General features: G+C 47.0%; 1 protein-coding gene and 1 long non-coding RNA gene across 5 annotated transcripts; one reads left to right on the forward strand and one right to left on the reverse strand.

The window, feature by feature from the left end:
- Window positions 1-417: 417 nt before the first annotated feature.
- Window positions 418-210,276, reverse strand: LOC142566243 (uncharacterized). Of its 4 annotated transcripts, XM_075677083.1 has the most exons (13): window positions 210,134-210,222; window positions 165,536-165,686; window positions 137,979-138,110; window positions 129,175-129,369; window positions 128,194-128,321; window positions 90,975-91,172; window positions 90,309-90,384; window positions 85,570-85,690; window positions 74,898-75,055; window positions 73,342-73,581; window positions 71,394-71,503; window positions 56,287-56,368; window positions 418-952 (listed from the first exon to the last, which is right to left on the reverse strand). In XM_075677083.1, the coding sequence occupies exons 3-13, from the start codon at window positions 138,063-138,065 to the stop codon at window positions 815-817; spliced, it is 1,533 nt and encodes a 510-aa protein (XP_075533198.1). In that variant the 5' UTR covers window positions 138,066-138,110; window positions 165,536-165,686; window positions 210,134-210,222; the 3' UTR covers window positions 418-814. The 4 variants fall into 4 exon arrangements, with proteins under 4 accessions (XP_075533198.1, XP_075533197.1, XP_075533201.1 ...); XM_075677082.1 differs by lacking the exon at window positions 165,536-165,686 and having other exon boundaries at window positions 210,134-210,276; XM_075677084.1 differs by lacking the exons at window positions 418-952; window positions 165,536-165,686 and adding an exon at window positions 32,192-32,269 and having other exon boundaries at window positions 210,134-210,276.
- On the forward strand, window positions 79,040-84,255 carry LOC142565779 (uncharacterized). Its single transcript, XR_012824879.1, has 3 exons — window positions 79,040-79,458; window positions 81,208-81,417; window positions 82,248-84,255. It is a non-coding gene; the product is annotated as an uncharacterized LOC142565779 (long non-coding RNA).
- Window positions 210,277-288,358: the final 78,082 nt, after the last annotated feature.

Consider the following 288,358-nt stretch of genomic DNA (forward strand, 5'->3'; position numbering starts at 1 on the left):
CGCAACCAGGAACGCCTCATGTGTTACGCGGGGAGGCTAGCTACAAGGAGCCACGAGAGCTATGTGTGGGAAACAACATAAGGGCGTACCGTTATACTCTTATAAGGACGGGCAGTGACGTCCGCAGAAGTAGAGGGGCGTATTCGCTTCACTATTCTGCAAAATCTGTGCACGAGCACACATGTGCTTTGATGTGAAAATATCTGATGTGGTACATTCAGATTGTATTCACATTGCCGTTCGATCCTACCTTTGTACTGTTTTTTCACACATTTTATATGGTATTGCCAACCTAGAACTTGATACTTTCGCTTCATATATTTTGTGTAATTTTATGTTTTCACGTGCACGTGCCACATGCAGATAGAGAGAGAAAAATATTGAAAGACGTCGCAAAAGAAACACCAGATAACCATATAGAGATACCAGTTGGTTTAGCACTTTATTGGAGCGGCAACATTCAAGATGATATGTTGCCTGCTGAAAGCAAAGCATCTGGGCCATCCAAAATGTCCTTAGAGAAAAAAACTTTTCATTTTGCTAGGGGATGATTCATGCGGTCAGATTTATAAGGTCTGTTTGTCATAAGTGTTCTCGCTCACAATGCCCCCTATTACTCTTTCGTCTTGGCCCAGTATTGCATATATATGTATGAATAATCACTGCATGCGCTTTATGCAGCTATACCTTTCTAGTTGCCCCTGAGCCAGCTAGTTAACCAAATTTCGTTATTTCTCTTCGTTACTTCGTGCTTGCGCCAAGCTAAACGTCAGAGAAAGTGGGCACTGGTCCCCCACTACTGCAGGAAATGGATTCAATGGCGTCGAGTGCCTTGCACGAGGTCAACAGGCGGCGATGAAAACCACACGCTCCGCCTGGTGTGCAGCTCGGCCGTCCGCGCAGACAGAGCCGCTGGTGCGGCTGGCCCGCCGCTCGGGCAAACTCTCGTCGTCTGGGTGCAGAGAGAGAACACATTTTTCGTCAAAGCTCTGCTAATACTATTTCGAAGAAAAGAACAATTTTGGTCACATCTTGCCCTACTCGCTTGGCAAATTACTGAGCGGTACCTTTAATAGAAATTTTCATTAAGCTACTTCATTGTGCTAGGCGTCAAATGTAGCAGCGCCACGTAGGGCTCATGGACCTTCATTACGATACGTCGTGAGGCTTGACCAATTCATTTCTCCAGACCAGAGCGCATCACTTGTGAGCACTTCGCTCATGGTGGCACTGAAGGGAACAACGCACCTCCATTGAGAATTGAATTAGTTGGGGTGAAATCGTGTGGTTCGTGGAGGGCTAACCGGAGAGGAGCCCAAAGTGAAGAAATGTGCAACACGCGCTGACTAGCCACTATTATTATTATTGCAACAACATTCACACACACACACACACATATATATATATATATATATGAACGCACAACAACTTTAGCAAAACAGATAAGATTAGAAGACTTTAGCACGTATTCGAAGGACATCCATATCACGACAATCACTTTGTGCTTAGAAATTAAGTTGTGGGGTCTAACGTGCCCAAACCACTTTCTGATTATGAGGCACGCCGTAGTGGAGGACTCCAGAAATTTCGAGCACCTGCGGTTCTTTACCGTGCACCTAAATCTAAGTACACGGGTGTTTTCGCTCCCATCGAAGTGCGGCCGCCGTGGCCGGGATTTGATCCCGTGACCTGGTATTCAGCAGCCCAACACCGCAGCCACTCAGCAACCACGGCGGATATCACTTTGTTTTGTGCTAGCAAGGTAAGGTACTTTGGAAGTATGTGTCAATCTGGACAATGAATGGATTGGTTGCACTATATTCACGGGAGTCTGGGCAGTAACAAGCAGTCTCAAAAAGCGCCAAAAATTGCCATCATGTTCAAACGCGTGTTTATTACACGTTCAAGGCTTTCAGTTAAATTTCTGGTAACAAAACTAAAAAAAGCTCTAGAATAGTAAGTTGTTGGCCTAGTAGGTTCGACACGATTTTTGCTAAGGGGAGCGCAAAAGGTGCTAAAAAATGTTCTAGAATAGTAAGCTGTTGGCCTCGTTGGTTCGGCAGGATTTTTGCAAAGGGGAGCGCAAAACCGTTGAGAAAAAAAGCATCTTTGCTGTCTAGGTCTCCTAAGGAAGGTCTAGAATAGTAAGCTGTTGGCCTTGTTTGTTCGACACGATTTTTGCAAAGGGGACCGCAAAAGCGTTAATAAAAAAGCATTATTCCTGTCTAGGTGTCCTAAAAAAAGTTCTAGGATTGTAAGCTGTTGGCCTAGTTGGTTGAACACGATTTTTGCAAAGGGAAAGCGCAAAAGCGTCGGAGAAAAAAAAGCATCTTTGCTGTATAAATCTCCTAAAAACGTTCTAGAATATTAAGCTGTTTGCCTAGTTGATTCGACACGATTTTCGCAAAGAGGAGCGCCAAAGCGTTCAGAAAAAAAGCATCTTTCCTCTCTAGGTCTGCTAAAAAAGTTGTAGAATAGTAAGCTGTTGACCTAGTTGGTTCGACACGATTTTTGCAAAGAGGAGCGCAAAAGCGTTGAGAAAAAAAAAGCATATTTCCTGTCTAGGTCACCTAAAAGGTTTCATTGCAGTCAGCTGTTGGCCTAGTTGGTTCGGCATGATTTTTGCAAAGGGAACGCCATGAGCGTTGAGAAAAAAACGCATCTTTCCTGTCTAGGTCTCCTAAAAAAGTTCTAGAATTGTAAGCTCTTGGCTTGGTTGGCTCAACAGGATTATTGCAAACGGAAGCGCAAAAGCGTTGAGATAAAAAGCAACTTTTCTCTCTAGGTCTCCTTAGAAAAGGTCAGAAATAGTAATCTGTTGCCCTAGTTGGTTCGACACGATTTTTGCAAAGGGGAGCGCGAAAGCTTTTCCAAAAAAAAGCATCTTTCCAATCTACGTCTTCTAAAAAAGTTCTGGAATAGTAAGCTGTTGGCGTAGTTTGTTCGACACGATTTTTGCAAAAGGGAGCGCAAGAGCATTGAGGAAAAAAAACATATTTTCTGTCTAGGTCTCCTAAAAAAGTTCTAGAATTGTAAGCGGTTGCCCTGGTTGGTTCAACACGATTTTTGCAAAGGGGAGCGCAAAGGCGTGGACAAAAAAGCAACTTTTCTTTCTAGGTCTTCTTTGAAAATTTCTAGAATAGTAAGCTGTTGGCTTAGTTGGTTCGGCACGATTTATGCAAAGGAGAGCGCAAAAGCGTTGTGAAAATAAAGCATCTTTCCTGTCTAGGTCTCCTAAAAAATGTTCCAGAATAGAAAGCTGTTGGCCTTGTTGATTCGACACCATTTTTCAAAAGGGGAGCGCAAAAGCGTTGAGAAAAAAAAAGCATCATTAATGTCTACGTCTCCTAAAAAAGTTCTAGAATTGCACGTTGTTGCCCTAGTTGGTTCGACAGGATTTTTGCAAAGGGGAGCGCAAAAGCGTTGAGAAAAAAAAGCATTATTCCTGTCCAGGTCTCCCAAAAAAGTTCCAGAATAGTAAGCTGTTGGCCCAGTTGGTTCGGCACGATTTTTCCAAAGGGGAGCCCAAAGCGCTGAGAAAGAAAAGCATCTTTCCTGTCTGGGTCTCCTAAGAAAGGTTTATAATAGTAAGCTGTTGGCCATGTTGGTTCGACACGACTTTTGCAAAGAGGGGCGCAAAAGCGTTGAGAAAAAAGCATTATTTCTGTCTAGGTCTCCTAAAATAGTTCTAGAATTGTAAGCTGTTGCCTAGTAGGTTCGACACGATTTTTGCAAAGGGGTGCACAAGAGCGTTGAGAAAAAAAAGCATCTTTCCTGTCTAGGTCACCTGAAGAAGTTCTAGAATTGTAAGCTGTTGGCCTAGTTGGTTCGGCACGATTTTCGCAAAGGGAAAGCGCAAAGTGTTTAGAAAAAGAATCATCTTTACTGTCTCGGTCTTCTAAAAAAAGTTCTCGAATAGTGAGCTGTTGTCCTAGTTGGTTGGACCCGATATTTGCAAAGAGGAGCGCAAAAGCGTTGACAAAAAAATAGCATCTTTCCTGTCAAGGTCTCCTAAAAAAAGGTTCTAGAATTGTAAGCTGTTGGCCTAGTTGGTTCGGCACGATTATTGCACAAGGAAAGCGCAAAAGCGTTTAGAAAAAAAAGCATCTTTCCTGTCTAGGTCTCCTAAAAGAAGTTCCAGTATTGTAAGCTGTTTGCCTAGTTGATTCGACACGATTTTTGCAAAGGGGAGCGCAAAAGGGTTGAGAAAAAAAAAGCATCTTTGCTATCTTGGTCTCCTAAAAAAGTGTCAAGAATAGTAAGCTGTTGACCTAGTTGGTTCGGCACGATTTTTGCAAAGGGGAGAGAAAGAGCGTTCAGAAAAAAAAAACATCTTTCCTGTCAAGGTCTCCTAAAAAAAAGGTTCTAGAATTGTAAGCTGTTGGCCTGGTTGGTTAGGCAAGATTTTTGCAAAAGGAAAGCGCAAAAGCGTTTAGAAAAAAAGCTTCTTTCCTGTCTATGTCTCCTAAAAAAGTTCCAGCATAGTAAGCTGTTGGCCTTGTTGGTTCGACACAACTTTTACAAAGACGAGCGCAAAATCGTTGACAAAAACAGCATCTTTCCTGTCTAGGTCACCTAAAGAAGTTCTAGAATAGTAAGCTGTTGGCCTACTTGCTTCAGCACGACTTTCGCAAAGGGAAAGCGCAAAAGCGTTGAGAAAAAAAAGCATCTTTGCTGTCTCGATCTCCTAAAAACCGTTCTAGAATATTAAGCTGTTTGCCTAGTTGATTCGACACGATTTTTGCAAAGGGGAGCGCAAAAGCGTTGAGAAAGAAGCGCATCTTTCCTGTCTAGGTCTCCTAAAAAAGTTCTAGAATAGTAAGCTGGGGGCGAAGTTGGTTCGGCACAATTTTTCCAAAGGGGAGCGCAAGAGCGTTTAGAATAAAAAAGGATCTTTCCTGTCTAGGTCTCCTAAAAAAGTTCTAGAATGGTAAGCTGTTGTCCTTGTTGGTTCGACACGATTTTTGCAAAGGGGGAGCGCAAAAGCGTTGAGAAAAAAGCAACTTTTCTGTCATGGTGTCCTTTGAAAAGTTCTAGAATAGTAAGCTGTTGGCCTAGTTGGTTCGGCACAATTTTTGGAAAGAGGCGCTCAAAAGCGTTGAGAAAAAAAAAGCATCTGTCCTGTATTGGTCTCCTGAAAAACGTTCCAGAATAGTAAGCTCATGGCCTTGTTAGTGCGACAATATTTTTGCAAAGGGGAGCGCAAAAGCGTTGAGAAAGAAAGCATCTTTCTTGTCTAGGTATCCTAAAAAAGTTCTAGAATAGTAAGCTGTTGGCCTTGCTGGTTCGGCACGATTTTTGAAGAGAGGCGCGCAGTAGCATTTAGAAAAAAGCATTATTCGTGTCTACGTTTCCTAAAAAAGTTCTAGAGTTGTAAGCTGTTGGGCTGGTTGGTTCAACGCGATTTTTGCAAAGGGGAGCGCAAAGGCTTTGTTAAAAAAAAACATTTTTCCTGTCTAGGTCTCCTAGACAAAGTTCTTGTATAGTAAGCTGTGGGCCTAGTTGGTTCGGCACGACTTTTGCAAAGGAGAGCGCAAGAGCGATGAGAAAAAAAATCATCTTTCCTGTCTAGGTCTCCTAAAAAAAGTTCAAGAATAGTAAGCTGTGAAACTTGTTAGTTCGATACGATTTTTGCAAAGAGGAGCGCAAATGTGTTGAGAAAAAAAAGCATTATTCCTGTCAAGTTTCCTAAAAAAAGTTCTAGAATTGTAAGCGGTTGACCTGGTTGGTTCAACACGAATTTTGCAAAGGGGAGTGCAAAGGCGTTGAGAAAAAAGCAAGTTTTTTGTCTAGGTCTTCTTTGAAAATTTCTAGAATAGTAAGCAATGACTCTGTTCAAATTTTTAGATATGTTGACGATTTTCTTGTTGTGATAAAACAGACTAACAACGAATGCTCCGTGACGGTAGCTGATATTTTAACTTTGGTCAATGACAATGGCAAAGGTCTAACTTTCACACATGAGCTATCTAGGGACGGTAAACTCCAGTTTTTAGATTTGCAGCTTTCCTTACAAACAGGCCACGCCTGTTGGATGTACTCGCCACGTGCACGTAAAGAACTTTTACCTTACGCGTCTGCGCATTCAAAGACTGTGAAACGCGCCATTGCCTTGATGTGTTTAGAATCTTCCTTAAAGAAGTCTTGTCATCACTCTGCGAACATGAGTTTCCTTGCACAGTTAAATAGGCTGCAGGCTGCTGGTTACCCAAGTGTGGTGGTGACGTCAGTCTCGGAAGTATTGCTTCAAAAACTGAAAGGCAAGCAGCATAAAACTAACTGCAGCACACAAAAGAAAAGGCCTGAAGTTGTGCCGTATTGCCACAGAGTGGCTCACAATCTGAAGAATGTCGCCACCAGATACAAAATTCCGGTAGTGTTTTCCGCTCCTCAGAAACTGTCGATGTTGTGCAGCCGTATTTCTCAAACAAGTAAAAAACCTGATTGTGAAAAGAACCACGTGAAGTTTGTAGACTGCAGCGTCGGTGTGGTTTATAAAATTCCCTTGTCATGTGGCAAAGTGTATGTAGGGCAGTCAGGCCGCTGTGTTAACGAGCGCCTGAGAGAACATGAGCGATCCATACCAACAGGCACAGGTTCGCATTTGGCTCAGCATTGTAAAACATGCAAATGCAAACCCATGTTTCGTGATACCACAATCTTGAAGAAGAGTCGTGACACCACCGCCCGAGAGTTATCAGAAGCATTTTTCATTCAGTCATTGGGGTCACTGTGCATTAGTGTGCCTTCCTTAACCTTGTACAGCGCTGAATTTGGTTTTTTGGATTCGGTCGCATGAGTGCGCTCTTGGGATCGGATGTTGGTGGCTCCACCGCATGGCGCTCACTGCGCATGTTCCTCTGGTTTGAGCGGTCTATAAAGGAGTGACGCAATAAAATGATGTCAGTTGAGAGTAGCGCCTTGTCCTGTCGTCTTTCTTGTGTCTGTCTTTTTGCGCTTAACAAAGTATTCATGGATTCGCACCAACTAGCCCGCCAACGCATTGTGCTGTTGGCCTAGTTGGTTCGGCATTATTTCTGCAAAGGGGAGTGCAAAAGCGTTGAGAAAAAGAAGCATCTTTCCTGTCTAGGTCTCCTAAAAATGTTCCAGAATACCAAGCTGTTGGTCTTGTTGTTTCGACACCATTTTTCCAAAGGGGAGCGCAAAAGCAATGAGAAAAAAAGCATCATTACTGTCTACGTCTCCTAAAAAGTTCTAGAATAGCACGTTGTTTCCCTAGTTGGTTCGACACGACGTTTACAAAGGGGAGCGCAAACGCGTTGAGAAAAAAAAGCATTCTTCCTGTCTAGGTCTCCTAAAAAAAGTTCTAGAATTGTAAGCTCTTGGCTTAGTTGGTTCAACAGGATTATTGCAAACGGCAGCGCAAAAGCGTTGAAAAAAAAGCAGCTTTTCTGTGTAGGTCTGCTTAGAAAAGGTCTGGCATAGAAATCTGTTGGCCTAGTTTGCTCGCCACGATTTTTGCAAAAGGGAGCGCAAGAGCATTGAGAAAAAAAAGCATATTTTCTGTCTAGCTCTCCTAAAAAGTTCTAGAATGGTAAGCTTTTGGCTTAGTTGGTTCGACAAGATTTTCGCAAAGGGAAGCGCTAAAGCATTGCGAAAGAAAAGCATCTTTCCTCTCTAGGTCTCCTAAAAAAGTTCTAGAATAGTAATCTTTTAACCTAGTTGGTTCGACACGATTTTCGCAAGGAGGAGCGCAAAAGCTTTGAGAAAAAAAAGCATCTTTCCTGTCAAGGTCTTCTAAAAAAGTTCTAGAATAGTAAGCTGTTGGCCTAGTTGGTTCGGCACGATTTTTCCAAAGGGGACCGCAAAAGCGCTGAGAAAGAAAAGCATCTTTCCTCTCTGGGTCTCCTAAAAAAAGGTTTGTACTAGTAAGCTGTTGGCCATATTGGTTCGACACGACTTTTGCAAAGAGGGGCGCAAAAGCGTTGAGAAAAAAGCATTATTTCTGTCTAGGTCTCCTAAAATAGTTATAGAATTGTAAGCTGTTGCCTAGTAGGTTCGACACGATTTTTGCAAAGGGGTGCACAAGAGCGTTGAGAAAAAAAAGCATCTTTCCTGTCTAGGTCACCTGAAGAAATTCTAGAATTGTAAGCTGTTGGCCTACTTCGTTCGGCACGATTTTCGCAAAGGGCAGAGCAAGAGCGTTGAGTAAAAAAAAGCATCTTTCCTGTCAAGGTCTCCTAAAAAAAGGTTCTAGAATAATAAGCTGTTGGCCAAGTTGGTTCGACACGATTTTTGCAAAGCGAAGCGCAAAAGCGCTGAGAAATAAAGCATCTTTCCTTTAAATGTCTCCAAAAAAAAGTTCTACAATAGTAAGCTTTTGGGCTAGTTGGTTCGACACTATATTTGCAATGGGGAACACATAAGCGAGGGGAAAAAGACCACATTTCCTGTCTAGATCTCCTAAAAAAGATCTAGAATAGTAGGCTGTTGGCCTAGTTGGTTCGACACGATTTTTGAAAGGGGAGTGCGAAGGCGTTGAGAAAGAAAGCAACTTTTCAGTCTAGGTCTGCTTTGAAAAGTTCTAGAATAATAAGCTGTTGGCCAAGTTGGTTCGACACGATTCTTGCAAAGCGAAGCGCAAAAGCGCTGAGAAAAAAATGCATCTTTCCTGTCTAGGTCTCCTAAAAATGGTCTAGAATAGTAAGTTGTGGGCCAAGTTGGTTCGGCACGATTATTGCAAAGGGGAACGCAAGAGCGTTTAGAAATAAAAGCATCTTTCCTGTCTAGGTCTCATAAAAAAAGTTCCAGATTGGTAAGCTGTTGGCCTTGTTGGTTCGACACGATTTTTGCAAAGGGGAGCGCAAAAGCGTTGAGAAAAAAAAGCACCTTTCCTTTCTAGGTGCCCTAAAAATGTTCTAGCATAGTGAGCTGTTGGCCCACTTGGTTCGGCACGAGTTTTGCAAAAGGAAAGCGCAAAAGCGTTTAGAAAAAAAAAGCATCTTTCCTGTCTAGGTCTCCTAAAAAAAGTTCTAGAATACTAAGTTGTTGGCCTTGTTGCTTCGACACGACTTTTGCAAAGAGGAGCGCAAAAGCGTTGCCAAAAACAGCATCTTTCCTGTCTAGGTCACCTAAAGAAGTTCTTGAATAGTAAGCTGTAGGCCTAGTTGGTTCGCCACGATTTTCGCAAAGGGAAAGCGCAAAAGCGTTGAGAAAAAAAGCATCTTCGCTGTCTAGATCTCCTAAATAACGTTCCAGAATATTGAGCTGTTTGCCTAGTTGATTCGACACGATTTTTGCTAAGGGGAGTGCAAAAGCCTTTAGAAAAAGAAAGCATTTTTGCTGTCTTGGTCTGCTAAAGAAAGTTCTAGAATTGTAAGCTGTTGACCTAGTTCGTTCGGCACGATTTTTTCAAAGGGCTGAGCAAGAGCGTTGAGTAAAAAAAAGCATCTTTCCTGTCAAGGTCTCGTAAAAAAAGGTTCTAGCATAATAAGTTGTTGGCCAAGCTGGTTCGACACTATTTTTGCAAAGCGGAGCGCAAAAGCGTCTAGAAATAAAGCATCTTTCTTTTCGAGGTCTCATAAAAAAAAGTTCTACAATAGTAAGCTTTTGGGCTAGTTGGTTCGACACTATATTTGCAATGGGGAGCACAAAAGCGTTGAGAAAAAAAGCAACTTTCCAGTCTAGGTCTCCTTTAAAATGTTCTAGAATAGTAAGCTGGGGGCGAAGTTGGTTCGGCACGATTTTTGCAAAGGGGAGCGCAAGAGCGTTTAGAAATAAAAGCATCTTTCCTGTCTAGGTTTCATAAAAAAAGCTCTAGAAAAGTAAGCTGTCGCTCTAGCTGGTTCGGCACGATCTTTGAAAAGGTGAGCGTAAAAAGGTTGTGATAAAAAGCATCTTTTCTGTCTAAGTCTCCTAAAAAAGTTCTAGAGTGGTAAGGTATTGGCCTTGTTGGTTCGACACGATTTTTGCAAAGGGGAGCGCAAAAGCGTTGAGAAAAAAAGCACCTTTCCTGTCTAGGTCCCCCAAAAAAAGTTCTAGAATAGTAAGCTGTTGGCCTTGTTTGTTCGACGCGATTTTTGCAAAGGGGACCGCAAAAGCGTTAATAAAAAAGCATTATTCCTGTCTAGGTGTCCTAAAAAAAGTTCTAGGATTGTAAGCTGTTGGCCTAGTTGGTTGAACACGATTTTTGCAAAGGGTAGCGCAAAAGCGTTGAGAAAAAAAGCAGCTTTTCTGTCTAGCTCTCCTTTGAATAGTTCTAGAATAATAAGCTGTGGGCCCAGTTGGTTCGGCACAATTTTTTGGAATGAGGCGTGCAAAAGCGTTGAGAAAAAAAAGCATCTTTCCTGTCTAGGTATCCTAAAATGTTCTAGAATAGTAAGCTGTCGCCCTTGTTGGTTCGACATGATTTTTGCAAAGGGGAGCGCAAAAGCGTTGAGAAAAAAAGCATCTTTCCTGTCCGGGAATCCTAACAATTGTTCTAGAAGAGTAAGCTGTTGCTCTAGTTGGTTCGGCACGATCTTTACAAAGGGGAGTGCAAAAAGGTTGCGAAAAAAAAGCATTATTCCTGTCTAGGTCTCCTAAAAACTTCTAGAATTGTAAGGTCTTGTCCTAGTTGGTTCGACACGATTTTTGCAAATAGGAGCGCAAAACGATTGAAAAAAAAAACCATCTTTCCTGTCTAGGTCTCCTAAAAAAAGTTCAAGGATAGTAAGCTGTTGACCTTGTTGGTTCGATACAATTTTTGCAAAGAGGAGCGCAAAGGCGTTGCGAAAAAAAAAGCATTAATCCTGCCTAGGTCTCTTAAAAAAGTTCTAGAATAGTACACTGGTGGCCTTGTTGATTCGACACGATTTTTGCAAAGGGGAGCGCAAAGGCGTTGAGAAAAAAGCATCTTTGCTGTCTTGGTCTCCTTTGAAAAGTTTTACAATAGCAAGCTGTTGACCTAGTTCGTTCGGCATGATTTTTGCAAAGGGCAGAGAAAAAGCGTTGAGAAAAAAAAAGCATCTTTCCTATCAAGGTCTCCTAAAAAAAGGTTCTAGAATAATTAGCTGTCGGCCAAGTTGGTTCGACACGGTTATTGCAAAGCGGAGCGCAAAAGAGTTGAGAAATATAGCATCTTTCCTGTCGAGGTCTCCTAAAAAAGTTCTACAATAGTAAGCTTTTGACCTAGTTGGTTCGACACTATTTTTGCAATGGAGAGCTGAAAGCGTGGGGAAAAAAAGCGACTTTTCTGTCTACGTCTTCTTTGAAAAGTTCTAGAATCGTAAGCGGTTGGCCTTGTTGGTTCGACACGATTTTTGCAAAGAGGAGCGCAAAAGCGTTGACAAAAACAGGATCTTTGCTGTCTAGGTCTCATAAAAAAGTTCTAGAAAAGTATGCTGTCGCTCTAGTTGGTTCGGCACGATTTTTGCAAAGAGGAGCGCAACAAGGTTGTGAAAATAAGCATCTTTCCTGTCTAGGTCTCCTAAAAAAGTTCTAGAATGGTAAGCTGTTCCCCTTGTTGGTTCGACACGATTTTTGCAATGGGGAGTGCAAAAGCGTTGAGAAAAAAAGCACCTTTCCTTTCTAGGTCCCCTAAAAAAATTCTAGCATAGAAAGCTGTCGGCCCAGTTGGTTCGGCACGATTTTTGCAAAAGGAAAGCGCAAAAGTGTTTAGAAAAAAAGGATCTTTCCTGTCTAGGTCTCCTAAAAGAGGTTGCAGAATAGTAAGCTGTTGGCCTTGTTGGTTCGACACGACTTTGGCAAAGAAGCGCGCAAAAGCGTTGACAAAAACAGCATCTTTCCTGTCTAGGTCACCTAAAGAAGTTCTAGAATAGTAAGCTGTTAAACTAGTTGGTTCGGCACGATTTTCGCACAGGGAAAGCGCAAAAGCGTTGAGAAAAAAATGCATCTTTCCTGTCTAAGTCTCCTAAAAATTTACTAGAATAGTAAGCTGTCGCTCTAGTTGGTTCGACACGATTTTTGCAAAGGGGAGCGCAAAAGCGTGGAGAAAAAAAGCATCTTTGCTGTCTTGGTCTCCTAAAAAAGTTATAGAGTGGTAAGCTGTTTGCCTTGTTGGTTCGAGACGATTTTTGAAAGGGGAGCGCAAAAGCGTTGAGAAAAAAAGCACCTTTCCTGTCTAGGACCCCTAAAAAAAGTCCTAGCATAGTACGGTGTTGGCCTTGTTTGTTCGACGACATTTTTGCCAAGGGGAGCGCAAAAGCGTTAATAAATAAAGCATTATTCCTGTCTATGTCTCCTAAAAAAAGTTCTAGGATTGTAAGCTGTTGGCCTAGTTGGTTGAACACGATTTTTGCAAAGGGGAGGGCAAAAGCGTTGAGAAAAAAAGCAACTTTTCTGTCTAGGTCTCTTTTGAAAAGTTCTAGAATAATAAGCTGTGGGCCCAGTTGGTTCGGCACAATTTTTGGAAAGAGGCGTGCAAAAGCGTTGAGAAAAAAAAACGCATCTTTCCTGTCTAGGTATCCTAAAAATGTTCTAGAATAGTAAGCTGTCGCCCTTGTTGGTTCGATATGATTTTTGCAATGGGGAGCGCAAAAGCGTTGAGAAAAAAAGCATCTTTCCTGTCTGGGTATCCTAACAAATGTTCTAGAATAGTAAGCTTTTGGTCTAGTTGGTTCGGCACGATCTTTACAAAGGGGAGTGCAAAAAGGTTGTGAAAAAAAAAGCATTATTCCTGTCTAGGTCTCCTAAAAATGTTCTGGAATTGTAAGGTCTTGTCCTAGTTCGTTCGACACGATTTTTGCAAAGGGGAGCGCAAAAGCGTTGAGAAAAAAAGCATCTTTGCTGTCTTGGTGTCCTAAAAAAAGTTCTAGAATAGTAAGCTGTTGGCCTTGTTGGTTCGACACGATTTTGCAAAGAGGAGTGCGAAAGCGTTGACAAAAACAGCATGTTTCCTGTCTAGGTCAACTGAAGAATTTCTAGAATAGTAAGCTGTTGGCCCAGTTGGTTCGGCGTGATTTTCGCAAAGGGAAAGCGCAAGAACGTTGAGAAAAAAAGCATCTTTGCTGTCTAGATCTCCTAAATAACGTTCCAAGGACCTTTCAAGGACAAGGACTGTTCCAAGGACCTTTCAAGGTTGTGTGGGAAGTTGTGTAATGATCTCATCGCATTTATTCACACTTAGGTGTCTTACTCAAGCCGTTCTAAGAACTTTGAATATCCTTGCTGCAACTGATTTATGGCTACTTTACACAATTTTATGATTCCTACATGTAACAGATGCATATTCTCTGGAGGAGTACCGCTTCATTCGCTTTTTGGATGGTGTTCCAATGCCCACACGGACGTCGCCGAAAAAAAGGCCTTGGGCCCCAGATGTGTGAATGCCATTCTAAGCATGTGTGACAAGGCAGTCACAAAGAATCTTCGCTTTCATTGTAGGTCATTTAAAGTTCTTGTGCATGACTGCTACATGCTGTCCCGCCCACATACACTGACACAATGCATCGGGCTATTGTAACTATTTATGCATTTTTACTCCCTTAGGCTCACAGCAAGGCATGTTAATTTCACCACGGGGATATGAAGAATGCATTATCGTCGCTGCTTGCTCGTGGCTTCGAAGTACATGAATGAAAGGGTTGCAAAATAAATATCGCTGTTTGTAAAGATTGTTGTGTTTTGCTAACAGATGCATTTATATCCCACTCATGTGCAAGGTTACATCGGCACAGTACCAGAATACTTGGCAAAATTGTGGAGAAAGGGGGAGATGTCACCAGGGTGTTTCTGAAACGTACAAAAAAGTTGCAATGATGCTTCTAAGGTGAGCAATAGAAAGTTGGAAAAAGTTACTGGGACGGTTCTAGGTGCATAAATAAAATGTTGGTAGAATGTTACTATAAAGTTTCTAAAATGTATGAAGACGGTTAGTACATCCTTCTTTTAATGTTTGAAGCATGTTCATTCATCCTTTAAAGACAGTTTGTAAACAAATTTTTTATTCAATATCTGTGACCAATAGTGAACAGGATGTTGGTATGATGTTTGCAGGAAGTTTAAAAACGGTTTGAAAACATTAAAAGAAACTGTTGGTGGTTCCAGCAACATTTGTCTAAAAAAGTTTATCCAAAGTTACAACGATTTTTTTGTAAGGGTGGATTTGTCGGCGTAGTTCGAAGTCGGTTCGGATCCATGTCGCACTGCCACAACCCTCGGTCGTGTCTTTGTCGGCCCACTATGTCAATACAGTCTTTCAGGAACACTGCCGAGAACTACAAGTAAATTCTCACTGATTTAAACGAAATAAATTAGTGTGAAATACAAAGAAAACTAAGTACGATGTTTTCGCGTCTAATCGAAAAGCGCTACCTGAAGCATTTAGGCTGTACATTGGGGAAACTGCTATTGAGAAGGTGAAGGCACATACTTACCTAGGCTTGACTGCTGTCTCATGATTCTATTGGGCAACTCATATTGATCATCAGTGCAAAAAGCTTGGCATTGAATGTTTCACGTTATTTAAGGCTCGAAAGCATTTGAATTTACAGAATTATTCAGTAAAGACACGTGTACTTGCTTAACTGTCTCAGGTGACCGCTTTATCACCGGCTAACAAAGGTTAAACGTTATGGCTGAGCGCAGGACGGGCCTGCATGTACCGAAAGTTGCTCGAATTTTATCGACGGTTCTATCTGTTGTCTGTTGTCACGGAACCTTGTGCAACCTAATAGTATGCGCGTCGCGAATTGTGTTGTATTTTCTGAAAGACACGCGAGCACCAGCAATTATTCTGCAACCTTCGACGACTCGTGCGTAAAAGCCGACGCGCTTGCCCCACACAGCAGATTTTCGACGACAGCCGACTGTGTTCGCCGCTACCATTGTGCTTTGAGTGTAACTTGCTTTCGTGGGCTCAGGTTCGCCCTGTAAAAGATTAGTTTCGTCATCTACAGTTTTGCGACTGTTTTCTTCATCGTCAGTACAACGTGCCATCTGGTGGAGGTGCTTTCCCGTTCATGTACCGGACGCCCCCATCAACCCCATACACAGAAGACAACACCAGCGCCGCCCCGGGACCATCGAGCTAGCCACAGGCTACAAAACCTGCCCTCGGAGCACGGACTTCTACCTGATACTACCGGAAAGATCGTAGCCAAGTCAACAGCCACAATGGAAGCCGTAGCATCGTCCATTGTGCTGCAACGGCCTCAGGGGCCACAGAAATTCCTTGGATCATCGTTTGAAGACCCAGACAACTGCCTGGAAACGTATGAAAAGGTCGCTACATTTAACAAATGGAACAGCGACAAGCTGCGCCAGCTCAACAACGTGGGGGTCTATTTCGCCGCGACTTCATAGAGACCTTCACGAGCGTCGTGCGCGAAAAGCGAGCGTGAGCTCTGGCGGAAACCGGAGGGCAACTGCCCAACGACACCATCGTCATCTTCAAAGAATAGATTACCTGTCTTTTCCGATACGCCCACCCGGAATTGTCCGGGTAGAAATGAGTCCATTTCCTAATGCGGGGTGTAAACGACCTCCTCAAGACCGTAGCTGAGATTTTGACAGAGGTAGCGGCGATTGAGAAGACGCTCGAAATGCGCACTAGCCAATATAGTCACCAAGTGCTTTCGCCGAAGAGCGGAAGCACTAGGCTCGAACGAGCTTCGCGACACCATTACAACAGTCGTACGCGAAGATCTACGCAGGATGTTCCATTCGCCGCAGCCTCAAGTAACATCCGTTGCTTACATCGTCCGAGAGGAGATTCAGTAGTCACTTGCAGTCGCCGAATCGCCGCGGACTCAGCCGGAAACGATGATCTACGCCACCGTAGCCCGTCGTCACGACCCCCCCCCCCTCCGCGTCCGCGCCAGGGCCCGGTAACGCCGCAGTTCCATCGTTCACCGCCGCAGCCGCCAGCTGGCCCTCCCATCACCCAGCCTGATGTTAACTGCGCAAAACGTAGAGGGACACCCAGCGCAGCTACCTAAGGAAGAACGATGTATAGCGCGCTCTAGACCAACGCCCGCTCTGTTACCACTGCGGTGCCCATACCGAGACTTGGCACTGCGAGGCTTCGCCATCAACGCGCTGCGCCCATAGCTTGGCGAGCAACCTTTTGATATCGGCGACTACATCGCCGGAACACAGTGGAGACTCCGACGACCCTCGCGTTCGCCGTCACCAGGACGCTACCTGTCGGCGCATGACCGACCGCATACAGAACCAGTCCGTGGTACGGTCCGTAAGCCCATATCCAGAAAACTAAAAGTAGCAACCGATGGAGGTGCGGTTGCTATACGTCAAAATAGCGAAAATCCTTCGCCGACGACGACGGCGCTTCAAAATATATCTTGAGCACGTTGGAACGACACGCTGCCATCTCGACGAAGCATCGAAGCCAAGGATACGCCGAAAAAAAGGCCTGGCAATGACAAGTACCAGCTACAGAACAAGGCGATGAAGCCGTGATGCCACGCCACGACCCAATTGCAATGCAAGGCGAAGGACCACCAACCTCGACTTACTTCTTGACGACCACACCGCCACCGCTTTCGTAGACACAGGAGCCGAATAATCCGTCATCACTGGACTTTTCGCCTCGAAGCTGAAGAAAGTCAAGACTACACGGCCTTCATATTCGGATTGCTGGAGTGCACCCGTTAATACCGACTGGAAGCTACGCAGCAAGCGTTACAGTGCACGACCGGACTTGCACATTGAAGGATAACATCCGTTATACTTGAAGAGTCCTCACGTGACGTAACTATCGACATGGACTTTCTGAATGAACACGGCGCAGTCATTAACCTAAAGTTGAAGACGATAACGCTGTCCACATTACCAAGTGATACAGCCGGAGAGGACTTCCAGTCAGCATGCCTTGAGAGTACTTGAAAACCAAGTCAGGGCGACCAACGTTTACTGCTCGACCGTTAAATTTGCATTGCAAGAGGGATCCCTTAAATGCACGGAGGAAAAGCGAAAGTGATGCTGACAAAGTACAGCCAGGAGTTCAAGCACATCAACAAGGGCACGGCGATCGCATACATTGAGGAAATTGCAGAAACTAGCAATGCGTTAATACTCTCGGATTCTGTCGGATCTCCCTCGGCAGTTAAAGTTCGGGAGCCAGCCTCCTACATAAATTCAAGTGTTCAAGCAGCAACAGCTTAAAAGTCATCGCCGACGATAGAAAGACTGCTTTGCGACGTCATCGTATATTCGACAAATACCAGTTGCAAGACATCCCATAATAACCGCAGAATCCGCTCAACCGCTCCGCCGGAGTCCTTACAGAGTTTCGATGCGAAAACATGACACTATAAGGCAACAAATTGATGAAATGTTGCGCGACATCAGCTGTCCATCGAAAAGCCCGTGGGCATCTCCTGTTGTCTCGGTGAAGAAAAATGACGGAACTCTCCGTTTCTGCGTTGATTATCGTCCGTTGAACAAGATCACAAGGAAGGGTGTATATGCCCTTCCACGCACAGGCGATACAATGACTCGGCTCTGCAACGCTAAGTACTTCTCGTCGATGGATCTCAATACTGGCTACTGGCATATAGAAGTCCACAAGAAGGATCGGGAGAAAACCGCCGTCATCCTGCCGGATGGCCTGCACGCGTTCAAGGTCATGCCATTTGGAATCTGCTTGGCACCTACAAAGTTTGAGCGCGTGATGAACACGGTGCTAGCAGGGCTGAAGCGGCAGACCATCTACTTCAATCTACTTGGACGACGTCGTTATTTTCACCGGGAATTTCGACGATCACCATAGGCGGCTTGAAATAGTACTAAAGGCCATCAAGACATCGGGGCTCACACTGAAGCCGGAAAACTACCAATTCGCTTAAAAGGAGCTTCTGTTATTGGGCCAAGTCATCAGAAAATCTGGAGTCCATCCTGATCGGCAGAAGACATCTGCCATGGCTAAATTTCCACAACCTGCCGACGAGAAAGGATTGCGCAGCTTTGTTGGCTTGTGTGCCTTGAACAGGTGCTTTGTCAAGAATTTTTCGCGCATCGTCGAGTCATTAACCTTTTTCACGAAATCAGACATCGAGTTTAAGTGGGAAACGCCGCAAATCGAGACATTCGAAGAGCTTAAAAGAAGCCTGCAGTCAACACCAGTACTCGCCCAATTCGATGAAGACGCCGACACAAGAATTCACACCGACGCAAGTAGCGTGGGCGCCGTCCAAGTCCAGATGGATTTCAGGGGATCATTGCTCACGCTGGTCGGTCGCTGTCGAAAGCGGAACCCAGTTATTCTACAACGGAAAAAGAATACCTTGCCATCATTTGTGCTACCACAAAATTTCGTCCTTACCATTATGGCAGGCCCTTCAAAGTCGTAAGGACCCTTCAGGAAGCCACGTAATTTAAAGGACCCTTCAGAAAGCCACGTTGGAGTCTCAGACTCTAACAATTTGACATTACCGCACTCTACAAATCCGGATGCAAGCACTGTGCCGACTGCGTATCACGCCCTCCGATTGACCCGCCACCGCAAGACGACGATGACGACGCTTTCCTAAGAACAATAAGAGCGGAAGACTTCGCTGAACAACAACGAGTAGACCTGGAGCTAGAAAGCCTCGTTGTGTATTTGGAAGGCAACACCGATATTGTCCCTAGGGCACCGATGAAGTCATTTAAGAGGTGAAACTCCCGTCAGCGCGAGCGAGCGCGGGCGACCAGATAAGGTCACAGTTGTATGCGCCAACGGGGCCGTATGCAGTGGCGGCGCCATGCGGCGCGTCGTAGAAGCCGCAGCGAAATAAGATGCAGCGCCCGGGGAGGCGGCTCCGGCGCGCTCTCCGGCCACTACCTCCGTGCCCTCAACAGAAGTCAGGCGCGCAGCCGAACGGGAGCAACACACTCGACCGGTTGCCCTGGCAACCGCCGCAAACGGCGGTAATTTCTTTCCAGACCGCCAGACGCCGCCAGCATGGTAATGGCTCCGCTGGCTTGTGACCTTTTGTAGTCGCCGCAAACAGCGGAGTTTCCACTCCTAAATGCTTCTTGCACCGTGCCCTAAGGCAATCACCCGGCAAAACGACGTCCTCGAAAAGAACTCTCCAGTACGCGCAAACTAGCTTCTCATCATGCCCGTAGCATTGCGGCCAGAAATCCTGCACGCGCTGCATGATGAACAGACAGCCGGGTACCTCGGACTTTCGCGTACGCTCGCAAGGATACAAGTACTACTAGTCCCGCCTCACCACCGCCGTCGCCCATTACGTCAAGACATGACGAGACCGTCAGCAACGCAAGACACCCCCAGCAAGGCCAGCAGCACTGCTAGAGCTAATGGAACCTCAATGCCGACCGATCCAACAAATCGGGATGGGCTTATTTCCGACGTCAACATCTGGAAATAAGTGGATCGTCGTGGCTACCCACTACCTTACCCGCTACGCTGAAACAAGGCCCTGCACAAAGGTAGTGCGGCCGAAGTGGCGAAATTCTTCATCGAGAATATACTGCTCCGACATAGAGCCCCGGAAGTACTCATCACCGACCGAGGAACAGATTTTACAGCGGCGCTCCAGCAAGCGATTCTGCAACACAGCCGCACAAGCCACAGGAGGACAACTGCCTGCAGCGCTCAGAAGAGTGGTCATACGGAGAGGCTAAACAAGATCTTCTCAAACATGTTGACAGTGTACGTTGACGTCGAACACAAGACGTAGGATGCAGTCCTTCTGTACGTAAGCTTCGCTTATAGCCCGGCCGTGGAAGAAACAGCGATCACACCATTCAAGTTGGTTTACGGAAGGAACTCGACGACGACTCTCGACACCATTATGCCGTACGTCACCGACGAAGAGAATCTCTACGTCGCCACCTATCTCCAGCGCACCGAAGAAGCCCGACAGCAGGCCCGCCTGCGCTTCAAGAATAAGCAGAGGACCGGCAGCTGGCACTACAATCTCCGACGACGATACGTGGAGTATTAGCCCGGCGACCGTGTTTGGGTTTGGGCCACAGTACACCGACGAGGTTTTAGAAACTTCTGCGGCAGTACTTCAGACCCTACAAGATCATCCGACGAATTGGCGCACTGAACTACGAGGTCGTTCGAGAGGGCATTTCGCTAGCACAGCGGTGCCACTCAATACTCTAAATAGTCCATGTTGTGCGGCCGAAGCAGTTCTACCAGCCCTTTGGGACTGGTAGAACTGGTAAAAGTTCTACCAACTTTGGGACTCCGTTACTTTTTACTTTTTCATTGCTAAGCGTGCTTTTTTTCGCTCTCCTGTTTGTAGATCGGGATGATGCTTCTTAAGAGGGAGACGTTGACACGTTAGCTTGTTTATCGTTCTCGGGTGACCGCTTTTATTGCTGGAATAATTACATGGACACTCCAAGCGCATTTTTGCCATCACCGTGACGTTCTGTGTATACCCTTACACTCTAAGAAAAGTTTACATCCTTTGAGTCGTATCTTGCCACGCAACAATAAACGTCTACTGTCTTGCCCGCATTTCCTTTTAACGATTTTAACGCTTAAAAGTCTACAGCCCCTACTGTAAAAGTTTACACCCTTAAGGGTGTAAACTTTCATAAAGCGTAGACAGAAGTACACCCTCTGGGGTGTATATCTGCCACACAACAATAATCGTCATCTCCCTTGCTTACATTTCCTTGAAAACGCCGCGCCCACTACTTTCCTGTCGGGAATGCTATGTCGTGCTGATCGCGCGCATGCCGTTCGTTATTGGGAAGTACCGGGCTAGCAGCGTTAAAGACAGGAAATGTGGACAAGACAGATGCCGTTTATTGTTGTATGGCAAGATACAACCCAAAGGGTGTAATTCTTGTCTTGGATTGTATACTCTAAGAAAAGTTTACACCCTTTGAGTCGTATCTTGCCCGTCGTTTGAGTCGTTGGCGCTGGAAACTCAAGTTGCGGCACATCGCTGCAGAGGGCGAACCTATGGATATGAATCTTGAATGTAAACAGAAAAAATGACAACCATGCCGCTCTGTGAAGATGGAATGGCAGCGAAAGCTGAAGACAGTCAAAGCTCTTAAATGAAAACCAAAGTTTTCTTACTCTGCCATTCCATCTTCACAGAGTGGAATGATTGTCATTTCCTGCGTTGCGAGTCTGGCGTCGTTGCTCGTTGAGGTGCCCGGGCTCGCGTTTGCCGCTTTCGTTCAGCATCGCGTGAACATTCTTCGTCGGTGGTCGTTTCCCGCCAGGGCCGTTTACATTCTAGTTGTTGTTCCCTCCGGTGCTCCTCGTACGCATGTTGTTCTTCGGGTGCACGGACTATACATGTCCGCCCCATGGATAACGCAGCTTTTTTAGCGCTGATACCTCTCCTGCTTATGTACTGCTATAACCTTGACGTCATGCTATTGTTCATGGCGAGCGTTCTAATCTGTTCCGCATTTTGACACCTGCGCCGCAGCACTGTCCCCGTACGGGTGTGTAAGAAATCGCTAAGTCTGTTTCTGTGGCCGGACGCCCAAAAAACTACGAAAGGTTAGTCATATACAGCTTTTTCTGTAAAAACTTGGAGGACGCTTCGCCTTAAATAGTGGAACGCGATTGCATTCAAACATCCCTGACTGCTTCTCAGGCTTCCTGGCAACTGCAGCTTATGTAACCCTAATGCTTACCTGCAAACGCGGGCGCCTTACCGGGCGTCTTACCCTATGCACGAAGGCCCACTTTCTGGTTCCTTTTTTCCTTGTATTTCACCCGCACGGCGGGCGCCGCCACTTCCGCGGACACGAGCGCCATCGGGATGTTGTTTCAAGGAACCGAGCGCACCGTTCCCATTAATGGCCAATTTAGCAAATCACACCGCTACACACCGCGGCGCCCCAATGCGCCGTTTCATCCAGTCATCGTCACCCCAGTGGGGCACAGTTCGCGTCATAAGACAGACCTCAAACGGCAGCTGGAAAAGGGCTTTGTGTTGAGTTTCCGCGCAACTGAAAAATGTTTTCTCGTACATTCAAATTTCAGTCCGACGCTATCATTAATGTAGGTTGTGCGAAAGCCCTACTTAAAGAATTTTCCGACGCATTTAACCTTGAGAAATTTACTTAATTCTGTAATGCCTATACACCACGCGCAGAGCCTGCGTGGTTCGGTATCATTTTTCTCATACGGACAGCGGCCTCGACACCGGGCGCCAACACCGGATTTCTGGCGGCACAGTGCCCTTAAAGTAGTCGCGTTAAAATTCATCTCGCAGGTAAAGGAAAATGGCAGTAAAGCTTACCGTGAGAAACGTGGAGCAAGTCGAAAGCTGTACGCGGCGCTATACTCCATCCTGGAACGATGGCCATGAACACACGGGAGCGTGTCATCTACCCGTGCTACCCTTCTTGCCGGCGCACAATCGCCTGACCTTATTTTATTACTCTCCCTTTCTGAGCATAGACATGTGAGTGCAGTGTATTGTGACACACCCTCTACTTCCAGGCTTATTCCGTTGCTCGGTGATCGGACGTCTGATGACAGAAACCGATAAGACGAAGATGAGACGATTTGCTGGCAACGTTACTAGACTACGTTCAGTTTTCAAACTCCTGTGACTGCGCGGACCCACCACCGATCCTCGCATCTCTGGCGCTGCTGTCACACTTTGTTCGGTCAGCACGGCGCGAACGGGGCGGCGAAACGCTGTCCGCGGCTGTTGACGCGTATTGGCGGTGTTCATTAGGCGCGTGCTTTGCCGCAGTCTGGGTGTTTTTGCGACACTTTAGTGCGTTTTCAATGTCGTGTGCAATTTGACGAGTGTACGGCCCATGTCATCCAATTTTATTTGGTGACGCGAATGCGTATTTATGCTCCGTTCCTGCAGCGAGAACCTGCCTTGAATGCGCAAGTATGATCGCAAGCGAGCAAAGCTCATGTAGGTTTTAACATTGCACTTGTGAATGTAGTGCTCTGATGAAAAAAGGGCGCTAGGTTCATTTTTTTTTTCCAACGCGAAATGAGGTTCTGAGAGTTTGTATGTACAGGGTGTCCCAGCTAACTTTAGCCAGTTTTAGAATAAGCGAATGGCAAGTAGATGAACAAAGCCAAGGTAATGTTGTTTGCCATCACTTGGAAATGCTGAAATATTTTTTCATTCCGCCTAGTTAGGTAATTAGTCTTAATTATTTCATAAATTTTTGAAATATATAACTATATGGAAAGTGTGATTGGTAAAATTGTAGCGCTACATCAAAAACTCCCGACACATCTTTCGCTTCCTCAATACGTGCTACATAAGTGTTTTTCCGAGTGTGAAAGCATCCCGCCGGTCGAGGTACTTTGCATGTATTCCCGGCCTGCTTTCACGCTCGGAAAAACTTTTATGTAGCACGTACTGAGGAACACAAAGCTGTGTCGGCAGCTTTTCATGTCGATCTATAATATCGAATTGACACCTTTAATCTAGTTACAATATTGGCGATGTTCATTAAATAATTCGGACTAATTATCTAATTAGGCGTGATAAAACAATAATTTGAGTATTTCCAAGCGACGGCAAATAACATTACCTTGGTTCTGGCCAGCTACGTGGCATTCGCATATTTTTGAACTGCGGCAAAAGTTAGCTGGGACACCTTGTATATCGAGAGAAGGTGCCTTGAATTTATTCCTACTATTTTAAAAGTGCACGGATAGACCTGTTAAAAAATAATTATGGGGTTTTACGTGCCAAGGATAGACCTGTTGACCACTACAACTGCTGATGAGTAGCACCAATTAGTACTAATTAATTACCCGATTAACCTGCGGATAGCTACGACGGCTGATTATACAACTTTAGTACTAATAAGCTAATTGTTTTTTACATGATCGAATAATGAAAATACGAGGGACACTGCGTTGACGAAGTATATGATTTGTATATCTTGTGTTCTAATAAAGAAATAGTTATCCCAACGTGGATGAATGCGAAAGCATTACCACCACCAAAGGTTGAGGGTTCGACTGTCACCAACGATCGTGGGTTCGAGTGCTTTAATTAGCTCAATATTGATTAACTTCGTCTTAATTATCACAGTAAGTGGGTTCGACTCCTACCAGTGGTCGTGATTTCGAGTGTCATAATGAACTCTATCGTAACTAAATATGCGCCTTAATTCGCTCTCCCTTAATTAACTTCGCCCTAATGAACACCAAAGGCACTGTGTTGGACTCCCACTAAAGGCCGCGGGTTCGAGGGCCCTAACTATATCGTAGAAACTGGTATTAATTAACAGCGCTCTAATTAACTCAAACGGTCACGTGTTCGACTGCCACCGATGGGCGTGGGTTCGAGTGCCTTAACTCTATTTGAGTTAACTTTGCCTTAAATCGCCTAATTCACTCTGCTTTAATCCACTCTACCTTAACTGGCGTCGTGAACTGCATCGATTGGCTCACTTGGACTCCTTTGACTTTTTGGACCATCGTGTGGTCGCGCTAACACCGCCTCATGAGTCATACAATGCATTCGCATTAATAATTAATTAATACTAATCAGCAACAGCTGATTACAGCTACTAATCAGCTACTTACATTTACCCATCAGCAAGAGCTGATTAGTACAGCGCAGTGGACGGCCGGGGCTGCTGCGGCCTTGGACTAAGGACTGCAGAGCGCATTCCGGGGAGCCCAGCAGCATTTTCACAGCTACGTGAAGTTCAATCAATCTGCCAAACACAAGACTATAAAAACAATAAATAAAGCATCGGTTAAAACACTTGCTGCGTTCGTAAGTTGCGCATTCGGAGGACCCAAGCACCTTCGCAACGCAGAGCTGCACGCGAGTAGAGCTACCTGCGGTGCTCCCGCCCTCTGGTGGCAAACCAAGATTTGGGGGCACCCGCGATATACGGCGCCTACGGAGAGTTAAACAACTAAACCTAGTCTAGTAACGTTGGTTGCTGGCGCAGATGTTCGCACGGTGCAGTGCGGTCTAAATTTAAGTGCATCAAAGATGAAATCCATTGGCTCAGACAACGGCGCACTGAAGGGAGTGTGGGCATTTCGCGCACGCACACATGCACAACCGCACTGCCGGCTCAGCCATCTAAAACATAGCCGTCGAGATTTGTTTCTACTCTATGAGAGCCACGTCTGAATCGTGGTTTAGGGCGTCACGTAAAGCTCTAACGAAACCAAGACGCAGATTTTCAGTAGCCCAAATATAGCCACATTGCCAACTCGCCGAAATCGACCACGAAATTTATTTTATGTAGCCCAATTTGGCTATATATAGCCAAACCTGGCAACACTGAAATTTCGCAGGCCGCTTTGAAGATGAGGCGTGCGTCTAATTGTCGTACAAAAATCCCTCACGTGACCTGATCCTAGGTGCCTAGGGACAGGATCGGTTAGGGACTTTTGAGAATGCATGATGGTGGCGCCGAGCGACGCCGTGGCGTGTTCGTTCTCGGCGTGATCGTTCACCGGCTCGCGCGGACCGCGCGTTGTTCAACGTTGCTTATGTGATTGTGCTTGCGTTGCTTGTGTGTTGGTTGTAGGTACTTGGCGGGAAAGCCGCGAGTAGTGGTGATGCGACAGTGCGGCTTTCGCCATCTGTGCTTTCGCCTCGGTGAGCTTTGGCAGTACAGAATCTGCGTTGTGTGACCCGTGCTTCCTTGACAATTGAAATGTGGCCTGGCGCCTCGGCAGCGAAGTTCTGCGAACCGCGATGCCGTGGCGTGCGTTGAACCTCCGGCCCACGCCGACGGCTGGTCGTGTGTCTCCGCAGTGGGTTCAGTATTTGTTGGCTAAAAGTCTTGCAGTAGTAGTGGTGTGGCATGTCGGCTTTAAGTCTCGGTGAACTCTGGTGGTGTGAGATCCGTATTTCTCAAGAATTCAGTGGTGCTGACGATTGAAATATTCAAGTGGCGTAGCGCCTCGGCAATGCAATTTGCGAACCGCCGCTGTGCAGCAGCTTCGTCGTGTTCGCCCCTTTTCGGCAACGTCATCACATCGCACATGCACCTTTACTTGACGGGACTCGTAGGCGGATGTATTGCACGTATTTTTCGCCACGACTTACGTAAGTAATATAATGCTTAAGGTGGTGTTTGCTCACAACTGTTCACGCGTCCTTGAAATGGGGCAGCGCATGTTTTCAATCGTGTTCAGCGCTAGTGCACTATCCGTGACTTCATGTGGTTTACTTTTATCGTGGGCTTTACGACAATTATCGCGTAGTGCTGTGAACATAACGGAGCTTTAGTGACGTCACATGATCTGCCAGAATTCCAGGAAATGCAGAGTAGATGTTTAATAATATTCGTACTAAGGGCGCGATAAGCACAGTGAGGTGGAGCTTAATACTGTGCCCTGTGATGTTCAGCTGCATTTGTGCCCGTTTTTCGCGCTCTTATTTTTAGCAACGGGACGCAGGGTTCGGTACAAAGTTGGGACGAATGAATGTGTATATACGTCTGCAATAATTTCACCGCAACACATTTGTTACCCTGAAGATACTGCCCCGCCTGCTTTACTATAATCTCAGGTGCTGTCGAGCTCTCTATTTGACAGTATTTTTATTTTCACATGCTGAATGATCCTACCGCAACACATATATATAGTGAGGTGAAGGTTATTAATGTTGCCAAATGCTTTGACAGTGTCAGATCTAACAGTTATAGAATGACATGGCCAATACAACAGCTCACACCTTCACTTTAAAAATTGTATTAGGACTGTCAAACAAATCTTACAACACAGAAAAACAACGTAAACACCTCAAGAGTTGATTAGCAAGTAATACTGGAAAGTACAAGTCTAGTGGCCAAGGGTGTGGTGAAGTGCTTTCAACATTCAACCAACACACCTTAAGTGCTTAAAAATTTCTAGCATATTGATGCAGGCTGATCAGACTTACTTTGATATTGGTTGTTTTACAATGAAAATAATAGTACTGCATAAGAGGACGCAAGCGACTCGTGTGCTGCTTGGTTATGCAAACCACATGGATGCCAGAAATACCCAAACATGATGCTTGTTTACACATGCTGCTTGCGTCCACTAATCTAAAGCTATCTAATGTCAGCAGTATAAAGAGAGGCTGTAAAAATATGGCTTTGAATTTCACAACTCCAATTTTGTTTCTTCTGTACTTGTACAACATACGGTTTCGTGACAGCATCTGCCTAGCTCATTGCCACATTTTGCGACAAAAGCAGTGATGATTCAGTCAGAGTTGCCTGTCCTAATATTACTCCAATAATTCTTTAAACAGTTCATTTTTTAAGCACGAAGCATGTCATGCCCAACTAGAAAATTAACCACGCAATAATCTACTAGAAGTGGCAAAAAAATCGGCAGTCTTCTGAAGTCAGCTTGATTTGCAGCTGCTAAAATTGGCTATTATTGAATTAGGGAAAGGAAAAAACGGCTTGAATAAACATATGTCTCATCAGAAAGTTGCGGTGGTGTGCTGCAGGCTAAAAGCCGTTTTGGCATTGGTCTACCTCTGTCCCAAAACCAGGCACCACAGCCAAGGCGACTTCACTTGGCTTTGACAGCTTCAAATTCGCTCTCACAAGGACGTAATACTCAGTCGAGGTGAGCTCAAGGCACATCACCCACATTGGGGATGCAAAGACATACGGCCAAGAGGATGCCACCTTGACGAAGCAGACACCACAGACCTCAAATTAACAAATGACACCAACTATCCCAACTGGTATACCCTCCATTCAAACCAGAAGGGCAGTACACTTACCTAGCATGGGCAACTAGGGCCTTCATCCAGAGTGTCAGTGCGACTCTGCCCCAAGAGGCAGCGACCATTATGTGATATACTTGATGTAGGGGTGAAAATGTGCCACATTCACAAAATCGGGGTTTCAGGCTGGGACCATTTCCGTGATGCACTTGAGTGTGCAGAATGTGAAGGTGTTGAAGAATGGCTAGCAACACGCATCCTTTACACACTGCAAAAAGCGACATGCTGACTAGAGCTTACTGGGCGTGTCATTTAAACATATAGGCCTCAGTAAGCTGTGACACATTCTCGGCCATAACAGGATGCACCAAATACTGTAATACTATTGAAAACACGCTGCTCGATTTTCAGTGCACATCTGAGAAATTTGAGGAACAAGCTGCAGATGCTTTCCCCGACAGCCTCACAGTGACTGACCGTCACCTGAGTTGTACGCACCTTAATGATCACTTGCCAAGGAAGGAATGGAAAGCCTCTATATACGATGGCAGAATCTGTTGTTGCTCTCGTGCATGTCAACACTTAAAGTGCACATGGCAAAGATGGAGTCATTTTTCAGATGTTGAGGAATCTTGCCGAAACAAGGAAGCAAGCACTATTGCTTGTAATCAATGAAATCTGGAATATTGGAATTCCCCAGAGAGTGGAAACACTTGGTCATGATGCCACTACCGAAACCAGGCAAGAAACCTGACACCATAGACAACTTTTGATCAGTTTCACTCACATTGACAGTGTGCATATTGATTGAAGTAATGTGCCTCACGAGGCTGAACCAGCATCTGGGAAAGACAAGACAATTTCCACCTGTGCCAGATTGGTTTCTGACCTAAGGTTGACATGTGCCACAATAGCCTCTTTCTGCAGCAAACCATCGCCAATGCCAGCCGCTTCGGAGGAAAGATGTATGGGTTCTTAGTCACAGTCCAACCAAGAAGGATGTTGAGCACAGTCTGCAATGAGGAGGTACTGGTGGCCTTTCGTGAAGCCTGCCCAGGGATTAGTGTTGCCAAAGCCTCTTATGCAACCATATGTTTGAATATGAAGTTACAGTAAACAGCCAAAGACTTTTACCAACTGCACAGGTGGAAATGCAGGTAAAACCCGGGCCAGCACACTTGGGTGCAGGAGTGATTCGCTGATGAGGTAAGAAGGTGACTTAACAGTTGGTGATAAGGTACACCGAATGCAGGTATGCGCAGTATGTATACATACTGTTAGGCTGAAACAGATTAATTTGCTCCAAAGCAATATCAAAAGCTAAATTTTTTAGGATGCCACTCATGTGCTTTAGGTAAGTGTGGACATCATCATCATCAGTCTGGTTACGCTTGCTGCAGCACAAAGCCTCTCCCATACTTTTCCAACTACCTCGGTCATGTACTAATTGTGGCCATGTTGTCCCTGCAAATTTCTTAATCTCATCCGCCCCCCCCCCAACTTTCTGCCGCCCTCTGCTACGCTCCCCTTCCTAGTAGTGTGGACAGGGTTATATAAAGCGGCATAGGCAAATGATACAACTAGATACAGCTGTTAAGCGTAACATTTTTTTTCTGGACTAAATTCTTGCTCCTTGAACTCATTCTAGATCATTAACTGTAGCAACAAAGTAGTGGAACACTACCGAACAAAGGCATGTAGCGTGCACATCTCAATTGTTCTTATGCCAGTCTTCTTTTATACACCAATAGCTGCTATGGGCCAACTCCCCTGGTTCTAATGTCTACTGGTGTTGTCACTCTAATTCCCAAATTTATTGCTGGAATATTGCAGATAAAGTTCTCATTCTGATGCGTGGATTCAAACATATGATCAAAAGATTGGCAGTCCACAATTCTTCATTTCAGCCACTCTGCTGAAGGTACAGTCGTGGCGAATACTGATCCTGGAGAGTGCGATCTAGCGAACAGGTGCCATGATTGGCTAACACCTGCTCAATGTCTGCGTACTGTATATAGAGCTGGCGTCCACGCCTACAAATTCTTAGTCATCACTTTCCCCACTTGTGAAGGCAGTCCTATGTTAATTTTTCTTCTTACATGTAATGACAGTGATTGGGTGCATCTGCTTTATTAATCTTCTAGTGCTTCGCTTCTCACATTTACTGGATGGGGCTGATTGATGGGGCAGAGCGCGAGACCTAGCAATGGGTAGCTCAAGTATACATTTGAGAAAACCAAATTAATTCAGCAGTAAGAAGCTAAAGGGTTGTTTTTCTGGAGACCAGTGACCAAGTCTGGATGTGAAAGAGGAGGAAGAAAACTAGTCTTTCCACTTCAACACTGGGAGGCACAACTCCCACAAATAAGTACAACTCGTACTTATTTTACTTCTTTAAAGGAGATTACTGACTTGCACTGGCAAGTGTTCACTTCAACAAAGACCGAATGAAGCAAGCTTCCTGCGCATATTCACCATTTATTGCATCACTTTCACAGTATGAGTGAAACTCCAATTTTTGTTATGCCACAACTTGCCCAATCTTGTGTTTTGCAGTAGGATGTTAGCAGTGCTATTAAGGCACTTAAATATTCGTGAATAGTAGTAGAGAAAAAAAGCAAGAAAACAGTGGCTTTTTGTGCATCGACTATGCATGCACCTGGTGCTCTCATGTCCATTTTTTCCGCTATCTGCTAAGCCATTCTAAACAAGAAAAGCTCATACACAATTATTGTGCAGAGTCAGACAACTAAACCAGTATCCTTGGTAAGCAATGTTTACTTATTTGGTGACATTTTCTGTGGCCCTACTATTGGGCTTTTTCATCCTTTTCAGCTGTGCAGATTCATTAAGAAGTGACAAGACAGTTTGACAATTTTAATCATTAAAAGACTTAGCCAAACCTTTTTTGGGTTGTTTTTCCTTGCTTTCAGACTCTGCACATTGCCTTTTAAGGCATGTTTTAAGTGTTTCTTTTTTTAGCGAGAGGGCATGTTAACATCTTTTACACCATGTCAATTATGTGGTGCCATAGTGTGTTCTTGGATGGAGTGTTGCCCTTTCATTCAGTACAATATAATGTCGTTTTTTGTGTCGTAGGTCGTTTTACATTTGAGTATGAGTGTAGCATTTCGCTAAGTTATGCCTCTGTCACCCAAGCTTCCAAGTTTGCTACCCACTGCTGTTGACATGTGACACACATGTGACTTTTGTTCAATAAAAGGAACTCTGTCATTTATCCTGTGCACTGGTTGTCTTCTTGAATTACAATTTCTTGCCTATATTAGTTCTTTGTTGTATCTCAGATTAGGAATGGCTATCACAGTTGACATCATTTAACCATATTGACACGTGTACTTATCTTTATCGGGCAACCACGTTTCGCCGCCTAACAAATGTAATCGCACAGCATGGGACGCGCCTGCATGTATCCGAAGGTTCTGGAAAGTTATCGATGCTTTTATCCGCTGTCTGTTGTCGCCGAGACTTATGTTATCTGATTTCATCACCTGACGCGAATGGTGTAGAACTTTGTGGAAGGCACGCGGGTCCGAACGATTAGTCTGGAACATTCGACGACTGCTCTATAAAAGCCGACGCGCTTGACCCGCAGATCAGATTTTCGACGATCGCCGACTGTGTTCGCCGCTTTCGTTGTGCTATAAGTGTAGCTTGTTTTGTGGTCACAGGTTCGCCCAATAAAAATCTAGTTTTGCCTTTCACAGTATTGTTACTGTGTTCTTAACGTCACCACCACGTGACAATATTGCACACAATGTGGATATGTACTTGCAATATTTGGCCACCATAAATAGAAGTTAATAATTCAAGAATAGTGCCTTTGCATGGTGAGGCAGCCATGAATTGTAGCTATAAGTCACCAGCACTGCAAGTAGCGCTGTGTGTGGAGAATATAGTTCAACTCTACTACTTTCAAACATCATTGTTTTTATCTGCATGTGTATAGCTCCAGTTCCTGTGAACAACACGCATCTGGCAGAAGAGTGGCTTGCACCTGCAGTTGGGCCCAATGAATAGCCAAATTTCTGCTCGTTTTCATGTTATTAGCATATTAGTTGAGGCAGTCGTTCTTATAGTAGCCTGTTTGCCCAGTGTAGAAGCCACTGCGGGTGTCAGGATCTTGTACACATCTTCAGCTTTGCAGGGGACAGAGCATCTGGCACATAGTTTGTCACAGGCCATGTCTTTGGGGCAAGTTGGGTTTACTCACTTGCAAAGGGAGAACCAAGCTTGTTGGATATGAATTAAACCGCCTGTACACTCGGTGGCCTTCTTCATTTTGTGTGACATATATGGTTATAGATACCCTTGCTTTATGCACTTCTTGTCCGGCAGTAGTTTTGCTTTTGAAACACTCAGGATAGCTTTCAGCAAGCTGGACAGGAATAGCACTGAAAAACCCGCAGATGTTAATTGTCGCACTTGTCATGCGAAGCTTCATACAGTATGATGAAGACGGAAATTAACGAGGGTGTTCCTCAAGGCCTTCTATCACGTCATGAGTTTGGAGCAACGTGATGTATAGCACTTTTCTGATCGCATACTATAGGTTCAGCAGGTGTGGCCATGGTTAAAGTGCAGTGCAAGGTCAAGAAAACTTATCTATGAGCAGCACACTGGTAAAGGAGACGCTTGGAAAACTAGTGGGAAGCCTGTTGAACATCTAATTGACCAAGTTGCTGGCTTCATCAGGCAAACTGTGATAAAGAGAAGGAAGTCATCAACACATCAGTATGTTTTTGCGTATATACACTGCTAAGGTTCTCAGGCACGTCTCTTGTAACACGCCAACAAATCTTAGTGCGCAAGCTATGACCAACAACATATGCCTTCTGTTTGGACAAAGAACTGCTCATTGTAACTGATGAAGATCGAGTGAACAAAAAAGACGGCAGCTCCACTAATCTGGTTTCACTGGTATCAGCAGTGCTTTGTAAGCATGCATCGCCATACTGCCCACTGCCTTCTTGGTTGACATCAGCAAGGACCGGCTTGAGGCAAGGGGTAATAAACATCTTTACAAGCTAAAAATGCATGCATGCATGGAGAGCACATTGTGTCCGAAAAGTAGGCACTTCACAGGGGCACTGGAGAAGAAACAGATTATTGACAGTGGCCAAAGGCAAGCCTATCTGCTACTAAACACCCAACACTGTTGCCATGTGACACCTCTGAAACAATCCTTCTGAAAGAAGAAATCATCCTTGTGCATCCATAAAGAGGGCGAATAGGCAAAGCCCCTTCAGCAATGCTGCCAGCTTCAAGAGGCCCACTTGGCACATCCTGAATGCTTCCTTCTTAGACTTTGCTGGGTGCAAGCATTCCACTGTCCAAAAGTTGTCATTGAGAGCACTGTTGGTTTGGTGGCAATACAGTTCCGAAGCGATTGCAAGAAACCTCCCTTCCGAGTTGGTCTGGAGGCTCATGGTGCTCACGAAGCGACACCATGAGACAAGCAAGGTGACCGGATGCCTCTAAGCCTTTGTTCGTTTATCACACTGTTCTGTTAGTAAAAACCATCAGATCTGAAACCAACAAGCTCAAGTGCAGCACTCGTGGGGTTACTGTGGAGGATCCATAATAAAAAGCACAAAACAGAAAACTGAAGGGAAAGGATAAGGCACCATTTAACACCTAGTATTGCTGCAGCCCACCCCCTTTATTTTGTCTGGTCATGCTACATTTTTTTCTATAGATAGGCATGAACTTATCCTGTGGACACCTTACTGCAGAGAGCATAGGTGATGTTCCCAATCGGTGTCCGATTTTTATATACACTATGTGCTGGCTCAAAGAGGCTCGAAAGACTGCAATGGAAGCTTCTAATAGAAAAGGTGCCTGGAAGAAAAAGAGCTGTGCTGCAACCATCTTGGCAACATCTTGTCCCCTTAATAAAATTGTGCTTTTGTATAAACTTCAGCCCTCCAGTTTAAAGTACCAGTGCACTTATGAACAACGAATCAATTCTCAAAGAGCATGTGCAGTCCAGCCAGAAGCATAGGCATGAATCCGCATCGTGCTCCTGCATTGAAGGTGAATAATGCGTTACAAAATCGCGAATGTGCCTTAGTAAGCTTCCCTGCAATATGAATTTGTAATGTACAAAGAATTGTCAATTAAGCTTACCAAGAGCACAGATGCACTTGGAAATTATATCACAATTGAAAATAATGAGCAAACCTATGTGCCCTTTCCACTCTTAGTATGCTTTACTGCACAATGCTTATTTCCACCTCTTTATTGCGGTGTAACAAGCTACGAAAGAAACGTTGCATAATTGAGATTTTTAAGATTACCTATTTTGCAGTACACCTATGTTCTGCGGTGAAGCCTAAGCAAAGTACTGCGGTGAAGCATACTAAAAGTGGAAAGGGGCCACTGTCACTGGACATAAAAAGAGTTCTTTAATTATACCCTATGATTATACACTCGCGCAACCGCCGCCTCTCAGGTCGCCTGAGTGGACATACTATGCTGGGTGATAGCGGCCCCCTCCCACTTTTAGTATCCTTTACCGCCTAACTAAAATGTACTGCGGCGAAGAAGCAGTACATTTGTATTGAGAGAATAAACAAATGGTTTTTACAACAGTACAGAAATAAACGCGCACCATGCATCAGTCTACCACATGGAAGAGCGTCGCAACAAAAGGTAGCTGATTCACACAGGTTGTGTAGCCCACTTATCAGTCGTAAAGGCTATTATGGGTAATTCAAAATTTCACACACACAGAAATATGTTTATATGTTTACGTTCGTACTCATTGCGTAATAAGACTTCCAGAACTTCCACAATAGGAAGTAATTTACAACACACAAACGCAAACAACAGAGACATATACCTTGTTTTCAACTCGGTCGTCATGCAAATGACATATAGCACGGAAAAACGTGAACATGCTGTGTCTTAGCATCGTAAACTTCATACTAGGCAAGGAGCACACCACAATCCCACGACAGCCGCTAATGAGACCAAAACGGGAGCACATATCTGTGAACGTGCAAATGGAGACCCTAAGCCACTCTGCTCCTCCACCACCCCCCGCTGCACGGCTGAACCACTCGTTTCAAGCACAGCACACCTAACACACATTCAGCACTGAACAGTGGGCGGGCGACGCAGTCGCATTTACACGACTTGTAGCGAGCAGCACATCCCTCGATGTCTGTTAAGCAAAGTCGGACACGGCGACGCCACATCGCGGTTCGCAGAACTTCGCTGCCGAGGCGCTAGGCCACTTCGACATTTCAATTGTCAAGGAAGCACGGGTCACACAACGCAGATTCTCTACTACCAGAGCTCACCGAGGCGAAAGCCGCACTGTCGCACCACCACTACTCGCGGCTTTCCACCAAGTAACGCCAAACCTGCAACCAACACACAAGCAACGCACGTACAATCACATGAGCAATGTTGAACAACGCGCGGTCCAGAGAACGATCACGCCGAGGACGAACACGCCACGGCGTCGCTCGGCGCCAGCATCGCGCCTTCTCAAAAATCCCTAAACGATGCTGTCCCTAGGCACCTAGGATCAGGTCACGTGAGGAATTTTTGTACGAGAAATAGACGCACGCGTAGATGAGGCCCGCGCGGGCGCGCACTTGGGCGACGTCGGAGATCGATTTCAAGATACCGCGCCCGCGCGGCCGTACTGTAAGCGGCAGTCGCTGAAGGTGCCACCGTGAAGCTTATGCTTTCTTGATTAATTTGCTACTTGTGACATTCATGATTACAAATACGAGATGCCCATTGTGGCACATTATTAAATATATCATTCAGCTGCTGAAGTCAAATCTTACCTACGATCCTCGCAAAGTTCTCGTGTTCGAGCATGCGCAAGATTATTCATAGCGACGTTCCTTTAATTTGGTCCCGAAAAGTATTAAATGACGATTACGATACTCATAATTGCGAAATTTGAGCGTATCGCGTTTGACATTCGTCGCCAGAGACCCCTGCCCGCTCATCCAGCATACGCTGCAAACGGCATGCTAGCCGGTCGGGTGGCTTCCGTTTCACCACTGTCGCGTTCGTGCCGCGCTCGCCGCGCTAGCAGGCCCCGCACACTCTCAAGTTCTAGCGATCGCCACAGAGGGCGAAAAATCAACCGCAGCGCGTTCCAGCATAAGCGCGTAAGTGGAGCTGCTGTAATTTGGTCGCATACTTTAATTTGTATGTTTTCCGCTATGGGCGCTCAACGTGGCTCAATATTTTATCTATAAATGCACACATAATAATCGTCAAACATAGTTAACATGTAACTTTTTGCAAAATAAACAGGCACTAGTTTTTATTAAACATACGTTATTAAAGCCTGTGCTTTATTAGTTGAATAAAGGTTTTGAGACCGCACTGACGTGTGACAAGCAGCAGCCCACTGGTATCGATTGCAGTCCGTTCTGTTCATCGATTCAAATCATACGGCGGTTATATTAGAGAGTTTTAGCTCAGCGGGTTTACGTTTCGCTCCGCTCGCGGTCTCCACCGTTGCGCCAGCGGAGCGGCTCGCGAAAAAAGAATTTTAGCCCGGCGGATCACTCGCCCGCTCGAGCGGAGAGAGCGGGGCGCGCTGCTTCCCCACCTAGTGGTCCGAATAGGAGTTACTGAGAAATGAATTTGAATTACGCTTGCTTTTATAATGCAAGAAATGTTGAATAAAGATATATTACATGTTCTCAGTACATTATTTGTTAATAATATACTGAGTACTAATGTACGGGTCAGCGCCGCAGTCGCCGTCGTCGATGCAGAACTGCCGGCGTTCATGTTCGCGGCTGCCATCTTGCATTTCCCATACACGCCCGCGCGCGCTTACGCACGCTCGCGCGCTGCGTATACCCTCCGCTGGGGAGTGCTTTCCAGCGGGCGTAAACGCTGCTCCGTAAAACCGCTGGCCGCCTCAGCGTTGTGCGCATGCGCAGTCGTGTCTCCGCTCGCCCGCTCCGCTGGCCGTAAACCCGCTGGGCTAAAACTCTCTATTTGCGAACGGGTTGGTTCTTGCCTTTGCGCAGCATCACGCATGTTCGTCTTAATTAGCCAACAATAATATCTCAGCCAGTTTATATATCCGACATTCGATAGCCGCTACCAGACGATCGTGCTTAAAGACGGTGAATTTTATCAGCTGCGGCGTTTCACTGGCGTAATGGCCACATACACGGCTTCCGTCGTCAGTGGTCTGCCGCGCCTAGCCGCGTAATGACGGGTTGCTTCAAAAAAATGTGCTAGCTAGCGTGAGAACTCGTCGCTGAAACCGAGCAGTCTGTCTAGAAACTACCTAAGGAAGCGGATTAACCTTGCAGCTTCAGGGTGTGTGCACCGGTGAGTCAAAAAACAGTGCTTCGCATTTTCAACTTTCAATTTCTTCGGGTGCAAGGCGGGTAAAACAGATTGCTGTAGTCAGTCTTTTTTCAATGTGGAAAATCATAATAATGTTATTGCTCTTCAAAGGCAATTCAAACAAGGCTCTTGTTATTTTTCCACGTTGCTAAAGTTCCTAACACGGAGTACAGTGTAAAAAATAAATAGTTTTGGCTGTGTCTGCATGAATGATACACTGCGATAAATTCGCAGCGAATTAGTGCGAGTGTACTTCCGGTGATACAGTTGGATTAATATCATTTGATACATAATAAAATTACTGTGTTTATTACCTAGTGCCTGGCAAAAATATAATCAAGACTTCGCAAAGCACAGCCCGCACAAGGGCACCATTGAAAGAAATGCAGACTGAAAACAGTGTTGTGTGTGTTTTCTGTCATGGAGCGTTTTGTGCACTGTTTTTAGTCGTACATGAATCACAAACTCACCCACGCTTCCACCATAGTAACTGAGGCTTTCTTCTTTTGCTTCCAGCCTCCAAGATGCTGCTCATATTTGATCACCACTTTGGACTCTATTGTCTCTGGACGTACAAGTCGCCAGTGAATGTATCACCACAGAGGCGGAATCCTCGCAAGATATATTTCTAAACACTTCAACTAGAACTGTGATTTGTTCATTCATTGGACAAACTTTTGTTTCACCATTCTTTGCGTGCATGTTTGTCATGGCTTCATGATTTCTCTTTTCAGGAAAGACAAAAGAGAGATTATTGGTTTGCAAGCTGCCCACGCCAAGCCATAAGAAGCTCAACGGACACCATAATAACAACAGGTCCTCTTGAACTACGTGCCTCACCATGAAATGTTTGCAAGTTTACCAGATAGAGGGATGTGAGCCCTATCAGGAAAGCAAGTCTACAGTTTTGTGTCGTACTGAGCAGGAATGCTAAAACTTGACATACAAGCTTGCTTGATTTTAAGGGCATTTCGTGACAATCGGAGAAGTAACAAGTTGAGTACCAACTTGTTTCTTTTCTCGAGATGTAGCAAGCTTGGTAATGCACAAATTCTGTCATTTGCTATTTGAAAATCAGATTGGCGGACATCACCAACAAGTATCAAATGCTCCTTCACAGCGTTAATTTGTTACATGAAACTGCAAGAAATTTTAAAGCCTTCAAAACTGCTCAGTGCAATTTTGAGGAACTGATGCTTCATGTTCACTGAAACTCTGGCAGTCACTGTTCACTTTATTATTCTATTTTTGCTTAAAGTACACTCAGGGCCGTATGTCAATAAAGAGGGGAATGGTTACAAAGCAGTAGAGTAAAACAAACGAACAAGAGCAGTGACGTTTGGTAATACAATGATTCTCCTGATTATACATTGTTAGCTAATGTAGTGCAAAAAAGTTTGTTATCGGTGATGGCTACGATACTTGAGAAAAGGTGGTTCTATTTCTGAGATGTACGGGGGATGAAAGATTGAAAGAAAGACTTCGTGTAGCAAGAATCGATCCCTGCGTTACTGCGACGATCGATGCAGTTTGCCATGTACTTGAGGCCATGGTATGAAGTCGTCGTGAAGTGCGGTATGACGGAAAATTTTATGAAATAGCGAAACATAGCGACTAGCTGGGGGAATAAGTGCTGGTTAGCTTCATTAAGGTTATACTCGCGGTACAGTTATAATGAGAAAGAATGATACGAGAAGAGTTATTTTGTACTAGTTCAAGTTAAGTAGTAAGACTAACGCGACTGCGATCCGACATTGCAGATGCATATTCAAGTTTTGAGCGTATTAGCGTCTTGTAAAGGTGTAGTTTTAAAGTAGACAGCACTTTGGAAAAGTTGCACTGTAAGTACCCAAGCAGTTGAATTGCATTGTTAATGACATACTCTATATTAGTCCAATTTAATTTATTTGTAATGTGTACACCAATATATCTATAGTACATGATGAAATCTAAGGAAGCATTGTTAAGATGGTAAGTGATAGGGTTAGAACTAGATCTGCATATTGCATTTTTCATTTGCAAAAATCAGTAACTAGGCTAACCCTGCACCGTAAGAAATGGCTAGAACAGACAACTTCACACAACTGGCCTCAAACATGACGAACCAATAAAATAAATTTTTCTTTCTCTTCAAACAGCAGATGACATACCTGAGGACAGTGTCTTCACAAAAAGTTCTTTAAATATACTTGAAGTTTGGCTTAACATTCAGTCAATCAACAGTGGACAAGCAAGGGAAGCCTCAGCGTGGGAACTTATTTTCGTCACCACCCTCACAAATATGTTTGATTTTTGAAATGTTGGCTACAGGTTCAGGCTTCCCTTGCTCACGGCTGTTACTCAAGTGACGTGTTCATCTTCTTGTAACCTCTTTTGCATTGTTTGAACACGCAAACCGAGATATTTTTTCAACATGAAACCTTAAATTGCATTTTACAAGGATCCGTGAGCATTAATTGGGCATACGTATATGTTCATTTAGTGTCCTTCTTTACTCACAATATTGGTAGAGGTCCTTGTAAGCACTGTCGTCTCCATAACGTTCCTCGCCTTCCTACGAGTACTCCACTTGTGACAAAGCCTTTACTGCTGCAGCTGAACACTAAATGTGCAGTAGAAATATTAAGGACACACAATATTCGATCTAAAATTTAGCATAACGTTTTTCCCCTCTAGACTTCGCGCCTATCACCAATGTGTCATGAAAACAATGCGACATTGCAACTCGAGCTTGCCTTACTGACAGTACATGTTCGCTGAGCACTACTTATGTTTCTTATTTTAATCTAGCTGGAAATTGTCGAAGGCAGACAACATACATATAGTATGGAACACGTCAAACAGCACTGTATGCAACAAAAGTACTAGTGTAGGCGAGCACAATATCGTTGTCCTTGCTTTAGCGGCACGCCAAACGCGATTAGAAAACTTCGCTCGAATTCGGCTTTCAATTCCGTTCAATAGATTACTATCGGTGTTCCTGTATGTTGTAAACTCAGTAACTTACAGCATTAGCTCCACCTGACCTGTACGGAAATTGTGGTCATGTACTGCTTCATTCACGATTGACAATAAACAATGTAAGCTTACTTGTCTGACGTGTTTTTTTTTGCCAGTTGAGGCCTCTCGGTCACCTGGCGATATAATTAAGGCATCGATAGTCATATTAGAGTATCGTACACACGAACACCGCTCCGAAAGCGGTAGTAAATCACCGAAAACCAGCGAGCGAGCAGCCCAGCGAACCCCACCAGCCGCTACCGTAGCGGCCATGTTGCTGACTATGTAATGATGATGATAATACTGCCAGCTCCATCTCTAGGTCGCACACTTTAGTTCGCAACGCCACCGCTACTCTTATTTTTGTTGCGCTCTGGAAGGTACAGTTTTCCTTCTCTAAATTTGTATAGGCGTTTGTGGCACTAGTTTTTCACGAGCGCTGTTATCAAACGACGCTTTAGTCCAAGAGACGTGCTTCCCTCGCCCTCTTTATCCTCGGCGCAAGCGAGCAGCAGCGCGCCGACGGTGGCAGCGCCGCGAAAGCGTGGCGCAGCGCGGCCTTGGAAACCCCCCGGCTACGGCGGCGGTAAAACCCCATGATAATTAAGGTCCCTCTATAATAAGGTAGCGACATCTGCCGCGCGCGCCACCTAGGAAGTTCCTGTAGCAGACGGCGCCCAAGCTAAACCGCGGCGCTGCGGCATTCGTGAGGTGAAAATATATCTGCACACTCGCGGAAATAAAACCTGATTTTGCCTGACTGCGGCGAAAAACGAAATAAGGGGGCGAACTTCTAAATCTGATCCTTTAATTTCAAATGAGCGCTGAAAGAAAAACGCTCAAGGGAGCGGAATGAGTGCTTGATCGTCTCGATTCCGCAAGTTTACATTTCGTTCGTTTGCGTTTAATCACCGCGCGAGCCTTGGTGATTGCTTGCGCTTAATCCCGTTTGCTCTGTGAATTCCTTTGCTTGTAAGTGTGCTGCGCACACATAGCGGTTACATTGAACGAATAATTCGTGTAAAAAAGGCTGACAGTCGCTTGGATCCGGAAAACTTTCGACATAACGTCGCTGAAACGTCCGACCTTCACGGCAACTAAACAACATCCTGCGTGTGTGTGGAAACGAGTGCGCCAACAGCCTTCTTGCCGCTGAGTGTGTCTGTCGTGTAGCAATTACACGACGACTGTTATGTTTTGTGGCTCAGTGCTATGAGCCAGCGCAACTATCGTGACATTCTGAAGCGGCGGTAGGGATCGTGTCAGCGAGTCTACTCAACTGTGTCCGGGCTGCTAGCGCGATCTAATCTCGCGACAAGCCAACATCGAGCGTAGTGTGTGAGCGTGTGTGAACGTGGTTGACTGTGCTAGTGAACCGTGCGACGTCACCACGTAAACTTGAATCACGACGCGCATTGTTGTGTTTATGCCTTTTCGACCCCGTGCACCGTTTCGTATAAGGGCCCTCTAATTCTTACGGGGCGTAAGAATTAGAGGGCCCTTATACGAAACGCACGCGGATTGGCCTAGCTATTACTGTACTGTGTTTTGCTGGCGATCCGTGTATCGCTTCTGGCGTTTTTCGTATGTTAATTTGCAGTTGTGTGTTTTTCATCAGTAGAATATCATCGCTGATTAGTGAAACATCTTCGAGTGTAAGGGAAACTTGGAAGGAACGAGCTCACATGCGTATGTAATGTACTTTGATATAATGTATTACACGTTATTATTGGATGGCCTGTAGCAGTGGCTATGCAGTGTTTGTTTTTAAAAGCAGAGTAATACAGGCACTTCGGAATATATTTATTCACATATTCAATGCACAAAATAAGATTAGGATGTGCAGATTTGGAAATGACTTATTGGTCATATTGTAAAGCGCAGTTAGCAACGCGCGTACATACAGAGGAAGGTGTAAAAGTAGAATTTGCTGACGAAATTTGTGACTTTTTATCGCACGTAACGGAATGCGGACATTTGTCAGCGAGTTAATCGGCTTCTGCCCCACTATTTACTTGCATGCCAGGTCATACTGCACTTGCTAAGTCAATGGGCTCATAATGCATTAAAGTCAATAATCTCCACAAACTTCGACCGTCAATATTCATGCGCGCGAATGAAATACTATCGCAGCTCGGCACACACACGTGTATACTTTTTCTCGCACCTTCGCATCGCTCTACGTAACTTTCCTCGCATAGTCGTGCAGTTACCGACGCTTCAAAGTCCTTCCGTCCAATCCTGTGCAACCATACTTTTCTTTTGGTTAGGTTCTGGTTGCCACGCGGGATGCAAATTAACTTCTTGCCATCCTTCGTCCGGTTTCGGCACCAAACCGCACAGCAACAAGGCATTGCGGCAGTCCCAGAACGAAATTATCGCAGCAATGTGCGTAGCACAACAGGCGAAACGCGCGCACTTCGCCCGGCGTGCAGGAACTTTCATGACTGCAAAGCAAGGTCACATGTCACCGATCACCCTATCGCTGGCGTCGTCGGCTGGATCAAAGCCTTTCTCTACTTTGGAATTATTGAGGGACTTTATTCATAATTTGAAAGTAGTGACACTCTCCTCCTCGCGGCGCTTTCCTCCTGGATTCTCCTCGCCCGCCGCCTGCGCACGGCACTCTCTTTCTCCTGGGCTCCCGTGGACGGGTCGCAGCATTCTATGGAGGCGTGCTATTTTTAGTTATTTAGGGATAGTTGCGCGCCCCAGTGGTGTTGGAAATCTTGAGAAATACTGATAACAGCATTGATAATGCTGACTGCAACGTTTACGAGGAGGTTGGTATTCTCTTAAAGCCGTATGAACGGGCTATGCTGATGTAAAAGGAGCTTTGAGGCGAGTTCAATATTCGAGACAGTTTTTCATCCACATGATGAAATGCTTTGCTTTGTGCCTCTGATCTGGTATTCCTTGTGGCACATCGCTTTGTGTGCGACTTAGTAAGCGAAGGCGTCTCGGTTTCAAGGTCGCCGTTGTGAGCTAGAGAAAATATCACATGACCGAAGCAAGGCCGAAAGCGAACCAGAGCATGTGCAGCTGTGCATGAGAGATGATTACTGATTAAGAAAGTTATGATTGATTAGTGATTGGATTACGAAGAATTAAGGTGGATTTAAGTTAATGAAGGTGGATAAAGGTGCATTAGGGGGATTAAAATGAATGAAGAAGGGCTAAGGTGGATTAAGGAGGAATTGGGTGGAAAAAAGTCGATGAAGGTGGATCAGGATGCATTAAGGAGAGTGATCGTGGATTATGGTAAATAAAGGAGTATTGGGGTGGATTAAGGAGCATCCGGTGGATTAACGTTGATGAATGTGGATTAGGCTCCATTAAGGAGAATTATCGTGCATTAAGGTGAATTAAGCAGGTTTAGGGTGGATTAAGGTTCATCAAGGAGAATTACGGTGTAATAAGGTCGATGAAAGAGGATGAAGGCGGATTATGGTGAATTAAGATGGATTAAGGTAATTAAGGAGTATTAAGGCCGATTAAGGTGGATGAAGGTTTAGCATGGATTAATGTTTAATGCTCTATGCTTTGGTACCTTAACCCTCCTTCATCAACCTTAATTCACGCTAATCCTTCTTAATCCTTGTTCATGCACCTTAATCCTCCGTCATACACCCTAATCGGTCATAATGCTCCTTCATCAAGCCTAATTCACTTTAATGTTCCTTCATCCACCTTAATCCTTATTCATGTACCTTAATCCTGCTGAATACACCCTAATCCACCTCCATCAACACTAATAATCCTAATCGGTCTTAATCCTCCTTTAGGAACCCTCATTTAACTTAATCTACCCTAATCGACCTTGATCCTCCTGCACTCATCTTAATCCTCCCTTATCCTTGTTCGTGTAGCCTAATCCACCCTAATCGGTCCTAATACTCCTTCATCAATCTCAATTCACCTCAATCTACCCAAATCTGCCTTAATTTTCCTTCATCCACCCTAATCATCTTTCATACACCTGTATCCTTATTCATACACCCTAATCCTCCTTAATACACCCTAATCCACCTTAATTCAATCACTAATACACAGGTGGACAAGCTTTGGGTCGCCTCTGGCCTTCCTTAGGTCACGTGATATTTACTGTTCACAACGCCACCTAGAGAGATCTAAATGCTTTTGCCTTAAAACCTAAAAAACGCAATGTGGACTAGCTATAGCGCTCATCACCTGCAATACCACAGGTATGCTTGCCACAAATTTTTTGCAGGGCTTGGATTCATTGTATCTGACTGACGCACAGATCAACGTAAGCTAGAAATGATAGCTCCTCTATAAGCCGCTATACTAATTTTCAGTAAAACAGGCAGCGGATCCTAAAAATCGCGAAAAGTGCGATCGAGAGGCTGTATCTTCGCACATAATTATTCACAGCGGAAAGCAGAATCTATAATGCTGCGTTCCTGACTGAATAACAAGAGTTGGCGACGTGAGAAGTGATGGTGCCGCTGCAGATTATTAAGCATATTTAGGACAACCAACGTACGCAACGTACAAATTATGCAACGTGCAAATTGTGGCAACAAAAACGCTGGTGAGTAGGCCGGAAAAAAAAGAAAAAAAAATGCAGCATTACGGGATGCTTTCCTACGAGCAATAAGAAAGATGCCTCAGCTCACAAACAACGCTTTTCTTTTTCGGAAAAAAGTTTTTTTTGGTCAATGTTATGCAGCCACTGCTTCCTGCTCAAGCCATCACGCTTTCCTTGTGGTGTCATAGACACGGCATAACCATCTTCAGGCTTCTTGCTGCAGTTATATGCGCAACAGCACGGCATAGCGCTAGCACAAAGAGCAGGAAACACAGTGTACAAGGTTCGCTACGCCGACCTACAGCGCCGAGCAAGCTGAGCTGAGGAGAAAAATGGCGCGAACAAAAAAGAAAACACAAGGAAAACGCAATATGCATGCGTTTCCAAGGGCAACGGCAGGGAGACCAATCGTCATGCAGAAAAACGGGGGCAAAACTGTTTGCCGTGGGGGGGAAGCCCAAGTGGCGAGGAGGACGCAAGGAGGTCGCGCGGCGGCGGCAGAGTTCCAAGAGTGGCAGTACTTTCAAATTATCAAGGGACTTTAGGTGGCAGAGGTAATTGGCGCCATCTATGAGGAGGGCGAAGCAAAAAATCTGTTTCCCTTGCATGGCCTCCTAGATCGTCGCGCGGGCGCGCGACGATGGCGGAGCTCTTCCCTACGCCTCCTCTCCCCTCGCCCTCCCTCACCACTCCCTCGTAATTCTCTCGCCTTCGACAGTCTCCCCGCGCGCCCGGCGGCCCGCCGCCAGCTTAGCCCGCTGCATGACGTTTTGTGTTTCGTTATCTGCTGTTATCGGGAAGCGTGCGCTGCTGTGCGTTAACCGCCGCGGGTAGTTTCGTCAGTTTCGTGGTCCTCGATAGCTGTGTGCTTGTGCTCCGCGATGTTTCACCCGTTTCACGATTCGTACCGCTCGTGCATCGTGCAGTGGTGCACGAAAATCTCAAAAACAAGTCCTGCAAGGTTGTTCCGGGTGCGTCACGACAACAGGTGAGCGCGCAGACCCAAGGACGTCAGAAGGCGCATGTACACGAACACAGCCCTGTCCATGTGTGTGCTTAATGAGCCTCCGGACGTCGTTGCGCCTCAGTTGTGCTACACTTGCCTCTTACCGGTGGAGAAAGCTGACAAATAGATGTTCCTCCTCATTGTCACCTGGTGTACGACTTGTGTTTTTCTGTGCCAAGTCTCATTCTTCAACTTCAGTAACTTAGATTTTCATTCCACCCTCAGTGCTTTTCCTGTATGTCACGTTTTACAAACGTACTAATAGCTGAAAAATTACTGTTCGTGTTTGTGTATTATCTCAGTAATCGCGGATGCGAAAACCGCGCGAACAACCTTCATGTGTAGGTATGATAAGGTTTTTGATTCTTCTGCAAAGCATGGGCATTGCAAGTGTCCTAAATGGAAATTTTTTGCAGTTCGTGTTTACTATACAAAGGAGTGCCCAGTAGGTACTGCTTAGTGCCTAAAGTGACCTAATTTTACTGCGACGGATTGCATTCGAGCTGAAAGAAAAGTCGTGTTGTTGGCTTATTTTACCTGGTCTTAGATTGAGGAATAGGCCCTTCTGCGAATGTTTTCTATGTGCTGCTGCAAAAGCCAACTAGCTTCTGTTCCCCCTTGCGACCGTTACACAAGTTGTGGCCAAGTGCAGAATAATGTGATGTGTATTTCAGTTTTTAGTACAATGTTATTTTTGTTCTGCGATGTCATTTTTCATTTTGTTCAGTAGTAATGAACGTGGCACGAATTCCGTATACTTTCGTGTAGGTTTATATGTAAGGTCTTGTTTGTGTTTTTGATATGGCTGTCAGTCAATCTTCGCATTTTATTCTATTTTTCAGGTATTTTGCGTGTCATTGTTTCTGCCATTACCAGTGAGTTTTCCCTTCCTTTAGTTGTTATGACTATGACATACACGTCGTCCAGTATTGTGCAATACCTTAGTGCATATATCAGAAGCTCGTCTACATTTTGGTCTTGAGGGCGTTATATAAAAATCTTGTTTTTTTTACATGTGTGTGTACATGAAACGGCTTTCCTGTTTTCTAGCGTTTTTTGTTATTTCACTGCCTGTGAATTTTTGTGTTTAGTACTCGTGTATTTGTCATGCACCTTTCACTTTTGTTCATTTTTTGAGCGTGTATCACACCACGTTTTAAGAAATATCTTTGTTTTTGGAAACGAAGTCAATAAAAAGGAAACCAAAGTTCTGTTGTGTTGGAAGTAGAATTTTTTTTTTGACCCAGCACATGCTGGTATAAGTATGGACAAGACTGCGTACGTACCAACGCATAGCCCAGGGCGCACCACGCGCCAGCTTGCGGCGTAGTGCGCATTGACATTAGAGAGTTTTAGAATAGGGGTCCCAAAGAGCTTTGCGGGTGTTAGCGTTTGGGCACGCAGGCGTGAAGAGTTTAGAACAGCGTTTGCGGATAGCGTCTTGCGCTGACAGCGCCACTACGGCGTCAAAGAAAAGCTATGAGAAATAATTAAATAAAATATACCATTTTATGATAGGAATAGTAATCTTGACTTGCGTGTATTAACGTTCAATTACATTTTATAGGTTATTCTATAAACAGCAAACAATTAGTGGCGCTCAGTTTTAAGCAAACCAACTTTACGTGGCCTCACCAGTCAAGCTTAGCCGTGTTACGCCTACGAGTCATAAGATCCACAATCGAATTCGGAATCATCGGCGTCTAATGAATCAATCATCATAACACACGCTAGTTGAGAGAAAGCGATAACCGCAGTCACTTCTCCTAGGTTGCGCACTTCACGTGTTACCACGAATCGGACCCAGTTTGGTGCTAGGTTAGAGCCGTCGCTTCGATGGGTGCCGCCATGTTTGCTAATACAAAGCTTTTGGGGCCGTTATTTGGGCTCCCGCTAAATCGGTGAAATAGCGTTCCCAACGCAAAACCCAAACGCGGTTCGCGTCTCGCGCATGCGCAGTGGCTTCGACGCTATTTCTTTGGGGCCCCTATTCTAAAACTATCTATTGTTTGCGAGCTATCTCGTGGTGCACTGCAGCGCGCACGCGCGGTAACGAAAAAAATTGGAGGACGCTTAAGCTTCGCCTTCAAGAGTGGAACACGATAGCGTTATCGCATCCCCTTCGCAACGCCCACTCATCCGCTCGGCATGCTCTTCAGTCACACAAAGACGAAACGTGCGCGTGTGCAAGCGGAAGAAATAAATGAATTCGGTGTCTCGGAGGGAGAAACGATCTACGCGAGCGAAACGTCGCGATCGGCACGGACAGCCGGGCCGCGACGCGATATGAAAGCGGACGTGATCATGGTGCTGACGCCTCGATGGGATTGTCCTCTAGAAGCGGGCGAGTGGCGCGCCAGCTGTCGGGGCAGCGCCGTACATTGCGAGGAGAGGGTCTTCTGTGTTTGCCGCAAGATGGCTCTGCGTGCGCGCCAAGCGCAGAAGAAATGTAGCGGAAAAGTATTTCGCTACGCGTTTAACTGCGACTTCTGTAATTTAAGTGCTCATAATTACCGATATACACCGCAGTATAACTTTCTACGGCACGTTTCTAAGGCAACACCGCATTCACTAGAGGCGCTTTGTCTCGCTTTGAAGCATCGAACTAATGGCTGAGTGGTAGTGTCTCCGTCTCACACCCCAGAGACCCTGGTTCGACTCCCACCCAGCCCATCTTGCAAGTTGTTTTTATTTATAGATTGCCTTCCGCCATTTTTCGCTCACGGCCAAAGCCGCCGACGACACCGGCTTTTCCGCGACACGAGCTCCTTAAGGCGTTAGAACAGAACGCACCGCGTACAGGCAAAAACAAAAGTAAGCGGCGTGCGTGGCACGGGGGGGGGGGAGAAAGCGGGTCGGCGTAATAAAAGAAAGCGCTAGGGGGAGGAGGCGGCTGCTGTTACTGTCGCCATGACAACGTAAACAATCGTGTGCGCAGCCATTTTGCAAAAGCATCGCCCTCCTGTTAGGGCCGTAACTGAAGGGGACCTTGGTGCTAGCGTCTGTTCGAAAACAGCCAATGGCAGTCATACGGATAAGAGACTAGAAGCAGACCGGACTAGTGCGTCCGTGTCACTTCGCGCTACAATCGAAGATCATGTTACCGTACCGACTCGCCCAACTTTCTATCCTTTTGCACCTTTAGCAAGTAGCGCACTTCTATTCCTTGAGCTCTATTTCTCTGAAACAGATTTATCAACGTGCATACGACAAAGGCTAGTCCATTAGCCGTAAGGTTAAGGATATATTCTGAACCAGCGTAGGCCCTGTAGTCTTTCCTCTGCAATGATTCATATAGGACGTTTTCTAAAGCTAATTGAATCTTGGAAATGGCCTTTTTTTCATTCTTCTGTGTACGCGCCGCTGGCAACGTATTAGAAGGGTGCCGGGAATTTCGCCGCTTGATTTGTGCCTCTGCCTCCATGCTGAATGCGCATCGGTTGTGCGTTTCACGGATCGCAAATAATTATTAATGACTTCTCCGGGGCAGCATGTCGTTCCTGGAAGCCTTTTAGCGCTCACCGACTACTATAGGTGAGCAGGCGTGAGGGTGCTGCAGTGCTAACAGTGTGGCCGAAGAAGGCACGCTGAGTGCCGTGGCGGCTGCTTTGGTGTTTGTTGATCTCTGGACTTGCACTTCGCTTTTACAGAGAAGCTCTTAAGGGCTACTTTCGCCCCTGTCGTGCCCACGAGTAGAAAAAGGTCCCGAAAAATAGTGCAATGCCGGGCCGACCCGTTGTGAAGGTGACGCCGGCGTCAAAATCTCTCCATGCGTGAGCCGATCCCCAAGATCGCACAATACTGGGCCGACCCGCGGCGGAGGCGCAGTTTGCCATTAAAGGGCCCACATACACCGCTTCGCTGGTCATTCCTGACAGAGTAGAAGGGCTTCTTACATATTCTTTAGACATTGCGCAGTTTTCCACGCCGGAATTACCAAGTCGGTGCACTTGCGTACATCGACATCTACAGCCACATATCGTCCTTAGCGTGAAATATTGGGGAAGAGAGGCATCACTAATACGAAATAATGTCAAAACGTCGCAAAACATACACATTTGCGCGTATTATGAGCCGCGACTAAACAACCTGGGTGGCTCAGCCACTTAAAAAACTGCAATTGTGATCCAGATGCATAAGATACACGCTGTTAAATTATTACTGATTCTCGCTGTACCTGAAGATCATAGTTACAGTGGTCCCCGTTTGACCCAGCGGTAAACTCGAATTAAGAAATGTGTCAGCAAAACAACACGTATGCACCCACCCATCTACGTAGCGAATGCGACCGGCAGCCTACGGGAACGGTGACGTTCAGAAATTTTAGCAAACACCGCAAATAACGGGACACAGAAAAGGGGCACACGATACAGGCGCCGACTTCCAACACGTATGTTTGTTGCACGAGCGCGGAATATATAGGTAGAGAAGCAAGAGTGAAAACTTAAATGGCGTGAAAGTATGAGAAGAATGACCTGAGGTTTCAGGTGGGCGGAGCTGTGTTAAATTTGCAGATAAGCGATTTCCTTTCCTAATAACTAGATGGGGGCGAACTGAGGACTACGTTGGATATTGGCAATTGCCTCGACAAGATCACATGTGCGCTGGTCAGCGTGCTTTCGGATGACGGTGGCCTTTCTAAAGTAGGGGATGTATTTACACGACCCGCAATGCAGAAAAAGATGCTGCTGTATTTTTGTTTTATGTTGTTGTCGCTGATACGATCTCGACCGGGTAAGGTGGGTCTTCACCGCAAGAATCATGAAACGACGACGAAGCCGGGCATAGTGATGATGAAGAAAGCAGAAAATATTGTGTTCACATCATTGGTACATGGTGATGACCCTCATCGGAGTCTCGAGCGATTCTGATTAACACGGGGGCCAGCACGGCCTTAAATAACCCCTGGCGGTCTTGTGGACGTCGACGTCTTCTTCGGGAGCCTGTGGAAGTATTAGTGCTTTCGTCAGCTTCTTTCTTTGAGCTCTTGTCCTTCGGTTTGCCTTCTCTTCCCCCATGTGTCGGCTGGGGGGAAAAGGAGTGACGCGCATTTCGAAGGGTTTCGGAGAAGAGGGCAATTATGTCGACATGAGGACGCCCGCTTCATCATCATCATCAGTCTGGTTACGCCCACTGCATGGCAAAGGCCTCTCCCATACTTCTCCAAATATCCCGGTCATGTACTAATTGTGGCCATGTCGTCCCTGCAAACTTCTTAATCTCATCCGCCCACCTAACTTTCTGCCGCCCCTGCTACGCTTCCCGTCACTTGGAATCCATTCCGTAACCCTTAATGACCATCGGTTATCTTCCCTCCGCGTTACTTGTCCTGCCCATGCCCCATTTCTTTTTCTTGATTTCAACTAAGATGTCAAATCCTCGAGTTTGTTGCCTCACCAAATCTACTCTTTTCATATCCCTTAACGTTGCACCTATCATTCTTCTTTCCATAGCTCGTTGCGACGGCCTCAACTTAAGTAGAACCCTTTGCGTAAGCCTCCAGGTTTCTGCCCCGTACGTGAGTACTGGTAAGACACAGCTGTTATATACTTTTCTCTTGGGGGATAATGGCAACCTGCAGTTCATGATCTGAGAATGCCTGGCAAACGCACCCCAGCCCATTCTTATTTTTCTGATTATTTCAGTCTCATGATCCGGATCCGCGGTCACTACCTGTTCTAAGTATATGTATTCCCTTACCACTTCCACTGCCTCGCTGCCTATCGTAAACTGTTTGTCTCTTCCAAGACTGTTAAACATTACCTTACTTTTCTGGAGATTAATCTTTAGCCCCACTTTTCTGCTTTGCTTCTCGGGGTCAGTGAGCAGCCATTGCAATTGGTCCCCTGAGTTACTAAGCAAGGCAATATCATCGGCAAATCGCAAGTTACTAAGGTATTCTCCATTAAATGTTATCCCTAATTCTTCCCAATCCAGGTCTCTGAATACCTCCTGTAAACACGCTGTGAATAGCATTGGAGAGATTGTGTCTCCCTGCCTGACGCCTTTCTTTATTGGGATTTTGTTGCTTTCTTTATAGAGGACTACGATGGCTGTGGAGGAGCTATAGATATCTTTCAATATTTTTACAACGGCTCGTCTACATCCTGATTCCGCAATGCCTCGAGGACTGCTGAGGTTTCGACAGAATCAAACGCTTTCTCGTAATCAATGAAAGCTATATATAAAGGTTGGTTATATTACGCACATTTCTCTATCACCTGATTGATAGTGTGAATATGGTCCATTGTTGAGTAGCCTTTTCGGAATACCGCCTGGTCCTTTGCTTGGCAGAAGGCTAAGGTGTTCCTGATTCTAATTGCGATTACCTTAGTAAATATGTTGTAGGCAACGGACAGTAAGCTGATCGATCTATAATTTTTCAAATCCGGGGCGTCCCTTTCTTCTGGATTAGGATTATGTTAGCGTTCTTCCAAGATTCTGGTACGCTCGAGGTCATGAGGCATTGCGTATACAGGGTGGCCAGTTTTTCTAAAAAGATCTGCCCACCATCCTTCAACAAATCTGCGGTTACCTGATCCTCCCCAGCTGCTTTCCCCCTTTGCATAGCTTCCAAGGCTTTCTTTACTTCTTCCGGGAATACTTGTGGGATTTCAAATTCCTCTCGACTATTCTCTCTTCCATCATCGTCGTGGATGCCAGTGGTACTGTATAAATCTCTATAGGACTCCTCAGCCACTTGAACTATCTCATCCATATTAGTAATGATATTGCCGGATTTGTCTCTTAACGCATACATAAGATCTGATTCTTGTCAATTACTAGTTTCTTCTTCACTGCTTTTAGGCTTCCTCCGTTCCTGAGAGCATGTTCAATTCTATCCATATAATACTTCCTTATGTCAGCTGTCTTACGCTTATTGATTAACTTGGAAAGTTCTGCCAGTTCTATTCTAGCTATAGGGTTAGAGGCTTTCATACATTGGCGTTTCTTGATCAGATCTTTCGTCTTTTGCGATAGCTTACTGGTATCCTGTCTAGCGGAGTTGCCACCGACTTCTATTGCACACTCCTTAATGATGCCCATAAGATTGTCGTTCATTGCTTCAACACTAAGGTCCTCTTCCTGAGTTAGAGCCGAGTACCTGTTCTGTAGCTTGATCCAGAATTCCTCTATTTTCCCTCTTATTGCAAACTCATTGATCGGCTTCTTATGTACCAGTTTCTTCCGTTCCCTCCTCAGGTCTAGGCTAATTCGAGTTCTTACCATCCTATAATCACTGCAGCGAGCCTTGCAGAGCACGTCCACATCTTGTATAATGCCAGGGTTAGCACAGAGTATAAAGTTTATTTCATTTCTAGTCTCGCCAATCGGGCTCCTCCATGTCCACTTTCGGCTATCCCGCTTGCGGAACAAAGTATTCATTATCAGCATATTATTCTGTTCTGCAAAGTCTACTAATAACTCTCCCCTGCTATTCCTAGTGCCTATGCCATATTCCCCCACTGACTTGTCTCCAGCCTGCTTCTTGCCTACCTCGGCATTGAAGTTGCCCATTAGTATAGTGTCTTTTGTTTTGACTTTGCCCATCGCAAATTCCACGTCTTCATAGAAGCTTTCGACTTCCTGGCCATCATGACTAGATGTAGGGGCGTAAACCTGTACGACCTTCAATTTTTTACCTGTTATTAATTTTCACAAGAAGACGTGCCACTCTCTCGTTAATGCTATAGAATTCCCGTATGTTACCAGCTATATTCTTATCAATCAGGAATCCGACTCCTAGTTCTCGTCTCTCCGCTAAGCCTTGTTAGCACAGGACGTGCCCGCTTTTTAGCACTGTATATGCTTCTTTTGTCCTCCTAACTTCACCAAGCCCTATTATATCCCATTTACTGCCCTTTAATTCCTCCAATAGCACTGCTAGACTCGCCTCACTAGATAACGTTCTAGCGTTAAACGTTGTCAGGTTCAGGTTCCAATGGCGGCCTGTCCGCTTCAACGCCCCTCAAATTTGACAGGTCAACCATACAGAGGCTAAAACGGCCTTAATTACCCCTTCCAGTCTTGTGGTTGTCGACGTCTGCCCGGGGAGCCTGTGGAAGCATTAGTGCATTCGTCAAACCCTGTTGTTGATAGCCTCGCGCACTTCGGTTTGTCGTTTCTTCGTCCATCCCTTTGTGTCAGCTCGGGGAATAAAGGGGTGGCGCCGTTTTGGAGAAGGCATTTATGTTAACATGGTCACGCCCGCTTGAACGCTTCTCACACTTGACAGGTAGAGGTCCGGGCTTACTGTAACAGCCTCTTCTGGGACGAGGCAAATCATCTTGTCATGGGAATGCACGCCTAAACGTCTCTCACAACCGACAGGTCGATCATAAGAGCGTGCTCCCAGAGTCGATCATTGTGGCAGTGTCCCGTTTGTCCTACGTAGGAGCGCGCGCACTTCAAGGGTGCATTTCATAAACGACTCCAGTGATGCACCTGGTGGAGGGCGCCTGATGCTTCTTGTCGCAACCTCCTTTTTTTGTGGGGGAGGGGGTCGCTCGGTTGACCCTTCTGACATTCAGCTTGCCTGGGGCTCAAAAAACAACCGAAACAGCCGCCCTTTCCACGGCCTTCTTTAATCTACGGCACACTCCGTGCACATAGGCAATGACAGCCATTTTCCAAGTATTGATCTGGGTTTTGCATGGTTTCTTCCTTAGGTGCATTTCCGTCAAGATGTCTTCCGCTAGCTGTGCCAGGAGGACGCTCGGAAAACCGGCCCGCAAAAGCCGCTGTAGGTGGCCTTCAGAGGCCATTACAATCTCGTGTTTACGTGCGATGTAGAGCTGTACAGACGTACAGATGTTAGCACAACGCTGTGTCGCCGCTTATTGTGTACGCGCTGTGCGAAGAGTAGTTGATTTCGAATTGCTCAGGCCAGAACAGAACTGAAAACGCAGTTTTCTTCGACATAACTGCTTACTTTTCAGGTCAGGTCCACCGGTAGCGGCTGCACGACCTCGACGGTGCCAAGCCTGTAACCTTCGCTGAACAGTATAAAAATTGGCTCAAACTTGATGTGCACGACTTGACAGGGTTGAACCTTGTGCATTTCAACTTCGTAGGTATGTTTTGATTCATCTCAAGCACAATTAATTAAATATAGAAGCGAAGGCTCTCAGGCTATGAAGTTGTCGGTTCGACAGCCGATCGCGCGGAGTTCGGTCGAACGATGGTCAGCACGCTGATTTTATTGGTGCCGTCGACAAGAAAGCCCGTCGCCGTACAACTCGCGCTCGTCAGTTGCTTCATTGTCGACCTGGTATGAACAAATGGTCTCAGCGGCAAACATGTGCTGAGTAGTTGGCCATTCGTTTGCGTCAGCGTATTGTCCGTATCGTGTAGACCCAGTGTTACCGCGCCTTAAACGAGTACGACAAGTGAAGCACGCGCTGCCACCATCAGCAAGTGACAGCCGACGCTGTAAGAAGACTTCGTCAGCACTGTGATGTTTTTAAGAGCCGTCCCACTGCAACGCAGGAGTTTTTCGTTAAATTTTCTAGCCGTCAATATAAGGCGGCAACTACGTGGCTCATGGTGCAATGCCGACGAAGCCCTCGGCGCTCGGCCAGTCTTACGCTACGCGCACGTTTTTCGGCCCGGCGTCGAGCCACGAGTTTCAACGCGGTACACGGCACGAGTGCTTAACAGGCCTCCGAGCGCTTTTCTTTTTTTTTTTTCGGGAGATTTTCTTGAAGTCGGGTCGCGCGCCCGCGACCCTTGCAACACGTTTCGTGACTAATCCGCCAGGGCGGATTAGTCACGAAACGGATTCCATTCCTTCAGCTCGGTTATTCTCAAAGGCGGTAGATTGAATAAAGTGCACAGGAAAACGCTGTTCCATCAGCCGAAACTTTAAGGATATACTCTGCGCTAACATGCTGCGTGTGGTGTTTCTTCTACAATTTACATACAAGGTTATTTTTTTAGGCTTAACAGAATTTCATAAATCGCCTGTGGCATGCAAGGCAATTCGACTTCTTGAGCTGGATCACTATTTAAAGGCGGACATAGTTTTCACAGGAAATAAAAATATCTAATCAACTAGTCACCAATATTCTGCTAATTAACTTTCTAACGTCTTAAAGCAGCTGTTGAAATTTATGGATTGTAGCCGGTGGGTTTACCAGTCATAATCGCTAGGAACAAAAAATGTGTATGACACCAGCTTCTAGATAAGCGTTCCCAGAAATTAGGACAAAATGCTTTAGCATTTCGGTACTTTTTTACGTTTCAAGCTTTAAAGAAAATATTCATTTTGCCTGAAATTATACGGCGATTATCTCAAAACTGCCGCTTTTTTCAACATGCGCTTTAAGTGGATGCGCCGCGAGAACCCTTGTAATACAATTGGTAAACTGCATCATATACCCTAAAGCATTACGATAACAAGTTGATTAGAAAAATTTTGTGAATTTTTCCACATTTGTAGTTTAACTTTTTTTTTGCCGGTGAGGTGCGCCTCTACCAACTTCAAGAGCAGATTTTTGCTATATGCGCGACATTTTACCATTCCGTTGAGCTAAAAAAATTGCATCGAAGCAAAAATGCACTTCGTAGGATACAGAGCCTCAAAATCATGAATCAGCGGTAAAAGGCACCTGAATTCAAAAACGCAGATTGGAAAGCTAGTGTGCTCGTTCGCATGGGGGCGTCAACGGAGAGGGCAGAGGACGGCTCGAGGTGAGGCGCGACGATCATCGGGGAACCTTTCTTTGTTTCCTATTTTCCTATGAGGCACTCTCTGGCTCGTGGGAACATTTTTGTTCATGAAGTGGTTTTTGTTGAAACGACGTGGTACGCACCCGGTTGTTCGGCGCATGGGCGACGAGCTCCAGACGCGGGGCCAGGTGATCCGGCAGCTGGGGACCCCATGCACTGGAGGTTCTGCGAGAGCATCGCCACCATTTTCAGACTAAGTATCTGCGGGAATCGGGAGCTGCATCTGTTTTTATCTTGTTGTTTAGGCTAGAAAAGCCTAACCGAATCTCAGTTTTCAAAGATAAAAGAATAAGGATAATGCACGCCTGCGATCTTATGAGCGGGAATCGTCGCGTATCACATGTGATACACTAGGCAGTAACGGTTACAGTTTTTCACCATACGGAAACATCTTGTAATTGGCGAAAACATGGTCAATATATCACAGCCATTGAAGAAACCAGAAACGTTGCTGTAATAACTACGGTATTTCTTGCGTCTCGAGCTTGCACAAGTTCTTTTAATGATAGGATGACGCCATCCTTGTTATACGACATGCTAAGTCAAATCCAGAGTTCGACGGAAACCCGTCTGGCGAGGAATGAGCATAGTGAAATAAAACGGACCCTCGCCAATGGAAAAGACGTGCGCAGGAAAATAACATTCGACGTCGCGGGTCGTACGGGACCCGGGACGTCAAGCTTTATTTTCCTGTGCACGTCTTTTCCATTGGCGAGGGTCCGTTTTATTTCACTAATATCTAAGCCGGAACTCTTATACGAATATTTTTCATTGGTTACGGACCTAATAACTAGAGCAGATCTACAATGACTTCTTACTCCTATAGAGTTGCTGCTCTTTGCCTTAGATGTAGTAAAGCGGCCGACCCCATCAGTTAACTGTGCCGGAATTTTCATTTTTTGACATGTTGATCACAATACTTTTGTTAATAAGTATGCCCGCTATTCCTAAATTTCTACGGTATTCGTAAGAGCAGATTTCAGCCAATAGTGATTGAGGAAGGATGGCGTATATGTAGAAAAACACTTGCGGTGCCTGTAAAATGGTTATATTTTGCCGCCAAATTTCTTTTCGCGTGACGAAACAAATATCTGCAGTCGTCCCTAAAACAGCGCACAAGTGCGCGCTACGTGTGCAGGCCGTACCGGCTATCGTGCACGACGTTTTGAAGAACGACGGCACATTCCACGCGGTCGCCTCACCGTGGAGCAGCCGCTAGTAGTTTCTTTGTTGGTACCACTCACATTATTGAAAAATTACAATTGGCTACTGTTTCTACACTGACTGACGTGCTGTAAATCAACAATGTGTAGAATATTGGAAGAAACTTGAAACGGGCATGTTCTTAGCCAGGTATTTTTTTATTTTTTCCGGCTGAGCAGGAAAGCCCGCGAAATAAATGAAAAAAGTGCTACGTGGCTAACCGTCCACCCGCTTCAAAAAGCAGCGCCCACGCTTAGTGGGCGGATCTATCGCGCCACGTGGTCGCAGGCGGCTTACTTCCGCCGCTAACTGCTCAGGAGCTTGTTTGACGGGGCTGCTTTTTGATGAGGGCGGACGGTATGCAACGTGCTATGTTTCACTTTTTAGGGACGTTCGTTATGAGTAAAAACAACCCTGCTGTTCTTTCTTCGTCGCCGTCACGTGTACGAGTTGTAAACATATTATATTCTCTTGAGGATATTTCGGCCAATTGTGGGACAAGCTGGCGGCATAGTTTTTTTAAGAAAAAAGATATTTGAAATATTTCATTGCTAGAGATGGGGACACGTATTCGGAGTCAATCGCAAAATTTTTTAATGCGATAGCAATTATATGGACACTCGATCCAAGCGCATATTTTGCCGTCACCTTGAGGTTCCGTATAGAGTACAAGGGCGAGACAACACCGTCACCGCCCATCGCGTGCGTGAAAGCGCGCGACTGAAGCCAGCGGTCGCGGCTCAGTCTGGCGCGCGCGAACGAAGAAAGCAAGCGCACCGTTTTCTGTCGCGGCCGCGGGGGTGCGGGGGGTGCGGCGTTGTGCTCCGGAAGCAAATGCGCATTTCGCGACTGAATGCAAGCGGAACTAATGATCGCGGCTCAATCTCGCGCGCCAAGCGAGCAGGCAGCGCGGGAGGGCTTCGACTCCGCCAGCAAGTGTGCACTTTGTACGGCCGCGCGCGCTGTGTCTTGAAAATGATCTGAAGACGGCTCATACCTTTGCGCGAGCTCTACGCTCGTCGTTCTTGCGTTGAAGCGATACACCGCACGAAGGTCACTTCGCTCGCTGCTGCTGCCGCGTTGCTCTCACCAGCGTTTGGAGACCGAGCGCCCGCGCTCATCGAGTGTGATGTGTTCACCTTCGCTCGTGCGCGCTGACACCATATGCTTGTTCATTCAGTTAGTAAGGAAATGTATCCAAGTTTATACGGTCGATCAAACTACTATCTCTACTTCGTATTATAATATTCAGCCAATTTTATGTCCACTGCAGGACGAAGGCCTTACCCTGCGATTTCCAATTAGCCCTTTCCTGCGCCAACCGATTCCAGCTATCGCCTGCGAATTTCTTAATTTCATCGCCCCACGTTGTCTTCTGCCGTACTAGACTGCGCTTCCCTTCTCTTGGCACCCATTCTTTAACCCTAATAGTCCGCCGTTTATCCAACCTACGCATTACATGACCTGCCCAGCTCCATTTCTTTCTCTTAATGTCAATTAGAATATCGGCTATATGACCAGCCGCCTACGCCGCCATTTAAAGAAAATTGTTACGATTGCCGTTACTCGGTTCGTACGAATCGCCGACGGTAGCACGGTGACCGTGGTCGGAATGTGCACTGCACGTGTGAGCATTTTCAGCCGCCATACTGTCGTCCTTTTCACTGTGCTCGACCAATGCCTCAATGACCTCATCCTAGGCCTAGACTTCCTCTTCGCCCATTCAGCGCTCATCGATTCTTCCTCAAGTACTGTGCGTCTAGACCTGCCTCTACCGGACGTTCCTCCAACACCCCATGAAATTCGGCTAAGACCGACTGTTTTTGTTCACGTTCCACCACAGGTCTTGACATACATCGATATGTCGCCTTCTGCGCCAGTTCTCGATAGTGATTACATCTCCGCTCCCATAAATCCCATCGTTCTCACTCACAGTGTTACTGTCCTGCATACAATACTGAGGCTCACAGACAATCGCACGTACCTCCCTGTGGTGAAGTTCGGGCTGGCTAAGCGAATTCTGCCTAAGCATATCACCCTGGCTACAATCAGTGCTTTAGAAGTTAGTTGCATTGAGACTTTTGCCGCCGACACTTCCTGTGACCCTTTCCGCTCTGCGAAATGTACTGATGACATTAAGAAAATGATCGCCCCGAATCTCACTCCTGTGGAAACTGAACAGCGTGCAGTCTATTACTTTCCTACAAGGATATATTCGACCTGAGCAACCGACCCTTAGTCCAGACGTCACTTGTCAGACATCGTACACATACAGGCGATAAACCACCCATCCATCGGAGACTACCGAGTTTCAGCTTCGAAGCGTCACGTCATCGAAACGGAAGTAGACAAGATGCTAGTGAAAGACATCATAGAGCCACCTTCAAGTCCCTGGGCGTCCCCTGTCGTGCTGGTCAGAAATAAGGACGGCTCATGGAGATTCTGCGTTGACTACCGCCGCCTCAACCGCATCATGAAGAAGGACGTCTACTCACTACTTCGTATCGATGACGCCCTCGATTGCCTATACGATGCACATGGAAGTCCAAAATCAAGAGAGGGGAGGACAGATGGAATAGCACACTATGGTTTAAAGTTTGTAAACAGGGATAAGATGCCTCAGAAAGGCTGACCGTCGTTTCCGCAGGACGACCTATCTTCGTCAAAGGCGGCCTCTTCATCCTCGGCGTGTTAGTTTTGAAGGGTTGGTGCAGTGAGGTCACGTGCATTTGTCGTCGGTGGCGGTTCGTTATAAAGGGAGAGACTTCAGAGGTAATGAGCGCTGTCGCCTGACGTCTGCGAGCGTCGTTCCCAAGACGAGGGGACAAGAGCGGGAGAGTGGGAAGGCGGGGAGAAAAGGAAAGAAGAGAGAAAAAACGGGGGGGGGGGGAACCACGAGGAAAAAGAAGGGGGAGAAAGAACAAGAAAAAAAGGAAGCGAGGCGTGGGAGCGCGTTGGGAAAGCGAGAGGTTCGGGAACATTCAGAGGTGTCGTTGGCGGCATGTTTTTCTGGCATTAGAAGAGCCGGTCAGGCGGTCAGAGCGCGATTAACACAAAAGACCCCAAAAAAACCATGAGTTGAGAGCTTGACTTGAGTATCATAGCAGCAATGCGTCGAGTAATTTTGAAGTAGTTAAGATGGTGACAAGGAGTCTGGGATGCAATGTATGGCGTATCTCGAAGGCAGCGGCATGGTCTTTCAAGGTACGTTAGCCCCAGTAGCTCAACGTAGGTGTCGTTACGGCGCTATACAGACATGTCGATACCCTGTGTGGCTGCGGTGCCAAAAAGTATACTGACGTCTGGAACTTCGGAATGTGTTGGTGGGGGTGTTTCAAAACAGTCTAGAAAATTGGTTCAACAACAAAGGGAAAAATGCTAACTTTAATTAAAAAACAACTTTCCAGGCAAACAGTCACCACACGCCGACAAGAGGGACCTCGAGTTTAGAAGTACCAGACGTGACGGAAGCTTCAACAAAATTAAACCACTCGAATGTTGTAGACATTTAAAGAACATTAAGTAAAAAAGAAATAGACGTACTCAGCAAGGGCCTAAACTTTTGGCCTACGAAAAGCCCAATAAATGAATTCGAGCTTCACAGGGACCTCAGAATTTTCCCGACGAATGCGGATCAGACACTTTTTCGCAGATACACGAGACACCGGGACGACACCACTTACAGTCCAATCCACTTGGACTCCCGAACCACAACAAGCCATAGAAGTTGACATATACCTTAAAACTGTCAGTAAAGAAATTATAAGCCAAGCCAAGACATCTAAGCGACATAAAAATATAACTGCGTCAGAGAGTCATATGGTTTCAAATCTTAGTTGCCGGGATTACATGGTTATTATGGAAGCAGATAAGGGTGGAAGTATAGTTATTTAGCCAGTAGAAAAATACAAGCACGAGGCTTACAGACAACTAAACAACCCAGAACATTACCGTAAGCTAGATAACGATCCGACATTGTCCTACACAGTGACAATTACCAACAGGCTGAAATCACTTTTGGCTCATGAATTCATAACACCGTCAGAATACCAATTTCTTAAAAGAAGCAACAAAAATGCCAGGCGTTTCTACCTCCTTCCAAAAATTCATCAAATTGCATCCACTTAACTAGACACCGGTATTATCCCAGGTCGCCCGATAGTATCAAATAACATCCCGACAGGGAGCACCTCCACATTCCTTAACCACTTCCTTGGTGACTTGCCAAAAGCACTTCCGTCATTCCGTCATAGCGGACATCAGCGCTAAAGGCGCACTATCTCACAACACAATTCTCGCAACACTAGACGTCACGACCCTATACACCTACATTCCCATCCCTGATGGTTGATTTTCGATAAAACAAAAGCTGTCTAAAGACAATGCTGAACACTCTACTGAAGTCTACTTGTCTCTCCTTGAATCAGTTCTAACACATAACTACTTGGAATTTGAGGAGAGTTACTAACTACAGATACATGGTGCAAGCATGGGTACGCTTTTTGCACGAACCTGCGAGAACATATTTATGGGGATTATAGAAATAGATTTATAGATTTGCTATCACGCTGTACTGACAAGCCCCACATATACCTACGATACATAGACGACATATTCATAATATAGGGACATGGTCATGACAGCCTAGTAGATATGTAGCATTTCTAAACTCTTTGCATCCAACAATAAAATTCACATCAGAATCCTCAAGTGAGCGCATAAACTTTCTGGACACAACAATATACATTGACAATGGGGCGCTAAACGCAACGCTGTACAGGAAACCTTTGGACCAACAACAGTACCTAGAATATACGAGCCACCATCCCAGGCATTGCAAACAAGGCATCTTTAAAGGCCAAGCCACACGACTACGTCGTATTTGCGTTGAAAACTAAGACTGCATAGATAGACTCCATCACCTTAAAGAAACCCTATCAAACAGGAACCACCCAAACAGTGACCTTCAAAAAGCCTACACCGCTGCAACCAAACTTGATCGAGCCGAGATCCTCAAGCCCCAGCCGAGGACCACACGAACAACAACGCCTCTTCTTACTACTAAATTCTCGAACGCACTCCCAAGCGTGAATAACATCCTCAGTAAATACTACCCAATTCTCACCAGCAACCAGGAACTTAATAAGATTTTTCCTGACCCACCCAGAGTAGCCTACGACGCAACACTAACCTTAAAGATATTCTTGTGCATGCAAAACTAAGAACAAAGACGAAGTTGGGAACCGGTCCCTGTGGACGTCCCAGGTGCTCTACATGCAAACATATTCAATCTACAAATACAGGAAAAAGTACAGCGTCGAATTACGCACACAAGGTAACTACGACATTCATCTGGACATCAAGCAACGTAGTCTACTGTATAGAATGTGCCATTTGTAGCAAACAATACATAGGTGAGACTGGACAATAAATTCGCACAAGACTAAACGGTCACCGCACGGACACAAAACACAATTTACCTAAAGCAGTAGCCAACAACTTTTATGAACACGGTCGTATATTTGACAAAGCAAAGCTCTATATACAGCAAACAAATTTCCGTTCACCTCGCGAAAGGAAATATACGGAATCATACCTCATACACAAGTTTAACTGCCTACACCTGTCTGCAATTAATTTGGCACGTCGCAACTTAGAACCTTTAAAAGCGGTAACTTAAATACGAAACTCTCATATCATCAAAGAAGGCAGAAAACACATTATGCCACCAGCTAAGCTTAATTCTTAACCTACCTATTCCTCTATTTTGAAAAGTTCTTCCTGCCTACTACTCAACTTAATATACTCTTTCATGTTTTTACGTTTATATCAACTGTCAACTGAGGGCACGTTTATACGTTTATATCAACTGAAGGCACGGCAGCTTTTCTGAGAGCATGCCTAACCATGCATGGCTTGTGTTGCAGGTGCTTTTTCTTCGTAAGTGCGGGGTGTCTAACCATTCCGAAGCATGTCCCACCGCATCTTGCACCACCCAACGCATCGCGAACTGCCAAGTTTCTGCAAGATTATCAAGTTATCTATTGCATCGGCGAAGTCAACGCTGGATGGTCCAGTGGAACCGTGACGTCACGGCCTTCAGCTATAAAGGCAGCTTCTTCACCCGAGACCTTCACAGGGCACGGCAGCTTTTCTGAGAGCATGCCGAACCATGCGTGGCTTGTGTTGCAGGTGCTTTTTCTTCGTATGGTCTCAAGTGCGGGGTGTCTAACCATTCCGAAGCATGTCCCGCCGCATCTTGCACCGCCCAACGCATCGCAAACTGCCAAGTTTCTGCAAGGTTATCGATTGCATCGGCGAAGTCAACGCTGGATGGTGCAGTGGAACCGTGACGTCACGGCCTTCAGCTATAAAGGCAGCTGCTTCACCCGAGACCTTCACAGGGCACGGCAGCTTTTCTGAGAGCATGCGGAACCATGCGTGGCTTGTGTTGCAGGTGCTTTTTCTTCGTATGGTCTCAAGTGCGGGGTGTCTAACCATTGCGAAGCATGTCCCGCCGCATCTTGCACCGCCCAACGCATCGCAAGCTGCCAAGTTTCTGCAAGATTATCAAGTTATCGATTGCATCGGCGAAGTCAACGCTGGATGGTCCAGTGGAACCGTGACGTCACGGCCTTCAGCTATAAAGGCAGCTGCTTCACCCGAGACCTTCACAGGGCACGGCAGCTTTTCTGAGAGCATGCGGAACCATGCGTGGCTTGTGTTGCAGGTGCTTTTTCTTCGTATGGTCTCAAGTGCGGGGTGTCTAACCATTCCGAAGCATGTCCCACCGCATCTTGCTCCACCCAACGCATCGCGAACTGCCAAGTTTCTGCAAGATTATCAAGTTATCTATTGCATCGGCGAAGTCAACGCTGGATGGTCCAGTGGAACCGTGACGTCACGGCCTTCAGCTATAAAGGCAGCTTCTTCACCCGAGACCTTCACAGGGCACGGCAGCTTTTCTGAGAGCATGCGGAACCATGCGTGGCTTGTGTTGCAGGTGCTTTTTCTTCGTATGGTCTCAAGTGCGGGGTGTCTAACCATTGCGAAGCATGTCCCGCCGCATCTTGCACCGCCCAACGCATCGCAAGCTGCCAAGTTTCTGCAAGATTATCAAGTTATCGATTGCATCGGCGAAGTCAACGCTGGATGGTCCAGTGGAACCGTGACGTCACGGCCTTCACCTATAAAGGCAGCTGCTTCACCCGAGACCTTCACAGGGCACGGCAGCTTTTCTGAGAGCATGCCGAACCATGCGTGGCTTGTGTTGCAGGTGCTTTTTCTTCGTATGCTCTCAAGTGCGGGGTGTCTAACCATTCCGAAGCATGTCCCGCCGCATCTTGCACCGCCCAACGCATCGTAAACTGCCAAGTTTCTGCAACATAATCATCAAGTTATCGATTGCATCGGCGAAGTCAACGCTGGATGGTCCAGTGGAACCGTGACGTCACGGCCTTGCTTTCACGCCTTGCTTGCCGTGCTTTACTGAGCATAACCTTAAATTCCATGCAGAGGTGTTCGTTTGTATAAACAAGGTTATTCTTTTTAAACCAAGACGACTGCTCTCTAGTTTAGCCTTTTTTGTCAGCAATTCAACACTGCTCATTTCTTCTGTATGTTAATCAGTTATAGCTATACAAGACTCTCAGTATTCACGACTGCATTGAACTCTAAAAAGACACTTTGTCACTCTCAAACTGGGGCAGAAACAATAAGCTACTCTTAAATGCTTCCAGAACTATAATATGAAGTTATACTGAAAAACACACTATGTATGAGGGCGACTCAGAAAGTCTTTGCAACTATTTTTACTAGCCAAAATAAGGTACGTACAGGCAATGTAAAATATACGTGATATTCTACATACATTACACTACTATTCTACAAAGTATCCACACAAATTCTGACCATCTGTCCCATCGCAGCACTAAACTTGACATGTCCCTGTGGCAGAATTCGCCCGGCTGACTGTGGAACCACCACCGGACTGCTGCCTTGGCTTCATCGTTGCACGTGAATCGCTGTCCTGCCAGGAACTTCTTCAGCGGACCGAAAACATGGAAATCCCTAGGTGCGAGGTCCGGACTGCATGGTGGGTGGCGCAGATTCTGCCAGGAAAATGACTGGAGCTTGTCGGCAGCTGTGAGTGCAACACTTCGCTGCTCGTACGCCACGTGCGTGTGAAGCCATGAACGAAGGAAAAAAAGATGGAGCATTACGTTACGCAGCTAGCATTGGAAAGCGAACGCTCCGTGAAGCCACAGTGGTGGCCCAACACATCATCTCTTGCGTCGAGATCACGAAGCCAATTGGAGATTTGCCGAGACGCGATTCCCGGTAGTTTTTATTCGGTGAGCGCTTGGCCGACAGTTGCTAGCTGCTCGGATGGAGGCCTCCATTGCTGCTCAGCTGCTCTGCCTGTATTTCTGATGACATTTTTTGCCTGAATGCTTGTTCCGGTCGTTTCCTGCAACGCACGTTTTTTCCGCACTTTGGGCGAGTTGTGAGAGTCTCCCCATCCAATGTTAGCGCATTTAGGCTACAGGTATGCTTCGGCCGAAGTAAACAGACCGTTGTGAGCGATGATAAGCGACATGTATTCGTCACATTTTTGACCGAGGCATGGCCCGTGTGTACTTTTCCCCGTTATGCGAGCTCTGTTGATTTGTCGCTAGATCTGTGGCATCTTACCCGGTTTGCATGCATGCGATCGATCGCACTGCGGGAGTCATCCTTGCAGGCTGAACGTGATGGGCTTCAGACGACTCCCGCAAGAAACGGCGGTGCGCGGGCCGAGTGTCCGTCACTGGCGAGAGGCCGCGATGTGCGAGAGGCGCGCACAACCAAAGTGGCCATGTTGGTGCTCCGATTCGTTTCTTTCCGTTTTCAAATGTGAGGGTGCGTTTAACTTGCTACGCAGGTTGTTTTCGCGTCGCGGTGCGTTGTCCATTTATCTGCGCCCAAGAAAAGCAGCAGCAGCCGTAAACAGCGCTTGTTTTAGCCTTGGGAGTTTGCGACCGATATACGGCCGGGCCATGTGGTTGCCACTATGTTCCCAAGCACTGACCCTGCTTCGAACAAACGGTAGGCCATCGGACACATACGAACTTATTACAAAAAAAATTATGGGGTTTTATGTGCAAGCAGCACGATCTTATCATGAGGCACGCCGTATTCGAAGACTCCGGAATAATTTGGGCTACCCAGAGTTCGATAACGTGCCCCTAAATACGAGTACACGGGTGCTCTCGTTGGTGAAAGGTCCCATTTCACCAGCGTTGGTGAAATGGGAGAAAGGTCTTGGTGTGTACTTTAACAAAATGCTGAGCTTCTCTTCGCACACTGAATATGCACAACAACTTGTCCTTCATGCTCCTGGAATTATTTGTGGTATATTGCAAACTTCCACTCGCCTGTTGCCTTTCTGAAATGGTATTCTGCTGTGTGCATACTGAAAAGATTTTGCGCCAAAAAACAAAGCACACAAGAAAGACGACGAAACCACGGGCGCTTGTGTGCCTTCCACTGCTAGTGTATACCTCTATAGTTTGGCGTGTAACGTGTAAATCTAATCCTCACTATTTCAGAATAATTTCATGTCTACCTTCAAGCACCACATTTGCAGTTCTGGCGGCGATAGTCCACCCTCCTAAATACACATAAACTCACACCTCTAAAATCACGACTTATTAAATCAAAGCTTTTGTTGCTCTATAAAGTAGTCCACGACATTATGCATTGCTCAAAGCTTTTTCATCGTGTGCAATTTTTCGTGCCACAAAAGTACGTCGCGCAGCATTCTCTGCCTGACCTTGTTGCATTGAATATTGTTTGACACGGGACTTGACTGTATTGACTGAGTGTTCTACCTGCGTCGACGCACTTCGGCGTTCACGTGTTCAATGCCCGTCGTCCCAGCTTGCGTTGTGCGGCGCCGAACGACGGGGCGCTCGTGCCACTGCTCGCGCGTTCGTCGTCGTCTTTTTCTGCATCACTTCTTCCAGATCGATGCAACATCGATGCCATTAATCATGCCAAGAAGACACAATTAATGTAGAGTTAATTAAGACACTCGAACCCACGACCTTTGCGGTTAATTAGGGCGAAGTTGATTGAGGTACACTTAATTAAGATAGCTATAATTAGGGCAACCGAGCCCACGACCTTTTGTGGGAGAAACTGAGCAATAACAAGTAACAACGTATTGAAATGAGAATGTCAAGTAATTTATCTCTCGAGTGCTCAGGCTTTCGCCTTCACCCTCGATGGTATATGCTCAAGTGACTGTTCTTTCTTTGTATATATGTAGATAATTATTTTGTATCACAAACTCCCCTTTACATTTCCTCGTTTTCGGCTTCCCTATTTATTTCTCTACCTCGCATTATTTTGTATACCGCATTTTTCTTTTCTGTACATTTTGTCTCGAATATTACTTTTTAAAAACACCAGTACGAGGCTTTCTAGCTGTTCCTGGGCACTATAATAAATATTTGATTGATGCATTGATTGATTGATTGATTATTATTATTGTAGTATTAAATAGCGTTTTTAAGTGTGCACTTGTATGTTCTTTCAGCGCAGTAGCTTTTGTGCAATATTGGTTTATTGTGCCCATTTCATTTAAAGCTTGAATTGAGAAAGTGCAAGAAAACGACTTGTGCCTGGCAATTTGCATTGTGCTATAAATTTTTTTCTGAGGTTTAAAAATAATTGGCTACTGTGTCCAGTGATGTGCAATAAAATAATACGGCACACCAATTATTACGTTCCCCATAGAACCAAATAATGTTTTCTCAATCATAGCGCCATATTAGGCTAAAAACAATGAATAAACTGGTATGCTTTTTTTTTTCTTTTTTGTGTGGCGGCTTGAAGTTTGTAAACTGTGAGAGTAGCCTGTTTATATGTTTCGTATTATACAAATGAGCTGGCCCCGAAAATTTGAATAAATCCTTCAATAGTACAAGTTGGCGTAGGGCCACCAAGGACAATCATTAAAACCCTCCAATTCCCAAGTTTGTAGTGTCTGACGTTCTGTGATTTCATTAATTTCGAGGCAGACATAACACGCTGGAAACAGTTCTAAAAGAACATGGCCATTACACAGTGAGAACTTTTCTGACAATTCACCAGCCACTGAATGTGAAGGCCTCCCGATGCAGTGTTGGTGCTCCGTGGGCAAGGTCAGACAGGAACAAGAATCTGGATGAGACAAGCTACGAATTTGGTAAATTTTAGCTGTTGTACATGTTTTCCTGAGCACTACAGGTGTTTCAATAATTTTTTGCTTCAGAATCCACTTTTTCGCGCTTCTTTTACACCAACAAATATAAATATAACTCTAATAAAATATTTTCAATGATACCTTGCACACCTATTTTTCACATAGTTAGCTGCGCAATGAGCCACCAAAAATAAACTCGTACGGCAGCTTTTGGTATAGTTTTTGATATGATATGGCATGCTCGTGCAGGTGCTGGCGATAGTGCAGAAAGAAGGAGGAGCGGGCGCCGAACGCGTGCACTACTGTTTCTTCAAACGTAAGAAAAACTGTTGCGGCAGGCGTCGTGAATCAAACGCGTTTCTTGTATCTAAAAATTCACCACTAACCTATTGTTTTAGGCTCCGTTTACAACAGGCCGCACTCGGAGGGACAAAATGGTCAAGCAACACTGCGCCGAGGGGCGAGCGTCGCGCTGCCAGTGGCCTCGAAGGGACCGACTTGTTCTTTCGTGCACTGGTTAATCACGGTGCGCGCGCTGTGGAACCTCTCTCAGAAGCTTTCCGTCTTCACTGAGGATGTAGTCGTTCACTGGAAGCATGCTGGTGATAGGGGAGCGCGATAGCGATAATACGCCATCACTGGTGGGAAGCAGACGACAAGTGCAGCCGTAACTGTGAGAAAGTATTATTTTTTTTATCGAGCCAATGTTCCTGTGATTCATGTTTTCCCAAGTCGTAGAGTATTTTTGCGATAATAGTCACGTGTTTTCGTGGTTTCCTGTCCAACTGTTTTGGTATTTCACCAGTCAAAACAAAAGCAATCAGTTCGAAAACGAAACGACGCTTTAAACGTAATACGCAGTTCAGCGCGTTACCATAGCGATGCGTGCACTTTTGATTTCCGGAGCATAGAATAAAGCGCAAGTGTCTAATATTATAGAAACTGCAATTTCAAGCGATATTTATGTTATACCTAATAACAGCCTACTTACGTACAGCAATCTCCTAGACTACATCCGAGGTAGCATTATTTTACCCCCAGGCGTCGCCACTTAGTGGTTTTTGAGACTTTGTTAGGCAATGGAAAATCATAATTCCTACTTTAATCGAGAACAGCGGGCTCGATTCTAACACTATAATGCATGGTCATTTCATTTCCATCAGCGTCTCACAAAACGTTCTGGCAAGTTGTCAGTCCCTTTAAGCAGGCAAGAAAATGATACTACTAGACACGACAGCAGTTGCGGACAAATTGGATAAAGTTAATTTGAAGGCACGGTCCGGAAGTGATTGCTCTTTCGCAAAAATAAACACCGCCCAAATTTGACAACCAGACAACTCACGAAGGGCGTGCAGACGCAAAGCCGCATTAAAGCGCCGTACTATCTAGGCAACGCCATGGAAGCGGCCGCACGTCAAATCAGCATTTGTATGCCCGCAGCAGTAGCTTTGCGGTTATGGCGCTGCTCGAGGTCGTGGGTTCGACCCCGACCACGACAGCGTCATTTAGAAGGGCGGAAATACAAGAACGCTCGTGTACGTAGTTTCGGTGCGTATTAAAGAATTCCACGGGGTCAAAATTATTCCGGAGTGCGCCACCACGACGTGGCTCACAATTCGATTGTGGTTGTCGCCCGTACAGGCCCACATTTCAACAAAAGTTTAGCGCATCTGCCACGATCCGTTGTGCCTTGTGAGGCAAGGACAATGCTAACCATCTCGGAGGTTATGAATAATGACGGTCAACAACGCCTCAAGCAAACACGTCTCGTTTTGTGTTCTGTGTACTACGCAAACAGCAGTAGTGCACGCGTGGTAACGTTTAACAACGACTCGCCACTTTTGCATTGCACTAAACGCTCAAGAAATGAAACATTGGTCGTCAGTGTCACCGCTAATTGTCAATCAAAGCAAACAGCACAGACAGCTTCGCTTACACCGGCTTCCACAGTGCGTGGAATAGGCATATCTTTTGCGCATATTTTTTTAGGTTTCGCGGGGCTGAAAAAAGAAGGGTATCGTTGAGGTAACGCCCGGTCTGCCCCACGAGAAAGGGCGCGAATATGATGCGAAAAGAAGCAACAGGCTTCTCTCAGCAGACTGATTCGTTTATGACATCCTATTGAATTACGGTCGATGCCAGGAGGGGCAGACCGGGCGTTACCTCCACGATCGACTCCTGGAACATGCCAGTAACGTTAAAAAAGAAGGCATCAACCTGCCCTTGCACTGGCGGTCATGTCGCTGCAGCCTGAAATTCGAGGAAGTCGCCGTCATCTAGAGGCACGCAAGGTCATCGAGGTGTTCGCGATTGTCAAGCGCCGTCATTCTTGCGTGATTAATTCAATTATTTGACAAGAAAATTGCGTATTTATGTAATCGAACCTCCCCCCGCGTACTCAGAATCCTTTAGTCACTGAAAATATCATCATGTTTTGGCCTGTGTGGCGTTTCTTGCTTTCTTTTTCTCTGCCTAAATCTCTTGCGTTTAATTTTAGTGGGAAGTAAGCGGCTGCGCCGTCCGTTTCCTTATTATTTTGCCCTGTTTGCTGTATTATGTCGTCGTGCAAACAACCATCTTTGGGCGAAATTATTTACGAATTCAGAAACTTGTACCCGTAGTCTTACATTACCTTGACGTCGCAGCCAGAACATTGCAAACAACTACATGTAAAACACTCAACAATGCGTGCACTTATTTGAGAAAAAAAAACATATCGATGAGGCAGTGTGTGTTTTCTTCCGCGAGCCAGCTTACTTGATCTTTGATTCCCACGCCGCATTCATTTCTATGAACGCTCGTTGAACCAGCCTTCTTGAATCCCATAGCGCGGCTTCTTTCTCTTGCAAAGCTTCAGTGAGTTCCCACTGAAACAAAGACATCCGCGATGGGATTCCCCTAATATGACGCACAAGCGCATGTTCTTTTTTAATGGATTCATATTGCAAACACAAGTACGACAAGTTTTGTCATTTACAGATATAAAGAAGGAGCTCAGTCATGCGTTAAGAAGAGAACGGTTGCCCACAGGTGACCTAAGATGGGACGACAACCCAGGAATTGGGCGACGACCTGAGTTTGTGAGGTCGGCAAAATGCAGCAACATTTTCAAGATTACAGGTACCGTAGCTGAAGAAGCTATGTAGATATTGCCGTTTGTCATTGCCATTTGCTTCATTACACTCCACGACTACGCAATGCGTCGATGTTTGCTAGTGTCTGTACTAAATCGAATGCCTTTCGTATACGATAATGATCTATATAAAAGTTGGATATATTCTACACTATTGAGTGAGAAAAAGCATATGATTCACTGTTTATTATGTCTTTTAAGGCCAGCCTAGTTAAAGCTGGGCTATTTAGTTACTTGAATTGGGTGACAGGACGGCACAGCACGAATGAGAGAAGTTATGTGACGTCTTGTGCGCTGTTCAGCTGTTCAAGCCAGGCTGTTCTCTGGGTTGACTGAATTATGCCGTATTGCCATGATTTGATCACCCTAGTAAATATTTTGTGGAATGCTGAAATCAGGCTGATGTATCTAAACATTCTTCAAGGTCTGCTTGCTTATGGACTAATATTATTCTGGCATTCGTCCTTGTCCCTTGCTGCATTTCAAGACGTGAAATAATGCGTAATAACCTAGTGAAACCAACCACGCGAAAGGTGAAAGCAACCTGGCGTTTAGCCAGACGAAACATGTCTGTTGATTTTGAACAACTGGCCATAAATAAATGCGTTTATATGACAGTGAAACTGTAAAGCACCGTGTGGCAGTGATGTCGGGTACTTGTATTTCGTGTCTTATGCCATGGTAATGTGCTTGAATTACATTTATAATTTTCTCAGCTTTTGCGACATTTTTAATCAGCATACGTTTGATGCCAATTGAATAATTAATTAAGCTCGCGCATCATGAAGAGCCGCAGTATTCGAACAATGAGTACGTTGTACCATTGCGAACACAAGTTTGGAGGCTATGGCATCAGCAAAAAGTTAAATTTTTTCTAGCAGACCGGCAAGACGTGGAATAATTTCACTGCAATAAACACACGCACGTGGACTCTTGAATGCAGCCTTGCCATGCGATGAAAATTCTCGCTGTCTCCTAATATTTACTCGCCAGTGCACATGGCATGTGCACGTCATGCTGACTGTGGGCTTAGTTCAGCTGACAAGGCTCAGTTCAGCTACCATGAACCAGAACAACAGCCGCAGTAAGACGGGCTTCTATTTCTGCGTTTCTTCTTTCTTTGAACTGCAAGCCATCAACTGCACTTGAGCTAAACCGCGTGTCCTTACTGCTCGGTGGCTCGGTTAGTGGCTGCAGTCCGTGTCATCCGACGGAGGAATCGTGCGCGCCTCGTGTCACTGGTATCTGTCAAGCTCACAAGCTGTCAATTGAAATGCGGCAAATCCCTTGTAATTATGCATATGATATGGGAGAGTTCTGTATGATTAATTCGGTAAACGTGTTCGTTGCTACCCTTTGTCCCTGTTCTTACTGAATACTTAATGTGACTGAGAAATCACGCGCGGCTAAGCATTATTTTTAATTTTAACGCTCGAAATTATTTCACATCACAGCTGCGAGCAAAACGCGCACTGCAATTTCAAACTTTGCTAAATGAAATAAACTCAATATATGATGTGAAGAGGTCAAAGAGTAAATGTGAAAACACCACCGTGGGGGGTACAGTCTTACCTTCAGTTTTTTCATGCCTTCTCGGAGAGAGCTTAATTCTTGCTCCTTCTTGCTCAAAGCTTGCACCTTCTGGTCCACCTCACTGTTGAGAAGGCATATTCTGTAATTCGCCTCCGATAAGGACTCTTTGAGCTGGGCCTGTATCAGCTTCAGACATTTTGACTCGTCCTTAAAAGTTTTCAGTCTTCGCTCCAGTACTTCCAGTTTTTGCTGATTGGCTAATAACTCTCTGTGTTTGTCCTGCGGCTCGAAAAAGGAAAAGAGAAATACCTCAATGTATCGTAACTTCGCTTCTTCAAGTAAGTGGCGGCGCAAGTATTTAAACTTTGTAGTCAAAGGTGAACATTATGTTTAACCACCTGGAGGGTTTTAAATGTGTATACGAACGGTTTTGCCTTTCGAACACCATCGGAATATTATCGCGTGCTCAGCAGGCCACAGCCTTGGGAGTCGTCTGATCAACTGACCTTAAATATGCCCCGCGCCAATTAACACTGAAAGAGAACCCGTGACGTTACACCAATACGTACGCAAAAGGGGAATGCTGTCGTAGTTTTCCAATCCCTTTGTATTTGACTCATTCCACTCAATTACAATTTAACAAGAAAGAATTAAGGTGTGCTTTTTATATTGCTACAAAAGAGCTTGACCTCAGAAGGATTTTCCGACTTGCCGCGGCAGCCCACTGGCTTCGCCGTTGCGCACAAGCTAACAGGTTCAATACCGGCGCAGCGGCCGCATTTCGATGGGGGCGAAATGCAAAATCGCTCGTGCAAATAGATTTAGGCGCAGTTTCGATTGAGGCTGATCAGCTTCATTGTAATGTGCCACGATGGCTGTTTTTTACGGGCGTGAGAACGAAGAATTTCGCGCCAACATGCCGTGATTTTGTCAAGAACAATTTCTATGCGATGCACACGGCGTTATGATCGTACTGTATTGCTTGTATTGGTGCAGCATTGCGCGTTCTGGCAAGCACAAAACATGCACAGACGCCATCCTGTCACAGTTAATGTCCAACACAACAGTAACTGTTCAGCGCTGTTTTCGCGCGAAAGCGCTGGGGTGAGCGCGCCCAACTCCGTAACACGCATTGCCGCGCTGACGTGAGGTGGAATTCCCGCGGTTGAGGACAGTGCTCCATTTTTGTGCGCCTTTTGGTGGCTGCGGCGGAGAAGTGGCCCGACGGTCAGGGTGAAAACAGGGTGATGACGACCGCGGCCATCGTAAGACGGACCAACGACAAACTCAGTTTCTACCACCCAACTACTGTCGCATGCAGTGAAAATGAAAAACTGCCTTGTTATTACGAATAGATATTGTCTCCGCATGAAAAAATGTACGTATTTGCAGCCGTAAGCTACACAGGTATTTTTCCATCTGTTTTTCACGTAGAACATAGCGTTCCCCTTGAGCCAATATTTCAACCAAGCTGGCGTGGCAAAAGACAAAATAATTTGCGGAGGCTGTCACACAACCAGAGTGCGCTGATCTGATTCTGTTGCTTAGGGACAGTGAAAGACGCAGCGAACCGAGATGGACTTTCGTGCACGCACCGCCTGGTGCTTGGCGAGCGCAGCCTCGGCTTGGGCCATTCGCTCGAGCTGAGCGCCGCACTGTGCACGCAGCGGCGCCAGCTTGAGCGCCTCCGCCTGCAACTGCTCGATGCGGCACTGCTGCTCGCTGGCCGTGGCCTCCAGCGAGGCGATCCTGTCTGCAAGAAACGCGTTGCTTGCACACGCGCGCCCAACCCGCGTGATTTGCAAGCTCAAAATGACCGAAACATTTCAACATTTAAAACTTAATGTTACAGATCATAGAAGGTAAACAGTAGCTCGCGTTCACTAAACTGCGAATGTTTATATTTGCGAGACGGCCCACAGCGCCGGCTGTCCCCTCTTCATGCACGTCTGTTGCCTTTTATTACGGATCTGTTACCAGCTTTGCAGCACATTGTATCCCTTTCGTCGTGACGGCACATATAAATACCACCCCAAAAAAGATATTTATTTCCTCTCAGAAGGGGCAAAACACATCGAGAGTAAGCATATTCAGCATGAAGGGAAAGTATTTTCCGATAAACTCATTCAGCAAAACGGGGCAAACACCAGGCACAAAACTTCAAGTGGGCTTTACTCCAAGCCACCGATGGGTTCGTTTGGTACAGACAACTCTAGAACCACAGATGTGCATGCATTTCATTCGCTTTACGTCGCGTGTGTGAGACCACTGGAGCCGTGCATCTGCCTGTCTCCTCTGAGCTTGCTTTCAAAAGACAGTGAGTTTGGTTTGGTTTGGTGCCTGAATATATAGCACAACCCACTACGGGGGATTGGCCATGAATCGGGCGGCAGTGGGTCGAAAAAGCATAAATACCTACTGAAAATGAGATATTAAATGAATTTTAATCGTTAATGATAATTTTCATGCTATAGTTTCTTAGAATTACAAGTTACTATTTTTGGTTCCTTGTTGTGGAAAATAAAACAGTAAAATTAGCATGGACGTATCCTTGTTTCCATTACAAAATTATATATTGCAACACATACGTTCCCATTACAGTGTCCTAGTGCAGACGCCCCCAGAAACAGAATGATAGGTAGCGTAATGGCTAATCCAAGTTGGTGGAAGGGACCTTCTAGAAGTCGTTTTCTATGCGCGTTGAACCTACGACACTCTATGAAGAAATGATCCATAGTTTCGGGTTCATTGCAGTAGCAACATTGAGGAGAAGGTGCCAAATCAGACCTATGGGAATAGAAATTAAGCCTTGGTATTCGTCAACGCATACGCGTAAATGAAACTTCAAATTTTCTTGTTGCACACCATCCGCTGTGCCAAGGAAATCTAAGGTGCTGAAAATCGGCGTTATCTAATACACATGATTTGGCATGTTCTTCTTGAATGGAAAATTTTTTTATAATCTCGCAGAAGTGACGTATGCCGAAGGTTTTAGGATCCTCAGTACCGGGCCTTTAAGAGATGCCGCTGCTAGTGCGTCTGCTGACTCGTTTAAAGTGAGCCCCACGTGCCCTGGCACCCATACCAGATGGATGAGGCGTAAATGTTGGGGAATGAATGAATGAAATTCTCGGAGAATGATATTTGAATTGGGCACAGATAAAGCGGAGCAAACAGAGAAGGAGTCGGTTATGATTACAGCTGAAGAAATAGATGTGGGAAGTTTCCGTAGAGCTAGGATGATCGCCAATAACTCGGCTTGAAATATTGGCGTAAGGCCGGGTAGCCGAAGAGAGAAAGACCAATTTAATGATGGCGAAAAAATGCCCACTCCGGCCTTCTCTTCACTGGCAGAAGCATCTGTGGCTATTACTGCATATATTTGGAGGTTTTCAAGGTGGTCATCTAATAAACCTTTTAGGTATCGAATAGGTAGGAGCACGGCACTATTGAGTGCCGTGCCAAACTCCTTCCTCCTCGTCGAGGGTTCCTGTTCGAAGCGCACAAATGACGCTTGCTGTCTGTCATTTAGCGTCGGCCGAAGACATTTAGCAAGAAACCTCGTTGTCAATACTTGAACTCAGGCAGAAAAAAAAATCGGCTACCTTGGCTGTAGGCAAGATTCGTGAATCAGGGGTTAATGAGCTAGCGCAAATGTAATATATATATATATATATATATATATATATATATATATATATATATATATATATATATATATATATATATATATATATATAGTTTTAGAGAGACACTAATCCGTAGTATTTGTGATATGATGCAGCTCTCAAGGTTGTGCACACTGGCGACCTTCAGAAGCAGCAAAAGAATGGACTTGCAGTTTACTGAAAAAACATCCCATACAAAAATGCTTCCTTACTTTCTTTAGAACTTTTATCAACTTCCTATCAACTTTAGTAACATCCTATTGACTTTTACTTTTTAGTAACGTTTGTCAAAAGAAAGTTGGTTGCTTCTTTTCTAACTTCAGTATGTAAAAAGAAAGTTACTAGAAAGTTAAGACACACTATTTTAACTTTTTAGAAACACCATTCAATAGGAAGTCAATAAAAATAATTATGTTCTTAAAGTACATAACCCAAGTTACAAAACCTGCATGAATATTATTAAATAAGGTTATAATTATTCAGTGAACATGGCTGGTGCAAGACAGTCTTGTTTCATGCACAGGTGTAAATTTCCTCAATTTTCAATCAACTTTCTAGTAACACTGGTTACTAGAAAGTTGTTAAAAATGATTTAGTGAGAAATGAACAGATAACATAATCTCAACTATGAATGAATATGCAAAGACTGGCTGCTTTAAAAAAAATGCTTTTTTGCACAGTAACTGTTTTCCTAATTTTTAATCAACTTCCTAGTAACAGATGATAGTAGAATGTTCATAGAAACAAAGTGCTTCTAATACCGGACGCTAAGAGGAAATATGGTCCCACCAATTCAACATGAGGGCACGTATTCTCGAAAACACAACAGCTAGCGCCATGGCAAGCGTGCATATGAGCGGTGATCATGAATTCGTGCTCAGTAGGTGTCAAAGAAGTCCGTAGGCCATGCACCATTGCAAGCAGACGGAGCTGCACGGACAGCGCGCTGATCGGCTCGTGTTCGCCAACCAAAGCGGGAGACACACGGTCCGATTCGGTGTCCGACCCGGCGTCCGACGCGCCGAAACGGCAGCCCGAATCGAGGTGTTTTGCCGTGCTGAAGCGCGGGAACGGACGACTGGCGAGATCGGGAGGCGCAACGCGAGGGCATTTCGCGGGCAGACATCACACACCGACCGTCTGAGCGAGGCCGCTCGCTTCGCTTGCACGTTTGCCCTTCGCAACGACTGCGTCCAGTAAACCAATTGTATTTAATTACGACCGACCTAATGTGTACAGTGTTAATTGTTTTGGCAAAAATAAGCACTCTTCGACGAGCACGGGCTGGATCGCAAGCGCCGTCGGCCGCAGCGTCCGCCTAGCTATGCCTACCGGCCCTATCGCTGCCTTTAGTGGAGCCGTCAGTGGACAAGGCGCCGTCGTGAAGTGTTCTGTCACTCGCAGGGCGATAATTTTATCGACAGTGTTCGCGTAAAGCGAAGCAATGTTGTGCAGAGTTGTTTATATTGCGTTTCTCGACGTGGATATGAACTCAAGCTGGGGAGCTGGATGTGGGCGGAGCTCACGCGCCGCTCAATCTTTCGGATGCACGCCATGTGCACATTGCACATGTGCACGCAACGTGTGCCCCCCCCCCCCCCCCCCCCCGAATCGCCGGAGCATGCAGCGCCGCACGTCGGATCGGACACCGAATCGTACCGCGTGTGTCTGTATAGCTCGCTCATGGTTCGGCTTAAGTCCCTGTATATTCTTTATAAATAAGGAAGCCTACCTAGACACTGTAAACCCAACGATTGGGGCCTAAATGCCTGTCCGCCTCCCAGCTAACGCTTCCTTTGAGTGACAAAGTCTGATCTCGAAGGCCGTGCTTTTGCAAGCTGCATGCACCTGAAGCAATTGCGAATCTTGAAGGCAACATCCGCTTCGTTTTTATTATATATACATTTCCTTAAACTTCGTATCACAAAGTACCATATACACACTTGTGGACCCAACAAATCTATTAAAAGACCCTACGAAATGTTATTAGGAAAAAACACGCAATTTTTTCATTTAAAATACATTTTTCTAAAAACCGCAGAGTGGCGCTACGGTAGTATTCGTTTGGTCGACACACCACGTTGGTTGTAGTGAATGCTCCTTGCATTTAGGTGGTCTTTGAGTTATATTTTAGAAGTGCCTAGACAAAATGTGCTCCTTGTCGTGTGCAGTAGCCATCCCGAACCCTCCGGACTCGTGTAACGCCATTAGTTCGCCGTGTGTTTCGAGCGATCCACCAGTGTCGACAGTGAGTGCCCTAGTACAGCGCCCGTCCGAGCTGCCTTTGTTCTGCCGAGCTGCCTCTGCCTGCCCGCGCTCTCGTGAAAACGTCTGGTACTGGGGCTTCGAATCATAGTGTATGGAAGACTGTTGAAGGTTGTGCTTTTGTGGAGCTGGAGTTCATCGGAAGTTCTACAGTGCTTGCGCCAGAGAAACGTCGGTGCCTCTGTACCTGTTAGACGAAGGAGCGTTTGCCAAGTCTTGAAAGGTAAGCAAGTTTGGCGCTTGCGCGCATTCTTGAAGCTTGTGATTTACGTAATGAGCGTTGTGTAACTAGCTAGAGCAAAACGCTTTCCTATCGTATGTTAGCCATGTTGCTGTGCACATTTAGCAAGCAATTTCACGAAAGCTTCCTCTGATGTTACAGCGTACTTGCATTCTGCTACCCGCCTTGATTGCTATGCCTGAATGGGCACACAATTATGAAAACACATTGAAAGTTGGTGTTCGTTCGGTAGTTTCCTGGCAAGAAGTTATTCGCTATATAGGCATTCCCGCAAGTACAGTACATCTGTAATGTATACGTCGATGTATCATGGTCTTCGCGCGTTGACACACGATTGCTATGTTTGACGCTTAAGCAGATAGAAGCTTGTATGAAGGTTTTTGTATGTATACAGTTCGGTTTGGAGGTCCGCGTCGCGTGAACCTGTGTGTATTTATGTTCTTGAGTGTCTTCGCGTATTTGTCTTCTATGTTACAGAGCGTATATAGGCCGATATTACAATAACGAGGTTTATTTTTAATCTAGACATTTCAATCAGACGCCGGCCCTTAAGAAACACAGACCAACCAAACCTTAATAACGAGATGTCAGCTCTTGCAATCGTAGGTTACGGCAGTGCGTAATAATTTAAAGACTGCGATTCTATATCACTCTTCTCGCCCACCGCTAACGGCCGGCAGTTGCAGTACGTAGCACGGGCCGGGGCGTCGGTCAGACTACTAACGAATAGCGAAAAGGAATAGCATCGCTACAAAGTCGCGGTCTAAATTATTACGCAAATTTTGTGCACAATGAGATGTTATAAACACATCTTGCATGTACATGAAAAAAAAGTTTACAACAGAGATAACATACATGCATGGGCATATATATGTGTCAATAAAATACTCGAGCCTCTTTCTGCCTACAGGAAAAGAAGTTATGTCTCCTGGAGGGCATGGCTGCTTGCACTAATGAACCTCTAAGGGAAGGTTTTCTCTAATCCCTATTTTTGATATCTAAATGCTTATGTGACATGTCATGTACAAACTGCTTGCATCAATTTCTCATTGGGATGAGCTGTCTAAAATTTAATTTTCAGTAATAATTGCAATAATTAACTCCTTTCACCTGTCTTCTAATGACTATAAAGTTCTATGCTTCTACCTTGACAAACCTTTTATGGAATTAGTTTGATGAGGCCCAATATACAGGGCTTTCTAAATTGAAGGTATCAGTACCTATTAAAAACTATGCTAACTATGAAAATGCTGCTTGTGTATGTGGTTTATTCGCTCTGTCAGACAAAATCTTTACACCCAAGTGCAGTCAGTAAATTGAAAACTGTATGTCTGCAAAGGAAAGTCAGAATTGTATGTGAAGACAACTGCATCTTGTTTGATAGTTCTCGAGCACAGCTTGGCCCAATACTCGATGAGGCTTGAAGCTTTCAATGTCTGCTAATCACTAAAACAGCACCAGATCTCACTCTGTGTCAAGGGGTGGCACACATTTGCTTAGTTCTAGGCAGATGCATGTCTTTCTTTCGCATTGAAGTTCCCAATACTTTCTAGTCTTACGTAAAAGTACACAGCTCAGTACAATGCATGTATGGTATACGTAAGGCTGCTTTGTTCTTTAAACCGAATCAACAAGAGCAGCTACTTCTGTTTTTGCAAACCTTACCCTATTTCCTAACCATTCCTTGATCATACGTGTATAAAATGAATCTGTGCTTGTATTGTTTCACAGGTAGACATCGGTGGCGGTGTATATGTTGAAAAGGAACTGCTGAAGAGGCTGTGCCTGGATGCTAACAACTCAGGCTTTCACTTCGCGAAGGGCCTCCTTAAAGCCCCTTTTTCAATAGAAGATGTTGTAGGGAGGTGTTTCTTTGGGCGGCTGTCAAATGCCTTCCACAGAAGGATCCGTTGGATTCCAAGAAGGTCAACACCACACTAAGTATGTGTGTCACAAAGAAGCATCTTAATATTCTTTGTGCAGTTTTCAACAAAACTCCTTTCATGGCAATTTCAGTGCTATCTTAGGGTATACTCCTTTCTTTCCAGCTAAAATAGCTATTAACCTGATTATAATAGCATATTATAATGCAAGCTTTGCCACCATAACTAGAAAATTGTCATTACTGTTGGCATATGTATTTTTGTGATAGAGGCCCTGGTCATATGAATGCACTGATAATATAATATCCTGTCTTGTGGAAAGCTAACATGTTTAGTAACAAGCTCGCTTTGACAATGTCTGCCTGCACAGCAAAGGCATTTTCTAATCTTGCTGTAGAACGTCCATAATGCCTGTTCAACTGCTTACATGTTGCTTGTATCATTTCGTGGTTCTTAAGTGCAACACAAAAGTCAACTCTTCTATGTACCTGTGCCCAAGCAAAGCTGCAGCACAGTTCTGGGTGGCACCTTGCCTTGCTAAGATAATTCACACATGAAACTTCCATGTACTGGTCACAACACGAATATCGAAGTTCATTAAACTGAAGTTGATTTACAGCTTTTGTTTGTAGATGACAATTGGTATGATAGAGCTTATGTGTCATGCATCTGTTGCTGTTACGCACATTCATCACGCTCCCAGCTCTAATGCACTAATTCAGTCATTTCATGCATTTTAAGACTTTGCAAAAAACAGGTGGAGATGTTTAGAGCTCACAGGGTTGAAAACTTGTCTTGTGCACTTCCTTTTTAAGAAACAGATGCATGGTGTGTTGCAATGTCACTGTAGCAAAACTAATATATTGCCTTTTTTCTTCTCTTTTCTAGACTACACAACGCAACATTTCAGCCTACTTCCAGGGCAGCTGGAGAACTCGTCCTCATTACTAGCCAAAATGATGGCCGTAAGATCTGGCATAAGTTAAACATATTAACAAACAGAGAACCGTATCACACACCCGAGATGCACATTGTCATTAACGGTGAGGAAATCTGTAGTGATGCGCTTCCTGGTTGTTTTAATGATCATTTCACCAGTACATGTCACCAAACTGCCAGCCTGAGTGCCTGTCAATTTATAGATACTCATTGCACGGAATCAATATTTTTGAACCCTACTAATGAACATGAAATAACACTGCTTTTCCGTAACCTGAGTAATAGTAGTGCCTGTGATGCTGATGGCCTGCAAATCAGGCCTGTCAGCTACGTGCTTGATATTATTTCACCTGTTCTTGCTCATATCTACAATATCTGTCTCTCACAAGGCCAATTCCCAAAAAGAATGCAGGTGGCAAAGGTGCTTCCGATTTTTAAAAAAGGTGATAAAACACTTATTTCGAACTACAGACCCATCTCCATACTTCCAATTTTTTCCAAAGGACTAGAGAAGATAATATTTTGTAGGTTATCCTGTTTTCTTGACAAACATAACTTATTAACCCCACATCAACACGCTTTCCGCAGGTTCATGTCGACTGAACTAGCACTCCTTAAGCAGAAAGAACTAATCCTTGGAAATTTTGAGGCACGTTTATTAACGTTAGGCGTTTTTGTCGACCTATCTAAAGCCTTCGATTCTATTGATCATAAACTTCTGGTTCATAAACTAACTTATTATGGCATCCGTGGCATTGCTCTCAGCTTACTTGAATCTTACTTGAATCACAGAAAGCAATTTGTGCATGTAAATGGATTATCATCCAGTGTCCTTCCTGTTCATGTGGGTGTCCCACAAGGAAGCATCTTAGGCCCTCTCTTGTTCAATATTTTCGTAAATGACTTTATTAACATTGATTCCGCCACAACGTACATTATGTATGCCGATGACACCACACTTCTTTTTTCATCCAAATGTCTGGATGACCTGGTCTTACGTGCTAACAGCGTGCTCTCGAAAGTACACCAGTGGTCCCTTGAAAATGGTCTCACAATCAACTCCGCAAAAACCAAAGCCTTGCTCTTTCATCCAAGAAATATGAATGTCGTGCTACCTGGAGATATTGTCCTTAACTCCAATACTATTGAAGTTGTCCAATCAATCAAATGTCTGGGTGTTCACTTTGATCATGATATGACATGGCGCTCTCATGTAGATTTTCTCATAGGCAAACTGTCACAGGTTTTGGGTGTTGTCTATTCCTTTAGATACCTCCCGCAATCCGTTAAATTGCTGATTTACAACTCACTTTTTTTCAGTCATCTAAATTACGGCTGCCTCGTATGGGGGACAACTTCAGCCACAAATATTCAAAAGCTGTTTGTTATCCAGAAGAAATTTCTTCGTGTCATTTGTAATAAGCCTCGTGATTTTCATTCCGCTCCTCTTTTCAGCGCGCTTAGAACCCTTCAATTGCCTGCCCTAATAAACCTGCGCTTGTTGACAACCTACAGAAGATATGAGAAAAATATTGGTGCCCTCAGCTCTCTCGCTAATCTCACAAAACGAGAAACCCCCTACACAACTCGAGCTCCTGAGACTTGGTGTGTTCCTCAACTTCGGACTAATTATGGCCAGCAAATGTTATGCTACTGGCTGCCCAGTCTACTCAATGATCTTACCAGATGCAATATCGATGTGTTGACTTGTTCCGCGAAAAATCTGCGTGATATGTTCCTCCAATCTTGACTGTGTACCGTTGTACTTAGTGATCTTTTGCCCTTAGTGCTTTTGCTCTTCTCTCTTTTCTTTCCTTCTTTTCTTCTCTTTTTTTTTCCCCTTACCGTTTCCCACCTGCCCTGCTGCTGCCATTGTAAACGGAACCTGGGGCCAGTCAAGCTGCTTCTCCGCAGCTTTTTTCCCCTTGTTTTTCCGCCACAACCATGTACCTCCTTGCTTGTGGAAACAAATAAATAAATAAAATGGATGTGTTCAAGCACAAATGTAAACCTGTCTTCTTCTGTTGCATGTCACACCTAGCCACTTGGCGATCGCTATTCGCCACAAACAGATAGTTGACAGGATGTTACTAGCAAGTCGTTAGGATATATAAAGGTGGGTAATAAATAGTCGCTGCACAGTTTTTAGGAAGTAAATAAAGATTTTATTCAGAGATACTTAAAGCTTATTTTTGCAATATATAATTGCAAAAGTAATTACCTCTGAATAAAATTTGTATGTACTTTCTAAAAACTGTGAAGCGACTTTTTATTAACCACCTTTATACATCCTAACGACTTCCTAGTAACAACCTGTCAACTATTTGTCTGTGGCGAATAGTCGACAGGATGTTACTAGCATGTTGTTAGGATGTATAAAGGTAGTCAATAAAAAGTCGCTTCACAGTTGACACTTTCTACCGACATAAGATAATAAGCAGTCGGTAAGAATTCTATCGACATTTTATATCTATACTTTCAATTCAATATCGGTGGCCAATAGTCGGTAGGAAGTTACTAGGAAGTTGTTACGGTGTCTAAAGACGGTTTATAGAATGTCGATAGGTTCTAGTAACATTTGTCTAAAGACAGTTTATAAAATGTTACTAAAAATTTTTGTAAGGGATGTTATGGAATGCATTATAGTTCATAATGATCGCATATTTAAAAGACCGCGTAATAAACGTAACAGTTAAATTATTTGTCAACATACTATTCTTCACCAACATTATACAGCGCAAATTACTGTAATATTATAAAGCCTCTTTATTTGTGCTCCATAAACTTGACTTTATTCTGCTTTGTGGTTTCTTTTAATGAACCACGCCGTGTAAGAAAGGACGCGACGCTAGGGGCTACTTAGTCTTGCGTGGCAGCCCCTGTAGTTTCACGGCTGTGTTACAAAAATGTTTTGTGGTGTCGAGGCGCAAGGATGCATTCACTAGATTCGCGTCTTAAAGCGAAAAGAAAGGCTTGGCCAGGAACTTTCGACGTTTAATTAAGCCCTGTTAGATCACATGCGCTTTGAGGCGTCTGTGAAACCACATATGGCGGCAGCTGGCGCAGTCTACGATGCCGTCATCTAGGTCATGTACGTGACCCGCCAAGATCCGGTTGGTACATGCTTAGCCTAGGCCCATTAAAATCTGATCACTTAGCCGCTTTGTGTCCGTCCCATTTTCCGACCGCCTCTTTCACTACAAACACATGTTGCCCCATCAAAGCCGTTCAGCAAAGAAGGAAACAGTTCGCGCGTTATGAGAGCACATGCCTGCTTTGGCAATGGCGTCCTGTTTGTAGAGTGCGCAGGACGCCTTGAGCTGGTTCGACGCCGCTTCACTCTGCTTCAGTCGACCTGTGAGCCGCAGCAGCACCTGCTCGCTGCCGCACGCCTGCGAAGAGCGAACGCCGCTTCTTGCAACGGCGCCAGTCACGTTGCCCCGAGGCGTGCACAAGCACGCAGTTCGTTGCGCACGCAAAGTAAGAGCGTTAATGACTTAATGACTCCTTTTCATCAACTCAAATTTATTTAACTGGAATACTCATGCTGCAACATCCGAAGCTCAAGCCGGTCAGTGATCAAATAATTCATACTTAGGACGGAATCCTGGGACTATATACTTATTTAGTACCCTCAGCAGCATTACAGTGGGGGAGGGGGACGTATTCGACTACCATAGAAACTATTTTAAGTACGATATCGGAAGGGAAGACACCAATGAATAAGCATATTAACGCAGAACGTTATCTGAAAAAGAACGGTGTGGCTAACAGCAACAAAACAATTAGACGCCGCCATATGCAAACAATAGTGGCTGTGCGAGCGCCGGATTTTTAATTTTTTTCTTTCTTTTTGGCGTTTGTATTACTTGAGCCGCAAGTGAAAGAGGTATGTGCTTCCTCCCCCACCCCCCACCCGTTTAATGTCATGACGTTCCTTCCGCGTGCCATCATCAGTAGAGTTTAATCTGAAGATAGAAACTGTAGTGGCGCATAGGCAATTCTGCTCACGTATTGTTTTCGGAAGAAAACATGTTCCCGAAAGCAGCTGAGTTACTTTTATACTGGCGTTTGATATTTCTATATTAAGCGCGTACAGATATGTAGTAGTGAGGGAAGAAATATGAGCGAAGAAAGAAGAAATATTCGCACTTGCGCGGTTTCCCAGAACGGCACATCTCTAAGCCGCACGCGGAGAGTTTCGAAATTGTTCAAACGCGTAGATGTCTTCCATAGTTCAGTAAGCAGTACTAACCGTTCTGTTTTATATGTCTGTATACTAAGCTATTTACACAACTAACCTACGTGCTCCGAGGTACACCTGTTCACTGCGTCTACGCGCAAGCCTTCTGTGTCACACAGTGGTAATGGACATTGCACGGACCAGCTAATAACATGGCTAAACATATTTTTTGTGTAAAACACGCCACACGAATCGCAAAATAACACAAAGGCTTACCTGTGACGAAGTGTTGGGCACTCAACCGCTGAGACCGTAACAGATGCGGTCCATTTCTTGCAGTGATTTTCGTCAACAGGGAACCCATAACGCCTGCTTTTCTCCGCTTTTCGGTGCAACCCACCGCGACATAGCTGGTCGGTGCACTGCGTTTTCTTCACTATAAAGGCTATCCCACATTGTTTTCCTAGCGTTTCGTCACCCGACGTCACTCGGCGTCGAAGCTGTGGGCGGCGCGCTCAAGAAATGCAAGATCTCGCCGCCACCACCGCCCGAAGCGGCTCGATGAGCACCGACTAATCAGCGTTGGCCCCCGCAACGTTAGTGTGGCTGGATGCTCTATGTAGCGGCGTTCACGAGACGACACCGAGAGAAGCAACGCCAGAAAATGCCGGTAAAAACGCTGAATGTGAGGCGACCTCAAGACAGTGAAGCGCACACGCAGGCAGCCAAAATCAAGCAGCAACCGCTTCGCTGGATGGGCAGCAAAGTACCGATCCTGCGAAGGTAGCTTTCGACGACAGCGGCACCACATTTTCATGACGTAGGGCTGTGGTCTGTGCACGCTCTGAGCCACCTCCCGACGCGGCGTGGAAGGCAGCCACAGCAGCAGCCGTGAAAATGTCAAAAGACAAGGCAACGAAAGCTTAAAGGGAAGCTGAGGAGTCTGTCGAAATCAATAAAACGCTCATATACGGATGCGGGAACCTTATAAACCATGCAGGTAAATTTTTGGGCCGGATTTTTAACTTAGGAACGACGTAATCGTCGGTTAAAATTGCGCTGTAGCTCAGCCCCCCATCGAGCGCCGCGAGCTGCTGCTGACGCTGACGATGCAAGCGGAGACCGGAAACCGCGGCGTAGTGACGTCAACACTGGTGCTCCGCTCCTTCGCAGTCTCCGCGACCGTGCCCGACCGTGCTTATTTCTGCGTGCGTGCCGTCCTAATCTGCTTCGCTCGACCCTACATTCCTTTATTTGTGTGTATATATGAGTGGTAGTTGACGTGCGCAGCATCAATTGAACTTGTAGGCCGATCATGCCGGCGTTCTGTGCAGCCTACGCTTGCACGAACACCAGTGGCCGCGACGATGTTCCGATATTCCATTAATTCCTGCAAGACAAGAAGCTTTCAGCTAAGTGGGAGGCTGCTGTGAAGCGAAACAACTTCAAGCGCTCAAGAACAAGTGTTGTGCTCTAACCACTTCCGCGACGATTACTACCGGAGTTTATCAATAATGCGTGCTTTGGGTTCTCCTAAAAAAATAGCACGCTGAACGGATGGTGCATGTTTATCGCACACCCTTGACGCAGGTTTCATCGCCAAGCGCCGAGAATTTTCTATTAGCACGTGTGTTGTGAAACAGCCTGCATGCAGCTACCATAACGCAGTGCAAGCGTAAAGTTTGCATGTGTTGGAAAGCCTGCTCACTCCAAGACGATGCGCTCCCCCTTCTCTCGCACACATAAGAAACCGACCATCTCACGTAGCCGACGGAATTCGCCGGTTACGAGTAGCGTGCGGATGGCGCGCTGATGAAGGTTCTATACTACACGTGCTACAACAGCCGGTGAACTTTTCCCGCGTTTAAACCGTCTGTGTAGATTGCCGACAGCTTTGGGGCAGCGCACAAATGCTGAAGATCGCATCACCGCTTACGTTCTACGAGGAGGCATGCAGGAACATAACACTACAGTTGTTTGCCCGGAAACGTACTCACTGGAACGCTGAATGCAGCTTAGCAAAAAACATGCGCGCCAAAGAACACTTCCAACACAAGGAGATGCTAACACTTCGCCTTCGTTCGCGTGGAAAGCAGTGCTTGCACCATCATTTTTTGCTTCTTGGAGAGGCCGGCTCTTCGCAATCGGCTCGTACATGTAGTATGTACAAGTATGTACGTACGTGTAGTATGTACAAGTATAAACCCCTTACAAGTGATCTTGCACGCGACAGCGACAGCGCTACAAGCGAGGCGATGGCTGTCACGTTCACTCGTCGTCTGCAAGCCGAACTCCACGCGAGTGACGGCTTTGAGCGACGACTTCCCGGTATGAGGGCAGCAATATACGCGCCGAAACTAGCGTGACGCATGCTTTATCTATTTAAGTTGATGTATATATTTTACTGAAGAAGGAGCATAAAATATTTCTGAAGGTCTTGCACTAGGTTCTTATTCTTGCACGTGTAAAATTCAATATTTTGCTCGTTCCGTGCGACAAACAGTAGTATTTGAGTTATGTACATCGAGTTCCGGCTTCGAACAATTGGTTATTCGCTCATAGCATTTCCGGGCGACGAGCGACGAGTTCTAGATTTCTAGAAACGAGCCATCGAGCGACAACACCGAGCGATTTGTTCAAGCGACGGGCCGTTTTGTCGCTCGAAGCCGTCGCCCGTCACCGTCGGGCGCAAAATCGCTCTCGTAGAGTTTGGACTTAACGCCGAAGTCCTCAGAGAAACGCAAGCTCTCGAAAATTTCCGTGACCGTCTCAGCAGAACACCACCAAACTACTTTGCACCGTGCTTCGTGTGTAGCGGCAGCAGTCGGTCCGGACGAACACCATTGTTGACGTCACGAGGCGCCCTACCAATCACAGGCGGAAAGGAGACGCGCGAGCTGGGCGTGTCTGCTGCTGCACTTTTCGTCGAAATAAAATATGTTTGGCGCTTTTTTTCGCTCAATTTCGATGCGATATTCGAATTCAGAGGGTTGAAAGCCACGGCGTACTGCTCTTCACTCATTTTTTCTGGAAAAGCTTTCAGCTTCCCTTTAACGCCGAACTCCTCATAGAAACGCAAGCTATCGAAAATTTCCATGACCGTCTCATCGAAAGAGCACCAAACTGCCTTGCACCGTGCTTCATGTGTAGCGGCAGGAGTCGGTCCGGACGAACAGCATCGTTGACGTCACGAGGCGCCCGACCAATCACAGGCGGAAAGGAAGCGCGCGAGCTGCTTCGAGTCTGCTGCTGCACTTTTCGTCTGTTTGCGCTTCTTTTGCTCAATTTCGATGCGATATTCGAATTCAGAGGGTTAAAAACCATGACTTACTGCTCTTCACTCATTTTTTCTGGAAGAGCTTTCAGCTTCCCTTTAATACCTCAGCCATCTTTGTATAAATCCAACGTTAACGATGGATATATACAAAGATGGCTGAGGTATTAACATTGGGCTGAGATGGTGAAGTGCCGGGCCAAAGCAGCAGGGGAAAATGAAATAATTATTCCATCTTCTCCTGCTGCTTTGCCCAGGGGCAGGTCTTGGAAGGTTCGTCTAACTTCGTCGCCAGTAATAGGGAGCCTCTGTATCCTGTTCATCGCTACATCCAATGAATGTTGTGTGGATGCTTTGGGTACTGTACAAGTTAGCATAAAATTCTTCTGTTGTATTTACTACATCAAACAAGTCGCTGATTACATTACCCTACTTATTTTTAACTGCACAGACGATATTTAAGACATATTAATGCGCTTGAATTGAAAACATAAAGAGTCCTAGCAAAAGAAGAAGTACACGAGCGACAAGACAAGCGTTGTCGTCAACTCGCCTGGTCGTCCATCACCGTCAGGCGCTTCTCTCGCTTCTCCAGCTCATCGGACAGAGCCTTTGCCTCCTTGCAGTACCTGAGCACGAAAGATGGTCCGAAAGTGAACATCTAAAGGCAATGGATGCGCTGCCCTCATCACTTAGCTGGCAATAGACGCTCCGGTTTTGAGAACAAGCATGCTCACATACGTGCTTTCCGACTCTTTTCCATCGCGAGTGCAGTGCTGAATAATTACGTTGGAGATGGAGAACGGTTCTGTTGTTTAATTTACAGAGTTTCAATTTCCTGCATGCCTAAATGCGAGTACCGAGGTACCAGCGTTGCTGCGCTTCGAGACAATGCGGCACAGGTTGCTGTGTCGACGGCGGCTATTACACTGGTCTTCTTCAAAGCAAGCACGTGCGATGGATATGCACAAATCACATTAAATCCGCTTCGAAGCACAGCTGCATTCCTCTCTGTTCGATACCCATTCAGATCTCTCGATTACGAACATGAATAGAAAATGAAAAGATGAGGCAGCACCTTATAGAACTCGTGCCTGTGCCTTATAAAAGCTTACATCTACCAGTTGAATAAAATGAAGCAAACTGTCTCTGCGGGATTGTCATAAGCAAGGGACTGAATCCACAGTGAGATTAATGTTTTGACCTCGTAGCTCATTACCTGTCCAGCTGCTGTTCGCTGTGCGCCAGCTGAAGTAGGAGCGCGCCCACCCTCGAGGCGTGCTTCTCCTCCGTGAGCGAGGCGTCATTGCCGAGCTGCAGCCGACGGCTGCTGTGCAGCTTCTCCTCGTAGAACGAGCGCAGCTGCGTCAACTGGCACTCGAAGTGGGCGCGCATGCGTTGATTCTCCTCAGCGAGCCTGCGTCAGCGTCTTTCATGTCTCATCTAACAGAGCTTTCAACTTGCCTTGTAAGCGGATGCTTTATTACAATAGTAGATGAAGCATCAGATGGTTACTTCTCGTCTCGTAAAAATATTTTGGTCCAGTTTTCCCAAACACACACTTGCACATGCATTCGGCACGTTAGTTACCTACATAGGAGAAGCACGAACAAATTGAGCTAGAATAAAGAACGCCTAGACACAGATTAGAAAGAAAGGGTTAGAAAGCAACGCAGGTACCGTTCACTGGTTCACGGACAACACATACATTGAGTATGGGGCATGTTCTACCAGAACCGAGTGGAACGCGAACGGCGATTAGCAATGAGCGTCCTTGGCCAACTCTTTTTCTGTCACGACATCTGCTTTGTAAATCAAAGGTCTCAGTGGGCGGCGCTCCTAGTGCGCGTTAAATGACGCGTTGATGCTTGCCCGGGCGGCGTTCGTCGGTGCACAACTATTCTGCCAGCTGGGCATTATCGCTCCATTCTGTACGAGACACTGATCACGCTCAGTTTGCTCGTAACGAGAGATTTGGCGCGCAGGCAACTGGCCAGAGCGAGAGCTACAGATAGCTGATTCAAATACGCTCTAAGCTCATGGCATGTTGGCCGTAAACAAGCGTACTGATTAATCAGTCCAACTGAGTTGATTCAAGAGAACAGACAAAACGACAGCAGAATGCAGGGATTGCTTCGTCTCTCAACTCATTTACTGCGACAGCGTAGACCACGATCGTTCTTATTTTTGCTTGCTTGTTTTAATGTGAACCCTTCTTGTCCGAGTCAAGACAGTTTTGTCACTATTCATCTGGTCCTTTTTATGGGCCAATCCGGTAGGATAGCTAAAAAAAGGAAACCAGTACAAAGAAACAAACCGCGGTTTGGATAGTTATCACGCATGACTTCCACCAAATTAAATTACAAGTTTTGTGCCACGAAAGAAAATGCGCAGAACTGCATAATATGCCATGATATCATTGCGCTTCTTGAGAAGCTGCTTTGCATGAACGACCGGGCGCCTCTTGCTAGATATTTGAGGTTGCACTTCCGCATGACACAAGTGTTGTTTTGCACAAATTTCCATACGATTGCTCCAACACCGCTCTAGAGACGCACACTGCGCTAGCTCCGCCCTGGACGCCTGTGCATTTCCAGAGATTCTGGGTACATGTATATACACATATTGTAGAGATTTATTATGCGCTTCTTCCACACCTGTGTGTCATGATCCTCATACCTTTGGGTTTCATCGTCGTCCTCCGTGTGTGTTCAGGATCACTGAGCGCTGAGTGTTCGCCGAGTCATCGGGTTAAATAAATATAGTTTCAACCGTCGTGACGTTATAAGTGGTGGACGTGCTACTAGGTCCTCTGCCTACTCGATCTACCTCCTGGATCTCCGCACAGGCCGCCGCTTGCGCCCATAGTGCGCCAGCCGGATGAGCCGCCCGGCGCCTCACCATTCCGGCACCGCGAACCGTTCCTCTTCTTATCACCAGCGATGGTTAAAGGTGCTTTGCAATTGTATCATGATACAAGATACTCGGGCAACGAGTATTTGAGATACAGGCTACTACTGTAAATATTGTATACGCTACGATATTTTCCATTTGTACTTTAAGTTACTTCGATATATTGGCAAATATGTTACCACAGATCAACCAGGGCGAATCAGAAAGTCTTTGCCCCTGTTTTTATTAGCCACACAGGTACATGCAACTGATTACAAAGATAAGTATTAATTTACGTACCTTACACTACTTTTCCACATAGTCCTCACACCGGTTCAGACAGTTCTCCCATGGCAGCACTAAACTTGAGGTGCCCCTGTGGTAGAATTCGTACGCACGCGGCCTCCCCGAGCGCTCATTGTCATGCAAGTCTTCATGGCCTTTTGCGAACTCACAACACCACCACCTCACACTTCTCAAAGCAAAACACCTTTACCCATACGTGCTTTGCATTTCCTCGAGGATTTCGGTGGGCGTTCGTTCCTTACTCCATATAAAATGAATCACACTTCATTGCTCGTTAGGCCGTGGACGTGTAAATCACAACCACCATCTTCAACAATTGACAGCAGCGCCGTGCCGCGGAGCTACCGACCCCCAGATAAGGCCACGCCACGAAAGGTCCACCGCTGGGAGTGGATATCTTGACTTCACAATTACAGGCGTAATATGGCTAAAAAAATAGGGGCAAGGGCTGTCAGATTCGCGGGCGTATGTAATGTAGCATCAAACACGTAAGCACAAAATTGTTTGTTTGGAAATGTCTTGACTCCGAACAACTTTGTATCATTTGATGAAATGACTGGTAGTATCAAAATTTTTGTCTTTCTTGCTCAAAGTGAAATATTTTCGTTCCGAACCAAATAATTGGAGTTGGTTTAGCTACTTAACATGAAAGCGCTTTATACGCTGCGCTGTCAGCGGCTTTTGCTTCCGCTTTTGTAATTGATGGGAGTCGCTACTCTACTTGCCGTCCAGCTAGCGGATCGCCATCTAATTACAAGAACGTCAATAACAAGCCTCTGCATGACGGCGCAAACGCCGCTGCGGAGTTTTTTACCTTGACAGCGAACGTATTACCGTTCACGCATGTAACATAGTCCCAAAAATAGATTTTGGGGAAAACGAGCAACAATCACGCACACAAAATAGCCGCCTTATGCACAAGTCGCCCGGAAGCAGTGCCATCCACGCTTTGCTTCACAAAAGTCAAACTTATCAAACTTACATCCACGAGATCCTTCAAATCGCTGATGTGTGAATGCCACTAGACGCAAGGTGATCGCATTTTTGCATTCTTCAGACTTTGTAACGAAGCAGTACACAAGAGAAACTTCGATAACGACACTATAGCGCCATCAAAATTTGCATGAAAGACGCCACATGCATTGGCGTACGCAGCACAGTACGGTGGCTACGAGCCAGTGGCATGGCACTGACACAACTAAAAAGAAAAGCCGCAGTTTCGCCAGAAAAGCGAAGCATCGATTGCGATATCAAATTAACAGATAGCCAACGAAGCAAGGATAGCACCTTTTTCGGCCATATGAACTTGTAAGCATTCACTTCATAACTAAATTAACAAGCATGATGTCAGTCCGCCCAGCAAACACATCAAACTCAAACACCCCAGACGCTCGCTGTCGAAACGCTGGCGTGAGCAAGCGCAGCATCAGCAGCGAGCGAAGTGGCCTTCGTGCTGTCTATTGCTTCAACTGGAACTGGGCCCGCGGTGGGAAACTCCCCGGCTTCAGCGGCAGAGGTAATTGGCGCCATCTATGAGGAGGGCGAAGCTGAAAATCCGTTTCCCTTGCATGGCCTCGTAGATCTTCGCGCGCACGCGCGTCGATCCAGGTGGCCGAGCACTCCCCTCGGCCTCCCTCGCAACGCCCTCAACTTCGACTGTCTCCGCGCGCGCGCCGTGCGGCCCCATCGCCCCGGTGCCAGCTAAATGACGTTTCATGTTTGGTTATCTGCTGTTATCGGGAAGCGCGAGCTGCTGTGCGTTGACCGGCGTGGGTAGTTTCCTAAGTTCCATGGTCCTCGGTAGCTTCGTGCTTGTGCTCCGCGATGTTTCACCCGATTCACGACTCGTACCACTCTTGCATCATGCAGTGGTGCACGAATACATCAAAAACAAGCCCTGCAAGGTTGTTGAGGGTACCTAAAGACAACAGGTGAGCGCGCAGACCCAAGGACATCAGAAGGCGTATGCACACGAACACATCCCTATCCATGTGTGCGCTCCATGAGCCTCCGGACGTCGTTGCACCTTGATTGTGCTGCACTTGCCTCTTCCTGGCATGTTCTTCCTGGCAGCGTCTACGTACACATGTTCACACTGTGACGTCGCTCTTTGTGACACGTGACTTCGAGAATTATACAAGCCAACACCTGTTGTGTAATATGTTGCTTGACTGGACGAATTAAAGCTTAAGAAATAATGAAACACGCAAACGGAATGTCTGTATGTTTTTGTTTTACTTCGCACCGCAGCAAGGGATGCAATGCCGTTTCGTCTGCTTGTTTCCACGTCGTGCAGTCGCACACGCAGGCATCAAAACTATGTCATTTTTTACCGTGTTCCAACGCGGGATGATACTTATACTTCCAACGCGGGATGACTTATACCGCTAGTCAGGTGTCCTCGTGGACTGCCCGCAAAATCGTATGCTGCGCGAAACGAAACAATCGCAACATCTCACACGCGACGCCGTTAGCGAAGTGCGCCGCGCCGTAAAAGAGCGAGGGAACAAAATGAAGGCGGGGCCAGTGAGGTGTGCGTCACGCAATGCTCGAGGGCCGGTATGGGAGAACGCAGGGAAGGAATGTCGTTTGCGGAGGACGGGGCAAGTGGAGAGAGCGTCTAGATTTGCGGTGAAGCTCGCCTCCTGAAATAATGTGTTCGCGACACTGAAATATTTCTATCTCGACAATTATGAGCCGATTTCAAAAACATTTTATGCAGAATACTCCCTAGAGGACACATAACAACTTCCAGCGTATAACCAAAATTTGCTATGGGGCCTGGTGAGGGGCCCTTAAGGATACACGATACATTCTTTCATGAATTGGAAATACAGATACTGATACACGTCTTGCCAGACGTATCATGGTACAGATACAAGATAATCAGAATATCTGTGGTACATGTATCTTCGATACTGCCCAGCACTGGCGGCTACCACGTATTCGCTGTTCTTCGTGGTGAAAATGTCGAGGACTAGTTGGATGATTACGAGTGCGTAAGTTCTGCAAACCAGTGGAACGACCTCCTCAAGCTCCGCCAAGTCTTTTTCTGTCTGACGGCTCTTGCGAAGACCTGGTTCTTCATACATGAGGTCAATTTTAGAGATCGGACCAGCTTCAAGCAGCAGCTTCGGCAAACTTTTGCCACGAAGATGCTTTGTTCCGCCCTTTCGATTCTAGCAAGCAACGTGAGACCTACACATTGTGCATCAAGGATGTTCTTGCACTCTGTCGCCGCGTCAATTCTGCAATGACCGAGTCGGACAGGGTATGTCACATGCTATATAGGTATTGAGACGGTCGTATTCACTACGATTGCCATCCAAAACACCGCTACCGTAGCTGACATGGTCCCGACATGTCAGCGCCTCGGCGAACTTAAATTCGCACGATTACAGCCAGAATTTTCTGGAAACCGTTCTACGGTGGACCCCGAGTTGCGTGTAATGATCGGGGCGATCATAGGCAAAGAGCTGCAATCTCTCGGCTTGAGATTGCCTTCAGTGTCTCCAACTCAGTCTTCTGGTGCAGTCTTGCGCGACGTGATCAAGGAGGCCCCAATGACCTGCTCTGCGCATGCGAACCTACCTGCCCCTCTTCAAGTTTACGCGCAAGTTGAACCAACGTACGCACGATGCCATCCGAGCCTTCATTGACTCATCCGACCGAAGGCAGAAAACGCAGCCCCGCCTACGACCCGCCTTGGCGTCCACCTCGTCCTGTGTGCCATTGCTGTGGCTATCACGGCCGCGCATCACGTTTCGGCACAGGCGCCAACGTCGTAGGTATGACATGTGTGAACGCGATGAGTTCTCTGATGGGGCCTCTTACAAACCCGACGTTCGCCTCGACTGCGCACATCTCCGCCCGCATCAACTGAGAGACAAAATGGCTACCGTTCTACCAGGCACTGCTCACCATCGCCCTTAAGCCGCTTCTCGTCACGACTTTGGCGTGTCTCATTCATCTCTGACCTAAAATTAAGCGATGCAGTTTTTGGAGGAAAAGCTGCGTTTATCGACACTAGTCTCTCTAGCGCGCACTTCGATGTTGTCCGTAATCGTTGAAGGCATGTCGAAACTGCGGTGAACCCTAGTGCGACTTCGTTATAGATCGTTATTTCACTTTACATCTTAAGAAAGTCACAATGCCTTACTATGTATCGAAATTGGTTGCAGCTCAAAAGAACAATATTAAACCTTCAGCGCCCGGTACTGTACGCGTGTTCACTGATGGTATCCGCCATCAAATACGATTTGCTATGTGGCCCTTGTGCTCTCATAGCTCATTTTAGAATGCGATTTTTTAATGCGATAGCGCTAAGGACCCCACGTCGCCAAAAATCCGTGTTTAGAAAGTTTATTTCAACAAGAGACGATACGAACACTGAGTCACAATCACCGCACAATTCCACCAAGACGATAATTATACAAAGTAACAATAGCATATACAAAGTACGAAGCACTGTATACACGGCACGTTTGCAAAGTGATATCCCAGTCCTCACTAACTAACATATAACCAGATAGACTCACGAAAACGCACAGTTACACATAAACTAATTGTCACATACATAAAAGGTTGTTCAATATATACAGTGTACACAATGGGTATGTACAATAATGATGTCACGGACACTTTACATAATTTTGTGACGACGCTATGAGATGTGTATATACAAAAATAACTATGTATACGAAAGCAAGCAAATACGGAAATCACAGGCACCTACATTCTATGCAAATTCAATGAATACTTGTGATGGCCTGGCTATAAGAACCAGGCCGGTCGAAAATTAAGCCATAGGCGTCCATCAGCCACCGACAGCAAACGGCATGGCCGCCGTCGAAGGAACTCTTCTTCCTCAAGGAAGAACCTCTCTGACTGAAACGACAGTAGCTAAGAGTAGAGCCTCTCCAGAATTGGAAACAGAGTGCGGCGACGATGTTTAGCGGCCTCGCACCGGTTACGCCACAGATAAAAGGCCCCCGCGTCGGCATCTCGTTAATTTCGACAAGCTTAATCAGCAAAATACATGTGCACTTACGTACAGAAAAAAACAGTCATCCACAACAATGTCAGATTACATCAACAGCTAGGACACATTATGATGAAACAACAAACATTGAGGTTACATACAAGTCTGGCAGGTGTTGTTACCTGATGGAAATTAAGGTGTCAGTAAGGTAACAGCCGCGCAGTAATGCGCCAACTGCGGAGTTTTATGAAGCGTGTCGATCATTTCCGCCGGAACTGGTCTTCATTTAGCTTGGTCAGTCCCACCCAAGCCTGTTCATACATGTATTTGCGTAAGCGGCCTAGTAACGGATACAACGCTCTCTTTGGCCGTCCCTGTATCGCCGCAGCACCTCTTTGTCCCCACAACACAAATGCTCCCACGCACCATATATAAGACAACTTTCAAGAGTCTTCGCGGTTGCGTTCTCGGATCGATGCGGATACCAAGTACACCGAAGATGCCCCGCCGTAAGTACCAAAATATTTTTGCAACAGTACAATCAAAGAGGCCATGCCGTAACGCTTCTTCCTGTCTACACAGAGCGTAGTGGTTATTGCAAGATATCTCCACGCAGCAGTGCGGTGCCGCAAAGGCAAAACGCGCCAATCTCGTCTCCACCCGAAGTCCCGCACCTCGGCAGGCACGGCCGACGTGGTTAGCCTGCGCCAGCTGACGCTCCTGCAGCGCTGCAGATCTCCCTTAGTCAATTGCTCTACTGCTAGCAAGTCACACAGCTCCGTTGCCTGTGTTAGCTATATCTACATCTCGTAAAGTTGGTCTGATTGATTGAAAGCAACTGTATACATATTTATAAAATGGCGGGGTCTGTTTCGCCGTAGGTGCTGTTCTTATTCTTGATAGAAATAGCTTCCTGGACGTTCCTAGGAAATAGTCGACAAGTTTCCTGCCTAGATATTCAGGATTGTTCACGAGGTCGTAAAAAGCTCGAAATGCGAGGACGGAGCTCATTGTTTTTAAACACGGGATGCTAAGTCCACCCCGGCTCATTGGAAGCAGAAGGAGCGGACGTGCCACTAATTCTGTTTTGTCTTCCCAGAGGAAAGAACCACACAGTGCAGTTAGCCTCTGTGAAGCCTTGCGTGGTGGACGCGCTATGCATGCAACACAGTAAAATGCCGCGCAAATGCTAGGTTTTATTATGGAGCTGCACTCTGTTAGCGTCAAGGAGAACTTTGATGCAACTAACAGCTTCTTTTCTGCCCTCTTACGTAGGTCTGACCACGTCTCCTGCGTCACTTCGCCACACATGAGAAAAAACTACTCCAAGGACTTTAATCCCTGCTACCCTTCAACTTCTTTGTAAAGTGCAGATGTAAAGTTGCCAAAGGCCATCGCCTTACTTTTCTCTTTATTCGGAAGGGCTCCGAATAATTCAGAGTAATCGTTAAACAAACGTAAGAAGGCATTTCAGCTCTAAATAGGGACGAGTCGTCTCAGACACCTTTGTCTGTCCTTGGCGTGGCAAGGGAAAGCCAGGTCATCATCATCATAATCATCAGCCTGGTTACGTCATCTGCAGGGCAAAGGCCTCCCCCATACTTCCCTAACTACCCCGGTCATGTACTAATTGTGGCCATGTTGTCCCTGCAAACTTCTTAATCTCATCCGCCCACCTAACTTTCTGCCGCCCCTTGCTACGCTTCCCTTCCCTTGGAATCCAATCCGTAACCCTTAATGACCATCGGTTATCTTCCCTCTTCATTACATGTCCTGCCCATGTCCATTTCTTTTTCTTGATTTCAAGTAAGATGTCATTAACTCGGCTTTGTTCCCTCACCCAATCTGCTCTTTCTTATCCTTAAGGTTACACCCACTATTCTTCGTTCCATAGCTGGTTGCGTCGTCCTCAATTTAAATAGAACCCTTATCGTAAGCCTCCAGGTTTCTGCCCCGTACGTGAGTACTGGTAACACACAGCTGTTATACACTTTTCTCTTGGGGGATAATGGCAACCTGCTCTTCATGATCTGAGAATGCCCGCCAAACGCACCCCAACCCATTCATATTCTTCTGATTATTTAGGTCTCATGATCCGGATCTGCGGTCACTACCTGTACTAAGTACATGTATTCCCTTACTACTTCCAGTGCCTCGCTACCTATCGTAAACTGCTGTTCTCTTCCGAGACTGTTAAACATTACTTTAGTTTTCTTCAGATTAATTTTTAGACCCACCCTTCTGCTTTGCCTCTCCAGGTCAGTGAGCATGCATTGCAATTGGTCCCCTGAGTAACTAAGAAAGGCAATATCATCAGCGAATCCCAAGTTACGAAGGAATTCTCCATTAACTCTTATCGCCAATTCTTCCCAATCCAGGTCTCTGAATACCTCCTGTAAACATGCTGTGAATAGCATTGGAGAGATCGTATCTCGCTGCCTGACGCCTTTCTTTATTGGGATTTTGTTGCTTTGTTTATGGAGGACTACGGTTGCTGTGGAGCCGCTATAGATGTTTTTCAGTATTTTTACATATGGCTCGTGTACACCCTGATTCTGTAACGCATTCATTACTGCTGAGGTTCCGACTGAATCAAACGCTTTCTCCTAATCAATGAAAGCTATATATAAGGGTTCGTTATATTCCGCACATTTCTCTATCACCTGATTGATAGTGCGAATGTGGTCTATTGTGGAGTAGCCTTTACGGAATCCTGCCTGCTCCTTTGGTTGACAGAAGTCTAAGGTGTTCCTGATTCTATTTGAGATTAGCTTAGAAATACTTTGTAGGCAACGAACAGGATGCTGATTAGTCTATAATTTTTCAAGTCTTTGGCGTCCCCTTTCTTCTGGATTAGGATTATGTTAGCGTCCTTCCAAGATTCCGGTTCGCTCGACGTCATGATGCTTTGCGCATACAGGGTGGCCAGTTTTTCTAGAACAATCTGCATGCCATCGTTCAACAAATCTCCTGTTACCTGATGCTCCCCAGCTGCCTTCCCCCTTTGCATAGCTCCCAAGGCTTTCTTTACTTCTTCCGGCGTTACATGTGGGATTTCGAATTTTTCTAGACTGTTCTCTCTTCGATTATCGTCGTGGGTGCCATTGGTACTGTATAAATCTCTACAGAACCGCTCAGCCACTTGAACTATTTATTCCATATTAGTAATGATGTTGCCTGCTTTGTCCCTTAACGCATACATCTGATTCTTGCCTATTGCTAGATTCTTCTTCACTGTTTTTAGGCTTCCTCCATTCCTGAGAGCATGTTCAATTTTATCCATATTGTACTTCCTTATGTCAGCTACCTTACGCTTGTTGATTAACTTAGTTCTGCCAGTTCTATTCTAGCTGTAGGGTTAGAGGTTTTCATACATTGGCATTTCTTGATCAGATCTTTCGTCTCCTGCGATAGCTTACTGCTATCGTGTATAACGAAGTTACCACCGACTTCTATTGCACACTCCTTAATGATGCCCATAAGATTGTCGTTCATTGTTTCAACACTAAGGTCCTCTTTCTGAGTTGAAGCCGAAAACCTGTTCTGTAACTTGATCCGGAATTGCTCTATTTTCCGTCATACCGCTAACTCATTCATCCGCTTCCGATGTACCAGTTTCTTCCGTTCCCTCCTCAAGTCAAGGCTAATTCGAGTTGTTACCAGCCTATGGTCACTGCAGCGCACCTTGCCGAGCACGTCCACATCTTGTATGATGCAAGGGTTAGCATAAGGTATACAGTCTTTTTCATTTCTTTATACTCTGTGCTAACCCTGGCACGCGCGGTGGCGTAGCCGGAGAGCATCCGCCTCGCGTGCAAGAGGACGGTGGTTCGAATCCCGGTGTCGCGTAATTTTCCACCGGATTAAAAAAATATCCGCGTGTTGATAAAATTGCATAAACAGGCCTGGAGTGCGACCTGATCGCGGTGACCAGAACCGGTAACACACACTCCCTCACCAGAGCAGGATTGGCCACCCTGCTGCAGTACTTGGCCACAACCTCCTATATGAATACAACAACCAAATCCCGGCCCTCAGTCCCCAGCAGCTGCGAAGCAACTGACCAAGACGGCGGTCAGACCTGTGACGCAGCAGAGGGTACTAAGAATCCCTCGTTCCGGACAGGCCGCCATTGGATTCTGAACCTGGCAACCTTTAACGGTACAACGTTATCTAGTGAGGCGAGTCTAGCAGTGCTATTGGAGGAATTAGAGGGCAGTAAATGGGATATAATATGGCTCAGTGAAGTTAGGAGGAAAAAAGAAGCATATAAAGTGCTAAAAAGCGGGCACGTCCTGTGCTACGGGGGCTTAGCGGAGAAACGAGAACTAGGAGTCGGAATCCTGATTAATAGTGATTTAGCTGGTGACATACAGTAATTATATAGCATTAACGAGAGGGTGGCAGGTCTTGTTGTGAAACTGAACAAGAGGTACGAATTGAAGGCCGTAGAGGTCTACGCCCCTACATCCAGTCATGACGACCAGAAGTCAAAAGCTTCTATGAAGACGGGAAATCGGCGATGGGTAAAATCAAAACAAAATACACTGTACTGATGGGCGACTTCAATGCCAGTGTAGGCAAGAAGCAGGCTCGAGATAAGGTACGTGGGGGAATATGGCATAGACTCTAGGAATAGCAGGGGAGAGTTATAAGTAGAGCTTGTAGAACAGAATAATATGCGGATAATGAATACCTTCTTCCGCAAGCGAGATAGCCGAAAGCTGATTATTTCCGTCTTATGATCCGATTCCGCCGTCACTACCTATCCTAAGTAGATGTATTCCCTTACGACTTCCAGTGCCTCGCTGCCTATTGTAAATTGCTGTTCCCTTCCGAGACTGTTAAGCATTACTTTAGTTTTCTGCAGATTAATTTTTAGACCCACTCTTCTGCTTTGCCTCTCCAGGTCAGTGAGTATGCATTGCAATTGGTCCCCTGAGAAGCAAGGCAATATCATCAGCGAATCGCAAGTTACTAAGGTATTCTCCATTAACTTCTATCCCCAATTCTTCCCAATCCAGGTCTCTGAATACCTCCTGTAAACACGCTGTGAATAGCATTGGAGATATCGTATCTCGCTGCCTGACGCCTTTTTTATTGAGATTTTGTTGCTTGCGTTATGGAGGACTACGGTGGCTGTCGAGCCGCTATAGATATCTTTCAGTATTTTTACATACGGCTCGTCTACACCCTGATTCCGTAATGCCTCTATGACTGCTGAGGTTTCGACAGAATCAAACGCTTTCTCGTAATCAATGAAAGCTATATATAAGGGTTGGTGATATTCCGCACATTTACCTATCACCTGATTGATAGTGTGAATATGATCTATTGTTGAGTAGCCTTTACGGAATCCTGCCTGGTCCTTTGCTTGACAGAAGTCTAAGGTGTTCCTAAATTCTATTTGCGACTACCCTAGTATATAGTTTGTAGGCTGATCGGATATATAGTAAGCTGATCGGTCTATAATTTTTCAAGTCTTTGGCGTCCTCTTTCTTATGGATTAGGATTATGTTAGCGTTCTTCCAAGATTCCGGTACGCTCGAGGTAATGAGGCATTGCGTATACAGGGTCGCCAGTTTCTCTAGAACAATCTGTCCACCATCCTTCAACAAATCTGTTGTTACCTGATCCTCCCCAGCTGCCTTCCCCCTTTGCATATCTCCCAAGGCTTTCTTTACTTCTTCCGGCGTTACCTTTGGGATTTCGAATTCCTCTGGACTAGTTTCTCTTCCATTATCGTCGAGGGTGCCACAGGTACTGTGAGCACACCATGAGCACGCCTTTTGAATTTCTCGGTAGTCGAGCATGATGCGATGGCCTTGTATTGACATAAAATTTGGCATGGGCTTCGACATTTCCATGAAAATGACCCTAACGCCGGTGCCAATTTTGGGTCTTCCTTTAAACTGCGATTCTTGAATTGCAAGAACTTTTCCATACGGAGACATGACTGCCGCAAGTGCGGCGTCTCCCACGTACGGGGGAACATGGAAGGCAGAAACATAGAGAACTCGTGGTCTGCCTTGGGCGACTGGGACCAAGACACCATTCAGAAGGAAGGAGCCCCGGGACGATAGTTTGACAGCGGCTGCTGCGGACACAACAGCTGCGATGAACTTCACTCCTCCCTGGTGTTGGAGGGTCTGAAAGCCTCCTGAACCTGGGGTTTCGACGGCGTCGATTATTTCATGGGCGCTGCTGCCCGTTGGCGTGCTGAAGGTGAATTAGTGCACCTTGGGTGGGGGATCACGGAACGCCATCCTCGTTGAGTTCGATGGCTAGGTGCAGCCCTGGCTACCACGGCTGGACACGCGGCGCCTGGGCGTTCCTCACGTTGGTTGATCGCTCGAAAGGCACGCTTATCGAGCGTGAGCGTGTGCTTATCACTGGACACAACTTCAGTCACAGAAAGTCCTGTGTGTGTTCAGAAAAAGCTTATTTCAACAAGAGACGATACGAACACTGATGCTATCTTCGGTTGGTCGTTTCTGAGCACTCTGGAGCGCTCTCGCGAGCGGCGTTGTCTTCGGCTGGTTGAAAGAGGGTGCGCGCCCTGCGTTCGGCTGGTTCTTCTCGATTGCTCTCCTCTATCTTGGAGCTATATATCTATATATCTATCTATCTATAAAATAATTGGGCAACATGAAAGAATACATATCTCGAAGACAAAGCTCAGCAAGTCTACTTTGGTACTTCATTAAATTTTAATCGCGGTGAATGACGTGCGCTAAAGCTTGTGTACATTTACGTGAAGTCATTTGTTTTAAGTCTGTTATTTTGCCTTCTCACAGTCAGCCGTCGCTCTTCCTGTGATGTGTTAGTTTGCGAAACATTTTAATGTAACATATTCAGATGTCTTGTGTATTCACACGCAAGCAGCTTCAAGTGTTCATGTATTCAAAGTTGGTTGTTACAAGGGTACGCTAAGCCCTGCCTTTTGAGTCGATTTGCCTTCTAGTCATAACCTTAAGTCTAAAGTGATAACCACAATGATCGTTTTGATTGAATTCATATGTATAGGTTTTTTCAGATGTATTTACACTGCTAGAGTGCTGTAGGTACTAGCCTATGTCTCCAGGTTCGATGTAGTCGTGCCTTATGTACTGTAATAATTTTTCACGTGCACACATCTATAGTGTAAATAAAGGTACTTCAAGTTGATCAGTCTCTCCTTTGATTTTGTTATTTGGAAAAGTTATGAGCAGGCACCGGGGCATGCAAGTGTGAACAGCAAAGCAATTTCAATATATGAATAAAAATCCACTAGCACAACGAAACGTCAATCATATTTCAATGGCGACTTCTGAAATCTCAATGCCATCTCAACTGTGCCACTATGTGCTTCTCAGTGCTGTGGCAATAATAACTCAACAACAGGTCAACAGAACTACCACAACGTCAGTTCAACGCAGAATCAGTGGTAACTCAACAACCATTTAACAAAACGAACACAACGGGCCATCTAAGCACAATGGACTTTCAATGGTAACTTAATAATATTTTGGGGTTTTACGTGCCAAAACCACTTTCCGATTATGAGGCATGCCGTAGTGGAGGACTCCGGAAATTTTGACCACGTGGGGTTCTTTAACGTGCACCTAAATCTAAGTACACGGGTGTTTTCGCATTTCGCCCCCATGGAAATGCGGCCGCCGTGGCCGGGATTCGATCCCGCGACCTCGTGCTCAGCAGCCCAACACCATAGCCATTGAGCAACCACGGCGGGTTTCAATGGTAGCTTAACGATTATTCAGCATTGAGGTACCCAGCGGTGTTTCAATTAAATTTCAGTGGCCAATATTCAAGAGTCCTCAACACTCAACCCAACAATTCTCCAACAAACTCTCAATAATTCCTCAATAAAAAACTCAACATTGACCAACTATATTTCAATGCCTTCTCAATAATTTTTGTACGGGTGGCGCGTTTTGATTTCGTCTTTTTTTAAATTATGGGGTATTACGTGCCAAAAACACTTTGATTATGAGGCACGCTGTAGTGGGGGACTCCGGAAATGTCGACCACGTGGGGCTCTTTAACGTGCACCTATATCTCAGTGCGCTGCCATCGAAATGCGGCCGCGGCGACCGGGATTCGATCCCGTGACCTCGTGCTTAGCAGCCCAACCCCATAGCCACTAAGTAACCACGGCGGGTTTTGGTTTCGCCTTACCGAGACGCACTCAGAACGCAGGCGAGAGCTTGCGCAGACAAGGAACGTGGGGAAGAAAAGTGTGCGTGACTCTTCTATCGCAAACACCAGAGGCCAGCTGAGTGGCGGAAGCCCAGCAAAGCTTAAACAAAGTGTACGGTTTGGCACTACTTCACTGGCTTGTCCCCAGCTCCGCTAGTCTCTGCCGTTTGCGATAGCAGAGCCACGCATAATTTTTGTGGTAACTACAAGCTCTTCGGCGCCCAGTTCTTTATAGACACGGGCGCAGAAATCAGCGTGGTTCCCCAGACTAAGGATGAGCGTTCCAGGTTCCCAGGGCAGTCGCTTCGTGCTGTCAGCGCCTCGTATATAGCGACGTACTGACTCCGATATCTCACCCGCCCTTTTCGATGGGTCTTCGTCATCACAGACGTGGTTCACCAGATAATCGGCTCGGCCTTCCTCTCATACTTCGACTTGGACATCAGCGTGCGGTATCGTCGCCTCACAGAGAGTCTGGCTCGTCTCTCAATCTCTGGAGTCCAGTCCGACCTTGCTCTCATGGGCATCCTCCCGCTGATACCTTCCCTCGACTCGAAAAAATCGTCACCCATGGTCCATCAGCAGCCGCTCGACCACGCTGCTTGTTTGAGGACCATCTAGTTATCGCCAAACGCTAGTTCGACCACATGCTGCAGCTCGGCATAATACGCCCGTTGTCCAGCATGTGGGCTTCTCCGCTGCATCTAGTGCCCAAGCGTGATCCCGGTGACTGGCGTCCCTGTGGCGACTATCGAGCGTTGAAGGCCAACATCATCCACGACAGCCATCCGCTGCCTCATATCCACGACTCTACCTTGCCCCTTGACGGCTGCGCCATTTTTTAGCAAAGCGGGCTTCGTTAATGAGTACCACCAAATTCCAATAGAACCCGCCGACATACCCAAGACGACCATCACGGCGCCCTTTGGTTTGAGTACGTGAGGATGCCTCTCGGGCTCCGCATTTCGGATCAAGCATTCCAGTGGTTGATCACCGAGGTCACGCTGGGACTCGCTACTGTGTTCGTGTACCTTGATGATGTCCTCATCGATAGCAGTACGGTCTGGTTGTGGATGCCTCGAAATCTGTTTTCAGTGCATCTCAGCTCGAGTTTTTGGGCCATCACATATCATCAAGGATGTACGCCCTCTCCCGTCCCACGTTAAGACCATCCAGGATTATCTACAGCCTACACCGCTGCGCCAGTTGTGCCAATTCCTGGGGCTTATTAATTTTCCAGGCGCATTATACCGCACTGTGCACAGCCGCTTCGCCCGCTCACCGACCTCCTTCGGTCAACGGCCGGCTTGTCCGCTGCAATTTCTTGGTCATCAGAAACCCAGGCCGCCTTTACTGCTGCCAAGCAACGTGCTTTTTGTCCATCCGCGCCGCAACGCCCCTACTCGGTTGATGGTGGTTACAGAAGTGCATTAACTCCAAGTGGAGATCTTTGTCTTTTTAATCACGGAAGCTACTTCCTGCTCAAACCCGCTACAGCGTCTTCGGCCGAGGGCTACTAGCCATCTCCACTGCGATACAGCAAATTCAGCATTTTCTGGAACGATGCTAGTTTTACGTGCTGATCGATCGTAAGCAACTCATCGAAGTACGTGTCATGCGAACTCCGCCATCTCGCTTATATTTCGAAATTGACTACTGCCACCTGCCACGTGAAAGGTACCCACAACACCACCGCTGATGCGCTTCCTCGTATAGCCGCGGTTGACTCTCCATCTCCAACTGTCGACTGGGCCACATTCTTTTCCGCACAGCAGAATGACAGAGAGCTCGCCGCTTTTCGGGAGAACCCCCGTTCTCTCCGACTACGCCTTCTGCCCCATCCATGCTGGCCTGAGCCCTTGTGGTGCTATGTCTCAGTAGACTTTCCCCACCCTTTTGTTCCGGCTTCACTACGTTGCACCATTTTCCACTCTATTCACGACATGTGTCACCCGGGTATTCGGGCTACTCAGCGCCTTCTTACCCAGCTATATGTATGGCCCAGAATTGACGGTGATTTGCACACTTGGACGCGCACGTGTCTGCCCTGCCAGACGACAAAGGTCTCCCGTCACACCAACACGCCTCCCCAAGCCTTCCTTCCACCCGGCCGTCGTTTCGACCGTGTTCATCTCGACATCGTGGGCCCTCTACCCTTGCCTCCAGGTTGTCGTTATATACTCACCATGGTCGACCGTTTCAAACGCTGGCCGGAGGCTCTTCCCATTCATGATATCACCGCCGAGACTGTTTACCCACGCGTGGGCAACTCGCTTTGGTTGTCCTGGCACCGTGACAACAGACCATGGACGCCAGCTTGAGTCCTCTTTGTTTGCTTGCCTTAATCGCAATCTCGGCGCCAGACATCGCCGTACCATTGCGTATCACCCGGGTGCCAACGGCATGCCTTCACCGACAACTGAAGGCCGCCTTCGCTACCCGCCTCAATTGCTCCACCTGGGTTGACGTCCTGCCCCTTGTGCTCCTATGTTTACGGGCCGTCTCCCGGGTAAACCAACAATGCTCTGCAGCAAAGCTGGTGTGTGGTAGTTCTCTGCGTCGCCCAGGAGACTTCTTTACATCAATGCAGCTACCGGCCCAGCACAAGAATTCCTACAACGCCTGCTCGACTGTGTTAAAGACCTCCGGCCCACACCACGCCGTCCTTCCCGCCTCAATACAATCTTCGTTCACTGCGACCTGGCCATTTCAACACATGTTTTCGTGTGCCGCGACGCTGCCCGACCACCACTAACCCTGGCCTACGACGTACTATTCCGCGTCCTCCACCGCACCCGGAAAACCGCCACCCTCCTTCAGAACGGCAGGGAAGAGACAGTCGGCTTAGAACGCCTTAAGCCGGCTTACGTGCAGACCGCCATGGAAAGCCTCGCATCGCTGCCTGACCTCGTGGTCGAGTGCCGTCCCTCAGTCCTGTTTCCACCTCCAGTCTAGGCCCTGTAGCGCCTCCGTTGGGCAGGCCCGCATGAGAGTAAAGACGGCGCCTGGCCATGGCACGTGAAGCAGTTATATTCTGGTGTCCATCCGGGTCAGTTCTCTCTTTCCTTCGCTCCTGAGGCATAAGCGTACAGCATATTTCCCCCGAATTAATACCAAACTTGTGGATTCAACTCCCACCAAAAGTAGAGGGTATGCCTCCATATGAATTTTAATGCTATAACGCCGGACATCGGATTTTTCGACCCATAGCCATCCCATCTAAGGCTTTCGCCCTAATAAGTATGACCTGATGCCTATGGAATGAAGATGGCGGCATGTCGAAGCTCGAATGACGACAATGGCGTGATGAAGATTCTATGAAGACGAAATGACGATGGCATGATAAAAAAACCGCAGTTTCGCCCGAATAGCAAGCATCGATTGCGATAGCAAATTAGTCGACAGCTATTGGAAGTAAAGGTAGTAGTTTTATCGGCCGTATAAGCTTGGAAACATACGCTTACTCCCTGAATTAAAACGCATGGTGTCAGCGCGCACAAGGAAACATGCGCACAGCACACTCTGTAAGCGCGGACACTCGCTGTCAAAACGCTGGTGTGAGCAAGTGAGGCAGCCGCAGCAGCGAGCGAAGTGACCTTCGTGCGGTCTATCGCTTTAACGCAAGAGCGGTGAGAACACAGCGCGCGCACAGGTATGAGCCGTCTGCAGATCCCTTTCAAGATACAGCGCGCGCGACCGCGAGCGGCCGAGCAAAGTACGCTCTTGTTGGCGGAGTCGAAGCTGCATCCATAACTCCCCCGCTGCCTCCTCACTTTCATTCATATGTGGCGCGCAAGATTCAGCCGCGACCGTTACCCTTGCGCGCGGTGGTGAAATACGCCTTTGCTGTTGGAGCACAACGGCGCCGTCCCATCCCCCCACGGGCATTCGCGCAACGAAAGACAGCGCGTTTGCTGTGCGTGTTCTACGCTTTCTTCCTTCGCGCGCGCCAGATTGAGCCGCGATTGTCGGCTTCCCTCCGGTGCTTGGATTTTATACCGAACATCGCGGCAACAGAGGTAAAAATGCGCCTGGGGTGTCCATATATTTGCTATCGCAATAATATAAAAAGACGACCCTGGCATGACCCCAATGGTATGACGACGCTGAAATGAAGCCAACGCAACGATGACAACGGAATGAAGAAGGCGGTATGACGTCAATCCGATGACACTGTGGAATGAGGACGACATCAGTACAACGCGGTGACGACGACGGCATGACAATGGGATTATAATGGAAGGACCATGATGTCATCACGACGACGTTATGACCGTTATGCATGACGACGACTGCATGACGACGATGCAATGACGACGTGCGATGACTGGCGGCTGCGGCATGGTGGCAATGGGACGAAGACGATTAAATGATGATGACAGTGGAAAGACGGCGGCGTGATGACCAAACGACAACGCAGTGACGACGAGAGAGTGAATACGGCGGAACAATGACGACGGTATACCAACGATGCAAGTATCAGTGCGATTTAGGCGACGAAATGACGACGCTTGAATGACGACGACGGCGTAATTGCGCTAGAGCTTACGTTCGTCGTTACGCACGTTACCTGACACCCCTTGCCGCGTCGGTTTACTCTACCTTCGGTATACCGGCCAATTATGCAACACAGCAGCCACGTATACACAGGGTGTTCCACATAACTTGAACCAAACATTAAAAATATGCAAATGTCCCGTAGCTGGACAAAAACATGGTAATGTTGGTTGGCGTCACTTGGAGATACTTAAAAATTTTATTTCATTCCGCCTAATCCTATCATTAGTCTTAATTAATTAATCAACTTCTCAAATATATTAATCGTATGAAAACTATCAACACCCGCCACAGCTTTCCCTTCCTCGATACGTGCTGCATCAAACTGTTTTTCCGAGCGTGAAAGAAGCCCACCAATACACGCGAATGTGCCTCGAGCGTCCAGTCGCGCGGCAATTTTGCGTGTATTTGAGGACTTCTTTCACGCTCGGAAAGAAACACTTTTTTGCAGCACGTATCGAACAACCGCAAGCTGTATCGGGAGTTTTTTCGAGTTGCTCTTGTTGGAACCTCAGCGCTGACGCCCGTTGTTGCACCTGGGTCGCAAGCCCCAAGGGTAGCGTTGGCCTGGCGGCCTGGGGCACAACTGGAAGCATCCGAAGGTCCCGGCAAAGCATGAGTCGACTGGTAACAGAACAACTTGTTTATTCAAGCATAGCATAAGAGCGGGCGGTCAGGTCGACCGAAGTAGAGAGACGGGAGTGCACCTTACTCAACAGAATAAATCGGAGCCTCTCTCGGCGTCCGGGGGCAGCTGCTTTTATACTCTCGGAGCTGAGGGCAAGAAGGAACGCCTTGATAGACGCGCACGTGACGGCGCCGCTCGGGCACGTTGGGACGAGTAGGTGACGCATCCGCCGGGCCGGCGCCGGTTAGACCTCCTCGCTTCACAGTTGGGGGAGCTCCTCTCCCCGGCTGCCGCGCTTTGACAAGCGTGGGCACCAACATGCACACACACACACACGCGCACACGAAGACACGTGGCATTGGAACAAGCCTGGACGCGCTTGGCGGGGAGGCGTAGCGGCGGCGCCGAACGGGCCAAAATGTCTGCCGCTTTGAACGAAGCCCCGGCGTCCGTTGCATCCGCGCCGGCTATACCGCGCGTCGTAGGCGAAACGTAACAGACCGCCCCGCCGGGGGAAGGAGATCCCGATGGTCAGGGGACTGCATCCGCTGTCCGGAGGGATGTCGCTCGATGATGCTCATAACCGAAGTCGGGCGTCCCTCGACGTTTCTTGAGCGCAGCGCACAGAGAAGGCCTCGTTCTCTCGTTCAGGTTCACACAGGACATTGCAAAGTGACTTCGGGAGAGTTCACATTTTTGTTCTCGTTCCCGGCAAGCGTTAGAACTACGCCGAAACTCAACCGCTCAGTCAGCAAGCACGGCACAACCCTCACTAAGCCCTGCCAGGCTCTTTCCCCTTTTATACCACTGCCTAGTTCCTTACAGTAGTCTAGCAGCACTCAGAACGCGTCCACAAATTGGAAAATTGCACTAGAAAGCACGTCATCACTTTGAAACACTAAACAAAAGCAATATGTTAAAAATCCTGCCTCAGGAAGAAAAACATCAGTAACAAACAATTTTGAGGCTGATTCCTACGTTAGGGGCTTCGACTTAAGCCATCGGCGTTACCGTTGAGACTCCCCTTTTTGTAACGCACCTCAAAGGAATGTTGTTGCAAAGCGAGGCTCCAGCGCAGGAGGCGGCCATTTTTGGGAGAGATGGTCTGCAGCCATTGGAGAGGGCAGTGATCCGTCTCAATGATAAACCTCGAGCCGGCTAGATAGCATGACAATTTCTGAACGGCCCACACGAGACACGCACACTCTTTCTCGGTGGCGCTGTACGCCTGCTCACGACTGGTCAGCTTACGACTAGCATACAGGACGGGGTGTTCCACTTCTCCATTTTCCCGTTGGCACAGTACAACGCCCATGCCTCGCTCACTAGCATCGCACTGAACAACGAACCCTTTTGTATAGTCTGGCGATCGTAGCACAGGCTGGCTTGTTAGGGTGCTCTTTAGGGCGCTAAAAGCTCTTTCCTTTGTCTCGACCCAGACGACTGTTTGGGGCTCTGTTTTTCTTAGAGCATCCGTCAGGGGAGCCGCGATATCAGAGTACCTGGGGATGTACCTCTGATAGTAGCCGGCGACACCTAAGAACGACCGAATATCGGTCTTTGTGCGCGGTTGCGGGAAGTCTCGCACAGCGGCCACCTTTATTTCAGAGGGGCGGCGACGACCCTGACCAATCACGTGACCGAGGTAGACAACCTCGGCCTGTGCTAACTGGCACTTAGGAGCCTTGACTGTCAAGCCCGCTTCGCGCAGGCGGGTTAGCACTGCCCGCAAGTGTGCCATATGCTCAGACCAGGATGCGGAGAATATCGCTACGTCGTCTAAATACGGTAAAGCGAATTCTTGCTGTCCCCGCAACACTTTATCCATGAGGCTTGAAAAACAGTATGGCGCGTTCTTCAAACCAAAACTCAACACTTTAGGACGGAATGTTCCCATTGGTGAAATGAACGCCGCATACCTACTAGCCTCTTCTGTAAGTGGAACCTGCCAATAACCCCTGACAAGATCTAGGGTGGAAATAAACTGAGCGCTACTAACTTTCCCAAGGCGCTCCTCGATGTTAGGGATCGGATAAATTTGATCCTTGGTGATGGAATTAAGCCTGCGGTAGTCGATGCAAGGACGAGGTTTCTTGCCCGGTACCTCAACTAAAATCAAAGGGGAGGTATAATCACTCTCACCAGCCTCAATAACACCGAGCTGTAGCATTTTCTTTACCTCAGCCTCCATAATATCGTGTTGGCGGGGTGACACCCGGTACGCCTTGGATCGTACTGGCTCTGGGGAGGTAAGTTCTATATTATGAGTAAGGACAGAAGTCCTACCAGGCCTCTCAGAGAACAGACCTTGAAACTCTTGTAAGAGCTGGTGTAGTTCGGTTTTCTGCTCAGGCGACAGCGATGCTCTACTGATTAAGTCACTAATGACTTGATCGGTGTCTTTCCTGTTCGTCACTGAGCCTAGTCCCGGAAGCTCGACCGGAAGCTCTTCGGGAACGTTTACCATCATGCACACCACTGCTTCCCTTTGTTTATAGGGTTTGAGCAGATTACAGTGGTAAACTTGCTGTGCTTTCCCCTTTCCTGGCAGACTCACCACGTAGTTAACGTCCGACAGTTTTTGAACAATCCGTGCTGGGCCCTCCCACTGCACGTCGAGTTTGTTTTTTAGCGATGTGCGCAATATCATGACCTCATCGCCCACCTCGAAACGACGGGCCCTGGCTGTCCGATCATAATAAACCTTGGCCCTCTGCTGGGCCTTTGCCATTGCTTCACCTGACAACTCCTGTGCCCTTCTTAAGCGTTCGAGGAGCCTAAGCACGTACTCCACCACGACTGGGTCGTCGCCCCTGCCTTCCCACGATTCTCGAAGCATGCGAAGCGGAGATCGCAGCGAGCGACCGTACACCAGCTCAGCTGGCGAAAACCCCGTAGCCGCATGCGGCGCGGTCCGTAATGCAAACATCACCCCAGGCAGACACAGCTCCCAGTCAGTTTGATGTTCAAAGCACAATGCTCTCAACACGCGCTTCATGACGGAGTGGAGCTTCTCAACGGAATTCGACTGAGGGTGGTACACCGAGCTGTGTAACAGCTTTACCCCGCACCTTTCGAGAAAGGCTGTCGTCAAAGCGCTAGTAAACACTGTGCCCTGATCTGATTGGATTTCCGCAGGAAAACCAACTCGCGCAAATATGGACAGTAGTGCATTGACTATCTCAACTGAGCTGAGTTCTTTAAGCGGCACTGCTTCAGGGAACTTTGTCGCTGGGCAGATCACAGTCAAAATGTGTCTGTACCCCGTGGCTGTTACCGGCAGAGGTCCCACTGTATCAATAACGAGCCGTCTAAAAGGCTCCGTAATGATAGGTACCAATCTCAACGGCGCCCTCGATTTGTCCCCTGGTTTGCCCACCCGCTGACAGGTGTCACATGTCCTCACGAAATGGTCTGCGTCCCGAAAACACCCTGGCCAATAGTACTCTTGCAAGAGACGGTCCTTAGTTTTCTTAACTCCTAGGTGTCCGGACCACGAACCCCCATGCGACAAGCGCAACAGATCCTGACGATAGCATTGAGGAACGATCAGCTGATCGAACTCCACTCCCCTGCGGTCTAAATACTTCCGGTACAGGACCCCACCTCTTTCCACAAAGCGAGCATTTTTCTTGGCGATACCTTCCTTGACAATGCAGCGTATGTTTTCTAGGCTGCCATCCTTTTCTTGCTCGGCTATCAAAGCCGACCAGCTGACTTTTAGCAACCTATTAAGTCCGTCTGACGTAGGCGCGATGAGCAAATCTACAAATAGCTCTTCTAACTTTCCCGCATCGGGAATTTCCTCTCCAGTATCTGGTGCCTTTAACGCTACAGGCTCAATTTTATTCAGTTCGGGCGTGCTCTGAATATCAGCTTGCTGCGCCTCTGACCCTTTTTCATTGTTTGACAACGTCGGCCCCGCAACTACCGCCTTTGCAGCGAGCTCCCGAACCTTCGATCTGGTTAAGGCCTGAACGCTAGGCTCACCAAACAAAAGCCCCTTCTCGCGCAGGAGGTGATCGGACCTGTTCGAAAATAGGTACGGGTACTGGGGGGGCGGCATAGATGACACTGCGGCCTCCGTCTCAAGCGCTCCGAAAGGTCCTTCAATAAGCACTTTTGCTACGGGCAGACACACGCTATGAGCTTCCACGGCTTGCTTGATCCATGCGCACTCGCCCGTGAACATATCGGGTTCTACGTAGGAGGGGTGAACTACATCCATCGTAGCTGCGGAATCGCGAAGCACTCGGCACTCTTTCCCGTTCACGAGGAGGTCTCGCATGTAAGGCTCGAGAAGCTTCATGTTCTCGTCAGTGCTGCATAATGACAAAAACATGACTTTTGTTTTTGTTTCTGGACACTGCGCCGAAAAGTGACCCGGCTTCTGGCACGTATAACACACGCGCGCTTGCCTCGTCTCGAACCGCTTTCTGCGTTCGGCTTCGGCTGCCGCCGTCTCCTTAGGTTCGGTCGGACTGCTTTCACTCGCATCCGCACTACGTGTGTTCCCCTTTGCTCTCATGGGTGTGAACTTCGGCCTCTCAAACTTGGAGCCATATTCACCCTTTTGACCGTCCTTAGCTCCGCGAGCCCGACGCGTCACAAACTCCTCGGCTAGCTCAGCGGCTTTAGCCACTGTACTAACGTCTGGCCTATCCAAGACCCAGTACCGCACGTTCTCAGGTAACCGACTATAAAACTGTTCTAGCCCGAAACACTGCAGAACTTTCTCGTGGTCACCAAACGCTTTCTCTTCTTTGAGCCACTCCTGCATGTTTGACATAAGCCTGTAGGCAAACTCTGTATATGACTCACTTTTGCCTTTCTCATTTTCCCGAAACTTCCGACGGAACGCCTCCGCTGACAGCCTGTACTTCTTTAGCAGACTCGATTTCACTTTGTCGAAATCCTCTGCCTCCTCTCTATTCAAGCGAGCGACTACGTCGGCCGCCTCGCCGGGTAACAAAGTGAGCAAGCGCTGTGGCCACGTTTCCCGAGAGAACCCCTGCTTCTCGCACGTTCGCTCAAAGTTAACCAGGAACAAACCAATGTCCTCTCCAAGCTTAAACGGCCGCATCAGGTCAGTCATTTTGAACAATACGCGTTCTCCTGCACCGTGTGCCTGACTTCCATTACGAGCGCGTTCCATCTCTACCTCGAGACGCTTCATTTCCAAAGCGTGTTGACGGTCGCGCTCTTGTTGCTCTCGCTCTTTCTGTTCTTTACGTTCACGCTCTTCTTTTTCTTTCTGTTCTTTTCGTTCACGCTCATCTTTCTCTTTCTGTTCTTTAATTTCGCGCTCCTGTCTTTTTGCCGTCTCCCTCTCCTCAATGGTCTCAAGGCATTCCGACAGCTCGTCATCCTCAGCTTCTAACTCAAGAATAGCCCTTAGCAGTTCTGGTTTTCTGAGTTTGTCTGAGACATCCAGACCCAACTCTCTTGCAAGCTCCAGCAATTTCGGTTTGCGCAACGACTTCAAATCCATGGCTGCTCTGAATGCTGCTTTCTCTACTGCCTATTATTGTCTTGCCGCAAACTAACCCGGCAGCAACGACAACCACAATTACCAGCTCTGTTTCTGACACTAACAAAAGCCTGGCAAAACTCAGAAGAAGAAAGTCCCGCACTCACCAAAGCTCGCAGCCAAGAATTCAGCGCAGTCGTTCCGCTGCAGGCAACCAGTCATCACACAGGGCTCGTTGCACTGCTCCCGGATGGTCGTTGTGCTGCTCAGCATACAGTCAACTGCATATCTTCGCTGCTGGCCTCCGTTGTCGCGATCTCACCGCTGGCAGACAGTTGTTGGAACCTCAGCGCTGACGCCCGTTGTTGCACCTGGGTCGCAAGCCCCAAGGGTAGCGTTGGCCTGGCGGCCTGGGGCACAACTGGAAGCATCCGAAGGTCCCGGCAAAGCACGAGTCGACTGGTAACAGAACAACTTGTTTATTCAAGCATAGCATAAGAGCGGGCGGTCAGGTCGACCGAAGTAGAGAGACGGGAGTGCACGTTACTCAACAGAAGAAATCGGAGCCTCTCTCGGCGTCCGGGGGCAGCTGCTTTTATACTCTCGGAGCTGAGGGCAAGAAGGAACGCCTTGATAGACGCGCACGTGACGGCGCCGCTCGGGCACGTTGGGACGAGTAGGTGACGCATCCGCCGGGCCGGCGCCGGTTAGACCTCCTCGCTTCACAGTTGGGGGAGCTCCTCTCCCCGGCTGCCGCGCTTTGACAAGCGTGGGCACCAACATGCACACACACACACACGCGCACACGAAGACACGTGGCATTGGAACATGCCTGGACGCGCTTGGCGGGGAGGCGTAGCGGCGGCGCCGAACGGGCCAAAATGTCTGCCGCTTTGAACGAAGCCCCGGCGTCCGTTGCATCCGCGCCGGCTATACCGCGCGTCGTAGGCGAAACGTAACACTCTACAATTGCCTCATTGACGCTTTTAATCGAATTATATCATATTTGAGAAGTTGATTAAATAATTAAGACTAATGATCAAATTAGGCGTAATGAAAAAATAACCTGAATATCTCCAACCGGTGGCAAACAACACTACCTTGGTTCTGTCCAGCTACGTGGCCTTCGCATAAATTTAATGTTTGGCTCAAGTTACCTGAGACACCCTGTATATATTGACACGTGTATTTGTTTGTCTTTATCGGGCGAAACGTTTCACCGCCTAAATAATGTTGTCGCACAGCGCAGGACGCGCCTGCATGTATCGGAAGTTTCTGGAATGTTATCGATGCTTCCGTCCGCTGTCTGTGACCGAACCTTGTGTAATCTGATCGCATGTGTGCGCGACGCGAATGATGCAGAACTTTGTGGAAGGCACGCTGGTCCCAGCGATTACTCTGTAACATTCGACGACTGATGTATGAGCTTATATTCCTAGGCCACGTCATCAGCAAATCTGGAGTACGCCCCGACCCGCAGAAGGCAGCTGCGATCGCAAAGTTGCCGCAGCCAATCGACAAGAAGGCAGTGCGCAGATTCCTTGGCATGTGTGCCTACTATAGGCGCTTTGTAAAGGACTTTTCAGACATCGCGGAGCCACTAACATATCTAACCAAATGTGATGTCGAGTTCAAGTGCGAAACGCCGCAGGCCGACGCATTTCAAGAACTCAAACGACGCATGCAGTCGCCGCCGGTACTTGCACACTTCGACGAGGAGGCCGATACCGAAATCCACACTGACGCTAGTAGCCTAGGCCTCGGTGCCGTCCTAGTCCAGAGGAAAGACGGGCTTGAATGGGTGATATGCTAGCCGGTCGCTGTCAAAAGCGGAAAGCAATTATTCTACAACTGAAAAAGAATGCCTCGCCATCGTTTTGGCTACAACAAAATTCCGCCCTTATCTCTATGGCAGGTCATTCAAAGTCGTCATTGACCATCACGCGTTGTGTTGGCTAGCTAACTTAAAGGACCCTTCAGGACGGCTTGCGCGGTGGAGCCTCAGACTGCAAGAATATGACGTCACCGAAATATACAAGTCCGGAAGAAGACACTCTGACGCCGACTGCTTATCACGCGCCCCCATCGATCCCCCGCCGCAAGACGACGAGGACGACGACGCCTTCGTTGGAATAATAAGCACGGAAGACTTCGCCAAACAGCAAAGAGCAGACCCGGAGCTAAAAGGCGTCATCGAGATTTTGGAAGGGAAAACCGACGTTGTCCCTACGTTATTTAAGTGAGGGTTGTCTTCGTTCACGCTACAAAACAACCTGCTATTGAAGAACTTCTCACCGGTACGCGCCAGCTACCTTCTTGTACCGTCAGCGCTGCGTCCAGAAGTACTGGACGCCTTACACGACAATCCAATCGCTGGGCACCTCGGCTTCTCCCGGACGCTGTCGAGGATACAGGAAAGGTATTACTGGCTGCGTCTGACCGCACGTCGCCCGTTACGTAAAGACATACGGAGACTGTCAGCGACGCAAGACACCACCGACAAGGTGTTGCGTTTCGCCTGCGACACGTGGTTTTGCCGGCGCGACTGCGGCGGGGCGGCAGACATTTTGGCCCGATCGTCGTCGCCGCAACGCTCATCGGCAGGTGTTTCCAGGCGCGACTGCGGCGATGCGACCATAAAGGATCACCCTCGCATTCCAGTCATTGTGCCAGAACCAGGCGCTGCGAAAGCAGGGATCATCCTCTCATTACAGTCATTGTGCCCGACCGGCAGCGCTACAACAGGGTGCTACGAGATCGTGCTCGACATGGTGCTACGGCATCGCTACAACAGGGTGCTACGAGATCGTGCTCGACATGGTGCTACGGCATCGCTACAACAGGGTGCTACGAGATCGTGCTCGACATGGTGCTACGGCAGCGCTACGACAGTGTGCGTCACCATTAGCCCATTGTACATTCACGTGCTCGTCTTTTGAGGGGTTCCTTCTTGCCCTCAACTGCGAGAGTATAAAAACAGCTGCCCCGGACGCCAAAAGGAGGGCTCCGATTTCTTCTGCTGAGTAAAGTGCTCTCCCGTCTCTCTACTTCGGTCAACCTGACCGCCAACTCTTTGCGATGTTAAAATAAACAAGTTGTTTCGCTGTTACCAGTCGACTCATGCTTTGCCGGGACCTTCGGATGCTTCCAGTTGTACCCCAGGCCGCCAGGCCAACGCTACCCTTGGGGCTTGCGACCCAGGTACAACCACGGGCGTCAGCGCCGAGTTCCCAACAGGTCGTACCATCGGTGCGATCAAAACATCTGGTTGGCAGCGGTGAGATCGCCTCCGACTTCAAACAACTGTCTGCCAGCGGTGAGGTCGCGACAACGGAGGCCAGCAGCGAAGAGATGCAGTTGACTGTATGCTGAGCAGCTCAACGACGATCCGGGAGCAGTGCAACGAGCCCTGTGTGACGACTGGTTGCCTGCAGCGGAACGACTGCGCGGAATTCCTGCCTGCGAGGTTTGGTGAGTGCGGGACTTTCTTCTTCTGAGCTTTGCCAGGCTTTTGTTAGTGTTAGAAACAGAGCTGGTAATTGTGGTTGTCGTTGCTGCCGGGTTAGTTTGCGGCAAGACAATAGTAAGCAGTAGAGAAAGCAGCATTCAGAGCAGCCATGGATTTGAAGTCGTTGCGCAAACCGAAATTGTTGGAGCTTGCAAGAGAGTTGGGTCTGGATGTCTCAGACAAACTAAGAAAACCTGAACTGCTAAAGGCTATTCTTGAGTTAGAGGCTGAGGATGACGAGCTGTCGGAATGCCTTGAGACTATTGAAGAGAGGGAGACTGCAAAAGAAAAAGAAGAGCGTGAACGTAAAGAACAGAAAGAGCGAGAGCAACAAGAGCGTGACCGTCAACACGCTTTGGAAATGAAGCGTCTAGAGGTAGAGATGGAACGCGCTCGTAATGGAAGTCAGGCACACGGTGCAGGAGAACGCGTATTGTTCAAAATGACTGACCTGATGCGGCCGTTTAAGCTTGGAGAGGACATTGGTTTGTTCCTGGTTAACTTTGAGCGAACGTGCGAGAAGCAGGGGTTCTCTCGGGAAACGTGGCCACAGCGCTTGCTCACTTTGTTACCCGGCGAGGCGGCCGACGTAGTCGCTCGCTTGGATAGAGAGGAAGCAGAGGATTTCGACAAAGTAAAATCGAGTCTGCTAAAAAAGTACCGGCTGTCTGCGGAGGCGTTCCGTCGGAAGTTTCGGGAAAATGAGAAAGGCAGAAGTGAGTCATATACAGAGTTTGCGTATAGGCTTATGTCGAACATGCAGGAGTGGCTCAAAGAAGAGAAAGCGTTTGGTGACCACGATAAAGTTCTGCAGTGTTTCGGGCTAGAACAGTTTTATAGTCGGTTACCGGAGAACGTGCGATACTGGGTCTTGGATAGGCCAGACGTTTGTACGGTGGCTAAAGCCGCTGAGCTAGCCGAGGAGTTTGTGACGCGTCGGGCTCGCGGAGCTAAGGACGGTCAAAAGGGTGAATTTGGCTCGAAGTTTGAGAGGCCGAAGTTCACACCCATGAGATTAAAGGGGGACACGCGTAGTGCGGATGCGAGCGAAAGCAGTCCGACCAAACGTAAAGAGACGGCGGCAGCCAAACGCAGAAAGCGGTTCGAGATGAGGCGAGCGCGCTTGTGTTATACGTGCCAGAAGCCGGGTCACTTTTCGGCGCAGTGTCCGGAAACAACACCAAAAGTTGTGTTTTTTTCAATAGGCAGCACTGACGAGAACATGAAGCTTCTCGAGCCTTACATGCGAGACCTCCTCGTGAACGGGAAAGAGTGCCGAGTGCTTCGCGATTCCGCAGCTACGATGGATGTAGTTCACCCGTCTTACGTAGAACCCCATATGTTCACGGGCGAGTGCGCATGGATCAAGCAAGCCGTGGAAGCTCATAGCGTGTGTCTGCCAGTAGCAAAGGTGCTTATTGAAGGACCTTTCGGAGCGCTTGAGACGGAGGCGGCAGTGTCATCTATGCTGCCACCCCAGTACCCGTACCTATTTTCAAACAGGTCCGATCACCTCCTGCGCGAGAAGGGGCTTTTGTTTGGTGAAGCTAGTGTTCAGGCCTTAACCAGATCGAAGGTTCGGGATCTCGCTGCAAAGGCGGTAGTTGCGGGGCCGACGTTATCAAACAACGAAAAAGGGTCAGAGGCGCAGCAAGCTGATATTCAGAGCACGCCCGAACTAAATAAACTTGAGTCTGTAACGTTAAAGGCGCCAGATACTGGAGAGGAAACGCCCGACACGGGAAAGTTAGAAGAGCTATCTACTGATTTGCTCATCGCGCCTACGTCAGACGGACTTGATAGGTTGCTAAAAGTCAGCCGGTCGGCTTTGATAGCCGAGCAAAAGAAGGATGGTAGCCTAGAAAACATACGCTGCAATGTCAAGGAAGGTATCGCCAGGAAAAATGCGCGTTTTGTGGAAAGAGGTGGAGTCCTGTACCGGAAGTATCTAGACCGCCGAGGAGTGGAGTTCGATCAGCTGATCGTGCCTCAATGCTATCGTCAGGATCTGTTGCGCTTGTCACACGGGGGGTTCGTGGTCCGGACACCTAGGAGTTAAGAAAACTAAGGACCGTCTCTTGCAAGAGTACTATTGGCCAGGGTGTTTTCGGGACGCAGACAATTTCGTGAGGACATGTGACACTTGTCAGCGGGTGGGCAAACCAGGGGACAAATCAAGGGCGCCGTTGAAATTGGTACCTATCATAACGGAGCCTTTTAGACGGCTCGTTATTGATACAGTGGGTCCTCTGCCGGTAACAGCCACGGGGTACAGATACATTTTGACTGTGATCTGCCCAGCGACAAAGTTCCCTGAAGCAGTGCCGCTTAAAGAACTCAGCTCAGTTGAGATAGTTAATGCACTACTGTCCATATTTGCGCGAGTTGGTTTTCCTGCAGAAATTCAATCAGATCAGGGCACAGTGTTTACTAGCGCTTTGACGACAACTTTTCTCGAAAGGTGTGGGGTAAAGCTGCTACACAGCTCAGTGTACCACCCACAGTCGAATTCCGTTGAGAAGCTCCACTCCGTCATGAAGCGCGTGTTGAGAGCGTTGTGTTTTGAACATCGAACTGACTGGGAGCTGTGTCTGCCTGGGGTGATGTTTGCTTTAAGGACCGCGCCGCATGCAGCTACGGGGTTTTCGCCAGCTGAACTGGTGTACGGTCGCTCGCTTCGGTCTCCGCTTCGCATGCTTCGAGAATCATGGGAAGGCAGGGGCGACGACCCAGTCGTGGTGGAGTACGTACTTAAGCTCCTCGAACGCTTAAGAAGGGCACAGGAGTTGTCAGGTGAAGCAATGGCAAAGGCCCAGCAGAGGGCCAAGGTTTATTATGATCGGACAGCCAGGGCCCGTCGTTTTGAGGTGGGCGATGAGGTCATGATATTGCGCACATCGCTAAACAACAAACTAGACGTGCAGTGGGAGGGCCCAGCACGAATTGTTCAGAAACTGTCGGACGTTAACTACGTGGTAAGTCTGCCAGGAAAGCGGAAAGCACAGCAAGTTTACCACTGTAATCTGCTCAAACCTTATAGACAAAGGGAAGCAGTGGTGTGCATGATGGTAAACGTTCCTGAAGAGCTTCCGGTCGAGCTTCCGGGACTAGGCTCAGTGACGAACAGGGAAGACACCGGTCAAGTCATTAGTGACCTTATCAGTAAAGCACCGCTGTCGCCCGAGCAGAAAACCGAACTACACCAGCTATTACAAGAGTTTCAAGGTCTGTTCTCTGAGAGGCCTGGTAGGACTTCTGTACTTACTCATGATATAGAACTTACCTCCCCAGAGCCAGTACGATCCAAGGCGTATCGGGTGTCACCCCGCCAGAGCGATATTATGGAGGCTGAGGTAAAGAAAATGCTACAGCTCGGTGTTATTGAGGCAGGTGAAAGTGATTATACCTCCCCTTTGATTTTAGTTGAGGTACCGGGCAAGGAACCTCGTCCTTGCGTCGACTACCGCAGACTTAATTCCATCACTAAGGATCAAATTTATCCGATCCCTAACATCGAGGAGCGCCTGGAGAAAGTTAGTAGCGCTCAGTTTATTTCCACCCTAGATCTTGTCAGGGGTTATTGGCAGGTTCCACTTACAGAAGAGGCTAGTAGGTATGCGGCGTTCATTTCACCGATGGGAACATTCCGTCCTAAAGTGTTGAGTTTTGGTTTGAAGAACGCGCCATACTGTTTTTCAAGTCTCATGGATAAAGTGTTGCGGGGACAGCAAGAATTCGCTTTACCGTATCTAGACGACGTAGCGATATTCTCCGCATCCTGGTCTGAGCATATGACACACTTGCGGGCAGTGCTAACCCGCCTGCGCGAAGCAGGCTTGACAGTAAAGGCTCCTAAGTGCCAGTTAGCACAGGCCGAGGTTGTCTACCTCGGTCACGTGATTGGTCAGGGTCGTCGCCGCCCCTCTGAAATAAAAGTGGCCGCTGTGCGAGACTTTCCGCAACCGCGCACCAAGACCGATATTCGGTCGTTCTTGGGTGTCGCCGGCTACTATCAGAGGTACATCCCTAGGTACTCTGATATCGCGGCTCCCCTGACGGATGCTCTAAGAAAGACAGAGCCTCAAACAGTCGTCTGGGACGAGACAAAGGAAAGAGCTTTTAGCGCCCTAAAGAGTGCCCTAACAAGCCAGCCTGTGCTACGATCGCCAGACTATACAAAAGGGTTCATTGTTCAGTGCGATGCTAGTGAGCGAGGCATGGGCGTTGTACTGTGCCAACGGGAAAATGGAGAAGTAGAACACCCCGTCCTGTATGCTAGTCGTAAGCTGACCAGTCGTGAGCAGGCGTATAGCGCCACCGAGAAAGAGTGTGCGTGTCTCGTGTGGGCCGTTCAGAAATTGTCATGCTATCTAGCCGGCTCGAGGTTTATCATTGAGACGGATCACTGCCCTCTCCAATGGCTGCAGACCATCTCTCCCAAAAATGGCCGCCTCCTGCGCTGGAGCCTCGCTTTACAACAATATTCCTTTGAGGTGCGTTACAAAAAGGGGAGTCTCAACGGTAACGCCGATGGCTTAAGTCGAAGCCCCTAACGTAGGAATCAGCCTCAAAATTGTTTGTTACTGATGTTTTTCTTCCTGAGGCAGGATTTTTTTGTAACATATTGCTTTTGTTTAGTGTTTCAAAGTGATGATATGCTTTCTAGTGCAATTTTTCAATTTGTGGACGCGTTCTGAGTGATGCTAGACTACTGTAAGGAACTAGGCAGTGGTATAAAAAGGGGGAAGAGCCTGGCAGGGCTTAGTGAGGGTTGTGCCGTGCTTGCTGACTGAGCGGTTGAGTTTCAGCGTAGTTCTAACGCTTGCCGGGAACGAGAACAAAAATGTGAACTCTCCCGAAGTCACTTTGCAGTGTCCCGTGCGAACCTGAACTAGAGAACGAGGCCTTCTCTGTGCGCTGCGCTCTAGAAACGTCGAGGGACGCCCGACTTCGGTTATGAGCATCATCGAGCGACATCCCTCCGGACAGCGGATGCAGTCCCCTGTCCATCGGGATCTCCTTCCCCCGGCGGGGTGGTCTGTTGCGTTTCGCCTGCGACACGTGGTTTTGCCGGCGCGACTGCGGCGGGGCGGCAGACATTTTGGCCCGATCGTCGTCGCCGCAACGCTCATCGGCAGGTGTTTCCAGGCGCGACTGCGGCGATGCGACCATAAAGGATCACCCTCGCATTCCAGTCATTGTGCCAGAACCAGGCGCTGCGAAAGCAGGGATCATCCTCTCATTACAGTCATTGTGCCCGACCGGCAGCGCTACAACAGGGTGCTACGAGATCGTGCTCGACATGGTGCTACGGCATCGCTACAACAGGGTGCTACGAGATCGTGCTCGACATGGTGCTACGGCATCGCTACAACAGGGTGCTACGAGATCGTGCTCGACATGGTGCTACGGCAGCGCTACGACAGTGTGCGTCACCATTAGCCCATTGTACATTCACGTGCTCGTCTTTTGAGGGGTTCCTTCTTGCCCTCAACTGCGAGAGTATAAAAACAGCTGCCCCGGACGCCAAAAGGAGGGCTCCGATTTCTTCTGCTGAGTAAAGTGCTCTCCCGTCTCTCTACTTCGGTCAACCTGACCGCCAACTCTTTGCGATGTTAAAATAAACAAGTTGTTTCGCTGTTACCAGTCGACTCATGCTTTGCCGGGACCTTCGGATGCTTCCAGTTGTACCCCAGGCCGCCAGGCCAACGCTACCCTTGGGGCTTGCGACCCAGGTACAACCACGGGCGTCAGCGCCGAGTTCCCAACAGGTCGTACCATCGGTGCGATCCAAACAAAGGCCAGCAGGATTATTACAGCCGATCGAACCTCCTCGCCGACCATTCCAGCAGATTGGGATGGATTCGTTGGGGCCGTTTCCGACGTCAACATCCGGGAATAAGTGGATTGTGGTGGCGACGGACTATCTCACCCGCTTCGCTGAAACTAAAGCTCTACCAAAAGGCAGCGCAGCCGAAGTGGCGAAATTTTTCGCCGAGAACATCTTGCTGCGACATGGTGCCCCAGAAGTCCTCATCACCGACAGAGGAACGGCTTTTACAGCAGAGCTCACCCAAGCCATTCTGCAATACAGCCAGACAAGCCACATGAGGACAACTGCGTACCATCCGCAAACGAATGGTCTCACGGAGAGCCTGAACAAGACCCTCGCCGACATGCTAGCAATGTACGTCGACGTCGAGCACAAGACGTGGGACGCGGTTCTGCCGCATGTAACCTTCGCTTACAACACGGTGGTGCAAGAAACAACACAGGTCACGCCGTTCAAGTTGGTTTACGGCAGAAACCCGATAACGACGATCGACGTCATTCTCCTCGACGCACGTCACTGACGAGGAGAATATTGACGTCGCTACCTTTATCCAGCACGCCGAAGAAGCCCGACAGCTCGCCCGGCTACGGATCAAGAACCAGCAGCGTACCGGCAGCCGAGACTACAACCTCCGACGACGCTTCGTCGAGTACCAGCCCTGCGACCGTGTTTGGGCGGAGCTCACCCAATCCATACTGCAATACAGCCAGACAAGCCACAGTATGACAACTGCCTACCACCCGCAGACGAATGGTTTCACGGAGCTCCTGAACAAAACCCTCGCCGACATGCTAGCAATGTATGTCGATGTCGAACACAAGACCTAGGATGCCGTTCTTCCGTACGTAACCTTCGCTTACAACACGGCGGTCCAAGAAATAACACATATGACGCCGTTTAAGCTGGTTTAAGGAAGATAGCCGACAACGACGCTCGAAGCCATGCTGTCGCACGTCACTAACGAAGAGAATCTTGACGTCGCTGCCTATCTCCAGCGCACCGAAGAAGACCGACAGCTCGCCCGCCTGCAGATCAAGAACCAGCAGCGTACCGACAGCCGACACAACATCCGACGACGCTTCGCCGAGTACCAGCTCGGCGACCGTGTTTGGGTTTGGACCCTGATACGCCGACAAGGACTAGGTCAGAAACTATTGCGACGCTATTTCGGACCCTACAAAGTCATCCGACGTGTTGGCGCACTGGATTATGAGGTCGTGCCAGACGGCATTTCACATTCGCAGCGGCGCCGCGCATGATGTGAAGTGGTCCACGTCGTGCGTCTTAAACCCTTTTACGGACGCTGACGAATTTTCCATATTGTTTTCTTTGGTACGAGTGCTTCTCTAATACTTTCGTTTCTTTGCAGTATCGGGTCGATGCTTTTTAAGAGAGGGGGCATTGACACGTGTACTTGTTTGTCTTTATCGGGCGACACGTTTCACCACCTAACAAATTTTATCGCATAGCGCAGGACGCACCTGCATGATCGGAAGTTTCTGGAATGTTATCGATGCTTCCGTCCGCTCTCTGTGACCGAACCTTGTGTAATCGATCGCATGTGTGCGCGACGCGAATGATGTAGAACTTTGTGGAAGACACGCTGGTCCCAGCGATTACTCTGGAATATTCGACGACTGATGTACAAAAGCCGACGCGCTTGACCCGCTGATCAGATTTTCGACGATCGCCGACTGTGTTCGCCGCTGTCACCGTTGTTTGAGTGTAGACTGTTTCTGAGGGCACAAGTTAGCCCAATAAAACGCTAGTTTCGTCTTTCTCAGTTTGCCTGCTTTCTTCACAGTCACTACCACGTGACAATATCCCCGAATATATCAGCATTTCCCACCGGCCCAAATGCAGAGAGCAGCTAGCTACGCCAGATCCGGAAGGGTTGGCAAAGAAAGGTTGTCTTTAATACAATGGTACAGTGCCATACCATGCCTCCTACGCTGCATACAGCACTGCCAGCCTCAATAAGTCACTTCTCTGTCACTGCTGCTCCGATAATGCACGGTTCTTTAATCCCATCAAAAAGGGGTTCCAGCCTTCATAAGTACTCACTGGTCACAGTGATCCCGGAGGAAGTCGTTCTTGCGCAGGATGCAGTCATCTTCCACTCGACCACCGGCGATTGCACGGTTCGTCGTTCCAGGCGCACCTGCGCTCACTGGCGAGCCCTCCAATGAAAGCTGCGGCGACAAAGGGGTCGCGAAAAAGGTTACGCAATCCACATGCTCTGCATTTGATAGTTCTTAGAATATTGGGAAGTGTGTTGCGGCGCATCACAACAAGCAACAGTGATTGGACATAATTACTGTGCTACATCCCTTTTCACATCTGCTGTAGAGTGTGAGTGTACACTGACATCTGCAAATGGCTCAGTGGCTGCTTCCTTGGTGAATCGACGTGGGTTGTTTGGGCAATGTGCGACCTGTTTACCGCGCAAGAAAATGGTAGGCGACCCCAATTTTTAACTTATGTACCTCTTAGTGGCACTCGCACCTCGGCGTTGGTGTTTTTTAGGTTAACTTTAGGCGAACGCAACGCACAGACAGACCTCGGAGGCGATTGTTTTCCATTAACTAGCCGGTTAAATATCATACGACCTTCTTGTGTGTGACGTCATTAGTGATGCCAATACTCCCGCTGTGTACTCACGGGTTTCCTAGAATTTCGCCAGAGTCGTGCTCACATGGCGGGTCTCTAAAGTCTACGATTCTGTGCTTTGGTGTGTGGTAATAAGGGACTTCTGAATAATTCTAATTATTCTAGACTCTTCAGTAATTCAACTTGTAACTAAACTTCGGTTCTGATATCATATCTATAATGAAAGCCGTGAATTTCGTACTGCACTATTTTTCTATTTTTTCGTGATTCATCATTAATTTCCTGCCCAGTTGTCTCAGGAGGTGAACCGGAAGTGCTGCGCAAGACGGTCAGTTGATGCTCGTTCCACTAGTAATGTGGCATCCTTCGATGGACCGCGAGCGCAGCTGCTGTGTGGAAGGACACGTGCGCCCCGGAGAAAGTGGCCATTCTCACTGCCACGTGAAGCTGCAAGCGCTCGAAGGCATCCAGCTTGGAGCGCAGCACGATGCTGGCGGCGCGCATCTCGGCACACAGCGTCACGAGGTGGCCGGCTGGCAGCAGCTGCCGGTGGAGCTCGCCTTCAAGGCGCCACCTTTCCTGGCGCTCGCGCACTAGCGCCCCTTCTAGCAGCGCCACCTGCCTGCTCACCTGCGAATACAATGACAGAAATGACTCGCAACTGGCCAGAATGGGTTGTGAGACGTCGACCGAGCTTTATAATGATAGAGTCCAGCACGCTCTTGTGGATTTAAGTGGGAAGTATAATTTTAAATTGGCAAAGGAAGTCAGAAAAACGAGTAGGTGGCGAGGCCTGGCAGTGAAATCTTGATACGTGGAATTGAAGTCAAGAGAATTTTGTGCATAAGTCGACTGTCATTAAGAGGAAGCTTTAGCTCGAGTGCTCCTATCTAAATACATGTAAAAGGAGAATTCGTTTTTCTCGGCAACCACTGCACCAAATTTGACGAGGTTTGTTGCATTTAAAAGACAAACTTAAAATCTAGTGACTGTTGGTTTCGAATTTTTGAGTTAGATCGTCAATTTTTTATTAAAAATTGGCAAAAATCGAAAAGTTTCAAAAAACGAAACTATCAAGTTTACAACTCCGTAACTCAACCACTAAAAATGATAATACAATTCTGTGAATTGGATCTAATAGTACATCTAAGGCGGACAAAATTGATATGTTAAATATAAATATAAAAAAATTTAATCATAGGGAAATACAACTTTTGCAAAACCATTGTAACCAACGTAACACATTCACGTAAGATGTAAAATGACATATTGAATTTGTCCGCTTTGAATGATCTAACGGATGCCGTTTACAGAACCGCGATACCAGTTCTTGATGCAGAGCTATGAATTTGTAAACTTCGTGCTTCTATTTTTTTCAAACGGTCAAATATTTGAAAAACGTTTTAAGAAAATTGAAGCCCTAAATCGAAATTCCGCTTCCAACAGTCACTAGAATTTAACTTTCTCTTTCAAATGCAACAAATGTCATCAAAATCGGTCCAGGGGTTACCTCATAAAAACGTTTTTGCGTTTTACATGTATTTGAATAGGCCGCGTCGGAGTTGGGCCAGAGCTAAAGCTTCCTCTTAAGTAAAGTGTAAATATTGCTTAAAATTGCAGTTAGTATGTACAAATTCAAAAAAAGGGGCTGACAGATGGAAAGCAAACTGTGGTATAACAGTTATAGACAGGGATAAGGTGCCTCAGAAAGGCTGGCCAACGTTTCGATAGGAAGAGCTATCTTCGTCAATGGCGGTTAGCTTTTACCGGTTAGTAGAGTGACGTCACGTGCGGTTGTTGTCGGTGGCGGCTGGTTCGAGCCGCCACCGACGTAAAACGTAAAACCCCACATTTCCTATTTAATTAAAAGAAACGCATTATATATTCACACACGCACAATCTTTGCTGTGGCGCCACCAGATGGCGCGTGCCAAGTGAGTGAGAGGAGCCTTTTGGGTTGCAATAAATGCAAGCTGATGGGTGGAATTTGGAAAGGAGCAATGGCGACAGAGATAGCATTCGCAAATGTCATTTTGTGCCTAAAGTTAGACGTCTCGTCGAGGTTGGAAGCTAAACAAAGAACGGTCGGCCGGTTCGCTTTGGAGACCCACGGTAAAACCACAATCGAGGCAGTGCAGAGAGACATGGGCTCAGCCTCTTATGAAGTCACAGAAGCAAAGAGGGAAGTTACGTTTGATGAAACACTCAGAAACATGGATGAAAATATATGGGCGGTTAAAGGGTACAAATATTTTTTTCTTGCAAAGAGTGGACACACAATGGCGGAACAAGTAAAAATGCAAGAAACCAAGTACAGCATAAGTGAAAGTGTAAATAGAAAACCAGCAGTAATAAAAAGCAAAGTGAGAGAAACAGAGACGGGAAATTGCATGCAAAGGATGAAAACAAAGGCTCAGGCGCAAAGGAAACGAGAACCCATTGCTGGCGCTATTGTTCTTGTCCTCGTTTCCTTCGAACTACTGTTTTTTTTTTCTTCTCAGCAAACTCACCGAACAAAACGCTTTAGCAAACCATAAAGGTAAGAACATAGGCCAAGGAATAAATTCGAAATGAAGATACGTACGATAACCAAAAGGCCTTGCTGGTTGAATAAGGGCGAAAACACACGCTACTGGAGCAAGTATTCTCAAGAAGACGCGTGTCTGCTGCACCAAAAATCCGGAGGCAGCTCAGCACGTTATTCACCCATCAGCAGGCGAGATAAGCGAGAAGCGTTCGGAGTACCGGTGGAAAAAAAATCAGGGGAGAGATTGATAGGACGACACAGCGTGGGTAACTTTATACGGTAGATGAGGTTCTGAGTGAGCGAAAATACGAGGGAGAATAAAAAAATGTTCGCCCCTATTTTTATTACCAGATCAGGTACATACATGTAATTAAATATATACGTACTATTCTACGTACGTACGTTACACTATTTTTCCCCGTAGTCCCCCATCGGTTCATACATTTGTCCTATAGCAGCACTAAATTGGAGATGTCTGTGTGTCAGCGACGCACGCGGCCTCTTCGAACGCTCACTGTCATGCAAGTCTGCAAGGCCTTTGGCGAACTCGCAACATCACCACCCCGCACTTCTGAAAGCGAGACACATTTCCCCATACGTAGACTGCATTTCATTGCGGATATCGATGGGCGTTCGTCCCTCGTTGCTAGTACGCCGTGGGCGTGTGAAGCACGACCGCCATCTTCAACAAGTGACAGCAGCGCCGTACCGCGGAGCTACCGGCGGATAAGGCTGGGCCGGTCCAAGAAAGGTTGATGTACGGTGTGTAGCTACAGTGCTTTAGTGCAAATAGTATTAACGTCGCATTCATTGTGAGTTGGATTCTGCTGGAACTCTTCTTTTATATTTGCTGTGCTATAAACACAGCATTGTAAATATTGCCAGCGTTCTCAGCAGAGGTCAATTTTAGTAAATACACTCTGATATGTGTTCATGGAATTTAAATATTTGGAAAGTGCAATTGTAGAGGCTCCTGTTTATACGCAGCTTCTTATTGTAAAGCTGATACTGCATTCAATAAAATATCTTTACTAAAATCTACAAAAAAGGGAATTTCTTCATGATAAGGAAAGAATTAAGCACCTTGCTATAACGTAAAACAGCCGCATACAATGTGGTGTTTATTTCATGAGCCTATTCAGTGTGGTGACGCTCTTGGGAAATTATTATACAATAAAAGGGATCTTTTCTTTTTCCGAACACGCAAGTCAGCTTTCTGGGTAAAAGGCTGTTTCACATGGCGTGATTTACATTCAGGGAAAGAGGGAATTTTCGTGACTCCGCGACCACCGCGATAGGCGCAGATTCCTGCTTCTGGGCTGCACTAAGTTGGTCGCGGAGTCGTAGACACCGGGGCAATTTCGGGTCGGGCGACTGCAAACGCCATCGAAATAGGGCCTCTTCTGCCCGACGTCTCTTTTACGACGTGTTGTGGCAGCGTCTCCGCAGATGAGGGCTAAGTAATCCTAAAAGTATAACACTTTAAAAACGCGTAAAGCATGCTAGTTATGCCACTTTTACATTATGGGGTTTTACGTTTCAAAACCACTTTCTGATTATGAGGCACGGCGTATAGTGGGGGACTCCTGAAATCCCGACCACCTGGGGTTCTTTAACGTGCACCTAAATCTAAGTACACGGGTGTTTTCGCCCCCATTGAAGTGCCGCCGCCGTAGCTGGGTTTCGATCCCGCGACCTCGTGCTTAGCAGCCCAACACCATAGCGACTAAGCAATCACGGCCGGTAGTTATGCCACTTTGAAGTATATAAAACAATGCAAGCATTTGACGATTTCTGGTCTATTTGATCGTAAGAATATAGGGGGCGCGTGAATACCCTGAGATGCAGTGGTAGCTATCGACGTCGTTCGGACGGAAGTCATGCCATCGCCGAGGCACCCGATCAACGGAAATCGCTGTGCAACGCAAGCGGCAGCAGCGACAGTTTTTCTTTCGTTCGAGTCGTTGCACGTGAAACAGCTATAAAGGGACGACAAGCAATTTTCATGGTGGCCACTTTCTTTAGTGCAATGGAAAGTTTACCGGCCAGAGCATCTAATGATGAAGTGGTAACGCGGAAAACGCCGTGGAACATTTTTGATCAGAATTTTTCCATGTGCAGTGAGGATGAAGTCGTCCACTAGAAGCATGCTGAAAACTGTGATAGGTGAGCGTGATAGCGGTTATAGGCCGGTACTAGTGGGAGGCAGATGACAAGTGCGTCCGTAGGTGTAAGAAAGTATTATTTTGTTTATCGAGTCGACGTTCCTGCGGTTCATGTTTTCCAAAGTGTCAAAGTATTTCTGCGATAATAGCTACATCTTTTTGCGCTTTCCTGTTCAACTGCTTTGATATTTGACTAAAAACGAAACCAAGTGCCTCGAAAACGAAACGACGCTTTTACACGTGATACGCGGTTCGTGCCAAGCGTGCGCCACCATGGCGGGTTCTTTTCTTTAATTGCTCTTGGATTTTTTAGCAAAAAGGCTAAAAAGTAACGAACCTGACGTTTTCGCAGATAATTTGTTGGGCGAGACGTTTATACTTTGCCGATAGTAAGTTATGAGAAACTCGCCGTGGTTGCTCATTGGCTGTGGTGTTGGGCTGCTGAGCACGAGGTCGTGGGATCGAATCCCCGCCACGGCGGCCGTATTTCGATGGGGACGAAGTGCGAAAACACCCGTGTACATAGATTTAGGTGCACGTTAAAGAACCCCAGGTAATCGAAATTTCTGGAGTGCTCCACTACGGCGTGCCTCATAATCAGAAAGTGGTTTTGGCACTTAAAATCCCACAATTAAATTTTTTAAAGGTATGAGAGGACAACTTACAAAAAGCACAATAGAAGTTTTTATTTTAACCTTGGGGTAGGAGTTTCAATGGGAAATTTGGAGACAGTCGCATTTTATAGCACCCCGTGTTTTTGATCTTCCGAAACACACTTCATTCAAGAAATTCGTCATTTCGAAGCTCAGTACCCGCCACAGCAAAACAGACCTCGCCGTGTGCGCACCCACCGTGTGAGTCACTTCGAAGAATGTCGGTGCAGCAACCGGAAGTTGCCCTCCAGCTGCGCGCACCGCTCACAGTCGGGCTGGCAGTGGCTGCGACGGAGGCCGGAGTTCAGAAAGAAATTCCACGGCTCTCATGGAGTTCCCCTGAAAGATGTCTTTGTCTGCGCTGTTTTGAATAACCCTGTCCAACTTTCCCTGCGTTCTCTCCTATCTTCCCAAATATTTCCATATACCAAGCGGCGAGATCGCACCAGTTTATTAAAAGTAAACATTTGCAACACCATTTCCGAATAGTAGACGCAGAAGCTTTCGCTGTGAAAAGCACGTTGCTGAAGCGCAAGTCATAAGCCAGAAGTCGTTTTTGTCGCGCCTACTTCAGTTTAAAGTGTTGACAAAAGCGATTGCCCAGCTGGAATGCACTTCTTAACATGAAGCCAGCTCGACTCTATCTATCTTCTTATTAATGCGCCTACCTCACAAAGCGACACGTTGAAAACTGCACTAAAGCGATGCTGCCATTCGTAAAATCATGGGAACCTCGTGTACGTTTATAAATGAGGCAGCGTAGCTGAGCTACAAGTGCAGCCAATGCATGGGTCAAAAAGCTTCATAGAATGTGGCCTACGTGAACTAAAAACCATTATTTTTTTCATTTTACTTTCGCTCCGAAGAAAAATCATCGTTCTTCAATTTCTCTTCGATTACAGTTAGCGCAAAAATAATGTTTTCTGTGCTTTTCGGTGTGGTTGCGGTTCGATGGCCTGCTTTCAGCACAGCCGGCCGATGCTCTGGCCATTGCACCATAAGAATAGCCAGTGACCCAAGTTGGCGGAAAACGGTTGGACAGACCGATACATGGCTATTGCAATGTGCATGAAGTAAACTAAGAATCCTGATCGTATAAAAATATTCTAAAATATAAAAATTCCTTTTAGTTCAATTTCGTGCGATCAAGCTTTCCAAGCTCGATCCCATAAGCAACGTGTGCTGCGCAAAAACATTTGCCTAGTGGAAACTGCCTTTCCCGGTAGATGCCACAAATATTTAACGTCGCTTTATGGGCAACAAATTTTCACTATATGTTGTATACACACTGTAAATAAAGTAGAGAGGAAGAAGTGCCCAGAGCTCACTGGGGCTCTGGGCCTCTCGCTGTTATGCATTCTTTTACGTTTTTGCCATTTTCGTTAGAGTCATTTCATCAAGGATGAGCAAGAAGATGTTCCCACGACCACCTGAACAAGGTCAGTCGTCTACTTCCTTGCTATATCTTGAACGACGTGCCTTTGGAAGTTCGGACAAGCTCGATTCCTGGGAGAGCTCAACGCCAGAAGCCATGGACTGAGACAGCGAGTACACCGTAGTCATGGGCCGCCGTATGAAGAAGATGCGCCGTATGTCGACTGAGGCGACTTCATCGAATCAGTGTGAGCAGGGATCCTTCATGGTTTCTTACGTGCCGCTCTCGACGTCACACAGCATGAACTCTCTCAGCAGGCAGTTTTTAAACGAGTATTTTGAAAGTGTGGCCCCTGGGCAAATCAACGAGATCAGGATCAACGCTCGCAAGAACACCCTGACAATAGATGTGAACAATTCCGCAATACTTGAGAAGTTAAAGGCCATTCCACAGTTAAGCGCAATCCCCGTCCGCTCCTTTATTACTTACGGCAAGGAGACAACAAGTGGAGTGATTTCCGACGTGGAACTTGAAATCAAGCATGCGGACCTCAAGAGTCGTTTGAGGTCATCGTTGCGCATTCTTGAGGTTCACCCCTTAGGGCAATCGCGATGTATCAAGTTAATATTTGCTTCTTCGACATTACCAGCGTCAGTCAAAGTGCGCTACGTGATACACCGAGTACGACCATTCGTTACGAGGCCCGTTCACTGAGTGCCGGAAATGTCACAAGATAGGACACGTGAGCGCTGTTTGTAGAAGCGAAGCCACCTGCTCGCGTTGCGGCGGAGAGCATGATATTACCGACTGTGAGGCATCTTCATTTAAATGTCCTAACTGTACTGGCTCTCACGAAGCGACTTCGAAGGAATGCCCAACGATGAAACAATAGGTTCGTAGTCTTCGAAAAATGGCAAGAGATCAATCTTCACGTAAAGAGGCTGCTCAATCTGTTCGACAAAGTGACCAACGCTCGCGAAAGAAGCATCACAAAACCATTTCAGAACTACCTAGCGTGGCACAGGTACCACGACCACGTCTGCCTGTGCGTGCATCGAGAGTGGTAACGGCGCCTACTGATAATTCAAGGTCGACGAAAGCACGCGGCAAACATTCACCTCCACCGGCTGATACAAACACGGAATGGCCTTTGCTGCCCTCTAGGCCCACGGCCATGCCAGCGGGCCCTAGTGGTCCTCTGCGGAATGAAGCCAAGAATTATAGGGCCAATGAAACCGGTGACATTACGGGCAAGCAAGGAGATGAACACAGTGAGAAGGAGATTGTACAAAAAATGCTGAAGCAGCTGATAGAGTCAATGCGCGTGATTCTCGGTGGTCTCGAGAATCCGGCTGTTAAAAGGGCCCTACAAGTGCTCGCCGTGCTGGAGCCGCTTATCGCAGCTCTTTATATGCTATGAAGCTTTTGTTTGGAGCTTGTGCTGTTCACGCAGGGGAGGCCCACACACCAGCTTCGTCCTAGCGCCCTAATTTTTAGGTTCACTTGAATTGGTGACTACAGACTTGACACGAAACCTGATAGTGGCTTCATGGATCACATTTGCGAATGTTTATCATCAGAGTGTTGAACTTGCTTTCACCTTTGCGCATCCCTCTTGCTGTGTCATCGTCATCCTTCATCACACCTTTATGTCCCCGTTCCCCCTCCCCCTGTACAGAGTAGCAGGCTAGAGCGCCTTAGCTCAGGCCAACCTCTCTGCCTTCTTTCAAATGAATTATCTTTCTCTCGAAATAAAGTATGTAGTCAAACTGGAAACATCTGCACGACATACCCTTCGGAAACAAGAATTTATTACGAAACTTAGTGCGGAACAGTTACCGTTTTGCGGGTCGCCCGAATTAAAATATGATATCATCTTCAGAGTCTCTGTCCGCATCTTAAGGTACGCGCGTGTCGGTGTTACTTATTCGAAAAGGAAATAAACTACTGAGAAAATGAAACGTTGCTCCTGAGACTACGCTGTAGTCCGTAAGGGCGCCTTGAAATCGGCCTAGCCGCCTGTGACTCATGTTCAATGGCCGTAAAGAAAAAGAGCAGGCCCGATTCGTCTGACAGAAAAAGAAACAAGTTGCTTATTTCTTGATTAAAAAAATGCCATACATGCAATTTTTTTCATTTACGCGTCGAAATGTATTTACGTAGCTTGGCATGATTGTGCCTGACGTTATTTCTTGTTTCTCTTTTACTGTCATGTACATTGGAAGGTTCGGCCTCTTAACCTCCAAGTATCCACGCTAGAATAATTGAAATAATCATGTTCTGTGTTTTTACGCGCCAAAAGAAGGCTCTGGTTGTGAGTTATGCCGTAGTGGGTGGGGGGTCTCCAAATTATGTTGGAAAACCTGGCGTCCCTTTGCGTGCAACGAATGTGGCCTGGACTGAAACTGCGACCCGTAGCCGAGCAGCGCAACGCCATATAGCCGCTGGGCTATCGCGCTGGGCGTAACTTCTTCTGGTAGTTAACCCTGCACTGATAAATGCATCTACGGCGGCCGTACCTGGCTCTGGCAGCGGGCCATCTTCTCGTTGGCGTCTCGCGTGACGCGCTTCACGTCTTCCTCGTGCAGCTCTTTCATGGCCAACATCAGCGTCTCCTGGTCCTCCGCACGCGTGTTGAGCGTGTACACAACCTGCACACAAAGCGCCCTTGGTCTTTCCATTTATTAGGAACATCAACGCACACTGAAGCCTCATTCATAAATAATTTCAGTCTCAGAAAGACTGGTCTGCTGAAATGATGTGGTAGCGGCTAAAAAATTGAACACCCTTGCTTCCCTGTTTCTTCGCGGTCATGGCAGAGGTCACAGCGAAGGCGTTCATTCAAACCAACGGTGGCTCACATAAAACACACTACACATGAACATAGTACAGAAACACATTGGCACAATGGTTGTACTAACAACTCCCCACATATCCAGGACTGTGCTTAAAGATATTAAAGGAGTGCCTTGGTTTCACTCAAGTATATTATGTCAATGCACTGTGGTATCGTCTAAAAATATGTTCAATTTTACTGTGTTCACAGATGTGTGCCACTAAAAAGAAGCGCGCCAAAAGTGTATGCTCGTGGATCACGCGTGAAATGATTCAATTGAAGTAATAAGAGCGCTATCCCAAGTGGTTGTACTTATTTTGGAAGAGAAAATGCGCCTGCATAAGGAACGTTTTTTTTTCTTTCACCTAACCTAGCTACATGGTTAATATTACTAGGAAATTTTGGCACTACTTATGGAAAGACTGATATAAGTGTATCTGCAGCAGCTATTATTGACCCTGATATTTCTAACGAATCCCATGACTTCGCTCAGTGAGTTTTCCCACGGCCAGTGTCACATATGCACCCTTGCCTTCATATCTATTTGTAGGCCTTAGACGTTGTGCCTGATAATGACATAATACCTAAACTACTACAGATTGGTGCTGAGTGGAAAGTAGTCCAATGGCTACCAATCTATCTGAAACACAGCATGTGTGATTTCTGGAGAGTGTGTGAAGGAAAATTTGCATGACACCGAAGCGTCATTCCTTTGGGACACCCAATTTTTCGCAGGCGACTGCATCACGTATGCAAACATAAATAACGGTGAGTGTCAACCACAGTAATCATGCATCACTTGCTGTTTAACAAATGGGGTTAAGTGTTCCACACCTCCAAAACGCAAGCATTATATTCAGCACCGAAAGGCAGCCGCTACTGTTTAAATAGCGTTGGCAAGTACTTAACTGTTACACAATATAATTCGGTACGAGGAAAGTTAATTTCACTAAAGCGTAAACTACGTTCGTGTCTTCGACACTAAAGCATAACCTTGTATGTTACTATCCCGAAACCGATACTAGAGTACGCTGACTTCATCTGCAGCTCTTACCCTCAACATCAATTTATGAAAAATGAATGCATGCAGAATTTAGGTTTGAGGTTCATTTATTCCACTCACTTCCGTTTCTCGAGCATATGCATTTGTTGTAACAGAGCAAAGTTACAATCGATCGCGCAGCGCATATCACTGTTTTAATAGCCTTTCATTATCAGTTTTATTAGCTCACGTTGTGTTATTGCGGGAATATTCTATGAAGGAGCTGTTCATGCCCGTTTCCAGAACGCCTGCAATTGCAACCTTGCAATTCGCTCACAGTGCGCGGCAAGACAGAAACGCTACAGAAAACCCATGGGCTTTCTTACATAAATAGCACACCAATTGTTTCGCGTCGGTACTTTAGAATAGGGGCACCCGATTCCAAGGTATCCCTAATGACTAGCTCCACCGCTCATGCGCTGAACGAAAATCACTTCGTTGAGCTTGGTTCGCACACGAGTAATGTGTGGGTGGCTAGGGGGGCTAGAATAGGCGTCATGTACTCTCCAGGCGGCGCTGCAGGAACGCCGGGCAACAGCGCCCTGCATGCCGCGTTTAGCGGTCGCATGACAAAGAACTTGGAGGACGCTCAAGTTTCGCCTTTAAGAGTCGAATGCGGTAGCATTCAAAGCTCCCTGGCTACTTCTCGCGCTTCCCGGCAACTGCAGCTCGCGTAACCGCACTGTTTACCGGTGAACGCTGGCGGCACGGAGGCGAGCTTTCAGGTGGAAACGCGGCGTGTGCCGATCGCGGAGGTAGTGCACAGCCGCGCCACACAATTGCGTCATTTTCAGGTTTCTGCTATTGTTTCGCACTTTTGGTATTCTGAGAAGACTTAGCATAAAAGGCAAGCGTGTTGGTGTTTTGTTTGATGACATTTGTTTGTGGGCTGTCATTCGCAAAATTCCGAGTAATAACTTTGTTAAGAATATACGACAAGGTATAAGCTACTAGAATGGTGTGGCAGTATAGCCGCAGAGGGCTGTCCACATGCCAGTTACGAGCACTCTCGTGAAGTAAATTTCCAAGCGCCTCATGGCTAAAGTCCCTCGGCATTACTCATAGCATCGCCATTAGAAGAGCGCCAGCAATGCCTCGCGCATGGCGATACAGCTCGTGTCTCCCGTGCGCGTGCACACGGCAGCGCCCGAGTCTCCCGTCGAATGAGAAGCCACGGCGTGGCTTCTGGCCTTTGGGGGCGCGTGAAAGTGTGTCCGGCGTGGAGACGCGGTCGACTGTTGAACAGGCTCCTGTTAACTCTTCTTGTAAATTGTGTGAATGCATCAGTGTTGAGTTTCCGGGCACAAGTTCGCCCACAATAAACCAGTTTGTTTAGTGTGCTTCATTGAAGAGTGATACAATATAACCCACATATACCACATGTCATATAGCAAAGCGTGTCATATACATACAGTAAACCTAATTATACAAAATGTTTTTTTAGCTCCACGAAATTTCTTAAAGAATGCCTATGGCAGCTAGAACAATTCTAACCCTTGATCTAAATTACACGATGAGGTGGCCATTCTACGAGAAATCAAAATGTTCAATTGAATAATTAATATAATTAAGCTGATTACCTATTCAATTAATTTCTTTACGCCACACATTTGAATCTACGTATTATAGCCGCTGAGTTCGCACGGCGTATCCACTTGGAACGAATTCTCTGGACAGCACCAATTCCGACATCTCAATTTTAAAAGTGTCCGACGAATGCATAGGCGTTCCAGTTACTTTCTTAAGAAACCGTTGTTTTGTGCATTGAAGCACTAAAGTAATTAGACACCAGTGCTTTTCGTCGTACACTTTTAAAGTTATTATCTCGGAACTGATGCTGTTCAGAGAATTCGTTCCAAGTGGATACGCCGTGCGAACTCAGCAGCTATAATACGTAGATTGAAATATGTGGCGTTAAGTAATGAATTTGAAAAATTCGCAGTTCCACCGGAAAGGCGAAGCATCGATTACGATAGCCAATTAGTAGATAGCTGTACGAAGTAAGGGTTAGTAGCTTTAGCGGCAGTATAAGCTCGGAAACATTCGCTTACTAACTAAATTAACAATGAAAGAATGCGTAAGCCTGACTCAACGAGGACGTAGAAAGAAACAGACACACGGAGACAGCGCTGTCTTTGTGTGTCTGCTTCTTTCTACGTCCTTGTTCAGTCGCGCTTACACATTCTTCATGGGTTCAAACCAACTGACCCGTCAACGTCCTTAAAGTAAATTAACCAGCGCGCTGTCACATGCGCACAGGTGAACATGAACACACATCGCTCGATGACAGCGGAAACTGTCTGTGAAAAACGCTGTAATTAGGAATCGCGGCAGAAGCCGCGAGCCAAGTGACCTCTGTGCATCTGTCGCTTCGACGCGTACGAAACGTCAAAAGCACAGCGCATGCGAAGCTACCGGTACAACGCGCACTCAGCAAACATCGTAGGTCGCTTTTAAGGTGAGGTCCGCACGAGCGCGCACTTCAGCCACGTCGCAGACCACTTTCAAGGCACACGAGCGCCGGCAACGCGTCTCTACGGCGTCCGCGATTCGCTTGGCCAACGCCGCAGAAGGCGCGCGGCGTCATCGAGCCGCCGGAGAACACCCCTCCTCCCTCGCCTCACCCCCGTGTCTCAGAAGAGGGCTCGCATCCGTCCTTGCTCGCGTGCGCGAGATTGAACCGCGCTTGCCGGCTCACTCTGACACACTTTCACTCATACGCAACCTCACGGCGACGGCGCAAATCCGTCTGGAGTGTCCATATAATTGATATCGTAATAAAAATTACTTAGCGTAAACACGTTAATGATTCAATTGCACATTTTTAGTTCTCTTAGTAGTAATGGCCGCCACATGAAGTAATTTAGATCAAGGGTTAGAATTGTGCTATCTTTTGAATTGGCAGTCTTTATGAAATTTGGTACAGCTGAAAAAAATACCCTGTATACGGAAATTTTCGCTCAGGGACAACTCCACCGACGCCGACACCGAGACCAGATTTTCTGCGACACGGGGCCCTTAAGAGGAAGCTCGGGTGCTCCTATCTAAATACATGTAAAAGGAGAATTCGTTTTTATCGGGCAGCACTGCACCAAATTTGACGACGTTTGTTCCATTTAAAAGACAGGCTTAAAATCTAGTGACTGTTGGTTTAGAATTCTTAAATTAGGTCGTAAATGTTTTATTAAAAATTGGCAAAAATCGAAAATTTTCGAAATACGATACTATCAAGTTTACAACTCTCTAACTCAGCAACTAAAAACAATAATACAATTTTGTGAACCGCATCTAATAGCACAGCTAAAGCGGACAAAATTGATATGTTACACATGAATCTCAAAAAATAAAACATTATGGAAATACAGCTTTTGCATAATCCTTATAAACAACGTAACAAATTCATGTAAGATATAAGATGACAAGCCGAATTTGTCCGCTTTCAATGGTCTAATCGATTCCGTTTACAGAACTACGATATCTGTTCTTGATGCAAAGCTAAGAATTTGTAAACTTTGTCCTTCTGTTTATTTCAAACTTTCGAATATTTGAATATCCTTGTAACAGAATTCAAGACCTAAATCGAAATTCCGCTTCCAACAGTCACTAGAATTTATTTTTCTCTCTCAAATGCAACAAATTTCATTAAAATTGGTACAGGGGTTTTAAAAAACGTTTTTGCGTTTTATGCGTATTTGAATAGGCAGCGTCGGAGTTGCGCCCGAGCGAAAGCTTCCCCTTAACGCTATGGCGTTAAAACGCGAACCCCTGGAGGTGAATGCAGGACGCCACCGTATATCTGCTCGCCTGAGCTGCGCTGCAGTGGCAATTTTGGAGAATCTTCTGCATGGTAGGCTTTGCAGCATGCCTTCCACCAAGAAAACGGCAAAGTGCATTGCCGAATGTGTACACTGCGCACGAGAGATTGTAGATGCAGTTTCGCGGCGCTGCCAAATTTCAGTAAGTGCCATTCAAGTAACACTAAGCCAAGATGCAACGGCTTAGTGTTACTTATGCACTTAGAGCACATCGGCTCAAAGCCATGGGCCTTGAACAATGATGTAATAAGCTAATAAAACTAATAAAACAATGAATACGTTGCTATAGCGTCCCCACTGTGACAGAGTCCGACCGCTGCTAGTGCGTGTCGACGTCGGTTGCCGTCGGACTGCTGGGCCCAAAGGCACTTGTGTGGCTAATGGACATTTGCGAGCACTAGTGATCGTTAAATCATGCAATTGTGTATCCCTAGAATTTGCGTTAACGCACCGAAATCTTGCTCGTAGAGAGCGAACAATGCATCCCTAGTTGTTTCGTTTGATTGTTTAACATCAAGGTGTAATGTGACAGCAGATCTTTAGGCCCCAGTTTTTATCTACAATCCCCGAAAATCTTGCTGTAACAGGCTGTCTGTACCACGTCAGTTGACTCTTTTGTTTGTCCTCTTAGTAACGTGTTCTGTAACGCTTTCCCATAAAGCAGAAGTCACTTACTAACAAGCTTAATACAGCGTGACTCAGCTAGAAATAGCTAGGGCTGAGTCAAGCTATAGTTTAGACATCTTTAAGATGGCTAGAACTTGTTCTCTTCTAGCCATATGCTTCTAGCCATTGTGAGGACGTTTAGTTAGTAAAATTTTAAGGACCATTACGGTACTCCCTAATTCATAATTTGAGCGCAGCTGTATACGTGTTTTCGTTTCGCGTATAATGGCTGGCGCGGACAATCTGTATCGTGCGGCACGTTGCAAATCGAGCAAAGTGTGGCACACTGCCTCACAAATCGGGAGATACCGAGAGGAGGCGCGTGGGTGACACGTGTGCGCGACTTACGGCAGCCGCCGCAGACAGACCTCCGCTCGTGCAGCGCTTTGTTTCCATACAGACGACGCACGCTACTCTGGCGCCATCTTCTAGCCATTGTCGCTGCAAAGCCCGTCTTGCGCGGCACTACGCATTTTCTTCTCACGCGTTCTCCATACCTTCCTTCTTCGCTTTCCTCCTCGCGCTGTCTTCGCTATTGCCATCTTTCATCTCTCGCTGCGTTCCGCGTTCGCTTTCATCCTTCACTGTGCTCGTTCGCTCGGTTACGAAGGACAACGCTGACGCCGACACTCGCCGCAGGAACGGCCAGCTGCGGTCTAAAATATGGCACAATTTCGCAGGCATTGCCAGGGGGGGGGGTTCACGGCGGCCTCAACCAGTGGTGTGTGTGTGTGGGGGGGGGGTGAGGCTTACCAAAACATACAGTAGTCAGGGGTGAGAGGCTGCGCATTCAGTTTTGTAAGTGTGTAAATTGCCGACAAGCTTCTTTATCCGCCAGTGGTCATTGTACGCTTGATTGTTCCAGTCGTCGGGTTGGGCCTCAGCGGCGCGTTTGGAGTGCCAGGCATGCTATAGGAGCTCTACAACATATTCAGGCAATAGATCTTAATTGTTAGCCCAATAGCAGCTGCCAAACTTCGGGCCAAAACTACGTTCGCGGGCTGATAAACAATATTTCGAGGAGCACTAATTATTCTATAGAATACCTTTTGTTTCAGAATTTGACGACTTGAATGCTATCGCCCAACAATCGTAAGGCGATCAGTGTCCTTTCAAAGCTTTACGAGCGCACAGCGCAAACAAAATTACTGCTGCGTAGTTGCACAGTTTCCAGCTGTAAAATTGCACAACAAACTTCACTTAAGAGAAGAAAGACTTGCGTTGATACGGTATATCAAACGGCTAATAGCGCAAGTAGCCGATATCTCTGCTCCCCAAATGGAACGCGCGGATATCGATTCTTCATAGATTTCCTACGCAAGTTTCGAAGCGCGTTCGTCCGCCTCTTCAAATCTAGCGCCTCATCGATGGCATGCTGTGGCGTGCAGCTCCCGAAGAAGCGCACAATTTAATATATACACAAAGAATAAGTTTGAGGGCACTGATCGGTCACCTGATTTGTAGATGGGAGTGATACGACCGATCTTCCAGTCATCTGGTACAATTCCTGTATCTATTGATTGTTGGAAAAGGGCAGCTAACATAGGATATATTATAGGCTTAATCATTTTAAGCATTTTTGTGCAGATGCCGTCTGCACCTGGCGCTGAGTTATTCGAAAGTCGATCGATGGCCAATTATTTTCTCCGGTGTAATTATAAGGTCATTCATCGATTAGTTAATTGAAGGAAACGTAAGATCAGGTGGTATAGGGTTTTCGTTTGTGAAAACAGAGCTGAAAAACGAGTTTGGAAGTATTTATTGGGAGTAGTCAGGAACACGGTACAAAGGCACCTTCTATAACTAGCGATGATGTTGGGCCTTGCAAGACATGTCCCGGGAAAAAGCCGCAGGAAAAAGGTGAATAATAGTAGATCTACTCATAGTAAATATGAAGATATTATGCTTTAAAAGCCTGCGCTTCTTTCTACGCATTGCTCACAACTTCATGTGTACCAGAGAGCTGGAACAATGCAGGCATTATACTAATCCATAAGAAGCGAAATGTTAATGTGGCGAATAGGGCGTGTTGGTACTGTTCTGACTGGGGTTTCATAGCCTATGTAATGTCGGGTCGGTGTCGTGCCAGGGCAGTTAGCAGGACAAGTTCAGGAACGGAAGAAAAACTTTATATACGTATTTAAATCTGTGAGGCAGCTGAGTGAACAGACTCCGGCGCTCCTCTGTGCGCCGGCTCAACTAGCCCGGTTGGTCCATCCCCCTTTTCTCTTTCTCCACGTGGTGGCCAGGATCGCATCAATCCGGGAACCTTGGTACTGTCAATGGTACTTGAACTTAGAGGATACCGTTTCCCCTCTCAAACGTCAAGGTCTAGTTTACGGCACTGAAATGTGTAGGTTGAGCGCTGAAAACCAGCCACATCTCTGGCAACTCTTCTGGGAATTTGGCAGTTCGTTGAAATCCCGTTCTCGGAGCCTGATCAGTTTCGAACCGTCCGGTGCGCGGTGCACTATTGTATCCTCCCGCGAGTTGCTTTCCATCTGGCACCGGTGGTCGGAGCGTAATCGTCTGCAGGGGCGAGGGGGGAGGTCACCACAGCATTTCAAAGCTGCCGGTTTGGCGGTGAAGCATCCTTGTTCAGAAGAACCGTCCGGCCCAACAGTACATATTTGAAAAGGCGGCAGCGCAAAAAACAACACAAAAGATGCACGGAAAGCTGCAAACATGTGAACCTCGCGCACAACGTAGACGCAAGGTAGCTCTGATACCTTACGTTCACACGCTATCACCAATCTGAAAAAGGTGGCCCAACGTTACAACGAGCAAGTCCTGTTCTCTGCCCCCACAAGCTGTCAAAGCTTTGCGGATTGACCGATCCGGCGGCAACCGAGCAACGTGACTGCGGCACGAAGCGCAGGCGGTCTTTTGTTGAATGCGCAGAAGGTGTACTCTATCAAATTTCTTTAAAGTGTGGAAAAGTGCACGTTCGCTAAACTGTGAGATGTGTTAACGATATGTTAAGGGGGCACGCAAACAATGTACAATATGCGCGTGAAGGAAACGATTTTGAACGTTTTCTGGCAAGTCATTGTCTGAGCTACAAGCAGTGTTCGCCCGACCTTCCAAACATTTCCGTTATCAAGACGAGTAAAACGCGTATGATACAGAAAATCGCAGAACCTGAACGGATTTCTAGACTTGGGGAGGGATGTGTAAGCATGCCCTTACAAAAAAATGTTGAATTATTGAAATGTCATTGGTCAACGTCAACAAATGCCATTGTAAGCACATTCCGGAATTGTTGAAACAACATTGAGGAAGTTGTTCACAAGTGTTGATAATTGGCTTGCGACTTTTTGTCAAAACACCATTGGGGCTTTTCAGCTTGAATGAGTGAGTGAGTGAATAAACTTTTATTTGGTCCAGCAAAGCGCGATAAAACGCGCACCCGGCTAATCCCACGACGGGACTGACAGATCTAGTCTGCCGGCCCGATCGCGGGCGCGCTGGACGGCCAGGATTTGATCCTCAAAGAAAGGACTTCGCAGGAGCGCGTCCCACTCCTCCTTGGTGAACTTCGGGCCCAGCGACCCGCACTCCCAGAGCATATGAGGCAACGTAGATACCTCACCACAGGCCACGCAAGAACAAGTTGGATAAATCTCTGGATATATGCTATTAAGGGACGCCGGGTTTCGGTACGAGTTCGTTTGCAGAAGTCTTAGTGTGACCGCCTGCGGCCTGCTTAGCTTGGAGTGAGGTGGGGGGAAAACCCTTCTCTCTAAGTAAAAGAATTTCGTGATTTCGTTGTGTGTGAGAGGAGCGTCTCTGTGTCCGGGGAGAGAGTCGCCCGATCCGAGGGCAGCGCGGTCGGTAAAGCCACGCGCAGCCTCGTGGGCAGACTCGTTGAGGTTCAGAGGAACCCCCTCAATCGCCCCGACGTGTGCAGGGAACCATACGATCGAGTGCATGGAGGTGTTGCCCTGTTTGGCGCCTTTCAGAATTTGAACTACCTGCCGGGCTACCCGGCCTTTCTGGAATGCCCTGATGGCGGCTTTCGAATCGCTATACACCCTGTCTCTCCGACCTTCTTGCATGGCGAGTGCAATGGCCACTTGCTCGGCCACCTCTGGGTTCGTCGTCCGGACGGAAGCACAGTTGATGACTTTGCCCAGCGTGTCAATGACGGAAACCGCAAAAGCCTTGCCGTCTCGGTATGCAGCTGCGTCCACGAAGCTTGCTGCGATTTTGTCTTTGTTTATTTGCTTTAGTATATTAAATGCTCTTGCCTTGCGACGACCTGCGTTGTGAACGGGATGAACGTTGCGGGGCAAAGGGGCGACCACGATCTTCTCCCCTATTTCTCTGGGGATTTGGGTGTCTTCAGCCAAGTTCTTGGTTGGTGCGAGTCCGATCTCCTCGAGGATACGCCTGCCGGCTGGCGTGGTGGACAGCCGAGTTAGCTGGGCCCGTTCCTGAGCCTCGGCTATCTCCTCCATGGCGTTGTGTATGCCGAGCCGAAGGAGGTCCTCTGTATGCGTTCTGACGGGCAGCCCGAGGGCTCTCTTGAAGAATTTTCTAATGAGGGCATTAAGCTTTTCCCGCTCGGCTCTGAGCCAGTTGTGCATGGCCACCGTGTAGGTGAAGTGACACAGCACAAAGGCGTTGATGAGCCGAAGCAGGTTGTCCTCCTTGAGGCCACGATGTCTGTTCGTGACCCTTCGGACGAGGCGAAAAGCATTGTCGGTTTTCGCAATTATCTTGCGTAGCGCAGTGCCGTTGCCGCCGCGTGATTCTATGAACATACCCAGGACCCTGATGGTGCCGACCCTGGGTATCGGGTCACCGCTCCGAGTGAACAGGTGAATGTCACTTTCCGAGACCGGTTTGCAGCCCTTGGGTCTGCGGCCTTTTTCTTTTCTATAAAGGAGAAGCTCAGATTTGGTCGGGGAACATCTGAGTCCGGTGGGTAGCAGGTACTGCTCCGTGACGTCTATCGCCTCTTGCATGGCGCTTTCCACTTGCCCTTCGCTACCGCCGGTGCACCAGATGGTGATGTCGTCTGCGTAGATGGTGTGTTTGATTCCTTCAACTTGGGCCAGATTCCTCGAGAGGCCGATCATGCAGATGTTGAAGAGAGCAGGCGAAATGACCGAGCCTTGCGGCGTGCCCCGTGCGCCCAGGAGCACCTCGTCGGAGACAAAGTCGCCGATCCGCAGCCTCGCTTTCCTCCCCGTCAGGAACGAACGGACGTAGTTATATAGTCTGGGGCCCAGCTTGAGGTCTGCCACGGAGGCTAGAATGTATTCGTGGAGAACGTTGTCAAACGCTTTCTCGAGGTCGAGTCCGAGCAGGGCCCTGGTGTCTCTGGTACTGCCATCGATGATTTGATGTTGGTCATCTTCATGGCGTCCTGCGACGAGAGGCCGGCACGAAAGCCAATCATGTTGTGAGTATAGATGTTGTTCTCTTCGAGATATCTGTTTAGTCTGTTGAGGACGACGTGCTCCGCCAATTTCCCAACGCAGGAGGTGAGAGAGATCGGTCGGAGGTTGTCCACGTTCGGAGCCTTGCCGGGTTTGGGGATCAGGACGACGTTGGCGCTCTTCCATTGCTCTGGGACGCTGCCGTTTTTCCACGTCTCATTGATCCTCTCGGTGAGGTATGCGATCGAACCGTCTTCAAGGTTCCGCAGCATCTTGTTGGTGATTCTGTCGGCACCTGGCGCACACTTCCCCTTGAGCGCGAAAATGGCTTGCCTAATTTCCCCCCCCCCGGTGAAGTCTTCGTCCAATTCCGGACGGGCTGGTCCGAGGTAGTCGGGAAACCGGTCTTCCTCGTCGCCATGCTTTATGGGAAGGTATTTCTCCATGAGCTTGGCAACCAGCTCGTCCCCGGAACAGGATATGGTAGCTTCGTGAAGGGCTCTGGCGAGCGTGTGTCTCTGACTGGATCTGGTGCTGCCCTCGTCGAGGAGATGTTTAAGCATTCCCCAGGACTTGCCGTTACGCATCTGCCCGTCGATCGAGTCTCAGACCTCGTCCCATTGCTGCTTGCCGAGGGTCCGACAGTGATCTTCGATGGCCTTGTTAAGCTCGGAGATCTTTTTCCTCAATCTTCGGTTAAACCTTTGTCCTTTCCATCTCAGAAGCAGCGCCTGCTTGGCCTCGATCAGATGGGCAAGCCTACTGTCCACCTTTTCTACCTCCAGGTCGCTGACGATCTTCTTAGTGGATGACTCGGCATCACTCTTGATTCGCTCGCACCAATCTTCCAGGTCTTTTGGGACGGGTGCGCTGTCGTTGCCGCAGAGCTTGCGAAAAAGGTCCCAGTCCGTGACAGTGAATTGTCTGGATTTACTTCGGGTGACTTCGAAGCGGGTCTCGAGCACATAATGGTCGCTACCAAAATTTATTGCGGTGTTGCTCCATTCGGCTCCCTCGACGTTCTTCACGAACGCCAGATCGGGGGTGGTGTCCCGGCTAACCGAGTTGCCAATTCGGGTGGGGAACGCCTTGTCCGTGATGAGCGTGAGGTCGATTTCGTTGGCGTTCTGCCACAGACCCCGACCCTTGCTCGTGTCGTAGACGTACCCCCACACGCCGTACGGTGCGTTGAAATCTCCGACGACGACCAAGGGATGGGTGCCGGCCAGGTCGACGGACTTCTTGAGTATCGTTTTGAACTGCTGTCGCGAGTCCCTAGGATTGCTGTAGATGTTGAGTATGAACACGCTGTTTCTCCGCTGGTTGCGTTGTCTCGTATTGAGCAGAACCTCCGCCATGACGTATTCGACCTTGCAACTCGCCAGCTTCAGGTCGTGAGACAAGTGTGTAAGCCTCCTGTCAACTAACGTGCACACTCCCCGACCTTCGGCCTGCACGGAGACGGCACGATAACCAGAGAGGGATGCGGCAGAGACGAGGGTTTCCTGTAATGCTATTACTTGTGGTTTGTTACGTAGCGACCTTAAATATTGCTGCAAAGGAGCCCTCTTATTGGAGTACCCCCTGCAGTTCCACTGCCAAATTTTGAACTCCTCTTTGGCACTATCCATGATTAGATAAATTGTCCGGGGTACCCGCTGTAAGCGCAGGTGCATGCAAGAAGTTCCCCCCACTCTGACGTGCCGATGTGCTCGCAGCCCTGATTTGAGTCCCCGACGCGTTCGGAACAACGACCTGCATCGGAGTTACGGACGTATTATTCGGAATCACCAGACGCTCGAGGGCGTCCATGCGATCGGCCAGCGCGCCTAGGCCTCTCCTCGGGTCTCCTAGGGCGACCTGCACCTGTGCTAAGCCTTGGTGTAACTGCTGCACGCTCTTAGTGAGCGTGGCCAGCATGCCTTTGACCTCATAAGTTTGCGAATCTGAATCGTCCTTGCTGGAAACTGCCCTACGCTTGGCGGCGCCGGCCGAGTCGCAGGCCGGAACTGGTGCTTCTGTGGCGGTCGGCGCCGACGCGTTGGATGTAACACTCTGACTGATTACTAATTTCTTAATCTCTATCATTTCGCTAGCCATCTTTCGGATCATTTCTTTTAAGTCCGCGTTTTCCTTCATAAGCCGTGCTACCTCTGCCTCCCTGGATTGCTCTGGAAGCGGGTCGCGTGGGTCCCGGGTGGATCTCGCATGGGCGCCGCCAGCAACCATATCTGCCCACGATAGCGTCGACTTTCTCTTCCTCTGCTGGCCGGCACTGGACCCATACCGGGCCCTTGAGACAGAGCGGCTCCTGGAGCGGCTTCCGGATCTGCCCCTGGACATAGATCTGCCCCTGGACCGGGATCTGCCCCTGGACCTGGAACGGCGTCCGGAAGGTGGAGAGGGGCTCCTGGATCTAGAGCTCCCGCGAGCCGCGGAGCGACCCGCGGCGGCCCGGAGTTGTCGCTCGCCCATGGCGCGGGCCGGAGACTTGCTTCTATTGGCTCGGGATCGGTCCCCGCGCCTGCGTCTGACGATGTACGGCGTCTGGTACCTCTGCTTGCACTCCTTGGCAGCGGTGAAGTGTCGGCCTCCGCACAGCCTGCATTTGGGGTCGCACTTGTGTTGTTCGTCCGGGTTGGCGATGCCGCATCCCCTGCACATAGTTTCGTCCGGCGAGGGGCAGACATCCGCTCGATGCCCGAGGCGGCCACAGGCGTAGCACACCTCCACTTGCTTCCTATCTAATGCACACCTGACAAGTGTGCCGCCGTACGACACGTAGTTTGGCACCTTGTAGCCGTCGAAGACCACAACCACGGTGCCCGTGCTCTTGATTCGTTTGGCTCCCAAGGCCAGCGGGTTCTTTGAGTTGACAATCTTGCGATCGAGCTCCTCCGGGCCTTCACTCCGTGCGATGCCGCGGATGACGCCTTTGCACGTAGAGTTGGGCGCTGCCTCGTACGCGTTCACCTTGTGCTGCTGGCCGCCAACAGCGATGCACTCGACCCTGACGTAGAGGGTCGCATTCTCTCTGCTGGGGGTGCTGATGACCGTGATATTTTGTTGGAAATTCGGGCACATCGTGTCCGAGTCCCGCTTCGCCTGGTCGAAACCGACTGCGTTCCATATGGCCTCGGCCACAACTGTCGGCCCCACCTTGCTGATGTTCAGACCTCCCTTCGGCCTGACGATGATCTTCGCGTCTTCTTTGGGCAGCGGAGGCATCCTTCCACCCCGAATAATTTTGGCTTTAGCGCTGCTGCGGTCTCGGCGACCCTTTGCATTCGCGTTGTCATTTGGCTTAGCGCCGGTAGAAATAGCACCAACTCGCTCGACGGGCGCTGATTTGGCTCCGGAGCGCCTGGCAGCAACTGTTTGCCATCCGGGATCCTTGGAAAATTCCTCGGGAGTCAGAAGCTCCCCTTCCACTTCACATTCCATCACTGCAGACACTGACAAGAAAAGCTAGCGCCGCAGCAGCACTTCGCCGCGCTAACACAAGCGCGGCTAGGGTTAGCGTCGCAGCGGCGTGGTCTGGACGGAAAAGGCCGATAAAATCGCAACAAGGCCACCCACCTTCAAGAGTCGGGTGTCTACGGGATCGCCACAACTTAAAGAGTCCGTTGGCACTAAAATAGTCGCACTGGGCTCAAATTAAATCACCGAAATCATTTTCAGAAGCGGGAGCCGGTCTTCGACGCTTACTGGAACGTTCGTCGTCGTCGTCTTCCCCCAGCTTGAATGATCATTGTTGTATTCTTGAAACCATGTTGTATTTCAATATTCAAACCCTGTTGAAGCATTGTGGAGTCTCAACATGGAAAGCCCATTCAAGTATTGGAGCTGTGTTGAATCTCAAGACAAATTATGTTGAAAGCCCTTTATGCCCCCAGTGTATCTCTAGCAGTGTTTAAAACTGCACTTTTCTTAAAATAATGCTGAGCTATGTTGTGTTGGATACAATTATCTTTGATGTCCCTTTGATATGTTTGCTATGGGCGGACAGGGGCAAGTACTGTATTGCAGGCCTCGGTCACCCTGTGCTCCAAAGCATGGTCCTGGATTGCCTGTAATAAACCATGTTGTAAAGCTGCTAGCAGAGCCGTTAAGCCAGTGTTTCAATTGGCAAAGGCAATGGTCCTTCACGAAATCAACAATGCAGAATTGATGCAGACAAAAGCCATTTCTCTAGGTGAAGTGTTTATTTGTAACCAAACATCTGTGTAAATGTACAACCATGTGTAGCTTGCGAACATCACAAACTTCTTAAAACTATTGCTAAGTACAGACTTTCTGCAGCTTGACACCATAAGAAGATTGAATACTAACAGATGCAGTCTGTGTCGCCCTCAAGTAAAACACATTTTCAAAAGAAATCAATCCTTAAAAAATAAATAAATGCCTAATAAATAAATGTACAAGCAGACTGACAAGACAATAAATAACAACCCCCAAAAGGGTACTTGCTTTCCTTATTAGGTATCCAGTGGTACTACATCCATGGCACGATTCGGCTGAGCCCACAACAGACACTGATATGCAGGGCGGTTATCTTCCAGTTTCATTAAATTTTGAATTGAAAATTCAAAGCTAGCTTCAGCTACTGTTGAAGCTAGCATAACTCTAGATCAAGTTGAATTATACAGAATGCCAGACATTACGTGCATGAGAAATCAAGACACATATTCAGGTAATTAATTACAATTCAGTTAACTTCCTAATTAATTTTTACGAACTGTAGCGGGTGAGTTTACAGTGTGCATGCACTTAGAATGAATTTCCAGAATGGCAGCAGTAGCGAGACACATGCCATCAAACTGGTCGTAAAAATGCACTGCGGTTCCACTTACTTTTTCAAACAAAACGCACTGTTGTGCATTGAAACACAAAAGTAACTGGAATGCCCACTTATTTCGTCCCATATTTCTGGAAAAATCTCCAAACTGGCGTCGTCCTGGAAAATAATTTCAAGTGAATACGTCTTCAAACTCACTTACTACGCTTTGTAAACTGTAATATGTGCCGTAATGTTTAAGTGAATTAGTAAATTTGCGAGAATGCATTGAATATGTGTTTCTATGTTTTGCGCCAGTAATGTCCATCTGCGCATAACCAAGCTCAAAAATAAGGATTATGCTATTTTCCACAGGCAATATTAAAAAATTCTGTAATAGTGAAAAATCATCACTGTATAATCCTTCTTTATTGGTTGAACGGTGCGTGCCTATGTCAGTAAATATTATCTACTTTTGAAACATGGCCATTCCAACAAGTGATGCCATGGAAGCACTTTATTGTGCTGCATTGCTTGTTGCATGATCCAATTGTCTTTTCTCCCATGATAACGCTCCTGAGCAGGTCATTTCATATCAAGCGACTTATTCATATTGACTTCAGATTTTTATATGAAAAAAATTGCTGTTATTGACCTGCTGGAATATTTTCGAAAATATTCCTCATGTGAGTTCCATTTCAATTTTGTACACTGTCACAAAAAATAATGAGAGAAATCACAAAAAATATATTTTCATGCATGCATGAAAGGTACATCATTGTCATTACTAGAGGCCTTTCCTAGCACATTTAATTTAGGCCAACTTATGCCAATTAATTATTACACATGTATTTTAACAAGCAAAATAAACAATTTTTGCGAAGTTATGTAAAATGCAGTTTTCACCGAACAGAACCACTGTGTCAGTGGCACAGATGCACTTGCAGGTGGGTCATTCCATGCTGAATCGACCAGCGTTTTTTAGACACCACAGATGTAGCTGAAACATTTCCACGTATTTATTGGAGTTCAAAACTCCTTCCCAATTTCTTTATTTAAAATTTTTGTACCATTTTGGTGACAGTTCATTTTTCTTGCCAGCTCAGCTAGAAGACGTCAATCAAAATTTTTTTCAATGGCACAATATATGAATCGAGGCCATCATATGGTGTGCATGGTAATACGCTCAAGTAATGTGACTGCCAAAATAGCCAATTTTTAAATACTTGAATACTTTGAGTGACTTTGGCACCTACAAAAGTTATAAAAATGCAATGTGTTAATTTTTTTCTCGTAACGCAGAAACGTTCAGAAGACAAATTAAATACAACATGGTAGCACAGGTGACATAGTACAGCAGAAAAATACTTGGAGCTTTGAAGGTTCAGCCGATCACTTGTAAAGTAGCTGTAAAGTTCTAGTCTTTTGCAAGAAGCTTCATGTTGTAGGTCAAGAAAGTAGCTTTCCTGGTTTGCCTAAAAATACATGTGATACATTATTAGATAGCTTTACATGCCTGCTATGCACGTGCCAAGTCAAAAAAGGCGGTATTATTTTTAGATACGAAAAAGTTCTTTTTGGAATATTTGTCAGCACCGGCTTTTCTCCGACGTGCGCACAAGCTTGCTGGCCGGGAATGCAAATGACAAATACGGCTTCGTTAAAATCAAATTATGGCGTTTTATATGCCATAACCACTACCTGATTATGAGGCACGCAACATTGGGGGACACTGGAAATTTAAACAAATCTAAGTACTCGTGTTTTGTCGCCCTCATTGAAATGCGGGTGCCGTGGCCGAGATTCGATCCCACGACCTCGTGCTTAGCAGCCCCACACCATAGCCACTGAGCAACCGCGGCAGGTAAAGCTGACTTCGTCTACAACACAGATGACAAAGGAGCGATGTTGTGGTCTGCGTTTTATTGCCAAGAGACGCACGCTCTAAGGCAACGAGGCATGTGCTTAGTCTGGGCCGGGGAAACCATACAGCCATTGGACATAAGAATACTTGCTAAATTCGTGAGGGAGCCCTGCAGTGTTCAAAGATACGTTTCATGCAGTTGATAAAAAGAAATATTTGCTCTTACATAGCCAGTAAATGCAGAAAGAGCGCTCATATAGGTCATGGAAACGATTTTAAATGGTATGTCGCACTGCAATGCGATATCAACATGCAATGCGACATACAGGGAGCTGGACACTTTGTGCCCTGCTCCATGGAACCCAAACAATATAATATTACGATGCAAGAAAAAACACTTTCACAATTAAAACTGAAAGCTTACACAAGTAAGAGAAAATTCTTCTGGTGTTGCGTGTTACCACTGTTTGACAGCCTGAAGGTGCTCATCTATAAATCATATGCGCCGTGTTCAGTGTGACGTGATCAGGCGTGGTTGGCAACCACTTTTGGCGTTCATTTTAAAAAAAGCTATACGAGTCAAGAATGCAGCGTTTGACGTCGCTTGGCTCCGTATTGATAAACTAACGCAGTCAAAGTTTGTCAACTAGTTTTTGTGGCTAATTATATTAACCATCTCTCCTTGCTAGACATGAAGGCTACATATATTTATGCTGTATGGGTGATCCACAAACGAACATTGCATAAAATAATTTATCACATTTAAAGGACAATGCCCCTTTGTGACTTGTCACAGGCATAGCAGACCCATAGGGCTACGTAATGATGGGTCACATGTACTTTCGCGCCGGCCACCAAAGCTATTCTTTTTTTACCTTCAGCACGACGCTTATTGCAAATCATTTGAACTGTACAGTTTTTTAGTTGTTCGACTGAACCTCCAAGGCGTCAAATATTTTGCAGCTATACTATGTAAACCAGCCTGCCATATTATATTTATTTTGCACGTTCTGTATTTCCCTGCGTTCGAAGAAAAAAGTTCAAACTTTGCCATTTTGGCAGTGACGCCATTTCATTCTGTTGACACAGACTCCATCTGAATATCTGGATCATACAATTTCCATTTGAAAGCAAATATTGATCAGTGCCTTCTAGCTTAGCTGGCCACGAGCAATCAATTTTTGCCAAAATTCTAGAATATTTTTGCGAAGAAAAATAAATGGGGAGAAAGAGTTCGGATCTTCAACAAATATATGAAAAATTTTTTCAACGACATCTGTCATGGTAAAGAAAAATGCTGGTTGATATGACATGGAATGTCTTAGATGTATGTATGCAACCAAATTTTTTTCAAAAGTTTCTCATAGTACCTAATTTTGCATATAAAGAAGTTTTGAAATAAATTGCCATAATGGAACAGTGCTTGACGAAACTGGATGGTTTGGCATTAAATGACTGAAGATACTTAAAAAAGAAAATAGTCAGGAAACGTTATCTTTGTTGAACTATATGAAAAATTCACATAAAAATGTCGAGGCTACAAAAGCACAACACTTGTGTTTTGGTTTGAGCTGTCCAACTTGGTCTCTTCAGAGGCTTTTGGTCCCATGCGAGAAACGAGGTCAGAGTGTTCTTTACATAGGGCATGTAGGTACCGGGAAATTAGATGCAAGTGAAGCCTGCAAAAACAACAAAAAGCCACGAAAAGTTCTAAAAAGCAACTTCCACGCGAAAAAGTGCGGCATACAATATGCCATCGTTATAATAAAATTGATTTATGTATTTGTTTTGCTTTATTCGAACTTTCCGCGGGTACAGCTTCACAGCATCACCCCTTAAGTTTATTCAAAGTAGCACAGGATACTACTAAGTGTCAAGTGCAGAAAAGGGCAAAGAGGAACGATACACTGTAGCGAAATAACTTTATGAATACTGAATGTCGAAGATGTGAACTTTGATTGCTTAGAAACAAAACAGTGAAAAAAAACTTCATGTCGTTCATGAAGAAACTTAAACTCCTGACAACTAAAATTATTTCTTGTAACTTTCAGCAATTAAAATAAGCAGCCCTTCCTTGTGTTTTTCCTTGGTCCAAATACAATACGGTCGTGTCAGTAGAATTGGGTGTGGCTTCATTTGCAGTTAGGTTTCATAAGTTCAGATGCAATTGGGGTGCGCTTCCCGTCTCACAAAGGCTTTCTTAGGACTATCTACCTTAAAGAAATTACTGCTTAAAGTGAAGTACGTTTTCTTACTCAACGACTGTTATGTGACAGATACGAAGAAATGCTCAGTCTTCTGAGATCCATGCGCCTGTGGACTAACTTCTTTAACTCTTTGAGCTTCACTGCCATTCATTTGGGGCTGCGACGGAACATTTTGGCGTATCAACCACCTTAACATGAAAAAATGGGCCTTTTCAGAACAAAGCGTTGCCTAGCGTCACACTGGAGGGGCTGCAACCTTCTGGGACTTCAAGAAAAAATTATTGTTGTGCTGTCACCACTTTGGTTTCTCTAAAACAGATTTTTCTCTTAGCTCTTTGGTGGTTGTCACTGCAGTAGTTTGGGAGTATTGTCACTTGACGTACTTTACTATAAAACAACTTTTGAAAGTTTCATGACATTGAAAAATTATGCTACTTTATTCTGCATAGAACAATAAACCATGTGTAAAACTGCAAATACTAAAAAGGTATTGTCACTTTACTGTCAATTAAAAAATTATTTACCCGTTTTCTACTCGAAAAGTCACTACGAAGAACTCCAATCAGTAATAAAAACATTAGAGATCAGCAAATAGTAATTTTTGAGGCGGAAGGGAATAATGCCGGAAGCGAATAGAATATTGAATAGCTTCTGAATAATGAACAGCTGATATCAAAATTAACATAGAATTATGTTCAGACCCTAGTATCTTCAAATTAGGAAGTTTCTGTCATTGCATACTACGTTATGAAGAGCTGTTTATTAAAAGCACAAATGGAGCAGCAAAGAAGTAGTTTTTCACGTGCGCAGGACTCCAATGAGCGTGAACGATTGCTGCACAGGCTCTAAAGAACAGCTACGTAAATGACGTAGCCTGCTCTGCTACACAAGTTTTCATGTTTTATGTCTATGCTATACCTATGAAGGTAAAATTTGCCGCACTTTTGCTCCAATTTTATGTTTCACAGGTCTTTTGAAATATTCGAATAAGTTGCGCATTTGCGAATAGTGACTAATCGATTTGAAGACCGAGTCAACTAAGGACACTGTTCAATCCGTTATTCGAAAGATTCGAGTGTGCACACCCCTAAAAAATACATGACTCCCCCAAAACGTAATCCTCAACGGGTTAAAGAGTAACCGGAAAGCCCATTCATCTTTTTCATAAATTTAAGCCTATAGGCTACTTAGCAATCATTTATAATAACCCTGTAAACACGCAAGTGAAATAAGGAAGCATGTCCGATTGTCTGTAAGGAGCTTTAGACAGTAGTCGCCAAGGGGCTATGCAGTGCAACTCAATTTATTTAAGCATGTGGGTAAAAGTCACATAAATTTTTTTATCTTGGAATAGAAAGTCATAAAGTGCATGGTAATATATAGGTAAGGTGCTTAGAACGAATAAGCATTCACTAAACATAGTATTGTTGGCAGTGATGCTGCAAACTCTGTCCCTATTCTTTGATTGAAACAACCAAAGAAAGATGCTACGCAACTAGTGTTCCTTCTATTGAAAGGCTGGTGTCTGGCATCACATGGACCTCCTTCAAGACAGGAGCAACATAAATTCAATGTGGTCTGTTAAAATTGGTGAAACCACTGTCTTGCATTACAGAACCTGGAGAGATGTTTTGATTGGTGAAATTTGGTGGAAGTGCTGATCCTCGAGTTGAGCAGTAACCACACTTGAATAAAGGGAAAATGAGACATCCACCCGTTCGTAGCAATTGCTACAAAGGAAACCCAACGGGTTCCTCGAAACCTTCTCTCCACCTTGCGGGTTTCCGCAGAACTACTACGTCTAACCACACTTGAGCATAGCTACTCCACAATTCGTGTATTGGAATAGCACTTTCAGGCTACTTAAACATGTCGTCTAAGTCACTAGATTTCCAGCGTGCTTCACAGACAACTATTAATTGCAATGACAGCTAAGTAGCACTACTAATGCACAAATGCACCTCAATTCCTCTGGTGGAGTGAAGGCAGCTTTTATATTGTAGAAGCATTTGAATATGGAGGCATAGGGCACTTAAAATCATATTTACAGTCACTCCCAATGGTAGGCTATTGTAGCACACAATTGCAGATGAGGGCGACTTGAAAGTCATTTGGTATGCTAGTGGCAAGTTGCTTATTTAAGATACAAAATGCGAATATATAAACTCAACGGGAAGGGATCTATGGTACTTGCCTATAACAACGTTGAACCTGGTGGGGTCAAGAGGCTCTTTTGCCTCTTGGCGTTATTTCCAAAAAAGTAAATAACCCATGAGCTCCTCCTCTGGGAACATATGGTGAAGCAAGGCCCTTGCAAACTTTCTTGGTCCACCATGGCAGGCCATGGTAAGCTGTGCCAGGATAACCTTCTCAATGTTCACTCCTCCAACCTATGCGAACCTGCATGTTTAGGTAAATGTTAGCAAAGCAGTTATACGCATTTCAAGCACATTTACACAACAACCCTACTGCAAATAAACCGCAACAGTACCTGTTGCGGATCTACAATGCTGATCTTATTTGACTTCTGACTAGCTTCTTATGCTGTCTGGATGCCACGTGTTTCAGAAAAACAAAATTTAACCAGCACAAACGAGAAAGTAAACCAAAGTATCCAAAACATCTAGTATTATTTAATGTGATTACCATTCTTAGGATACTTCATATTTTCGGGTGTTTGTATCTAAATATTTTCCCACCCATTTGTGTCAATGGCTAGTCAATGGACTAATGGTAGAAATCGGGCTGCTATGTTGAAGGAAGCGGGTTCATAATCAACCGTCGGGCAAGCTTGGGTCACTGGGCATGTGCCACTCTTCAGTTAATTTCGTTCAGGCCATCTTGAGCAACTGCTGCTGCTTGCGCTGGTAAGCAGGAGCTCGAAGAAGAACATGACTGTCAAAGTTACTAAGATCACCGCTACACATTAGGTTCGCTTGCTTTGCTCCAGAACTAATATCCGAGATTGTACTTTGTTGTATGATGTGTACATAAGCCACAAGGACAGTGTGCGCCAGCCGCCACCTCATCGATTAAATTAATCGACTCGCAAAGCACATGGTGCACAAGATCACGGAGTGGACTCGGAAGTTTGTAGACAGTCCGTTGATGTCCAAGTCAGGGACCTCGAGGGCGACTCAGTCATTTCCTTGCCGCACGTTATTGTGCCCTCACACACTGTATCACAATTCTGCGTGTCGCGTTAGAGCCACCATCCTAGGAATGCTCATCATGTGTAACCAATAATTACAATTTTAAGTAGACACCTATATCTTCTATGTTTACTAAATCTTTATGGAGAATATCTTCAGTGCGACTCTTTGCAGAGACAATGAATCCGACAGCTTAAAGGACCACTAAAGAAGAATTAAATTAATTACATTCTGGGGTTTTACTCGCCTAGACAACAATCTGATTTTGAGGCACACCATGGTGGGGAACTTGGGATTATATTTGACCACCTAGGGCTGCACGGTACATGGCTAGTTTTGCATTTCACCTCTACCAAAGCTCGGTCGTTTGATCCTGTGCCCTCGTGCTTAGCTGCACTGCACCTATGCCAATAAGCAAGCATTGCAAGAAAGCGCTAAAGAGAAAAATAATTTCAGGCGTATTTGTAAATGACCTCCCTACAATTCAAGAGATTAACTCGTACCGTGACAAGACGCTGAGTAAACTGTAAAAGGCGCAAGAGAGAAGATTGGTGGCACTGCTGCCTTGAAATCGCCGCACCAGCTTGCTGTGACGTAATGTGTTTTGATAGTGTCTACTCAGGTGTCGCTAATTTTCTTACAAATAAAGGTGCTCTCCATTGTATTCCAAAAAGCCAAAAACCAAAATTAAATTGCGTGAAGAACTTTTACCGAATCAAAACGACTCACGTTTGTAAAAATACTTGAAATCCATGATGTGACAATGTGGTGTCAGCACGGAAATTTTGAGGCGTTGCTCAGAAAATTGAACTTCGGGCTTTATTTTCTCTAATAATCAACCAACTACCAAGAAATTGAGAGAAATACATATTTAAAACAATGCTTTTTAATTTAAATCGATTTAGGGTATCGTTAGTGTCCCCTTAACAAAAAAACAAGGAGTGCACTTGGCTGCACAATAGGCTTACATGCATCAATGGTTCTCATTGAGGGAGGATTGCCAGTATAGCAGAGGGCATGCACTGGCTGACCTAGAGGCTTGCCCTGCCAGCTCTCCTAAACCTCCAATTTCCAATTGTTTTGTGAGCAGTGATGCGATATGTTCATCTTAAAGAGACACAATGCCAAAGCGATTCATGCCGCGCTGGCTGCAGTATATAATGACCGGTAATGCACAATGTCCAGCCCGGCATCAATCTTTTTGATATTTGGCCCTTGAAATGCAGAAAGCCCGCATCACTGCTCGTTCTTCAACAAACATTCCGAATGGTTGCTGCTCGTTTGGTTTGAAGCCCTTAGCAGTGCACTCCTGTATGACATAACACATAACACATTTGTCCTGCTAAATCTAGAAAGATGCTCGTGCACTCATGTGCGCTCATGTTGACCCCTAATGTGTACACCAAGTTCCTGAACGCCCTTCCTATATCAGGCATATATTCTGAAAAGGCGCATTCTAGGTTTAATATGTTCACAGGTGACATAGAAATTTACTCCCAGTCCCGGTGCAGATGCAAATTCTCTCAGCTGAGTTCTTAAAGTCATCAAGTCTGCTACTGAAGGCACTGTGCACCAATTCATCAATAGAGCAAATGCTTGCAGTCGCACCAACAATGTTTTTTTTCTGCTCCCTGCAACAAATGCATCACTGCATTTGATCATGGTGATGCTAGAGAATGAATGGCCCAAGAAAGCATGCACCCTTCGCACTCTGGCTGTGTTATCTGCCAGCTCATTTTGAGTCGGAAAACAGATGTCAGCATTAAAATGTGAAGCCACGATGCGCCAAAAGCAAGAACCAGTAGAGCTACATGGACCATGAAGCTGACGTAAATGGACGGATACAAATGAGTTATTGAAAACGTTAAAGTGTGGCTGCTCTTGCCACTGGCATTTTGAGGTGGGCAAATGATTTATTTTTAATTGCTATCCTTAAAAACTATTTCTGCTCATCTGCTTAACTGTTGTGGCCACACGTTGAAGGCAGCTCCTTCGTATAAAACTACAGTGTTTCCTGTTTTTACTCTCCGTCTGTCTGCTGCTCCTGAGGTTTTGTTTACTCTCAAAGAAAGGGTGTTTCGTAGAACTGCTCCTCCGACAAAGCATTGTTCGAAGCTTGCGGGAAAACGTCGTTTAGTTCAGAACGATGCCCCTTCCCTCTGTTTACTTTATAGTGCTCGAATTCAAAGGAGAAATAGCTTTTCGACATAACTAGCTACTTCTACGGTCACAGAAACTTTGCTAATTATTGACGTTTATGTCTTCAACAACGCATACATGCCACCTGGAAACACAGTGGGACGACACGGCAGATATGCGCTGGCATACCAAAATTCTAGTGTTGTACAACTAATCCTCGCAAGGAAAGGGTAGTACTAGGAAATAAAACTATAAGAGAGGCGCGGGGAAGACACGCAAAGGCGCTGTACGCATTTTCGCGCTTTTGTTCAGCGCGTCGTAAAGGGCGAACAAGGGGAATTCGAAACACACACTCACTCACCTTTGATGCGGCCGAGTCGGAGGCGATCATGGCGATCTTCGAGGCAACAAGGAGCCCAAAAAAGCGAGGAACGCGCCGGAATATTCCAAAGATGTCACAGCGAAGCACGCAAAGAGCTCAAAAAACGCAGGAAGCTCTCAAGCAAACCGCGCGCACGAACTCCAGGAATGCGCTGATGCGTCAAAAGCGCTAACGCCCATTCTTACAAGTACACACATATAAATACTCGCTTATACCAACATGAATTAGAATATTTATTAACAAATTTTCTAATATAATATTACTGCTTAACAATTGCTGCGATTCGCAAGCGTATGAAAGTTTTCGGCTGTTTTTTTATGAAATACTCTATTGCAGTAACGTAGTGCACACCGTCCGGAGCTAACGGAGTCCACAGAAAATAGCGCACAATTCAAACGTCGGCAACGCAGCGCCATCTGTGAGCGCACAGTTTTCATCGTCTGGGTTACAAAAAAAAGGTAATGCGTGCAGTAACAGCGCGATACAGAAATGTCGGTGTTTGTGCTTTTTAGTTCGATATCATGGTAAAGCGCAGACTGTCTGTCGTCCCATTCTTACAACGTTTGAGCGTGTGCTTCTGCGCTATACGATTTGTCACCGGAAAAGTATAGCAGCGCACATTTGTTTGGTGGCCAAGCCGATTCCCAGCACATTGGCCAGAATCCCGTCCATGTCCCAGAAAAGGCCTTGGCCTCCATGCAAAAGATCAGCACCATGTTGTACATGTCGGCCAAACGTTTCGTTTAAGTGAAACGCAATCTTTAAAAACCATGTTTACTACTTTCTCCACGACACCCGCCGTGGTGGCGTAGTGGGTGCGGCGCCACAAACCCGGGTGCGCGGGATCCCGGCCGCGGCTGTTTCATTTCGAAGGGGGTGCCCTGCAAGAACGCCTGTGTACCGTGCATTGGGTGCAGGTTAAACAACGCCAGATGGTCAAAATAAACCCCTTCCTACGGCGTGCCTCATGTTCCAAGCACGGTTTTGGCATGTAAAACCTCAGACTTGCATTTTGTTAACTTTCTCCGCCATCTTGCCCATATTTAACATGGACGTGATGCCATTTCCTAACTCACAGCCAGGGCACTGGCCACTTACAATGGACGCCGGTGGGAATGCAGGAGAGGTCCAATCACCGGTTGTTGGTCATTGCTTGTAGGGACGTTTGTCTTCATCTGAAACTGCATATATATGTATGCACACACACGCAGGGTGTCCCAGCTAAATTGGACCAAGATGTTGAAAAGACCTATGCGTTCTTCAGAAGTCGCCTGGATGTTGTTAGCGTTTATCTAAACTTAGATTATCATTTTCTTGCTCGTGTATTTCTGAGTAATTAGCCGAGATAAATTAATGAACTTTTTAAAGAAAGCTTGATACGTTCAGGCGTATAGCAAACTTGTGGATCTTCACAAATATTGCTCAACCCAGGTACATCCAACGAGGTAGACTTAGCGTGCCCGTTTTTACTCGGGAAAAACGAAAGCGCGCGGAGTTTTAAAAATACCACTTGACAGCACTCTCTGTGCGCCCGAATGTACCATGATTACATCGCTCTCATGGCTGATATGTAAATAGATCGACAGCACGCCGCGCCTTCCCTTCACTTACGAGAAAGGGATTCAACCTCTGCTCGGCTCTGACATTAGCGACAGCGGCTGGCGACGGCGCTCCGAAAAAGCGCTTTGTCAGCAGCCGCTCGCGCCTGTCGTCGAAGAAGGCACCGTCATCAGCCGTCTATTCCGATATGACGAGAAAAGCAATTTTTTTCCATCGTTCAAGTCGATGCGGAATACAAAAAATACGCACGAAACATTTTGGGAACTTGAGGAATTCGACGCGCCACTGTGCGGGCGCATTTCTCCTATTTTCTGCAATCCTTAAGCCAGGCTGTCTCCTCGCTCCGAGACAGTTGTCAGCGGCGGCGCTCCACTCGCGATGACTCGTGGTGAGGGTGGAGCTGCATGGATGGATTGATGTTATGAACGTCGCCTTTGGAACGGGGCGGCGGGTTGCGCCACCAAGCTCTTGCTATTATACTTCCTAATGTCCTACCTAGGTTAAAGAATAAAAAAGAAAGAAAAAACACACTATTAACTCCCACACCCAAATTTTCTAATCCCCTATTGCGAACTGTGCTTTTGTACGTCTTCGTTTTTTGTCGTTTGCCTAGTTTTCGTCCACCAATCTTCCAATCACCTCTTACTAATGCCTATTGCGGATATGTTTGCTTTTCCACTGCTGTCGCTGAACCCAGGGGCTTCAAGGAGGCCAGTGGTGCCTAAATCGACCGCTGGATAGACGTCTTCACATTCTAATAAAACATGCTCCATAGTTTCCCTAGCTTTACAGCAGCAAGCACATGCTTCTTCTTCCTTCTTATATCTCGCTTTATAGGTGCGTCTTCTAAGGCATCCCGATCTCGCTTCGAAAACTAATGAGCTTCCTTTTGAGTTATCATAAATTGTTTCTTTCCTGATTTCGTTTTTTCCTCTTAAGGAGTTACGCATGGCAGGTTTCTTTTCCATTGGCGCCGCCCATGAGATTATTTCAGCCCCTCTGACTTTCCGCTTGACCGCCTTTGTTGCTCTGTTACCCACTCTACAGGCCGCATACTTGCTGTTAAGCTTCCAAGTTCTTTTCCTCCAGTGTGAGTCAATGTTTTTGCTGTACAGATACCTGGAACACTCTCCCAGCACGTATACTTTCTTCCATATTCCTCAGCCGTTCTTCATACTCAATTTTACTGCGAGCTTCCCTTACTTCAAAACTAGTCCAGCCCATATCACCCTGCACAGTTTTATTTGTAGTCTTCCCGTGAGCGCCCAATGCAAGGCGACCCACTGACCTTTGGTTCCCATCGAGTCCTGATTGTACCCCTGATTTAAAGCAAACAACCGCATTTCCAAAAGTAATTCCTGGAACCATTACACCTTTCCACATACCTTGGAGGTCCTCGTACCTATTGTATCCCCATAGCGATCTGTGCTTCATTATGGCTGCCCATTTCTCTTCCCCTTCACTGCTTTTTTTCTGTGTTTCCATATATCTATTGCCTTCGTTTATCCATATACCAAAGTATTTATATTTTGTCACCCGAGGTATTTCCTGGCCCTGTATCTCCACTGTCTGTTCACTGTTTTCATTGAATACCATTACAGCTGATTTTCTAACACTAAATTTCAAACCTAAATTGTTGCCTTCCTGTCCACAGATATTAGCCAGACGTTGCAAATCACTTTGCTTGTTAGCTAGCAACACAATGTCATCCGCATAAAACAAACCTGGGAGCTGCTGCTCTGCTACTGTTCCCGCCTGTTTGTATGAGAGCTTAAACCCGATATTACTTCCTTCTAGTGCCCTCTCCATCCTCACCATGTAGATCATAAACAGCAGTGGGGATAAAGGGCACCCCTGCCTCAGTCCCTTGTTGATATCAACTTCTCCTACACTCTAAAAACTAGGAAGGGTATCGCAGGAGTGAAGCGGCCGGTTCACTCTTCAAACCGTCGTTTTACTCTCGCAAAATGTCGAGGAGAGTGAAATGCATTGTTCACTCTGTCACCAAGGAGAGAGTGAAAGGTGCTTTTCACTCTCCCCTTCAGAGAGAGAGTAGAATGCCCGTTCTACTCTTGCGGCAATAGTGAACAAAACGTAGCGTAATCTTCTGCTTCAAGTGTAGGTGGCTGGCCCCGAATATGGCAATGTATCAATCATGCACGCTGAGCAAAGAATACATCGTTTTGCTTCTAAGAGAACAGGCCGCCGCAGTTCAAAGGAACGCGTAGCGAGCGCTCTACTTTCTCACTCGGAGTTGCTCCACCGCGCGCGCGCGCGCTCAAGATCGCGGAACAACACAGCACCGGAGAAAGGTGATCCGTCCAGCGAGCGGAGACGGCGGCGCAGCAACAAATGCCAGCCAAGGGATATCGTATGTCCGCCATCTCGCGTCTCCACGAAAACACGACAGTCGTTCGTCATGCCTCGGATATAACAGCAAATCCTCCACGGTAAGTGAATTCTAACTTAGGTGCACATTCTCCGTATATGTCATGCTATCGCCAGGAAGTTGTCGCTGCGCTTAGCCGACGCGATTGACAAAGGACTAGGCATACGCGCTGTGTCTCTCGATGTCAATCGAAAAAGCCAGTCGTCGCGATAACTGCATGTGATTTTATCACTTTGCCGTTGTCTGTAAGAGCTTTAAAAATCGCAAACGCTGCCAGAGCTATGGTGTGTTCAATAAGACGCCAGGCGAGAGGACGCTTAAAATGGTTCGTTCACCAGCCCGTGATTCCGAGCCTATGGGGAGCGTGATTAGCGTGCGTTTTGTGTGTTTGAATTTATTCAGTTTGGCAGTCTACTGTGTACGGAACGCTGTTGAACTAAGGAATCACATAACAGAAGCCGTCATTTTGCTGGCAGCATGCTTTTTTTATAAATAAACCACGCGCTTGACGGTGTCTCGCCCAGGGGGAATCTGCGACCACTGAAGTTACGTGCAGCACCAGTGCTACTTAGAAACTTTGCCGCAGGCATTCAGCTGCATGGTGCAAGAGGTCAGTTGGGCGCGTTATCATGAACTTACTGAAAACACATGAGGAATCCATGTTTTATGCTGAAAAAAGTATAAACCCCATATAAGCGATCTTGCGCGCGGCAGCTACAAGCGACGTCGTCGATGGAGATGGCTGTCGCGTTCGCTCGTCGCCTACAAGTCGTACTCCGTGTGAGCGACGATTTTGAGCGACGCCTCCCCGGTGTTGCCGGCATGAGGGCTGCAATCACGCGTGACGCGTGCTTTAGTAATTTACGTTGACGTATTTTACTATAAAAAGTAGCATAAAATATTTCCGGAGGTCTTGCAGTAGGTTCTTATCCTTGCACGTATAAAAATTGAATCATTTGCTCGTTCCGCGTGACAGTCGGTAGCATTTGAGCGATGTACATCCAGTTCCGGCTTCGCGCTATTGGCTAGTCGCTCATAGCACTTCCGGGCGACGAGCGACGATTTCTAGATTTCCAGAACCGAGCCATCTGTTCAAACGACGGCCCGTTTTGTCGCTCGAAGCCGTCGCTCGTCGCCGTCGCGCGCTAACTCGCTCTCACAGTGTTTATCCCTAAGACTGAAATGTTTTTGCTCATGTATTGAAATGGTGTGATTATAGGTCTGGTTTTGTCTCCTGTTGCGGTTTTCGCGTGCACGGTGCGAAACTGAAAGGATGGATGCTTATGTCTACGAACTCGGTGAATTGTCGAGCAGCTAGTTATGCATCGGCATCGAATGTAACGGCTGCTGTGTAGAATTACAATTGCAGCGGCGCTTTGCATACGCTTATTGTTTTGGACATGCCTGTGCATTTGCTAATATGAGTTGGAGTGTCAGAGTTATGTCATATGAACAGCTAAATCAGCCTTCCTCAGGGGGTTACAAGCGTAGTGTGTGCATTTTGCTATTGCATGGCAGATCAAAATGTGTTTATCGCTTGAATATTTTTAGTAGAGAAATAAAATATCAAAATAAAATGTTGCTTTAATTCCGTGTTACCAGTCTGTCGTACACAGAACAATAGGTTGGTGTAATAAACTAATAACTGCGGTTTAACTGCAACTTTTACATGCCTTCAAGAATCTAAAATGCTAGATTTCAAACTGCAGCAGTAGTCGGGTCTGTCAAAAATGAACTCCATTGCGCACCTCATACATGAAAATAAGTTCATGCCTTTTAGTAAGCTTAGATGCAGGCCGCAGTGAACTTTCTTGTTAGTATTAAATGTGGGTAAGCTTGCCATAACAAGCCTTGTTGCCCTTTTTTATAGGCACATCCATATATCCATTGAACTGAAGGACAATATTTTCATCCCTACTGAGCATCATGTTTGCAGCTATAATCCTCAAATTATGGCTTCAGCAGTGGCACAACCAGGGATGGTGCGGGGGGCACACTGGGCATGTGCTTAGGATGTGTCACAAGTGGTATTTGCGATACACAAGACTCATGACAGACCTATGACGTCTGAAAATGACCAGTATTCTATTCATTAGCAGGAGTAGTCTAACATTCGTGACAAACAAGGATGAACTGTTGGTTATTTGTTTTTTGCTTAAATCTAAAAATTGAAGTTAGTTTAGCAGTTGACTGTTGCAGTCATTTGGATGTTTTGTATGCATTTCACTAGGAAGACTAAGAGCTAAGACTTTCTTTTATTGCCATGACCTTGACTGTCTTGATGTTGTTTTGCACCATGCCCTTGTGTTGACTTTTGCATACAATATTTTTCAGGCACCCGCTTTATATAACGCAAGAAGGCAGCTGCAAGGACACGAGGATGTGAAAGAGCCAGTGCAGCGCGACTTCACGTAGTGCAGAGGAGCCAATGCCAAAAAATCAAAATACATTGGCATGCAATTTGGACAAGAAAACTAGTATGTGGGTATATTGGGTGTACCATTTGACCAAATGTCAACAAAATAAAGATACAGTATGTTACACCAAGATGAAAATTCTCACGTGCTCCAGGAAGTCATCTTAACATGGTATATTTATGTAATGTCTCTGATTGGAAAGTCAAATCAAGTATGCTCTCTGGAGACAAACACATAGCAGCAAGTGTCATTGAAAAGTTAGAAATGTGTTTTAAAAAAGCTGATTAGTTCTGAGAAGTGACTGCTTTTTGTCTTGCCTCTCAACAGATATATCCAAGTGATAAAAAAATAGTGATACAATGAAATTGCATATCTGCTTAGTGACATGATATATACTTGCAATGAGCACGGTGCCTGTGTTTACTATAAAAAGCAACAACCCATGCTTGGTTAGGTTAGGCCCACTACAACGTGCAGGCATGGGGGGGGGGGCGATTGGTGCTTTTTTTTATTTCTGTGTCGTGAGGTTTATTGACGTGTGTATAGGTGCAGTGGCACGCAGTATGGCTAGTACAAAAACGGGGGGAGGGGCAGATATATGTCGCTCACGGTACATGACACAGTGCAAAGGAAATCCGTGTTCAGCAACTATGTTAAATGCCATGTACGTAAATTTTACAACGCTACTCATTCGAAGCGTGCACAGGTGCATATTGAAGAAAAGTTTTCCAAGGTACATAATTTAGTGCGTAATTTACACTAATTTTGCTCTAACCACGTAACATAATAATTTGAATATACTGCACGGAAAAACCTAGAGCGAATTAAATTGTGTGTCAGGTTCATGTGTATACATGTAGTCTTTCCTATGCATTAGGTTTTTCGCGTAATGCATTACCAGTTGACAGCCTATCTTATCATGTTTACTCTGTTTACATTACAGTTGTTTATTAGTTTACTCATTTGTTTCGCAACTTATGAAATGCCGGTGTAAATATATTTTCAACATTTGACATAACCCTGTATGTTTTGTAGGGAAACCCAGCACGTGCATTTCTCAGCACCCAGTCAACTGCCAGAAGTGACTCAAACACAGGTCACCAGTAAGTGGACATCATTTGCAATTTCACATTATGCAGTTGGCTGCTGCCTTGTACTGAGGCTTTTTTTTAATGAGATGGTGGTGTCGTTCTAATGTACATTTTGACCACAAAGGTGCGACCATGTCTCACAGAGGCATATATGGTTGCTATTCTCTGCGAGGGACGTGTTCTCGTGTTCGTGAAGTATTTGTGTTTGGCAGTATTGTCGCCCAATGAGTCAGATATAAACACTAACTCGCCACTGCCGGCAAGTAGTTGCGAGAAACACCATATATTACGACGCTGTAAAGTTATTTCATTAATTCGAAGGAAAGTTTTGCAACAGGAAAAAAAGGTTGCTATTCCAGGTAAACATGTCTTTTTCTCACAAGTTATTTAACCAAACTGTGGATGCGTGAAATTCGTGACTTATGAATAGATTTTAATTCATCCTTTAGTAATGCTTCTAAAAGAGACTAGAAATAGCATGTGACTACCTCTCCAATCAGCAGATCATACACTTAGTCATAAGTGGTAGTTCCATGCAGTCTCGCACTCTATATAACCTTTCCTTTCAGCAGCATTGAAACTGGTGGCTGCGTTTTCAGAAGGAGGAGTGCACTTGGCACTGTATATGTATGTGTGAATTCGGTTTTCTTTGTATGTGTCGGCTCACTGACACAAACAGTGCAAAAATCAGTTGTACCATGAGTATGACGACGCCTTCTGCTGCTAGAAATGTGGCATTTCATATTCTATAGTACTGCATGACATTTAAATCAAAGCTAGCACATAAAATGATCAAGAAAACTAACCGCTATTGTAGCTGTTTTCCTCAAAGAAAGCTTGTCCTTTATGGGCTGTGTTAATCTGAGCTCTCCACCGATGTTTCAGTAGTATTATCCCTTAGTGAGTGAGAGATTGGGGGCAATTAATCGTGTTAGTGCTTAAATGGCGTTCTAATTATGTGTATTTGTTCAAACAAAGTTGTCTAGATTACTTTATTGTGTAGTGCAAAGCTTATGAAACTATCAGCAGCTACTGAGTTGCTAACATACATATGCATTTGAAACTATACAGGTGGCACTCGGCTGTACCACTGCAGTGCTGCGGAAATTGCCAGCACCAGCAGCCTTGCAACAGCTGTTTCACAGCATGTCGGTATGTGCTAATTTATAGTTATGTTGATTTGGGCTAGTATTATGAACCACTGCTACTATGTATTGTGACAGATCCATATGATAAGTGATGTAATGGGCACAGCGAAAACCTGTGAATGTTTTACAATGGTTCTTAAAAAGGCTCTCCTTTTCATCACTGGAGCAGGGGAGAAGAGCACGCAGGCACTCCTGAATGTACATATATTTCAAAAAATGAGACACACACACACATATATATATATATATATATATATATATATATATATATATATATATATATATATATATATATATATATATATGTAATTAAACCACACACACACACACATATATATATATATATATATATATATATATATATATATATATATATATATATATATATATATATATGTAATTAAACCAAAGGCAGGGACATTCCATCTTTCATCTTGAATTGACTTGTACAGTGCAAAAATACAACACAGACCACAGAGAAGCCCGCATGTTAACAGGTTTGAAACACACAATAATTTCAACAGATTTGATACTTCAGGTGTGCTATTTTACGGGAGAAGGGAAAGAGAAAACCAGAAAAAAGAGTGGAGTGGAAAAGAAAGGAATCGTACCAAAAAGCATGAGAAACATCGTGCAGCCAGGATCGCCAGCAGGACATCTAAAAAGCACTCTGATAAAATTACATACAGGGCAACCTTACGTATTGTTTGTTTCAATCAACTCAAATCAAATGCAGCCATTACTGTAATCAAGTTGTTTCCTTATGTCATATGAGGGAATGATGTGGGCCCAAAAAACTGTTTTGAGCTGAAGGATTATGTTCCATGCTAGCCTCATTACCTGCTTTTTTATCATATTGTTATCAGCTGCTTATGTTAGGGACAAAAAGTAAGAGTACAAGCTTTTTCCTGATTCGCCATTCCACACAACATGTCTTTGTGACTATGTACGTGCAGATGATCCATAGATGAAAAATGTTCAGTACAGTAGAATCTCATTACAAGATACACTTGGTTGTAAGAGACATCTGAAAATGGTTTGGTTGGTTTTCCAATGTTTGCCACGTTAACAACACTACACAAGAGACACCTTTGTTACTAACGACTTTTTAAGTATTCACTACTTCGAAGGGACACAACCCAGACACATTCACGTCATGCACCTTGTGTGCTCCGAAGGGCGTAAAGATCACGCAATCCTCACACAAGTCAATTGCGCATGTCTCTTTAAGCATGAACTAGAAAAGGAGGGCAACGAGGACAGTGCAGGGCAGAAAGGGTCGGCAATTGAAGCTGACGAGCGTCTAAGAGCACCTCAAAGGTACTGCGAGCAACAAGGCTTGCAAAGTGAAGTGTTTAACTTCCAGAAGTTAGGAAGGAAGCTAACACAATCTACAGTCACAAAAAAGCTGTGAATGTCTTCTTTAAAGGGCCCCTAAACCACCGAGGTTGAAATTTAGTTGCGGTGTTGCAGTTGTACATGTTAAGGCAACGAACACGTATCCACGAGAATTTTTTGAAACGGTGCAGTAATAGTGGAGCTACGTGTGTTTGATTATCGAAAAGTAGTCCCCGCTCATTTTACTCTCTCATCTGGTACACGCCATCTGGACAGTATCGTCTTTTCCTCGCCTAGTACACCTCCAAATGTTACAGCACAGGCCATCACCAACGAGCTCTGTTGCTGCCGCGCAGGCGCGTCGTCCTGCGAGGGGTGGCGCTAATGACCTCACCAATATAATGGAACTGTATGGTGACTCTAGTTGCAGAGCCTCATAGGGAGACCCTTCTGTTGGCGTTTCTGTTCTTTGTCCCCATTGGCTCGCACAACGGCATCGCGAGCAACGCGACGAGGAAGAAGGAGTGTGTATTTGCTTGCAGGCCTTGCCGGCAGTCGTACACTTTCGTTCGACCAGTCGACAGCACCGGAAACTGGTGACATCATCAGAGACAGCCTGGTGATGTCAGGACAAACTGGGGGGTGCAGGATAGGTCCAGAGAGGCGCACGGGGTCGTTTTCTTCATATTGTGGTGCTCCCACAGTGCTACGCACTGTGGCGTTTGGCATCGTCAATTGTGACTGCATTCTGATTTTGATGCGCGTGTTTACTTGAAATGTTCAAAAAATGTCGAGAAGTGGTTCAGGGACCCCTTAAGCCACCCTGAGCAATTATTCCTTCAGATATATCTAAACATACTTTAGTGATGATGCATAATAAGGTGATCTAGTCTGGCTCCTCAGTGTTTTAAAATTTTTGGTTTTGAGAGACATGTTTCCTGTGCCTCTTGAGTATCTCTTCTAATGAGGCTTAACTGTAATGTACACAAAATTGTGTAGCTCCTCCTGCAATTATTATTCATTAAGCCTGGTCACTGATGTGCAAAGCTTGTGGTTAAGTTTTGATGTCCGTACTTTTTAGAGCTATGTTTATTAATTCAGGCTGTTCTTATTGGTTCTTCGATGCAGGAGACAATGCCTACGAAATTATTGGCCCTGATGACGAGAGCCCTCAAGGGGCAAACGACATCGCTGTTGCAGAAGTGAGCCCGATACCACCTGAAGTTACCATGACAGGTGACAAGGCAGCAATAGATACAGAGACGGCCATGTCTACTGCAGCTGCAACAGTGTATGAGGCAAGCAGCAGTGTGTCAGCATCAGCAGCAGTGTCAGAAGGAACCGTAGCAGGCCTGGTAGAGCAACATGTGTGCTATCACTGACTTTTTTTGTAGTGCATACAACTCATTTGCTCAACATACAAAAGCTTTTCACCACGACTGTGAGCCAGCGTTCTTGTGCAGCAAGTGCAAGACGAAGTTAGGTGTTATAACACAGTACAAGCATCACTTTAAGATATGCAAACATATTACAGTTGTTGCCTCCCCAGCCAGCGCACATGGCGACAACAATGTGGAACACATGGTGGGACACACCTCTTCCCCATTAGAAGATAGTAGAGACTGTCAGTGTTGTTGCTAGATTAACTGGTCTTTGTAGGCAACTAGAAGGACAACACAGGTGTCATAAGATTGTTGTTGATGTTGTTGTTGAAGAGGTAAAAAAGAAGTTTGATGCATCTGAGGTGCCCACTGATATTGAGCAAATCGAAAACAACCACCTGAGAAAGCAACACTATCGAAATTCGGGTATCTATGTGCCGCCAACTCTGGTAAGGATGTCATAGGACAGAAGTGTGATGAAAATCACACAGACACTGCTGTTCCATCACTGGTCACAGTGAGCAGTGACTTGTAGGGCAAGAGAGTCAACTGAAACGAACATTATGGCATAGTGTCATGCTCCCATGTGACCACTTTCCATGTTATTTTGCATGATACAGCTCAATCTCCAGAAACGAGACTGCAACTTGTCTGTAAAAAGCTTTCGCAAAAAATTATTCATAACACTATTAACACAGCAGTATCTTCTTTTTTTTTGTGGGTTCGAGGTTCCCGGGTGTCCATTAATGCAAAAATTGCGGAAGAAAAGAACATGTGTCGTACTTACACTTTTTTAACGAGTACGAGGGGGACAGAACTTTTCTAGTCATGCATCTTCATCATACTATCAAGTTTTTAAATGCCTTTTATAATTATTATTACCAGTGATATCTGAGTGCATTGAATGCATTTAGCAGGTGTAAAATCAGGTCAGTTGGATCAGATGCCTTATCTGCAAGAGAGCCCTATATTCAAGAAATTTGAATTAAAATAGGTACGTTAGAGACGCAGTCTTTCAGCACTTTATTGCGTATGGTTTAAGCATTGCCCAATACTTTTGTGGATGGCAGTTTCAACCGGCACAGCGCTGCGCTTTGCCACGGTCACGTGTCTACGAAGCGGTGTTTACGATTTGTGTTGATCTGTTTGTGCATTCACAGAGCAAGTTTTTAATTTATTTTTTTCCACATTCTTGTGCTGCACTAAGCTTGTATAAGGCAGTTACAAAATGCGCGCCACTATAACGAACTCTTCTGTTGAGCTTACACTTGCAAATAATAGTGTTCAGATGGCCGCACTTCTATGTAGGTGCATCGATAGCTTTGTGTATGTTCTCAGGTTTGTATAAAGCTTATATAAGCTAGTTACAAAATGTATGTCACTAAGCATTGCGATATTCTTTAAAGAACTGCTTGGTTGGTTTTACACTTGTGAATTAGTATTGAGGCGGTGGTATTTCCATGTAGGCCTACTGCTAGCTTTCTGTGTGCTCACGTGTTTGTATTAAGCTTTTACAAGGGAGTTAGTTACAGCATGTACGTCAGTAAGCGCTGTGATATTTTTAAAGAACGTCTTTGTTGGTTTTACACCTGTGAGTAATAGTGCTCGGGTGGCACTAGTCATGTGTAGGTACACAGGGACCATTTGTATACATTATGCTCATGTAAAGCAGTTACAAAGTGTATGTCACTAATCACTGTGATATTTGTTGAAGAATTGCTGTGATGGTTTTACACATGTGAATAATAGTGGTCAGGACACAGTACCTGCGATGTATAGTTGAATTTATACAGCGCCAAGACATGGGCTGTATACGTACCAAAAGAAATGTCATTATATTGTTGTGATTATTACTGTTTGGATTTTAATAAACTCTAATAAAATTGTTTCTTGTATCTATTGATGTATGGCAATTTGTCATGCAACCAAACTGAGGACCTGAACTTCTGCATACAAATAAACAGCTAATTTAAGAGTATGCTGCTCATATTCTGCGAAACCAGTTTAACAAATCTTGTACTACAATGCTGGAAAAATGACTGAGTTTACAGGGATGTACAGAAAGAGTTCTGCACTGGCTGAAGGACTGCCCAACCCTGGAGTTGGTAATGTTGCGTTTATTGGAGTAGAACAGGAAGTGCACTTCTATTAAAAATGCGACGGTCGGTGCAGAAACATAAGGCAGACGAGCAGATGTGGCACATTTTTTTCAGGGCCCTCCATGCCTACTACTGCATTTCTAGTCTTCCTGTGCTCTTCGTATAAGCCCCTGTTCCGCCAAGGTTTTTACTCCATGACAGTTGTTCTACTGGGTTCGTAGCAATATTGAAGAAAAAAATTCAATGGCTTTCAAGAACTTTCGAGGCACCGACACAGTAACTTCAAAGACCTCGTGCGATATTTTTCGTAGTTTCGACAGGCAATAACTTGTTCAACATCACCGCTAACTTTAATGCAAACAAAAGAAAAAAACAAATCGCATTTCACTGATTTCAAACATTTGAAAGGCTGCTAATTTGCCTTTCACCGCCCATCACTAAACGCACACAAGGAAGCATTTCAATAAAGCGCTCAAATTTTTTCTGCAATAGCACAATTAACTACTTGCACCTGCAACATTTGCAGTTTTTGAATACTGTTTGGTTTGACAATGTATGTGATGTCATCTGTTGCCTCAGCTTTTCACCATCAAATAAGCAATAGTCATTTGTAATTTCCTTTTATTGTGTCTGTAGCTCTCGATTTACTCATCACGGCTTTTCTTTGAATGCCTCAACTGCTCAGCTTCCTGCTTCTGCACCTCCAAGTACATTTGTCGCCGGTTCCATGTGCCTAAAACTGGTATCTGCAGCTCCTTTGTAATTTCAGCTTTAAGGATGTCGCTTTCCTTCTATTTCCTCCACAGACAATTCTCTGTGACATGCGAAGAGTGTCACAGAAGGGAAAAAAACGCTTGGCAATGTCTGCTAAGTCTAGTCAAGTGTACAAATTTAAGGACTTTCCAGTACACCTAAAGATTTCAGGGTTTTCAATGCCTTGAAAATGGCATTTCAGAAATAAAGGGTTTTCAAGGATCGCTACAAACCCTGGATTCTAGCACCTAAATAATTTTACAAGCTTATTTTGGCATGGAGTTCGGAAATTCACGCTTTTTAGCTAACGCTGCACTATCTCTGTACATTGAAGCCACGAGAGCGCAACCATTTTGGAGTAAAGAAAAACATTGAAAGCTTTTAATACCACTCTTTTTCTATGGAGCTTCGTATTGCCTAGTTATGTTTACGAATGTGCCTGGTTTTGGTGGGCGTTTCTTCGACATTTTCTGTGAGAAGTAGATGACTAACACCCGTATTCAGAAATGCATCTTAATACAAAGCTCATGTTTGACTTTATATAAACGACGCCTGGTGCGAACGTCCCCCAGACGCTCACTGCCTTTCATTTGGTGCGTTCACGACTTGCGTCATTTAGATCAAGTCAAGCATGGGCTTCAGGTCATGATGCATTTCTGAATATGGGGGTAAGCGTGCGCTATTCCGGGCAACGCATTGTGCCATTGACACGGAGAGGAAACGGGAAAACAAAGTTAACGCCCTATGCTCCTAAATTTTCGCGTACCTGTGGTGTGAGTGTATCTCGGAAGAACAAACAGCGCAAACACCAGGACGAAAAAAAGCATCAACCACACCAGCGCTTCGTGGTGTGGTCCATGTTGTTGCGTCGTCCTTGTGTTGCGCTGTTTCTTCTAAAATGCTCAACCAACTAGCCGGCAAGTCCATCCTGTGCGTATATATTGAACACACGTATGAGTGTAGATGGTCTTCGAAGCTTTTAGAACGAGCACTACCACAGGATACGAGCAATGCACGCGTAACAAGTGGACACATTAGTCATTTAAATGTGCGTGCCAATGCATGTGACGCGGCTATCGGCATAAGCAGTCTCCAAATGCTGGAATGCATGCTCTTCAAAACGCTAACGATCCGCTGCTAATGCAGGACAACAGCTCACAGCGGACTGAACCAAACTCTAAACTAATGCACTTGAAAAGAACGCCTACACGGCAGCGTGAGGCACGTCGAAATGCCTGGTACTGGCGTCGCAGTTCACCACATACGAATGGAACTGGCGGAAAAAATAAACAGAAATGCTCAGCAGTATACGCGCGAATTAAATTCATATACGTGGATGGTTGGCACGATACTTTGTATCCGCGTATGTTCGGAGAACATATAATGCATCGACTGGAAAAGCACTCGATCGTGAGCTGAACGGCACATTTGCTATTTTCCTGGGGTGACGACAAGCCGTGAATAGTTCTCACGTTGTCGTCTACGTTGTATTCCTTCGTTAGTCGTAGCAAGAAATGGAAATGATGCAATCGCAAACGTATTCCAGTACACAACAGCACAGCACACTGCAGAGAAACTCCACCCAGCGCAGCCGATTCCTCAAATACATTTGTTATATATATAACCTCTAAAAGAACACGACTAGGCATGGTGGCTCTGTGGTGTAATGGTTAGGATGTGTGCTTTGAGTTGTATAGATACGAGTGTACGCGGGTTCGAATCCACGTGATGTATAGAGCAATGTGATTCTTCATAAGTATGTGATTCCCATGACTATTGTGTTCTAATTAGATTATGTGACTCTTCATTGTGAAATTTGCGAAGATAAATGCGGATTACCTGTTAATTAGCTTTTTTTCTCCGCAGTGGCGTTCGGGACTCCCGCATACGCGTAGGCCGATTCCGAGCAGTCACGCCTCATGGTAGGCAGCTAATAGCCAGGAAAAATTATTTTAAAATCCTGCATAACTTTGCTCACGCCTTTTCTGAAGGCCGCTTGGAATTGGGCCACTGACTCTGAAGAGCCGCCTAGGGAACGGTATATCAGCGGCCCTAGTTTGATCTGATTTCCTGCCTGCATGCGTGGCCAGGACTTCGCTACGAGGGTATTGGGAAGAGTACTAGAACTCTGTTTGAGGGAGTAGAAGTACTCGGTCTGGTGGAGTGCCATTACTCCTGCGGTGAGAGTATTCGCACTTTGCGGAAGAGTACTAACACTCCCTGTGGGACGAGTATTATCACTCTGCGGAAGAGTACTAGCAATCCCTTGCGGTGGAGTAACAAAACTCTGTCAACAGAAGTTGACCTACTCTCTCTCAAAGAGGGTCGATCTACTCTCGAAAAGAGAGTGAAATATGGGACAAGCCGCTACTCCCTCAAAGAGAGTGCCCGGAACTCTCTTTGTTTTTAGAGTGTAGCTCCTCAACCCTCAACGCAAACGGTATTTTCTAAGTAAGTCTCTCTCAAAAGCTGTAGACAATCGTCACCTAAGCCTTCCGCTTCCAGAATATCCCACAAAATGTTGCGGTCTACGTTGTCATAGGCTCCTGTAATGTCTAAAAAGGCCACATATAGCGGTATGCTTTCTACTTTTCATATTTCAATACACTGAGTAAGAACAAATAAGTTATCATTTAAACGCCTACCTATTCTGAAGCCATCGTGAAGTTCTCCCAAAACACCATTATTCTCTGCCTATGCTTGAAGCTTTAATTTGATTGCCTGCACTGCTAGCCTGTATATTAAAAATGTAATGGTCAACGGTCTATACGAATGAATTCTTTCTCTCCCTTACCTTTACGAACCAAAGTCATTCTACTTTGTCGCCAACTGTCTGGTATTCGTCAATCTTTTAAAGTTTTTTCCACGGCTTTCACCAGAGCTTCCTTACTTTTTGGTCCCAGTTCATTAATGAGCCTACCGGGAACCTCGTCTAGCCCTGTGGATGTGCGCTTAGGAATTTTCTCTTCCACTTTCTTCCAGTTTAAAATTGTCAGAACCAGCTCCTTTTCCACTTGGGTCTCTTTCATGCTCGTTTTTTCTTCAAATACAACCTCGTCATTACCTTGGAAAGATTCGGCTATTATTTTTCGGGTGTAATTTATTGCTGCTTCTCCTTCCAGTCTGTTTTCATCTTCGTCTAGGTAATGTTGTATTGTTGTTGACTTCCTGCCTATTAATTTTATGTGGTTCCAAAACTTTCTAGGTGCGGCGTTCTTTCTCTCACATATTTCTGAACCAACGTTCACTGTCATCATTTAATTTTGCTTGCACCAGTATTTCAACCATAGGCTTTTTATCCCGGCATATTTCCCATTTACTGGTTACTTCATCCTGCGGCAACTGCGCTTTCTTTGCCTACCTGTGCACTCGAGATGCTTTCTGTCGTTCGTCTATCGCTTCTCCTTTCCAACGAACATGTTGTTTCTCTTTCCGTATTTCTGTCGTTATTACACTTAGGAGCTCAGCATGTTCTCACTGTTTACTTGGCCATTTGCCAATTTCTTCCTCGACTCTAGTGACTATATATGCTATTTGTTCAGCGTTCAAATTTAGACTGCCCATTTGGCGCTCGTTGCTCTCTTTCTCAACTACATATCCCATTTTCAAAACGATGTGTTTATGGTCACTCCCTATGCTTCTATACCCTTCCTCATCAATGACCATTTCTCTCAACTTATCATGAATTCCTTCTGTCATCAGACAGTAATCAATTGTCGATTGCCGGTTTCCGACTTCCCACGTGATCTGTCCTTCACACATAGGCTCTGTATTCACGATAACGAAGTTATGTTGCTCACAAAGGTCTAGCATTGACTTCTCGTTGTTGTCAGTATAACCAACTGAATCCTGTATGTGGGCATTCATGTCACCTAATAGGATAATTTCAGAACCACTCCCGACACCCTTAATAACTGCGCTTATGCATCCCACTAACTCATTATTCTTCTCTGTGCAATTATTTGCGGTCAAGAAATACGTAACGCCTAGCCAAGTTTTTTTCCCACTCATTCTACCTGATAACCAAAGATGCTCTTGACATTGTGAATTTACTCTTTTCCATTTGGATCCCTGATGGATGAGCATTCCGACTCCCCCTCCCTTTCTTTCCGACTTAGTTCAGTTGGACCTTTCCCAAACATAATTCTCAATAACTAGCGGCTCTTCTGTGTGTCTAAGGTGTGTTTCTGTAACCGCATACATCCTTATTTGTTCTCCATTTAACTGCTCCTCAATTTCTGCCCAGTTTTCTTTTCTTCTCCCACCCTGCACCTTATGTAGCCTACTGCATGGCGAGCTCTGTTTCTTGCTTTCCTCCTTTTCGTGTTATCGACGGCGATGCTTTTCTGAGGTTCCCCTAGGGGACCTTCTTCATTACTATCTACTCTGGCATCCTGAGCGCCCGCGGGCCCCCTAAAAAAAGCAACAGCGCGACCACGAAGTCGCCAGCCCACTTCTCGTACCAGCCTGTAATTGAAGTGGATCCCGTCACGTTTAAAACCACCACACCTTCTCACTTGCCTGTTTACTTCGACAACCTCGAATCCTTTCTCTCGGCTCATTTTCCATATTGCCTCATTAGCAGCCACTACGGCTCTTTGTACGTGACTGTCACGTAGAGACACCTCCTGCACCGTGCACAACACGATCTGCACCTGAGGGGATAGCTCGCGCAAGTCGTGCACCCCCATGGCCAAGCGCTGGGCTAGTCCTGTCGCTTTGCTGTTTAGGACGTCATTTAGCCCACCTGCTACTATGACAACGTTACGCAAGTGGGCATTTTCCGTGAGCTTTTCTTTTGCTCGCTCCATGACAGAACCCAGTTTCCGCCCTGCAAATGTCCCTACCGCCACTCTTCAATCGCCTTTCACTCTCGCCACAATTGCTTTTGAGCCACTAGCCATGTTCGAGTCGCCGGCGATAATCGACCTTAACGCGGATTCCTACCTCTCCCTGCTTCCCTTGGTCCTTTTCCGCGTGATTCGGACTAGACATGGAGCATTGCCCCTGGGCTCCTGCTTTTCCCGCGTGGCGGCCTCAAGGTAGGTGCCGCTCTTTCCAGCTACCCCTTCATCATGCTGCACGCATTCCACGTACTTTGCTGACACTCCCTCTCCTGTCACGTAGGGGGTCTGCGTTCCATTGTCACGCACATTTCGTTCATTCATTGTCACGCACATTCTCGGAGTTAGTGACGTCACGAAGCGGCCCCTGGTGGCTACTGTCGTGACGGTAGAGTGGCCACTTTTTCTCCTTGGGACTGCAAGGGTACGTACATGCTTCCTCTCGTCCGCTGACACCTTTGTGACTAGGACTGAGCTCACGCACGGTGCCTTTGCCTGTGCGGGGAACGTGTACCTCGTGTTGATCCTGTCCGGACGGTAAGCCGAAGAACGGGTGCCTAGTGCTCACGCGAGGTCGTACCACACCGAGCACCACTCATCGGAGACCCAAGCCGAAGGAGATTACCCGAGCTCTCGTGATTTGGCCCATTGGTTTTCGCGCGAGCAAGTAGCGTAGCCGCCGGGACTTTTCCTAGCGGCGCGTCTCAGCTTCAGCCTGCGCTCTCGCAGCGACGTGGTAGAGGCGCCCCTGACTGTATTTTCCGCCCTTGGTGCGGGACCCCTTTAGTTTCCCGCCGCTTCCGGGACCGGGCGTTTGTGCAGTGTCGGGTGCCGTCGGATACAATAAACGGTTTCCGCTAACTTAGGGCAATACTGTGTACTTGCGTGCGTCGTTCGGTAGCCGCTTGTGTCATAAGCTCGCGCGCAGTGGCGCTAGAGGCTGACGGCTGACGCGGCCGTATGGCTCGCTAAGCGCGAACCCGCGGTGGTCGGTACTCCTGTGAGACATTAAGACCCCACACTGGCGCCCAACGCGGATTCAAAGCCTCATTAAGCCTTTGTCTGCGCTTAGGCGAGTTGGTATGCCTTTGCAAATTATACTCGCTGCGTTATGTCTGCTAGGCCTAGTGACCTTTGTCACTTGTTAGGTGACTTTTGCACTTTGTTACCGCGAGCAGAAGCCGCGTTGCTCGATAACATGACCAGTGCTTCCCTTGAGCAGCGAGCTTATCCATTCTCACATGTGACAGCCCCCTGTGGGGACAACACGAGACGCTACGTACCAGCTCCCATTGGAGCAGTAGGATTGCTCGGGAACGGGGCCAGAGCTTTCCCCGAACAGGTCACACCGGCAAATTCGTCCACCACGGCTCCCTTTGAAGTGCGTTCGGTAGTGCCCAGTGGCGCAACCTTTGAGCACGCACCTGTTTCGTCGACGCTGGCTGCAAGCGGCCTAAGCAATTCGGCCTCAAGTGGCGGCTGTGAACGACAGCAGGCGCACCCCGCTACGAGCCTGTTTTTCTCTGGGGCTGGCGGCGCGTCGGCCAGTATCCCTGTGGAAACCGCACCACTGATCGTGCTGGACAACTGTTCACCCTTGCTCGGCCACGCCGTTAACGCGCCAACGGTTCCCTTTGGAGCAGGCGCGCAGACGCTGTTGCAAAACGCCGCCTAAATGATTCAGTCACTCTCGGGGGCAGTTAAGGCGCTTTCGGCTGTTCCGAAATGCGCGCACCCCGCTGTACGGTTGGCAGTCCCCACTTACAGCGGATACGGTGATCTGCTCAGTGCCAGGGATTATTGTGACTCCCTGGTACGCAGGGCCGGAATATGAAAAATCGGGGCCCTGGCCTAATGCGCATGCAGGCCCCCTTCCCGCATACTGACCCCCCCCCCCCCCCCTGTTGCCTGCTACGCCACTGGAAGTATGCCATGTTTCACTTTAATTATACCAAATTAAAAAAGAATGAAGTGCGATCAAAGGGATTATTATCATTGTTATTAGTAATATTATAAGGAAACCAGCAAAACTTACTTGAAACGCGTGCTGCTGTACACATCAATACTTTGTGATTAATCTGTATTCTGTTTCAGCAAAAGCTAGGCTTTAGGGAAAAGTTTAGTGCACTCGGGACGAACAAGAACGTAGAAAGGACAACGCAGCTCAGATGCCGATCCTTCTGAAGCTAGGCTTTGTTTGCATCACTAAGCTTAATACCGTGAGGAGACGCAAGGTTATATCTAAAACATTCTTTATTAAAATTCAAGCATCATAATAATGATAATATTTGGGGTTTTACGTGCCAAAACCACTTTCTGATTATGAAACACGCCGTAGTGGAGGACTCCGGAAATTTTGACCACCTTGGGAATTCAAGCATCAGACTGCAGTAATCGTTATACACGTTACTCTATAATATGCAATAGACATATAAAATGGTTAAAGCAATACAAACACCATAAAAATGCACTAGAATACAGATGAAAATTCCCAACTGTAATTACAAAACATTATTTGAAAATATTTTCGTTAAAGTAAGACCCAAGCAAAGACGACACCAAATACAGTTCTTTATAAGAACGCTAAATATCACAAGAACAACAAACAAGAGACGAACAACGAAGATTTGCATATCTTGAATTACTGCTCAGCGTTTCATTGGTAACGTGGAGGCTGGGAGGTGACACAACGAACTTATTGGAACTATTCATGTATAGCGCAAACACTCCTCTTTTAAAATGGCATGTTTCGTACCTTCGCTTTCGCGAAATCAGGTATAGTCTGTTCGAAGGATAGTCCGAGGAGGTCACTTTCAATGGACATAATAGCAAGCGAGTTCACCTTGTCGTCAAGGGGGCTTGAACGAAGACGATTTTTATCAGCGACAACGTGGATAACGATCGTTCGGTCTCACAGTTTGCCACAGGTATGCTTAAGAGCATTCGCAAAGCAATAGAAAGGTTCGGAAACACATCAATAAGCTCTCTTTTGTGCAGCAACTTCATTATTCCCAGGGGACTCACGTCCTGGCACACAGAGTTGTGCAGAAAGTTCGCAAACTGAACGATTTCCGCGGAAAATGCTGGCTCCAAATCCTTTTTGTAGGTTTTCCTCAACTTAGCCTGCTGTTCCAGAGAGGCCTCGCTCCCAACTTCTGTCAGCAACTTTAAGAATCCGAACCTTTCGCAGAGTTCAGTGTAGGCAGCCTTTCGCACTCGCAAAGCAGAGCCTAGACTGCCAAGTACAACATTGTAGGTATCGACGATAAACTTTTTTCTACCTTGTAGCGCACTATCGCTCTTCCCGTCCGGGTGCTTACTCAAAACGATGCGTTTGCCCTCATTCTGATAACATTGATTGGTACTTAGCATGCGTGCTCTCTCTTCGAAGGTATCAAAGAGAGGTCGCAACGAATTAACAAAGCCTTTTAGAGATCTCAGCAGGTCTACAAAAGTTGAAATATCTAGGCCTGGTTTTTGAAGTGCTACGCTCGTTTTGTCAAAGAGCTCCAAGGTTTCACTCCAGAAAATCGCCATGAATGCAGTCTCTAGTTCTGTCATTTTTTTGAAGAGAGAGTGCGCGAATTCCTAGTGTCACCATTTTCTTCCTCGTTCTTCGACATAGCTTCAAGGCAACAGAAGGCTGCATTGAAATTTTTCAGAATGGCCTTACGTGATTCAGCGTGTCTTGACCAGCAGGTCTCAGAGATACTTTTCAAAATAAGTTGCTGGCCAGTTCCGCCCATGCTGTCGAATAGATACCTCCATCGCTTAGGTGAGGCAGCAAAGAACACACACAGTCTCTGAATTACAGTGGAAAATTTGACTGCCTCAAGGCAACTGTCAACGTTACACGCGCCAACTAAGTTCAGTGAATGACCAGCACACGGGACGTAGACTGCCAGTTCGTTCAGGTGTTTGATTTGAGCTTGCATTTTTTTTTATTTTCCTGACATTACTGGCATTGCTTGGCCCCTACAACCATCAATTGAGGCGTCATTTGTCATCAAGAGGGACATCACGGTATCGAAAAGATACAAGCCGGTATACGATTAAATTGGAGCAAATGCAAGAAAGCGTTCGTACACTTTCCCATTTAAACAGCATCGTAAAACAACTGACAGCTGATCAACGTGAGTAAGGTCTGCAGTCGAATCAACAATTAAAGAGAAGTATTTTGCGCGTTTGACTTCGTCAACGAGACGTTCCTTCGCAGGCTTTGCCATATTCCTGATAAATTCATCACAAACGGTTTTTGACAGATACGATGGGTGACCTGAAGCCGTTGCGGCAACAGAGACCCCATCGATGGGTGACCTTTTGGTCACCCATCGATGGGGTCTCTGTTGCCGCAACGAGAAGCCGTCTCGTTCGTCCTCTCGAGGCACACTTTGTGTGTGGGAACATGATTATTTGAAGCCAAACTAACAGGAAACAAGTGAGTCGGTTCTTGGAGTGTTGTTTCCTGGCGCTCCTCAGTAGAAGGAGGCTCATCGGGGAGGTATGGCACCTGTTGATCAGCAGTAGCAGAAGTCGGGCGTGGCCGACCGGACACCTGGAGCTATGTGGCAGGGGCCCGGCCGAGTAGCATAGACGTTGTTGACTCAGGAATAGGACAGCGCTTGGTTAGCGTCTGTTGCTGAGAAATATGGACGACCGAGGCTGCTGCCGTTTTCACAGGATCCAGACAACCAAGATGAGTCAAACCTTGCTTCTTGCCAGGAAACAGTGGTGATGGAGTTGGCAAGTCCTCCACAGAAGCACAGTCGGTACTATTGGGAGTTTGACACGGACTCTGGGTAGAACGATCATACTGTTCCGCGGAAGCTGCATTCAGTAGGTACTTTGTCACCTTTGGTAGCTTCTTTTCACGCTCTTCTCTTTTCTAACTTCCCCTTTTGTTTAGACGCACCACTTTGATGCTTCCGACCGAGCATTTTCGCATGAATGGAGGCTAATCGTTCATCGGGCACTTCGTCAGGCCGACGCGATCGCAGGTGTGCAACGGTGGCCGTCCCGATGACTGGCGCACGCTGCCTCAATGGATCGTGGCTGGCCGAGAGTGGTACGTCCCCAGGGAGCTCCTCAGCGGGCGGGCTTATGCAAGCTTAACCGGCGGCTAGGGGCTGAATCGCAGCCCGCGATCAACTTCCTTTTATAGACGCGCGCCTTATTTGCCTGGTATTCATTATGCAAAAAAGGTGAGGCGTGCAGACAGGACACAAGAGAAGAGAAGTGGACAACACGAACACGGCGTTCCTGTCGTCCAGTTCTCTTGTGTCCTGTCTGAACGCCTCACCTCTTTTGCATAATGAATCCTTAGCAACCAGCTCAGCTTTCTGTCGGTCTGTCTGTTACTAGCGCCGAACCAGGCGTTCACATACGCATGGAGTTCCTTGTACAAATTCCCTACTTCTCCGTAAAACTCAATCCTTCTCCCGTTCCGGTCTCGTCTTCCTATTGGCTAGGAGCAATCGTCTGTTCTGGGAGGTTCTCGATTTTTCTTTCGCCCCGTCGATGCCGAGCGCGAGAACGAAGGGGAGAGGGCGACTAGTAGCACGGGCAAAGTTACGCGCCCTATCACCTCTGAGTCATCCTTTTCTACTTCTTTCTGGAAAGTTCGGCGGCTAGTCTGACCTACTTAATCCGTCGAGCGCGCGCAAGGGTGCGCAGCCACTAAGCAGGAATGGGCCCTGGAGACAGGCCTTTGTGTTCAGCTCTCTAACTTCCCCCTTCACTCTTCCACAACCCTAGCCCGAACAGTGAGCATTGCAGACCCCACGGCACGCTGACGAAAGCACGTGTGACGTCTTCCTTCCTGTCCAGCCTAGACTCTGCCGTCAGACTCATCATCATCTGCTGTCGGACTCATCCTCCCCCGCCCAAATTACCATCACAATAAAGAAAAGTGGAATGGGAGGCACTGTTGGGTACTGCAGCCCATCCTTTCTATGAGAAGGACAGCGGCGGAAGAATTTATTAATAACTCATAAGCAAAGGCAGGAGTTTGACGTAGTAGTTCTGCGGAAACCCGGAAGGTGGAGAGAAGTAATGAATAAAGGGAAAATGAGACAACCACCCAAACGTAGCTAAGCGCTACAAAGGAAACCCATACGGGTTCCTCTAAAGAAAAGCTTCGCAGTTGAAGAAAAATTCGTCCTGGTCCGGAACTCGAACCCGGGACCACCGGAATTCTGGGGCAGCCGCTCTGGGAATCTGGAATCTGGAACCAAACATAATATACTACGCTACCAATCTATCGCGGTCACATTCCCATACAGTAATTTGCCACTTTGATTATCTTGACAATTCTAATATGCTAACTCCAAACCAACGTGACTAGACGGAAACTGTGAACTATTACGAGCTAGTAGAGACAGTGCTCCATTTTCTTGATGCGTTCAACCAGAAAAACCACACTGACCAAATTTTTATTGATATTGCCACATCCAGCACGCGACACGTAGAGGATGACGAAGCTCTCGCGCATTGTGGAAGAAGAAGAGGTCCCTGCGCGATCGTTTTTCTGTTGACCTGCAATTAAAGTGTCCTGCCCTTTTTTTCAGTTCCTGCTGCTTGTGAATCGTGACACTGGTGGAGGTGCTGGGTAAATGTTTGGGACGCCTGTCAACAGCCCCACATCAAGCGCAGGACGTTTTCCGCGTGTCGAAACACCCGTTCACCGGGCCAGCCGTCGCCTACTAGGCTTAAGCCCAGAATTTGGTCCCCTACCAGGAAGTCTACCTGTTACCACGAGTGCCCAAGCCATGGCAGACCCAGGCCCTGCACAGGTGACTCTTTTGACTCCTCGATCTCCTGTGAGCTTCCACGGCAGTGCCTACGAGGATGCAGAAGACTGGCTCGAGGAATACGAGTGCGTATCCAAGTGTAATGAGTGGCATGCAGGACAGAAGCTATCCCATGTGTATTTCTCTCGTGAAGACGGAGCCCGCACATGGTTCGTAAATCGCGAGGGAATTCGCGAGTTCTGCTGCGAGTTCCTCCATACGTTCGGGAGCACTGAAAGGCGAGACCGCGCGCAGCCTCTTCTCGAAACACAGATTCAAAAGCCGAATGAAACTGTTGCCATGTTCGCTGAGGACATGGCTCGTCTTTGTCGCCGTGATGACCCCGATACGCCCGAGGCAAAAAAATCGGCCACCTCATGCGCGGCGTAAAGGAGCAGCTGTTTGCTATTCTTGTGCGGAATCCGCCGACAAGCGTCGATGAATTCATTAAAAAAATCGACGGCTATAGAGCGCGTGTTACACCTACGCAGCCGCCAGTATGGTCACCTGACCAGCACTGGACCGGCAAGCGCCGCAGCAGTCACGGTCACAGACTAGGGTTCCTTGCGCCGGCTGATAGGCAAAATCGTTCAGGAAGAAATTAAGAAGCTCACTGCCACGCCAAATGAATACACAGCTGCGTCGGTGGCTGAAGCTGCGCGCCAAGAAATAAAGCAAGCGTTTGCAGCTACCGAGCCAAATCCCCAGACGTGGCAGCCCAGCTACGCAGATGTCCGTCCACCGCCACCTCCGATGCCGACGCCGCAGTATCAGCAGCAGTCAGCACCGGTATCACTTTGGTACCATAGGGAACAACCGACGCGACCACCACTTCGCAGAACCGACATTTGGCGCACAGCTGACTACAGGCCCTTTTGCTTCCACTGTGGGGAAGCGGGCCACATCTGCCGTCATTTCCCTTATCGCGTCGAAGGGTACTAAGCGTTCTTATCCACTGCTCCTTGTCGTGCTTTGGACGGCAGCCAAGCCAACATCGACGCGAATTCGACGAGCTGACAAGCCGATTCTACCGGTTACCGGTCGCGCTCCCCTTCTCCGGGACGTCGTATGCCAGCTGCAAGACGCAGTTACACCGACGTGGCCCGAGGGCGATCTCCCAGCCCAAGCCGGGGAAATTGAAGGCCGCGACCTCAGGAGGGAAGGTTGCCACACGTCGAAGTGCCGAAAATCTCCCATTTCCGACGAACGAGAAGCCGACACAGTCGGATGATTTGACGACAGACGACATTGTTAGCGCCGATGTTACTGTATCAATTCACGGCCATGATGTGACGGCGCTACTACACTGACGCAGACTTTTTGAAGAACTGGCGGACAGACTTCGCAAAGTGAAAATGGAATGGTCAGGGCCGCACATTAGAGGCGCTGGAGGCCAGCTACTGACACCCACTGGCAAGCGCACTGCAATGGTCAACATAGGGGATTCGTCATTCATCGCAAATTTTGTTATTATCCGCAACTGCTGCAAAGCGGTAATCTTAGGTATGGACTTATTGCGCGATTACGGTGCCGTCATCAACATACCAGAAGGTGTACTAACCTTTTCTGGGGACGACAGTGCAGAACTACAACGCAAGTCTTTGCGCATCATAGATGGTGTGACCATACCACCGTTATCTTGCCGTCTTGTTACCATCAGGTACGACACAGAGTACGATGGGGAAGCTATTGCCGAGCAGATAATTACGATTTTGCTCACTCAAGGTATGGCCACGTCCAGAAGTCTCGTAAAAGTAATGCATGCATGGGGAAACAGAAGTACTGCTGACAAACTTCAGCAAGCAACGACGACACATTGCAAAAGGCGCAGCAGTTGCTTACCTCGACGAGATTGGGGAATTCGGCGAATGCTTTGCATTACAACAAGGAGAGCAAGACGCTTCGGCACCATTACCTGTTCTTGACGTGAGCGCGAGCTTATTGCCAGTGGAAAGGTAGCGCCTTGTGGACCTGCTTCACTAGTTTTGTGATTGCTTCTCGTCGACATCCAGAGGTGGTCAGACGCCACTGACGAAGCACCGGATTACCACGGAGGAGGCAGCGAGACCAATCCGACAAAACCCGTACCATGTAGCACCAAAAGAACGTGAAGCGATTCGAGAGTAAGTGAAGAAAATGCTCGACGGCGACGTTATCCAACCATCAAAAAGCCCGTGGGCATCGCCGGCTGTGATGGTCAAAAAGTAAGACGGCAGTCTGCGCTTTTGTGTCGACTACCATAAGTTGAACCGGGTTACAAAGAAAGCCGTATACCCATTACCGCGTATCAACAATTCTCTGGACAGGCTGAGGCATGCCCACTACTTCTTGTCGATGGACCTCAAAAGTGGCTATTGGCAAATCGAGGTTGACGAGAGAGACAGCGAACAGACTGCTTTCGTAACGCCTGATGGGCTTTACGAATTCAAGGTCCTGCCTTTCGGTTTATGCTCAGCTCCAGCAACTTTTCAGCAACTCATGGATATGGTTCTGTCAGGTCTGAAGTGGCAGACATGCCTAGTATACCTCGACGACGTCATAGTTTTTTTTCAGAAACGTCTGAGGAAAACCTGAGACGGCTGCTGGCGATTCTACAAACGATCCGGTCCACTGGCTTAACACTGAAAGCAGAAAAGTGTCCCGCTGGTTTCGAGGAACTCCAGTTCTTAGGTCATGTTGTGAGTCATCAAGGCGTCTGCCCTGACCCCGACAAGATCACGGCCGTCGCAAAGTTTCCAACGCCAACGGATAAGAAGGCAGTGCAGGCGCTTCCTAGGTCTCTGCTTGTATAACCGAAGATTTATAGCCAATTTTTCACATATAGCTTCACCACTAACATGCCCTACAAGAGAAGACGTTGCCTTCGTATGGGGCGAAGAAGAACAAGCAGCGTTTAATGATCTCCGACAGCGCCTGCAAACACCTCCAGTACTGGGCTACTTTGACGAGGACGCTCCTACTATGATTCATACGGACGCTAGCAACGTATGTCTAGGCGCTGTGCTCGTGCAGTGGCAATCGAGACTGAGCCGAGAGAATCATTCCATATGCAAGCAGGACGCTCTCACGTGCGGAGTGTAATTACTCAACCACAGAAAAGGAATGCCTTGCGGTGGTATGGGCGGTTATGAAGTTTCGCCCGTATCTCTATGGCCGTTCCTTCAGTGTTGTCAGCGATCATGACTCACTTTGCTGGCTGACGAACTTGAAGGATCCGTCCCGTCGACTAGCGCGTTGGAGCCTAATGCCCGGACCGCTGGCACGCTTTGGCAAGCTTCGGCGCGCGCCGACAAGCAAACGCTTCGCTTCGCGTTGGTCGGAGGAAGAAGGCACGCAACCACTGGACAGAAGCTCTGACGCGCGCCGAAGCTCGCTCCTCGCCTGCGGCGCACTGTCCCTGAACTATTTTGTCTTCATCCGTCAAAGTCCGGCCTAAAACAGCCTGCTGTAAACTAAGCTTAAAGCAATAAGTTAGTGATCTGTATGCGCTTTTAGATAGAAAAAACACGTTTGAATAATGAATATACGCCTGCCACAACAGTTTGTGTTTATGTTTGAAGTAACAATAGTGCACAAAATATTAACATCAGCACTCGTGCGTCGTCTGTCTGCAAGATCGCTTTGCAAACACCCGCACGACGATGCTATATCATATCAAAAACTGTTTTACCATTTCATTTTTTGGTAGCTCATTGCAGAGCCAACTAGGTAAGAATTAGGCGTGCAAGGTATCACTGAAAAAATCTGTGTTGGAAATATTGCCACGTAGTAGTGACGGTAAATAAATGGTGCCGACTCAATCGCAACGATAGCGGCGAGCAATGTCGGCAATCGTCGAAAATCATCTGCGGGTCAAGCGCGTCGGTTTGCATACATCAGTCGTCGAAAGTTACAGCCTATTCGCTGGTGCCCGCGCGCCTTCCAGAAACTACGGGCGCTATAACGTAAAACTATTCCAATCTTTTCTATTCAAATTGTGCAATCAGGACACCACGATTGTTCAAAAACTTTTTTGGACCACCCCCACTTCACCTGTCTGTCACGCGACGTCACGCAAACCGCGATAGCTCCCTATTTCATATGACGTGTACACACTGATTATGCATAATTTGACCGAACAAAACGAAAATAGTTATTTCTGATTCGACGCCTTTTCGCCAATAGCCCTCGGCTATTGGTTAAAAGTTTTCGGGCTGCACCCACTTCACCTGCCTCTCACGCGATATCCCAAAACCGCTAAAACTTACCCCGTCAAATTGACGTGTACGCATTAAAGATGCATAACTATGCCGAACAAAAGTGAATTTTCTTCTGAATAGCCACAGGCTGCCCCGTTCCGAAAGGAATAAAAGATGGCTGCCGCCGATCGCGCCGGCAGTGGCTACTCGCCCATTCCGGAGAGCATGGGCTTATTTGCGTGTAATGAAACTTTTTGCGTGGCCGTGTAACGTTTTCTAGAACTTTCGGCACGTTTACGACCTCGTTCTGCCAACTCTTCTTTGCTGAGGATCCGTTTTAGCGTCATTCTTAAGCTTCTGTCGCATGCCGCCGCGATTGTCGACGAGCCACCGCAAGCTAAGTAAGAGAAAGCGGACCAATCGCAGACGCCGGCACCACCCTCTTCATCTGGTTATCGATATTCACTTCAGTGGCTCGGCCCCATCGAATCCCTCTCCTCTTGAGCATGCTCCTCGCCTCTTGTGAGCCAATTAAATAACACAAGCCGCTCAGTGCGAGCCATGTTATTCGTTTTTCAAGCAAACAAAAGTGACCTCCTATGAATGAGGGAAGCATTTGATTGGTTTGTTCTGACAACCCTGCGGGGAACCGCGCGATGCTTGTGTCGGCGGTTACGCAAATTTGACGTCAGGAGATTGGAATAGAAACATATTGGAATAGTTTTACGTTATACGGCCCTACTACACAATTCGTGTCGCGTATGCAATCACATTAACAAGGTTCGTCGACAACAGACAGAACCATCGATAACATTCGCGAAACTTCCGATGCATTCAGGCGCATCCTGCACCGAGCCATAACGGTTAACATATTTTAGCCGGTGAAATACGGTAACCGGATACAGATAAAGCATCCGCGTCAATATAATTATGCTTGTTAGTGCATGAAAGAAACGTGAAAAAGTGGGTTCTGAGAAAATCAGCAAAAAAGAATTGAAACACCTGTAGCACTCACAAAAAAACTAGATTAGCTTAAATTTATGTAATTCGTAGCTTGTATCCCCCCGATTCTTGATTCTGTCAAATCTAGCCCATGGAGTACCTCTATTATTCTAGGTTGTTTTGATGCATCAACACCGCATCCGGAGGCCTTTAAATTGATTGTATTGCTACAAAACATTTTCACAGTGTAAGGGCCATGTTCTATTGTAACTGGTTTCCACATGTCAAGATTGTCTTTCTTTACATTAATGAAATGACATACCGTCAGATAATACAAGCTTGACAATCGGAGGATTTTAATAGGGGTCGTTCGTTGCCCTTTGCCAAGTCGTACTATTAAAGCGCTTATTCGAATATATGGGAGAAGCTCATATGCATGGTATAAATATACATAAACAGGTTATTTTCATAATTTATACACTTCGTCACCACAAAAAAATTGCAGTTTATTGTTTTCAGCCTGCTATGATGTTTTGACTTAGAAAGATATATTCAATTTGTTCTGCGAGGTACGCAATAATTGCTATGGCATATTATTTTATTGCACAACACTGGATACAGTAGCCAGCCATTATTAAAACTCAGAAGAAATTAATAGCACAATGCATATGATCAGGCACATAGCATATTATTATTGCACTTTCTTAATTCATGCCCTTTTTTTAATTGCACGAAAGCTAGTGCACTGAAATAGTATACTAGTACATACGTAATAAGCACTATTTTATACTACGATAATATTTAATCATTCAAATATTCAAAAGTGTACAGCCGCAGAAAATATTAAGCATTTGCTATTGTTTTGCGAGTTTTGTCAAGTTTACAAAATCTCGACTCCATGCGAAAACTCACTACAGGAACACAAGATGTCAGAACATGTACTATTTCGTACGTTGAAAAGCTTGAAAAGCACCGCTTGAAAATTATGCCTGATGCATGACATTGTAAAAAACAATGAAAGAAGTGAACTCGCTACATACAATATACTGACACGGAGTAAACACACCAAGCCGTTTACCTTCCCACTCATTTTGCTAAAACATTCTGCGCGTTATTCAATATTGCAGCACAGTCCCAATAATAAGTGCTTCAAAATGTATGAAACACCATTTCGAATACCATTACTTTCATCAGTGCTTTTGCTAGTGATGGACTCTTCTGCTGCGCACAATTGTGTAGACAGCGTCTCAAAGGGTTAAGCTCTGCGGAAGAAATACCGTCAACACCACAAGAACGGGAAGGTTTAAGGCACTTCATACACTTGAAAGCAAGGTTTTCATTGACTGGTAGCGTACACACTGTGCCAGACTGAGAAGGAAGGTTACTTGAAGCATATTTCACACCATATAGCAAACAGAAATGTTCTGCAAAGGCATCAGCAGTGTTCGAGACAACACCACTATTTTCATGAAGAACACGTACATCTTTGGCACTCTTTTTCGAAGAGTGAGAGCGCGCAAAGCTCCAGAAATATTTTGAATTATGTGTCACGCTGGCTTCAACACAATCAATGTGGTCGTAGTGATGATTCTAATAATAATAATAATAATAATAATAATAATAATAATAATAATAATAATAATAATAATAATAATAATAATAATAATAATAATAATCTTAGTGGTAACTTGGCACTCTAGACTAAAAAGAAAGGCGGATGCCTGTATGTTACAGCGTCTGATAACCAGCCATCTAGACCAGGAATTTGCAAGATGCAGAAGACACCTTCCCCTCTACGAGCGCAGACACGCACGCACACACACACACTTGCTCAATAACACAGCATGGCACACGCGCACACATTCGACGGGTGCACAACACGCAGTAGTGTCAATTCAGTCTGGTTCCAAGGAAGGAGAATCCAAATGGCCAAGGGGGGGGGGGAGGGAGAGAAAGCTCTGCATGCCAGATATAATCATGGAGTTGTGGTGTCGGGCCATAGCGGCGCGATGAGGGCTCACGCTGTGCTGACCACTTGTTCAGACGAACTGAAGAAAGACTAGTGCTGTTCAGAAAGCCGTCAAGCACCCTGCGGTACAGACTAGTGAAATGTTGCGCTGGTATTGCATGGTGTGCTACTTGAGGGGTTTCAGGCAATCCTCGTAGGCTGGCATGAGCTTGGGACAACCGAAAAGACGGGCGAAGAGGGTGCGTGTTGTCCGGCGCTGAACAAGCTTAAGTTTGTTAGCGTCGCGAGTTTGGTACGGGAACTATACTGATGACCAGTACTCAAGTTGTGACAGAATGATAGAAGCGTAGAGTGCTCGGACAACCTTACGTCATCAGGGAAGGGAGACACGGGACACAAACCCAAGAATGGGCCGATGCTTAGATACAGTGCTGGTGACATATGCGGAAAAGTTGAGAGAAGAGCTAAATGTTACATCCAGAATGGGAAGGGCTCGAACCCTCTTTATGGAGGTGCCTCTAAGGAAGTAGGTTGGACGTGCAGCAGCTTTGTTGTGGCTGATACACATGGCAGCACTTTTTGCAGTGCTACTACGAAGTTTGTTATTTCAGGCCCAGCCGTTCACCTGTACGGAATGTATTTATTGCAAGCACATATGCTGTGCATTGACATATTGTTGTTGTGGAAGTGTTAACTTGTTAGTCAAACACATTCTGCGCAGATGCATTAGTAACTTGGTTTTGAATTATCCTTGTCCTGGCCAGAATTTATAGTGTCGTAGCAAGAAACATTTTAGTAGAAGCTGAAGGGATTTCAGCAGTTTAAGCATACCGACTGCACAAAACACTGATGACACCTTTTCACCTTCCCCACAATGCACTGACACCATCTGCACTTTCCATAAACTAAAAGTGAGATAAAAAATCAATTACAGTTTAATTGACTCAGTACTTGAGTCTTCTGAAGCAGGCATCGAAGCAATTATGGTATACGCTGCTACATGCATAGGTGTTGCATGATGCAGGCCCTGCTAAGCACTGCACACGGGGCACACTTGCAAACAAATAATTTCTTTTTGCAGTGCTCAAGTATAAGGACACACTGACTCAAACATGACTGCATTGTCACGTATCCTTCAGTGCGTCAGTGTTCTTGATTGCTACACGAGCGATTCATCCCCAACTAGCCCAAAAGACGGTTGCGCTTGAAAGAAGTGAGTGAAGGAGTACAGTGAGCTTGTACTGAACTGGATTCACATGCCGAATAGAAGAGCGAAGTGTCAGCTAAAACGGGCGGCACGGTTGATTATGTAAGTACTTCTCATAGTTAGGCTACTAGGGTCTTTCGCTTTCGGAAGTTATCTTTGCCACTAGAAACAGCGCAGAGCTTGCCCGTTAAACTTGAGTCACCCGACACCACATGAAACATGCCGCGGCTGACCCCTCCAAGGTCCACTCGGTTCATTCACCACATCACACATCACACGAAGTCAGGAGTGGCATATTTTAAATCACTGCAGCACAAAACGCACCTGAAAATTCATTTCCTTCGACAGAGTTTCTCAGCTGGGTTCGTTCACTCGCCAGTTACGAGCTCGATGGACGCGCCAGGCCTGCGCGTAACGTAAACAACATAGGCGATAGGCGAATGCTGATTACTTAGACTTCGGAGCTCGTACGCATGTTTGCATTCGTTTTGAGCTCAACAAAATACACATACAACAAGCACAGACGTTGCGGAAATCGTGATTCGGTTGGCTGTCGGCGTCGTTCGAAGTCGCTTCGGATAAACGTCGCACTGCCACAACCCACGGTCGTCGGTCGGTCGGTCGTGTCAGCCTACTATTACAACACTGTCTTTCAGGAACACTGTCGCGCGCGTCGTGCGTCCAAAGAACTCGGATGATCGTTGGTGCCGGCGCCTTCGCATGGGCGGCCATTATAGGCATAGCAGCCGGAGGCTTCGCAGCCTCCGATTGGTTGACGCCTGCGACGCGTCGCAGCCTCTCATTGGTGCCCGCTGGTGCAGCTTCGCCTCGAATCGGCAAACTTCTAGCATCGGCAGTAGACATAATCGCTGCGCGTCGTCACGCTTCGCCGTGTTCCCGACCGACGCTTTTGACGCGTTTGACGCTTCGGCGCGTGCCGAAGCTTTTCGACGCGCGCTAGTGGTTGGGGTATAAGGCTTCAAGAATTCGTTATTACACTGGTGTACAAGTCCGGACGAAAGCACTCCGACGCCGACTGCCTTTAAAGGTCACTGTTTGAGCAGGAAGTCACAGAAGATGACAAAGACATGGCTTTTATAGGTGTTCTAGACACGGCCACGATTGCTCGTCAGCAGCGGGAAGATAACGAACTGATTCCACTCATTGAATTTTTAGAAGGCCGCATTACAAGCGCGCCCAAAACATGTGCAAGGAGCTTGCTGTCATTCTGCTTCCGTAATGATGTTCTTTACAAGAACTTCTCTGCAAGTGGAAGCGGCCGCCTACTTGTCGTCCCAACGTGCCTCCGTAATGAGGTCTTGCAAGCCTGCCAGGATGAACCGACATCTGGTCACCTCGGCTACATGCGAACATTGGCCCGAGTCAAAGAGAAATATTACTGGCCAAGGCTTGTCACCTTTGTGAAACATTACGTGCGCACGTGCCTCGATTGTCAGCGACGCAAACCACCACATACGAAACCAGCTGGGCTACTACAACAAGTCTATGTGCCCACGACCCCATTTGCCGAAATCGGAATGGACCTTCTCAGACCATTCACGACTTCCAACACTGGCAATAAGTGGGTAATAGTTGCCACCGATTACTTCACACGCTATGCGTGAACCAAGGCCCTTCCAACTGGCACCGCAGTCGAAGCAGCGCGATTCTTTGTTAAAAACGTGGTTCTGAGGCACGGTGCACCAGCGGTGTCATTACTTTACAACAGCAGGGTCTTTACAGCTACACTTCTAAAGAGAGTGCTTAGCCTCAGCGGCATGGCTCACTAAAAGACCACAGCATATCACCCGCAAACGAACGACCTAACAGAACGCTTGAACAAGACTATCGCCGGCATGCTGAGTATGCACGTACACGTGGAGCACACAAATTGGGATGACATTCACCGCACATCACATTCGCTTACAACACTGCTCAACAGGAAACAACGCGAAAGACTCCATTTAGCCTTCTTGATTGCCGGGAAGTGACGACGATGCTCGACGCGATGTTCCCACATGGCTGCGGTGTTATAGGCACGCACGCTGAAGCTTTCGCTCAACGTGCTGAAGAAGCGAGACAACTCGCCCGCGGCAGAATCGCCCGACAACAGGACTACGACGCTCGGCGCTTCAATCTACGGCGCCGCTACATCACATATCAGCCACGCGACAAAGTGTGGGTTTCGAGTCTCATCCGTCAGCGACGGCTTTCAGAAAAGCTACTCAGCCGATACTTTGGTCCGTAGAAGGTTTTACGACGCCTCAGCAACCTGAACTATGAAGTTATCCCTGACAGTACTGCTTCCTCCAGAGCGAGGCAGCGTCCACCAGAAGTTGTGCACATTGTGCGCATGAAGCCCTATTGTTCAGAATGAAGTGCCCACACCTCGTCTGACACATTTTCCTGCCGCTAGGTGAGCATCAGGGCGAGGCTCGCTCTGGAAGGAGGCAAATACCACATCCAGTACGCGGCACGTAGAGGAAGACGAAGATCTCGCGCATTGCGGAAGAAGAGGAGGTCCCAGCGGGATTGTTTTTCAGTTGGCCTGCAACTAAAGTGTCCCGCCCTTTTTTTTATCAGTTCCTGCTGCTTGTGAATCGTGACAATATGTCAAAATGTTCGATCGCGATCCTCAGCCAGAGAGAGAGTAAAAACTTTATTGAATATAAATAAACTAAGGCACGATGGTTGGAGCCCCTATTCCAGGGCACCCACCGTGGTTGCTCAGTGGCTATGGTGTTAGGCTGGTGAGCACAAGGTCACGGGATCGAATCCCGGCCATGGTGGCCGCATTTCGATGGGGGCGAAGTGCGAAAACACCCGTGTACTTAGATTTAGGTGCACGTTAAGGAACCTCACGTGGTCAAAATTTTCGGAGTCCTTCACTACGGCGTGCCTCATAATCAGAAAGTGGTTTTGGCACGTAAAACCCCATAATTTTTTTTCTATTCCAGGGCCCCACTGGCACGAGCGGCTCGCTGGGCTTGGTCCAGATGAGCCAACTGGCTCTCCCGACCGTCGTCCGCAAGCCATGCCTCCCACTGCCTATTCCTCATTAGTGGACGTTGGTGTAATATGGGGCTGGTCTATGTGCGGAGGCCTCCTAGGGCACTCCAATAGGACGTGTTTTAGTGTGGGTGTGTCTGTACACCACGGGCACTCGTCAGTGAACCTTGTGGGGTGTATGCTGTGCAGGTGGTGCAGGTTGGGGTATGTATTCGTGTGAATACGACGCCAGTCCCTCTCCTTTTGGCTATTTAAATGGGAGTGAAGATGTCCAAAATGTATCCGCTCCTGCCTTTGCTGTAGGAGGATGTTACGGGAATTCAGTGGAAGGTCGTCGCTAGGCCATGCCGTTGCTCTGACGTTTATTCCTCGAGCAATACGGTCTGCCCTCGCGTTTCCTGCCAGTCGGTCATGTGCCGGACATCATACGATAGTGTGGTGCCCCTTTAGGTGAGTGCCTAAAATTTTGATTATTGATTTGGCTGCCGTTCCATGTAGAAACAGGCGGCAAGCCGCTTGTGAGTCGGATAATATGACAGCCGAATTGGTTTGGCGCTCGGCGTCCTGAATGGCCAAGGTGGTGGCTGCAGCCTCTGCCACGCATGCCGAGGCGGGTTTGAAGGATGCCGTTGTTATGTTCTTGTTGCATGTAGAGACTATGCTGAAAGTCTCTGAGCTGGCTCGACTGGCATCCGTATACTGCACCCCTGGTCCCATGCCAAAACGTTTGTGATGAGTCTTTGCCCACTCCAAGTACCATCCCGTCGTCCGGGATGGTACTTGGGGTGCATGTTTTGGGGAATTGGGGCCACCACGATGTGCGATCGAACGTTGCGGTCTATCTGTGGCGTTTCCTCTGCGCAATACTGGGGTCTCAGGGGACAGCCTAACCTCGCCAATACTTCCCTGTCTTGAGTTGAAGAACAAAGTCGTTCTTTCTGAGCATATAACGTCCCGACTGCGTACTCGTCAAAAGTATTGTGCAGGCCCAGTCCCTCGAATCTCTCTGTGCTAGCGAATTCGGGAAGACCAAGGGCGGCTTTGAAGGCTCTTCTTATTATTGTGTTTGCCTGTATAATCTTTTGGTTTGTCAAGGCCTGATAGGGAAGGGCGTATGTGATTCGGCTAATTACGAATGCGTGAACCAGGCTGATGGTCTCTCCCTCAGTTAGGCCGTCTCTGCTTCTTGCCACTCTCAGTATCATTCTGGCCACGTTTCCTGCATTTCCGTTTCCTGTACAGCGTTCTGCTGTATCCACATCCCCAATATTCTGAGTGTCTCCACTTCACAAATTGCCGCCTGTCGAGAGTCAGAGTGAGTGGCACCCAGTCCTCTCTTGCGTATTTCACACGCACCCGAATGAATTCCGATTTTTCGAGCGCGCATGCCATGTCCACCGCCCTCGCGTGTTACACGACTGCGTCTATGGCCTTTTGAAGAGTTTCTTGCTTGTCCCTTAGGCAGATGGCGAGCCCTGGTGAGCCCAGAACGTGATGTCTTCGGCATATATCGCACAGCCGAGATGCGGGTGTTTATCTGGCTCCATGGCTAGCTTTCCCATCCCTACATTAAATAGCAGTGGAAAGAGTGGAAAGAGCTCCTTGAGGGGTACCTCTGTCGGGAAAGTTGAAAGTGTTGGACCTCGTGGAGCCAAATCCGATTGTGGCCGTGCGGTCGCTGAGGAACGAGCGCACGTAGTTATAAATTCGCGTTCCGCAGTTCACCGCTTCCAGTCCCTCCAGAATTGTGTAGTGGGAGATGCTGTCGAAGGCCTTTTTGATGTCCAATGCCAGTACAATTTATCGTCCTTCCCTCTATTGGAGTGCAGGACCTCGTGATTTAGTAGTAGAAAAACGTCCTGCGCCGACACGTGGGGTCGGAAACCGAACATGTTGGAGGGGAACATGTTGTTTAGCTCTATGTGGTTCGAGAGCAGGACCTGCACAACCTTTTCAAACAGTTTCCCCGCGCACGACGTCGGGCAGATGGGTCGAAGGTTGTTGATGTTACGAGGCTTACCTTGTTTAGGAATGAGAATTTTTGCTTCCTTCCATTCTTATGGAAGGACGCCGTCCTCTGTCCAGACCGTGTCATTAAAGAATTTGGTCAAGCTCTTTAGCCTGTCGTCGCTTAGATTGCGAATCATTGCGTTCGTGACCTGATCTATCCCTGGGGTCGTGTTTTTCCTGAAGGAGTGTGCCGCTGCATAAACATCTTCAAAGGTTATGGGGGCGTCCAGTTCCGGTTGGTCCTGACCTTCGTAAACGGGTTTGGTGGATTGCCCGGTCGGAACTGTTCCTACGCATATCTGTTTGATTTTGTCTATCATGTCAGCTTCCCGACCATCAAACTCGTTTTCAAGCAGCTTGAGTGTGCGATTCGCGACTGTTTTTGTTCCTCCCGGGTCACTCATACTTCGAATAATGCGCCATGTTTTCTTTGTAGTCGACGTGCCCCGAAGCGAGTCGCTTAACTGACGCCAATTGCTGTCGCTTAACTTCTGTGCGTTATCGCTAGCTTCTTGCGCTAGCTGAGCCATCCGTATCCTGAGTTTGCGATTAAACTTCTGCCTTTTCCATCTTTTTGTAAGGCCTCTCCGGGCTTCCCAGAGCTACAAGAGGTGACGATCCGCGGCTGGAGCCTCCGTTGTCGTTTCAATTGTTTTTGTGACCCCAGGGTGAGTAACTCTGATCCGCTCGGCCCATTCTCCTACGTCTGTTATGCTGCCGATTGTTTTCTGTTTTTCACGAAATTTGCTCCAGTGGGATAGCCTTGCCTTGCCAATAGCTCTTCGAATCCTGGCTACATTACCCGATATGCTTAAGATATAGTGATCGCTTCCTAGGTTCTCACCTAGGTTCGTCCATAACGTCTCACTTTCGTTGTCGGTGAACGTGAGGTCGGGGGAAGTGTCCTTGGGCAGGCTGTTCCCGATTCGCGTTGGGAGATCCGGTTGAGTTAGCTGGAAAAGTCCGTAGCGCTCTACAACGTCTGCTAACAAGATGCCCTTAGGATTGTGTCTACTGTAGCCCCAGTTTGAGTGTTGTGCGTTAATGTCGCCTAACAATATTAATTTGTCCCTACCTTGAGCGAGTCGCACTGCGGTGGCCACCACGTTTTCTAAATCTGCCTGTTTTTCTCTGGGAGAACTATAAACGTTGACAATAATTGTTTTAGGTTTGCCCCTTTTCTGCGGCCAAATCCTGATTATGTGGTGCTCAATAGGTTCCCCAAAGCAATAATTTATGCTAATCGCGACATCCTTCTTGGCAAAGGTGGCTACTTGAGGGTAATCTGGGTGAGCATAAAGCTCGTATCGTTTGAGTTTTTGATTTTGTTTCCCTATTTCCTGAATACAATTAACGTCCGGAGGGTTTGGCGCCAATTCTATGTAGTGCGTGAAATGAGCCAATTTAGTGCGTAGCGTGCAGCAATTCCATTGCCAGTTTTCAATGTGTCCGGTCTTTGTGTTGTTTGCCATATTATCCATGGATATTACTGTCACAATCAGTGTGCTCTATAGCTTTCGGTGTCCTGGTAGTAGCTCCCGGACTTTGACTGACCCTCTTTCGGGGGGCGGCTGCGGCTTTTGTTTGCGCATCCTCTACCATTTGCTTGAGTTTGTGTAGCTCTGCGAACATTAGTTACATGCTTTGTGCTGACTGTTCCAGCGTTACCGATTGAGCGCTGGAGGCGGTACTTTGTTGCAGTGATGTCTGCGGTGGTGATTTCGAAGTGTGGTCCGCAATTTGTATGGGTTGCTGTGATGTGCTGTTGTTTTCCATGCGCTTAAAAGCTTCAAACTCGGCTCGTAGCTCGGCTAAATTGTTTCGAAGTATTTTGGTTTCATATACTATTGTCTTGTAATCTGGGTTCTGTGTGATTGGAGTAGGTGCATTCTTAGCATTGGCAGTGGGAGATCCGACTTGCGCCCAGCTCACCTGATTGTTTTGAGGGGTGCTGCTTGCCAGTAGGATCCCTGGTTACTTGCTTCTTGGCGCCTCCTTCTTTTTGTCTGATGTTGCTGCTGAGGCACCTTGGGTTGGGATACGGAGATTGGCTCCGCGACGGCGAGCGGGTTCTGGAGCGGCTGCGACGATTCATCGCCGGAAGGAACTCCAGCTCGGAGTCCTCGTCTTCGGTGGCGAAGCACCGTAGCTGGGTCTTCGTTGGTTTCTTTGGCCGTGGTCTTCATATCTGCCTGACTGGCTTTAGTCTTTAGGGACATCTGCGGTCACCCGTTGGATGATCACTCCCACGAATGGCGCATTTGGGGGTGCACGTGTGTCCATCGGCAGGCTCGTGCACCCCGCACGGGCGGTACACCTGTACCTCGGGCTGTGGACATACGTCGGTGCGGTGTCCCACCGCGCCACAGATATGGCAGAACTGTACCGCATTTCAGTATGGTGTGCAGAGTTTCTCCCCACCCCCCCGAACCCGAAGTAATAAACACACATTGGCACTCGGCAGCCGTAGAAGGTGAGCAAAGCACTTTGTGAGTCGCCCATTATTCTTGCGTCGATGAACTCCAGTCCCAGCGTTCGGATACGTAGGTTCGATCGAGCACGTCAGAAGGGGTGTGCGCTTCTATCCCGGGGATTACTCCCCGCGTCGTGTCTTCTGCTGCCGTAAAGTACGCATTGACCGGGCGTTGTCGTCCGTTGATGTTCAAAGATTTAATGGCTTGCGTGACCTTGGCCGTATCGCGATTCAGGGTGGATATCACTGCAATGTTGGAACTTAACTTGATTCTTAGAATAAAATTGTTGTCGGTGGTTCTGTCCTGGCACGCCTCCATGACGGCTCTTGCCAGGGCCTGACTGGTAACAGTCTTGAGTGGTAGCCCTTGGTGTGGTCTGATGACTACCTTCAGGTCTCTCTTCGGTAGCGGCGGAAGACGCTTGAATCGTGGGCGCCTGCGATGCGCCACTGGTTTGGATGAGTTGGTAATTGGACCAGATGGCAGAGCGCTTTCTTGCGCGGAGCGTCGCTCCTGAGCAACATTTTTCTTTTCCTTCAGGGAAAGAACGCGCTCCCATCCGGCTTCTGCTGTCATTTCGTCAACCAAGGTAGCGGTTTGCATGTTGTTGTTGATCGTAGCTGCCTTATTGCATTCATGGTGCGGTGGTGCATCACCCACCTGAGATGTAGTGAAATCCATCTGTTCTTCAAGTCGCGACGTTGTAATAATTCGCGGGTTCGATGTCGCAGCCGGAGTTCTTAAGGTCGCCATGCTCGAGTGCGCGCTCGCCCACCGGCGCCAGCGCTGCTCCCCTAATTGAAGTTAGGCTTAGCAGCACGCCACGTTCTGAAGGGGGAAAATCGGCCGTCAGACGCTGAAATATGGTCCGACTGACCTGCAGTTGGCCTCCACAGGCGCCGGACCACTTCTTGGAGATGGTGGTGATCGTTTCGGGCCGGTCCCAGAAGGTGGTCCAGCCGAAAAATAAACATGTGTAGCCCGATGTGAGCGCAGCCGTTTCGAACGGCGTCTTCTTATTCTTCCTCAGCCAGAGCTGATAGAAAAACTTGAGGATCTTGGCAGTGACAGGACTGTGGTAAAATATATTAAATCATACCTCTCTAGCAGAAAACAGTTTGTCGACTTCAACTGTGCAGAATGGCTTATTGTAAAGCTAACGCCAAGTGTCCTCCATCGGCCCTGTCCTGTTTTCGTGCTATATTGGCGATATTGAAGATTTGGTTTCAACCAACGTAACAGTTTGCTCATTCGCAGGCGATTGTCTATTATAATAAAAAAGAATGCATTACGGAAATTATGTTGCACTAAAGTCGGCATTCGTTACGGTGCCCTTGCGCGCCAACGCACGCACGTCCTTTACCGTACGTAACGAACGCGTCCTAATCGTACGTAAAAATGAACGCCCGAACGCGGTCCTTGTTTTACCTGGATATGCTCTTAGACAGAAGCGTCCTACTTATTATCGAGAAGTTGCGCCTTATGGGAGTCTTGCGCTGGAGTTTGAGGTATAGTAGCGGCGCCTGGTGGCAGCGCGCGTTATCTGGGTAGTATTGTACCAGTACCAGTACCATGCAGCTTGGGTAGTATTGAGCCCTGGCTGTGGCGAAGCACGTTTCTAGCCCGAGTTTTGCGTCGATTCCCCTTTTTTCTGCCCTCTTGCAAGTGCGAAAAAACTCGTCACTTCTCACAGACCATGCTGACCAGGCTGCGAGCTCGCCACAGCCTACAGTTTAACGAAAACGGACTCTCCGTGAGACGTAATGCTGGAAGCAGAAGGAATCGGTGACGCCGATCCGGAGAGACCTAGCTCAGCCTCGAAAAAGCGTCATCGTCGTTACTTCTGCGTCGTGGGCTGCCATGAACAAGAAGGCCTGAATCCCAACATCAGATTCTACCGATTTCCTTCAAGGCCATAAGGAAGACAGACGAGGACGAGCGCTCGTCCTTGTCTGTCTACCTTGTGTCCGTGGTTTTATTCGCGCTAAGCTACTACTTCAAATATGGAAGACCAACTAGCCCAACAATCAATCCTTCAAGGCCTCACGAAGCGGAGCGTCGGGCGCGCTGGATAGCTGCAGTTCGCCGCGCTGGGTAAGCGAAACTTCGCGCCATGCTGACCGCTTCGCCTGTCTTGAAGCTTGCTTGACTATCAGCGTTGCTAAAATTCGGTCTTTTGCACCTACAGTCCCGACGGCAGACCGACATAGCAGCAGGCATGGCTGGTGATTCACGATTGGAGACCCGGCCACAGCGACAATTAACAATTCGACTGGTGCGAAGTGGTGAAGTGACCAAGTGTGTGCAAATGACCACAAATGGTCGGGCTGATTCGTTGTCAATTCCCTATCCCACTACGAGCAGCACAGGTTAGAGGGTTCAATGTGCTCATCCTTGACCTCAAGCCAGCACGTTGAGGCAGCGCAGCAAGGTAGTATTGATTGCAGCACATCGATGTTCGAACGTTGTCATTAAAAGCTACATCAAGCGAGCAGCGCACGAGCTCGCGCTGCAGCGCGATTCGCACCTACGTTACTGCGAGCTCATATGAATTGCATCAGTTATTTATCAGTTGCTAAAGGGACAGATGGCCGCTACTAAGTGCAGGCATAACTACTTGTCGAGCGGCATGCAGTCAACAAAGATTGCAGGAGGCCCGCCGTTTCGCGGCATGTCGAAAGACCGCTGCCGTCGCGGCGCGTACCGTCGTGCGCTCGAGCAGTTCCGCACACATAATGTCTGCTTAGTGCTGCTGTGAATTCATTTATAGCAAGCATTTCCTCGCGTTTGTGCGCCTGAATCTAGCAGCTTGCAAACCGTACCTGAAGTTCAACTTCGTACGCGATTCGCTTCACTTGCGATTGACACCGCGCTAAAACTTCGCCGCTTATTTCTTCAACGGCGTACACGTATTCGGCGTTGCATAATTTATTGCCTCTACGCAGCATGCCACCCCCGAAAAAATCTTCGGCGCCCGATATTCGCTGCAAGCCGTGGTACAACAAAACCGAAAGTGGCGATTCCATATTGTAAACGTGCTTTCCGAAGCAGACGACCGAGCTTCGTACTACTCAGTTCAGGACAGAGGGCGCTTTTTAGCACCATTTTCGCAGCGCCACCTGGGCAATGCAAGAGCCCCATACACAAGATAGACACCAGGGTACTTTTGATATAATGGCAATTAAAATGCATTAATAAAGTTTACTGTGTTTTAATTTGGCACAAGAGCCGCGCAGAACGGTTACTACCTTTTCTAGTTAGTCACTGTTACTAACGCTATACCTTTACTAGCGGCAGTTACTATATACACTTCAAGTGACAACCATATTTTTGCTACGAGTGTGAACTAAATGTCTTCCATAATATTACAGATTTAGTTGATGTGACTCGTACGCAAGCGCAACGCGGCAGCGCGTGTCGCGACAAGGCGTGTAGGAGTGGACTCGTAAACCTGCTGCGCAGCAGGAAATACAAGCGCTCGTTTTCTACAGTAAAGGCACATCAAATGTCTAGCAAGATGACGGCCAATGAGCTGCCGCGTAAACGACGAGTGTCGACCGCGAGAGCAAACAGGGCGGCGCGTGCCCCCCGTGTTGCGTGCTGTGCGCAACGCAGTGCTTTCAGGTGCGCAGTGCTAAAACTGTCGGGCGCAGACGCATGTGGCTCGCGGGCCGGGGAACAAAAATAGCCGGGCCCCGCAAGGACGCGTTTCGACAAATGCCGCTGGAAAGCTGCGGAAGCATCTTGCCTGCGAGGGCGATGCGTAATGCAGAAGGCACGGTGTTTGTGTGTTTCCAAGAAGAAATGGGGACCAGGCTGTGGAATGCCCACCAGCAATGTATCACGAGAACATTAAATTGATACAGGCGGATGGGCTCTGGTGAGACCCACAATGCGTGTGGCGTGAAACTACTCAGTCATTAAGCATATTTACGCGAACGTGGATCGGCTCATTGTCTTCCTACTGGTCGCTGACTGTGCTTGCATCTCAACGTTGGCCGCTCGCCGTCAGGTGCTTCCGCGCGCCACTAGACTTTCGTCAGCGGGGATGGTCAATTTAGAAACGATTGATTCGGGGACCTCTCGCAATTGTCCAATTAATGCTTATGTCACTGACTTCTTACGAGTAGCGTAACATATAACAAGAACGCTAAACTTGAAAAGTAAATTTCGCACTTTTGTAATGTATCTTGGGCGAACTCACGTAGTAGTCACAAATTGCTAAGTCTGTAGTATATGTACGTGTACAAAATTTGTACCTGCGGTGTCAAAATGGGACAAAATTAATTATGTGCTGGTCTCTTTGCACTTGCAGCAATAGCTTGCACATTTCATCATCTCGCACATGCCAAGCGGCGTACATCCGCTATGTGAAAGCATGTCGGAATATACGGTAAATATAGACTGCGCAATGTGAATAAAGGCTCGTAAAATAAATGTGCTGAATCCGGCCTTTTGTTCTATGGCAAAAGCAACGCATTCGCGCACCGTAAATATAATTCAGCGCACGCGCGCTTTCTAACGAAAATAGTTACCCAGTTGACCTACGCCAAGGTGACAGCTTTGGATTATCTTAATTGGATGTCAAATGCGGATGAGGAGCGGATTGGCTTGTCAATTTCATCTGAGGCAGGAAAGCTGGTATAAATACCAGGAAAGTGTTATGCAGTGTATCTTCTTTTTACCATAATGTTTCTACAAAATTATGAGGCCGCAATTCCTTTGCGTGGTTAAGAAGCAGCGTGCGATCACTACCAGTGAGTGTAGATGACGCGCACATTGCGTTAGCAGCGAAAGCATGCACGTCACCTTCGTCAGCTGTGCTATTTTCTCGGCCATCTTCGTGAACAGCTCGGGTGAAATGCAGTCAGTAGGCATCTTCATCTCGAGCAGTACAGCATGCGGCCGGCGGTCCCTGGACTTCGTCGCTGGGGTTCCTTGGCGCTTTCTGCGCCAGATGTCGCCACCACACTAGTCTTTCAGCCGTCGCATCTGTCCTCAGTCGCGCCATTTAGCGGCTATTATTGGAAGCGCATCATAAGCGGTAATTGATAAATATTATGGACTTGAGGAGGATGCCGCCATCGCATGGCCTGTATTTCAGTTGTGATCTAGCATTGATATAAATAACCCCATGGTATATTAATTAAATTTAGATTATGGGGTTTTACGTGCCAAAACCACTTTCTGATTATGAGGCACGCCGTAGTGGAGGACTCCGGAAATTTCGACCACCTGGGGTTCTTTAACGTGCACCTAAATCTAAGTACACAGGTGTTTTCGCATTTCGCCCCCTCGAAATGCGGCCGCCATGGCCGATATTCGATCCCGCGACCTCGTGCTCAGCAGCCAAACGCCATAGCCACTGAGCAACCACGGGGGGTCATGGTGTGTTCCTTTCGGCAACAAATAGAACGACGTGAAAATTCAGCAGCACACAAAGCAGCTTTCACATGAACATTTCTAAAAGAACAATTACATATTTATTAATTTATTTCAAATACCCTCAAATGCAAATGCTTTGTAGAGGGGAGGGTTACAAAGGAACGGTAAGCTGTACGAAGTTATACGAAAGAAATGGTAATGCAAAAGCTATTAAGCAGAATACAAGAAAATAACGACAAAACTAAAACCACACAGCGTGATACAAACAAAATGACTCGCAATATGACACATTTAGTTACAATGAAAAAATGCAAATAAGCATTGCCTGAACAAGGCATGATCCGTGATGGAAACAAGATTGACAGGAAGGTGGTTCCAGTCACGTGAGGTATTCGGTATGAAAGAGTGTAGAAATATATTGGTGTGAGAGGATGCCCACCCTACTTTATGATGCGGTCAACCCGCGATTAAAGGTACGTAGGTGGAGGGGTGAGCTGAGCGTGTAGTTGATGATGATGAAGTAAGCATAAGCGAAAAACTTAGTTGCTTAGCGATAATTCAGACAACACTAAACAGGCTTTCATTGCTGTTATGCTGGATGTACGAAAATAAGTGGCTAACGATGAAACGTGTGGCGTTATTCTGTATCAATTCATTCTGTGAGTGCATTGGGAAGTACATCACAGTCAGGATCCCAAACAGCAGCGGCACATTCGAATTAAGGGCGCAAAGGGTTCTATAAACAAGCAATTTTAGATGTTTTGGAGACTTACTGAAATTTCGACGTAAGTATCCTAGCATTCGGCTTGCGTTATTAATTATAACGGTGACGTGAGTTTTCCATGTTAGATGAGACTTTATATTGATTCCGAGATATCGATACTATGAAACTTGTTCAAGCGTACTATATTTAGGTTTATAAACTGGGCGGCGTTCGCTTGTGCGAGAAACGCGCATTACTTTGCATTTATTAACGTTTAATTCCAAATCCACTTATCGCACCAGCGCAGTATGGAATCAAAGTCAGATTGTAATATGTATTCATCATGCTCACTGCTAATTGCGCGATATATAACACAATTATCGGCGTAAAGGTGAATATTAGAAGAAACACAACTTGGTAGATCACTAATGTATATTAAGAAAAGCAATTGGCCTAAAACTGAGCCCTGAGGCACGCCAGATCGAACATATGATGGTCAAGAATCGTGATAGTAAACCGTGACATATTGAACTCGATTGGTAAGACAGTATTCTAGCCATGTTAGTAATTAATTGTCTAAGTTCAGTGCTGAAAGTTTGACCATAAGATGCACGTGGCATACTTTATCGGACGCTTTGGCGAAGTCTAAATATATGCAGTTACCTTGGGAACTTCCGCCCAGGATGGTGTGCAAGCGATGTGTGAAAAGTAGTAGTGAGTCACATGAGTAGGATCGGCGGAAACCGTGTTATGCACCCGTGAAGAGGTTATTTCAGCCTCAGAAATTAAAGATGTTAACATACAGTATATATGCTACATAATATTTCAAGGAAGTGGTAAGGGAATATATCTACTTAGGACAGGTAGTGACTGCGGATCCGAATCATGAGACTGAAATAATCAGAAGAATAAGAATGGGCTGGGGTGCGTTTGGCAGGCATGATCAGATCATGAACAGCAGGTTGCCATTATCCCCCAAGAGAAAAGTTTATAACAGCTGTGTCTTACCAGTACTCACGTACAGGGCAGAAACCTGGAGGCTTACGAAAAGGGTTCTACTTAAATTGAGGACGACGCAACGAGCTATGGAAAGAAGAATGATAGGTGTAACGTTAAGGGATAAGAAAAGAGCAGATTGCGTGAGGGAACAAACGCGAGTTAATGATATCTTAGTTGAAATCAAGAAAAAGAAATGGACATGGGCAGGACACGTAAGGAGGAGGGAAGATAACCGATGGTCATTAAGAGTTACGGAATGGATTCCAAGGGAAGGGAAGCGTAGCAGAGGGCGGCAGAAAGTTAGGTGGGCCGATGAGGTTGAGAAGTTTGCAGGGCCAACATGGCCACAATGAGTACATGACCGGGGTAGTTGGAGAAGTATGGGAGAGGCCTTTGCCCTGCAGTGGGCGCAACCAGGCTGATGATGATGATGATGATGATGATGATGATTTCAAGGAATGCTGGTTAATGAAATTGGGCGGCAGTTAAGAGGACAGCGCGTGCTACTAGATGTATAAAGAGGAACCACCTTACCAATCTTCCAGTCCGACGGTAAGCAACCATAATGAAGTTGTTATTGAAAGCTCTTAGTAAGGAAAAGAGCTGAGCACATCTTTGTTTTAGAAATTTTGAGTTGGTGTTATCTACGCCACAAGAGGAAGACAATTTCAGAGAGTTGATTACCTTTACTATACCAGCATATTCTATCGTAACAGGAGATATAGGGGTAAGAGGTCTGTGATAAAAAGTACGAAGCTCGTCTGGATAATGACAGCAAAAATTACTAGTGATAGCTCTATTAAATATGAGAAGGCGATCAGCTGATGGTATGGGTTCGCCTGAATCATCATTCAGAGATATCGGGTAGCTTTCACCGACCTTAAAGGGAAACTAAAGGCAAATATTACTTGAAGCTAAAGTGATAGATTAGTGCTAGAGAACCTCTAAGGCGTCAATATTATCGCGACCAGGGCCTTAATAATCGAGAAATCGAGGTAAATCCAGGACACGCTTAGAGAACCCCAAGGACATTCAAGCACTTGCCCGATGATGAAAGCACTCCTCAGTTAAGTTCTGTCACTAGTATTTAACCAGTCGTTGAAAAAAAAATGGTTGTATAAGATGAAACAGAATGCTACTTGTCCAGTTCCGTCTCATGTTCAGAAAAATGAATTCATTGAAATTACCGTTGGCGACGATGCGGACGGTCGAAAGTTTTCGTTTTCACTCGACTCTGCGCCGCACACGCTTTCACGTCTCAGTACTTTCCTGATCGCGTAGTGCTGCGCTGGTTTTGTTGGCTCGCGAAATTCCTAACAAACTGCAAGTAGCAGAGAATTCAACTTCCATGTAATGTAACGGGATGCCCGAACGGTCTACGCCAGTTGACCAAAAAGCAGCTGCAGCGGCGAATCCGCCGCTCCGTCTTGGCTCGCTGTCTGTCGGGCGCCGTTTTGCTCACCGACGGCAGCAAAGGGCAGCGCATGCAACATCACCACTGCCCCGGTTCGGTTACGGGAGAGTTAAATTTCGAAAAAGGTATTCGGACCCTTCAGATACAATTTTCTCGTAAGCGAAGTCTTTTCTTGGCACTAAACAAGCATAGCGAGGTTTCTGGAAAGTATTTAAACAGCCCTTGTCGACTTAGTATTTGCCTTTAGTGTCCCTTTAACAATGCTTCCAAATCTCTTACGGTTATTACACAGTAAGGTAGGTAGAATCGTAGAAAGGTGTCTTAGTTGCGCGAACAGAATTTAGGTAATCTTCCGGCACTTTAAAGCACACTTCCCAGCGTTCAGCAGTGTCACAGAGCTTTGCCAAACAAAACAGCCGCTGCTTTTAATTGTAGAGGCATTTGAGCGTATGCTAGTAAACCATGGTGCATTATTGGGCGATACCAATAGCGCTTGCCATTTAAAAAGTGCTCTCTGGAATAACCGCTGCGGACTAAAATATGCTATTTCATATAATCCGTGCTATTAAATTCTTTTAGCCATGAAACAAGATAACAAAATGTGGTTTCACTGCATGGTTTTCGAAAATCATTTTCCTGCGAAGCACAACTAGTATCATTCACTCATGAACTGCATCGCCCCCGCAGGGGCGTCTGCGTAAGCAGGCGTTTGGTGTGTTGCGACACCACGTAGCCGAGCACACGAGGGTTGGACCCTCCCGCGTGTAGCCGTGCGCGGCTTAGCCGTGTCTGGGGAAAGGGGGATCGTGGAGGTTGAGCCGATGCTGGGTGTTTGGACCTTTAAGGCCCCCCGGCGGAGGCAACACACCTCTTCGGCCTCTGCTTCACATAGACGGCACCCCCGGACTGACCCACCCGGGGGAAATCGGCCGTCGCCTTTTCCTGTCCTCCTCTTCAATCTTCGACTTTATCTCTCACCTTTTTTATCTTTTCTGTCTTCTCCTCACTTCTTATTACTTCCGTATTTCCTGGCGGCAAGGGTTAACCTTGTGTAGCTGGCCAGCCTTGGTTATGCTGTATTTGGTTATAGCAGCGATGTACGGCTGGCGTTGGCAGGGTTTCTCTAGCAGGAACTCCTGTCACGTCCCCCTGTTGGGCTCCATGGTGGGTGGTCGGCATCGCGGCCGAAAACCCAACTGCACTTATGGAAAACGATTTTCCTAAACTCCCTGATCGCCCTCCGAAACGAGGGCGCACCGAAGAGGTCTTTCAGTTTTTCGGACGCCAAGTCCACAATTTTCCTCGTTTTCATGTGATCCACGCAGAAAAACCAGTTAAACAAGTGCGAACAATCTCCCCGTTCCTTGTATCTAAGTGTCTTACCGAAGTTTTTGGTCCAGGATATATAGTGTCTAGGATGGCTAGCGGTGACCTCCTCTTGGAGCTCCGCGATCAGAAGCAATTTGAGAAACTGCCTCAGCTAGTATCATTTGGGGAGACCCAAGTAGTAGTAACCCCGCACCGCACGATGAATACTTCCCGCGGCGTTGTCTCGGACGATGATTTGCTGGAGCTCACTGAGGCTGAGCTCTTGGAGGGCTTCAGTGAACAGAATGTCATAAATGTCAAAAGAATTAAGATGAGGCGAGATGGAAAAGAAATCCAAACCAAACACCTAATACTCACCTTCAATTCAAGTGTCCTGCCCGAGTCAATCGAGGCTGGGTACATCAAGCTCCATGTAAGACCGTACGTACCAAACCCCCTCCGATGTTTCAAGTGCCAGCGTTTTGGCCACAGTTCGCAGAGCTGCCGAGGCCGCCAAACTTGTGCGAAATGCAGCGCGCATGAACACTCCTCTGAAGCTTGTGAGAATTCTTTCCACTGTGTCAATTGTGATGGCGAGCATGCCGCATACTCGCGGTCCTGCCCGTCTTGGAATAAAGAAAAAGAAATAGTAACAATCAAAGTAAAAGAAAGCATATCATTCAAAGAGGCACGCAGGCGGGTTGCATACCTTCCTAAGGCCAGCTTTGCTGAAGTGGCGCGTCAGGGGGCAGCGTCACAACGGCCTCCGGCGGCTGTCCGACCCACAAGCAGTGAGTCGGCAGCTACGCCATCTGCCCCCGCGGCGGCTGCAGCTAGCGCTGCTCCGCCAACCAAGCAGACGGGGCCATCGACCGCGAAGGTGGGCGCAGCCGAGGCTGCCCCAACCTCCGAGGCCCCTTCCAGCGCTGGCAACGGCCAGCGCAGCCAAATCCCTCAGGGAGCCCCATCGACCTCCGGGCTGGTGGGCGCAGGGGTCTTGCCTTCCGGGACAGGACTCTCTAGGAAAACCTCTCGCTCGCAAGAGCGCTTGTCCGGCGTCTCACAGAAGGCAATGGACACTACACCTGTCCTCAAGGCGCACCAAACGCCTAAGGAGCGCCGAGACTCACTCGAACGCTTCAAAAAGGGCAGAACCCATGTTACAGGGCCTCGAAAGGGCTCTGTAATCTAAGGCATCCTTTCCGTTTCCGTAAACACAGCCCCAATTTTCTTCAAAAATATGGATACACAAATCATCCAATGGAATGTCAGAGGTCTTCTCAGGAATCTTGATGATGTACAAGAACTCATCCATAAACACAATCCAAAAGTGCTGTGTTTACAGGAAACACACTTAAAACTAAAACACGCAAATTTTCTTCGACAGCACGTTACTTTTCGCAAAGATCGCGATGATGCTGTCGCATCATCGGGCGGTGTTGCAATTGTAATTCAAAAAAGCATAGCGTGTCAACGTTTACAACTACGAACGGCCCTTGAGGCAGCGGCGGTTCGAGTTATTCTGCTAAACCAACTTATTACTATTTGCACGCTTTATATTCGCCCACATTATAAACTAAGCAAACATGAATTTCAGTCCTTAATAGATGAATTGCCAGAACCGTATGTTGTTCTTGGCGATTTCAATGCACATAACTACCTGTGGGGCGACCCTCGTATAGATGCGCGAGGACGTCTTGTCGAACAGTTCCTTTTTTCTTCTGGTGCGTGTCTGTTGAATAAGAAGAAACACACATATTACTCTCTTGCAAACAGAACCTATTCTTCCATAGATCTTAGCATAGTCTCCTCGTCTGTACTGCCTGAACTTGAATGGGAAGTTACGGACAACCCTTACGGCAGCGACCATTTCCCTATACTGCTAAGATCACCGAAAGAAAACGAATATCCACCACACGCTCCTAGGTGGAAGATTGAGACAGCTGACTGGGAGAAATTTCGATCTCTTACTAGTATCTCATGGGCTGACCTGTCTTCCTTGGGAATTGATGCTGCAGTCGAGTTCTTTACAGCATTCATATTAGATGTCGCATCTAAATGCATATCAGAAGTAGATGGCTTGGCGTAGAAACGGCGTGTCCCGTGGTGGAACGACGATTGTAGGATCGCTCGTAAAAATCAGAACAGGGCGTGGGGGTTGCTACGCGCTTCTCCCACTGTGGGGAATCTTAGCAATTTTAAAAAAGTAAAATCCCAAGGTAGGCGAACCCGCCGAGAGGCCAGACGAGAAAGTTGGCAGAAGTTTCTATCGCGTATCAACTCGTTTACTGATGAGGCCAAAGCCTGGGACAGGGTTAATAGAATAAGAGGGCGGCAAACATGTTCACTGCCTTTGGTAAACACAGAAGGCGATACCCTGCAAGCTCAGGCAAACTCACTTGGGGAGCATTTTGAGCACGTGTCGAGCTCAATTCACTATTCCCAATCCTTTTTGAAACTTAAAGAAATAGAAGAACGTAAGCCAATCTTACGAAAATCCAGAGAGAATAAACCGTATAACCAGCCCTTCAGTATTGCCGAGTTGAGAGCTGCATTGAACACATGCGAAAGCACTGCACCGGGACCTGACCGAGTCATGTATGACATGATCAGAAACTTACATACTGACACACAACTTACACTTCTCACACTTTTCAACACTATGTGGGCTGCGGGATACCTCCCATCCTCATGGAAAGAAGCGATTGTGGTCCCTGTTCTTAAGCAGGGTAAAGGCCCTTCCTTGGCGGCAAGTTACTGACCGATAGCTCTTACAAATTGTCTCTGTAAGCTTTTCGAAAAAATGATTAATCGCAGACTTATACACTTCCTTGAACTCGCCAATATGCTCGATCCCAATCAGTGTGGATTCAGAGAAGGACGATCGACTACCGATCACCTTGTGCGCATTGAAGGAAACATCCGCGATGCATTTATTCATAAACAGTTTTTCCTATCAATATTCCTCGACATGGAGGAGGCGTATGACACAGCAAGGCGTTACGAGTTCTTGCGAGACTTGTCGGCAATGGGCATCCGTGGCAATATGCTGAACACTATTGAAAGCTATTTGTCAAATCGTACCTTCCGAGTAAAAGTCGGTAATGCACTGTCACGTCCTTTTACGCAGGAAACTGGTGTACCCCAGGGAGGCGTGCTGAGTTGCACTCTCTTTATCGTTAAGATGAACACACTACGTGCTTCAATTCCACCGGCCATCTTTTATTCCGTATACGTAGACGATATACAAATAGGCTTCAAATCCTGCAACCTCACAGTATGCGAGAGACAGGTACAGCAGGGCTTGAACAAGGTTTCCAAGTGGGCAGTCGAAAACGGATTCAAAATCAACCCCCACAAAAGTTCCTGTGTTCTTTTTACTAGAAAGAGAGGCCTGGTTCCAGATCCTTGTGTTCATGTCTGTGGACATCAAATACCTATCAACAAAGAACACAAATTTCTAGGTATTATACTAGACTCCAAGCTTAATTTTATACAGCACATTAAATATCTTAAAAAAATGTCTAAGGACAATGAACCTACTTAAAATTCTGTCCCACTCAACATGGGGTAGCGACAGGAAGTGTTTGATGAATGTTTATAAGAGCCTAATTCGATCACGATTGGACTATGGCGCCGTCGTATATAACTCTGCCCCTCCGAGCGCACTAAAGATCTTAGATCCTGTCCACCATCTAGGTATCCGCTTAGCCACTGGCGCTTTCAGAACTAGCCCGACTGAAAGCTTATACGCGGAATCAAATGAATGGTCCCTCCATCTACAAAGAACTTACATCAGCCTTAGATATTTCCTGAAAATACATTCCAATCATCAACATCCATGTTTTCACACTGTTAACGATATGACATGTACTACACTTTTCCACAACCGTCCCTCTGTAAGACGGCCTTTCTCGCTTCGTGTGAGAGAGCTTAGTGATCAAATGCGTGTCCCACTCCTCGAGCTTCGCCTAGTGCATCCAACCAAGGTGTTACGACCTTGGGAGTGGCAGCTGATTGAATGTGACATATCCTTTTTAGAAGTAACAAAACACGCACCAGAGATAGAAATCCGAATGCATTTTCTTGAACTCCAGCACAAGCACTCCTGCGCAGAGTTCTACACAGACGCTTCGAAGTCAAATGCCGGGGTGTCTTATGCTGCCTTCGGCCCATCCTTCTCAGAATATGGTGTACTGCATCCCGAATCAAGTATCTTTACGGCCGAGGCCTACGCAGTACTGTCTTCTGTAAATCACATAGGAAAATCGAAACTTCAAAAATCCGCTATATATACAGACTCCCTAAGCGTTGTGAAGGCCTTGATGTCACCCTATAGACACAAAAATCCAGTACTTAATGAACTATATTCTGTCTTGTGTAAAGCGTACATATCTAACCAGCATATCATTATATGCTGGGTGCCTGGCCATAGGAGCATCGAGGGCAACGTTCTGGCGGACGAGATGGCCACGTCTATAGCATCGCAAGCCGTTAACCCTACCGCTGAGGTGCCTGTCACAGATCTGAGGCCTTTCTTGCGAAGGCGGCTGCGGGCCCACTGGCAACGCATGTGGGACGCGGAAAAAGATAATAAGCTCCACCTAATAAAGCCACAGTTAGGACTCTGGCCCTCTACAACAAAATCGCGCCGAACAGATGTCCTATTCTGTCGTTTAAAAATAAGACACACTTATGGCACCCATAACTTTCTACTGACCGGAAGTGACCCTCCAACCTGTGGTAGATGCGGGGAGAGGCTAACCGTACTCCACGTTCTCCTGGAGTGTCGGGAAGCCGAATCTGAGAGAAAGAGACATTTTTCATTAGCATACCGACAGCACATTCCTCTCCATCCTGCAATGCTTCTTGGTCCAGAACCTCTTTCTAATACAGACTCAGTGCTAGGTTTTCTGAGAGATGTGGTCTTAAATGTTATTAGTCCCATGAATTCGTAGCGCCTCCTCTCTCGACAGGATGCCACTGCGATAATTGTTTTGCATAGCACATGCCTCCAGGCCCTTGTGCTTCAAAGGCTCTAAGGAGGCAGTAGTGCTCTGGCATTTCTCATAATCTGATCTATTTTACCTATTGTATCATTCTTTTTATATCCATCTAAATTTTCATATTACAAGTCATACGTCATCGCCACAATTTTATCATACAGATTTTACGCACTTTAGAGCGTATATTTTAAGGCCTCTTTACAGCCACCTCACACTAACGCCATAGTAATCATAAGTACACTGCAAACTCATTAGCACAGACATGGCGCTGTTTGGCCATACCTGGCCCTTGCGCCAGAAAACGCCATACATCATCATCATGAACTGCATCGCATCCTGGATCGCTCATCGCGCGCTGGCTCTGTCTTCTTGGATTTTAGTAAAGCATGTGATGAAGTATACCATAAACTACTACTTTTTAAACTAAGCTTGCTAAATATCGACCCTAACTTTCTAAAATGGAGAGCATTTCCTTACTAACCTCTTCCAATATGTTACTGCTGACCGTCATATCTGCCCACTAACTGAAGTTCAATCGGGTGTACCACAAGGGTATGTGCTGGTACCACTATTATTTCTTATATACATTTATGATCTGACCGCTAAAATATCTTCTAACGTACATCTTTTCGCAGATGAGTGTGTTATCTTCCGGGAAATTAATAGCGCAGATGATACTAAAAGACTCCAAGCCGATATAGATAACATAGATGGCTGGTGCGGGAAGTGGCTAATCCAATTAAATATAACAAATGCAAAATAATGCGCGTGTCCAGACCTAATTTGATCCAGATCTAAATGAGTGGGCACGGTGACAGCAACGCCGCAACGCTGCTAAGACGAATTCGCTCTTTGTGCAGTTTTTCTTCGGTTTCCTTGCTACTGGGAGCGCCCCTCCGGCGGTCCAGGATGCGTCGTCGATTCCGCAAAAACGGATACCGGATTTATCTCGCCCGTGCCTGGCCTGCCCTGTCTTCTTTGGTGAAGAAAGCCTTGACCAGATCGCCGCCGATTTCAGCTTATCTCAGTTCGAGTACGTAATCACGGACTGTCCAATTCTATTGGTACCCAACGCTGTGACGTCAGTACCTGCGACTATAACAGCAGCACCGCCGGCCGCTTTCTTCAGTGGGAAAGGTGACAGCAACGCCGCAACCATGCTAAGACGAATTTTGCTCGTTGTGCAGTTTCTCTTCGGGTTCCTTGCTACTGCGGTCGCCCCTCCGGCGGTCCAGGATGCGTCGTAGATTCCGGAACAACAGATACTGGATTCATCTCGCCCGTGCCTGGCCTGCCCTGTCTTCATTGGTGAAGAAAGCCTTGACCCGATGGCCACCGATTTCAACTTGTCTCCGTTCGACTACGTAATCACGGACGGTCCAATCCTATTGGTATCCAACGCTGTGACGCAGTACCTGCGACTATAACAGTAGCACCGCTGGCCGCATTCTTCAGTGGGAAAGGTGACAGCAACGCTGCAACCATGCTAAGACGAATTCTGCTCTTTGTGCAGTTTCTCTTCGGGTTCCTTGCTACTGGGGGCGCCCCTCTGGTGGTCCAGGATGCGTCGTCGATTCCGGAACAACGGATACAGAATTCATCTCGCCCGTGCCTGGTCTGCCCTGTTTTCTTTGGTGAAGATAGCCTTGGCCCGACCGGCGCCGATTTCAACTTATCTCCGTTCGACTACGTAATCACGGACTGTCCTATCCTATTGGTATCCAATGCTGTGACGTCAGTACCTGCGACTATAAGAGCAGCACCGCTGGCCTCTTTCTTCAGCTTGAAATGTGACAGCAACGCCGCAACCATGCTCAGACGAATTCTGCTCTTTGTGCAGGTATGTCACTTTAATAATGCTCACTGCATTCAATCTTACGACCCTCTTTGTTGCTGCTGCCTTGCCCACAATGCTGCAGTTCCTGTTTTGCGTTGCCACGGTTGAAGCATTTCGAGGTAGCCCCAGACATGTTCGAAGGGCTTGGCCTTGAATGCTCTGTAGGACATGAATGTTAGTTTCTTTAGCATTGGACAGCACTGGTGTGCTGTATCGCAAGTATCCTAGGAAGAGCGTCCTGTATAGTTGAAGCATAGATTCCACGGATGTGCCCCACGTTTTACCCGCAAGAAACCTTAGTATATGGGAGACAGAAGTAAGCCTGTTCTTCAAGTATGAGATGTGAGGGCTCCATGAAAGGTCTCTGTCTATAATAACGCCGAGGAATCGGTGAGTTTTTGCATAGGAAATTGGTTGGTGGTCAATAGAAATGGGGTACCAGGTCATGGGCTTGTGGGTAAAGGCGACTAAGGCGGACTTCTCGGTCGAAATGCTGAGGCCTTGCGCACGCAGGTACGATGATGTTAGGATCACTGCTTTTTGGAGCCGTGCACGCACCTGGAGATGTGTAACTACCGAGGCTCATATGCATATGTGGAAAGGTTTACTGTATGTGGTAGAACGTCGGCAAGTCCAAGGATTGCAAGGTTGAACAAAGTGGGCCTAAGAACCCCACCCTGAGGGACGCCACGGCAAGTGTAATGGTCAGCAGTTCGGCCATCTGCACTGTGCACAAAGAAGGATCTTTTGAATAGATAGCTCCGAATCCACCGAAACCATGCGTCCACCAATTCCATTATTTTCCAGGGCATCAAGGATGGCTTCATGCGTTACATTATCATAGGCGCTTTTCACGTCGAGGAATAGTGCAACCGATATACGCTTGTGGTGTTTTTCTTGCTGTACAGACGTGATAGGACGATGACGTTGTCAATAGAGGAACGGCCTCTTCTAAAACCAGCCATGGCCTCGGGGTATACGTTGTGGCGCTCAAGATACCATTCTAGGCAGGTGAGAATCATTCTTTCCATGACCTTCCCAACACAGTTGGACAGCGCAATGGGTCGGTAGGACGCTAGGTCAAGTGGCGACTTTCCAGGCTTCAGGAGTGGTATCAAGCGGCTGGACTTCCACCGCTCAGGAACGACGCCATCGTTCCATGACTGGTTATAACATTCCAGAAGTATGCTTCGGCCATCTTCACCTAGGTGGCATAAATCAGCGTAGGTGATGCCGTCTGGTCCTGGCGACGATGAGCGCCTGCATGTTGCTAGAGCAGCGTCCAATTCCTCAAGTGAGAAGGACACATTCAAATCTGGGAAGCGTGTCGCAGGAACCTCCCCCAGAATTTCGCTATTGATAGTGACCACACTGCCCACAATCTTCACACAGAAATCTTCGGCTATATCGACCTGTGAGCGGTCATGATGGAGGGCTAGGGCTGAGAATGGGTTTCGTTGCTGTGGAGACGAGCCAAGGCCGCGCACCGTCCTCCATATGATAGACAGTGGCTTGCGGGGGTCAAGTGATTCGCAGAACGTCTTCCACCGTTGTTCCTCCAGCCTGTCCATACGACGTTGGATTTTCTTCTGTATACGTCGAGGGACTCCAAGGTCATGAATTGACTTCGTGCGCCTGTATCGCCTCTCGGCTCTTCTGCGAATCGTTCGAAGTCGCTCAAGTTCCATGTCAAAATCCGTACGTTTTTTAGCGGATAGTAAATGTGTACTTAAACGATTCCAGTGCACTTGTAATAAGGTTCTCAATGGTGCCGGTAAATCCTTCTTTTCATGCCTCTTCCACCTTTGTCTTATACGTTCACCACCTTATATATACTTGTCGGGAAGTACGAAAGGAGAAGCTTCCAAATCCAGTGATAATTAAGTAGGTGGGAATGTGGTCACTACCATGAGTCTCGATGTCAGAGAACCATCGAACATTTTGACCAAGTTGCCATGACACCAAGATCAAGTCTAAGCAACTGCTATAGTTCGAACCATGCAAGTACGTCAGACTGTCATCGTTCATAATGCTAAGTTCATGGTCGGAAGCTAATTCCACAAGTTCCCGGCCCCTTGAATCTATTCTGGAGCTTCCCCAAGCCAAGTGATGAGCATTAAAGTCTCCCGTAATAAGCCAGGGTCCAGTAGTTGCCGTTAGTATGTCTCGCAATCGGTAGCCGTCGAACCGACTATACGGGGATATGTAGGCGCCGATATTGGTTTCCATCATGAGGCTGCACCGAGTGAGGAATGCAAGTCAGTTCTGTACGGATGTAAACAATTACTTTGCTGGATTGCCCGCACGTCGACGCCATAAAGGCTTCGTATCCAGAGAGTCTTAGCGCTTTTCACGCGTTCGGTTCACATATTACCACTATAGGAAATCGGTTCGTGAAAACTTATTGGCGGAAAGATGAAATCCGTGATTTAAGTCCTCTGGCATTCCACTGGAAAATCTTCGCGCTATGCACTTCATCACGGAGTGAAGGCAGTGGAAGAGCCATTGTGCTTATGCAAGATTTGCAAGCACTGGGCTCAGGGCATCCAACACTTGCACTGCGCTTCGAGCTGTTGGCGTATTCGAGTTGCCCACAAGCGTGCGAATCACATTTATCAAAGACTTGAGCATTGCTACAATACCGCGGTCATGCTCTGCCAGCTCATCTGGGTGAGGGGTGGAGCATTGTGGTTCCTCTCCTTGTCGGGGTTTTTCCACAGGGTTATCCTTGGCAGTGGTGGCCATTCCTCATCCACGGCATTCTTTTCATATGCTCCGTTATCTATACGCGGTTAGGACACATTCTGCACTGGGGTTGGAGCAGATTCAACAGCAAGAGGCTGTGCGGCACGCGTATTCTTTGTGCGGAGAGCAGAATTCCTTGATGAGCGTCTGCGACGAGAACTGTGTCGCCTGACGTCAGCAGCTGCTTCACAATGAGTCGACCGGTCCCTCACCATTTTCTTCAACATGGAGAGTTGTCGCTTAACTCTAGGACATTCCTTTGATGAGGCATCGTGGGGTCCTTGACAGTTCGGACACTTATAAGTTTTTGCCTGGCAGTTGCCTGCAGAGTGTTGTGCTGCAAAGCGGGAACAAATAGCAGACTTTCCACAGACGGCGCTCACGTGGCCGAATTTCTGGCAGTTTCTGCACTGCAGCGGCTTGGGAGGAAAGGGTCGGACAGCATGTCGGAAATGACCTACCTTCACATGCGATGGAAGGCAGTCACCTTTAATGACAATTTTCACGCATGTGGAAGTTCCGAAGACGGGCCACCTGTAGTATGTGGGTCCCATGATTGGCAGGCTTTTTCAAAAGTGGTAAATCCTCGCATGAGATGGCCGGATCAATGTCATATATGACGCCTGTAGTAGCCTCTTTTCCCATCGGGATGATGGTAAGGACGTTCATGCCACTAAGAACACTGACAGCTCGCAGAGAATCTAACGCCGACGCTTGGGCGGCGTCTACCGCGACAACATTCTTCCGAGGGTTGACTCGTACGTCCTCAATGCCATTTGGCAACAGTCTCTCGAGTTCAACCGATGCAACTTGCCTGTTGAGGAACCTCATGTTATCGGAGGGTAGCACAGGGAAGAAAAGGATGGTGTACTTCGGCGAACTCTGAGGAGTCCTCATATAGTAGATGTGTCCACAGAGGCCCTAAGCATCCGCCGCTTTGCTTTCTGGCTCAGGACAGTCACGTAGTCATCGTCGGAGCTGTCGTCGCTCTCGGTCGAATCTATCAGAGTAGCCTCGCTGTCGCTCGAGAGGCTGTTCCGCTTACTTGAGGCTGCCGACGCGGGCGCCGCTACATCAGGTGGGAGTGCGGGTGGCTCCACTTCCATTCCCGTCGGGCAGAGAACAGTGTTCCCCGGAAGAAAGCGAGAATTACCACAAATACAACGGGAGGAAGTCGCCTGTACTAATGGGGCTAAATTGGTTAGAACGTTTGAAGCTTGACTGGCTAGAAATTCGCCAGATTGCAGTTGAAGATAGAGTTGCGGTGCTAAAACAGATACCCTTCCGTGTTTTCTAAAAAGCTGGGGACAATACAAAACTTTGAAGCAAATATTGTTATGAAGCCGGGTACAGTTCCTGTATTTTGCCGCGCTAGGCCAGTTACGTTTGCGTTGCAGGAAACAGTTGAGCGGCAGCTGCGAGAACATGTGGAAACAAACATGCTGCGTCCTGTAATGCGACGTGACTGGCCTACACCACTTGTCACAGTTGTGAAGGAAAACGGCGGTCTGCAGTTATGCGGGGATTATAAGACTACAGTAAACCCCTCTCTCAAAACAGATCATTACCCCCTACCCAGACCAGAGGACTTGTACACTGCCTTAGCAGGAGGAAAGGTGTTAAGTGTACTAGACCTTTCTTCGGCTTAGCAGCAGCTGCCACTCACTCCGGAGGCACGACCATTTTTGACAGTAAACACTAGTCTTGGGTTGTTCGAATTTCAGCGCCTTCCTTACGGCGTGGCAAGTGCACCCGCTATCTTTCAGGCAATGATGGACGAGGAACTTCATGGCATCCCACTTGTAGGCTATTATATTGACGATGTTATCGTCACAGGGACAGATATCGGCAACTGCCAGGAGCCACTAGAACGTGTCTTGCAACGTCTTAGTGAATGCAACATCACGCTTAACCTGGATAAATGCTGCTTTTCCGAAAATTGGTTACATACTTGGGTCACACAGTGACTGAGCAAGGTATTTAACCTACCGACACAAGGAAGAGCGCAATCTTACAAGCCCCCGAGCCCACTACAATTAGAGCGTAAGGTGTACTCGGGAATGTGGAATTTTTACTCAAAGTTTCTTAAGAACGCTTCGACAGTAGCAGAGCCGCTTTATCGGCTACTTAGAAAAGAAAAAAACATGGTCGCGGACAAAGTAGTGCAGCACCGCGTTTAAAGGGAAGCTGAAGAGTCTGTCGAATTCAATAAGACCTTCATATACGGATGTGGGAACCTTATAAACCATGAAGGTAAAATTTTGGGGGGGGGGATTTTTCACTTAGGAGCGACGCAATCGTCGGTTAAAATTGCGCTGTAGCTCCGCCCCCCGTCGAGCGCCGCGCGCTGCTGCTGAGGCTGACGATGCGAGCGGAGACCGGAAACCGCGGCTTGGTGACGTCAACACTGGTGTTCCGCTCCTTCGCAGTCTCCGCGACCATGCCTTACCGCGCTTATTTCTGCGTGCGTGCCGTCCTAATCTGCTTCGCTCGACCCTACATTCCTTTATTTGTGTGTATATAGGAGTGTTAGTTGACGTGCGCAGCATCAATTGAACTTGTAGGCCGATCATGCCGCCTTCTGTGCAGCCTGCGCTTGCACGAACACCAGCGGCTGCGACGATGTTCCGATGTTCCATTAGTTCCTGCATGACAAGAAGCTTTCAGCTAAGTGGGAGGCTGCTGTGAAGCGAAACAACTTCAAGCGCTCAAGAACAAGTGTTGTGCTCTAACCACTTCCGTGACGATTACTGTCGGAGTTTATCAATAATGCGTGCTTTGGGTTCTCCTAAAAAAAATAGCACACTGAAAGGAAGGTGCATGTTTATCGCCCACCCTTGACGCAGGTTTCATCGCCAAGCGCCGAGAATTTTCTATTCGCACGTGTGTTGTGAAACAGCCTGCATGCAGCTACCATAACGCAGTGCAAGCGTAAAGTTTGCATGTGCTGGAAAGCCTGCTCACGCCAAGACGCTGCGCTCCCCCTTCTCGCGCACACATAAGAAAGCGACCATCTCACGTAGCCGACGGAATCCGCCGGTTACGAGTAGCGTGCGGATGGCGCGCTGATGAAGGTTCTATACAACACGTGCTACAACAGCCGGTAAACTTTTCCCGCGTTTAAACGGTCTGTGTAGATTGCCGACAGCTTTGGGGCAGCGCACAAATGCTGAAGATCGCATCACCGCTTACGTTCTACGAGGAGGCATGCAGGAATATAACACTACTGTTGTTTGCCCGGAAATGTACTCACTGGAACGCTGAATGCAGCTTAGCAAAAACATACTCGCCAAAGAACATTTCCAACACAAGGAGATGCTAAAACTTCGCCTTCGTTCGCGTGGAAAGCAGTGCTTGCACCAGCATTTTTTGCTTCTTGGAGAGGCCGGCTCTTCGCAATCGGCTCGTACATGTAGTATGTACAGGTATGCACGTACGTGTAGTATGTACAAGTATAAACCCCTTACAAGTGATCTCGCACGCGACAGCGACAGCGCTACCAGCGAGGCGATGGCTGTCGCGTTCACTCGTCGTCTGCAAGCCGAACTCCACGCGAGCGACGGCTTTGAGCGACGACTTCCCGGTATGAGGGCAGCAATATACGCGCCGAAACTAGCGTGACGCATGCTTTATCAATTTAAGTAGATGTATTTTACTGAAGAAGGAGCATAAAATATTTCTGAAGGTCTTGCACTAGGTTCTTATTCTTGCACGTGTAAAACTCAATAGTTTGCTCGTTCCATGCGACAAACAGCAGTATTTGAGTTATGTACATCCAGTTTCGGCTTCGCACAATTGGCTAGTCGCTCATAGCATTTCCGGGCGACGAGCTACGAGTTCCAGATTTCTAGAAACGATCGATCGAGCGACAACACCGAGCGATTTGTTCAAGTGACGGCCCGTTTTGTCGCTCGAAGCCGTCGCCCGTCACCGTCGCGCGCAAAATCGCTCTCGTAGAGTTTGGACTTAACGCCGAACTCCTCAGAGAAACGCAAGCTCTCGAAAATTTCCATGACCGTCTCAGCAAAACACCACCAAACTACTTTGCACCGTGCTTCGTGTGTAGCTGCAGGAGTCGGTCCGGAGGAACACCATTGTTGACGTCACGAGGCGCCGACCAATCACAGGCGGAAACGAGGCGCGCGAGCTGGGCGTGTGTGCTGCTGCACTTTTCGTCGAAATAAAATATGTTTGCGCTTTCTTTAGCTCAATTTCGATGCGATATTCGAATTCAGAGGATTGAAAACCACGGCGTACTGCTCTTCACTCATTTTTTCTGGAAAAGCTTTCAGCTTCCCTTTACAGATACGAAGCACTTGCTAACAAGCAGCGAGGTGTTCACACTCTATGACGTCAAGAAACCGCTCGCAATGCTTTGCGATGCATCGTTATATTGCTTAGGAGCCGTTATCTTTCACGAGACGGCTGAAGGTAAAGAAAAGCCAATTGCTTTTGCTTCGCGTACACTGTCGGAAGCAGAAAAAAAAAATACGCGCAGTGCGAACGCGAGGCCCTGGCGTTAATCTTCGGCCTAAAGAAATTTCACGGGTACCTGTACGGCCGAGAATTCACTATATATATATATATATATATATATATATATATATATAATATATATATATATATATACAGACCACCATCCACTTCCCGGGATACTAGGGCACGATAAGCGTATCCCGACTATCGCCGCCGCGCATATGCAACGCTGGGCTTTAATCCTCGCAGCTTACAGGTCCCGGCTGAAATTTAGGAAAGGAAAAAAAATGTGGAAGTGGCAGACGCCTTGTCTAGGCTGTCCCAACCAGGACCGGTGAACGAAGAGCAATCAGATTGCATGTCAATCTTTCAGTGTCTCCCGCTGACTGCAGAGGAGATTGCAAGGGTCTCGAAGCGAAGCTTAACTCTAGGCCGCGTGGCACAATATACGCTAAACGGGTGGCCTAGCCAGCAGGAAGATTAATTGAAATCTTACTATGTTCGCCGCGATGAGCTGTCACTAGATCAGGGCTGCGTGACGTGGGGCGTAAGAGTCGTAATTACGGAGCTGCTGAGGGACCACGTGCTAAACATGTTGCATGAGGAGCACCCTGGCCCCAGCTGCATGAAAATGCTAGCGAGGAGTTTTGTTTGGTGACCAGGAGTCGATTTGGCCATTTAACAGTACGTTCAGAGGTGCAAAATTTGCCAAGCAGTTCAGTCAGCTTCTCGGCCGGTTCCTCTTCACCCTTGGCAATACCTCGTGTAGTGTTGGTCACGCGTCCATGTAGATTTTGCACAGAAGGGTACGAACGTGTTTCTGGTATTGGTCGACTCATTCTCGAAATGGATCGAAGTATGGCTGATGTCGTGAACCTCTGCTCAAAAAAACATTCGAAAAACTTCGGGGTGCTTTTGCCGCTTATGGCTTCCCCGAAGTATTCGTGTGTCACAGCGGGCCACAGTTCACCTTAGAGGAGTTTGCAGAATTTATGAGCACCAACGATGTAAAACACTTTCGTATACCTCCTTATCACGCACCGTCCAATGGTGCTGCAGAACGAAGAGTACAAACCGTGAAAAAGGCCTTACTGAAACAGGTGCTCGAGCGTGAGGCCTCGGGTAAGCAGCCGAGAGTACAGGAAAATATTGATAGTTTTCTCATGGCCTACAAGAACACACCAAGCAGTGTGACAAGCAAATCACCAGCTTAACTATTTTTGAGGCGCCAGCCACGCATAAAGCTTTAACTGCTCAAACCTGATTTTGCAAAATCCATGCGAGACAAACAGGAAAAACTGAAAGAGCAGCGCGATTTGTTTCGTGGGCAGGAGCGCAGCTTCGTGGTGGGGGACCGGGTGTTGGTGAAAACTGGGCAAGTTGAATGCGTTTCGTGGGAAGACGGTGTTGTGATCCAAATTGTCAGTGCTGTGACATATGGTGAAAGTGCGCGATCAACTCTGGTTCACACACGCCGATCACCTGCGTCCTGGACATGCTGGCCCCGGCGAGACGCCCCCGCACGCGGAGGTGGGTGTGGAACAAACGCCACCAGAAGAGCTACCGACAGATCTGACCGCACTCCGACACCAAGACAACTGCAGGCAGACCAGGATGGCCCCAGTTCCCCTAGGACGCCGGCAGACCCCAATCGCAGAACACTAGAGCACGATGAATCAGTTCCGCCACCCACACAGCAGCCTGTACCGCAAGACTTGGCGGAGTCACCCGTACCAGCGGCGCCAGCTGCACCCAACTGGGAGGAACAGCCACCACCACTTCGGGGTGCTCGTGTGCGCCGGCAACTGGACAGGTTTAGATCTGAGGACTTTAAGTAATTTCCTCTTAATTGGTCAGGTGGTAATGTTAAATTGTTATTTACACAGACCCTAATCTTGCTAGGTGTTACTCTAGTTAGCCAACCCATGTATTTAATTGAGCGGGAAGGAGTTGTGATAGCGCAGCACGACATGCGGCATGTGTACTGGGCGGGCTAACTGCCATGATTAATGTGACGTCACATAGCAATATATATAATGTACGCCGGCATTGAATAAACTGATTTCATTCCCGGTTTGGCTGCGTGATGACGTTATAACACTGATGACATGCAAAATAACATTCTGGCATAACAGCCACAGTCAACAGGCTTGTCACGCAGAATGGTGAATTGAAAGTGTTTCTCAGTTAAAACAACTTCAAGGCTGTTTCTTCACTTCTCGAGGACTTGGACAATCGCATGACCGCAGCGGATAACGCCCCTGCGGTCAATGACCTGTGCACCAAACTACAGGCAGAGGTGGCTTAGCTTTCGACAACTGTGACACGGCTACTTTCCACGAATGATGAACTAGAAAACAGGTCCCGTCGCAACAATATAATTCTACATGGTCTTGATGAACCGATTGGCGAAACTCTCGAAACATTATTATCTAATGTTTCACGTCTATTTTCTGAGACCCTGATGATTCAATGTCCTTCCATTGAGCGGTGTCACAGGATTGGTCGGCCTCGGGAAGGCCACCGGCGCCCGGTAATAATGAAGATCTTAAGTTTCCAGGAAAAGCTTCAGATCTTCAAAAAATGCCTCTAAACTAGAAAATTCCGATCTGCGCTTCACCGATGACCTGTCTTCAAATGTGAGATCTCTTCGCAAAAAGCTCTGGGAGGCCTCGGGTTCATTTCACGACAAAGGTTTTGTTGTAAAAATGAGCTATTATCACGTCTTTGTTAACAAGATTCGCTATCACAGGGATCCCTCGTCTAACTCAATGGTAAAATCTACCAGTAATTTTTTTCGCTCCTCATCTCTGCCTTTAGTTACCAACTGTACCGATGCCAGCAGCCATACTGTATCCCAATAATCGAACCTTGACCAACTTCCACATCGCTTGATTGCCTTCGTTTACTCGATCTTAATGTACGAAGTATCACCACTAAATTTCCTGCCTTCTAATCTCTTATTCACTCGTACTGTCTTCACGTTGTTGCCATCACGGAAGCATGGCTACACAACGGGATTTTTGACTCGGAATTCACTATATCTCAATTCGGACGGACAGACACAGGAGCAAAGGGGGCGGCGTTGCCCTTTTGCTTCGGTCAGATCTTATGTTTTCCGTTTTTCCAGCTCCTCTAGATACGGAGTCGGCCTGGTGCAAACTTTACGTGGAAAAAATGCATTTTGTAATAGGCACTTTCTATCGCCCTCCGGGAACAACGGTGGACTCGCTTCAAGCAATCGCAACGTTCATGCACATTCACAACCTAGGTCCTTCCAACTTTATTTCTCTCGATGATTTCAATGCACCGGGCAATCATTGATCCTCTATATCGACGTGCGGTTATGATGCCACTTTCTATAAAGAACTTCTAAATTTCAGCCTGAATTTGGGGCTTACTCAGATCGTTTGCGAGACTACCAGGCAGAATGCTCTTTTGGACATGGTCTTTCTTAGCTCCAACCTTGCCGCGAATGATTACACTTGTGAAGTGGCAGAAGGCTTTTTTTATCATAAGGCTGTTTTTTCCCTTCCGTGCATTGTTCCTAAACCATCCTTCGTTCTTACTACATTTCACGATTTCAATCACGCTGACGACACCTCTATTCTAGATACATTGGCTGATGGCTGCGACACTTTTGAAACGTTCAGTATATCAAGTGTCGTAAATGTTCTCGTGACATATCTTGAAGATATTGTAACGTCATGTATTGAACACTTCATTCCCATCAAAACAAAAAGGAATAATACTACAATCCCTTCGATGAAGACAGATATACATCTTTATAATATATAATATTTGGGGTTCTACGTGCCAAAAGCACGTTCTGATTATGAGGCACGCCGTAGTGGAGGACTCCGGAAATTTTGACCACCAGGGGTTCTTTAACGTGCACCTAAATCTAAGCACACAGGTGTTTTCGCATTTCGCCCCCATCGAAATGCGGCCGCCGTGGCCAGAGATATACATCTTTCACGTCGTGTTTGCAGGCTTAGACGATTGAAGGACTCCCATAATCCCGTACACACTGCTAGGTTTGCTAAAGTGAAGGAGGATCTTCGTACAAAAACCACATCAGCTAAATATTTTTTATAGCGTGCAGCTACCGCTTCTGTTGAAAAGTAACCCGCATAAGTTCCGGGGATCCATTTCTCAACGTGAGAGCTCTTGTGCATCTTTATGTGTGAACAACGAAATGACTAGTGATTCATTAATAATCTCCAACGCCTTCAACGCATACTTTAAGTCCCTCTTTACTTGCGATAATCATATTGTTCTTCCTTTTCCAAACATTCATCCAACTTGCCACATTAATGGTATCTTTGTTAGCACAGAGGGTGTCTTAAACCTCATACTAAATATTGATACAAAGAAAAATGAAGGGCCTGATGGAATCCCGAATTTGTTTCTCGTTCGGTATGCCTTATGAACTACACGACACCTTACTCTTATCTGCAATAAATCGCTAACTTCCGGCATAGTACCTTCATCATACAAGATGGCTAAGGTGCTTCCGTTACATAAGTCAGGTACTTAGCAGCATCTTTCTAACTACTGGCCAATATCTTTAACACCATATTCATGCGAAATAGTAGAGCATAAATATACAAACGCATTATGCAATTTCTTGAATCAAATAACATTGTCTGTAAAGTACAGCATGGATTCAGACGCGGTTTTAGCACCATAACACAACTTTTCGAGTTCACGCATGACATAGCTTCAAACCTGGATAAGGGATTTTATATCAACGCTATATTCAGAGATTTTTCCAAAGCTTTCGATACCGTACATCACTGAAAATTACTGTCCAAACTAAATGCCATTCTTAACAACCCTCAATTAGTGAACTGGATAGAGAGTTTTTTTGTCTCAGCGCTCTCAATTCGTAAGCTTTAACTCGATAAATTCCTAGGTGGTGGATGTGTCATCAGGCGTCCCTCAAGGACCGGTCCTCGGTCCTCTAATTTTCTTACTATATACTAATGATTTACCACGCGAGATATCATCTAAAATCCGAATGTATGGAGACGACTACGTATTGTATGACATCACTTCATCTCCCTTTGATTATGTTCGCCTTACTGAATCATTCGTCAGATTTTCCAAACGGTGGGAAACATGGCAAATGAATATTAACTTCCGTTAGACTGTCATTATGTCCTCCCCTAATAAAGGTAGCCCATTCTTTTTCAGGTACGAATTTAATGTTAATTTAATTCAACGCGTTTCTGAATATAAATATCTTGGTCTCACGTTCCCCACTAATCTGTTCAGGTCAAAGCAGATTGATTCCATTACGACTAAAGCTCTACAAAAACTCGGTTATTTACGTCGTACGCTGTCTAATTCGCCGCGCGATACTAAATTACTGTTATATAAAACTATTGTTCGTCCTATACTTCAGTATAGTAGTATCGTTTGGAATCCCTACAAGTAGTACGAAATAGAGTTGAGGCTATCCAAAGGAAAGCCATTAGATTTATCTAACAACGTTATGACCACCATTTCTCACCGTCATCAGTCATGTCATCACTCAACCTAACATCTCTCGCCGAACAGCGACACGTAAATTCTTTAAAATTTTTTCGTGGCATTATTCATTGATCTTGGCGCCTCTCCAGTAACGAATATATCACCTTTGCAAAAATATCTTTTAGTAGGAGACATCACGCGCTTAACATTACGCCCTTTTATTGCACGCACTAATACTTTTTAAGTATAGCTTTTTTCCTAAAACACTTGAAACATGGATTTCGCTACCAAAAACCAACCGGTCTCTCCCATTAAATGAATTCTTCTCTGTGGTCCCTCAACATTGCGCTTAACTTTCTTTCTTTGTTGCCTATTGTATTTCTTTTTTGTATTGTATTATCCACTCCTGCTACAGCCCGACCAGGGGCTGCAGTATGTGAAAACAAAATAAATAAAAATAAAATAAATGAACTCCTAGCACCTACCATCTGAAGAAGGTTCACTTAGATTTCGTCGTGTAATATAAATATTTTGGTATACACATTACAAATAACTTGAATTGGACCATTAATATACAGTACGTCATTAACAATGTCAATCGCATGCTCGGGTATTTACGGCGCAACTTTTTCAAAGCATCGACCACTTTAACGCGACAGCTTTACAAGACTCTAATATGCTGAAAACTTGCATCTGCAATATGGGATCCCAATCACGTTAATGTCATTACGTCACTTAAACTAGTCCACTATAGCCCTACCCGTTTCATTCTGTCTAATTGTAACCATGCTGCGAGTATAATGTTACTGGAAATTAACCTAGCACTTATTCCACTCGCTAACCGTCGCAAAATTGGCTGCCCTTGGCTGTTTCTTTGAATTTTTAATCACACCGCGCTTCAGAACGATTTCATCCTGTGGCCTCAGTACAATTCAAACAGCGTCGATCATCGCAGTAAGGTGCGAATTGATTCATGTTACACGAAGTTTTTATTTCAGTGGTTGATCCCCCGTACATCGCAGGAATGGAACCACCTTCCCTCAAATATCGTAGCCATTACCGATAACTAACTTTTCCGCGAAATGATAGTCATCATTGTATAATCACGAGAATCATTGTATTAGCAGAACTGATTAGCCTTGTTTAATTCCTTTACACTACTACGCTGTAGCTACAGCCCACTTTAATGCCATATTGCCCTGAGGGTATTTTAAATAACTATAATGTTTTGCACAAATGAGAAAAAAAATTTATGACCCCTGTGACAGCGTTCAAGCTTTTAGAAGCGTATACTCACTGCTAAAATATAAGACTCTTGAAGCTGGATAACCAATGGCGACCTGTGAAATGAAAACTGTGCTAAGGTTTCGGTGCTGATCCACTTTCAGAGATATACCGAGAAAAATATTTGCAGTTACCGTTATATATTTCTGTCGATATCTATTATTGACTGGCTGTAGAGGAATGATTCAAATTTATTTATTTGTTTGTTTGTTTGTTTCTTTGTTTGTTAGAAATAGTTTCAAAGTCTGAGGACATTACAGAAAGGAGTGGGCAGCACATACACTAGTGTGCATAAAATACAGGTTTAGCAATAACAAAAAATTATGAAAAAATACAAGTTTATCAAAGAAAAGCATCTTGGATGGTACTTTTGAAGTTAGTGTTCGTAATGTCAGCGATGAAGGGTAAGAGTTGGTTACATTCAGTGTAGGCTTTCGGAACGAAAGAGTCATTATACAGGTTAGTTCGACAAGATCGGGCACCAACCTTAAAACACTTTCCTGTCCGTGGGAAAATAAGCACTTTTCGGGTGGTCTAGTAAACATTTTTTTGCTGCTACACCAAATGTTTGATATTAAAATGTTTAGTATCAATTTGTAGAAGAGGGAATACGCTTTTTAATGGTGTTGTTTGAAAACAAACACTTATTACCAATTAATTGAAAAAAATCACCTAATAAAAAATTTTTAACAAAAACGAGAAAACTCCGCGATAACGTCGATGCTGCTTTGCACCAAGACAACATAAAAAAAATTCAAAATATACATTTTGAAGGGACAGGCCGTATACAACATTCATGCAAATATAAAATTCCTATCTGTACAAGAGATTTTTTTACAAAGGAAAATGTCATCCCTAGTGACTATCGTGCCACCGCACAAAGCAGTTGCGTGATGTGGTGAAGCACAAGTTTGCGGCGCACGTCTCGCAGAAAACGTTCGTTTTTTGTTCCACTTTCCGTTCTTGATAGCACAATTTGCAGTTCCTGTATCTTTGCAGCTTCTGGGGCTTGTGCTGTTGATCCTTAGGGGCACATGTAGCGGGAACAGCAGGAGGAGCCTTGGGGTCTGGATGTTGTTGCTCATCAAGTCCTATGAGCTGCTCCACCAGCTCTAGCCTGAACGCGAACTGATCAAAACGCGAACCTCTTGACAATTCAGGCACTTCGGGATGCTGCCGACGGTGCTCATCAAATAGAATAAAGCTGTTGACAACAGCAATATCTATACTGTGGAAAAACAGCGTTTTCCACCAGCGCACGCACTTCATCAGAACATTGTATGTCCCAATCAGCTGGTCCGATTTATCGACGCCGAGCATGCCCACATTGTACTTGTCAATCAGCATTGGCTTTTTCACCGATATTTCTTCCCACCTATTGTTGACTTTCCTTCTGCGCTTGGCAAGTACGAATTTGTTGGCTGTGTGGGCTGTCGACATCATGTGAACAACACGCTTGTCCTTCCATTGTAAATATAGAACGTCCTGGTCCCGTAGCCAGCGAACATCTCCTCTCTTAGCTTTTTTTTCCCATTGGGTGTCCTTGAGCTCGGCTGGAAAGCCCCGACGATCCTTGCGCGTTGTGCCACAAGCAAGCGTCTTGCGCTCCAACAAGTGTACAAACAAGGATGTCGACGTGTAAAAGTTGTCTAAATAAATGATGTAGCCTTGATCTAGGTAGTCCTCTGCGAGTCGCGTCACAACATCGAATGCCAGCCCACGTGCGCTTGGTGCTTCACGCTTTCCTGTGTATACACTGAACTGAACAGTGTAACCAGATTTGGAGTCCGCCAAAACCCACAATTTATACCCCCATTTTATAACTTTGTCCCGCATGTACTGTCTAATTCCGGATCTGCCTTTTGACTTTACCATCCTCTCGTCAACGGAGAGGCTCCGATCAGGTTGGAAGAATTGGGCAGATGAGGCGTTGATGTGCTTCAGCAGCGAAGCTACGCGATGCAGCTTGCCATGGGATGCGGCAGTTGTCTTCTCAGGGTCGGACACACTCAGGAATGCAAGCAACGCTTTGAATCGATTTCTTGGCATTACCGAAGGTGGAAGGAGACCAGAAAATAATTTCCGCGTGTTCCAGTAGCAGTGCAAGCGCGGCACCTGTACAATACCCATGTAAATGAGAAGTCCGAGAAACTTCTTCATCTCATCGGGAGTCACCTCTTTCCAAGAGCCGTCTCTCTCACTGTACGATTGCTTCTCCAAAATATGCATCCACGCATATTTATTTGTCATGTTGCATATTTCAGTGATTATTTCCGCCGTGAAGAACAGCGCGAAGAAGTCGACGGCTCTTGCGAAGCGCCGCGCGGAACTACGGAGCGCAGTGCCGAGGTCAACTCCCGGCCGTCTTCTCGCGCAAAACTCCACTCTTTGTGCCGCCGCCGACAAGTGGTCGTGTCCAAACGACGTTGACACCCTGCAGATAAGAGTCGTTGCCTTTAGAACACGCCGCATGTCTTTAGATCTGATCGCGGCCGCGATAAAATGGCTCGGAGTGGAAAACGGAACTTACCGGCGGATACCTGTCGACGTTCCGGGGCTACTTGACGCACTTTCACCGTCCGTGCTGAAGTCGGATGAGTCAAAATCATCTCCCGAGTCTCCGCTGCTACCATCATCACAAAATTCTGATGCAGACTCATCGGAATCGGTCGAAACTCGCCGTTTCCGAGGAGCAGCTGCGCGAGACGTCGACGCCATATCCGAAACTACGCGTGCTCGTCAAGCGCGATTAAAAGGCGTTTTAAAAATCCCTCCCGCGGCCAAAAAAGGAAACACAGAAGCGAAACTTGAAAAATAGTTATCCTTTTATGCGCTGGATGGCGCTAGCTGTCCATAAGCGCTCCGAACGGGAGAAAATTGACGTTGAAACCATCGACAACATACTGTCGATGGGCATAGGCGCGGACAGGAAAGTGTTAAATTTGTGATACATACGCGATGAAACGTACATGGACCGAAAAAGAAGATCGCTTTTTAACGCGTCATTCAGAAATTTGTGAAAAAAGGCAGAGGCGGATTCAAGACTAATCAGGCAGGGTTAAAGTGTCCAAGGGAATAATATGATGATATTAACCGGGCAGCGCAATTCGAGACCAGAGTGTGGATTGACTGTATCCACTTCGTTACCGCGAGAAATGGGCTCATCATCGGTGCTTTCATGTTTTAACATTTTATTTCACGACATAGTAGGCGCAACTTATACTGCAATACAGTACATTATAGTCTAGTCACTGGTGTTTTGAGCGGATGTATAGCAGCAGTAATTGCTCAGACAATTTTTGAGAATTCTTATGTGAAACTTTGAAGAAGTAACTCAATGAAGACGAATCGAAGTAATAATTTGCTATTTTTTGTTTCAGTACTGAAAGTAAAAATATCTGAAATATACTAAATATTCACCTTGTTCCTAGCTCCCAATTTTCCTAAGCCAGATGAAGGATGCTATGAAGATTTGGTGGCATGAATACTAGCCATTGTGATGCTCATGCTCTGCGAGAAAGCAGTACCTTCGGAAATGTGAAAACGGATAAGTTCCTATTGGACTGGCAGCATTTGTTTTTACTCGTTGGAACAAGCACTTGGTTCCTGTTTTACTGGATTTGTTAGGCTCACAAAGCAATGGTTGTCAGATCAGGGAACAAGTGGAAGCCTCCTTATACTCGATTATTTTGTTAGTTGAGCTTTTCTGTGCAAGCAAGGTGGTCTAGTGCGCATACAGCCTCCACGTACATTGTTCAGTTCCTGCATAGCGCTGTATATTACTGTGCAATATTGTGCAGCAATAAATAAGGGCCCTTCAAAATGTAGGATCTCACACTGTTAGCTTCGCTCGAAGGCCGGTATGTAATCGACTGCGCGCTCTTTTGTCGCTGAAAAGCCTACACGCCAGAAAGGATTGCCCGTAATAATTTGTGCATACGCTTTCAGATCGATGATGGATAAAAGCAATCCTCTGGGGGTTAAAAAAGTTGCACTTGATATTACTCAAACATAATTATCAAAATAACACGCATTCATCAGCATCTACCGTTAGACACAGTTAAAACAGCTGATACGTCCGATCAGAAATATGACAACCCGAGAGAGGCTTTTGTCTTCGCTGCTGCTATCTTTTACAACTTATGTCGAATCGACTCAAGTGCAAATTCTCAGTTCTTTTCTTTTACTCAACAAGTGCAGTACCTGCGGCTAATCTGAACGGTAGCTTTAGTTTTAATTTTCCAGACTCCCGAATTTTACGAAAATTGCCAAATCTGACAGATAGCCATTTGAGAGGGTGCATGATGTTGCTAGTAGAAGAATTCCAATAGAAATGCAAAACACGATGAAATACTTTGGATCAAATTGATCGATTTATATAGGCGCGGAAACAAAAAGGTTTGGGTCCCAATGTTTGATGGATATTCCAGTTAAGGAGGCGCCAGTGTTATGTACAAAGTTAGTTTTGCGGACGACGGTACTTTGCATATCTTACAGCGCAGGTCGTCTAAAGTGCGATTAGCGTTGCTAATTACTCAGTCAATGACAAGTCTTTAGTAATATTGTCCCAGTCGATAATGTGGAAAGAAGAGGACGCTGATGGTGGCCTTATTGGAGACGACGGAGAAGAGTTTAGTATTATCGCTGCTCTACACTTGCTGGCTCAGCCATTAAAAGTCATATCTCTGAATAGACGCACGCTTCTTCCTTCCCGTAACATGATTGGTGGACGTGCTGGGTTCTCACTTGCGCAAGACGGAGCTCCGCAGGGGACATAACCTGGCCGCCATGTCATCCGAAGGAGAAAGTTCAACCACGGCCCCGTCCTCGCCACCGACGGGCATCCTGGCCTAGTCTCGCGACGCTGGCGTGTTTTCCGGGATTGACAACGTTGACGCAGATGACTCGTCGCAGAATTACGAACGGGTCAGGGCACACAGCAGTTGGGATAACACGCTTATGCTGGCTAACATAATATTCTACATCAAGAAAACCGCACGGGTCGGGTTCGAAACAGACGAAGAAGAGATTACAAGTGGGACCAGTGCAAAAAGAAGCTTATAGATTTGTTCGGCAAGCCCGTCGGCTGCCAACGTGCTGCGAAGAAGGACCTTGGGACCCGTGCACAGACGTCCACTGAATCTTACGTGGCGTATATCCAGGACGTCCTCGCCCTTTGCCGCAAAGTGGATAACAATATAGCAGAGGCAGACAAGGTCAGCCACGTTTTAAAAGGCATCTCGGACGACGCGTTTAATCTGCTACTTTGCAAGAACACAACGACGGTCAACGAGATCACTAACAAATGTCGCCGCTTTCAAGAAGCAAAAAGTCGCCGCATAGTTCAACCGCTTACGCATCTGCCCAATAGTGCAGCTTCATCGAGATGCGAAGACATTTGTTTACCGCGCGAGCCCAGCTCTGCGAGAACGTCGTACGCATCGTTCGGCGAGAAATCGAAGCAACGTCTCCTGCCACGCCAGTGACGCAGTGCTTTGACGATTCCCGGCCGCTTCTCTTTCATCCAGTCGATCATTCGCGAAGGACTTGCCAATGTGGGTCTTCCGTCCATCTCCTCCACAAGCCGTCCTGACTGCCTCTTCTGCTGCCTCTGCCCCTTATCCCCGTAGCCAATACGGTCCATATCCGAGCTATCGCAACCCGGCCACATGGCGCACACATGACGATAGACCCACCTGATTTTACTGTGCACGTGTGGGCCACATCTCTCGCCACTGTCGAAGTTCCCGGCCAGCCCACTCTCCACTAAGCTTTCCAGCCTACCGCCGCTCCCCACTGAATCCTCGTCCGCCATCACTCTCCACCGAGGTTGAAGACGCACCTGACAACGCTCGAGCCACCGCGACTAGCCGCTCGCCATCACTACATACTCGCCGCTCCCGTTTGCCCCAGCTGCGTAGCTCTCCATCCCCAGCTTACGGTCGCCGCTCTCCGACGGGAAACTAACTGGGGCAGCTCCTGGAGGTGACGCTGCTCTAGAGCCCCGGCCTGAAATTCCTCTGCTGACCCTGCCTACTGATCGGAACCTGCTGGACGTGGACGTGGATGGTTTTCCCGTTGCAGCACTCATCGGCACTGGAGCCCAAATTTCCATCATAAGTGCTGAGCTTCAAACGCGCTTGAAGAAAGTTCTTACCCCTGCTCCGACTCGACTGCTCCAGGTCGCCGAAGGTGGAACTCCGGCTGTGCTTGGAATATCTACTGCTGACGTCAGTGTCTCCGGTCGCCACACTTCCGTTTTGTTTAGTGTGCTTGAACGTTGCCCTCACAATGTGATCCTCGGACTCAACTTTTGGCTGCCCATTCTGCCCTGATTCACTGTTCAGCCGGTGTTGTACAACTTGACCTACCCCTACCTGTTCCCGTTGACCTTCCCGCTCAAGCTCGAACTCAGGTTCGTTCCGCGGAGTTTGTTCGCCTGCCATCTCTAGCAGCAACCTGCATCCCTCTCTTAGCCTGCCCACCTGTACCTGACGGAGACTACGTCCTTACTCCCGGACTTCTGCCCTGCTTTCTCAAAATGTCTCCTTCCCACACACCAGCGTTTCTGTAGGGGTCAATCAGACATATTTTCCCATCCTAAATTTCGGAGAGTGCCCACAAGTACTTCCTCGAGGCATGTTTCTCGCCACGTTGTCACCGTCGCACGAGTGCCACATTTCCGTTCTATCTGTTGCGCCGTCTTCCACCAATGCCCATTCTGCGCCTTCTGCATCTGCCCCGACCGACGACTTTACAAAGATGATTGCACCTGACCTCTCAACCCAAAAGCCGCAGAGCTCCGTGACGTCCTCGAGTCCTACTCCGACATTTTCGACCTGAACGATCGCCCTTTGTGTCAAACCACGGTCGTGAAGCATCATGTAAATACGGGCGATGCAGCACCTGCTCGCCGACGCCTATACCGGGTGTCGCCCTCTGAGTGACAAGTTATCCAGGGCGAGGTTGACAAGATGCTTGCCAAATCGATTATTAAACAGTCTTTAAGCTCGTGGGCTTCCCCTGTTGTTCTCGTCAAAAAGAAGAATAAAGCTGACGATTCTGCGTTGACTATCGTCATCTAAACATGATCACCAAGAAAGATGTATATCCACTTCCCCGTATGGACGATGCTCTGGATTGTCTCCACGGTGCCACTTTATTTTTCATCTATAGACCTTTGTTCTGGATATTGGCAAATTACCGTGGATGAAATGAACCGTGAAAAAACCGCATTCGTCACATCAGACAGCCTATATCAGTTCCGGGTAATGCCTTTTGCCTTGTGCAATGCCCCGGCGACCATCTAACGGATGATGGGCATGCTCTTGCGTGGTTTGAAGTGGTCCATCTGTTTGTATTACTTGGATGACGTCATCGTACTCTCTTCCCCTTTTGCGACGCATCTTGAAAGACTTTCATCTGCTTTTTCGGTTTTTCGCACCACTGGCTTGGAGCTCAACTCGTCGAAGTGCCACTTCGGTCACCGTCAAATAACCATGCTCGGACATCTCGTCAATTCGTCAGGCATTCGTCCCGACCCCGCTAAAGTTCATGCTGTGCAGAATTTCCCCGTACCAACTTGTTCCAAAGATATTCTCAGCTTTATTGGCCTTTGCATTTACTTCCGCAGGTTTGTGGAAAATTTCGCCCATGTTGACCGTCCCCTGACTGACCTCCTGAAGAAAGGCGTTCCTTTTTGTTGGGGCTCTGAACAAGCGTCTGCTTTCTCGCAGCTCATCACGCTGCTCATCACACCTCCTATTCTCGCCCATTTTGACACCTCCACTCCGACAGAAATCCGCACTGACGCCAGTGGCTACGGCATCGGCGCAGTTTTAGCGCAACGCCAATGTGGGCACAACCGCGTTATTGCCGACGCCAGCAGGCTCCTCTCTCCTGCCGAGCGCAATTAATCGATTACTAAGCGCGAGTGTCTCGTCCTCATTTGGACGGTGGGCAAGTTCAGACCCTATGTATATGGTCGGCCATTTACAGTTACAACCGATCACCACGCCCTTTGCTGGCTTTCCTAGCTCAAGGATCCCACCAGACGCCTCGGTCGTTGGGCCCTACGGCTGCAGGAATACACACAAACTGTGGTCTACAAGTCTGGTTGTCTACATCAGGACGCCGTCTGTCTGTCTCGTCATCCCGTTGATGTACCGGACGGTTTAGTGAATGTCGCACAGATCTGCGTTCTTTCGCTCTCTGCCCTGCAAGACATTGGCGCTGAACAACGACGCGATGGATCGTTACGGCCGATTATCGAACGCCTGCCCTCTGATCCGTCTGACCCATACCTTCACATGTTCATGCTACAAAATGGCATCCCGTATCGCCGCAACATGCACCCTGACGGGCCCGAGCTCCTAACCATCATACTGTCTCATCTTCGACAGATTGTACTGCAGAAACTGCACGACGTTCCCACTGCTGGACACCTTGGCGTCACGAGGACCTATGACCGAATTAGGCGATCGTTTTTCTGGCCCCGTCTGAACTGCTTCGTGCGGCGCTATGTTGCCGCGCGTGAGTCGTGTCAACGCCGGAAAAGACCAGCTGTGCCTCCTGCCGGTCTGCTGCAGCCTTTGTATATACGGACCGACCCTTTCTTTCGCGTTGGCGTTGATCTTCTCGGACGATTTCCTATAATAGGTGGATTGCCTTCGCTACGGACTATACAACTCGCTATGCCATTACTAGAGCCATAGCGACCAGCTGCGCTACAGACGCCGCTGATTTCTTGCTTCAAGACGTTATCTTACACCACGATGCACCTCGTCAGCTTCTCACCGATCGCAGAAGATACTTTCTTGCCAAAGTAATAGACGACGAACTTCGATCATGTGCTGCTTAACACAAACTTACTACCGCTTACCATCCTCAAACTAACGGTCTTGCCAACGCCTGAACCGCACATTAACTGGCATCCTAGCAATGTATGTTTCCACCGATCATCGCGACTCGGACATTGCTCTACCAGTTGTCTCGTTCGCCTACAATTCCTCGTACCACGACACAGCTGGCTGTTCACCCTTCTATCTCCTCTTCGGCCGTGAGCCGACTTTGCCTTTCGAGACTCTCCTTTCGAGCGCAATCGACTCGCCGACAGAGTACACTCGGGATGTTATAGGCACAGCGACCTAAGCACGCCAGAAGACAGACACGCCAGAAGTGCCCTTACGGCCAGCGCCATCCGACGTGGACTACGAACCAGGTTCTCTTGTGCTAGTTTGGTATCCAACTCGGCGTATTAGCCTTTCGGAGAAACTCCCCTCGCGATACTATGGCCCTTACGGCATGCTTCGCCAGGTGACCCCTGTCACATATGAAAAGTCTGCACTGCATGCCACGGTGCCTTCACCTCTCTTTAAGATCATCCACGTGAGCCATCTCAAACCTTACCTTTCTCAGACCGATGAGCCGCACCAATAAATTGCTTTTTTCGACCGGGGTGATGTCACAGTCGGTAATGTGGGAAGAAGAGGACGCTGATGTTGGCCTTGGAGACGACGAAGAAGAGTTTAGTGTTATCGCTGCTCTACGCTTGCTGGCTTAGCCATCAAGTCATCTGTGAATAGACGCACGCTTCTTTTTTCCCGTAACAATATTAATGCCAAGGTATTTCTATGGGGTAAAAAAGTTTAGGGTAGCTCCATTGATGTAGTATTCGTATAGTTGGTGTTGCGAAGGCGCCTGGTTATTACATACCATGCTGTCACAACATAAAAGTAAGCGGCCAAGATTCTTTTGAATATTTAGCGAATCCGCACGGTTTGTTTTTTTCTGATATATTACACAATCCTCCGCAAATAGTTTAACGGCGAAAAGGTACTAGTGTCAAGAAGATCAAAAAGAAACAACAAAGGTTCCAGTCCAGACTCTTGTGGCATGCCGGACAGAACAAAAGAGAAGAAGAAGAAGAATTTTATCAGTTACATATGAAGCTCGGTTAGAAAGGAAGTCTTTAGCCCAGTTAAATACGTTAGCGTCCATATTAAGCTTACTAAATTTTAAGAGGTAAGTCATGCGATAATGAGTCAAATACCGTTGAGAAATCACGAAAAAATTCTTCTTGATTCAACTAAGATTCTTGATTTAAACTAAGATGTGGTTAATTCGCGTTTGTTCCCTCACCCAATCTGCTCTTTTCTTATCCCCTAACGTTACACTCTTCATTCTTCTTTCCATAGCTCGTTCCTTAGCTCATGAACAAGGAAACACGAAAGGATATTCGAAATTATAACGTAAAAAAGACTGAGGAAGCAGTACTATATGAACGCAGCATGCTATCAGTGACAAAAAATTTGCCATAGGACAAGCCAAGATGTACACACTCAAAGACGAGCAGGGTAATATGATCCGCAATTTCAAAGATATAGTAAAAACAGCGAAATAAATTTATACTGACCGAAATGCCTCACGAAAAGCTTACGAAATGTCTCACGACTTCAAGGGCCCCAGAGAACTGGAAAAATGCCAACATTATAGTAATCCACAAAAAGGGAGACGCTTAAGAATTGAAAAATTATAGGCCCATTAGCTTACTTCGAATATTGTATAAAATATTTCCTAAGATTATTTGCAATAGAAAAAGGTCAACACTTGACTTCAGTGAGCCAATGGGACAGGCTGGCTTCAAGAAGGGGTACTGCACAATGGATCACATCAATGTAATCGAGAAATTTGCTGAGGACAATCAGATCTACATGGCTTTCATAGATTACAATAAGCCTTTTGATTCAGTAGAGATACCAGCAGTGATAGCGGCATTACGTAACCAAGGAGTACAGGAGGGTTACATAAATATCTCGGAAAATGTCTGCAAGGATTCCACAGCCACCCTAATTCTCCGCAAAAGAAAGGGAAGACACCTATAAGCAAAGGGTCAGACATTATGCTTGTAAGAAGTATTCAAACTATTAAGAAACTATTGAAGTGGGATGGCTTAGGACTAAGGACTAACCGTGAATATCTCAGCAACCTTCGGTTTGAAAGTGACATAGTCCTGTTCAAAAACACTGGGGACAATTTACAACAAATGATTGAAGACCTTAAGAGAAAGTGTAAAAGTGGGGTTGAAAATTAATCTGCAGAAAACAAAGATAATGATCAATAGCCTCGCAGGGAAACTAGAGTTCAGGATCGTCAGTCAGCCTCTAGAGTGTGCGAAGGGAATACTTTTACCTAGGACAATTACTCAAAGAGGACCATGATCATGAGAAGCAAATTTACAGAAGAATGAAATTGGGTTGGAGCGCATACACAGATCCTTACTAAAATCTTACCATTATCACTAAAATGAAAGGTGTACAATAAGTGCACTCTACCGCTGCTACCTTATGGGGCAGAAACTTGGAGACCGACAAACAAGCTCGAAAACAAGGCAAGGGCCGCCCAAAGAGCGATGGAACGAAGAATGATAAAGGTAACGTTAAGAGACATGAAGAGAGCGGTGTGGATCAGAGAGCAAACCGGCATAGCCGATATTTTAATTGGCATTAAGAGAAGGAAATGCAGCTGGGCAGGTCATGTAATGCATAGGTTAGATAACCGGTGGACCATTAGGGTTACTAAATTGGTGCCAAGAGAAGGGAAACGCAGTCGAAAACGGCAAAAATGTAGGTGGGGTGATGAAATTAAGAAATTCCCAGGCGCAAGCTGGAATCGGTTGGCGCAGCACAGGAGTCTCTGGAAATCGGACGGAGGTACCTTCGCACTGCAGTGGACTTAAAATGGGATCATGATGATGATGATGATAATGATGATCTTACTATTCCTTCATCATCAGCAGCAGCAGCCTGGTTATGCCCACTCCAAGGCAAAGGAATCTCCCATACTTCTCCAACTGCCCCTGTCATGTACTAATTGTGGCCATGTCGTCCCTGCAAACTTCTTATACTCATCCGCCCACCTAACTTTCTGCCGCCCCGTGCTACGTTTCCCTTCCCTTGGAATCCAGTCCGTAACCCTCAATGACCATCGGTTATCTTCCCTCCTCATTGCATGTCCTGCCCATGCCCATTTCTTTTTCTTGATTTGAACTAAGATGTCATTCTCTCGCGTTTCTTCCCTCACCCAATCTGCTCTTTTCTTATCCCTTAACGTTACACCCATCATTCTTCTTTCCACAGCTCGTTGCCTCGTCCTCAATTTAAGTAAAACCCTTTTCGTAAGCCTCCAGGTTTCCGCTCCGCAGGTGAGTACTGGTTCTCATCGTTCGATGAGAACGATTCCTTCAAACACTTAAAAATCTCACACCGCGTGCGATAGGAAACTCAGGACGTACTAATACCACTAAACCATAGTATAGCAAATATAGAATACTAATAGCATCAAAACTTCACACTTACAAATTATTCCTCGAAATTTCGCGGCAATTCTGAGAAGACAAATATACCTTCCGAAGCAAATGCCATGGAAACGACAAGCTATAACCTCAGAAAAAGTCTGATAGTAAAACCACATTGCAGAACAAAACAGAGATGAAAAACTAGCAGTTCAACTTCCTAACCTTCTAAACGACTACTCCTTAGAATTGGAGCTACTAAATCCTGGAATTTCAAAGCAAAGTTTTATGAAGATGGTAAAAGGATTGCTACTATCTGGAGACTAACACAAACGTCAAACTAAAAGTACAAAATATTTCGTATAAGTTTTACAGCGAAGCTGATAACGGCTACTTCCCCCATTATCGTGCCCGCGTATAAAAAACTATTATCACAGCATTGGCTCCGGTGTCGTCTTCCACAGCTGGCTCGTTGGCGCTACAGCGCGAACGCGCTCCAGCGTTTGTCGTCATTATAATTAAATATTTCATTCATTAAGAAACAGTGACGTAACCAATAATTGAGAAACACTTCATTGAATGGTCGGTATTTACCCAGTGATAAATACAAGGCCACACGTTTCAGCTTCGCTGGTTAACCATATCTACGGAATGCTTGGGCTGACATTTTTTTTTCTGTGTGTGTATGTGTGTGTGTGCTTCATGCGCTGAGCAAGCTGTGTAAGATTAAACCTTTTCCTTTCTTTTTTCGTGAATTCTGTACTCAACTGTTTAAAAAGGGGTATTAGTTTAATTTCATATGGTGCTCTCTGGAATGTCTGCCATTTTTCCCATACTGCTGCCATTGTACGGGTGGCATGGCCTAGTCAGGAAAACTTTTGCCTTTAGCCGTGTCCCCTTAGACGCTTTGAGTATTGTATTAAATAAATCAATAAAGGAAGGAAGAAAGAATTTTGCGCAGTCATCATGTAACTTGGCGCAGCTCTTAGGCGCCAGTTCCTGCGACGAGCGTCTCCGTTGTCCCACGTAACCGAGCAAACGAGCACAGCGAAAGATGAAAGCGAACACGGAGCGCAGCGACAGATGAAAGAAGGGAACGCGAGGAGGATAGCGGAGGAGGCTACAGTGAAAGCATGAGGCTGAAAGCGGACGGTGAGAGTATGGCGAAAGGGTTAGGTGAAAGCAGAGCACCGCACAAGACTACGAGATGGCGCCATAGTATTTGTAATGTGATCGTAGGCGCGACGTGAATTGTGTATTACGGTATGGAAGCCAAGCGGTACGAGCCACTATACCGCAACCTTCAACGAGTCATATATAAAAGCCAACGCGCTTTACACGCAGACCAGATTTTCCAGAATTGCCTACTCTGCTACACGTCTGTCTCAAATTGTTTACCTCAACATATCGCTACAAAAACACGCATAGAGCTACACTCAAACTTCGCATTAGGGAATATCGTAATTGTGAGAATGACATCAATGCCCCCTCTTATGGTAGGCGCTGAAAAAAAGGCATTTATCGATAATAATAAAAAAATAAAGCTCTTTCTTTTCTCGTCACGCGTACATAAAGTTAATCAGGAATATTATTGTCCTTGAATGAGCATAATTGAGTCTTGTTTTAGTTTTAAAAAACGCTTTCTTCTTTACCAAGAGAGGAAGAAGAAGAGGCCGAGGAGTGCGGACGTTATCATTATGAAACATCGTTCCAGCGCACAATTGAACGCGGACGATAACAGAAAGACAACACGAGCGCTGCCAAACCAGCGTTCGTGTTGTCTTCCTCTTCTCGTCCGTGTTCAATTGTGCGCTGGAACGATGTTTCATAATGCTAATCACAACCAACTAGCCCAGCTGTCCATACTTAGCTACGTTTTCATGTCGGCTCCGGTTTTCTCAAATGTTTTCGCAGATTTTTTTCTTTGATTAGCTACCTAAAGTTTTCACCAAACGATTCGTGAAATTCTCCGGACTCTGTGGACGCCTCATTTTTAGGCGGCACTTTCCATTTTCCTTGGAGCCGCACCTTTTGTCCACCCGCCATGTCGCCGGCGCGCTAAGCCTAGCTCGCCGGTCGTTAGGCCACCGACTGCGCCTATTGCGTGTCGGCGGCATGTCGCGCCTCCGCGCGCGCCGTTTACATCGTCCACCAGTGTGAGCCCGCAATGCCGTCTTCGCTATGGATATCTAGGTCGCCGGTCAGGATATATTGCCGGAAGGAGTGACCGCCCAGCCTGGCTGGCTCACTGCCCGATCCCGCCGCTCAAAACTCGGCATGGACAATTCGACCCCGACAGATGAACCATCTCAAGCCACAAGTAATCGGCCCCGCTCTCGGGCGAGGCAGCCCGTTAAAGCTAAAGTTTTGAAGGCCGCATGCCACCGCTTCCGACGGAGGATATCAAGAGTGTCATCCGCCCACGGAGCACCCTTCATATTGTTACGTAGGAAGACGCAGGCGAAAAGCTATGTACAAGTATATTTATAAGAAAATACGCTGCGCTTGGCCAAGAGGCAACAGCCCGCGCTAGCCTCTAATCGTCGTCGTCGTCTTCACACTGCTCGCCTTTTCGTGATCGCACATATTGTTCCGTAGCACTACCCCCGGCTGCAAAAGCGCCGTCCCGGAGCGACTAAATATCGGACTCGGAAGCAGTGCAGTAGGCCTTGAGCCTACTGACATGCACGACATCACTAGATGCCAGAGGAGAGGACGAGGTTGAACCCACAGGAGCAATTTCGTAAGTCACAGGCGTCACCTGGCGCAGCACCCGGTAGGGCCCTGTGTATCGCGAAAGCAGCTTCTCTGAAAGTCCGACGCGACGGGAGGGCGACCACAGGAGCACGAGCGCACCAGGCGAAAACTGTACGTCACGATGGCGGGCGTTGTACTGACACTGCTGAGTGGTTTGTGAGGCCGTCAGTCGAGCACGGGCAAGCTGGCGTGCATGGTCGGCGAGGGCGATGGCGTCGCGCGCATACTCGCTTGTTGAGACCGCAGCAGGAGGAAGTGCCGTGTCTAAGGGCAAGGTAGGTTCGCGACCGTACAGTAAATAAAATGGAGAAAATCCGGCGGTGTCGTGCCGGGAAGAATTGTACGCAAATGTTACGTAAGGAAGGGCAATGTCCCAGTCGTGGTGGTCTTTTGAAACGTACTTGGACAGCATATTGGTAAGAGTACGGTTTAACCGCTCTGTCAGGCCATTGGTTTGAGGATGGTATGAGGTAGTCAGTTTGTGTTGAATGGAGCAGGAACGCACAATGTCTGCGATAACTTTCGAGAGGAAGTTTTGACCACGGTCAGTAAGCAGCTGTCGCGGGGCGCCATGAAGCAAGATAATGTCACGCAAGAGAAAGTCCGCGACGGCAGTGGCGGAACTGGTAGGGAGAGCCCGAGTGATAGCGTATCGGGTGGCGTAATCAGTCGCGACGGCTACCCATTTGTTCCCAGAGGATGACGTGGGAAAAGGACCGAGCAGGTCTAATCCAACACAGAAGAACTGTTCCACAGGGACGGTGATCGGCTGGAGATGACCGGCAGGTAGCACCTGAGGTGTTTTCCGACGCTGGCAGGGAACACAGGCAGCGACATAGCGTCTAACGGAGCGAGCGAGACCAGGCCAATAGAAGCGGCGGCGGATGCGGTCGTACGTGCGGGTTACCCCAAGATGTCCTGCAGTGGGTGCATCATGCATCTCAATGAGCACAGTCTGTCGTAGCTGTTTTGGCACGACAAGAAGAAGATCAGAGCCGTCAGGGAGGAAGTTCCTTCGATACAGAATGCCGCCCTGGAGGACATATCGGCGAACGGATACGTCGGTAGGTGTAGAGCGCAGACGCTCGATAAGTGCTCGCAGCAGAGATAGGTCTCGGTACTGGTCATCGGCGATGTTAGCGAAGGCAGACACAGAGAAAATGCCGTTGGCGCTACTACTGTCGGCGTCGTCAGGCTCGTCGACCGGGTAGCGAGACCGGCAGTCAGCGTCCTTGTGTAGTCGGCCAGATTTATAGGTGACAGTATACGAATATTCTTAGAGGCGTAAGGCCCAGCGACCAAGTCTTGCTGTAGGATCTTTCAGTGAGCATAACCAGCAAAGCGCGTGATGGTCTGTTACAACGAAAAAGGGTCGGCCATATAAGTATGGGCGGAATTTCGCAACCGCCCAAACTAGGGCCAGACACTCACGCTCAGTGATGGAATAGTTGCGCTCCGCGGGTGAGAGGAGCCTGCTGGCGTAAGCGATAACACGGTCGTGACACGCTGGCGTTGTGCCAGTACTGCACCAATTCCGTGACCGCTGGCATCAGTACTGACTTCGGTAGGCGCAGAAGGATTGAAATGGGCCAGAACGGGAGGCGTTGTGAGAATGTCGATTAGATGTGAGAATGCAGAAGCCTCGTTATCGCCCCACTGGAAAGGGGCGTCTTTTTTCAGAAGCTTGGTTAGTGGTCGTGCTATGGCGGCGAAATTTCTCACGAAACGGCGGAAGTACGAACAAAGGCCGATGAAGCTGCGCACATCCTTGACACACTTCGGAACAGGGAAGTGCGCAACAGCATGCATCTTGCTTGGGTCCGGTTGCACTCCGTTCGCGTCAACGAGATGTCCAAGGACGGTAATCTGGCGACCGCCGAATTGACACTTCGATGCGTTGAGTTGCAGACCGGCTCGACGAAAAACGTCCAGGACAGCTGAGAGGCGCTCGAGGTGCGTAGCGAACGTTGGGGAGAATACAGTAACGTCGTCCAAGTAGCACAGGCACGTGGACCATTTGAAACCGTGAAGAAGGGAGTCCATAATGCGTTCAAAAGTGGCAGGGGCGTTACATAGACCGAACGACATCACTTTGCATTGATAAAGACCATCGGTTGTTACAAAAGCGGTCTTCTCGCGGTCGAGATCGTCCACGGCAATCTGCCAGTAGCCGGAGCGAAGGTCAATAGAGGAGAAATAGCGAGCACCGTGGAGGCAGTCAAGGGCGTCATCAATCCGAGGTAGGGGATACACGTCCTTTTTGGTAACCCTGTTAAGGTGCCGATAATCCACGCAAAAGCGCCATGAGCCATCCTTCTTTTTGACCAGTACAACAGGTGACGCCCATGGACTATATGAAGGTTCAATAATGTTCTTGGCAAGCATTTTGCGAACTTCTGTTTGAATAACTTGACGCTCAGCTGGTTACACTCGATACGGGCGGCGGTGAATAGGAGGGCATCACGGGTATTAATGCGATGTTTGACAGCTGTAGTTTGGGCCAAAGGACGATCGTTAAAGTCAAAAATATCGTGGTAGGAAAACAGAATGCGGTAGAGTTCACGAGCGTGCTCGGACGGCAAGTCGGGCGCAATCATTTTCTGTAAGTTAGCGATGGTACAATTTGCCGACTGCGATCGTACAGGAGTATCGGATGAAGTGTCGTCTACTGCAATGGATGCTACAGAGTGATCCTCGAATGAGCAAAGCTGGACCAGAGACATCCCACGTGGCAGCACTTGTGTCGTCAAGCCAAAGTTGACCACTGGCAGGCAGACGCAATTCGCCGCAATAGATAGAACTGTATGAGGCACTGTGATCCCGTGTGTAAGGAGGGCGTCTTGCATAGGAGCCGCGATGTAGTGACCGTCGGGGACTGGTGGGGATGACACTAGGTCAACGTAGGTCAGTGCCGAAGGTGGCAAGCGAACGAAGTCGACGGAACTGAGGCGACTGGGGTGTGGTTCAGCAGGATCCTAAACAGGCAGGTCAAGGCGGAGAGTACTGGCGGAACAATCGATGAGAGCAGAATGTGCGGAGAGGAAGTCTAAGCCGAGTATAATGTCGTGGCGACAGTGGGCGATGACTGAATAGCACGATTGTTGAGCGATCGGCGAAGGAGACGCGGGCGGTACACATACCAATCACGGGGGCTGTTCCGCCATCGGCGACACGGACAACAGCCGTCGTGGCGGGCGTGATAATTTTCTTGAGCCGGTTACGAAGGTCAGCGCTCATTACGGACAAATGCGCCCCAGTGTCTATGAGTGCAGACACAGAAACACCATCGACTTGCACGTCAAGAATGTTCAGATGAGTGGGCAACGTCAGTAGAGGATTTGGCGGCGTAGGGAGCAATGCAGCGTCACCTCGAGGCGCTGCATCGTCTAGTTTTCCGGCTGGGAGCGGCGTCCGAAGGGAGTCGGCGGAGAGCAGCGACGGGGCTGGGGAGAGCGAGATTGTCGTCGTTGGGGCGAAGGCGAACGAGAATAGGAGCGGTTCGGTGAAGGAGAATCAGCGGCGGGGTTATCGGAGCGTGCGGCATAGGGACGAGAAGGGCCACCTGGGGGGGGGGGGTGGGTGCGAGAGTAGGCAGTATAAGTAGACCGGGTCGGGGAACTCCAGCGACTGCGACAGTGCCGAGAAATGTGCCCGATTCGATGGCAGTGGAAACAAATGGGCTTGTCTTCAGCAGTGCGCCATTCAGATGGGTTGCGGAAACGTGGTGGGTAAGAAGATGCGGGACTGGGCGGAATGGAAGAAGCCGGACGGGTATCAGGACGATGGGCCGAGCAGATGGTGTGAAGACCCATGTTTTCGAACTCTTGGCGGACAACTGCCTGGATCAGTGAGACCGTGACTGCAGATGTGTTGGTGGGGCTGGAGTCGAAGGCAGCCGGATAGGCGGCCTCGATCTCACGCCGGACGATCCTGGTAACATTGGCAGTGTTGTTGGGACGAGGACTGTCGGCACAGGAAGATGTCGCTGGGGTGTTGGGCAGACGGGCAAACTGCTGGTCAATACGTCGGCTTTTAGCGAGTTCCAGGCGGCGGCACTCTTTTATAACAGCATCCACCGTCGCTACGTTGTGGCAAACGAGCAAGTTGAAGGCGTCATCGGCAATGCCTTTGAGGATGTGGGCGACCTTGTCTGACTCAGTCATGTGGATGTCAACTTTGTGGGACAGAGCCAAGACGTCCTGAATGTACGTGACATAGGGCTCTGTTGACGTCTGCACATGGCCCGAAAGCGCCTTCTGCGCGGCAAGTTGGTGACCGTAAGGGTTGCCGAACAAGTCTCGAAGCTGTGTCTTAAGTGAATCCCAACAGGTGAGCTCATCTTCGTGCATACGAAACCAAACTCGAGGTGTGCCACCGAGGTAAAAGACTACGTTGGCGAGCATGATAGTAGGATCCCACCGATTATTGCGGCTGACGTGTTCATACAGGCTGATCCAATTATCGACGTCTTCCCCATCTTTGCCCGAGAATACGCCAGGATCACGGGGAGCGGGGAGAGTGATGTAGGTCGTCGAAGTGGCAGCGGGTGTCGGAGCCGGCGGAGTCAGGTTGTCGTCGCCGGCAGCCATGAAGGAAGGCTCGACGTACCGTCCACTGCGAAGCTCCGTGACGAGGTACAGGGAACGTCCACCTCCACCAGATATGTTACGTAGGAAGACGCAGACGAAAAGATATGTACAAGTATATTTACAAGAAAATACGCTGCCCTTGGCCAAGAGGCAACAGCCCGCGCTAGCTTCTAATCGTCGTCGTCGTCTTCACACTGCTCCTTTTCGTGATCGCACATATTGTTCCGTAGCAATATAGACAAGATCGGCGGTCCCGTGGTGACAGCAGCCATTCTCCAAGCAGCGACACTCACGGACGAAGAAAGCTTAGAAGGCACTGTCTGCCCGAATACGCAACAAAACATCGTTATCAGCACACCTCACCCGGACCATTCATACCAGTACGCCCGCATCCGCTCTATCCAGGTGAACGGCGTCACCCACGAGGTGAATGCCTACGAAACCGCAGCTGAGCGCAAGACGAAGTGGGTCAACCATGCGATCCCATTCACGGAGACCCCCCAACAGATCCCCAACAGAATTGTCGCTGCCCGAAACCCGACAGCCTTGGCAGCCAAGCGTACCGCCTCTACTACAACAGTGATAATCGCTTTTGATGGACTGGATATACTTTATCACGTCCGCTACGGGTCCACGTTACCCCAATGTTCGCTATATAGAAAGAAAATTGACATTTGTTGCCAATGTGGTGGCCTCGGACAGCGTATGGACGTTTATCCCTACCCAAATAACAAATATGTCGGAGCTGCGGTGTCCGCAACTCCCCCCCCCCCCGCCGACCACAACTGTAACCATAAGTGCTCCCTCTGTGGTGGACCCCATCTCACCGCGGACAAAAGCTGTGCCGCTCGTTATAAAACCCCGTACGTCATCCGCAAGCGCATCGGGGAACGACGAGCAATCAGCCAAGCCACCTAAAAACAAGCCGGCCCCTCCACACTCAACACCAGAGCCAGGCCACCCTCCCGCTCACCATCAAGGAGGAGCCGTTCCCGCTCCACAACTCCATCTCGATCCAGGCCACAATGCTCAAGAACCCGGTCTGCATCGGCTTCACGCATCATATCTACCAACAACAACAAGGTGATCTTCGCAGAAGCCCTCAAGGGCACCTCGAAAGAGCGTCGTAACATCACCAACACACAAGCCACCTCGCCTCCTCTTTCACCAGATAACCTAGAAATAGCTCAGCTTAAGCGCGAGAACGCCATCGTACGCGATCTCCTAACTAAACTCACGCAGGAAGTTAGAGACCTCAAACAATCGCAAGCCCCAGCCCCTACACCTATTGCACAGAACGTCCCTGGACCTAGTCAGGAGGCCTCCATACTCCTGCCCCCAAGAAGAGAGCCCTGCAAGATGGAGCCACGGGCCAGGTCCGATCCGAAGTTAAAGACATGCCCTTCTCACTTCAAACAACTAATAGCACTTTCGAACATGCACTGGATTCCATCCAGCACGCCGTCATTGGTATTGTCCAATGAGTGACCAACCTGGAAATTCATATTCTCACGCCTCCTGGCTAGGCCGCCCCCGTCTGCGACCCTTCCGGGACCCTGATGGCGACATCCACCATCTCCCATCATGGCTCACACTAATCAAGACACCCTCATTTGGCAGTGGAACTGCCGAGGCTTTCCCTAGAAATAACCGGTACTCAATCAATACGTCCGCCAACATACCCGTCGCCCAGATGGTATCCTACTTCAAGAAACCAATAACGCCCCCAACACGCTCCCTGGTTATCAAACCTTCCATACCACCCACCCTCTTCGCCGGGTCTCCACCACAGCACGGCGTCATATCCCTGTTATTCAACATGAGCTCCATAGTCCTCACATAGAACATCTATTCCTCGAATTAATTCCCCATCGTGAACGGAAAGAATGCATCTTCCTTCTGAACATTTCCAATAGTCCTAAAGACAAAGCAAAGTGTCGCTTCCTCACCCTCTTTAAGAAGGCTCTCCGCGTAGCTGGAATGTTCCCCCTACTCATCGGCGGCAACTTCAACCTCGCCCATACAGGCTGGGGCTACGTTGGCACAGAAGCTGCAGCTCGCAACCTCTGGCAAGATTACCACGACTTAGGCCTCACGCTTATCACGGATCCCTCATTTCCCACACGCCTCGGTACCTCCACTACTCGGTACTCTACCCCCGACCTCACCTTCATCAAATATATCAACAATTCACACTGGAACAATATCCAGCAAGACCTGCGCAGCGACCATGATATCCTTACTATCTCTTTACCCCAACTCGCTACCGCCCCTGCCCCCACTAAAGAATTCATCATTACCGACTGGTATGTTTTTCGTAAGATACGCATTGGTGCTCCCTTAGCAGAAGGCATTGCCGAAATTAACACCTGGATGCAAGCGCTACGCCCTGACATTTAAACGGCCACTCGAGTGCTAACTACAGATGCCCCAGTAGAAGGCGTGGATAGCCGCCTCGCCCATCTTCTGGAGGCTAAGGCCTCCATCCTAGCTCGATGTAAAGGGCAGCGCCTAAACCGTCGCCTCAGAAGTAAGATCTCTAAACTCAATACAGCCATCGAGAAGCATTGTGAAACCCTCATCCGGCAACAATGGACTGAGCTGTGTAACACAGTGGATGGACAGCTTCATCGCCCATCCTTGCAGAAACTCCTCAAACACCTGCTTGACAATACCACCACTCGCACCATCCAACAGAATCGGCTGCAGGAACTCCTTTATACGGAGGCCCTTAAGCAAGGTCCACAACAAGTACTTGAATACCTCTGCATCAGATATATCTCCAGGGGACAAGTCAGTCCACACAGGAATTACATGGGTAACCCCAACCCTACATTAAACGCCAATTTCAGCGTATCTGAAATATATGCTGCTCTTCGCAAGCTTAACGGTCCTTCTGCTCCAGGCCCAGACGGGGTCACTAAGAAAACCCTTCGCAATCTCGATGACGAGTCCATGTCCCATCTGACTGACTACATCAACGATTGCTGGCGCAATGGCGCCTTCCCAGCTGCCTGGAAGACTGCCAACGTTATCCCAATCCCAAAGCCTGGCAAACCATCTAGCCTCAACAACCTAAGACCCACCTCCATCACTTCATGCGTAGGCAAGGTGATGGAACACGCCTTCTTATCACGCATCAACATTCACCTCGAAGACAACTCTCTCTATCCCCACACCATCATTAGATTTCTCACACACCTTTCTGCACAAGAGGCTATATTGCAGCTCAAACATTAAGTGCTGAACGACCGTTCCGGTTACATGAAAGCTATCCTAGGACTCGACGTCAATCAAGCCTTTGGCAGCATTTTCTATGCAACTATCCTTGACCAGGTCTCGCGCCTCCACCTGCGAGAGCGAGCCTACAATTACATCTGTGACATCCTCTGCAATCGCACGGCCATCTTCTCGGCCGAGGATTTACAATCAGACCAGCTTCCCCTTGGCTCCAAAGGCACCGCGTAAAGTTCAGTTATCTCTCCCATGCTCTTTAACTTAGTCATGATTGGCCTTGCCCAGTAACTACAACGAGTCGACAATATCAACCATACCATCTACGCCGATGACATCCCCATCTGGGCGTACCAAGGCAGTGATGGTCAAGTAGATTCAGCCCTCCAAACGGCGATTGGCACGGTTGAAGCCTATCTCGAAGAAAGCGGACTGCGCTGTTCGCCGGCTGAATCAGAGCTTGTTCTCTACAAGCCCATTCAGCGGGATTGCCCTCCCAAACACAAATCTGATTACCGACCCTGTGACGCCATCACCCTACGCCTTCAAGATGGCAGTCTTGTGCCACTCGTCCCTAGTATCCGGGTCCTCGGTCTCACCATATCTACCAACGGCTCCAATGCCTTGGCTCTCAACAAGATATGTGCCCAAACTCAAAACATCCTACGCCTTCGTAAATGGATCGCTAACCGACGAGGGAAATTCAAAGAAGAAAGCCTTCTCCACCTCGTGCAGTCCTTTGTCTTATGTCACATTACCTACGTTTCTGCGTACCTCAACTGGTACCGGGCTCAGCAAAACAAGCTCGACACCCTGATACGAGGGGTCTAGAAGCAAGCACTCGGCATCCCGCATTCCACGTGCACTGAAGTCTTCAACCAACTGGGAGTTCACAACAACCTTGCCGAACTCACTGAAGCCCAACAACGCTCTCAGTTTGAACGGCTCACCCTTACTGAAACGGGACGCTTTATTCTATCCAGCATGGCTTCACCTACCATCAGCAACAGGGCCACAAACTTATCTCGACTGACATCCGTAGCTGGATCTACACAGATCCGATCCCTAGAAACATGCACCCTGAATATAATAGGGCCCGGCGCCAAGCTCGGCCCAGAGCTATCACAAAAGTCCTTGCTGGCGTACCTGGCGTCACATTTGTTGATGTAGCCCAATATTCCCATGGCACATGATTTGTGACCGTCGCCCCACGCGATGGAGTCCTACACCACACCTCCAGCGTCACTATCCCCACTGCCGAGATGGCTGAAGAATTGACCATCGGCCTGGCCCCTCTAGATCCCACCTGTCACACCATCGCGTGTGATTCTCGCTCAGCCATCACTAGCTTCAACAAAGGCCGTATTTCTCCCCAATCTCTTCGCGTCCTCTGCCAGGTACCGCACTCTAAAGACAGCATGATGTCTCTGACATGGATCCCGGCCCATGCGGGCCCTGTCCACCCAAACCTCCCCAATCTCACCGAGGTCACCCGCTCCATTGCGCGAGGCCTAGTCAACCGCACCGGAGTCAGTGTAGACGAGTTGGACACCAGGGACAATCTGAACACTTATAACGATATCGTTAAGGCCTTTTATCTCAGTCGCCGAACATTCCCGCCACTTCACCCCATGTTCAGCCGGGCGCCGGCTACCACCCTGCGTCTGCTACTAACAAACACCTACCCTTTACCCGCCCGCCTCCACCTTCTTTTCCCAGACGTTTACACTACCCCTAACTGCCGGTGATGTGGCATTCACCCGGCTACGCTTCCGCATATGCTGTGGGAGTGCCCAGCACAGTACACACACATTAACACCACGACTCTCTCGTCGAGGTTGCATGAGGCTCTGCAGAGCTCCGCCTTCGACGACCAAACCTGGGCGACCCAGCACGCCCGAGAGGTGGCGGCAAGGGAAGCCCTCGACGTGCCCTCAGGGGAAGCTTAGGCCCGGCCATTATAAACTGTTGGTTCTACAATAAAAGTTTATCCCTCACCCCCTTCTTTACCAATGTTTATTCTCTCTTCGTATTAGGGGCGAGGACTCACGGAGTCGCCATCTGTCGGAAGCGCCTCCCTTGCGAGGTACGAGGGATCACGCGGCGCGCTCCTCACAGGTTTCGCTTACAGTGCTGAATAAAAACACCATGCGGCAGCCCTCCTGGACATTTATGTAAGTACTCTCAACATGAGGGAAATTTCTTACTGTCGATATATTAATCTTGGGCAAACTTAAAGCACAGAATCGTTTACAGACGCTATCTCTTTACCGAATACGTACAGTGAACGCCACTGCGCGTGGTCGACGCGATGGTGTCTCCCGAACCGGCTTCTTGCATGAAAGGTAGGCAACCGCTGAGAGTAAACTATGTTAAATATGTTCTTATAGTGGGTTGTCTGTATAACCAAATCTAGCATAACAGAATGAAGCCTAAATGCAGCGATCGCACGGGTTCGCAGCCGCCGACTGCGCGTCTGCATGCATGTCCGCGCACAATGTTTTTCTTTCTCTGTGAGCGCGTTTTCGCACCATGACGTGAGCTTTAGGTCGCAGGATATGAGCATTTGACTGTACACTAGGAACAATTGTTGCGCGGATATCAGAACTGTTCAAAAATAATTTCGTTAGAGAGACTTCGACGCCTACGGCAAATGTGATGTGCCTTCGCGATAATTCAATCTTTTTTTTGTCTTCTAAATTCCTGGACCTTGTCATATTATTTCTAAAGTTGCGTTGCACTGTATTTTATCGGTCTTCTCAGCGTGCGATTTCCCTCTGCTTCTTTTTCGTAATCCAGTGCATGAATTCATAACACGAACATGACCCTATACCATGCTTCTTTTTTAATGTGCGTCTTACCGCTCCCTTTCTGTTCTAGTGAACTTGCCAGTATCTAGCATAAACAAGTTCATAGACCAAACCATCATGATATTAACCGGGCAGCGGGCGCGGGCGAGCGTCTCAGTAGGCGTTTTTTGCTACTCACTGAACATCTCAGTCCCAGCGCTGCAGCAGAAATATTCCTTGCGTCTGTGCTTGCTGCCTACCCGAGTTGGACACAACGGCTGTCTGCCGGTTCCAAGTTTCGCGAGCCAAGCTTCCTGCAGCTCCTTGTCCTGCGGCTAACTGCGAATAAGGCTAACACCGGGCTCCGTAGCGTATGTCAGGCACTGCGGAATCAAACAGTAGCCCACCATGCTGCACGCCTCCAAAGGCAGCCACTACCTATTATAGTACTTTCAAATGTTGTCAAGCAGACACCCAAGGCGGTAAAGCCTCACCACTTAATCAGAACCGCCGCGCAGCTGGGACTTTAAACTTTCGTTTTTCAACTCGCTCCGTCGCTTCTGAAGCCCTTTCTTCGCCACATATTTGGATCCACCTTGTGTCTCCCGCTCCCAACACGAAGCGGCAACATTAAGGGCCCAAAACCAGAACACGTGTGGGAGCATATTTCCTTTTCCTGTGCTGCTGCACACCGCTGGAAACGTTTTGAAAGGTGCCAGGGCGTTCGCGCGCTGATTTGTGTACCTGCGCCTATGTTGAATGGGCGTCGATCATTTCTGCGTTTCCTTGATTGCGGTTATCACTGGCGTCTATGGGGCAGTGTGGCGTTGCTGGAAGCCATGTAGCAGTCGCCGACTACTCGGTGACAAAGCCCGAGCGCGCTGTTGTGCTAACAATGCGACCGATAACGGCACACTGACTTATGTCTGCGGACGCAGTTGCCTCGGACTTTGTGGCCTCTGATTTGTGGCACTTGTACCTGGCTTTTTGTATTCTTTTTACACATTTTGTAGGCCTTCGCATATTGAAGAAACCTTCCAGCGCAGCCTTCGGCGTCGTATTTATCAAAACGGTGCATTTGTACACATCGACAACTGCACTCACAAATCGTTGTGAACTTGAAATATTGTCGAAACGGTGCATCGCTCATATGGAATAATGTCAAAACGTAGCAAAACATACATAACTGCGCATATGAGCCGCGTTGTTCCACCCTGAGACGAATCAATATGAGCGGCCCAGACTATTTAACGGCGACAGTGAAACAGATGTACATATATTACGGGCTATTATTACTGATTCTCGCTTTTCATTAACTTGGTAATGCTCACAGCGCGTTCTATAAAGTATTATTAGAGAAAACTGTGCTTGCCTAAGCGCTCATTTATAGGTCGCGTAAAGGGGGAAGGCAGCTGGGGAGGATCAGGTAACAACAGATTTGTTGAAGGATGGTGGACAGATTGTTCAAGAGAAACTGGCCACCCTGTATACGCAATGCCTCATGACCTCGAGCGTACCGGAATCTTGGAAGAACGCTGACATAATCCTAATCCACAAGAAAGGGGACGCCAAAGACTTGAAAAATTATAGACCGATCAGCTTACTGTCTGTTGCCTACAAACTATTTACTAAGGTAATCGCAAATAGAATCAGGAACACCTTACACTTCTGTCAAGCAAAGGACCAGGCAGGATTCCGTAAAGGCTACACAACAATAGATCATATTCACACTATCAATCAGGTGATAGAGAAATGTGCGGAATATAACCAACCCTTATATATAGCTTTCATTGATTACGAGAAAGCGTTTGATTCTGTCGAAACCTCAGCAGTCATGGAGGCATTACGGAATCAGGGTGTAGACGAGCCGTATGTAAAAATACTGAAAGATATCTATAGCGGCTCCACAGCCACCGTAGTCCTCCATAAAGCAAGCAACAAAATCCCAATAAAGAAAGGCGTCAGGCAGGGAGATACGATATCTCCAATGCTATTCACAGCGTGTTTACAGGAGGTATTCAGAGACCTGGATTGAGAAGAATTGGGGATAAAAGTTAATGGAGAATACCTTAGTAACTTGCGATTCGCTGATGATATTGCCTTGCTTAGTAACTCAGGGGACCAATTGCAATGCATGCTCACTGACCTGGAGAGGCAAAGCAGAAGAGTGGGTCTAAAAATTAATCTGCAGAAAACTAAAGTAATGCTTAGCAGTCTCGGAAGAGAACAGCAATTTACAATAGGCAGCGAGGCACTGGAAGTCTTAAGGGCATACATCTACTTAGGGCAGGTAGTGACGGCGGATCCGGATCATGAGACGGAAATAATCAGAAGAATAAGAATGGGCTGGGGTGCGTTTGGCAGGCATTCTCAGATGATGAACAGCAGGTTGACATTATCCCTCAAGAGAAAAGTATATAATAGCTGTGTCTTACCAGTACTCACCTACGGAGCAGAAACCTGGAGGCTTACGAAAAGGGTTCTACTCAAATTGAGGACGACGCAACGAGCTATGGAAAGAAGATTGATAGGTGTAACGTTAAGGGATAAGAAAAGAGCAGATTGGGTGAGGGAACAAACGCGAGTTAATGACACCTTAGTTGAAATCAAGAAAAAGAAATGGGCATGGGCAGGACATGTAATCAGGAGGGAAGATAACCGATGGTCATTAAGGGTTATGGACTGGATCCCAAGGGAAGGGATGCGTAGCAGGGGGCGGCAGAAAGTTAGGTGGGCGGATGAGACTAAGAAGTTTGCAGGCATGGCATGGCGACAATTAGTACATGACCGGGGTTGTTGGAGAAGTATGGGAGAGGCCTTTGCCCTGCAGTGGGTGTAACCAGGCTGATGATGATGATGATGAGTTATCTCACGAGAACCCAGATGCCAAACATGAAATTCAGCGTGGTAGCTATACAGGGTGTCCCGACTATCACGCACCAAGATTTAAATATATGCAAATGCCACGTAGCTAGACAACGCCAAAGTAATCTTGTTTGCCGTCACTTCGAGATACTCAGATTATTTCCAGCATTCCGCCTATTTACGTAATTAGTGCTAATTATTTAAACAATCAACTTTTCAAATAATATAATTAGATTAAAAGTTTCAAAAAGAACATTGCAGAGCGACAGGGCGAACTCCCGTTACAGCTTTATGCTGCTCAATACGTGCTACGTGTTTTTCCGAACGTTAAAGAAGCCCGCGAATGCCCGGAGCGCGCAACCTATTGAACGACGCCCGATGCTGGAGACAAGCCAACTGAAAACAAAAGACCATCACACTGGAACAGGCGGCAGTTATCGTAAACGCAGTCGTGTCAGACGCGGAAATTGCTCTTTCTTGTTCAGCGCGCACGTGGCCACGTAGCGGTTCTGCTGGCCACAGAGGCCGTCTTCTTCGATGCAAGTTCAAATTTGTGCGCTACATTACGCATGCATTGCAGTGCAGGGAAGGAATGAATATAACCAAGTGATTTTGGCTCCCCCTTGAACTTCGTTATGAAGATATTTTATTGCATGAAACTGATAAGAGCTTCCGCTCATTTGTACGGAAGCCTCGTTTGCAAACAGTAACAGTTATAAATCGGATTTCGTCTTCTTCCGTATGCAGGAGGAATTGTGACATCGCTGCGATTCAGCGTTTTCTGTAGTCTGGATAGCAAGAGCCCGAGGCACAGCCTGAAATCCAGATTCTTCGTTGGCGATAACGAAAGCCTCGTCCAAAAAGGCAAATGTCATGGGAAGAGGCATGGTCTTCCGCAAATGCGTCGCAAACGACATTTTCGTTTCACATCATACCCATACTGCTTCATCCACTTTTCGAAATTGTATCTTTTGTTCACGTAAACGTAGTGGCACTTTCTTTTCAGAACACGTGCCAAGGCATCATTTTTTAGACGTATTGAATGGCTGCGTTAACCCAAGGACGCCCGGGGCCAGGGGAGGTCCCTGGCCTGCCTCGACGATGTTCTACGCAACGAACGAAGTTTCCGGGGTAGCCGCACTCAGAACGGTCGCGACGTACTCTAAGCGTCCTGATTAGAGGAAATTTTCCGTGCTCGCTATAAGATTTTTGCTTTAGTTATGACAATCAGATCTCTGACAGTCACCTGCACAGGTTACGTCCGAGTGAGCTGTTACGTCTCAGCACGGCCAAAGGCGTTAATTAGACGTTTTCCAGAGGCAGCTGCACCCATCCATCTATCAGTGCATGTCAAGAAGTCAACGCAGCGTTTACGCTGACTGCCGACGGCTCCACAAAAGGCCCCTCTCCCCCCTCCCCCACCACTACCTGACAGCCTGAACTAGCGATCAAAATGGCCAACGTCAAATGCTTCCGAAGAACGGCGCCGATCTTGGATTTCCAGGATGCGATCCAGCCCCTATTCCACGCTTCAGGTGCCGGAGTGTAGCGGATGTGAGGGTGCATCGGGTGTGCGGATGCTATGGGACAACGCGATATCATGGGCGTGGCATTGCCACCGATTCGACGATTGTGATTGGCCGCCATACAGTCGTCAGATTCCCTAGTCGAGTCGTCTAGGGAAGACGACAGTATTAAAAGCGGAGACTTTTTTGTCCAGTAGGGCCGAAGTGTCCTGATGTGAACTCAGACGTTTAACATGCTCCTGCATGGAGTGGGCTTTCGTAACTGCAGTCGTGTAAGAAATATCAAATAAACCCTTTTTCCTTTATTCCTACTGCGGGACGTATTCATCGATGGGCTTGGTGGATTCTGTGCCCTAACGCCACCTCGAGCCATAACGATACCTATAAAAAAAGGGACCAGACAAGGAGACACCATCTCTCCAATGCCATTCACTGCATGCTTGGAAGAAGTATTCACGCTATTAAACTGGGAAGGCTGAGGAGGAAATATCAACGGTGAATATCTCAGCAATCTTCAGTTTCTAGATGACATTGTCCTGTTTAGCAACACCGGGGGCGAAATACAAAAATGATAGAGAGCCTTAACAGACAAAGTGCAAAAGTGGGGTTGAACATTAATATGCAGGAGACAAAGATAATAATCAATAGTCTGACATGGGAACAAGAGTTCAGGATTGCCAGTCAGCCTCCAGATTCTGTGAAGGAGTACGTCTACATAGGTCAATTTCCCGAAGGGGACCCTGATCATGAGAAGGAAACTTACAGAAGCATAAAAATGGATTGGACCGCATATGGCAAACATCGTCAGATCCTGACTGGAAGCTTACCATTATCGTTGAAAAGAAAGGTGTACAATCAATGCATTCTACCAGTGCTAACATATGGGACCGAGACTCGGAGACAGACAAAGAAGCTCGAAAACAAGTTAAGGACCGCGTAGAGAGCGATGGAACAAAGAATGATAGGCGTAACGTTAACAGAGAGGGAGAGAGCGGTATGGATTAGAGAGCAAACGGGGATAGGCAATATTCTAATTGACATTAAAAAAATGGAGCTGGGCAGGTCATGTAATGCGTAGGTTAGGTAACCGTTGGACCATGAGGACCATGACCGATGTGTGTGCCAAGAGACGGGAAGAGCAGTGAAGGATGGTAGAAGACTCGGAGTGGTGATAAAATTAAGAAAATCGCAGGCGCTGGTTGGAATCGGATGGCGTAGGGCAGGGTTAATTGGAGATCGCAGGGGGAGGCTTCCTCTTGCAGTGGACATAAAATAGCCTGATGATTATTATGATGTTAAACTGATAAATACGTTCTGCATTTCTGTAATTTTTTTTCATATTTTTTGCATATAAACGATCTCGAGGCCTGGATCGGGGATCTAACAGATTGCGTGAAACGCGCCACGACGGAAATCCCTGAAGACGATGGTCTGGTCGAGGTGGATAGCCACCTCCTACACTTGTGGGAAGCCAAAAAGAGCATGAAAACCCGCTGGGAAAAAATAAACTAAACCGTACACTCCACTTGCGCATCGCGCAAATCAACATAGAAATCGAGGAATATGCTAACCAATTAACTAAAACCAATGGGAAAAGGTATGCGACAGCATGCAGGGACAACTCAGTCTAGCCAAAACGTGGAATCTCCTCCGATATGTTATGGACCCGGATAAGAGTAAATCCGAGGAGAGGAAATGCCTCAATAAGATCACTCACCAATACCAGGGCACGAACGACGAGCTCCTAACAGAGCTCAAAACCCGGTACATAGGCACAAATGCACAAATCCCCTAGAAGCCATACACTCTTCCGGAGAATCTTAACCTAGATGCACCCATCCGAGAGGCTGAAGTACGAGCCGTCTTGCTGAAACTCCAGACTAAATCTGCGCCAGGCCCCGATGGAATACCAAATAAGACCCTCCGGAATCTAGACGACGTATCTATCACTGCCCTAACAGAGTACTTCAACCGCTGTTGGGAAACAGGTTCTATCCCCTCGCAATGGAAGCATGCACAAATAATATTCATACCTAAACATGGCAAGCGACTACAGCTCGAGAACTTACGCCCGATCTCTCTGACCTCATGCGTAGGAAAACTCATAGAGCACGTTATACTTAACCACCTCCACAATTTTTCGGAGGACAACAACTTATCCCCGAACTCCATAATTGGCTTTCGTCTAAAACTTTCCACCCAAGACATCATGCTTCAGCTTAAACATCAACTTCTGGACCACATACACAAGAATGGTACCCGGGCTGTCCTGGGCCTTGATCTTACAAAGGCTTTTGACACCATAGTGCATCAGGCTATACTAGAGAATCTGCAGTACCTAGGTGTGGGCCAGAGGACCTACAACTACATCAAAGATTTCCTCAACCACCGCACAGCGGAACTAAGAATAGGCGAACTACAATCGGACAAGATCCCTCTTGGAAGTCGTGGCACACCGCAGGGATCAGTCTTATCCCCCTTCCTCTTTAATTTAGCGATGATCCGATTACGGGAACAACTTAATCAGATTCCAGATCTACACCACAGTCTGTATGACGACGACATCACCCTGTGGGTGGTTAAAGGTAGCAATGGAAATATAGAAACCGCTCTGCAACAAGCTGTTGACGCGGTTGAAAAGTACGTTACCGGCAAAGGCCTCGCCTGCTCCCCGCAAAAAATCAGAACTCTTCCTACTCAGAGCCCCTACAAACCGCAAATCCGACACTGCGCCATCTCCAGAAATCACTGTGCGAGCCGGAGGAGGCGCGATCCCGGTGGTGACCACCATCCGTGTACTAGGCCTCTTCATGCAAGCTCACGGGCGCAACGGCAACACAATTCATAAACTGGAAGCATGCGTTCAGCAGACGATGCGACTCATTTCAAGAATTGCCGGCCGACACTCTTGCATGAAAGAAGCCAACCTCATAAGGTTGGTACAAGCCTTCGTTCTCAGCCGCATCACCTACATCACCCCGTACCTCTGCGTCAAAGCGGCTGAGAGAGAGAAAATAGAGGGCATTATCCGGAGGGCCTATAAACAGGCTCTTGGGCTACCTATAAGATGGGCCAACGCTAAATTTCTAGCCCTAGGTGTGCACAACACACTCGATGAACTTGTCGAAGAGCACCTTATATTTAGTAAAGCAATGAAGGGGGCTAGTTGGTGAACGTTCATGGTTATATTGCGCTCAGTTTTACAAACACGATACTAAGGAAGGACAGGACGTGGACGGACGAAGCGCAAACTACCAACTGTTTGATACTGTTAAAGAACGCGCTTATATACAAGGAGATATGGTGCGGGGGGGGGGGTTACATATAAAAAGATATGACAAGGTGACGACATGTGATTATAGTTTGGGTCAGGCATACATCCTTCACATGCACCCGTTCGCCCTGGCGAACTCGACCTCAGCTTTGATAAGCGCGATGGACGGAGTGCTTACGCACGTCTCTTTTTCTTTAGCTATCGCAAGCGCCTCCCATATTTCTCGCTCCGTTTTTGTTTTTGATGTTCCGATGACTGTGGTGCTTTCTATTAGCGGGGAGCATTTGCACTGTTTGCAATGTGCGGCCAAGTTGCTAGGTGCTGTCAGAAGCTGGCACGTGTATTTGTGCTCCCGTAACCTATCGTTTAGACAACGTCCAGTTTGCCCAATGTATACTTTCCCGCAGTCTAGTGGGATTTGGTAAACAACTGAAGTAGCGCATTGCACGTACTTTTTTGCGTGCTTAGTCTGACAGACCGTACCACTAGGGTTGGCCTCTTTGGATCCTGCGTTCACCTTCTTGCACATGCCTTTTAGTTTTTGCGGGGCGGAGAACAGAACTTGAACGTCATGGCGTTGGGCTGTCTTTTTTATCCGATGTGACAAGCCATGGATGTAAGGCAACACCACGCGTTTTTTCAATTTTTTCTGTGTTTTCTGCCTTTTCCTGTTGGCTCTGATTTCGGGCAACAAGTTTTCACAGATTTGCACCACCATGCTGTTCGGGTACCCACTGTTTCTCAAGCGGCTTACTTGCAGATCGATGCTCTCCCTCACAGCATGGTGGCATGATTTTTCAATTGCTTGACTGATGCAAGCCTTGGCGATGCCTCTTTTAATGATTTTAGAATGGCAAGAGTCGTACCTCAGGATTTCTTTTTCTCCTCTAGTTTTGTAGCACCAGCACATGTGGGAGCCTCTGATCCTAATGTTTATATCAAGGTACTGCAATCGACCTTCGGTAGGAGTCTCGTACGTGAACTCTAAACCTTCATGTGCTTTTTTGAACATGCTGATGACAGTTTCTACGCTACATGGATCGGTTTGGTTTTCTTTCATGCACACCAAATAATCGTCAACATATCTGAAACAGGTAGTTATGTTCGTGTCTCCAAACAAGGCGGCAAGTTTCCTGTCTCCCACACTCAAAAATAAGTCGGAAAGCACGGGAGCTATACAAGAACCAATAGCGATTCCATCCTTCTGCTCATACACACTGTCACCATATTCGATAAACGCACCATGTAGATACAGTTTTAACAAGTTCACAAAACTAGAAATACTGCACTTGCACACGTCCTGAAATTTGGTGTAGCCCAACGTGTCGATGGCTTCTTCTACTGCTAGTACCACCGCTTGCCTCGGGACACTGTAGAACAGGTCCTTCACGTCGATTGAAAAACAAGATGTCGGCGGGCTACTCTTTAGTGTTGCAATAACTTCGTCAGAGTTGCGGATCAAGAACGGGTCATCGAAAGGTAAAGAGTTCAAGCAGGCCTGAAGGTAGTCCGCGATGCATCTTTGCCATGTTCCGCGATCTTCAATAATCGTCCTAAAAGGAATTCCCTCTTTGTGGGTTTTTACCGTGAAAAATGGCTTCAGAGTGAGTTCTTTGCTCTCTTTCACGCGCTTTGCCAACCTTGTCAAGCCCATGCTTTCACATGTTCTGCCTGCTTCATTTTTCAGTTTTGCAATTGCTTTGTACGTAATGTTGCTTATTGCGAAATTCTTACGGATCGCTTCTTGAGCGGATTTTTCGTATTCAGGAGCGTTCATCACGACAAACACGCCTGTTTTGTCCGAAAGGAGCAGTTTTAGATTTTCTTTCTTGAGGTACCTAGTCACTCTGCTTGTTCCTGCAAGCACTCCGTCCATCGCGCTTATCAAAGCTGAGGTCGAGTTCGCCAGGGCGAACGGGTGCATGTGAAGGATGTATGCCTGACCCAAACTATAATCACATGTCGTCACCTTGTCATATCTTTTTATATGTAACCCCCCCCCCCCCGCACCATATCTCCTTGTATATAAGCGCGTTCTTTAACAGTATCAAACAGTTGGTAGTTTGCGCTTCGTCCGTCCACGTCCTGTCCTTCCTTAGTATCGTGTTTGTAAAACTGAGCGCAATATAACCATGAGCACCTTATATCTCAACACGAAAGGCTAGCTCAGAGTGCCGCCGAGCGAAACATACTCCAGAATCTCGGCATCAACTACGAGTCGATGCAAAGCATTAAAGTAGACATTCCTCATGATCAGAGGCGCCATCTCAAAATTAATCCGCTCCCTAAAAACATGCACCTCGAATTCCACGAGGAAAGGAGGAAAGAAGGAAAGGAGGAAAGGAAGCGGTCCAAAGCCCTACATCAGAAATTTCACGCCTTCAAAGACGTAGTCTATGTCGACGCAGCAGAATACATAGAACGCAACTGTATGTCCCATGCAGTGGTGGACTCCTCAGGTCAAATACGTGCTGGTGGTTCAATTCGCACCAGAAGCTCAGAGACAGCAGAAGAGGCGGCTATCGCTCTGGCAATAGCCTCCACATTGTCATTACATTATTAGCGATTCCAGGGCAGCGGTACGCAATTTCGGCTCCCGTAAAACACATAGTAGACACCAACCAACACCCACGACCAATCCAGATCATTTGGGCACCAGCACACTCCTCCCTACCCGGCAACGATGCCGCCCACACCGCCGCTCGAGGACTCGCCAACCGAGCACCCGGACGGCTCACGCTAAGATCAGAGAGGGATCGCATGGTCAATTACCAGGAAATAACTCAGCACTACAGGTTAGCCAGGGCGTGTACCCGCCAGCACACAAATCGCTTAATAAGCGGCAAGAAGTAGCTTGGAGACGACTTCAGACGAACACGTACCCCAACCCCGTAGCCTATCACTACTACTACCCGGACCAATACCCTAATACATGTAAGCCCCCCATTGTAAGCAAAAAGCGGATCTATTCCATATTATGCGGTCGTGCCCAGCCGAAAATCATACAAATCACGAAATAAGTAATACTGAGGAGTGGGAGGCCGTGTTGCTCAGCTCCGACCCTGACCTGCAGGCCAAGGTCATCGAGAGAGCTGAAGAAGCCGCCCGGGCCCAGGGGCTCGTGGCTGCGTAACAACAAGGTCATCCGTCATTACCTTGTTTTCAAGTAAAGTCTTTACTCACTCACTCACTCTGCAGCGATGATCGAAGTTGTGCGATATTTCTTCGTTCGAATAGTCTCTTTTTCATGCCGGATGTCTTTGTTTCCAGGTTATTTTGCCCAATTCTAATAGCTTTCATATCATCAGCTAGCTCAGTTTGAGCTTTCGAACTTTAGAGGGAACGAGCATGTTTATCTTTCAGTAATTGAAACAGGACTTTCATCGGTTCCACGGGATTTGCCGGTACAGTTTCTATGTCAATTAAGTTCTCTGAACGCGTGTTAGGAACGGGGTTAGCTTCAACATCACCGCATTGTAAGAGCAATAAAAGAGCGATCACATGCTATTTCGCACAACATTTGTGGGCACTGAAAACAAGGTATGGGTTGTCGAGCCTTTTAGTGTAAAGCGCAGGGTTAATATGTACCTAGGTGATTAGATTCCGTGCAACGCACACTGTTTCCGTGCCCGCTGAAGGGCAAGTCAGTGCGCCAATTGCTTAAATGGACTGGGACTGTTGGCGATAACGATGCGGCTGGAAGGCAGAACACGATCCTCCCTGCGCCGCCACGCTGTAGAAACGGTCTTGATGACGTCCGTAGTCGAAGATTCGCACTGGCAGCAACGTCATGGGTCTAAGTGATGAACATCCGTGTACCTATGACGACCAGGAGAGGAGGAGCGTCAGCAAATTATGCATGGTAAACAGTCGGTGATTAGATTCCGTGCAACGCCCGCATTTTTCGTGCCCATCGGCTGGTTATCGGCCGGACGCTGTTTATCCGATAGTGGATATCGGCCGGACACTACTCCTGAGTATGCAAAATGGTTCCACAGTTCCGGCGCACATCATTGCTCTTACAGTGAAGTTGTATACCTCTACCGTCCAAGGAAATTTTTGTGTCGTTGTTGTAAGCAAGAAAACTCCCCATACAAGGGCAGATCCCGGAGATAGTGCACTGCCAGGCCGACCCGCAGCAAAGGTGAAGAAGGCGTTGAGCACTCCCCATACGTGAGCCAATCCCGAGAGAGAGAGAGAGACTAAAGGGGAGGAAAGACAGGGAGGTTAGCCATTGCACGTACCTGCTGGGCTACCCTGTGCTGGGGAGATGGGTAAAGCGAATAAAAGGATAAAGAAGAAAAAAAAGGAAACGGGAAAGTTCACACAGTAAGGCGATACTACGCTCTACAACATTCAAAGACGGTCGCACAATTCGCATGTCCTTAAAAACTTCGGTACTCAAGCCCTTAAGGCCTTGAGTACCGAAGCACTTTAATTCCACCCGTCAGAGAGTATGGGTGACCGGGTGAGACGCAGCTCCCCGTTTCACGGTCTGCCTCCCCCCTAGACGTCGGCCGGAATCAGGTGGCTTCCGGCGGCAGCCTGGGCTTGACCGATGACTTTATTTTTGCGATTGTTCTTTCTGGCCACGGAGGGAGGATTCCCATGACTCTTTGATCTCATGTAGACCGTTTAGCTATGGGCAAACCCAGAGCATGCGATTTAGGGTCGCTATGCTTTCACAGTTTTTGTATTTGGAAGAGTGCGCCTCAGGATGCCATTTGCTTAGGATATACCAGTTTGGGAAGGTACCCGTCTGCAGTTCTCACCAGATTACTTCTTCATACTTTTTGTGCGCAAACAAACAGGGACGAAGAATAGGGGCCACACAAGGACGAGCGCTCGTCCTTGTGTTGCCCCTATTCTTCGTCCCTGTTTGTTTGCGCACAAAAAGTATAAATATGAATATGTTCCAACTAGGCCGACTCGCAGTTATTACTTCTTCATTCTTTGTGAGAGAGCTATGGGAGGAAGGAGGGTTCTCCTGCTCATTTTATAGTGTTCTAGAATTTCACTGTATGTGGTTCAGTCTCGCTTTTTGGACAGCGAATATTCTACCTGCGCTGGGGCCCGGTGTGTGAGTCGTCGGGCTATTTCTTTGGCGATCTCGTTCCCTGTGAGTCCACTGTGGGCGGGCGTCCATATTATTCTAATTAGGTCGTTGGGTACGTTCTCCTGGCCTGCCTGCAGAATTTCGCTGGCCTCATTGGACACCTTCCCGGTGTCATAGGCTTTGATTGTAGTTTTAGAATCGGTGATAATTACTCTGGTTGATGGGTTTGTGATTGCAGGGCAATCGCCGCCATCTCTGCCTCCTCTGGTGAAGAATATCTCACGCTACAGCTCCAGATTAGCTCTCCTTTGTCGCTCACTACTACTGCAGCGTAGTGCCCTTCTGGGTACTCTGCCGCATCGGTGTACACTACCCCTTGTTTTTGGAGGAGGGAGCTTTGGAGTCTTTGGACTCTGCTTCTCTTGCATCCCTTGTTGTGTATGGGGTGCATGTTTCTTGGGAGGGGGGGTATTCTTTACCTGTTGGGGATTTATTTGGGGATGATGGTTATCCCCTCTCGCGATTCTGGGCTCCGGTAGCGCAGTTTTCTAAGGATAGATCTGCCCGTTAGTCTGACATATTGTGCCGTCAGTTTCACCTTGCGCATTTCCTCTAGGGTGTTTGATACTCCTATGTTGAGGATAGTCTCGGTTGATGTGCATGGTGGTAAACCTAGGGCTGTTTTGACACTTTTGCTGATGAGAATGTCTACCTTGTCTCTCTCTGCTTTAGTTGTCTTTAAGTACGGTATAGCGTAGGTGATTCGGCTAATGATGTAAGAGTGGACAAGCCTAAGTAGGTTCGCCTCCTTCATTCCCGCATTTTTGTTTGCTATCCTCTTAAGAAGCCTGCAAGTTGGGTTGGTCGTGGCTTCTACTCTGTTTATCGTTTCGGTGTTTCACCCATTTTCTTGTATTCACATACCCAGTATCAGGCACGTACCCAGGATTTTTTTTGGGGAGGGGGTTCAACCCCAGGTAACTTTTCTATGCAAATTAGGGGGTACCTTTAGTAGCACAAATGTGAATAATGCCCACCATTCGCAATAAAAACGCGTAAACCCACAAAAGAGAAATGAAAGAAGGTGCATTTTAGAGGTGCGCCTGTGCGATACACCGCTCCTTTACTTGGCAAACAAAAAACCACGTCAATGGACTCGTGCAGAAAAGAAGCGCAGAAAGAACACTGCCAAGAACAAGAAGTGAAAGTATAAAATAAAAATTACTATAGTAGAAAAGAACTTAAATAACCAACAGTTGGCAACAAAGGCACACGGACCGCGCGGCGTTAGGTAACTCCGCCAGTCAATCATAGAAGCAAACAAAATCGTCGTCATGCGCCTTTTTCAATATGGCGTCGTACTTGATACCTCCGGAGCGTCTGCTTTTCTTGAAAAGTCTTTTCATCGGCCTAAGCAATGATGTGTACAACAGACATGGACAAAATGTATGGAGTCTTTAAAAGTCTGCGGTGCAGTTCATTTCACTGCTGCTACCGTTTTATTCATGAAACTTCACTGCCAACTGAAGTGAAACTTCACAACAAACAGTTTTAGCGAAGCAAGCATGTTATTTTAGCTGAATAAGGAATTAGGCTTCGCCATTCCATTATAATAGGCGAGGGAAAAGGTGTACAATTACGCGCTAATAATTTTATTTTTGTAGTGACCGCCTTATTTGGGTAACAGAAAAAGTTTTCAGTACGAATTATTTGCAGCCTCGCGGAGGAACAGTGGCTGGCGGTTATGAAAGCGTCGGCGGGGTTTTGTGCAGACTTAAGTTGTATCCGACTATAGTAGCGTTTTTCTAATTAGGTCTGGAAGAATTATATAGAAATAAATGTTTACGGAACACTTACAGTTCTTTTGGATCCCTCGTTTACTGATCTAACAGGTGCCACAGCCGACTCGTGTTGTTATTTGGGAAGTTGCGTAACGATGCGTGGCCATCAGTTGCGCACAACGGCGTAAGGCGCTGGAAGCTGCGATTCTAGACGTACTGACGAGACGTTCATTTGAGAGATCGCCAGCCGTTAATGCGCAGGCGTGAGTAAGAGCGGGCGCGAGAGAGAAAATGTAAAGGCGTTTGTTCCTTCAATGTATGACTCTGCCTAGGCACTACGGTTTCTTCCGTGGTTTCCTAGCGCGTGTTGTGGGCGTTTGTCTCCAGGCGAGCCGGCATTGCGTAGTGGGGTCCAATTTGTTTACGCTCGGACTGCCGGCGCTGTAAAATTGGTCCGATGTAAAATGACGACCGATTTGGTGACTGCTGCGTCGGACAGACTGTCTCGCAGCTGCACCGCTCGTGCTAAGTCAATCGTGTCGGACCATGGCTTTCTCGCGCCTTACGGCGATGCACCTTGTAAATAACATCACCGATGTTTCTGTGGGTGCAGTAGCGACCGTAGTAGAGCCCGGGCTGCATATATTGAAAAATGTCGCGGGGCGCGCCAGTGCTGAACTTAGCGTCACAAGTTGGCGGCTGGACGTAACTATATTTATTCAATCGTGTTTTTACTAATTGTAACAACGTGTCATTATTTCGCATTATCGGCGGCGCCTCGAGGACAGCAACGCGGCAACGAGGACACCAAAGCAAGAACCCGGACTGGTCCGTGTGTTGGGGCTCGCCGAGGCCTCCGCGTGCCATGGGTGTATAAGATCGGCTATCGCGGAAAGTCAATTTTTTATGCGAACACCTCCTGGCCCGCTTCGGCTTCCGCAGCCCCCACCCACCGGCCGCCTTGCTTCCAGCTTTGATCCCCCCCCCCCCCCCGCTACGCCTTGGGTGCCCTGGAGAGCCTGCGCCGCCTGCTTTATTATAACCTCGGCTGCTCTCGTGAGGCCTCCGTTTGCCGGTTACATGTGCCCTCCTGGAACAGTGCTGGTAAAAGTCCAATCTATCGTCGCGACGAAAAAAGTGACCCACGACTTGTACAACACCAGTCAGAACATTGCCCCTTGCGACACAGTGATCACCAAATGAGGCGTCACCAAATTTGTTCTTACTCAGTGCATTGAAATATCAAGAGGAGAAAGCAGACCGTTATCTGTGGCCTTTTCAGACATTACAGGAGCGCATGACACCGTAGACCGCAACATAATGTGGAATATTCTGGAACGGGAATGCTTAGGTGACGATATTGTACAGCTTTTGAGAGAGATTTACCTTAAAAACAGCGTTCGTGTTTAATGTAAAAGCATGAGGAGCGCGGAGAAAGATGATATCAACAAGGGACTGAGGCAGGGGTGTCCTCTATCCCCACTGCCGTTTATGATGTACCTGGTGAGGATGGATAGGACGCTGGAACGAATATCGGGTCTAATCTCTCATACAAACAGGCGGGTACAGTAGTAGAGCAGCAGCTTCCAGGTTTATTTTATGCGGACGACATTGTACTGCTAGCTAACAAGCAAAGTGATTTTCAACGTCTGGCTAATATCGGTGGACAGGAATGCGAGAATTTAGGTTGGAAATTTCGTGTTAGAAAATCAGGTGTTATGGTACTCAATGAAAACAGCGAACAGAGAGTGGCAATACAGGGCCAGGAAATACCTCGGGTAAAAGAATATAAATACCTTGGTATATGGATAAACGAAGGCAGTAGATATATGGAAACACAGGAAAAAACAATAACACTAAAGGGGAAGAGAAATGCAGCCGTAATGAAGCACAGAGCGCTATGGGGATACAATAGGTACGAGGTGCTCCGGGGTATGTGGAAAAGTGTAATGGTTCCAGGACTTACTTTTGGAAATGCCGTTGTTTGCTTGAAATCAGGGGTAAAAGCAGGACTCGATGGGAAACAAAGGTCCGCAGGACGCCTCGAATTGGGCGCTCACGGGAAGACTACAAATAAAAGTGTGCAGGGTGATATGGGCTGGACTAGTTTTGAAGTAAGGGAAGCTCGCAGTAAAATTGAGTATGAAGAACGGCTTGAGTATGAAGAACATGAGTATGAGAGTATGAGTAAATTGAGTATGAAGAACATTGCCCAGGGGCAATGCTCCATGTCTAGTCCGAATCACGCGGAACAGGACAAAGGGAAGCAGGGAGAGGTAGGAATCCGCGTTAAGGTCGATTATCGCCAGTGACTCAAACATGGCTAGTGGCTCAAAAGCAATTGTGGAGAGGGTGAAAGGCGATTGAAGAGTGGCGGCAGGGACATTTGCAGGGCGGAAACTGGGTTCTGTCATGGAGCGAGCAAAAGAAAAGCTCACGGAAAATGCCCACTTGCGTAACGTTGTCATAGTAGCAGGTGGGCTAAATGACGTCCTAAACAGCAAAGCGACAGGACTAGCCCAGCGCTTGGCCATGGGGGTGCACGACTTGCACGAGCTATCCCCTCAGGTGCAGATCGTGTTGTGCACGGTGCCGGAGGTGCCTTTACGTGACAGTCACTGTCACGTAACAGTCACTGTAGTGGCTGCTAATGAGGCAATATGGAAAATGAGCCGAGAGAAAGGATTGTAGGTTGTCGAAGTAAACAGGCAAGTGAGAAGGTGTGGTGGTTTTAAACGTGACGGGATCCACTTCAATTACAGGCTGGCACGAGAAGTAGGCTGGCGACTTGGTGGTCGCGCTGTTGCTTTTTTTAGGGGGCCCGCGGGCGCTCAGGATGCCAGAGTAGATAGTAAGGAAGAAGGTCCCCTAGGGGAACCTCAGAAAAGCATCGCCGTCGATAACACGAAAAGGAGGAAAGCAAGAAACAGAGCTCGCCATGCAGTAGGCTACATAAGGTGCAGGGCGGGAGAAGAAAAGAAAACTGGGCAGAAATTGAGGAGCAGTTAAATAGAGAACAAATAAGGATGTATGCGGTTACAGAAACACACCTTTGAGACACAGAAGAGCCGCCAGTTATTGAGAATTATGTTATGCCGTATTAACGCACGCAAGTCCGAAGACAGCCGAGTTCACTGCATTAACTGTGAAGCGGACCTTTCTGTTATCTCTTAACCTGAATCACGTGCATAATGTCACTCCGTCCCCAACAGACCTCTTATGGCTTCATACTTCACACCGTCCGAACTAGATTCTCACCTTAAGCCTCCTTGCCGATCCCTCGTACATTTTAATGCACGCAGCTTACGAAAACATTTTGATGACATTTATCATTTCCTATCATCCAGTCAGCACCACTTCTCGATCATATGTGTTAGTGAAACCTGGCTCAGCGAAGCCGATAACAACTTGTACTCTTTTTCATCTTATACGCCAGAATACTGTCACCGGAGTGACAGCTGTCATGGTGGCGCAGCTGTCTTCATTTCATCAGAGTTAGAATATTCCAGGCGTCGGGACTTAACAATTAATCAAGTAAATTGTGAATCAGTGTGGATTGAGCTGAACGCATCATTTCTCGATATTGACGCCAAAAATTTAGTGGTTGGTTCTATTTATCGATCGCCGTCGTCATCCTTTAATGATTTTTGTTTAGAACTAAACCATGTTTTGCACACGCTATCGCTAGAATGTAAAAACATCATTATTATGGGTGACATCAATATTAATCTTTTAGATGTTCACAGTTCATCATACACTGCTTATACAGATACATTGAACGGACATGGCCTTGAATCACTTGTAACTGTACCTACTCGGCGGAATATAAATGGTCCGGATACACTAATTGACCATGCATTGTCGAATCTCATGGTTACTCCTGGATCTGGTGTCATTGAAGTTTCACTAACTGATCATTATCCAATATTCGTGCGCATAAATTCCAATATCAATATTCCAGATATGCATGTTAAAAGAAAAAATCTTGACAAAACTTCATTTGTTAGGAAAATCGCCGAAGTTAATTGGTACCCCGTTATGTCGCAAAATAATCCAGAAATCGCCTTCGAATTATTTTGCAATATAATTTCTAACGCTACTTCAGAATCAACCACAATAACCACGAGTAAGAAAAGGTTCGCTTTTCCTCGTTGTCCGTGGATGACTGATAATCTTCTCAAACACGTGCGCAGAAAAGATAATCTTTATAAAAAAACAAAAAAGAAGCCATTTAATGTGACCCTGCTCACTCGTTACAAGTGCTACTCGAATATTTTGAGCAGGCTTCTTAAAAACGCTAAAAAAGAGTATTATGAAAAGGAAATTGACCGTGCTGGCAACGATTCTAAGAAACAGTGGAAAATTATCAATGAATTTTTAAACAGAACATCGCCCAATCCCGCCATAACTGCTATTCAAGTTGGGGAACAAACCCTTAATAATCCTTCAGCCATTGCTAACGCCTTTGTCGATTCTTTTTGCCCCGACCAGCCACGTCTCTCAGTTCACATCGACAAGGCTTATCATTGTTTGCCACACAGTTTTTTTCTCGGTCCAGTTTCCCCAGAAGAAGTGCGCATGACCATTCTGAGCTTAAAGAACACTGGAGCTGGTTTAGATAACTTCAACTCATCTCATGTAAAGCTTATAGCTCATCTTATCAGTGACACACTCTCACACATAATCAATCTAATATTCAAAACTGGCGTCTTTCCTAGCTGCTTAAAAATCGCCAAAGTTATTCCTGTTTTCAAAAAGGGTAGCAAGAACTCGTTATTAAACTACCGCCCTATATCTATTTTATCATTTTTCAGCAAGATAATTGAAAAGTTATTCGTAGTGCGTTTAACTAGCTATTTCACAAAGTTCAGTATTTTGTCCCCTTATCAATTTGGCTTTCGATCTGGTTATTCAACTGAATTAGCGCTCATAACTTTAACCGATCATCTTAAAACAGCCATTGACACAGGTGAATTGGCTGGTACCTTGTTTATTGATTTTTCTAAAGCATTCGATTCGTTAAATCATGACATACTTTTTGCTAAACTAAACGCTGTTGGCGTGTGTGGTCCAGCACTTTCCCTAATTCGTAGTTATTTACATGATCGAAAACATATCGTCTCTATTTCTGATACACATTCGCGTGCCAAACTAACTAACATAGGGGTTCCACAAGGCTCAATACTAGGACCAATTTTATTCCTCGTGTACATCAATGACCTTCCAGAATACATTACACATTCCAGTTGTATTTTATACGCTGACGACACAACAATTTATTCTTCTAACACTTCCTTGGAATCGCTAATATCTTACCTTAATGCCGACGTGGTTAAAATCGTTAATTGGTGCAGAGATAATATGCTCAGTATTAATGCTACTAAATCGAAATTTGTAATTTTTTCATCCGCGCAAAAAAGTGTACAGGAGAAGCCATGCATTAACATTGGTCCGACTTCGCTTCAGGCTGTTGACCATGCAACATTTCTTGGAGTTGAACTGGACAATCATTTGAAATTTACAAATCACATATCCTTATTAACGCGTAAAGCAGCATATGGTATCAGAATACTAATCAAAGTCCGCCCCTATTTTCCTATACGTATATTAATTTCACTCTATTACGCATTTATTCACAGCCACATCTCTTACTGCATTTCTTCTTGGGGTAATACTTACGCAACTCACTTGGCTCCCCTGCAACACACACAAAATCAAGCTTTGAGAATAATAAGTTACAGCCATTTTTCATGTAGTGCTCTGCCATTACTCCGCACATATAATATTTTGTCCGTAGTGGATTTAAATAAATGTTGTCTTAGTGTACTGACGTATAAATTTTGTCGAGGAGAATTACCAATTTCGTTGATATCAAAAGACCAAACCCCCCATTTCACTGGCACTCGATTTTCACACCATAATAACTACCTCCTACCGAAACCAAGGACTAACTACGGCAAACTTACTGCGAACTTTTTGGCAACATCAATATGGAATTCACTACCACCCTCCATTAAATCATCTCCTTCCATTCATTTATTTAAGAAGAAAATTCGTCACCACTTCTTGGGAAAGTGATTGTGCTGTATATTTTTTACGCTTCTGTATGTCGAATAATACTCCTTGGATCTGCTTTTCGTGTTTATACTTTGTTGTTATTACTATGACTCGACTTTGTTTGTTAATACTTTCTGTTCCTAGGATTGCTACTGCTGTTGTTAACCGCATTAAGTAAACTTTTTCTATGTATTTTTTGTTGGAGGTCCCTCCTCAGTCTTTGACTATGGGACCTCCTAGAGTTGCTTCTGTAAAACATTTCAAACGCTCAATAAACTGAAACTGAAACTGAAACTGAAAGGTCCAACTGAACTAAGTCGGAAAGAAAGGGAGGGGGAGTCGGAATGCTCATCCATCAGGGATCCAAATGGAAAAGAGTAAATTCACAATGTCAAGAGCATCTTTGGTTATCAGGTACAATGAGTGGGAAAAAAGCTGGGCTAGGCGTTACGTATTTGTTGACCGGAAATAATTGCACAGAGAAGAATAATGAGTTAGTGGGATCCATAAGCGCTGTTATTAAGGGTGTCGGGAATGGTGCTGAAATTATCCTATTAGGTGACATGAATGCCCACATACAGGATTTAGTTGGCTATACTGACAACAACGAGAAGTCAATGCTAGACCTTTGTGAGTAACATAACTTTGTTATCGTGAATACAGAGCCTATGTGTGAAGGACAGATCACGTGGGAAGTCGGAAACCGGCAATCGACCATTGATTACTGTCTGATTACAGAAGGAATTCATGATAAGTTGAGAGAAATGGTCATTGATGAGGAAGGGTATAGAAGCATAGGGAGTGACCATAAACACATCGTTTTGAAAATGGGATATGTAGTTGAGAAAGAGAGCAACGAGCGCCAAATGGGCAGTCTAAATTTGAACGCTGAACAAATAGCATATATAGTCACTAGAGTCGAGGAAGAAATTGGCAAATGGCCAAGTAAACAGTGGGAACATGCTGAGCTCCTAAGTGTAATAACGACAGAAATACGGAAAGAGAAACAACATGTTCGTTGGAAAGGAGAAGCGATAGACGAACGACAGAAAGCATCTCGAGTGCACAGGTAGGCAAAGAAAGCGCAGTTGCCGCAGGATGAAGTAACCAGTAAATGGGAAATATGCCGGGATAAAAAGTCTATGGTTGAAATACTGGTGCAAGCAAAATTAAAAGATGACAGTGAACGTTGGTTCAGAAATACGTGAGAGAAAGAAGGCCGCACTTAGAAAGTTTTGGAACCACATAAAATTAATAGGCAGGAAGTCAACAACAATACAACATATCCTAGACGAAGATGAAAGCTGACTGGAAGAAGAAGCAGCAATAAATTACACCTGAAAAATAATAGCCGAATCTTTCCAAGGTAATGACGAGGTTGTATTTGAAGAAAAAACGACCATGAAAGAGACCCAAGTGGAAAAGGAACTGGTTCTGACAAATTTAAACTGGAAGAAAGTGGAAGAGAAAATTCCTAAGCGCACATCCACAGGGCTAGACGAGGTTCCCGGTAGGCTCATTAATGAACTGGGACCAAAAAGTAAGGAAGCTCTGGTGAAAGCCGTGGAACAAACTTTAAAAGATTGACGAATACCAGACAGTTGGCGACAAAGTAGAATTACTTTAGTTCGTAAAGGTAAGGGAGAGAAAGAATTCGTTCGTATAGACCGTTGACCATTACATTTTTAATATACAGGCTAGCAATGCAGGCAATCAAATTAAAGCTTCAAGCACGGGCACAGAATAACGGTGTTTTGGGAGAACTTCACGATGGCTTCAGAATAGGTAGGCGTTTAAATGATAACTTATTTGTTCTTACTCAGTGTAATGAAATATGAAAAGTAGAAAGCATACCGCTATATGTGGCCTTTTTAGACATTACAGGAGCCTATGACAACGTAGACCGCAGCATTTTGTGGGATATTCTGGAAGCGGAAGGCTTAGGTGACGATTGTCTACAGCTTTTGAGAGAGACTTACTTGGAAAATACCGTTTGCGTTGAATGGGAAGGGTTGAGGAGCGAGGAGAAGTTGATATCAACAAGGGACTGAGGCAGGGGTGCCCTTTATCCCCACTGCTGTTTATGATGTACATGGTGAGGATGGAGAGGGCACTAGAAGGAAGTAATATCGGGTTTAAGCTCTCATACAAACAGGCGGGCACAGTAGCAGAGCAGCAGCTCCCAGGTTTATTTTATGCGGATGACATTGTGTTGCTAGATAACAAGCAAAGTCATTTGCAACGTCTGGCTAATATCTGTGGACAGGAAGGCAACAATTTAGGTTTGAAATTTAGTGTTAGAAAATCAGGTGTAATGGTATTCAATGAAAACAGTGGACAGACAGTGGAGATACAGGGCCAGGAAATACCTCGGGTGACAAAATATAAATACCTTGGTATATGGATAAACGAAGGCAATAGATATATGGAAACACAGAAAAAAAATAACAGTGAAGGGGAAGAGAAATGGGCAGCCATAATGAAGCACAGATCGCTAAGGGGATACAATAGGTACGAGGACCTCCAAGGTATGTGGAAATGTGTAATGGTTCCAAGAATTACTTTTGGAAATGCGGTTGTTTGCTTTAAATCAGGGGTACAATCAGGACTCGATGGGAACCAAAGGTCAGTGGGTCGCCTTGCATTGGGCGCTCACGGGAAGACTACAAATGAAGCTCTGCAGGGTGATATGGGCTGGACTAGTTTTGAAGTAAAGGAAGCTCACAGGAAAATTGATTATGAAGAACGACTAAGGAATATGGACGGCAGCAAATAGGCTGGGAGAGCGTTTAGGTATCTGTAAAGGAAAAACATCGATTCACAGTTTGAGTAAAAGAACTAAGAAGCTTACCAGCAAGTATGCCGCCAGTAGGGTTGGCAACACAGCAACAAAGAACAGCAAGCAGAAAGTGGGAGAGGCTGAAACAATTTCATGGGTGGTGGCAATGGAAAAGAAACGTGCCATGAGTAACTACTTAAAAGGAAAAAAACGAAATCAGGAAAGAAACAATTTGTGATAATACAACGGGAAGCTCATTACTTTTCGAAGCGAGATCAGGGGGCCTTAGAACACGCACCTATAAAGTGAGATACAAGAAAGAAGATGAAGAATGAAGAATGTGAATGTGTGTGAATGTGAAGAATGTGTTATTAGAATGTGAAGACATCTGCCCAGCGGTCGATTTAGGCACCGCTGGCCTCCTTGAAGACCTTGGGTTCAGTGAGAGCAGGGGGAAAAGTAAGCATGTCCAAAAGAGAGAGTAGTAAGAGGCGATTGGAAGTAGGGAAACGACCAAAAACGGAGACATAGAAAAGCAATGTTCCCAATTTGGGGGCGAGAAAATTTGTTGTGGGTGTGCATCATGTTTTTTTTTGTTTTTTTAAACCTAGGTAGGACATTAGGCAGTATAATAGCAAGAGCTTGATGGGGCAATCCACCGTCCCATCCGAAAGGGGACGCTCATAACATTCATCCATCCATCATCCATCCATCTTGCGAGGAGTGCCGTGACATCTGCCATCGACATGGCAAAATGAGCTGTAGAGACACTGAGAGAATCAAATCCAGTACGTGCTGGCGCATATAAGCGCTCCATCATTATGCTCTGTGTGCCATAATACCGGGTTGTGCATAGTTTAGGATGAAGTTCTGTCGGCCCTAGGAGTGTGTACTCGGTCCATTGTGCGTTGGTGCCGTGTCACTCATTCGTACTTCGCACTGGCCATGTGGCCTTGGTGGAAGAGGTGTTCCTAAACCGATGACGCGCACATCGCGCGTTTGTTAAGGCAGCTGTGTCATAGTGCACTAAGCAAACTGAAACTTACTCCCTGGCTTGTTATCAGCTGCTTTGCTGCGTTGCATTTATCTGTGTGTGCTAATAACACGGAGGACTTGTAGCTCGGCCATTTTACTAACTGAACGACTTTAGGACGAAAGTACAATTCTTCAATTGGCTATTAGCATACCAAGTGGCTGTATTGCCGTGAATCGTGTGCGCCTTTATGTGGCTCGCTTTATAGCTCCGGACGCGCCGTATTTTCTTTTTCAAGTGCACTGGTTGACTCAGTGTGGCCACGTGATGGTTGTAATTTGTTCGCGAGTGGTCGCGTACGTGGATTATCTTCCTTGAGAATAAAAACCTCAGTGCCCTCCCACTCTGTGAAGAAGGATGACCGTGTATGTTGGCCCCTTAATGGCGAACTGCACCTCCGCCGCGGGTCGGCCTTGCACTGCACTATCTTCGGGATCGGCCCACATATGGGGAGTGCTTAACGCCTGCTTCATCGCCGCCGCGTGTCGGCCCGGCACTGCATTATCTTCGGGATCGACTCACGCATGGGGAGTGCTTCATCATCTTCATCATCATCATCAGCAGCAGCAGCAGCAGCAGCAGCAGCAGCCTGGTTACGTCCACTGCAGGGCAAAGGCCTCTCTCATACTTCTCCAACTACCCCGGTCATGTACAAATTGTGGCCATGTTGTCCCTGCAAACTTCTTCATCCCATCCGCCCAGCTAACTTTCTGCCGTCCCCTGCTACGCTTGTCTTCCCTTGGAATCCAGTCCGCAACCCTTAATGACCATCGGTTATCTTCCCTCCTCATTACATGTCCTGCCAATGCCCATTTCTTTTTCTTGATTTCAACTAAGATATCATTAACTCGCGTTTGTTCCGCTCACCCAATCTGCTCTTTTCTTATCCCTTAACGTTACACCTATCATTCTTCTTTCCATAGCTCGTTGCGTCGTTCTCAATTTCAGTAGAACCCTTTTGGTAAGCTTCCAGGTTTCTGCCCTCTACGTGAGTACTGGTAAGACACAGCTGGTTATACACTTTTCTCTTGAGGGATAATGGCAACCTGCTGTTCATGATCCGAGAATGCCTGCCAAACTCACCCAGCCCATTCTTATTCGTCTGATTATTTCAGACTCATGATCCGGATCCGCAGTCACTACCTGTGCTAAGTAGATGTATTCCCTTACCACTTCCAGTGCCTCGCTACCTACCGTAGACTGCTGTTCTCTTCCGACACTGTTAAACATTACTTTCTTTTTCTGCAGATTAATTTTTAGAACCACCTTTCGACTTTGCCTCTCCAGGTCAGTGAACATGCATTGCAATTGGTCCCCTGAGTTATTAACCAAGGCAATATCATTAGCGAATTCCAAGTTACTAAGGTATTCTCCATTAACTCTTATCCCAATTCTTCCCAATCCAGGTCTCTGAATACCTCCTGTAAACACGCTGTGAATAGCATTGGAGAGATCGTATCTCCCTGCCTGACGCCTTTCTTTATTGGGATTTTGTTGCTTTCTTTATGGAGGACTACGGTGGCTGTGGAGCCGCTATAGATATCTTTCATTATTTTTACATACGGCTCGTCTACACCCTGATTCCGCTTAACGCCTGCTTAATCTCAGCCGTGGGTCGGACCGGTATTGCATTATCTTCGGGCATTTGGTCATCAGGTCATTTGGTCCCCAGGAGCGACGCGTCGCCAGGTGCGCGCCTAGCTTCAAAAAGCGGCCACACTAACATCAGGTTATGAATCAGGTTTGTAGCAACAGGTTTGTAGCATCAGGTTTGCAGCAATTGCTACGAAAGGGTGGATGTCTGATTTTCCCTTTATTCATGACTTCTCTCCACCTTGCGGGTTTCCGCAGAACTACTCCGTCAAACATCAGGTTACCTTCGAGCACGAGGTCTGGAGGTGTCCTCCGTGAAGTGCTCTATGGTCGCTTTCACGCGCAAAGCAATGAAACCGTACGTTGTCAGAAATAATGGACAGCCTATTGCCTACAGAAAAACGCACGGCTTTCTAGAAGTGATCATGGATCCAGACCTCACCGGTAGTCCTCATATCTCCTACCTAAAAAGGAAACCACTCATGATAACCCACGTGCTCAGATTTCTTTCGGGAAAGTCATTGGGTGCGTGTGTGAGTGCGATGCTCCAACTCCATTACGCACTGTTCCTGGGCCTCCTGCGCTATAGCTTACATGTACTGGGTGGGACCGGTAAGACCAGCCCCGTGCCCTCCAGTCTGTGCAAGCTCAAGCTCTGCGAATTTGCCTTGGTCTTCCCAGATGTGCATCCACGGCAGCAACAATAGCCATCGCGCATGATCACCCCATCAATACGTATTTTCAAGTCGACGCTTTAAGGATGCATACCAGGCA

The sequence above is a fragment of the Dermacentor variabilis genome, unplaced genomic scaffold, assembly GCF_050947875.1.
Source record: "Dermacentor variabilis isolate Ectoservices unplaced genomic scaffold, ASM5094787v1 scaffold_12, whole genome shotgun sequence".
Taxonomy (NCBI): domain Eukaryota; kingdom Metazoa; phylum Arthropoda; class Arachnida; order Ixodida; family Ixodidae; genus Dermacentor; species Dermacentor variabilis.

Coding starts and splice junctions, on each gene's coding strand:
- LOC142566243 (XM_075677082.1), bottom strand. CDS start 210,208: ATGAAGATGCCTACTGACTGCATTTCACCCGAGCTGTTCACGAAGATG. Junction 56,369..71,393: donor GCGTGGGAATCAAAGATCAA/GTAAGCTGGCTC, acceptor ATGCTCTCGCAG/AACCTCCAGTGCATGGGGTC. Junction 953..56,286: donor CCCATGCGCCGAACAACCGG/GTGCGTACCACG, acceptor CTCTGCACCCAG/ACGACGAGAGTTTGCCCGAG.